Source organism: Crotalus tigris, unplaced genomic scaffold (genome assembly GCF_016545835.1).
Source record: "Crotalus tigris isolate CLP2741 ecotype Arizona unplaced genomic scaffold, ASM1654583v1 scf7180000017536.10889498, whole genome shotgun sequence".
NCBI classification, from domain to species: domain Eukaryota; kingdom Metazoa; phylum Chordata; class Lepidosauria; order Squamata; family Viperidae; genus Crotalus; species Crotalus tigris.
Window position 1 is genome coordinate 7,089,323 of NW_024096460.1, and position 208,990 is coordinate 7,298,312.

General features: G+C 36.4%; 1 protein-coding gene and 2 long non-coding RNA genes across 3 annotated transcripts; 1 reads left to right on the forward strand and 2 right to left on the reverse strand.

Moving 5' to 3' along the window:
* Window positions 1-333: 333 nt before the first annotated feature.
* CUNH10orf90 (chromosome unknown C10orf90 homolog) lies at window positions 334-181,159 on the reverse strand. Its single transcript, XM_039351850.1, has 10 exons — window positions 180,941-181,159; window positions 167,790-167,862; window positions 80,602-80,693; window positions 72,393-73,476; window positions 41,589-41,876; window positions 34,891-35,084; window positions 33,326-33,527; window positions 2,849-2,912; window positions 1,751-1,850; window positions 334-1,131 (listed from the first exon to the last, which is right to left on the reverse strand). The coding sequence occupies exons 1-10, from the start codon at window positions 181,157-181,159 to the stop codon at window positions 1,093-1,095; spliced, it is 2,355 nt and encodes a 784-aa protein (XP_039207784.1). The 3' UTR covers window positions 334-1,092.
* Window positions 99,556-132,027, forward strand: LOC120308538. Its single transcript, XR_005556869.1, has 3 exons — window positions 99,556-99,612; window positions 104,392-104,507; window positions 131,897-132,027. It is a non-coding gene; the product is annotated as an uncharacterized LOC120308538 (long non-coding RNA).
* A 3,740-nt stretch (window positions 181,160-184,899) lies between the features above and the next one.
* On the reverse strand, window positions 184,900-188,718 carry LOC120308575. Its single transcript, XR_005556876.1, has 3 exons — window positions 188,591-188,718; window positions 185,981-186,100; window positions 184,900-185,198 (listed from the first exon to the last, which is right to left on the reverse strand). It is a non-coding gene; the product is annotated as an uncharacterized LOC120308575 (long non-coding RNA).
* Window positions 188,719-208,990: the final 20,272 nt, after the last annotated feature.

Genomic DNA, 208,990 nt, shown 5'->3' on the forward strand with positions numbered 1-208,990 from the left:
TTCTGTTTCCCAAAGTGCCTACCAAGTCAGATCTTTTACTGAAATAAAATTGCAAGGCTCATTAATGTTGTAATTACTGAACAACAAAGGCAAACCTGTACTTGTGATTTGTTAACAACTAGTATCGCTGCTATGAAGGGAAGTAGAATATATCATCATATAAAGAAGCAGTGTATGTGTTACATAGAAACAAAGAAAAAACTCCTATATGTGCATTTCCTTACTGAGATCTAGGTAAAGCCTATTACTCTGATAGAAATATATCAGTGTTAGTTTGCTTTTTAATAATAGCTTTGAGAGTAATAAAACTAGTAGAATTTGGTCTGCTTTATTTATTTGAATAAAGTTTAGCTTGCTTTATTACTGAATATACAAAAAATTCTTTGAAACATTTGTGGAGTTTACATTAGTTGTTTTGAATTGTATAATCTTTCATGCTGACTGATCGAAATTACCAAGTTTAAATATATCACTTCTAATAAATATAACAAAAGATGGGCAAAATTACATGGCTTAATAAATAACATGTTTGAAAATAATAATTAGCTGGATATTAAATATTATTTTAAACTGGTATCTCATTCATCATATAAAACAGAAATATAGTTCTTCATAAATTAGAATATTTGCCTGTTATATTAGCCATTAATTTAAATTTGAGGTTCAAATGAATAGCCAGCCTTGCTATTATAGGTTTGTTTCTAACCATAACAACTATATTAATTTTCCCCTTTTTAAAAAAGTTATAAACTTGATGCAGTGTATAAATGGAATGCATATATTAATATTTATTGTAGGTAAGCTTAAATATTCTGCAGTCATAATTTAAAAGTTGACTTTGTGGTTTAAAAGACAAAAAATAAATAATGTGTTTACCTTAACAATTGCATAAAACCATCCAATCTCACTGGAATCTAATCCAGTAACTTTCCAGAATTACTTAATTTTTTTTTAAAAAAAACTATTTTCTTTATCTATAAACAAATAGTGTTGCTTTGTAATTAAAGGTCATTTTACATTTATATGGCTTTTTAATTTTCAAAGGCATTGGAGTTCCAAGCAGAATGATGTGTTGTATCCAGGATTCTTTATTCATTCTGTATTTCTTTGAAGAAGTTGGTCCAATAATTGCTGAAGGAAAACAAACATAAAGACAAACATAAAAGCTGTAATGCTAAACATTTTAAGGGCCAAAGATGAACATCTTGGAATCATAATATAAACAATTACATGTACAAAGTAAAAATAATGATGCATGATATAATTATAGCATAATAGATAATACCTACAACAATATAAACCACGTATTCTTATTACGAACATTTTTTCTTCACTATATGTGACTGCTTTCTTTAGAGATGCACAGATTTATTTTGTTCAGTGCATCCTCAGAAATGAATTTTATAAAGCTGGCTAACTGTCCATCTCTACAAATCTCACAAGTGGATCTAACTTAACTCTGTTACATATAATTTCTGAGCCCATTATTAAATTTGAGCGTGCCCCTTAGGGGCAATAATATTCATAGGCAAAATATCACTATAATTTCATAATCTTATTTATGTTCCCCAGTGATGATCAAAGTTCAAGTGGAAGAATGTAGGATATGAAATTTCTGCTTTACTATGCTAAAGCTGTAGGTCAGCTGTGGGAAAAAATAGAATGAGAATGTTCAGGATTCAGCTTGCTGTTTTGCTGTATAATAATGGGTGGAGGCTTGTATTGTAACAATTGATTGGAAACTTTTTACCTTTTTAAATATTTCAACCCGCTTTCTATTGCTCTGTATGATTATCCGTTTCTGTTTCTCTTCTTGTTTCTTCTTCACTTCAGGAAGATTGTTATAAATCCTGCAACAAATATACTGTAGTTCTTTAATCATTCTAGAATGCAGTCTTAATTGGCTTCTGAAAATGCATTTCAAATATGCTTTAATTGGTTTTTTTAATATATCTAATATGCCGCATGTTAAGACAGCATAGCAGGTAAAACTGTTCAAAACAATAAGGCAAATAAGTAGATCTACATGTTTTAAAAATATAAGATTCTATCATTTCAATGACTTATGTTATTCTACTAAAAATGTAAAACCATAATGTCCTCTATTATGGTTTATGTTGTAATATTTATTCTATTCTAAGTATGTCAACATTTTCAGAATGTAATACTGTCTTTGAATTGTGCCTTTTTAATGACTTTTGGGGAGAACATACATACATACATACATACATACATACATACATACATACATACATAGTGGTATATAAAGGATCCAGTTCTTTTCATCTTATTTTTTGTGAAAGAGAATTCTCATGCATGCCTTATCTGAGAAGCATTTCTCGTGCACATTTCTCCTTTCTGCCCACCTTGAGATACAAAATGTAGACCTGCCAGAAACACTCAACTGCCCATGAAAGTATTTAGAAATTGGCTATTATCAAATCATATTTTTGCTCTGGATATGCTAGCTACTGTTTGCACTTTGATTGAAAATACCTAAAGGAATCTTCTCAGCCATTGGCTTAGATGATCTCCCAGTCAGTCTAAGAACATAGCCAAGAGTATTCTGATCCCCATCAGCTGCCCAACAAAAGGCAAAGTAATATGGATGTGATAAACATACAAGCTGAACCCCAAGAAGTTAATATCGTTTATTGGGCTGTCCCATGATTACATTCAATATGCCATGCAATAAAAGATTGCAGGATGGATTTAATTTGCATCAAGCTATAAAACAAATCAAACCAAACCTGAGGATTCATGATTGCTTATGAGGGAAGAAGAAAACGAAGGGAAAAGAATCAAGTTCATGATGGAAAAACTTCAATGACCTTTAGAATGCTCCTACCTTTTTGATCGCATATGCATCTCCTTTTCTGAAATGTACCGTTCTTTTGGTTTGAACAGGTTATCTAATAATTAGAAACAAAAGTTACATTGTACTAGTAATTTTAGCAACTTTCAATGAGACAAGTTGCTGTTTTGCTTTTCTTTTAGCATACATCAAGACTCCAAGAGCTACAATGGCAATTTTTCTGATTCAACATCACACAAATTCTAGTTACTTCTTTGATGAGGGGAATGGGGGACTATAGACAATACTCCCTCCTACTTACTCCTGCTTTGCTTCCCATTTCTCCTAATTCAAGTTTAGTTTTTCTAGGTAGACTGCTACATTCAACCACTATTTTATGCCAACATAAATTTTACAATAGCATTATGCCTTGTAAAAATGATTAGGAATCGCAAGGTATTTTATTTTATTTTTATCTATTTATATCCTGCCTTTATTATTTGTAAAAATAAATCAGGGTGATGAACATATCTAACACACCTTTCCCCTCCTATTCTCCACACAACCTATGAAGTAAGTTGGGCTGAGAGTGAGTAACTGGCTCAAGATCACCCAGTTGTCTTTCATGGCTAAAGTGGGACTTGAATTCACAATATCTTGCTATCTAGCCTGGTGCCTTAACCACTACACCATATTGGCTTTCTTTCTATCTCCATGTATCTCAGTCATATAACAATATAGTTGTTGTCTGAGAATTCTTAAAATCTTTGAATGTAGGCACATTTGGGATTCTGACCACATTATGGTGCTCTTGCAAAATGGCTATCATGCTGGTCATGAGAAGTTGTAAAGCACTGATTTGCCAAAAGGCCAACTGGTAAGGATGCTGTTCAACATGGTTTCAAGCTCCTCCTTGCCAGATGTTTCCTATTGTCAAGCCTGCAGCACACAATCAAGGAAGCAAAATTCATACAGATTTTTTTTAATGAGTTCTAATTCCAAGAGTTAGGTTTTAGAATACTGATTCTGGAGAACTTAAATAGTTTAATCCAGTCCTCCTTGATTAACATGTTCTGAATCACCTTTCTCTGAATGTTGCATGACAAATATGCATTTATTTGATAATCTGATCTCAGAACTCTGATCATTTAGAGCAGGGTTCCCCAACCCCAGATCCATGGACCAGTACCGGGCCACAGCATGCCAGCAATCAGTCCACACAAACAAGGAAAACCCCATTCACAGGATGCAGGCAGCACACAAAACCACACCCCCTCCAGTCCACAGAAAAACCTCTCTCCACATAACTAGTCCCTGGTGCCCAAAAGGTTGGGGACCTCTGATTTAGACATAGACCTCTTTCAGTCTTGCATATCACCCTCAGCTTACTTCCAAACAAAGTACTGAGATGCATCTATCTGGAGGTTCAAACACTGTATATATGCATAGACATAGACATATCTAATTCACTCAACTATCCACTCAAAAGTAAATATTTTTAATTTTGCAAGAGCAACTGTGGTCCATCCCACCTTCTTCATTTTCCAAGTTGCACATAATATTTGTGTGTATATCCCTAATTCTGCCTAATAATCTAGATAGGATCCCGTGTTTACCTATTTAAGTCCAATTGAAGAAATTTAGGACTATACCACTTTGTTACAATGCACAAATGTTTCAGATTTGTTTGGAGTGGGTCTTCCTCTCATAAACAATCACATTTGTAAAGGTAGATAGGCAGGAGGAAGTAGTAAGCCCCCCATTTTAAGAGAACCTCACTGTATCCAGAGATATTGGATAACTGTTGCCCAGACTCCAATCTTCTCTTTTTTAGTGAATATTGATGAGAAGATGATGACGAACCTACTATCTACTACCCAAAATAGACAGAATTGTATGTAACTTTGTCAGTCAGGATTCATCCCTTCTGTTGTGGAGACCACTTTGGTTATACTAGTGGATGATCTTTCTTAGATAGTCCTTTTTGGGCAGCTTTTAATCCCATTGAGTATGATATCCTTCTGAACCAACTTTGGGAAATGGGGGGCAGGCCACTATTTTACAATGATTCGACAGCTGGTTCCAGTGGTAAGAGAGGAGAGATTAATTTTGTTGGTACTCTTTTATAGGGTGCCAAAGGGTTGATTTTGCCAGGAAAACCAGCTGGTGATTCCCCTGCCTTGGGGAAATATGATGGACTAAGGCACAGAGATCCTGCTTCTCTGTAGTATGTCATCTCTCTGGAAATGCTTTCCACTAGAAATTGGATTGGATTGGATTAATCCAATTGGATTGGATTAATTTCAGCCACTTTCCAAAAGAAGTAAAAGATGAAGCTCTTCCAAAGGGCATCCTGGTCTTTTCTGGATAGTTTTTCCTGGATTTTTTTTAAAAAATGTCCTGGCCTCATCTGATTCATTTAGATTGTATTGAACTGTGGATTCTTAAATGTTTGTATTTTTCTGAAACCCCTTGAAAATCCTAAGGGAATGGGATAGGTTTTTTTACACCAGAGGTGCCCAAAAGGGACTGGTTCTGTGGAGAGAGGTTTTTCCGCGGACCAGAGAGTGCGTGATTTTGTGTCCTGCCTGCATCTCACGGATGGGGCTTTGCTTGTTTGTGCAGACCGGTTGCTGGCACGCCGCGGCCCGGTACCCTAACCCTAATCCCTGATCTAAATGGAAGAGAACAGATTAAAGCTGGACCCTAATAGTAACAGAATTATTGTTTAGATACTGGGATTATCTGCCAATGATAGTGTTATCTATATTGACAGGTACCACCCTTGAAACAGGCAGGTTCATGATCCGTGGGTCCTTCGGAACTCATATCCTTCTGTTAAAAAGATAGAAGCCATAACCAGACTTTGGCTGGTTTTGGTTAGTGTACCAATTCTGACCCAATCTGGTGCAAAGGACCCAACTACAGTGATTCACGACCTCATGAGCACCTTATTGTGTATTATCACAATGTGCTTCATAAGGAACTGCCTTTGAAGAATATTCAGAAACTACAACTAGTCCAGCATGCTACTGCTTGCATATATTGTATATTCTGACTCCTGAAATTGGGAACAAACAATAGCAAAACTGTGGGCCCTGCATTCACTTACTGGTAAGTTTCTGAGTGCAATTTAAAATGCTGGGATTAATTTATAAAGGTCTGCACGGCTTTGTTCCTGAGAATTTACAAGACCACCTTCTCCCAACTATACAGGCCCAATCTGTGAGATCTTGCAGGGAACAGCTGCTAGTGATTTCTGGGAAGTGAGGAGAGCCAAGAAGTTCTGGATTTTAAGTGGAAGCTTTTGAAAACCCAGTCAAAGGATTCAAAACTGATGTCTAAATGAGGAAATGTTAGCAAAGTGAGAAATAGAATTGAATGAGCACCCAAATGGATGAATCTGATCTGCAGCACAAGGAAAACTTTCCCTTAGAAAAAAATGTCACAAAAGCATTGCCCTTCAGCAATGAAGATGTATTATGATGTATTCAGATGCCTGAATAACAGCATGAATAGGACAGTTTTCAGGGCGGAGAAAAGCTTTTTGCAACACAAATATTGAGCTTTATACTGAACAATATTGCATCATCAGGATAATTATTATATTTTGTGTAAATGGAACATTCACAATACAAATAGTAAAATATAAACATTCTAAGAAAAAAGAATTCATAAGCCATAAAAACAAAACATGAAACAGTACTGCAGATGAAATAAATGTCTAAAGGCTTTGTTCAAAGCTCCTAATCCCAGATCCTGATGTTAGCATTTACAACCTTCCTAAAGCATTAAAAAAATTGGAAAGAGACAGAAAATTGGCTCCTTTTGCTAAAAAGAATGTATTTGTAAGCTCTAAACAATTATTAGTCCACTGAAGGGTGTCTCTGAATGTCTTCCAAACCAGCACAGAAGTAATTACTTGAAAACGCTAAGGGAGACTGTCAATTTTCTTATTTCTAAGTATTTGTAAAAATATGGATTTCAGAAGCCCTCTGTAACACAAATCTATAAAATGCCAACAGAAACAAACAAGTATTAGATGCAGAGATGGACATCAGCTTTACAATTCTCTAATATTTTTGGGAAAAAGGAACTTGGGAAGAGAGAAGGGTCTTATGTTAGTGTATAAAATAACAAAGACATATACTTTTGCACATTACACAATCACTCACAAATTATGTTTTTACATTAAGAGCATAGGACTCTTCATTATGTAGATTTAAAGTATTATAAATAGCTGGTATCCTTGTCACTACAATAATTACATCATAGTTTTTGAGATTTAAAACTCATCACAGTGGGATCTCTAATTTGTCCAGGATTGTCCACAGCAAATAGGTTGTCTTACATTAATTAGTTTTCTTGAAATGAAACATTAATATTATACAACACAAAGGTTAATGAGTTTCATATTGTTTGGCATAAATGTGGATTGATGATAACATCAGGTATAATAGCCCTTTCTAAAAAATATTGGCGTCTCTTGCATATAATACAATTACAACTAATAAGCAACTTAGGGACAGAATAGGTAAATAGGAACTCCATCAATAATTCACATGGGATCTAATGCTTTTCTATTCTCAGTCAAGATCTTATTTCACATTGAAACGGATAGGGAATAATCTTCACCGTTCTTTGTTTTGGTATCACAGCAACTCTGGAATTGCAGCTGAGAAAAGCATTATCATGAAAAATGCCCAACTGAATCCAGTTTATTCATGCTCAGAAAAAGCAGTCATCACCTTTACTGCAGTATCAAGAAAACTTCTGTGCAGGTTCACTTGCCAAAAAGTCTCTGAAGGGTGACTACGTGCATCAATTTAGCATAATTATAAGGAGACAGTGCTTGAGGATTAAAACCAGGAAACATGCAATAATGTAACAGAGTTAATCAAAGTGCTGGAAGTCTAAGCCTATCTCACTTTTCTAATTCCTCTTGGTTTCCAGAGAGCAATTAATATGGTTGACCAGCTCTTTGCATGGAGTCAGACTACCAGCTGTGTAGGGGAAGGATTCTGTGGAGAGGGCTGTATGCTATATAGTTTGACCTACATTCTCAGTTGACCTGCAGCTTCAGACTTGATGAAGTATTCTTCACCACTGCTGAAGAATAAAAGGAGACATTTTCTCCTTTCTCCTCAGGCAGTGCAATATCTTAAGCTGTTGGTCCTGACAATTAAAGAACTCAACCAACCTGGAAGCAAGGGGATGTGTGAAAACTGCTTTTTCAAGGGGAAGAGGTTGCAGTTGAATTGAGATGCACAATTTATCAATTTAACAGTTTCCAAGTTGCCACTGAACTGTCATTTTTAATATGACAGAAGAGAAAATTATTAAATACATGAGGTGTGATCAAAGTAATTGTTTCATTAATTTAACCATAATTAGATTTAAACCACATTAGAGTTAATTTTTGCCCTGTCCCCTGTGTTTTATAGAATACAGATAGTCCTCGATTTACAATCACAAATGGGACCAGAATTTCTATCATTACATGATGTGACTATAAAGGGATCATATTGCTTGGCAACAGGAGCCCTGGGATTGTATCGCTTGGCAACAGGAGTCCTGGCACTCCCCATTGCTGTTGTAATTCCAGATGCATGGATTGTTAAACTGGAAGTGGAGAGAATCCCAGGCAAGAAGTGTTTGTGGTGGGGGGGAGGGAGGGAGACATTGCAGTGCAAGCTATGGCATAAGCTCAAAGAGACCAGGAAAAAATGGTATGAGAACAGGCAAACTGGAGACTGGCAGCTATCTCATTTTCATGATGCTTCAGAAAACCTCAGAAGCTTTCTAAAAGTCTTCAAAAGCATCCTATTTGCAGAATAGTGCACACCATTGGACAGTAGCATGAGTGAAAGAAGCCCTGGAGCAGTCAGCAACTGCCTCACATAGTCAGGCCAGGTGCACTTCAGCAGCAGCAGGAAGAAGACAGTGAAGGTCACCTGGGTTTGGCAGGGCCTATGGCAGGGATACGCAACCTTGGCTCTTTTATGACTCGTGGACTTCAACTCCCAGAATTCCTGAGTCAGCATGGCTGGCTCAGGAATTGTGGGAGTTGAAGTCCACGAGTCATAAAAAAGCTAAGGTTGCCTACCCCTGGCCTATGGTTTGCAGGGCAGCTGGGCCAATTGGGGCTTTGTGCTGGTGTGGCTGGCTGTGATGCAGGGCTTGTGGCAGCATTTGTCAATGGCAGCAGCAGCACTGGGGCTGAAGTAGAGGCCTGGGGGCAGTGGCAGCTGTCTGAGAGTGCTGAAGGCTCCAAGCCTCTACTTCAGTTCCAACCCTGCCACCAAAGAATGCTGCTGGGCTGGGCAACCAAAAGAGCATAAATGGGCAGGGAGAGAGTAGGTGGGGGCAGTTGACATGCTCCTGAGGTCATAAGTGTGGGCAAGTGCCAAGCACCCAAATTTTGATTACATGACCATCAGGGCACTGCAACGCCTGTAGCTTCAGGGACCAATCATATCTCATTTTTTTCAATGCCGTCATAACTTTGAACAATCTCTGAACAAATTGTTGTAAGTCAAGGACTAGCTATATAACATTACCTCACCAAAGGAGATAAACTTTTGCCTAAGAAAGATTAGATCCCTGCAATGGAAGTTAAGGAGAAATTGAACCTTGTATCATGGGGGATTGGAATGCTAAAGTAGGAAGCCAAAAGATACGGTAACTGGAATAACAGGCAAGTTTGGCCTTGGCGTACAAAATGAAGCAGGGCACAGGCTGATAGAATTTTGTCAAGAGAATTCGATAGCAAACATTCTTTTACAACAACCCAAGGGACGGCTCTACACATGGACATCACCAGACGGTCAACACAGAAATCAGATTGACTATGTGCTCTGCAGCCAAAGATGGAGAAGCTCTATACAGTCAGTAAAAACAAGACCAGGAGCTGACTGTGGCTCAGATCATGAGCTTCTCATTCCAAAATTTAGGTTTAAATTGAACAAAGTAGGGAAGAACACTAGGCCCCTTAGCTATGAATTAAATCATATCCCTGATGAATAGACAGTAGATGTGACAAATAGATTTAAGGAATTAGCTCTGATAGACAGAATGCCTGAAGAACTATGGATGGAGGTTCGCAACATTGTACAAGAGGTAGCAACAACAACCATCCCAAAGAAAAAGAAATGCAAGAAAGCAAAATGGCTGTCTGAGGAAGCTTTGCAAATAGCTGAGGAAAGAAGGGAAGTGAAAGGCAAGGGAGAAAGAGAAAGATACACCCAATTGAATGCAGAATTCCAGAGAATAGCTAGAAGAGATAAGAATGCCCTCTTAAATGAACATTGCAAATAAATAGAAGAAAACAATAGAATAGGGAGAACCAGAGATCTCTTCAAGAAAATTGGAAATATGAAGGGAACATTTCATGCAAAGATGGACATGATAAAGGATCAAAGTGGCAGGGATCTAACAGAGGCAGAAGAGATTAAGAAGAGGTGGCAAAATTACACAGAAGAACTATACAAGAACAAGCTTAACGTCTCTGATAAGCATGATGGGGTGGTCACTGACCTCGAGCCAGACATCCTAGAATGTGAAGTGAAATGGGCCTTAGGAAATCTGAGCAACAACAAAGCTAGTGGAGGTGACAGTATTCCAGCTGAGGTATTAAAACTCTTAAAAGACGATGCAGCAAAAGTGCTACACTCAATTTGTCAGCAAATTTGGAAAACTCAACAGTGGCCACAGGATTGGAAAAGGTCAGTTTACATTCCAATTCCAAAGAAAGGCAATGCCAAAGAATGTTCAAACTATCGCACCATTGCACTCATTTCACATGCAAGTAAAGTTATGCTTAAAATCCTACAAGCTAGACTCCAGCAGTATTCCAGATGTACATGCAGGATTTCGAAGAGGCAGAGGAACTAGAGATCAAATTGCCAATATACGCTGGATCATGGAGAAAGCTAGGGAGTTCCAGAAAAACATCTAATTCTGCTTCATTGACTATGCTAAAGCCTTTGACTGTGTGGATCACAACAAATTGTGGCAAGTTCTTAAAGAGATGGGAGTACCAGACCATCTTATTTGTCTCTTGAGAAGCCTATATGCGGGTCAAGAAGCAACAGTGAGAACTGGACACGGAACCACTGATTGGTTCAAAATTGGGAAAGGAGTCTGGCAAGGCTGTATTCTTTCGCCCTGCTTATTTAACTTATATATAGAACACATCATGAGAAAGGCAGGGCTAGATGAATCTAAATTGGAATTAAGATTGCTGGGAGAAATATCAACAACCTAAGATATGCAGATGATACCACTCTAACGGCAGAAAGTGAAGAGGAACTAAAGAGCCTCTTGATGCGGGTGAAGAAGGAGAGTGCAAAAGTTGGCTTGAAACTCAACATTAAGAAAACCAAGATCATGGCCTCCGGCCCTCTCAATTCCTGGCAAATAGATGGAGAAGAAATGGAGATAGTGACAGATTTTATCTTCCTGGGCTCCAAGGTCACCACAGATGGGAACTGCAGGCAAGAAATAAAAGACGCTTGCTCCTGGGGAAGAAAGCTATGGCAAATCTAGACAGCATACTAAAAAGCAGAGACATTACCCTGCCAACAAAAGTACGTATAGTCAAGGCCATGGTTTTCCCAGTTGCAATGTATGGCTGTGAAATTTGGACCATAAGAAAGGCTGAGCGCAAAAGAATTGAGGCCTTTGAACTATGATGCTGGAGAAGACTCCTGCGAGTCCCTTGGACTGCAAGGCAATCAAACCGGTCAGTCCTAGAAGAGATTAACCCTGACTGCTCTTTAGAAGGCCAGATCCTGAAGTTGAAACTCAAGTACTTTGGCCACCTAATGAGAAGGAATGAGTCACTAGAGAAGAGCCTAATGCTGGGAAAGATTGAGGGCAATAGAAGAAGGGGACGACAGAATGAGGTGGCTGGATGGAGTCACTGAAGCAGTAGGTATGAGCTTAAATGGACTCCAGAAGATGGTAGAGGACAGGAACGCCTGGAGGAACGTTGTCCATGGGATCGCGATGGGTCGGACACGACTTTGCAACTAACAACAACATCATACTGTATATACTTCAGGAGCATAGTGAAAAAATGGAACTAAAAATAAATATAAAGGTCAAACTAATGACAATAGATACGAGAACCAGTTTAGAATTGATAATGTGTAGATGCTGGTGTTGTAGATAACGTCTGCCTTTTAGAATCAACATCAACAATAAAGGAAAAAGTATGCTGCAGACTAGCATTTGGTAGAGCAGCCATGAAAGCTCCAGAAAAGATGTTCAAATTTATTTATTTGATTTCTACAGCTGCTTATATCAGCAACAACTCTGGGTGGCTCACAGTTCAGGTGTTGTGTGCATACACTTTCAAAGAATCATAACAGGGTGAGTAACAATATTCTCATGGACACATTATGGCAGGAGTCTCCAACCTTGGCAACTTTAAGATTTGTGGACTTCAACTCCCAGAATTCCTCAGCTGAGGAATTCTGGGAGTTGAAGTCCACAAGTCTTAAAGTTGCCAAGGTTGAGGATCCCTGCATTATGAAAATGAAAGTTAGACTTTGAAAAAGCAAGATAGTATTGTGGTGTGGCTTTTGAACTTTGGTATTAAAGAAGACTCTTGAGAATACCATTGTCAGCCAAGAAATCAATGAATCACTGACCAAAACCCCCCAGAGTTCTCATTTGAGGCATAGATTACAAGGCTCAAATAATCCTATGCATAGATTACCTAGCAGATATCTAGCTTTCCAGAGAAAGCTCTAATGCTGGGATTGGTAGAAAGAGGAGAAAAAGAGGACAACTAGCATCCAAGTGTATGGACTCAGTTACAGTAATGATGGGTGTTCTGTTGAAAAAGGTTAGGGATGGATCGTCATAGAGAAAATTTAGACATGCTGAAATGGTATCAGATTAAAGACTATGGCCTGTTCTGTCTTTCCAGATATAATGGTCTGATCCCACTTTAACTCTGCTTTTAATGTTAATTTTTTTTTATTAATGACATTACAGGGAAGCACATTCCAAAGGAATGTAACAAAAATTACATTTCTAATTGTAAGAGCTTTTTGACCAGGAAACAATTATGTAAGGAACTCTTGGGCTCTTCCCTTGTTGGATATTTTCAAGCAAAAGCTGTGATAACAACCTGGAATCAGAAATAAAGATTCCTATACTAAGTAAGGGGACTAGACTCAATTTGTCGGAAATGGCCTCTTCAAACTCTGTTGTTCTATTCATTTTATCAGATATAAATTGATTTACATAGTAACAAAAGTTCAATGCTGAAACTCTATAGGTTTGTTTTTTAGTTAAAAAAATGTTCAGTATATGGAGTGAGCCAATTTCTATCAGATCATTATATCCTCTAAGATTTTCTGTTTTTCACATATTTAAATAAACATACAACTCCCTATGGATCAAGAAATTTGCAGACAACTCATTTTTTTTGGCTCTCTCCTTATAGTTTTTCTAAGTTGTAATCAAAATTGATACAAGGAAAGGGATAGCTAGAGAATTTATATTATCTCTATTTACTAAATGGTTAATCTTACCCATGTGTTTAAGTGCCTTCACTTTCATAATCCACATTTTTACAACTCAAACCTTGCTACTAAGGTTTAAAATTTCTGCAGCAGGATATTTGTTTCCAAGATAACTCTGAGAGGAGAGATGCTTTCAAGATCATTTTTTTTCTGCTCAGCAGGCACAGTAGAAGTCAAATCATGAAGCCATTGGTTCTCATATCCCAGCTGAGCAGCCAAACTGAATATAAAAAAGGACAATCTAAAGGAGGCTTTGGGAAAAGAAAATGACAAGAACAAATATGTGCATGTTTTTAAAATCACTCAAAATCTCAACTGTATTTAGGTCATGATTTGGCCTTTAAAAGTCAGGTGGGAAATGGAAAAATGGAAAAGACAATAATGAAATAAGTTAAATTAATTAAGCTACATCTGAAAGAGTTCAGATCATATGAACATAAGTCTCTTTACCTACATGAGAAAATTTGATGTATAATGTTAAACTATAGTTTCATGTTTGCACTAGCAGAATTGTTTCTGAGTGAATTTCAAGCTTCTATGCTGTTTTCTTTATCTCTCCATAAATCAGTTTTATTTTGGCTACTTTTGACAACAAGGAATCATATAATAAAATGAAGTGTAACTGCTAAAAAGCCACCTACAAAGCATGAGTTTTGAAGATTAGAAAAGTATTATACGATCTGATAGATTCTATACTCTCTAGAATATTTTAAATTCACACAAATAAGATGACAACCATTAAAGTATGGGCAAAAATTAATGTAAAGGTATTTATCATTCAGGAGAGATGGTAGGCTATTGTTCTTTGGGTGATTAATAAAGATATTCAGTGACAGAAATATTATCTTCAGTCATAGTCAGGAGAATTAGTTGTTCTTTTAAAAGAATGTGAGATATGGACTGCCGTGAGAGGGGGATGGTGGGAGAGAGACCTGTGGGGTGGGTGGGGAGTTTTTGGGGGTGGAGGTGGGCTGGAACATCCCGGTTATCGTAGGGAGAGGTATATATGGCGGGAGCCAAGGGGTGGGCCATCTTCGGGGAACAAGGACTCGCTGCATTAAAGCGATTACTTGTTCTGACCCCTTGGACTCTTCTCCAATACCTGGAGAGGGGGGTGTTCAGGACCCTGGCCTCAGGTTGCTGCTTCTTAATGCCAGGTTGGTTATTAATAAAGCTCCCCTCATCCGGGACTTGATACTAGATGAGGAGGCCGACCTGGCATGTATTACTGAGACCTGGCTGGGCCAAGAGGGAGATGTTCCTCTCTCAGAGATGTGCCCAGATGGGTTTCAGATAAAGCACCAACAGCGATTCCAGAGAAGGGGTGGGGGAGTGGCGATTCTTGTCCGAGAATCCTTGAGACCTCGCAAGATCCCTGCCCCAGAAGTTGTTGGGTGTGAGTCCCTTCTCTTGAGGTTGGATTCAAGGGTTCAGTCGGGCTTGTTGTTGACATACCTGCCTCCCAGATATGTGACAACAGCCCTGCCCGAGCTGCTGGAGGGGGTAGCCGGGTTGGCGGTGGAATTCCCCAGGCTTATGGTGCTGGGGGATTTCAATCTGCCGTCACTCGGCGAATCCTCCGGTGTGGCTCAGGAGTTCATGGCTTCCATGACAACCATGGACCTGACCCAGATAATTCAGGGTCCGACCCATAGGGGAGGACACACGCTCGACTTGGTATTCCTCTCGGGGCAGTGGAGACGTGATTTCGATTTAAGGGGTATAGTTACTTCTCCCTTGTCATTGTCGGATCACTTCCTGTTGAGGTTAGATTTCTCGGTCCTACCCCTCCACCGCAGGGAGGCGGAACCGATTAGGTGGTTCCGCCCGAGGCATTTAATGGACCCGGAGGGGTTCCAAATAGCGCTTGGGGGTTTTCCTGATTCCCTCCTCCACGAACCGGCTGAGTCCTTGGTCGCTCTTGGAATAAGGTGGCATCAGGGGCGTTAGATCGGATCGCACCTTTGCTACCTCTCCGTGATTGTGGATCCCGGAGGGCACCTTGGTTTACTGAGGAGCTACGGGAGATGAAGCATCAGAAGAGACATCTAGAGCAACGCTGGAGGGCTGTAACTCCGAATCCGACTGGACACTTTTAAGAGCCTATATTAGGACTTATTTAGTGGCGATACGAGCGGCAAAATGTTCGCATTTTTCCGCACTTATTGCGTCTGCAGAATCTCGCCCCGCCGCCCTGTTTAGGGTGACCCGTTCCCTACTTAACATTCGGGAAGCCGGGGAGCCCTTACAGGGTAGGGCGGAAGAATTTGTGCAGTTCCTATCAGACAAAATCGCTCGGATTCGGACAGACCTAGACTCCGATTGGGCAGGGCCTTCTGAGATGACTGGGGCAGGTCTTAGCCCAGTTTTATGGGATGAATTTGAGTCTGTGACTGCTGAGGATGTTGACAGAGCGGTGGGAGCGATGAGCGCCTCCACTTGTTTATTGGACCTGTGTCCTTCCTGGTTGGTCTCGACTGCCAAGGAGGTGACATGAGGCTGGCTCCAGGTGTTGATCAATGCTTCGTTGAGGGAGGGGTCTTTCCCACAATCCTTGAAGGAAGCAGTTGTGAGGCCCCTTCTCAAGAAGCCTACCCTGGACCCGGCTGACTTAAATAACTTCCGTCCAGTCTCCAATCTCCCCTTTTTGGGGAAGGTTGTAGAGAGAGTGGTGGCGCTCCAGCTCCGACGGTCTCTGGATGAAGCGGATTATCTAGACCCTTTTCAATCTGGCTTCAGGCCCGGCTTCAGCACAGAAACTGCTTTGGTCGCGCTGATGGATGATCTCTGGCGGGCCTGAGACAGGGGTTATTCCTCTGTCTTGGTGCTACTTGACCTCTCAGCGGCTTTTGATACCATCAATCATGGTATCCTTTTGCGAAGACTTGAAGGGGTGGGAGTGGGAGGCACCATTTTACGGTGGTTCTCCTCCTACCTCTCTGGCCGGTCGCAATCGGTATTGGTGGGAGGGCAGAGGTCAACCCCGAGGCCCCTTGAATGCGGCATGCCACAGGGGTCGGTCCTCTCCCCCCTCCTATTTAACATTTACATGAAGCCACTGGGTGAGATCATCAGACAGCACGGGGTGAGGTTTCATCAGTATGCTGATGATACCCAGCTATATATCTCCTCCCCAAGCTCTCTCAGTGAAGCGGCTGATGTGATGGGCCGTTGCCTTGAAGCCGTGAGGGTCTGGATGGGGGTTAACAGACTCAGGCTCAATCCTGACAAGACCGAGTGGCTTTGGATGTTGCCTCCCAAGGATCATGTCGACTGTCCAGTGTTGACTCTAGTGGGGGAAAATATACCCCCTTCGGAGCGGGTTCGCAACTTGGGTGTCCTCCTTGATCCACAGCTGAATTTGGAACATCATTTGACGGCTGTGGCTGGGAGGACCTTTGCACAAGTTCGTCTGCTGTGCACCAGTTGCGACCCTACCTGGACCGGGAGGCTCTCCTTACAGTCACTCATGCCCTTGTCACCTCACGTTTGGACTACTGCAACACACTCTACATGGGGCTACCCTTGAAAAGTATTCGGAGACTACAGTTGGTCCAGAATGCAGCCGCGCGAGTGATAGTGGGTGCTCCTCGATACACCCACGTTACATCTATCCTCCGTGAGCTGCACTGGTTGCCTATTGGTCTCCGGGTCCAATTCAAGGTGTTGGTTATTACCTTTAAAGCCCTATATGACTCAGGGCCAGACTATTTGCGAGACCGCCTACTACCTCATAGTTCCCTTCATCCGGTTAGATCCCACAGGCTGGGCCTCCTTCAGGTCCCATCGGCCAAGCAGTGCCATTTGGCGGGGCCGTGGAGGAGGGCTTTCTCTGTGATGGTGCCCACGTCTTGGAACCAGCTCCTCCCTGAGATTAGGACCGCTCCCACCCTGTTGGTTTTCCGTAAGCTGCTTAAGACCTGGCTTTTCCGGCAGGCCTGGGGTTTATAAAATCTGACCCCTGGATGACTGTTATTGTACTGTTCGTTTTGTCATGTTTTATGTTGTTTTTATTGTTAGCTGCCCAGAGTCCTGCAGAGTGGGGCGGTTTATAAATTTTAAAAATAAATAAATAAATAAATAAATAAATAAATAAGACTTTCAAAATGTGGATCCTCTAGCTTTGCAATTAATCTAAGAACAATTCATTTTGTGACAACAATCAAACAATCCACTTGATGGGACCTGTATCACCGTGGGGTCCTCAGGTCTACTGGCAAAACCACCCCTTCAGGTTCTTTCAAATGAATATCAAGGCTGGCATCAATCTTATCTCTGTGGGGATGATGTTCCACAGGGAGGGAACCACCAAAGAAGGCCCTTCTTCCTGGTCCCACTAGATAAACTTTCTTAGGAGAGGGAACCCATAACATATCTGCCTTCTCATTCTGGTGGGATCAATAGATGTAACTGAGAAAAGATAGCCCTTCAAATAACCTGGCCCCAAGCCATATAAAGCTTTAAAGGGTTAGATTTTCATGGATAAAATCTATCTATGTAGTTACTAAAAGTTGAACACAATCTGACGGCACATAATTAATCAATGATCAACCAATCAATAGAGACTGAATTCTAAAATATACTTACACTTTATCTAGAGAACCATTAAGGAGACAGGCAAGGACAACACTAAAAATTCCTATGATATTTTTTCCCTTAAAATCCAAGCCATTATTCCTTGCATCGTTTTCTTTATGCTCTGCTTACAATGGTAGCAGGATAAATAATAACATTTTTCCCAATTAAGCTCTCAATATTTTGAGGATTAGTTGACTGTGGGAATAAAGGGGACAAAGAAGTGACTTTCCCAGTACTGTATCTGCCTTTGCTTAATCTATTCTAAGAGTTAGCAATAGCCTATTTGAAACAGAAGGTGAATCATCTCTAAAATTCTGTCAATTTGTAACTATAGCAGGGGCACCTTGAAACTCTTTCCTGTAGGGATTTCTCCTGCCACATTCCATCAGTGGAAAAATAAAGATTCAGTGACTACTCCTCTCTTTTCTGCTGAATTACAAATGAACAAGGATTTACTGAAGTTACAAAGTCAAGCACAGCAAAATAGATGTTCTTTCCTTTTAACATAAGAAGCTATGAGTTTTTGCATTAAAAAATATTCCAAATTGTGTCATTTATTCTTCTTTCCTCAAAAGTAAAGTTTTTTTCAATGACAGATTATTTATCCTTTCTGGAGAATGAGAAAAACGATAGCAGATATCAAATATTTTAAGGACTGTCACACAGAAGATTAAATACACTTATCCTCTCTTCTCCAGAAGGCACAATCAGAACCAAGAGGTTAAAACTATCAGGAAGCAGGTAAACGCTACAAGCCAGATTGTATGCACTGTCAGCCAGTGGAACAAGCTGCCACATGATGTAGTGAGTTTTTCATTAAAGGTCTTCAAACAGAAGTTGATCAACTGGCAAAGGAATGTTAATCATGCACTGAAAAGAGGTTTGAACTGGATGATCTTTATAGTCCCTTTCAACTCTATGATTCTGTGAAATTAGTCTGCACCTGTATTTAGACCTGCAGGCAGTACTCTGTCCAAGCCATCAAGAATCACAATGGAGCAATTGTGGAATTTGATTGGACTAGGGCACGGTTCAGCAACCCGCGGCTCTGGAGCCGCATGTGGCTCTTTCAGCGTTCTACTGCTGCCCCCAGTCCTCCTCTGCCATTTGGAGAGAGACAGAGACAGAGACAGAGAGAGGCACTTGCACTTTTCTTCTCTCTCTCCCCCCTCTCTCTCCCCCCCTCTCCGGTCTTCTGCTCACCTAGCCAGCTGGTCTCACGCTGTTCTCCAACAAGCTGACAAGCTTATTGGGCAGGCTCCCTGCCCTTGCTGTGTCTCCGGAGGAAGCAGGAAGCAGCAGAAAGCAGCAGTTCTCTCTCTCTCTCTCTCTCTCTCTCTCTCTCTCTCTCTCTCTCTCTCTCTCTCACACACACACACACACACACACACACACACTTTTACTTACTTAGTGGGAGAAGAGGACTGGCAGACCAAGGGCAAGAGAGAGCCAGCGCAATAAGAATGTGTGTCAGCTTGTCGGAGAACAGTGTGAGGTCAGCTGGCCAGGTGAGCAGAAGATCGGAGAGAGGGAGAGAGAGGAGGGAGAGGAAAGAGAGAGAGAAAGAGAGAGGGAGAGAAAGAAAGGGAGAGGAAAGAGAGAAAGAGAGAGGGAGAGAGAGGAAAGAGAGAGAAGGAAACAGCATGAGGCCAGCTGGCCAGGTGAGCAGAAGATCAGAGAGAGGGAGAGAGAAGGGGGGAAGAGAGGAAAGAGAGAGAGGGAGAGGAAAGAGATAGAGAAAGAGAGGGAGAGGAAAGAGAAAGAGGGAGGGAGAGGAGAGGGAGGGAGAGAGGAAAAGGAGACAGGGAGAGGAAAGAGAGAGAGAAAGAGAGGGAGAGGAAAGAGAAAGAGAGAGGGAGTGGAAAGAGAGAGAGAGAGGGAGAGGAAAGAGAGAGGGGGAGAGGAGAGAGAGGGAGAGAGAAAGAGAGGGAAAAAGAGAGAGAGAAAAAGAGAGAAACAGTATGAGGCCAGCTGGCCAGGTGAGCAGAACATCAAAGAGAGGGAGAGAGAGGGGGGAAGGAAAGAGAGAGAGAGGAGAGAGGGGGGAGAGGAAAAAAGAGAGAGGGGGGGAGAGAGAGGGAGAGGAAAGAGAGAAAGAGGGAGAGGAAAGAGAGAAAGAGGGAGGGAGAGGAAAGAGAGAGAAAGAGGGAGAGAGAAAAAAAAGAGGGAGAGGAAAGAGCGAGAAAGAGGGAGAGAAAGGGAGAGGAAAGAGAAAGAGGGAGAGGAAAGAGAGGGAGAGAAAGAGAGAGAGAGAAAGAGGGAGAGAAAGAGAGAGGGAGAGGAAAGAGAGAGAGAAGAAAGAGAAAGAGAGAGAGAGAGAGAGAGAGGGAGGGAGAGAGAATGACTATGAATATATGTTGTCCTTACTGGACTTTTAGTAAAGAACGTTTAATTAAATATTTTGATTTTTTTTAAATTAAGTGATGAGGTATGGGGATAATTATGCTGTATTTAAAGATGGTAGGTAAGCTACTAAATTTGTTTTCACCTGTTGGGATGAAGGAGAAAGGGTTTTTTTCCCCTCTTTCTCCAGCATAAAAATTTGGTTTTTTTGTAGCAGTTCATTGATTTCATAAATGAAACACACTATAGTTTTTTTATACATAGCATAAAGGTAAAAAAGGATATATGCAGTATTATCTTCATTTTAGATGTCAAAAGGGTTTTGTGGCTCCCAATGTTTTCTTTTCTGTGAGAAACGGGTCCAAGTGGCTCTTTGAGTGTTTAAGGTTGCCGACCCCTGGACTAGGGAGACTTCAGAATTTCCCCTTTGGCATGAAACTGCATGAATGTTTTGGTCCAGTCAAGATTCTTCAATCCAACAGGCCCCACATAGTTGTTGAAGCAGGAGTGCTGGGTGCTCTGTTTTGCATTTCAGTCAAGGCAGAATTGCAATAAACAAACTAAGGTTTAAATATGAATATAGAAAAGGACTTAGATTTGCTCATTGGTTCTTATAATTAATCAGTTAAGATTTATATGTATAAATATTATGTTTATAAAAGAAATTTTATAAATTAAAACATATTTATAACAAGTGAAATTATTAAAAATATGTATTTGATTAAGGGAATTGTATGTAGCAGTTAGAACAGCTTATAAACTCTGAATGTAAATAAATAACTTTATTGTGTATTTAGCAGCTTTGAGTTGAGCTTGGACGATCTTGAAAAATTAAGCAATATCAAACCTTGTCAGTATTTGTATATGGGAAATACAGCAAATATCAGAGGCCTAGACCAAGGGTTCTCAACTTTGGCAACTTTAAGACTTGTGGACTTCAATTCCCAGAATTCCTCAGCCAGCAAAGCTGGCTGGGAGTTGAAGTCCACAAGTCTTAAAGGTGCCAAGGTTGAGGACCCCTGGCCTAGACTACAATGAAAAGATATCCATTGGCAAGCCAATGCCATATTACTGCCAAGAAAACTACATGGACATGTGCTTGTAGTCATCAGAGTTATGTGTAAATAAATGGAGATTTTACCTCTTGACGCCTTATTTCTTATTAAAAAATGCCAGCTTGCTATCATTTCAAGACCGTAGTTGGCAAGAAGCTTTTAAATGTAACAGAACAGCATCTTTACAGCCCTTCCCAGCAACTGCTCAGAATTTATTTCCAAATAATTAGACAAGCACACTCAACAAAAGCTGAAAATGTGAGAGAAAGGCTGCATGTGGGAGATGCTTCTGATGTATTTATATCCATTTTCTATGAAATGTCATAGGGATGTTTGTGACTCCACAACCTGAAATACCTTGTGGATTGTGGCACTGACTGAATTAGATTTTGGAGTATTCTGTTACTGGCTAGCTGGGTATGAGCAGTTGGTTTATGTTGGTCCCTGAACATTCTGTGTTTTGGAATCAGAAGAAGTGAAAATTAGATTTAAATTGCTTTATGAAGAATTGTTGGTGAAAACTGTGTAGTGTGGAAGTACATAGAATTGAACTGATCTCATTATGCTGAAAGCAAATTCAACTCCTATTTTCCTAAACTTTTTTTTTTTTTTCATTTCAGCAGTCTAATTTAGTGGGAAAAGTTAAAACATTGCTGCTACTGTTAGAATGATGGGGAATTCAACAGATCCTGAATCATCTTCTGTTCATTTCTTCCTTTAGACATCCTGTCTCCATGCATTCAAACAAATCTGTGTTTTAACCTCAGCATCACACTGTGCAAACCCAGAAATTGCCATAAAGGTTTCTTTTGTTAGGTTTAGATGTAGGGTTATACTCCTTAATGAGTTTTATTTCTTAGTTTGTATAAACGCTAGTTTCAGAAATCAAGAGGACTGTAAACAGACTAAAAGGCACAAAGACAATTCAATGAAATATATAACTACAAAGATAATCTAACCAAACATACACCAACCCTTCATAAAGCAATTTGAATCTAACCAAATATATAAGCCAGAAAATGTATTTTGCAAAAGACATTTCCTATAATGTAAATACCCATAACATATGCACGCACGCACACGCACGCATGTGCGCACGCACTCTCTCTCTCACACACACACATACACAGAGACATGGGGGGAATGAATTCTCAGAAAATTACTGAAATTATATTATGAAATAATATCATAATAGAGGAACAAATATTCTAATGATTTTTCCTTCAATTCTAAGGATTCCATTCCATATTGGTTTGAATCTTAACAAAGAACTCCCAATTTTTCTAGGAATGTAGCATGATTTGTTAAATTACTATTGAGTTATAGAAAGTCATCTTTTATGCCTACAACCATAGTCGAAAGACAACATGAACCAAAAAATGTGCTCTGATCTTACGCTTAAACCTGAATTACATGGCATTGCTTCCATGCAGCTGAATCCTACACTGCATTTATGAATGGATTGGGAGGGTCAGTCAACTGATATGGTTGGTTTTTAAACTAATTAATCTGACAAGATTAATTTTACACAAATAAATCTGAGAGATTAATTCATATATTAATGTTGCTCTTTCCTGCCCGAACAGATTTCTTCTGACATATATTATTAGTGAAGCAAAGGAATAATTTACTGATGCTTTTTAAACTATATGGAAGATAGTACCATGATTTAATTATTGCCTTTATGATATAGTCTTGTGCTATGCAAAATCATTTTAATTTAAAAGTGTTTGTTTTTCATCATAAATTATTTAAAACATGTTGCTATTTCCCAGAATTTTCAGGAACTTAATTCTTAAGGGACAAACATTTGGATTATCTAGTTTAGATATTTCCACTATAACGTTAGCTCCATCAAAAACTTTTGTGCAAACCTGCACATATAGTGAAGTTATAGAGGAAATCTTAATGGAAGCATTCACCTAGTTTAGTATTCAGCAATCTTCATATTTTTTGGTTATGTTTTAGGCTTCTTACAAAGCTGCTCATTTTCTTCTTTGAATTCTCTTTAATTTGTCTGCAGGACATCATCACATAGCTAAATCTAATTTGCATCACTCTATTGTGAAATCATAGTTCATGATAACTGAGGGAGATCACCCATATTATTCATCCAGGAAGTAGGAAGAAGCATCCTACAATGTTGGGAAAGCCACAACAGATCCAGCAAACCAGAAAAATAGCAAGACTTTCTCTTTTTAAAGAACGATTTAAGTATTTGCTTATTTAATATTTTAGCCAAAGCCATTTTTATTTCTCTAAGAACAATAGTCCTGGCCACAGAATAAATGACAAAGAATAATCAATCTACTCCTTAAACGTAAAGGGCATTTCAGTATTACAGATTTTCTGGAGATGGTTTGTTTATCTCTAGGGGACACCCAGTAATGATTTTCTGATATAGGAATAATGCCTGAATGGTCCTCCAGATAGATTATCTGGATGTTCTGTTTAGACAAGAGAGGTGTTTTTAGATATGCAAATCTACTTGAAACTAGAAAAATGCTGAGGCTAGATTCTTAGGGAATTTCCACCCTACCGCCAATTCCACTCCCTTCTTCTTAAAAACAGTTTGAGAATAATTTTCTGAAAACAAGGAACAAAAATAACTGCCCTGCTCTTAGTTGTTTCAGATTCTCCAACAATTCAATCCCTCCACGCAAAAGGCAAAGACAGAGAAGAAGAAAGTCTTAAATAGTCCAAACATGCCTGTCTGAATTAATATGCTCATTATTTTTTAATGAAATAATAGATTTAAAGTAACTGTATTTGATCTAACTGGGACCTGCTCATTTGCTTAATCTCTTTATTGTCTAGTTTCTTTACTGTTACAAAACAAAATGTTCTACAGAACTCAAAGGTTTCCTGAGCTAATGAAATAGTATATTTTATTTAAATCTATAATGGGCCTTATGCAGCCAATCACATATAGAATGCAAACAGATCAGCACCTGCCTCATAGCACCCCAGATTCAACAATTGTTGATAAGAAAGACAAAAAATTCGGACATTGGATGTTCTGTTGGAAACAGCAAAAGAAAAGAGAAATAACTGGAGAAAATCACAAAATATAAAGACCTGCAAATAGAATGGCTGTGGCAAAAGAAAGCAAACACAGTAGCAATAGTAATAGGCCCCTTGCGTGCAATCTCAAAACATCTGGAGCACCATTTGAACACCACTGGCATTGACAAAAATCACCATCTGTCAATTGCAAGAGGCAGCTTTAGTTGGAACAGCTTACATCCTGCAGCAATACCTAACACCATCAAACAACAACATCTGCCTCTTTCAGGTCCTTGGGAAAGACTTGATAGGTGGATAAAGGTCAGTGGTAGGATTCAGCCAGTTCGCACCACTTCGGCAGAACCGGTAACTAATTTTTTGTTGCACAGGCCCAGAATGGACTTCTGGAAGTAGCATCCACACAGAGAACCGGTAGTTAACATATTTGAATCCCACCACTGATAAAGGTGCCAAATCCAGTCTCAATATCTGGCTGACAGCATGACCAACCATAATAATAGAAAAAGTCTTGATTTACATAAAGCTGTTCCCCTGCAATAGAGAAAGAGGATACTGGCAATTTCTCGTGGGTTGATTCTGCTGAGGAGAAAATGGAATATTGACATGTCAGTATGTACCTTACAGGACTTAAGGGAAGCAGAATCTCAGAAACAGGAAGGAGCAATGAGATAAGAGTTTCTTCCTATGGGAAAGCAGCTTGCCCACAAATACTACAAAGCTCCAGCATTCCCAGCTGAAAATCAGCCTTCAGAATATTTCAACTTGAACAGTATCGAAGGCAGAAACATTGGTTCAGCTACTGAACAGAGACAAGATGCCCTTATAAGGTGATTTCTAGCTAATCCATCAGCAGCTTGACCTAATATGGCTTCAACATTCATTACCTCCAGCCAACATGTGGTTATTCTTCACTGAACAATCTATCCATTTAAATAACTTTCAAAACAAAAGCTTTCAAAAACAACAGTTACAACTTAAAGCAACAACATCAATTAATCTAAAATTACTCAGGACTCATCACATGAAACCATAAATATCAGAGCTTCTAAATGTAAGAAACGAATACTCAATATTCAAGCATTTTTGCCATCCTTTATCCATGTCTTTTGTCTTATTTTACCCAGCAACAACAGAATTTCAGGAGTTAAAACTAGAAGTCACATAAGTGAATATTTACACAGATTCTAGGGAAAGTACAATGATCTTTTCAGATTGTAACAAAATCTGAATAATAACTGTCTTAAGATTCTATCCTATTTATGTCTGTTGTTGAGCTGTCAAGAAATGAAAGCTAGATCTAGGTTTTTGTCTTGTTTTGTTAATTAGGTAGAGTTTCAATAGCAAAAAGGTTGTTCTTCCACTTTGCTTTAAAATATGTATTTTTAAAATATCTTTCTAACACTTTAGTGAATGTACAAATTATAAGAAAGCTTCCAGATAACAATAATTAACTATCATGTCAACACATGAGAGCTAGGTATGTTAAAGGTAGTTAATTTGTCCAAATATGCTAGTGACAAACAATTTTACTGGCCCTGCAGATATCTGGAATTTTAGAAGAATGTTATAGACACTCACAAAATGGTTACCCTGGAGAATGAAGCCAAACACAATGTAACAATTGATCTGAGGGAGATTTACCTCATGTAATAATATGTGGGAATGACCTTAGGAGGCAGGAGGAAGATCTCCAGCCTAGGCAATGGTTGGCTAAGAGGTAGATCAGTCCCCACAGGAAGTGTTTTAGAAGGGACCTTCTCTAGTAAATCAGCCTTCGGAGTATTTCTATTTGAAAAGCATTTAAGACAGACTAAAACAAGAGGAGGGGAGAAATACTTTAAAGGTTAATGTTAGCCTTCAAGGTAGTCCAGACAACAAGCAAAACTGGGAACATTTTATTTTAAGGTTACATTAAACAGAATCTTGCAAGATTGAAAGTATTTCTCTCTTCTGTTCTTTCCGGTTTCTAGATAATCCAGAAGGGTGTATTCTAAAATGTTTCCTATGCTTTCCCTCCACCTGTGGACTGAGCTGCCTCTTATCAAACCTTTGATAGGCTTCCTCCTATCTCCCAGGATCATTCCCACTTATAATCACATCTGGGAATCCTTGTCAATCTCTTGAGCTCTTTCTCACTCCCACTATAGACTTGATTGCCCTGCTTACCTTTGTCTGTTTTTCCCCAAGAAGATGGACCTATTTCTACACAAATGTCTGGACTGCAACAATTAATACATTGGGGGGTGGGGCCAGCTGTCTAGAGGGAAGGCTGTGCAGAACGGCTCTCCGTCTATGAGAGTTAAATACATAGCCTTTTCCATCTGATCGGCAGATTCTTTGGAGTCCTAGATTCCTTGGAGGGGAATCGGAAGAAAGAGGCGCCCTGCAGCGCAGCTCACAGCAGCAGTTGAGAGTGCGGATGGCAGGAAAGCCTTGGAGAAGTCGAGCAGGGGAAGAAAGGCGGCCCATAATGGTGGCCGGGAAGAGAGAACAACAGGCAGCTGGAGAACATTAGCGGCAGACTAGATGGACAACAGAGAGATGGACCTGGGAAAAATGATCCTGGCAATCCTCTGTGAGTGACCCGGGTGAAGATCTTCTCGGGAGATTGCAAAGAAGGAAGAGTCAGAAGGAGGCCTAAGGAAGGATGAAATTTCCTCCGTAGCCAAGTGGCGAATTACAATTGGGGGCAAAGAAGAGACCATTTCAGCGCGTTGAATTTTCACTGGCGGCATGAGGGAAAAGAGGAAGAAGAAATCTACTATTATTGCTGATAATTTAATTCAGGAGTGAAAGTGCTGACTAATTGGAGAGTGCAGACATGTTGAAGCAAGATTGACTCTTAACTAGGATAATACAGAGCAAGAGACACTTACTGGCCGAGGGAAAAACTGGTGACAATTTAAGTAAGAAGAGGAAAGTTAAAGAGAAACAAGACCTATTTTGGGTGGCCTGCTAATAACTGACTTATAAATCGAGGAAACTCAAGGAGTTAATTTTGGATGCAGGAAATTTAATGAAATAGTTGCAGTAGAACATTTTTCAAAAGGAAATCATCTTTTTAATTATTACTGTTCTTGTTATGCAAGCCTTAGATTACTAGTTTATTAATTTCATCACCTACTGCACCAATTATTGATATCATTAAGGGATTTAATTATAGATTTTGTTATTAAGTAATTGTTGACTAGGGGGAAGGTTTGCAACCTGTAGTTGGGGTAGGAAAGATTAAGAAAGGAAGGTAAAGAATATATAAGAGCTAGTTGAGAGAGTGATAGTTGAAGGGTGCTGGAAGATATTAAGAGAAATATAAGAAAGTGGAGAAGTCAATTTAAAGCGGTATTAAAAATGACAAGTATCCCAAATTTGACAAAAATTGGTGCAGGAAAGAGGCAAGGAATCCAAACTACAACAATGGAACTAAGCCCAGCAGGGCAAAGATCTATGGAAGGACTTTTACAGAAAGAGAGATCAAACTCATTTAAGGATCTACAATGGATGTTACAAACAATGCAGGAGGTTATGTTAAAGAACCATGAGGATTTGAAACGAGAGATAGGAGAAGTAAGGAACGACACGGGAGAAATGAAAGAAAAGATGAGATCGATGGATGATAAATTTGAATGCTTCTAACAACAAATTTTAAAAAGTGAATAAAAACTACAGGAGATGGAAGATAGAATGGGAAGAAAGAAGAAAGAAAAGTGGAGGAGATGGAAGAAAGACTAATTCAAGCTAATAGAGACCTCGAACAGACAATAATCCAATTGGAAATTGACAAGGCTACCCATTTTCTATGATTTCAGAATGTGTGGGAAGGAAAGAATGAGGATCTTCTGGAGATGATGGCGGAGCTATTGGCAGGAGCTTTAGGAACTAAGAAGGAAGAAATGATTAAGGAAATGGATGAAATCTATAGAATCCACACGAATTATGCACGTAGACATAATCTACCTAGAGAAGTGCATATTAGATTTGTTAAAAAATCGACTTGTGATGAGATTCTCCATAGGACTAGAGAAGATCCATTAGAGATACGAGGAAGACAGCTTGTGGTGCTCAAACAAGCCCCGAAAAGGGTAAGAGACCTAAGGCGACCCTACCAAATGTTTACAGCAAAACTAACAAGGAAAAAAGTAAATTTTCGGTGGTTGACTCCAGAAGGGACTATGGTATCTTGGGGAGAAAGAAGGTTGAGATTGGACATGATAGACAAAGTAGAAGAGTTTTACAGAAAAAATTTTTGATAGTGAGTTGAATCGGAGGAAAGAGAAAGAAGGGAACTAGGAGAACAGTCATCAAATAGGGGGGAATCCCGAATCAAGGAAAAAGAAAATGGGAAAAGAGAGAATGTGGACATTGGAAAAGACAATGATGGTGGACGCAAGGATTACAAAGAAATTAGACAAACGAGGGCAACAAACCCTTAGTATATGTAGAGGTTTTCAAGAAGCATTAGCAATTCTATTATTAAATTAAATTTAAATTCTCCAGGGTTAAATTCTCCAGGGAAAAGGAAAAATTTCTTTAGCAAATTGTATAAGACAAATGTGGATATAATAGTGTTGCAAGAGATGCACATAAAACAGCAGCATCAATACTTGCTAAAATGTTCTAAGTTAGGAAAGATGTTTATATCTTCATCGCAACAGAAGAAAAGGGGAATTGTAATGTAAGTAAAAGAGGGTATTTTGGCCAAACAGGTGTATAAAGATGAGGAAGGTAGAATATTGATAATAGAACTAACTGTGGATGGAAAAAAATTGATGTTAGTTGGAATATACACACCAAATGAGGACCAAAAACTATTTTATAAGAAACTGTATAACATGATTAGAGACTTAGAATGTGATAATTTGTGTATAATTGGGGATTTTAATGTGATTGTAGACAGAGAACTAGATTATAGAAATAACAGACGAAAGAAAGGTGTTAGAAGGATATTACCTAATTCATTTTTTGAGATGGTGGAAGAACTAAATATAAAGGATTGTTGGAGGGAAAGAAATGGAGATAAGAAACAATATATTTATTATTCAGGTAGACATCAATCTTGGTCTCGAATTGATGTGGTTTGGGCATCGACAGATGTGAATTTGGGAATTGAGGAAGTTAATATTGACATAAATTGATGGACAGACCATAATCCCATTAAAATTAAATGGAAAGTGCAAAAAAAGATAAAGAGATGGACCCTAAAAAGAGCAATTTTGAACCAAAATGAATTTAAATTAAAGATGGATGATCAAATGAGTTTGTTCTTTCAAAGTAATAAGAAAGAAGATACGAACAACCAGAATCTGTAGGACATGACAAAAGCTTTTATGAGGGGTATTGCAATATTATATATGGCCAAAGAAAACAAACAAAAAGACAACGGCAAAAAAAACTTAGGGGAAGATTTTAGCAAACTGGAAACGGAGTTGCAGGAAGAACCCATAAAACGGGAATTGAAACATCAAATAAATATAATTAAACCTAAATTAAATATCATCGAAAAGAAAAATATGGCACAACAAATTAAAAGCACTAAACAAAAAATTTTTGAAAATGCAAATAAGCCAGGAAGATGGCTGGTTTATAGACTAAGGAAACGGAAAGAAATGAACCAGATTAGCAAATTATATAATGAAGAAAGAGGGTTAATCTACCAAAATGAGGAAAAGAGGAAGGTAGCGTATGAGTTCTTTAAAAACCTTTATGAGGATAAGGAGAAGGTAGAAGAAGGCAAGGTGGTGCAATACCTTCAAAAAAACAGATTTGCCCAGAATCTCGGAGGAAGGTAAAAATTCACTAAATAATAACAGCAGGGGAGATATCTGAGGCAATTAAAAAACAAAAAAGTAACAAAACACCAGGCCCAGATGGTCTACCAGGAATTATTAAGCCCACAAGTATTAGAGGTATATAATGATGTACTGAATAAAGCTAAGATACCTGAATCATGGAAAGAAGCAACAATCACATTGATTCCCAAAGAAAATTCTGATCTGATTTATATTAAAAACTATAGGCCGATATCTCTACTAAACTCGGATTATAAAATCTTTTTGACAATTATGGCAGATAGATTAAAGAAAATTTTAGAGAATTTTATTCATACTGACCAAAATGGCTTTCTTCCCGGACGGCATATAAGGAATAATATTAGGATTATTTTGGACACGATAGAATATTATGAAGCTCATAATGAAAAACAGATGGCGTTGATATTCATTGATGTGCAAAAAGCATTTGACAACATCAAATGGGACTTCATACTAGAACAATTAAAATATATGGATTTGGGGGAAAAAATTTATAAAGATGTTCCAAACAAGAAGCTAGAGTGGTGATAAATGGGGAAACGACAAAGAACTTTTTAATCCAAAAAGGCACAAGGCAAGGCTGTCCGCTATCTCCACTGCTTTTTATCTTATCATTAGAGGCTTTAATTAGAACAATTTGAGAAGACAAACAAATCAAAGGTTTAAAAGTAAGAAAAGAAAGTTTTAAGGTACAGGCATTTGCGGACGACCTTGTATTTATTATTGAAGAGCATGTACAATCTGGTCTTAGGCTGATGGAAGTGCTGGAGGACTATGGGGAAGTAGCAGGCCTGAAAATAAATGAGGATAAAACAAAAATGATAGTTAAAAATATGACTGAAGAGCAAAAAAAAAAAAGAATTGGAGGGAAAGATAAATATGCAGACCACGAAAAAATAAGATATTTGGGAATCCAACTGACAGCGAGATGCATCACACTGAAATAAGATAATTATGATAAATTAATGTGCAAATTAGGTCTGATTTTGGAAAATGGGGAAAACTACAGTTATCTTTAATGGATAGGATAGCCACCATTAAAATGAATGTTCTTCCAAAAATGTTGTTTCTATTTCAATGCAAACCAATTTGGCTTAAAAATGATTTTTTTCACAAATTTGGATAGACTCATTTCAAAATTCATATGGCAAGGGAAACGACCGAGAATCAGATTAAAACTACTACAAGATGCTAAAGAAAGAGGAGGATTTGGCCTGCCAGACTGGACAAAGTATTATCAGGCAGCGGCGTTAGTTTGGCTGAGTAAGTGGATGCATCTCAAAAATACAAGCTTATTAGCACTAGATCATGACCTACAGACAGGGTGGCACGCTATTTTATGGGAAGAAAGACATTTAGCCCAGCAGTACTTCTGGAAGCATTATATTAGGAGAGCATTATTGGATATCTGGAAAAAAATAAAAAGAAATAATTATATGAAAATTCCCAACTGGGTGTCTACATTAGAAATGTACATACATCCAAATTTGATAAAACATGGAGGTGCTGCTACCTCTAAAGATATTTTGAATGAGAAAGGAGAATTAAAAGCACGAAATACTCTAAAGGAAGAAGGAATTGAATTGGAATGGTGGGTGTATCTTCAAATCCAATCCAAATTTAATAAAGACAAAAAGGAATGGGGCATAAAGCAAGACACTTCAGAATTAGCTAAAATCTTATTTAGTAGAGAAGGCAAGACCATAAGTAAACTATATTGATATTTATTAGAGCAAGATATGATCGAGGAACAGGTGAAAGAAACGATGATAATTTGATGTAAATATTTTGGGCACAATATTGATTTGGATAATTGGCAAAGTTTATGGGAAAAAAACCTAAAAATTACTTTAGCAACCTCCTATAAGGAAAACCTCTATAAGATGTTTTATAGGTGGCACCTCCCTCCCACAAGATTAGTACAAGTCAATAAAGGGAAATCCTCGATATGCTGGAAGTATGGAGAGACCACTGGGAATTACTACCACATGTGGTGGGAATGCCCAAAGGGACAAAAATTTTGGAATTTATTAAAGAAATGGCTGGAAGAAATTTTGCTAATAGATATAGAGGCCAAACCGGAATTTTTTTATTGGGAATTATAGAAAGAAAATATAAGAAAGATACAAATTATTTATTACTGCATATAGTAACAGCGACATGAATAGCCTTCGCTCAAAAATGGAAAGAGAAAGATATTCCAACCGAAGAGGAAATATTACTGAAAATTTTCAATTGCGCAGAAATGGATAGACTTACACTGGAACTCAAGGATAAAAGTGAAACTAAGTACTACAAAATCTGGGAACAATTTTATGATTGGATAGATAACAAGAGGGTAGCCAAGACAAATGTATAGTGTTAGAATAAAATATAGATTATAGACAAATGTATATTTAAAAGATAAATAAATATACAGAAATAAGAGAAAAAGTGTTAATATTATATTATAAATAGCGAGCAAGCTCAAGAACTATATGTCTATATGAGTACTAATATTACTGTAAAGTGACGGAAGATGTATGGAACCAGTGACGTCATATCTATGTCCAATGTGTTTTTAATTTTGTATTATTAATAAAATTTATGGGGAAAAAATTAATACATTGTTCATTTCTGTTCAACCAATGTTTATGGGGCCTACAGCGTATGGGTTTGGGTGTGTCCCAGCAACATTTTTGTTAATACAGATGATGCCTGAATTTCCTCCTCCATTTAATCAGAAAAATCTAATTAAAGTGAGTCTGGAGAGGGAAATATCCTTGAGTACACTGGAATCTAAGGGTACCAATACTGCCTATCCTATCCTAAAATATACTGTGAGGCAAAATAATTTTCTCTTTTGGGAACAATGGGTGGGAAAAGGAAAGCAAAATTAACTTGTTGCAAAGAATTTAAGGGATTATTGATTAATACATCAATAAAAGCCAACTCCCTTATTGATTTTGATTTTGTTTAAACTGGGATTTTATTTTTGTTTTTAATTGGGATTTTACAGTCCATCTATTACACTGAATACTGCTATCATTTAGATTTGCCAATATATAAGAAAAGCAAATAAGTAAATATGAACATGATATTTGTGAAAGCAGTGATGCACAGTTTCAAAAATATGGCGAAGAGTAGCATGCATGCTATCAAATTCTGCAGTAGGTTTAATGGGGCTTACACAACTCAACTTACCACTTAATGGATGAGGAACAGTATATTGTTTCTTCTTACTTGTAATGGAAGCTGAGGAAAGCTTGCAAGATAGAGCAGTTCCTTGTTTTTTACCCAAATCCTCACTTTGTTGAGCTTTCCTCAGTTGCACTATGTGTTCGAGTTTTTTTAATCGTTCTTGTGAGCAGGAAATAAAATGAGGCTTGTGAACTTCCAGTGCCTCCTTAAAAAAGCAGAAATCAAAAGGATAACATTAGTGCAGACATGTCAAACTCGCGACGTCACGTGATGTTGCATAACGTATCGGGACGGTTTTGCCATTGCCAGCAATGGGATGGGTGCGGCTTCCGGATGACACATCCAGCTGGCGGAACAGCAGTTTTACACCCCTGCTCTAGATGTAGTGGCTGTAATGAGGCATCTTTTGGCAATGTAGATTATGCAACATCATTAAACAAATGGGTACTAGCTTTTACCACGTGTCAAGAGGAGATGACCAGTGCTATGTACATATTACTTAATCACATTTATTCATTTTGTCCTATTAGGGTATTTTATTTATTTATTTATTTATTAAATTTATATGTTGCCCATCTCACCATCCAAAACCATTTCAGCTGGCTTACAATAAAATAAGAATGCAGTAATAAAGGATGGAAGAGGATGTGAAATATCTTCAGTTTCCTATGTTCCAATATTACTTACATTGGGAATTTGAACAGAAGCCGGTGTATAACCAGCACATTTTTCCTGCAGTAAATGCAAGTAAAAAATTCATTGCAGAACTGCAAGAAAGATAGATTGGGTGAGAGCCCAGTATATGTAAAGACATGAGGTGGGCAAACAAAGACCCATCCTTTATTCAATCGTGCATGTGTTATGCAAGTGTAATACTTGAATGGACTATAGTTTGCATGTGATTTTTAAAACCATAATGAACCACTCATATTTCCAAGACCACACATAAAATAATCCCCTGAGTCTGCTTCAGCCCCCATTACTGAAAATAAGTTGATTTTCTGCTATTTTGAGGATTAAAATACACAGGAATTATTATGTAAACACTAAAATATGCTTAATATGATTAAAAAACCAAAGACCCCCACCCCCCCGAAACTCAGAGGGGGCAGATCCTGGCTGCAACCACATGTGTTTCTGTTCTCTTTACATAATTTCACTGTCCTCTGAAAAATATTCAATATTATGAATTTGAGGAAGAGATCTATTTTTCCAAAGCTAGTTGTGTAGAAATCCTAGGATATGAATTCATATAATCTTCTGCAGTCAAGGGGAATATCAGATTAATAAGAATTATAAATAATGAGGGAGATGGTTAAAAAAAGTATACTATATACGCAAATAATACCATGGCTTAAACCAGGATACTAGACAAGTCACTTCCAAATTCAGTTCTCAATGTATCATGTAAGCAAAATGCTTCTCAGCAATAAGAGCACATTCATAAAACTACTGATTTTCTGCTTATAAAAAATATAGGAGCAGTAAATGTATTTTTGCTCCTAGTGGATTTCCAAGGAAACAACCATATCAATGTGAAGAGTTAGCAGGGAATGTGGATATTTTACCCTGAGAGTCAGTGGGCTTGCAGGAATTTTCTCAGGCTCAAAGCAGACCTCTGAATGTTGGAAAGCTTCATGTTTCTCATAAGGAACATCTGGTTCATGGGCTGCAGAGGTGGTTAACCTGTTGACCATCTCTTTCTTCACATTTATCTTATATTCTTTGGACTGGCTGGCTGACCCATATAATTTGTAATCACCTTAGAAAGACAGAAAAGATTGTTTATTAAGGGATGATAGCCAATTTGTTTTTTTGTTCTTCTAGATATTTTCAAACCCAGGAGGCATCTCTAAAAGAAATATATACAGTAGAGAATGTAGACTTTTGTGCTTGTTTAACCCTAGAAGTCAAATCATACAAAGTTTCATAAATAAGCACAAGTATTACTAAAGTTTTCCTTCAGCTGGAGATCTACTAAATCTGGGTGTATACCAGGTTATTGTAGTTAACTAATTATACACCAGGAGAAAATGAAAAGACAGAATCTATATAATGTATATTTCAAAATCCTTTTAGGTTATTTCTGAGCCCAGAAAGGAGAGAGAATAGAAGAAGTCATTTTCCATCTGCTTGCTGAGGCCAGACTCTACTAGTCACCCCACAAAGCATTCATTCAGGCCTACTGACATTAAGCCATTATAAGAAGTGTAATTTTCATTTGTCTCTTTTATTGTTTTCTTCCTCCCCAATACCCTTTTTGTATGCTGCATATTACATCTTTTAAATAGCAAGTCTAAAGACAGATGCTATCATGTTACTTTATTGATCTCTAAGCCTCTCCAGAACAGCTGCAGAAAGACCTCTTTAAACGGGATGAACAGTCATCCTGATGGCAGATGCAGTTCTGTTCAAGTAGGTCTAAAGTGAAATTGATTAGGGCAAAAAAGCCTCTAACTTCTGAGACGTCTGAAACTAACCAGGAAAAAAAAAAAGTGTGTTTTGGTGACGAGCATCCAGGAGATGCCAATTCTATATGCAGCAGCTGTGAAAAAGGCAAACTGCATGCTATGGATCATTAGGAAAGTGACTGAAAATAAAAATGCCAACACTGTAATGTCCTTATGGTATGTTCATATATGGATTGCTGCATACAATTCCGGTCTGCAGATTAAAAAACAAGACAGATTAAATGCTCTATCTATGGTACTATCTAGTCTGGAAGAAAGATGTCCGGTGGGAGTGTGGTACATGATCAGGATATATAAAACCATGCATGAATGGAGACAGTGAAGAGTTCTCCTCTGCTCTTCAGAACATTCAGACTGCTCATTATCCAGTGAACCTCTTTGGAAGGAGATACAAGGCAGGCAAAGAAAGTAGAAGGATTCTTATGTGCTTTTGTGACTTTGAAGTTCTGGGATTTGTGCAATGTGGGTTTTGTGTTCTTAAGGAATGTTTGGCAATTTCCATTTGGCTGATGGCTGATGTCTCATGTTAGCTTCTATTGCTCTGCTATTGTTAGCTGTAGGTTTTGCTGCAAGGGATTTTGAAGTATTTTTCTCCTGAATGGATTTTGCCTGTAGCATTCCTTTACTTATGAGTGGATCATTTGGGGAGGCTGCCCTAGCCAGCAGCCAGTACTTACTACATTTTTTTTTCTTCCTCAAATGCCGGCTGCTGGCTCCTTAACTTTCTTTTCTAGCCAGTAGCTAATTCTTAAAGGGGAATTTGCCTTTTTAAGCTAGTTTTCTCAGCGGCTTGTCTCTTCTGTCTCTGGAGGCTTTTCCTTGTTTGATGAATATATGGAAGAAGGAAAATATGGGGGTAGGTCAAATTCTTCCTTCAGAAGGAGATGGGAATGAGAAAGGGAGGCAGGGAAGGAGGGAGGGAGGGAAGTCCTGCCTTAGCACTTGGCCACCAGCAGCCCTGCCATTGACTTTGCTTGTCAAAAGGTTGCAAAAGGGGATCACATGACCCTGGGACACTGTGACCATTATAAATATGAATCAGTTGCCAAGCATCCAAACATAAAGCACATGACCCTGGGCATGCTGCAATGGTCATAAGTGTGAAAAATGGTCATAAGTCGTTTCAGTGCAATTGCAACTTTGAACAGGTTTTTTTTTTTTTTTGGTCATCAAGTTTTTGACACCTTGCTAGGCGGTACTCAAATATTGCCATATCCTAAAAAGGGTACAATTGGTGAAAAAGTTGAAAAACCCTGCTCTAACCAACCAAAGAACCAAGAAGTAATAATGCTGGGTCTCCTCATAAAATTCTTGGAGGAAGAGATCTGAATCAGAAAGTTCAGCTTGCAGTTCATATCCTTGGCAGCTACTTTTAATAATTTCTAATGAAAAAATGTGAGAATTGCAAAAAATCCTATTTATTTTACTAACCATTTCACATTAGTTAGGCAATATCCTAGACTGGAACTTCTCGTTTGTTTTGAACTGTAAATTGTTATAATTTATGTTTGCAGTCTTATAAATTAAAGGCTTTATACACAACCTCTAATATAGGTAACAATTAATGAAAATTGCAACAACTTATTTTGATGCAAATAATTTTACTTTAATCCTTTGACATACAGCATTTTATCCAGCTTTTAAATTCCTCTGATGGAAGCTCCTTTTAAAAGCAAGCGCCATGTTATATGCAACTTTCATCAGCAAACTATCAGATGCAAAGTTTTGATTGACTTTTGAAGCGGAAAAGACCTGCTAACAACCTGATATTCATCTATTATAAAGTCGGTGGGCTAGTTGGTGGGGTGGAATGTTCCCAAAGTCCTCAAAGAATTCAACAGAGTTCATGGCATATTTCTATACCAACTACACATTTCTACTCTTAACATCATATATGGAATGTTTCAGTGGTGGGATTCAAATATGTGAATAATTGGTTCTCTGTGTGGATGCTGCTTCTGGAAGTCCATTCTGGGCCTGAGCAACAAAAAATTAACTTCCAGTTCTGCTGAACTGATGCGAACTGGCTGAATCCCACCATTGGAATGTTTCAATCTAACTTGAATTGCTTCACTTATGTTGGATATAACGATGGTTTATATTCTGGATTATTCTTTCTCTGGCAATTATACCCCCTAAAGTGCTATTACTAATAGATGAGAAACTAATAAAATAAATATTAAAACATGATACCAATTCATTATAAATTAATCTAGTCAGATTTTTAAATTGTTTTCATTATTTATTATCGTGATCATTTGTTCTTTTATTATCACCACTTTCTTGTTTAATTTATTAATTCAGAGATAGTGTTGTATCTGAAATTCAAATAGCCATTTACAAAATACTGTATGAGCCTCTCACTAAAAATGCAGGTTTAATTAGAATAACAAATAAAGCATCCTTGATGCCTCTTTCTTGCCACACTGACAATAAACCTAGCACATTGTTTCAAAGATTCAGCTTCAGCAAAGAAATTATTTTGTGCATGTTGGAAACTTTTTCAGACCAGCAAATAAGCAAAGTATGTTTTCTGCACCTTTTTTTTTGGAACAGTACCAAATACTTTATTGATTATTGCTTGGATTATTTTGTGGTCCCACTAATTATTGCTTGCAGGCAAATGGTATTTCTTCCAGTTCTTCCAATGCACCATTGTTGCTATTTTGTCATGCCGCTGTTTGTTGACAGTCTGTTTAGTCTTCTTGCAGCAGCCAACTAGATGGTCAACCATTTTCTTCAGCTTCTTTGCAGAGGCTGCATTTACTGTCTGTTGCTGACTTCTCAATTCTGGGATGCATTCTCTGTATGCTTTTGTTCTTGAGGCTTGGTTTTGCACAGGCAGAAATAGCCCTCATTCTCTTTCTTAAATTTTCATGCTCTTACCCATTGCCAGCCCTTATTATTTGCTTTGCCTGCTACTATTTTTAATGTATTGGCTATGTAATGTTTTGCTTGCCATATCTATTTTCTGTTCTTCGCTTGGTCTTTCTTCTAGGCCAGTTTGGTCTCTCCAGTACTCAGTCAATCCTCATGATATACTAGCTTCAATGCAGCTTCTTCACTTCAGATATTCTTTCAATATCTTTATTTCTCCTTCAACCATCTGGTGTACTTGTAACATTCCATGCCCATCTATTTTCCTTGGTAAGTAGAGTCTGTCAACACTGCTATGGGGATGAAAAATATGATTCTTTGTGATTATTTTTTCTGGTCTTCTTATCCAGGGCATTTAGTTCTGCTTGAGTCCAATACACAACTCCAGCTCTGTATCTAATGACTGGAATTGCCCAGGTGTTAATTGCTTGATAGTATTTCCTCCACTGAGTTTGGACTTCAATATATTCTTCACTCTCATGATATATTCACTACTAATTTTCAGTGTCTTTGATGGCCAGATATTTGTAATGATTTTCTTCATCTAGGCTCTTGATATTATTTCCATAAGGTATCTTGATTCCAGATTTCTTTGTTTCCTTGGCTGACGGTAAGATTGGCATATTTGTTCAATCCAAACTCGATTGCAATATCTTGGCTATTTTGATTTTTGCAAAAAGCTTTTGTTATTTCTACTGACTCCTGTTACTTTAGGTACTTGACTATCCAGTCATATAGCAGGGAGTCCAATGCTTTATTGTAATCAGTCCAAGCTACATTTATGTTGGTTATGTTCCTCTTGCAATTTTCTAAAATCATCTTATCAATTAAGAACTGATATTCTGTTCCTCTGCTCTTTGGGCAATTTCCATTCTGTTCAGGTGGAAAGAGGTTATTTTCAACTAGATGCCTGATTTTCCATGTTTGTGGCTCTTCTTGATTTTTGATTTTGTATCCAAGATATTCTATTATAACAGCAGCTGTTATATGCTATACATTACCTGGATTGTTTCTTGCAGTGAGCTGGTGCTTATATTTGATATTATGGTATTGGTATCTTTTAATGCTTATGCTAGCTGTTTCTGTGCTTTTGTAGATCGGGGTCCCCAATCCCCAGGCCACAGCCCACTACTGGTCTATGAATTGTTTAGAACCAGGCCACCTGAAGTGGTAGGTGAGTATGCAGGTGCATCCTCACTTCTACAAGTGTGAGTGTGCTCCATTTGGGCAAGTAGCAGGTGTGTGCCTGCCACTCACATAAATGGAGCTTACGCTTGCCCACCACATGGAACCTTCCCCCTCCCCCCACTGGTCCACAAAGCTGAAAAGGTTGGGGAACTCTGTTCTAGATGTGCAATTATTCTTTGTTTTTTAGAGGGCTTTATTCTTTCTGAAGAGAAAGCAGAGGACAGGGTGCCTAGAGGTGCTGACCTCTACTGCCAACTCGCCCTTTGGCTCTACAATCTGAGTTACTGCTGGCAAGGCTTTATTTTCTTCATCCTGGATAGACCTTTGCAGTTCTTCCAATTCTGTTTCAGTTAATACTTTATTTTGTATTTTGTATAAATCGATGTTAATCTGCTAGCCTTGTTCTGTTATTTCTGATTCTGAATATTGTTCTTTCCAGAATTGGTATATTCTTTCAGATATCCTTTTCTTGTTATATTTGGTTTATGATAACAGTGTGATAACAGATGATTATTTCTTTGTTTTCAATCTTTGTATATTTATGTATTTGCAACAGATAGACAACTTTTATTTCAATAGTGTTACCGCTGCTGGCCCTGGTTGCTCAGCCAATACTCCTGAGTACTGTAGACCATGGGTGTCAAACTCACAATGTCACATGACATGTCACGACGTATTGTGACTTTTTTTGCATTGTCGGAACTGGGGTGGGCGTGGCCTCCGTATGATGCAACTGGCCCATGGGCCAGCAGTTTTACACCCCTGCTGTAGACCATTTATTACCAGATGTCCATGGAATCCAACATCTAGCATAGTTCTTGTTGTCTTATACAATGGCTGATCTAGTATGGGTTACTGTAAATTTCCTTTCACCATATTGTTTATAAGACAGACATTCTTTGTATGGTTCCTCTGATGAGACCTGTTCAGTATGGCTGAACCTCTCACAACTATGTCAAGGTAGTGGCTCAGTAGGGGGTTAACAGAATAACAGAATTGGAAGGGACCTTGGAGGTCTTCTAGTCCAATCCCCTGCTCAAGCATTTCAGACAAATGGCTGTCCAATCTCATCTTAAAAACCTCCAGTACTGAAACACCCACAATTTCTGGAAGCAAGTCGTTCCACTGAATGTCAAGACATTTCTTCTTAGTTCTAGATTGCTTCTCTCTTTGATTAGTTTCTATCCATTGCTTCTTGTCCTGCCTTCAGATGCTCTGGAGAATAGCTTGACTCCCTCTTCTTTGTGTTAGCCCCTTAGATATTGGAACACTATTATCATGTCACCCCTAGACCTTATTTTCATTAAACTAGATATACCCAATTCCTGCAACCATTCTTCATATGTTTAGCCTCCAGTCCCCTAATCATCTTTGCTGTTCTTCTCTGCACTCTTTCTATAGTCTCGACATATTATTACTAGTAGTAGTATTAGTATTACTACTACTATTACTTAAAGTAGCATTTATTAAATTATTTTCATATAATAAATGTTTGTGGGTTGAAGAACAACTGAAACTTTATGAAGTGGTCAATGAACTAAAGACTTTGGGGACCTCTGCTAAAGTCTATGGACAACCTCCTGGCTTTATATAAATGCATGGGAATTCATTGCACTCCAGTGCAAACGATTCAAAGCAGACAGTTGCAAATAAACCTCCTAGTTCAACGGTGTGCCATTTAACTATAATGTAAAATTATACTTATAGCTTATAACGAAAGCTATGCTTACCTTTGGAGCACAGAACTTTCCCGTTACAATAATTTTCATCCAATATTGATTTTGATAATATCTTGGTGTGGTGTGCATGATCAGAAAACCTTTGGTTCTGGAAAACTTGAGCTTTTCTGTCTTTGGACTCTGATGTACCTTTGGGTAGATGTTTGTCTTTCAAAGAAGTCCTACCATCTATTGTTAATTCTTTTTTAGATGATTGTCCCAGAAAGGAAGCAGAAGCAAGTTCGTTGTATTTGTCTCTCTTGCTTTGCTTTCTGTGGCTTCCTGAGAATCCATGTGCATCTATTAAAAATTAAAAAAGGGAAACCAATTGCAAACCATATACTATTTCACACTCCTTGTGTCCCTTACAAAACAGCAATTTTTTAATTGAAGGATCTAATTCATTAATATACTTTTACATTTCAAAGAAGTAGTGCTGTCTCACCATAACTAAAAAACTGTGTACAATCATTAGCCTCTTCACTTGCTTACTCCCTAAACTGCTTTTAATCATGTTATTTTTCTTTTCTAACAAGACTACCTGTGATTACAAATTAATGCCTTCCTAAGTAGCACCGACATTTCATTTCCATTTCCACAGTACAAGATTGTACATGCTACAACTTTAAGAAAGCCACTGGGGAAATAATTATCAAGAATTAAGGTACGCTTCATAAAAGATACATTATTGGTGTAATTTATTTCATAAACATATTGCAGTGCCTCACTGTTTGACTCAGGCATTCGACTACAGATAGGCTTTCTCTATTTTGGGGGCAGAAATTTATCGCAATTTATGTAGCTTTTTGTTAAGCTTCTTGGAGTAGAAATGTGAGAAGATTAGTGAACGATGTAATCTGATTCAGAACAAAAGACAAATTAATAAATGGCTATTAGCTCAAATGACTGATTATTGAGACGCCAATATAAAACAGATGAATACACCTAGATCCTTGGAACTGAGACTCTTTTGTAGGATTTACCCAGAACAAAGCAGCTGGCCTTCTTGTAAAAAAAATGTATTTTTCCAGAGTCATATTTCCCAACCAAGCCCAGAACTGGCTTCTTAGAAATACAAAGAGCTAAAGGCGACATCGGTGGCATATAATTTAATTAAAACTTGCTTAAGTTTGAGGATTTTTTTTAAAAAAAAACCCTATTCAACCAACATTTATTCTATTCCTTATGAAGAAATATCAGTCACCCAAAATTGTATGGCTTGTGACTTCCCTTCTCTATAATAAACTTCAAAGTTCACTTGTACTTTTCTAGATAAATTAGAATAATCAGATTTAACTGCCCTGCTCTAAACTTACATTAGCACTTATGCATGTTTATTCTTGTGTATCTTTGAATGGGTATAGGAATTAAGGAATTATTTGATTATACTATTTGGGTGTGCTGAATTGATAACCTAAAAGATCTGAAAATCCATCAACATGGTGTCTTTCCTATCAACCAAGGCAACCCAAAGGCATTTTGCCTGCCAAGTTATTTTGATATATTGTATGAGAGAAAATCATCACTCCTCCCTAATTTGATAGTAAAAATATGACAAATTAAAGAATAACTTTCCAAAACTATAACTTTGGTGCTAATGGTGCTAACTTGGTTTCATAAAGATTGGAGCTCAAATAACATTTGCTATTATTAACTATGATGAATGGGCAGAAAATAAATTTGGATCCACTAATATAACAAATTAGCTTTCTCTCATACCAATAACATAATAATCAAACTGCTAAAATGAAGGTAGTCAAGAAAAAAAAGCATATGTTTTTATGTGAAAAGACATAAACAGATCTCTGTTCTGGAATTGAAAATACATTCTTAGGCTGAGCTTATGTTCAGATATGCTCTGCTCTATAATTTTAATTATCTATTCCCAGAATGATTAATTTGCACTTGTTTCTAATAGTGAATCTCAGGAGTCTGCTGGAAAACAGAAGCAGATCACACATCTCGATCTGCTCATTATGATATAAAATACCAAGCTGATTATAGGATCAGCTGACACTAGGAAGACATTTCTTAAATTGTTATGTTAATGTTCCTGTAACAGAGACTGGGTTTTTCCCCTTCCATACATTTTCTCTTTTTCCTATCCCATCTCTCCTAATTTCTTAAAAATACTTAATATATTGTCTCTTTCATATGCTCCCAGTGGGAGCTACAAGGAGACTCTAGCTGGTTCAATGACCATTTTGGTAATGGAATTAGAGTAAGCTGCCCCTTAATTACAGCAGTGAAGCTAAAATAAAACAATTTTTTTCAAGGAAAAAAAATGAAGAAGCGCATCCTATTTGGCAAGAAGATTTCTCTCCAGCTGTGATTTCTATTAAACTTTGATAGTTTCACTACAGACTCTTTCTACAATCAGAATGGGTTCATGTTTTCTGGACCCACTCAGCTGGAACCCTCATTCTAAATAATCATTCACTTTCCTGTCCCCTATGTAAGAGAAGTCTAAAATTAAGACTGCACAATCCATATAGTTTGCAGAACTATAAAAGATAATGCATTTTGGGAACCAATGCACAGAAGCATTATAGAGTGGCTTTTTCTGAGAAATAAACAGGCAATAAACAAAAGTGGTATGTCGTAGGGAGGGACAGAAAACAATGAACAGACATAAAATGTCATGGGAACAACAATATAACCTAATCAATAATGTACTGCCAAATTGGAAAAAAATCCTTTGAAATGAGAGATGAACAGATGGTGTTGTGCCAGAATGTCATGATCTGGTATTGTGTACCTCCCTACATTCTACTGAGAACATATCCACCCAAAGTGTTTGTGCCACTCCCATATCTGCTTCATTCCTTACACTCCCCAAATGTTGCTTTTCTTTGGTTGGTTACTTCCAACTTAGTTGTAGTACAGGAATAATTGCTCTGAGGTCAGGCTTAGCTGGTAAATCTTGGAACTCTGTGGAAGTTAGTCAAGCATTTCCTCAATGGAAAAAATGATTTCCTCATCTTTTCTCGTGATTCCTGAATTTTAGCTGCACTAGCACATCCTTTAAAGGCATTAAGACCCAAATAAATAAGTAGAATTAAAAGTGACAAGATTCCTGCAAAATTTCTTCTAATATTCAGCAGGGGACATAGTCCAGATTGCTTGGGTTTTTCATTTTTCCCTTTTGAATAAAACATTGGAAAAAGGATTTTTGTTACTAGAGCACCTGTGTTACCTCAAGTATTTTTATGTCTTGTGCTTAGTGCTGTGAAAGCCAACAAGAATAAAGGTACTGTAATTCTGGGCCATTTGCAAACTCTTGTTGAGGAACTTTGGAATAGAAACTGTGATGGAACAGATATACCAAGAGATAAGAGGTAAATACTCTTATATGAGCATTTATTAGCTTAAGAAAATTCACAGGTAGTTTACCACACTTACATAAATATAGCAATTTACGTTACAGTGTATAAACCTCCTTTGTGACAACGATAGGGTTCCACAATCTGTACTGCCATTCTGGCAAATATAAAGATTAAAAAAATGAAAAATAAAATTAAAAGCATTCTATAGAAACTATTTGGATCTGTATCATAGAGGTGTGTTCTAGAGATTTTAGCTATTTTTATCCATTCCTTTTTTGAAAACAAAACAAGCTCATAAGAAATGAACAAAATGAAGCTTAATTTTAAAAACTCTAAAAGAGATATTAAACTTGGTTTGAAATATGTTCAGTGTACTCATCAAACCCCAAGCAGTAGAATTCTAGGAGTGCATTCAAACTCAGGCTCTGTTTAGTCTCTGAACTGGCAGGAAAGCTACAGTACTACAATTTTTTAAATTTAGTAACAACAGAAATAAGAATCCAAAATGACAAAGAAGAATTAAGGATGTTGAGTTCTACTTAATTCAAATTTCAGGTTTTTGATCTTCCTAAATTATAACTGCTTCTAAAAAAGCAGCCTCTATCTTTTGATGATCTTTGTCTGTTTCAATTTGAGGCTTTATCCTCACCTTTGCTTGGCTATCCATTTCCCATGCCTTCTGCCTGTTCCTTATTACAAATGCTACAAAAGTTAAAATACAGACAGCCAAGAAACAAAAATCCAAATCTCTAACACAACCATGTGGCTCACTGCATATACTCTGGGTCCCAGACCAGTTATATAATGATCACTCACCACTGTGGACACGTTTAAGTTTGGGGATTTTTAATATCAATTGATACAGACTACCCCAAATCCTTTCAGTTTTGCTAGTTCTGATAGCAGTAAATTAGAGAATTATAAAAATCCAATACTTCTGTACTGTACAGTAATACATTTTTCTGTTTCTTGTGTTGTTACTTTTATGCCACTGTACTATATTAAGTTTTGTTTCTAAGTTTATATTCCTGATAAAAGGATGAAGGACAGTTTAGATATACAGTACAAGTTACCAATAAAGGAGAATATTTGTAGCTCAAGGTTGAAATGGGGGGATCATTGGTGCCCTCTGAACTTGGTTCTTTTCTTGCAGATGTTTCATTACCCAAACTAGCACTGAGACCAGCACTGATGGTGTTACCTAGATTGGGTAATGAAACATCTGCAAGAAAACAACCAAGCTCAGAGAGCAACAAGGATCCTTCAGAGTAATAAGTACTTAATATGATTGTATATAGGTCAGATTATGATATATTCTGGTTTAAAAAGCATCTTATCCAGAATCCTGCACTATACCAAAAACACTGCATGTTTCACAGTGAATATTATAAAAAATGATGTACTTCTTACAAAGTTTTAATTAGTAATCCTGGGGGAACCCATTAGAGATAGAAGTGTTGTAGACAAAGAACGTGTATCACGGTGGATTTGAGTGTAGATGTGTTTTTAATCTTTCTGCGTTCTACAATGTTTTAAGAGAGAGGATAGGAGAGGTGATATCCTTTCCTTTTTCCTTGAGTTCCTCACCATAAAGCTATAAAAGCTCAGATTGCAAGTTGGAACCAATTTAGCTCTATGCAGCACAGCAGGAGAAAGCTAATTTACAGATAAGAGGGGAGAAGAACAAAACTATGCTTTCTTTTTCCCCATGAGATCTGAACAATATAGTCAACCCCCTGTTCTGGCTGGCTGATGCTGTCCTGAATAAAGTAATTGTTTTAAAGGAGTGAGGATCAGGGCCTGCCGTGCTTCTAAGCAGAATGAGATGTTTGCCTCAGCTGTCAGGTTGTGTGGGAGGAACAGCAGTAACTGAACCAGAGCTGTTCCTTTGCTGCAGGACAAAACTGTAGCTTCTACACAGCATGCTCTGCACGACCTATGCTAACCTGCTGCCCTCCTCTGAAATGAAGCACATTTGCCACTCTGCATTACTGAAGAAAATTTCATTTATCAATCTGGTCAGTTACTGACTCTGGAAACAAGGAGAGTCTCTTTTGTCTTACACTGCAAAATTTCTGGCTCTGATGATGATGGATAGCAATATTCTAAGGATACATTTATATTCTGCGGAAGATCTCCCAAAGATGTCCCCTGCATGCTGTCCAAGGATAGGATTCTCTGGCACATCATGGAAGGTTACACCCAGATTCAAATAGACGGATAATCCAGATTTCCTCAGCATTAGAAGCATAAGAGAAATCTAGCTGTCCAGTTAATTGGGACTGACTTTAATATGTTTAAATCCAAATCAAAAATAAATTGAAGCAGTATTTTTAAAAAGTGGCCTAATGGTAAACACATCTATACATTTTTCTTTGAACAAAAAGAGAACACTACTATATTAAAAGTATACAGGTAGTTCTCAACATATGACTACAACTGAGATCAGAATTTACATTGTTAAGCAAGGTGCTTAAGGGCGTCACACCCAATTTTACAACCTTTTTGCCACATTTGTTAAGCAAATGACTGCAGTTGTTATGTGAATCATACAGTTATTAAACAAATCTGGCTTCTCCCTTCAACTTGCTTGTCAGAAGTCAGCTGGGAAGGTTACAAATGGCGGCCACGTAATCTCGGAATGCTGCAACCATCGCAAATACATACTGGTTGCCAATGACATGAATTTTGATCACGTGAACATGGGGCTGCTGCAATGGTTGTATATGTGAGGACTGGTTGCAAGTCACTTTTTTCAGTGGTGTTATAACTTTGAATAGTCACTAAATGAATGGTTGCATGTCAAGGATCACCTGTATATAGACAGGATTGCTAGCAGATACTTGATTTATGTCTTACCCTCCCTGGCAAATTATTAAACCAAGGAATGAAACCTCTCAGATTTCTAAGGCATAATCTCTGGTAGAAAAAATATAGAACTTGCAATCATGACTAGCAACAAAACAGTGTTTATATATACCTTGATTGCTTAGACACTGAGCAATAATGGAAGACTGGTGAATTACCTTTTAAAAAAGTCAATTGTAATGTGGATGTAGACACAGCTGTAGCAATTTTAAGCATGTGTTGGAAACAAAATCTAAAATCAGATCCTTGGCATTTGGTACCACTTAGCTGGCAAATATATGAAAGTATTAAATAATCTCTGGAACTGCATTTGGTAAACATTTTCTTTTAGCATTAAAAGAAAAAGTAAATCTTTCCAAAGGCTGCCTCATGTTTTTGTACAAGGAATCATAGATGGGCCAAAATAAAATACAAACAGCTGTCAATTATTTCTTTTGGAGTGTGTAGATGCAAGTACTGGACAAGAAACAAAACAAGAAAAAAGCACTTAAAAAGATGAGATAATGCAAGCCACTTTTTATATTCTGGGAACATTTTCAGAGTATTGTTTGGAGATTCAGGCATGTATCTCTCATTAAAGATATCTAGAATAGTATTTCTAGCTTTCCAAACAACAAACTGAAAATATATGCAACCCACAGAGAACAGCTAGAATGGCAGTTGGATGGAAATAGAGTTTAGCTATTATTCTAGTTGAAAAAAGACTTAAAAGCTAATGGAAAAAGTCATGAAAATCTAATGCAGTGGGGAAAACAAGAAAACAAACAGCTAAGAAAGCAAGCAAGATGCTTCCATTAGTAATATATACTGTATAAAGCACAATCTTTATGATGTATTGATAGAGTGAGTTGCAGTTTTCCAACTTGAACTTAACATTCCTTCTGTTTAACTCTTCATTCAAGTGTTATTTCCCCTTTTGACCAAGATAAACTAGCCATACCTTGAACCATCTTTGTTGCCTTTCCCTAGATGGCTTTTTGTTCATGCTGTGGAAAAGCAATCTCTTTTATAAAGCAAACAGTATCATGCAGCTGGTGAGTAGTCTGAGTAGGTTTCTGTTAAATTTTTTTGAAGGAAAATATTGGTTAAGGACAAAGCATACGCTTAGCCAATCACTACTGAGTCTAAATACCCAAAGTTCCCCATCCTCAATTTTACATATTAACACGTATAAAAGTGTGCATAAAGAGGAGATGTTATACTGTGGTAGTAACTGCACACACTTCCTTTATATACTGTCTTATCTTGCAACTCAACTCCCAATGTTCATAAGCTCTTTTCAGACCTTTCAGTATAGAGCTATAGGTCACATAGTACCTTTCCTTGTATTTCTGCATCATCATGTTCCTGCAGAGATTCAGAGAAAAATCTGGGATAAGATACATCAATAGACCTTTTTCTCTATATCTTAGGTCTAGCTCTTCCTTGCCCCTTTTCTCCTTCCCCAATGTATGTAGATGTCCAAAAGAAAAGCCACAGAGTAAGTGAAGAATATTACTGTATTGCTTCATTTTGTCCTAAATCACCTCCACACTCAATGAAGCCAGGACAGCAATGAAGTTGAACATCATAGCCAGCATGACAGTATTGGTGCTGATCCTAAAGTAATATTTTGTTTAAAAATGCAGGTTGATTATACATGCTGAAAATAAAACCCTCTACTTTTATAATCTTATCTAAATTAATTGATTCTGGAACTGAATATCCTAAGCTATTGTGAATTAAGTCAGAAATTATTAAAATATACATTAGATTTTAGAGCTGAAACAATAATTCTGTATCAGAAATGTTTTAATTACTAAGATTACAACAGTCATTATGCCATCTGCTCAGGTGAAAAAAATTATACAACTTAAAATACTTGTGTACATCTTGAGCCAAATAAAGATATTATATGTGCAGGAAAATATGCAGATATTATATATTGATTTTCCCTGGATGTTTTATCTTGGGGTAAAACTTTTTTTTTTCAGATTTAATATGGCTGATTCAGTGGCTAAGATGTTTACAGAGAACAAGAAAATGTACTGCTTTTGTTTTATCAGACAGGAAAAAATAAATCAAAATATGTTTACAATAATTAATATCCATGTATAAGAAACATTAGTATGAAATAGAACAATTTAACCTTATATTATGCATTGCATTGATGGCAGACCACAGTAAAATGATCTTCCTGCCATGTTAAGAATCCTATATATTGATTGTGAGTGTAGCCAAATTAATAACAAAAGGCTGAAACATTAGAAAACAACATTTGGAGAAGTAAAACTAAACAAAAACTAATGAAAAAAATGTCATGGGTGTCCCAAAGGTGCTTTTTCAAAAGGCAACTAGGCTTTGTTTTTCCTTGGAGACATTTTACTTCTCAATCAAGAAGCTTCGGTTAGAACTGAAGAAGCTTCTTGGATGAGAAGTGAAATATCTCCAAGTCAGAACTGAAGAAGCTTCTTGGACGAGAAGTGAAATATCGCCAAGGAAAAACAAAATCCAGTTGTCTTTTGAAAAAAACATCCTTGAGATAATATAAAAACTTAAATGAAAATACCCTCCCACAGACCAAATATACTCAACGTCACATGGCTAGGTGTCTTCGTTTAGTGCAAAGAGGACAAGCAGAGTAAAGTATCTTAATGACTTGTTCAAATCTTGAACCTCAGTATTCCAAGCTGTATATTTTGTTTATGGATATTCTTGTTTTTAAATTGTAATCTCCAAGATACTTTTTTTTGCAACTTCCATCCTTTTAAGTTTCAAGGTGTCTCTATAATATCTTGTTTCAAATTACCTATTTACAAATTCTGTCCCTTGATAAACACCAAATGCTTTGTATTTCTGTCACTCTTTCCATTCAATGGGCTGCATTATACGCCTGATATCTTTGCGTAGCAACCAACTAGAGACAATGAAACAGTTAACCAGATGCTATTCAGCAACAATACGGATGGTGCTAAGATTAATAAGCTTTTGATTTATGGCAGATCTTAATTAAAAACAAGTTAGCTGCAACTATGTAATTCTATTTGCACCCTAGATTTGAAAGGGGAGATTAGATGGGGAGTAATAATAACATGTATTATTTCATTTACTGAAGTCCTACTACATTGAAGGCCAATCTGTTCATCCTGCCTCTGTACGCTGGTGTATTTTACAAATAATTTGTAGAACTAGTTGAGTCTCTTTGAAGGTATTATACTCTCTGTGTACCCTTTATCTGACATTTGTTAAGTATCTGTGCAGAAAAGCCTGCTCAATCAGTTGTATCTCATGGTGCAACTCATTCCCAAATAGAGGAAGGTGCACATGTATAGCTGAACAAATAAATTATGCCGCAAATATATGGCCAAGGCATTGATTTGAAAAATGTTGAACACTGCACTTATATTTGCCTTTTGCTACTGCTCCTTCTAATCTATTATTATTATTATTATTATTATTATTATTATTGATCATCACACAGTCAGACAGATGTTCAGACTGGATTTGGCATTTTTTGTCTAGCTATCGAGTCCTTACCAAGGACCTGGGATAGGCAGATGTGGATGTTTGATGGTATTACAGATATCATCGCAGGATGGAAGCAGTTCCTAGTAAGGCCGCCTTTTGCAATTGCAATTTGTCAGTACCAATGGTGTTCAAGTGGTGCTCCAATTAATAATAATAATAGTAAAAACAATCACAACAACAACAATAATAATAAAGTTGGAAGGGACCTTGGAGGTCATCTAGTCCAATCCCCTGCTCAGACAGGAAACCCTATACCATTTCAGACAAATGGCTGTCCAGTCTCTTCTTAAAAACTTCCAGTGTTGAGGCATTCACCACTCCTGGAGGCAGGTTGTTCTACTGGTTAATTGTTCTAACTGTCAGGAAGTTTCTCCTTAGTTCTAGGTTGCTTCTCTCCTTGATTAGTTTTAAGATTGCACCCAAGGTGCCTATTATTATTATTGATCATCACACAGTCAGCCAGATGTTCAGACTGGATTTGGCATTTTTATCTATCTATTGAGTCCTTACTTGGGATAGGCAGATGTGGATGTTGATATTATTACAGATATTGTTGCAGGATGGAAGCATATTTATTTCAGTTTGAATACCCACACACAGAACTTTTATTTTGCCCAATGTCATGCCAAATACACATTTCATATGCCCCTCAAATGGGCTAAGTTTGCTGTCAATCTTGTTTTCCTCTTGACACCAAATCAAAAAATTATTGTTCATCCAGGCATGAAAAATTATGCTTTTTAAATTTACTAATTGAATATTTTTTTACATCTCTTACCTTGTAGTGTTATTTTTACTACTATATTATTTTTGATTTGATGTATATCAGTGTTCTAAATATCCAAACTTCGTTGTTAGGTAAAAGGAAGTTACAAACATTGATTCAAAGCTAAAGCATATTAGAGTAATATCCTGCTAATGTGAAATATCTAAACATATAATAAATGAGCTATTAGGCAGGCAACCCTACTTTTGAAGTAACCCAGCTGTGGTTATAAGAACCATATTGCCAGGTTATGAGTCATGCAGTCCAGATTCACATCACATCTCCTGAATTAGAATACTTCCCACTGGAGAATCCAGTCCCACAAAGTACCGGTAACTGGGATATTTTGTCAAGAATTTCCACTTAGCTCAACTTTGTGGTATATTAGCATACATAGTTTGGGGACTCTCCAGAGCAAACTCATGTTAGACCATTGCATGGTATTTTTTATTTGGGTTTGTATTTGGGTATATGTATTCAGGTATATGTATATTCAGTGCTTTTTTTGAAGAAAAAAAAGGTGCCGGAACTCACACACATCATACAACCCGCCTTGCCTATCCTACAAGGTTCCATCCAAAAAAGGTGCCAGAACTCCGTTCTGGGCATTCTATGACAAAAAAAAAAGCCCTGTGTATATTCAAATAAGTAGGAGTATATTACTACATTTATGCCCTGCTTCCATTTGACTGGCTACTGCAAGAACAGAATGTTGTACTACAGAGATTGTTCACATAATCCAACAATTTTGTAAGTTGAAGGTAAACTGAAGTTTGATTTATACAGATATCTATTCTTTGCACAACAGTTATTTCTAGTACTGTACAGTTTTTGTCTTAAACTATTAAGAACTTTCCCATAGCAGCTCAAAAGTTGTCCTCTCTTTGGGGGGATAGCCTCCGTTATTAATTTCTGACATCTATTTGTCCCTGTGCTGCTATCCTTTTAAGATTTCAAATATGTATGTTTATACACAGAGAGAGTGCTTTTTAGATATTGACAAATAGCAGTAGAAACATAAAGGCAAAGGTTGAAGCAGAAAGGAAAGTGCAAAAAAAAGATTGAAGCCAAGAATGGGTGATTTAAGATAAACTCTGATATCTGCATCACTGAATATTCTACCAACATGCCAAAATCATGGATCAAATATCATTACTCTCTTCAACTTCCATCTTTTGAATTAATTCAAGCTTCACTAATAATATTATGGTAGCCGTAGACTGGGGAATCCCAGAACTGATTTGGTTTTGCCAAAGTGCTCATTGCAAAATGTTTATATTTCTTAGAATGTGTGAATCAGGCAGTATAGAAATAGCTGTGGTAAGTAAATAAATACATTTCACAGTTAATGATATTTTCTTTTATATGAATGTTACTTGCAGTCTTTTATACTTTTTATGCCTGCCAACATTTGCATCATTGCAGGTATCTGCCAACCTTAATGAAAAGCAGATTGGTTCACATTCTTTACAGGATGATATTTCTGTCTTTCTTGCCTGCTGAATTAGTTAATTCTGAGATATCTACGTTGCACTCATGGACATTAGCCTGTCTAGGGGCAATTTCAATTGATCCCTGAGCCTCACTATAGTTTCAACATTTTTAATGATTATTTTAATATTAAGCAAAAGAGAATTTGCATACTGCATACTGCAAAGGAAAGTGCTGACTACAGAGTTATATTATTTTATGGAGTGTCATACACTAACACATACACTTTAAAATCATTGTAGTATATATGTTTCTGGAAAAAACAGATTTACCTGGAATCTAGGGAGGGTAATATGGACAGATTACCAAGTCTGATTTCTGATAATTTATGTTTTATCACTTCTCTTTTGTTACTGGCCATACTTAATGTCACACTTAATGTTGCAATAATTTTGTAAATGAGCAAATCCCATGGTTGCCATTTTTTTCTAAGCACCCATGTCTAGAGAACAATTTTGATAACTCTGTTCTTCCACTGTTATAAATTTGAAATAGAAAAAAATAGTAGCACCAACAGCAGAGGAAATATAACATATATTTATATCACACAATAAGAGCTTTCCATGAATTCTACAATTATCTTGAATTTAAAAACAATCCTAATGTTATGATAGAGTCAGACAATTAATTTGGTGATAGTGTAAGCTGAGATCCCACATATAATTTAAATAATAATTATACTTCTATTCTATTTATAACATTCAAAATAATTTCTGAAAGGAACACTTTCATGGGATTGTTTTTATTATAGTAATGAAACATGTCTGTAATAAAACAGGGCTTTAATCTCCAATTATAACAAGATCTAGCCCATCCTTATAAGACAAGAGTTAACGTTAAAAGTGATAAAGCTGCAAATGTAATATTCACATCCTTTTTGCAAAAAGTGCCAAATTAAATTCCCTATTATTAAGTCTTCAATACTGTGTTTCAGCAGAACTAAATAAACATTATTTTAAGGGCTCCAAGTTTTCAAAACTTTAGCTATACCTAGCAATTACATTTTTAGGAAAAACATTTTTCCAGATGATTAAAAGATACATAAACAAAATATTATGACTTAAGATTCTATTGCTGAGATAGTATTTAATATAAACAAAGTGTAATGACTCAGGTTATCTAACATGATTTAAACAAAATAATTCAAAGATATGATTAATACAATTTGGGGAGAAAAGTTTTAGAGAAGATACAGCTTACCCAATATTTACAAGACATTTGATAAATATAATCACACAACTGGTAAACATCACACTGCTCACTGAAGGTAGGTTATGAAAGACACTGATACATTAAAAAAAACTAAGTATTACCCATTTGGAGCAAGATTATGGCATAAAGGATGATGTCAATATAGTATCCATGAGAATGGGGCTGAAATAGTTAGTGATGTCATTCACAAAATGTATCTTAATAATAAAAAGCCAAAATCCTATAAACACTTGGCAGAAATATTATTATTCAAGTCAAGACTCTTTTTTTAAAAAAAAAACAAGTTTTATTAAATTTTTCAATTTTTTACAACAAGGTGCTTGGGAAGCCAACATGGAGATCGGGTAATCAATTATCCAAAAAACCAAAACATTTATATATAACTCAGGTTAACTCATTAAAGAATCCCTCTCTAATTTCCTACAAATCATATACCATATTCAGATTAATACATTTCTAGTAAAATTCAATCAATCAATAAAATTATCAATAACCATTTAACTCTATAAATCTCAATCCTGTATTTAAGCTTTACAAGATTCCAGTTACCATATTTAAGTTTAACCATACATAGGACTAATATTTATGCTTCGAGTATCCCCAATTTCCCTCTTTTCATAACATAATAATTATAATATCTAAAAAGAAAAAAAACCATTTCTTAAATATATTCTATTCTTATTCTACTAACTCCTCATTTATTAATACCATGTCTCCTATTAGCACAATCTTTTCTTATTCTCATGCCATTACAGAATAATTATCATACATAAAATAAACATATTAATTCAAAAAACACAATCTTACTCTATTTCACATATATATTCTACTAAGCCCTATAAGTCTAAGTCTTAAACCTTAGATCAATCTGTGTCTAAAAAGCCTTTTTAATCCATTACATACAATTTTAAAACTCATTTTTAAGTCTTATTCTGGCTTTCTTTTTTTTTGTTAAGTCTAAGTGCTATTGCTATTGGTTTTTTTTTTCAAAATTTTATTTATAATACAATTAAAAAAAAAACATTGGATATAATGTGACATTCCAGTATATACATTCTTATCAAATTATTCCACATTTTACAATTGATTCTTCATCTCTGAATATACATCTAAATTTTATATACAATACTTATTCTAAAATTACATATATTTCTATCTTAACGCTAGCCTATAATCCCAACCATCCTCCTCAAATCCCTCCAGCAGTAAAATTTATCCCAGGTTTCAAAATAAAATGATCTACATTTGTCTTTCAATACCACTGTGAGCCTGTCCATTTCCGCACATGATAATATTTTATATAGTGTCTCTTCCTCTGTGGGAATTTCTTTGCTCTTCCATTTTTGCGCGAACGCAAGCCTAGCTGCAGTCAAGATATGTAACAGCAAATAGATTGTTCCCTTATTGTATTTCTCTGTAGTTATTCCCAACAGGAAAAATTCAGGTTTTAACTCTAAGTCCAACATTAATATATCTTTCAGCCATCTTCGTATCCTATTCCAGTACTCACAGGCCTTTGGGCATTCCCACCACATATGATAATATGATCCTATTGCTGTTTTACATTTCCAGAATAAAGGCGAGATATTTGGACCCATTTTGGCTAGCCTTATGCGTGGGAAGTGCCATTATAAAACATCTTGTAGAGATTTTCCTTGTACGAGGTAGCTAGAGTGAGTTTCCTTTTTCTTTCCCACAGTTCTTGCCAAATATGCAGATGGATACTGAAACCAAAACCCCTTCTCCAAATTAGCATAGTCTCCTTGACCTGTTCTTCATATATTGCCTGATCTAAAAGAAAGTGATATATTTTTTTAATCATTTTATCCTCGGGCCCTAGTAATATTTTATCTAGTTCTGTCGGTTCTATTTTTATACGCCATTCTTTTTTGTCTTTCCTATATCTTGCTTGTAGCTGGAGGTATGCCCATGATTCTAATTCTATCCCTGCATCTTGAAGATTTTTCCTCAATTTTAATTCTCCTCTCTCGTCTAATATGTTTTTATAAGTTATTACTTTCCCTAACTGGATAAATCTTGGGTGTATATACATTTCTAATGTTGAAATCCAATTGGGAACTTGCCTGTAATTCTGTTGCCAGATTTTGGTCCATACATCTATTAACGCCGTCTAATGTAGTGCCTCCGGAAGTACTGGTGAACTTTATGTTTCTCGTCCTATAACATAGCATGCCATCCAGTCTGCATGTCATGACCTTCCAATTTTAATAATCTCCGGTTTTCCAGTCGAATCCAATCCCGCACCCATAGTAAAATTGTAGATTGATAGTATTTTTCCAGGTCAGGGAGGCCGAGAGCCCCCCCCCTTTCCTTAACATCCTGTAATAATTTTAATTTAATCCTTGCTTTTTTTCCTTGCCAAATGAATTTAAGTATGGATTGGTTGAAATTTCGAAAGAATTCCTTTTCTAATTTAATTGGTATACACTGAAATAGAAATAATATTTTAGGTAGTACGTTCATTTTGATTACGGCAATTCTACCCATAAAAGAGAGCTGAAGGTTTGTCCAGCTATCCAAGTCAGTTTTAATCTGTTCCATTAATTTATCATAATTGTCTCTTTTAATTGTCACACACCTAGCTGTTAATTGTATCCTTAAGTATCTTATTTTCTTTGTGATCTGAATGCCTAATCTATCAGCTAGTTCATTTTTCTGTGTTCTAATCATATTCTTCACGAGCATTTTAGTTTTTTTCCTTATTTATCTTTAGGCCTGCCATTTCACCATATTCACGCAGTACTTCCATTAGCCTTATCCCTGATTGTAATGGCTCTTCGATTATAAAAACAGGATCATCAGCAAAGGCTTGCAATTTGAAAATTTCTCTCTGCTCATCTTTCTGAATCATTCTGTTTAGTACCTCCAGGGATAATATAAACAATAGTGGAGATAATGGACAACTTTTTATTCTACTAGCTCCTCATTTATTAATACCATGTCTCCTATTAGCACAATCTTTTCTTATTCTCATTCCATTACAGAATAATTATCATACATAAAATAAACATATTAATTCAAAAAATACAATCTTACTCTATTTCACATATATATTCTACTAAGCAAAAAAAATTTCCTCTCGGTTATAAGTCTAAGTCTTAAACCTTAGATCAATCCGTGTCTAAAAAGCCTTTTTAATCCATTACATACAATTTTAAAACTCATTTTTAAGACTTATTCTGGCTTTCTTTTTGTGCCAAGCAGGTTTCTATAACAGAGCTTCTATATCAAGAAATGAGTCTCTCTTTATTCCTTGTAATATCATTTGGATCAAACAAACACATCCCATCTTCTGTTTAGGGAAGCTGACTCCTTTGTAATTAATCCCTTGTTGCTTTAAAGATTCAAGTCTCAATGTTTGATTCTGCTGAGTAAGACACTCAGTTATGTCCAATTTTGTAATTAGTAGTGTATTATGAAAGTTATCATAGTTCTCAATAAATTGCATTTGTGCATCAATTCCTGTCGCTTTTGAAGTTGTATATAGTTTAGTTAAAGTTACGTTTTGGTCATCAAAAATCTCAATAGGTTGTGTGTAAAATGACCTAAAATACTCTTTGGTGTTGATTGATGCCTCTTCTGTTGTTTTTTGATCTGTAAGATGGTCAGGTGAAATCTGGAGGTCAGTTTGTAAATTTAAAATAGGGTTTCTGCTTTTTATTTCTGTAGTAATCTCTTTTATTTTAGCGCAAACTTGCTCAGTGGCTTCATGATTTTTTTCCAGTATAGGTTTACAGTTAAGTTGTAAATAGGGTTTCTCCATTTCCATAGTGGCTAGAAGCAATCCTTTTATCTTTTAGTGGAGGCTATATTTGATAACAGTTAGCCAATGTCCACCCCCACAGTTTCTAGCAGCTGTTTCAACTTCTTTATCTTTTCTCTTTTGTGATGATTTGAAGGTCAAAACCAATCTCAGCATCAAACAAGAAAAGGCAGTTGCAGTTTTAAATTTCACAGCAAGGTGTCCTCAATAGATTGTACAATCTTTTCTCAGACACCAAAAATAACATTAAAAAAAGTTAGGAAAAAATAATATTCTCCACATACGAACTAGATCAAATAATGAAGTTCAATAATAAGAATTTTTTCGGGACCCAGAGAAAATAGAAGTAAAAATAGTCAATAAAATTAATTATTCTTTCGTTTTGTTCAAAGCTTCTCTTCCCACATTGACAAATGCCGCTCTCTCAAAGCACAGAAATAATTCCAAAAAGGCTTTTTACAGGAAAAAAAGGAAAAAATAGGTAAAGAGAGGAAGGGAAAAGTCTCACCCGGATCAACCACGGTGGTTCTTTACGCTTAGATGTTCTTGTGACTTTCGGCTGGTGAGGCTGTGTGATTGGCCATCTTACTGGGCGATCTTTGCTTTGTCAGCCCTAAGGAGTAACTCAAGCTGCAGGAGGAGCTGCCGCCCTCCCGCAGTCGACGAGAAGCCTCCTCATTGCCCCTCCAGGGCAACTTTCAACCCTTTTCAGGGTCTACCGGCGAAGAAGAATTGTCCGGCGAAGAGACAACTCTCTTCGTATGACCGCTAACGTCGTGAACCGGAACCGGAAGTCAAGTCAAGACTCTTAATTACTGTTATAATCTTGAGATATTTATAAAGATAGCCAAATTTTTATATATTTATATTGTATACTCAATGTTAAATTGGATTAAGTCATTTAAATATAAAAATATTTTAATAAATGAAAAGTGTTATTTTGTATTACGCTGACGCTGAATACAGAGCAAAAGTGATAGACCTATCAGTGGTAGAAAATGTATTTCTTTCTAATACTTATAGACGTATCACCACTAAAATCACATCTATAAAATAAGACAAGAATTAATATGGAAATCATTTAAACATCATTCATTATTTGGACATTATTCAGTTCAGTCACAGTCTTCTTCTATATACAGCACAAACCCTGTGAAGACTATGTCTATAACAGAACTTCACCCAGGATAAACTGTGAGTAAACTGATAACAGATAAGGATTACATTAAAAAAATCACCAGGATATTTAGCATTAGTTAATAAATACACACTTTATCCAATGAAACTGAAAAAATTAAAATAATGAGGCATAGAATGTATACTAGCCCTAAATACAATCTCAAACTATTCTAAATTATGTTATTTCATAGTTATTTTCTAAATTATGTAAATTCATAAAAACATAGCCACATTCACACTTCAAAATTTGTTTTCTCAGATAAGAGCATAACATTTAAAAGAATTTTAAAAATTGAGAAATTTCTAAAAGGCCATCACAAATACATTTTAGATAGCTATGTTGTCAAATATTTGAAGAAAAAAAATCCATATTAAAACTTAGTGGCGAGTTTGACACCCATGCATCATATTATGATTGAGAACTAACAAGAAAAATAAACAATCAAGAAATAGACAAGGAGTCTACTGGTATCTTATTTTACAAAGGCAATTCCAAGCAACCTGGGAAAAAACCCTTCAGATCATTTGAAGAAACTCCGCCTTAACAAACTCATTATAAATAGAAGTTGATAATTCTTCTTGCAGTACTAGTATAAATATACCTTACAAAAGTCTACATAAATCTTGCTTCCCGATCTTGTCCAGTTGCTGCTTATTGGATAGCAGCTGACCCTAGCTATTAAGTTGATGACAAGCATTCCAACATAATATTGTAGTAGTCAATCAAGAATCTGAGCAAACAGATACAAGAGTATCATCTAGTGGAAGCCATATGGGTTTAAAACCATTCTTTATATCAGTTCTAATTATGGACAAATACTAATTTGATAGAAAAAAATCAGCAAATCTATTTCCCCAAAACTTGAGACAAATTGATGAGCTCCTACGGGAACCATTACCTCCAAATAATCTTGAATATACCAGAGTCATGCAAATTTTAGCAGATGAAGGAATCACCTAGACTAGGGGTGTCAAACTGCCGGCCCGCAGGCTAGACATGTCACAAGGAAACTGTGCTCACCCCATTGCCAGCAAGAGGGAAAAAGTTCTGTTATGTTGTGCGATGTCATGTGACATCACGAGTTTGACATGTCTGACCTAGGCTGTACAATTCATTAAACCAGGTTACCAAAAAGTCCTTGATGCTTTTTATGATAACTCAGCTGAAGAGAAGTAGACTTTGGAGCAAAACATCTTGCCTGGTGCTAGCCTTCTGTAATATGGTAGTCAAAGCATAACATTCTACATATGAACTCTAATTATTCTTAACATCCAAATATTTCACCCAAGGAGGCTGTTGGAAATATGTCTCCCACTAAATGATATTCATCACAAAGAGGCCTTTATGAAAAACTACAGAATTGCATCTCAGAAAGTCCAAAAAAGCACTTCCCAATGTTGCTCTAGACAGTGTTGAAATTGTATCACTTATTCATCAACCCAATAGTTAATAAAGGCTCTGGTATGACACAAGAAAAAGCAACAGACTATCAAATGTGAGATCTTTCCTTATAGCAAACAAGACTGATTGTTGAAATATGGATAATCATTTAAACACAGTTGATGCTTCAAATTTCAAGTAATCTTTCAACCCCTCTAAATTGAAATATGCTTTCTTTCTAGCCCGAATTTTAATAATCTGCTGGCAATGTAAATATACTCCTGCTGCAATTTAGCTATTTTCTGCAAAAACAGTTGGTCAGCTCTGGTGGGCTGCAATCAGGGCCCTTTCCCACCCTCCTACTTATGCAAGAACACAGACTTTCTTTTTAAGATCCAGTTGTGACAAGGTTAAGAAGGTGATTAAGCAGATTGGAAACATTGAGTTACAACATGAATTCAGTCAGGCTGTATCAGTTGAACTATTACAGCAAGTCTAAAACAGTTCGGGGATTATCTGAAATCACTATCCCTGGGCCTTCTCCAGAACTTGTTTTAATGCTTTTCTTTCAGCTATTTTAGAAGGCAGATATTACAGTCTTTCAGGCACCAAGAGACTTTGTGCAAATCTAGGAAATGCATATTCTTACAATGTAGGTTTTTATACTGATATCTATCTAAGATTACTATACGGGATAAAATCTCTGCTCGTCCAGATGAATTGTGTTTGTGTGTGTTTGTATTTGTGTGTGTGTGTGTGTGTGTGTGTGTGTGTGTGTGTGTGTGTGTGTGTGTTTGCTGACAGATTCCTAAAGGTGACATGGGGGCAAATTTCTGCTCTCCAGGATCGAGGACCTGTTGTTTTATGATATCTCCAGCAGGGCCCATTTGTTTATTACAGCACTAGTGTATCACATGCAATTTAGTTTAAGGTTGTATTTTATGTATGCCTGAATTCTTATTTTAAAACCCTAATAAAGCATTGAACAAATCTTTGATGGGAGACTTAAAGGTTGGAATCCAGGAACATACAACTAAGTCACAGGATTTAAAATAATTAGCATTCTTAATGTATAACCATATTTGTTACATATCTTTACTTACTTGAAACTAGGGCCCCAGTTGGTTTAAAAAATGAGAGAAAGGAAATAACATTCTTTCCAAATATTTGTAATATTTTCATCAATGGGAAAGAAAATCTATCTACATACTCTTAAAAATCTGATTCTGTAATCTTTAATTGGATGAAATAGTGCACCATAGAGCAAAATAGTTTGAAACAAGGTACCTCAAATGAGCTAATTTACAGAAACAGGGGCCTATGAATGTGGCATAGAAATTCCACAACTTTTATAGAGCATTTTATGATATAATACAAAATATCATAAAACATACTCCTAAGCAAGATCTTAATAGCTGTTAAACACTATTGTTGAATTATATATTAAATTCTGTTTATAAAATATCCTACCTAGTGTCAAAAAACAATAGCCCTGCATAAAATCAAATCCATCATTTTTATGAAAAAAATGCACAATGAGCTTCAGAGTGCTACAACTTATACACGAAAGTAAAAAAGTGAAAGATATATAGTTCAGAAAAAACTATAACTATTTCAGAATGTTATATAGTTTCATAAAACGTATTGGAAGTTATTCCAAGATTGTTTAGAGGCCAATAAATACAAGGGTGTATTTATTGAGGGAAGAAGTTGAAACAGTTATGTCCAGGATGTGAGAGCTCTGTAGATATCATCTCAGCCCTCTTTCTGGTTCATGCAGTATACAGGTCCTCAATGGAAAGCGGGCTAGTTGCAATTGTTTTTTTCTGCAGTCCTAACTATCCATTGAAGTCTGTACCTGTCCTGTCTGGTTGCTGTGCCAAATAAGAGAGTTACAGAGGTACAAATGACAGACTCCATAATTCTTCTGTAGAATTGCATCAGCGGATCCTCGGGCAATCTGAGCTTTCTGAATTGACGCAGGAACAACATTCCTTGTTGTGCCTTTTTAAAGATGGTTCTAATGTTAGATATCTATTTCAAGTCCTGGGAGATTACAGACCCAGAAATGTGAGGGTCTCTACTGTTGATATTGTGTTATCTAATATTGTAAGAGGTGGGTACTGATGAGAAACATGGCAGAAGTTGTTTTTAATTTCTGTGAGGATCAAATCCTTCTACCTTATGCCTAGAAAAATAATGAAACAATGCCCAACTGGATATTTTTCTTAAGAAGTAAGTATCTCAGAAGGATATTTTTAATGTGTCTGCTGGGTTTCAAGCAAACAACTTTCACTTTACATGGCAAATATAACCATTGAGCTACCATAGCATTCCTGGTAAATGTAGCTCGGGAAGACATTAGAGACTTTGGTCACCATGACTCAAGTTGAAGGGCCATTTCTGCCTCTGCAAAGCAGTCAATGAAGTGCTAAGGATAGCCTGGAGCAAAGTAAAGTGCACTAGTCAAAACTGACAAGACTGCTCGAGGCAACATAAGAGGGGAAAGTGTACTTCAAAATTGCAGCAAGAAAATGTGCTCAAATGTCAGAGGGGCATTTACAAAGGGGAAAGGAACTGAGTATAAAGTCATATCATTTACCCCTACTCTTTAAAAATGGTCTGGGAGGGGTGATAGAGCAGTGCAGAAAAGCCCTTAGAGATGTACAATATATGATACACTATACTATATCTGCTGTATCTGGGCCGTAAAATGTTTTCTACACCTCTTTGCTGCCATTATTGGTCATCTGGAATTTTGCAGTCGATCTATGATCTCCCTAAATAAAGTGAAAATGTTGTTGAGAGCCCAAATTGTTTGGCCTATTTAATAGTTTCAGGGTAACTCACTATTGTAGGCATCCAAATTGTTTTGACTATTTTTCCTAATCAGACAGATATTGGGAATAGTGGCCTTCTGGATGTTGTAGAACTGTAACCCCTAATATTCCTTTTCCCACCACAGCCATTAATGAGGAATGCTGGGGATATTCATTCTTCCCCACAGTTGCGTGCACTCCAATATCTATTGCAGGTTTTCTTGAAAGATTTTCTAAGACTAAAACAATTTTATTTGTAAGGAAATGTTTTGATCCAGTATTACTCAACCGAAGTATTAAAAATGTTCCTAAACTTCTATTATTAAAGATGAACTTTTTAATTTGAGGAAATAAAATCAAGAATTACTCATTTCTGGGCATTTATTTTTGAAACATCCTTTCAGTGTCATGATCAACAATTGACTCAGTTTCTACAAATCTAATTGCTTTTGAGTTACCAGTTGGTGCAATATCTAGGGAATCTTGATTACTGTTATTATTACAGAAACAGCCAAGCCCTGAGGGATACTGAAGTTTTAGATATTTATGTTGCTAACAAACTCAGATCTCCTGAATCAGCAACAAAAGTGCTGCAACAATATTTAGTGAAATCCAGTTCTTGCTGTGGCAATAGAAAGAGCTGCCAGCATAATGATATCTTATAATGACTCTGTTTGCTCTCTTAAATATTTTGCAGCTATCAAGTATGTTGCAGTTTGGAAAATGGCAGAATAAAGCCACCTAAATTATAGTTGGGGGCAGGACAATGCCAGTGTTAAAGCCACAGAGGAAAAAAAATGAGATATCATGCTATGAAAAACACATTTAAAGAAGCAAAGTTGTCATTCTAGATTAAGTAAGTAGCTACTTATCCATATGAACAAAACATAGGCAAGTAAAAAGAAATTTGACTTATTGGTTCTCAAAGATAATTTCAGACTGGGAGAACAATGTCAAATATCATGGACAGTGATACTGTGATATTTGTAGGGAAGACTGACATTCAATTTAATTCATTGTGTCTTAAAACATTGCAAGTTTTGATTTAAATACTATATTTATACCTTTATAACAAAATAACAATAAACATACACAGAAATTAATAGCTGCATACTTTTGGCATTGGTATCTCAAAAGGCAGATGTTGATCCTTACACATATAAAAAAAACTTCAGTTAAATAATTTCAAAAACAGTGTCAGATAGATCCATTCAAACAAAAGGGTGAACAATCCTATCAGTTACTCAGCTTAGCCTACCGAAAGAAAAAGATAGCAATTCAGAAAATACAAATGAAATATCATGATGGCTATAATACATTGAACTGATTTTAAAGGGATTAACAGCTGTTTGGTCACAGATCAGAGGAATTCCACAGCTTGGGTTAGAATATGAAAATTGGAAGAGATGCTGACAAATGGATTTATCAAAATTTGCACAAAATAGGTTTGTTTATGTAACAGTGATTATAAACAAGTTAGATTGCAACAGGTTTATAAGAGTATACAGGATGCAATGGTTAGTTAACACACTAGCAAAATGAATAAGTTAACTTTTTATTTATTTTAATTTTGTTTATAATACCAAATCACTAAAGACAGTCTCTGCACAGAATGCAATGTAACTGTAGAAATTAAAGAAATATATGCCTTACAGTAGGCAGTGAGATGGGTGGCATATACATTTAACCAACAAACTAACTAATAAATAAAGTATTACTCCAGAAACGAACCAGAGAACAATAATGCCTCATTAAATATGTTTCTTTATGCAAAACATGGCAGGTAGCATAGACAGGAATAGAGCCTGATAGATGCCCCATGGTATTCATCTATTCCCTTGAGGATACTGAATTATCCAGGAAGACATGTGGGGATAGGTATAATCTATACTACATAGATTGGCTCCAAACTTCCACTGGGGGGGGGGCTTGTAGAAAAGATGAGAAATCTTATAACACATGCTAGTTCATGGAGAATTGCCCTTACTTAAAGTCCATTTATATTCCTTACTGATAAATACTTTTTTAAAAGATAACAAAAGATATTTGGGACCAATGCATCTGAAAATACCCAGGGATCAGTAGTATATCTGAGCCTCAGTAGATGATGCTATCCCATGTGCAGAGCCCTTAAGAAGACATGCAAGAATCAGCTTAACCCTGGGAAAGAAGGGTGAGAAGGAAAATCAGCATAACCATGCCTTTGTTCTGTTTGGCATTAGAAGGGATAGAAGGAAACTCTGACAGGAGTTCAAGACTCTGTAATTATACTTCTACAGCAATAAAATAGATTTCCAGTAGTCCTTGTGTTGCCTCAAATGGCTGATACAACAAATGAATGTGATGACTCTAAACCACATTGATGCCAAGTGTGTGAGTCAAGCTTTAACAGACATGCTGGGATAGAGTGCCTGAATATGCCATAAATTACTGTAAAGGTCAGAAGTGATGGTACAATTATGCATAATATCCAGAATAGAGGAATTGATGTCTGTCCTTTACCATTTTTAGGCAAACTGCCTAGCTGAAAAGTTTAATGGAACCATGGGGACTAGGAGCCACAAATGTGTTACTCAACATTCTAAAACATTCTTGTCCTATTTGCTGTTTTCTTACTTGGACAGTGCCATATCCAAGTCTTGAGTTCTACCCTTTGAGCTTGTTTATAGGTGGAAAATCCAAGGCTCTTTGCACTTGATTCAGCATTAATGGGAAGAAGAATAAATATCCTGAACTTTATGAACCAACTTTTCTTCCAAGAAAATGTTATAGCTGATCCATGAAACTTTATGCAAAACACAAAACAAGTAAACTGGCTTGTATGACAAAACTGCCAATAAGTGGCTGTTGAGGCTAGGAGATGGAAGTGTTGGCCCTTTAGAAAACCAAATGGCAAGCATAGTATCAAAGGGAAATTCAAGTTTATAAACCAGTAAGTGGAGCTCCTAAGGACAATACTCCAAACTAGGCTGTCGTCATGTGATTATCCTAAAGCAATATAGGGCCAAGGAAACTGGTCTCCACAGTATCTCAGTTGAATTGTAAAGAAAAGTGAATGTTTCAGACAATATCTATTTGGAAAACTGTTAAGGGGGAGAGGTAGAGAAAATCCTGAAAGCTACCTGATGCCTGGATGAACTTCTGGAATATTTGGAAAAGACTTGATTCATCACCATGCTAGACTTAACCAAGGGGTTATTTAGGTGCCCTCAAATGACTATGATCAGGAGTGTCCCATCTTTATCACTCACCAAGGCTCGTATCAATTTAATGTTTTACCCCACTGACTAAGAAATGTTTATTTCAGGTTTCCAAACTTGGTTAATCAAAATCTAGGGAAGAAAGGGACTTTGCTGTAGCAGAGATTTATGATATAGTCATTTTCTATAGTATCTGGAAATAGCCTGTAGGACATCTCTAGAAATGCTGTAAAGCATCGAAGAGGCCATATTTACTAATAAGAGCACAAAGGAATAAATTGATCTTAACCAGATTGAATGTTTAATTTACAAGGTAGGATGATGTTTGCTCTAGTGTTTAATATATTAAGATATTAGATGATGTAACATATCTCCCTTAGCATTCAAAGTGAAACTTTTTATAGAATGGTCATTTCCCTACATCAGTGTTTCAACAGCTCACTGAACAATTATTCTTTTTCCAGTCTTGAATAATGCTATTACCCTGACAGAAACCTAGAGTCTATTGTTTTATATAAGCACCTCAGCAATGGCAGCCCAAACTGGATCCTTGACTTACAACAAGCAATTATAAATTGCCTTATTACTCCCAGGATATGCCTTTTGGGGTGATTGCCCTGAGTGTAAGAGCCACTACCTTAGAAAAAGTGACTGATATGATCTTTTCTGGAGCTACCATAATATTGTAATAGATTTGTATCCCATATATTAAAGCAATAGCTACTCCACCAGCTGAAACCACTAAAACTAAGATGACAAACTAGGTGAAGTGAGAAGTAGTACGTCAAGCAGCTTTTGACAGTTAAAGGCAGCCATGGGAGTGGGTCTTCTCTGTGGTTGCCCCTACCTTTTGGAACATTCTCCCCCTAGAGACAAGATGGGCCCTCACTCGCTTGGCCTTCTAGAAATATCTGAAAATCTGGCTTTGCTGACTTCGTTAGGGGCCATAGAGGTACATAGAGCCATGGGGCTGGTTAGCACCTTGAAGGCCTTTAATTCTGAATTTTAAATGTTTTATTCTTGTTTTAATCTGCTTTCTATTATAATATTTCTAAATGTGATAAATAAATAGAAAAAAATGTGCCTCTAGCATAATTGTGCCAATTAGAGTAATTATGTAATCCGCATCAGTTGCAACCTGAAGGAATGTAAATCTGGGTTTAGGAAAGGGGAAGAATTCAGCAAATTGTTAAGGGAAAACAGAAAATATTATTCAGCACTGAGAATGAGAAAAGCATTCCTTCAGTGCTGTTCCCCATGCTCTCTACATCTGAGTTTCCTGAACTGCTGCCAATATTGACATACAATAAACATCAGGATGCAAAAGATTCTTTGCTTCCTGAACATCGGACTGTCCAGTGGTAGTTGCCAAACAAAAAACAGGACAAGGGTCACTTTTTGATGAATTTGGGGGTCTATCTTCACATGCAGCACGGGGAAGTGACTATGGCACTGGAATTGATATGAAAGAATGGCTTTGGGAATGTGAACCTTCAAAAAAGGACTGGTAGAAAAGATTACTCAATCCTGAGAAAGAAAAAAAAGCATGAGAAAGAAACTCAAGATAACCCTACCTTGATTTTGTTTGGTATTGGATGATGCAGATAAAAATTGGGGCCGGCTTTATTCTACCCTGTAACAATAACGAACAGTCCTAGACCTGCCATGCCTATTTCTTGACACATGGCATGACTCAAGTGTACTGCATAATTCACATCATTTGCATGATGGCAGTATGAGGTCTGTGAATATCTCCTTATTTTGTCTGAAAAATAAAAATGGTAATGGCATTGCAGAAATGTTTTTTTTAAAATTTGGTTGCTTTGAATTTGCAGAACTTACAAATTTGGAGACAAATACAGCCCAGATTAACTATATAATTCAATTGTCTAAAAGACCATAATAGCTTCTTTTAATAATTTTTATTGTGAATAATGCTTAGTAGAACTATCATCTAGTCCTTTCCATGATGGAATTAGTTTTTTTAAGCAGCAAACATTTCTTGAAGAATTAAAACTCCTGTCTTTAATTATTGTTTCATTACTGCTTGTTTTTTAATGGCAACCTCCCAAATGAAGTAATATTTAAAAAAGAAAAAGAAAAGAAAAAGCAAAATCTTTTAAAAACTTCCAAACTATGCTTACGGGTAAGAAATAGTTCTGCAGTCACAAGATTTCTTTTAACAATGTTTAACATTTGGGGCCAAAAGGAACAACAACCACTGAGATACAAGTTCAGATGGGCTGCAGCAAGGATTTATAGTTGCAACATTGTGTCAACATTGTTAAAACAAATAATAAACATATGGTCTTTCAAATGCAACTACAAACAAAGGAATTACAGGGTAGACAAACTGATATTGATCACTGTAGGGAACCTTTAAATAATTTTGTTGTTGTTGTTAATTGCGAAGTCATGTCCGACCCATCGCGACCCCATGGACAATGTTCCTCCAGGTCTTCCTGTCCTCTACCATCTTCTGGAGTCCATTTAAGTTCACACCTACTGATTCAGTGACTCCATCCAGCCACCTCATTCTCTGTCGTCCCGTTCTTCTATTGCCCTCAATCTTTCCCAGCATTAGGCCCTTCTCCAGTGAGTTCTTCCTTCTCATTAGGTGGCCAAAATATTTGAGTTTCAACTTCAGGATCTTTAAATAATATAGCTGACCAATCATCCTATTCAGACTTTCTAGCTCAGGAAAGAAAGAACATGACTTGCCTTTTGATTTCCCTTGCACATTTTTTTACTTCCTGTGAAAGTCAATGCTGTATTGCCCACCTAAATTCCCTCTGCATGTTTTCTATTTTTTTCCATCAAACTATTCTTTATAGTTTTACTTCATACCTCATTTTTCAAAAGCTAGTTGAACTGTTGTAAATAACACAAAAATAACTGAAAGTAATGAGATGTCTACTAGATGTGATCCTTTTGGTTTGTTTCATAGGCATGTTGTGGGTTAGTCCCTACGGACACATTTCCAAATGCCTGATAAAGATTGTGCTAAGAGCAATATTTTGACTTTCATTTTTAAATATAATAGACAAACTGTTGGGTCACCGTGTCAGAGATACTTCCTTACCAGATTCCTCAATGTCTTGAACAGCTGCAGCGCTCCTAGCGTACTTGGAAAGCTCTTAAAATTCAGGAAGTTAATCAGCCCATGTTGAATTATATAGCACAGTCCAATATCGGGGATCGATCACAGGAAATGTTTTATCACATTTTGTATTATGCTATAAAATGGTCCTTTTTTGTCATAAAATGTTTTACAACAATTTCAGTCCATGGGAGACACGACACACAGATGTAAATTAGCCATTTAGGTACCTTGATTTTGCCCTACAGTGCATCATTTTGTCCAGTTAAGGACAGGTGTTTTAGTAGTATATAGATAGAGGTACATAGCCACAGAAAATCAAAGCAAATTTGGCTAATTTTGGCTTTCAGATAGACATGAGAGGCCCATGTTCAGGGACACATTTGGTAGAACAGTATTAAATATTCATTTATTTTTGTATACAATTATGCATTTCTGATGAATTCCCCAACACTTTGGAGCCAATTTTGGATGGACAAGGGGAATACAAGAGATCATTGTTCTGCCAAAGTGTAGTGGTATGTGGGAATGACCTTGGAGGGGAAAAAAAATCACAGACTAGAAAACCATCAATCAAATGGTATCTCAGTCTGCAGAAGCAGAGGGGGGCATGGGAAGTGTTTCAGAAGGGACCCTCTCTAGTTTTCTGAAGGGTGAAGGTAAATAAGGAGAGGAATTGAAAGATTATGTTAATGTATACTTACAATAAAAGTAGAGCTAATATTCACTGTTGTGTTTCTTGTCTGGACTACCTCAAAGAGCTAACATCAATCTTGCAAGCCTCTTTCCTTTACTCTTACTCTCCAGAAAACTAAGGAAAGTCCCTTTTGAAATGTTTCCCTCTGCTTCTGTAGATTGGGATAGCTTTTGCATGATTGTCTAGTCTGCAACCCTTCCTCCTGTCTCCTAAGATCATTCCCACATAAAATTATACAAAGCTTTTCCTGGGCATAGGAGCATTTGCTATCTTTAAATTTTAGGATGATTATTCCTCACTAGTTGCTGCTTTAAGAGCTGTGGCTACATAACTTGTATTTGCATCAATAGACCTTGTATTATAACATTAGGTCCACTTTATATTTTAGTGCTTTGATTCTGGGAACCTATCCCTTGTACAAGTAGTGCTTGACTTACAACTGTTTATTTAGTGTCTGTTCGAAGTTACAACAGCACTGAAAAAAGTGACTTATGACTGTTTTTCACACTTACCATTGTTGCAGCATCCCCATGGTCACTTGATCAACATTCGGATGCTTGGATGATTCATATTTAGGATGGTTGCAGTATCCTGGGAACATGTGATCACCTTTTGTGACCTTCTGACAAGCAAAATCAATGGGGAAGCCAGATTCACTTAACAACCATATTATTAACTTAACAACTGTAGTGATTTACTTAACATCTATGGCAAGAAAATGAGGCAAAACTCACTTAACAAATGTTTCACTTAGCAACAGAAATTTGGGCTCAATTGTGATTGTAAGTCGAGGACTACCTGTACAGTTGGACACCCCAGTATTTGTAGATAGAAAAAAAAAATCTCAAATAAAGGCTGTGTTGGAATACCAATGAATCAATAATTAAATCACAAACATAAGATTTCCTGAATGGTTCTCAGATTCATAATATCCAAGCAAATAAAACCAGTGGGGTGCATTAACAAAAGCAATTAGTTCTTTGTACTCTGCATTTATTACATCCCATGTAGAGTAGCATTTCCAATTCTGGGCATTGCATTTTAAAGAGAACATTGAGAAGCTAGAGAGAGTTCAAAAGAAAGCTTCTGGGATGATAAGGAATCTAGATTCCAAGGGGGAATCAATCAAGTTGAAATTAAAAGAAAGGAGATTCAAAATGAACCTTAGAAAGAATTTCTAGAGGGAAAGACCTTTTAAGCTGTAAATAAACTGTCTTGACCAATAGTGAATTCCCTTTTCCTGGAGATTATCAGATAAGGGAGAACACCTGCCAAGAGATGTTTATTTCTGCATGGAACAATAGGATGGACAAGATACAAAAAAAAAAAAAAAATACCTATACCTTTTATGACAATGTAATGTTTACTTTCTTGTGAGAATCTGTAAAAAAAATTAGCCTCTGCCATAATAAACCCATAATAAATAAATGTTTAGACAGCCTTTGATATCTCATACATTATGTTAGGATCCCTTTAATCTACTTACCTTCATAGTAAGCCCAATGAGAAATGTAACCAGATAATATCTTGGGATTATCACTTGAAGGTACATCATTCTTCTTTATTTGTCTTAAATTATCAGCTTCCTGAGGGCTGGTCAGAACTGACAGAGTTTCAGATGGAGAGGCATTTTTCCAGAAATCTTTGGTTCCTAAAGATTCAATTTCCAATTTCTGTTTTTTATCCAAGAAGTTATCTTTGAGATCTGCATTCCAAATTGCTTTGAATGATGTCTTATGATCCACTGGGAACTTAAGTACTTTTGTGATTAGCTCTCCATTAGTTAAACTATCCACTCCATCTGGTGTTGTATTTTGAGAACTGCAATTTATATTAAAAGACACTACTGACCGATGCATTTTTTGAGTATTAGTCTGAGGTTGATAAACAGGTACCAAAAGAGACTTGTCTACATAATATATTGTTTTTGGACACTGTTGGGAAATAGTGAGGTAGACACTGGAAGTGAAAGAAAGAGGTGCCTGCTTCTTATGGGTGTTATCTGAGGGGATCATTCTCTTTGGGGTGCTGGACATCCAGCCAGATTGCCCCTTGCATCTCTGCAGACAAGACTCAGAAACCTTTATTCCACTAACACTTCGATTTTGGTCATATGCTTGAGAATGCAAAGATTTAGAGTGTTTACTTAAGCCAGTTACATCTGAAGTGAGAACCGTTGTTATTAGCAGCTTATTTTTTTCCTGGCATTCCAAGCAAGAAGGGGCAAAAGTATTTCTCTGCATTTTATTGTTTGAAGGTGGAATGACTCTTTTAGCAGTGATTGTAATGGAAGCAAAACCTTTCTTCCATTGTTTCTCTTCTTTGCTATTAAATACATTTTCTTCAGAAGTTGTCTGAAATCCTAATGTTCTTGGAAGAAATATGAATGCTGTATTAATGTTGACTGAGTTATGATTAGCCAAAGATTGGTTCATGTGATAAACATCAGATTGTGTGATTACAGATTGCACAGGGAAAACAGTCTTATTTTCCCTTGATTTATTTTCATCAATCGTCTGTGAAATGAAAAGAGATGAAATCATTTTTGCATTTTGTGATGGAAGGGAGACCTGCAGAGGAAAAGATCCAAATAAGTAACATGCGGTAAACTGGAAACACAAAGAAAAATGTATATAAGAAAAAAATTATATAGAAAAAAATTATAGTAAAATCTATGCTAATTTTACATTGCGCCTCGTTATACCGTTTCTTCCCCAATTCTATTTATGTAATTTCTAAAACAGAAATGTGCAAAACCCATTTACAGAGGCCTTTGAAAGGAAGAATAAAAATACCATTTTATGTGCAAATTACACATTTCATAGAACTGTTATTTTGAATGATTAATTGATCTGCTCAGCTGGATATGCAGCTCTGTGTTTGTTTAACAATGTAAATGCCAATAGTAACTGTCAATTGCAGATTATAATCTAAACTACCCTGTGTTTTCATGCCGATGTACTGAAATATTAAAGCAGTTTAAGCACTTACAGCTCCAAGTGCCTGGCAAAATGAATTACATAGGTGAATTGCTATTTTCTATGCAGCATTTCTGTGGAAGCTGGTTCAATGCAGTTGCATAAAAGCATCAAGAATGACTGGCAGAGGAAGAGATACAATGCTTCTATTGCGCTTGTAAAAATATATAGCTCTCTTACTGTTTATAACATCTGTTTATCATATTGGTGACACAAATGATGAGCAGGGGGATATACAGTATGTCCCAAACCTTTTCGACATGATCTAAAATCAGTTTTCTAACTATGACAACCACTGTGCTTGATTTCCTTTAAACAAAACAATTACTTTTAAATCATTTTTTTTATTTTTCAATATTTTCACATTTCTCCTATGATAGAAAATAAAGTTAATTGGGAATAACATAAAATTTCACCCAACTAGGATTAGTACAAATGCAAACTGAATAATTGTTTTCATGGAGTATAAGTTAAAAATTCTACAATAGCAAGAGTCTATTATTAGAATACTAGTCTTTATTTACATGTATATTGTACAGATTGGTATGCTTATTTTGTGCCATGCCAATTTTCAATTTATGTGGGTCATCTAGCATTAAATACTTATATACCCCCCCCCAAACCCAGAATTATACTATTAGACTCTGGACTAATCTAAGAATAAAGCAATATAAATCAAAACGTTGGGAAAATTACGAGTCATCCACTGTTTTCTGTGAAGACTTAAAATTCAGCAAAGATTTGTTTAAATTGTGTGCCCTAAAATAAAATCTCAGTGAAAATATTTTTGACTCTTTTAAGGGGGGGGGCAAGATAGTGCATATTTTGAAAATTATTTCAAAGAAATGCTTCAGATCCCATATAAGAACAGAACTTATTTACTATTTTTTAAAGTAACTTAATGTTTTTCAAGCTTTCTCATGAATCATAAAAATATGCTGTTTCTTTAAAGAATTCACTAATTAAAGATGATACGACACTCCTAATTAGAACAAACTTTTGAAACAAACTTCTGGATTGGTGGTAAGCAGAATATGGAGATGTAATTGCCCATTTAATAGACTATCTAGTTCAATAGTTACAGGTAGTCCTTGACTTACAACCGTTCATTTAGTGACGGTTTGAAGTTACAATGGCACTGAAAACAAATGAATTATGCTTGTTTTTCACACTTACTACAGTTGCAGCATCCCCATGGTCACATAATCAAAATTCAGGTGCTTGGCAACTGACTCATATTTATGATGCTTGTAGTGTCCCGGCATCATGTGATCACCTTTTGCAGCCTTCTGATAAGCAAAGTCAATGGGGAAGCCAGTTTCATTTAACAGTTATCTTATGAACAACTGTAGTGATTGATACAACTGTGGCAATAAATGTTGCAAAATGGGGCAAAATTCACTTAACTGTCTCACTTAGCAACAGAAATTTGGGTTCAATTGTGGTCGGAAGCTGAGGACTACTTGTATGAAAGATTCACAAAAAATTACTTAGTTAACAAGGCAACAGAGCACCACCATTAAACACGAAAGTATGAAAACCATAGAATTACATAATATTATAAGAAAAAGGCCAAATAAAATGAAATAACACTGTGTCCTAAGTACAGATCATAAAATATTGAATATTGAATTAGTCAGAAATTTACTGGAGAATAACCAAGATCAAAATTAATTGCAAAGAATTTTTTGGAAAAAAAAACTTGCAATGAGAATATACTCTTGTGCTATATAGCAGCAGGGCAAACTGGGGGGGAAATGGAATATCCTCATATTAAATTATACAGCTCCAATTTTCTTCCCTGTAGTACAATCCAGTGAAAAAATAAGGTCACCCCAATTTACTCTGTTAGGACTTGTTCTTGAGAATTCCTCAGTGGGTCATGCCCCGGGGCTATGATCCCAAGAGAACTAAAGTGAGAAAAACATGCTCAACAGGGAATTGATTTCTCCTTCATGAATATTACCTTAGCAAATTGTGGAGATTCTTCTAAACTTACCTGTTTAAAGAAATCAGCATGCAATGCAGCATTTAAAATGTTGCAGTGCAATCAAGGAGAAAAACACGTGGAAAAAGGCAACAGCAAATCCTGTTTATGTGTAGTGGTATGCACCTGAATAAAAAGGCTCATTGGCAATGAGTTTGTTGTGATTTTTTTCTGTTACCAGTGTATATACAACTGAAGCAATGACAAGAAATGTCATTGTGGCATAGCAAACTTTTAAAAGTGAGAGTAAGTGAGAGCTTTGTAAAGCAAGCAGGATTCCCTATGGGAAAAAAAAAGAACTCTTTTTCTGCAGAGTTAAACAACATGGAGGGCAGATTGCTTAATCTGACTATCCTGTAATAAAAGTATAATAATTCAGGTTGACAAATTATTTCTTATTTGTTCATTGTTAACCATTGTTAACGATGTATCTGAAATAGGCTAATTTGAGCTTGGGCATCTGTGCGTCAGGTGAGAACTCTGGATTGAATTGTTCAATGATCCATCAATTTTCTTCCCTGTTGTTGAAGGAAAAGACTTCCTCAGGGTCCAGTCCAAGCTGGGAATAAACAACATGGTGACTGCTTTAGAAAGAAGGCTGTAGTTTATTGAAGAGGAGAGCCAGACAGAAAGATGGCTCTGGAAAAAAAGTGTGACCACATGTAGCAGGGAGTGGGATTTTACACCTTCTGGGGCTCTTGAGGTTGTTTCCTGTTCCTGCTTGAGGCTTTGTATTTCCTGTGTCATGTACTTTGACCTGAGTCTGAGTGTGCCTTTCTGATATTCTGATGGTGGTGGGTTAATCCTATTATGTTTCCTGTCCTTAGAATTTGGGTGAGGTATGTAGACTTTAAGAGTCTTTTGTCTTCCTGATCTCTTCAGTTTCCAGCTGGATGGCTCCAACCTTCCTGAATGGATTATTACATCTGCATTTCTAAAATCTGGTTTCTGCTGAGTTGACTGGCTGGGTGTGTGCGTGTGCAGAAGTTTCTGCCTTTTTAAAGATCTTCTCCATTATTCCTTTGGGGAAATATATTCTGCCTATTTAGTATTCCCCAAAATATTTCTTTCTCTGGATTCTTCCCACGCTGACAATTGTATTCTAAGGAATCTCCTCCAACATCAAAGTTCAAAGACACCAATACTCCTCCTAGTCTTTTTACCTTAACTTGGCACTTGAGCATGAGTGGCTACTGATCTGTTTCACAATCATCACTTATCCCATGTCTTTGAATTCAGTTTCTCCATCTCCTTTTAGCAATAATAAAGTCAATTTGATTTGTATATACTCCAACTTGTGATTTTCATGTTCAGAGGAATCATTTTATATTCTATGCCCAGGAAATGTATGTGCCATTGTACAAGTAGCTTCTAACATTTTCCCCATTTAAGGAAACATGAAGCCTCTTAAAAATGGAGCCCCTACAGGTTTGTGAGAATAGCATCTGCTTTCAGAATAGCACAAAGTGGCTACAAGGCTGCCTCTGTTAAAAAAAAAAAAAAGCTGAATTTCACATTACATTGGCCAGGTACCTGTCTCTCAAGCTTAAAAATCAGAAAGGTTTAGTTGGGTGGTGCTGGGCCCTGAAAGAACAGGCTGAGTAAAAGGCTGAATCCTACTAGTCTCTGTGTGCTTGAGTGGCTGAGTATGAAGTAGGCCCAAAGCCTGGGAGCTGCAACAGCCTTTTTGTGGCAATAGCTTTTGTAGCTAACTTGAGGCTCTGTTGGGTGGCTGAGTGAGAAGCAAGTCCAAAGTCTATGGTACACAGAGGGAGGGGGGCTGAAGCAGGCCCAAGGCCTGTGAGAACCCTGAGGGGCAGGAAACAGAGCATAGGGTGCCTCAGGGGATGGGGGAAGACTTGGGAGGCCAGGGGCAGGGAAGCCTGGATATACTATAGGTCTCCCAGTGTCTCCCCGACCCGAGGTAGCCCATGCTTTGCTTAATGATCAGTACAGTCACTTAACATCTGCATCAGGGAAAGTGGAGATTGGAGTCATTAGGTGAGGCAGGTGGATGCCTCACTTAATAACCATCATGCTGGCAGGCTCTATTATGATCTACCTGTACTACCTGTATACTGCCCAACCCTGCTAGATTTTAGGAAAGCAATTAAACTATGAAGGTAGGCATGTTATAATTTTCCCGCTTTTTCTAGTTTAGAGTTTTATTTAAGTAGAGATTTTTATTTGTTACTTAGTAGGAGAGATAGGGTGATGTGGTTAGGTATTTTTAAACTTTAGTTACCAAATAGGATGTGTAAATGGTCAGGAGCAGGAATAATTGAAATGGCATATAAGCCCAGAAGGCACATATACAAATAATGCATTACCCACAAGAAGTTTTAGTGATTAACCCATATCACAAAATTAAGGTGACCAACTTTTTTACAATGAAAAGGAGGACACAAATAAACTGAAGAAAAAAATATCGTAAATAAAAGAAACATTTTATTCATTGCAACAATAATACAGACAACTAGCATGTGCAAAGTTTGCCAGCCAGGTGTTTTGGCATGCTCAGCAGCAATTCCTATTGGCTTTTGAAAACCAATAGTGGGAGGAGCACAGCTGATGCAAAAGTTGAAAAAAAAAAACGATCAAAAAAAGGTGCCAGAACTATGAGGGGAAAAAAAGCCATGCAGATTAGTCTTCAAATATTGAAAAGGAGGACATGAAGGAGGACACTTTTTGAGGGAGGACAGAACTTACAAAAGGAGGACTGTCCTCCCTAAAGGAGGACAGTTGGTCACCTTAACAAAATGTGTTTATGCACCCATATGTGGACAATTCATTCTGAGATCTAATGTTGGAAGTAAAGAATTCCCAGCATAATAAAATAATCCACAGCAGCATTTGAATTGCCCTGGGTTGCTCTTTGGGGAGGGGGTGCCATTTACATGGCCCATAATAAGACCCAGTACTACCAATACTGCAGGATGACAATAGACTTATAAACAGAAGTTATAAGGTAGCACTTAAAGTCAGAAAATAGTTTCAGTCTCTGTACTATGCAGTTGTTGAATCAATATCATGCAGTATGGCCCATTGCTATCATCTTTTATATCTTACTCAGAATGCAATCTTATTAGTAATGGCCTCAGCAAGTAACAACATAGAACTAATTTCATCCTGGCTCAAAAGCAAATGAGGCCTAGTTAAAACATAAGTGGGAATTCCAGGACTTTAGGCTAGATTGGAAAGTAATTTTTCTCTCTCTTTCTTTCCAATTTCTGGAAGAAGGCAATGGCAACCTATTTTGTACTGTTGCCAAGAAAATTGTGTGGGTGTTTTACTGTCTCATCAATATCTCCTCTGAGATTGTCCGCAAATCACTGCTTCAAAACCCACACACTCATCACAAGGTAAGAAAATGAGTAAAGAAAACAAATTTTGCCACTCGGCTATGATTCTTAGAAATTATTACTTGAAGAACACAAGAGTGAAAAGCTGATATCCTATCCACCCACTTTTGTCACTGCATGTTTAGTTACTTTATTTTGTCAGACTATTTATACTGCCTGCTGTCTGTCAGTGGTTTTTACAATAAACAGTAGTTGTTTAGGTCATTAGGTTAAGAGTTGCCCCATAAAGATTCCCATCCTGAAAGACTTTGAGACAAAAAGAGAGAACAAAAAAATCATGAAAGGATAATCCCTCACTGCTTGGTGGCTTTATAAAAAGTGTTGCAGTTGTTCTACTACTAATTATTTCATCAGAGTAATATTTTAAAGCCTCCATTACCAGTTTTTAGTGAATACGATTGTCCTTATATACAGGGGTAGGCAATCTGGCTTTTTTATGACTCATGGACTTCAACTCCCAGAATTCCTGAACCAGCCATGCTGGCTCAGGAATTTTGGGAGTTGAAGTCCACGGTCATAAAAGAGCCAAGGTTGCCTACCTGTCCTAGCAGCTTGCATGTGAGCAGTAATAGCATAGGAGAGTAAGATGGTGGGGGAGAAAGAAAATTCAGTAAACTGTGGTAATAGCATCCTTAGTCTTCTTCCTCTTCTTGTAATAGTCTCTATGAAAAGTGCTGGTTTGTTTCTCCTCTCTTGTTTCATTGGTTCTGTTGGTTCCTATTATCTCCGTGGGGAGAGGAGAGCCCTAATTTCACCAGGTGGATTTTATGCACTTTTTGTTGTACTGTACTATTATACTATACTACTATTATACTATAGGATTTTATTACACTATGTAATACCATGTAGGCCATTATAGTGCATAATAACAAGTGATTGATCCTACATTGTACAGCTTTAAAATTACGTCACATGAAATTACATCACATGAAGCCTTGAGGAAAGAGTAACATTCTACGGTCAAATAAAATATTTGGCATTTATCAGGTGAAATACAGCAGTTTCTGTGAAATATGGTAAGCCCATGGACTTATGTTTTCTGAAATGTAATCCATATTCTGAAAAAACAACCTGCCAATTCTCCTGACAACTAACCTTGGACCAAGAATGCTTTTCAAGAAAGCATTTTCTTTACTGATACTGACTTTTTCTTTTCTAAGTAGGTGGAAAGTATATGAATTAACAAATAAGTTGCAAACAGAATAGTAATATCTTAGCCATCAAGATATGATTTTTCTCCTAATAAGTGAATTCTGAATAAACATACAGCAAAGAGCAGCATGCGATAGACATATAAATATCCATTTTCAAAATATTCTTGCATACCGTTCTCTAATTAGAAGATTCAATTGAAACAGCATTTTGTACCTGTGTCAAAGTTGATTTATTTGTTGCTTTATTAAGCTGAATAGCTTTGCATTTTCCCCAGTTTTTAACTCCATAGCAATTTTCTCTTATCTCTAGAGAAAAAGGTAAAAATTAAAAGGTTACTTGCAATCTGATGAACATACAGTAAAATAAAGTTCATTTCTATACATCAAAGAACCACTATTAAAGATGTCAGGGCCTAAAACATTAAGGATTATCTTTCTTTACTTATAAAATAATTAGAAATGAAAGCAATATCTGTGCTTCCTATCCAATTAATCTTTAATTTTGTATGAGTTTTCTGGGATAAATGGGACCAATTTAACTTTGGGAAACCTTCAACTCACATTCCTATCCTTAAAACCAGTTAAAACCTAAGTGAAAAAAATTCAGCAACACCCAATCTATTATAGCATTACCAATGGCCTCCTGCAGCCTTTTGTAAGGTCAGGATGATCAGTTGCAACTTTCAAATTTTAAATCTTACCCATCCCAGATATTAAAGTCAAAAGTGGCAATCATCACACCATGTCAAAAGGCATGATAAAGGGAAGGAAAGTGAAGAAGCTGTGCTTAAGCATTACAGAAAAAGTCAAAATTCACAAGAAGGCTATCCCTAGAAGAATAGTCTTCAGGCAGAGGAATCCATGTTTTTCAGCTGAGGTGGGTTGTCCTCAGTTGTATGCACTTTGTCTTATTCAATTGTCCTCAATAGTAACTTTTATACTTATCAGGTCTCTATTCAGTTTGCAAGACTTTTGTGTGGTGTTTGTGTAAATAAAATTATTTGTCCTTATTGGATAAGTACAGTACTTTTAAAAATCTGAGATATAGATTAAATTTAAAAATAAGTTAAATGAAAAGTATAAGAAAATTACTATGAGAAGTGATACTGCAAATAATGTTTAAGGACACTTTATATTTTCTGCAAAGTACAAAAAACTAAACAATTTACTTTATCAATGTACCTCTTTTTGTCCCCCCCCCCAAGGAAACCAGCATTTAATGTCTTGAAACTGCAAATATTTAAGGATAGTGACCAATACTCCAAGAGATAACATTTATTTTCCAGGTTGTAATGTACTTTCAAATAGTTTGTGTCAGCAGCAAGATTGCATGCATGTATATATGGGTAAGTTTCTAACTGTCCTGCTCTGACCATTTTTTTACCCTGCCCTCCATGGACATTACTGGTTTATATGTTTTCTATATAAGATAACCAAGAAAATAAAATAAAACAAAAAATCTTACCAGAAATAAATGTAATGGATCAGATTTCATTAAAGATTTAGGTGCCATACAAGATAAATAATTTGTGCTTTCAAAGGAAGCTGGGTTGACTATTAAAAACCTTAATGTTTCCAAGCAGCAGAACTGATTTTTATTCTTTTGTTACAAAGCCAAAAATTGTCATCAAAGTCTAACAGAAGATGGAATGTTTATATGTTACCATGACACTTGTGTTACTATTCTATCCTGAATAACAAGGGGCAGTCATTTTGTGTTGATTTATGTCTGAAAACGTTTAAAATAGATGGTCCTCCAAGTATGGAAATAAAACTAAAAAGAACAAATATCTGACTTATCTTTTCCTTCAGGACCAAAACATTTAGTGGATTAACATATTAATTGAATTAATTAGAGTAAATTTATCTCATAAATTAATGTAATGCCCTGTAATTTTATTGATATTTAGGATTAAAAAATGGATTAAGTTCCATTATTTCCAAATAATTATATAAAGAATTGCACAGCAAGGTAAGTCTAGTGATAGTGATCAGTGCTTTACTTTCTATTTAAGCCCCCTTAAGGTGTTCCACATAGACTTGCCTTTGAAAAGTGTTCTAAAATTTCAAATAGTGACTAATACTCTAGACTTGTAAAGTTCTAGATAGCACAAAGTACCACACTGATTATGTAAATAACACCCTGAACAGGTTTCAATATGCATTAATGAAAATCATTTGCTAGTTGGCTAAAAAAAAATGGAACTTATTTCAGCTATCCTTTGCTTTACAGATCTGCAAAGGTCATAAATTTGAGAATTAAAGTTACTTTTTCATCACTGTCTTAACTGTGAAGTCACTAAATAAGTGGTTAAACATTGTACTGCTTGCGACAGAAAAACAAAAACCTGATAAGGGGGTTTCTTGCCAAGGTTTTGCCTCTAGAATTAGGGATGCAACTCCTTCTCAAATTTTAGACTGGTATTCCTCTTAAATGCATTTTTTTCTCTTACTATTTTTGTAGTAAGAAAGAAGCAATGAAATATGAGCTTTAAATATGAAAATGTTTGGCTCAAATTTTGTTTCTTTTTGGAACTCACAAAAACATGACACAACCTTTAGCTCAGTCTTGCACATAAAACAGTTATGGGAAGACACCCCCCCCCAAAGAAGGAAATATTAAAAGGGCAGAATATTATATTTCCTCAACGCATCTTGAAGAGGCAGAAAAGCATGCCCAGTTTTTCTTAATAGCCCCAAGTCTCCCTCCCCCCAAGCAGAAACCAGCTCTGTAGAAATGCAGATGTAATAATCCATTCAGGAAGGTTGGAGCCCTCCAGCTAGAAGCTTAGGAAGACAAAGACACCTAAAATCTACATACCCCACCCAAACTCTAAGACAGGACATAATAGGATTAACCCACAGATGCCAAAGGGACACACTCAGACTCAGGTCAAAGTACATGACACAGGAAATACAAAGTCTGAAACAAGAACAGGAAACAACTCCAAACAAAAGCCCAACAGGGTATAAAAACCCACTCCCTACTACATGTGCTCTCTCTTTTTTTCCAGAGCCATCTTTCTGTCTGGTTCTCCTCTTCAATAAACTACAACTTTCTTTCTAAAGCAGTTGCCATGTTGTTTATTCCCGGCTTGGACTGGACCCTGATAAAGATTTTTCCTTCAACACAGTCCTCACATAAAAAAGAGGGGAAAAAAGCAGAGACTCTTTCCTTCCCCAAACAAAAACTGGACATCTCTGAATCTGTTCTGAAAAGTTTAGGAGATCCCCTAATAGGTTTGATACTTAAAACAAGACCTGATTTTCTACAGGAATAATTATAGGCTCCATCATAATGGAGACAAATCATTTGGAGACAAATATGTTTTGCTTAACCTTCGAAAAGGTAACAATTATAAATACTTACAGAAAATAACAATGTAAGCTAAATCTAATAGAATAGAATAGGGGAAAAAACCTTCATTGTCATTTTAAATGTACACTAATTGGCATATATTAAAATGAAACTTCGTTGCATTTCATTCTCAAAAAAATACTATTATGCATAAACCCATATATACATACATATATGACACAGAGAAACATCACATTTTAGTTCAAATGTATATAATAGCAAAAAAAAATACAAGAAGCTACCAGAAATGTTACTGGTAATAAGTCCTCAGCAAAAAAAAAAAGTAAAGTTCAATCTATATATTTTTCTTAATCTTTATTTAACAAGATCAATGCTTCTTTACAAACACTATAATACATATTTTAATAATGAGCAATTTATTATAAATTCTACAGTACCTAGTCAAAATAAACATTTGTTTTTCATGGTTTGTAATTCTCAATATGGTTATTGCTCTTTTTTACTCATTCCTTAAATTATTCAGAAAACACTGTAATCTTGATTAACCTAAAAATTAAATATAACATGGAGCATATTGGATTTCAAGGAAGAAATGGGTTACTTGTTCAGTAGTAAAATTTAGTAATTCTCTAGCTCAGCGGCTCCCAACCTTTTCTATACCTCGCATCCCTAAAACACTTCTAAAAGTTCTAAATAACGGCAACGAATTATGCATATACACTACAATTTTGAAAAACCAAGTTTTTGCACGCCCTGGAATATTGTCTCGCAGGTAGTGCGAATACCTCTGGCTGGGAATCTTTGCTCTAGTTCATAGGAAATGGGGATAGACCAGAAGTGAAATTACAAATTATACAAAAAAAAGCTTTGTTGCCTTTTGTTCATTTAGAAAAAAAGATAACTAAAAGAATACAATGAACAAGGAAAACAAGGAGTAATGCTTATTTCTTTTGTCATCAGTTGTTTCCTATTTCTGTCATTCTGCAAGCGCCTTTTTAAAGAGGAAAATGTACATGAGGAAAAAGATTTTAAGGCTGGATAAATCTGTTTAGTTTCCTATAAAATACATTCTCTTCAGACAAAGGCTTCTTCTTCCCATTTGCACATGAGTTTCTAAACATCTTTTTAAAAAGCTTGCCTAGCCTACTCTGTCCATAGAGAGAATACATAAACATTTTCACTACTTTTATTTATTTTGATTATATTTGCAGATAATGAACCAAGTATGATTTTGTATTTGCTGCTTCCATTATTATTTTATGAATCTTGTCTCTGTATTGTGCTATGTGTATACATTTGAATACATATACAAAATGATTACTTTTTTCACCAAGGGAATAAAAATACACATTTACTATTTAATCTTTAAGGCTAAGCTTTTCTGCCCTCTTTAAATCTAAATGTAAAATTCAATTTATAAAAAATAGTTACAAATCATCTTCTGCTGAAATTAAGGATAGGCACAATATCTGGTTATCATTTATTTTCCTGCCACACAACTGTGGTTGGTTTATACTTATAAAATCAACCTACAATTGTATGTTGCATGTCGAAAGCAAAGTTCACAGGGTTATTGTGAGAAACATCATAGGAGCAAGGAGTATTAGGTACATTCATCACTTTGAATTATTTATAAAAACTATTAAAGCAGGATAAAAATTGCATAAAGAAATAAAAATAAGTATCTTGCAAAGAAAAATAATGTACACTTCTGTTGTATGAATAATTATATATTCAGTAATTCACTCCATCATTCATTCATTCGCCTGGATTTGAAACTTAAGCACTGTATGAAAGCATGCAAATGCAAGTAGATTAATAAGTACCACTTTGGTGGGAAGGTAACAGTGTTCCGTGTGCTGGCCACTAACCATGGAAAATGTCTTCAGTCAACGCTGGCTCCCTTGGCCAAGAAACAGAGATGAGCACTATGGCCTAGAGTCAGATATGATTGGACAGGGAAACCTTTATCTTTACCTTTACTTGGCAGTACTCAGTACTGTCTTAATAAGTTTGTGTGGGATAGCAATCTGTAATAGATCACCATAATGTATTCTATTCTGCATGTCTTTGGGCCCAAACTACAAGGGCAATTTGGGAATAAACCTCCATTTGATTATCAATGACAGACACTCACAGATACAGAATTTTTATTATACACATTAGAAAATTACAACATTACATTACTTTTTGACATAATCCCCATTCAAACTGAGGCACTTCATAACATCTTACAAGGTTTGAAATTCCTTAGTAGTAGTCGCTCGGCACCAAATCTGGGCTATGGGGGGGGGGGTTTGATCAAAAACATCCCAATGGAACTGCTTCCAAAGTTCTTGGTACGTCTAATGATGTGTGGATGAGCATTATCATGAACTAACATCACACCGTCAGCATGCCACGACACTTATTATGATGGCTTGTCTGAGTTTTTGTAATGTTTCACAGTAGACTTCTGAATTGATGGTCAAACCATGTTCCATGAACTTTACTAGCAGTACTCCTCTGGTATCTTCACATTTGGCGGGATTTTCTAGGGAACCACTTCCAGTGTGGTGTTGATTCATGATACTGCTTGGCCGCACACTGCTAGATGCACCATGAACTTTTGAAGTAGTTCCGTTGGGGTGTTTTTGATCACCCAGGGGCAGGAATGAAAGCTCACCCCATTGTACAGTGCTTATGTCTCAAATCCAGGTGAATAAATGAATGATGGAGTGAGTTATTGAATATATAATTATTCATATGACAGAAGTGTACATTATTTTTCTTTGCAAGATACTTATTTTTATTTCTTATGCAATTTATATCCTGCTTTATTAATTTTTACAAATAACTCAAGATGATGAACATACCTAACACTCCTTGCTCCTATGATGTTTCTCACAATAACCCTGTGAACTTTGCTTTCGACATGCAACACACAATTGTAGGTTGATTTATAAGTATAAACCAACCACAGTTGTGTGGCAGGAAAATAAATGATAACCAGATGTTGTGCCTATCCTTAATTTCAGTAGAAGATGACTTGTAACTATTTTTTATAAATCGAGTTTTATATTTAGATTTAAAGAGGGCAGAAAAGCTTAGTCTTAAAGATTAAATAATAAATGTGTACTTTTATTCCCTTGGTGAAAAAGGTAATCATTTTGTATATGTATTCAAATGTATACACATAGCACAATACAGAGACAAGATTCATAAAATAATAATGGAAGCAGCAAATACAAAATCATTATCTGCAAATATAATCAAAATAAATAAAAGTAGTGAAAATGTTTATGTATTCTGTCTAAGGGCAGAGTAGGCCAGGCAGCCACTCTAGCTTATTCAGGAAGCCAGAAAGCTGTTGCTTAGCAACAAAAAACCCTCACAATTGTGTATTCTCTCTCATATGCAAGGGCAAACACACACACTGAGACAAAGCTGATGAAGTCAGAAGCTACCATCATATAAAGACACAAAGACTGTTTTCAATGTGATTAGCTTCTCTTCTACATAGAACCCCGGGGGGGGGGTTAAATTTCTGGGGGCTAGTAATCCAGAAAGAACCAATCCAAGCTGTAACCCCATTAACATATAGAATACAATTGAGTCTAAATTAGATTGCATAGAGCAATTTATTTTCAATTTCACAGAAATTAATTCATAAATCTTTTTCATTGAGTTTCATGCCAATCTTTTTTTTAAGAATGTCAAGTTGTATTTTTTAAATATTTTTTCATAATTTCTACTATAATACACTTGTATTGAGAATGATTATCACATAATTTGAAGCTGGGTGACCTTATACAAACACACTTTCAGTGTGAACCCAGTTAATTCACTGTTGAATGCAGACCAACTCTTCAATTATCTCTAAATTATTGCCGATCTTTGTTGAGCATATTTTTGAAAATTTATTCTACTTATCATCTGAATAAAGAGCACCGCACCAGTTATAAATGTAAGTTGGTTACCAAGTATCCAAAATGTAGAGGTGGTGTGGCAGTCGTAACTTTGAGGATGGCTCACAAGTTATTTTTTTCAAGTCTATTTAACTTCAGATGGTCATGAAGTGATCAGTCATAGGTCAAGGACTACTTGTAGTAGTTAAGGCACCAGACGAGAAACAGGAATATGATGCATTATAAACTTGTGTTATGCATCAGTTGGGTGACCTTTGCTCTGTTAACCTCAGAAAGAAGGTAATATTTAACCATTTCTGAAAATGTTGCTAAAAAAATCTGCAGACTAGTCCAGACAGTCACCAGGAGTCAAGTCTGATTTGAAGGTACATGCGCACGCACACACACAAAAAGTGAATTACCAGATTCTTAAAGTTTTATTAGTTACTTTTTCTAAATATTTATTCACTACTCCACAATTAAAAGACTAAGAAACGCTAGTTTAAAATGGGGGTGAACCACTTCGTAACCATTTTCAAAATGGTGACCAACCACAATGTCTGTCTCCATTAAGAGTATTGTTGTTGTTGTTGTTAATTGCGAAGTCGTGTCCGACCCATCGCGACCCCATGGTCAATGTTCCTCCAGGTCTTCCTGTCCTCTACCATCTTCTGGAGTCCATTTAAGTTCACACCTACTGCTTCAGTGACTCCATCCAGCCATCTCATTCTCTGTCGTCCCCTTCTTCTATTGCCCTCAATCTTTCCCAGCATTAGGCCCTTCTCCAGTGAGTCCTTTCTTATCATTAGGTGGCCGAAGTATTTGAGTTTCAACTTCAGGATCTGGCCTTCTAAAGAGCAGTCAGGGTTGATCTCTTCTAGGACTCACCCGTTTGAACGCCTTGCAGTCCAAGGGACTCGCAGGAGTCTTCTCCAGCACCATAGTTCAAAGGCCTCAATTCTTTGGCGCTCATCCTTTCTTATGGTCCAACTTTCACAGCCATACATTGCAACTGGGAAAACCATGGCCTGGACTATACGCACTTTTGTTGGCAGGGTGATGTCTCTGCTTTTTAGTATGCTGTCTAGATTTGCCATAGCTTTCTTCCCCAGGAGCAAGCGTCTTTTATTCTTGCCTGCAGTCCCCGTCTGTGGTGACCTTGGAGCCCAGGAAGATAAAATCTGTCACTACCTCCATTTCTTCCCCATCTATTTGCCAGGTATTGAGGGGGCCGGATGCCATGATTTTGGTTTTCTTAATGTTGAGTTTCAAGCCAACTTTTGCACTCTCCTTCTTCACCCGCATCAAGAGGCTCTTTAGTTCCTCTTCACTTTCTGCCATTAGCGTGGTATCATCTGCATATCTTAGGTTGTTGATATTTCTCCCGGCAATCTTAATTCCAACTTTTGTTTCATCTAGCCCTGCCTTTCTCATGATGTGCTCTGCATATAAGTTAAATAGGCAGGGTGACAGTATACAGCCTTGCCGGACTCCTTTTCCAATTTTGAACCAATCAGTGGTTCTATGTTTGGTTCTCACTGTTGTTTCTTGACCCGCATATATGTTTCTCAAGAGACAAATGAGATGGTCTGGTACTCCCATCTCTTTAAGAACTTGCCACAATTTGTTGTGATCCACACAATCAAAGGCTTTTGCATAGTCAATGAAGCAGAAGAGTATTGTAATCACTCAAATAATAGAATCTTGTGGCGCATTAGCGATTAACAAATTAATTGTGCTATAATTGTTGGTGGATTATAAACTACTTCATTTATTGCCTGTATTTGATTGTTGAGGTATCACTCAAGACTCTTCAAGTTTTATGGACAGAAAATAACAAAACTAGCCCTTGTGAAATAATAGTGGGTTTGCAATGGGCAATTAATGTCTCCCTGCAATGATTTTACGATAACACATTTGATAATTGCAAGTAAAGACAACCAGTTTGGTGTAATGGTTAAAAAATTCCAGGCTTGAAACCAGGAGACTCAAAAGCTCTAAATCTGCTTTAGGTATGAAGACCACTGGGTGATTCTAATGTCATTTTCCCTTAGCCTTAGGAAGACAAGGTCAAACCACTTCTGAATACATTGCCAAGAAAAATAAATGCATGGACTAGTCTGAGAATAAAAAATGATTCAAAAGTATAAACATAAAATAAAATTGAAGATAAAGTTATGTTTTTAATTTAATAACACAGCATTCTTATTGTATAGTCTTTGAGCACCTATAAATCTAGTAGAACGAATGATTTATCATGACTTATAGATCTATTATAGCTTCCTATACAAGCTAACATTTTCGAAATGATTTGCTAAAGACTACCAGTATCCAACTATGATTGTTTTGATGATGTCATTTGAGTCTTTAGTCATTTTATGCTTCTTTTTTTTATTTTTTGCTAATGTAAATGGAACCAACTTTACATAAATTTATTACTAAAAGTCAATTTTAAATATACCAAAAATACTAATAGCTCATTAATGTTTGCTAACACTTCAAAATTCTAATCTCACAACATATTTTTAATGAAATGGAAATGGCAAAATACTATCATTTCATATTTTCCAGGAAAGCTAAAGTCATAATTAATTTATTCAGTTTTATATTGCCAGAAGACCATTGGTTGCTTAATCATTACTCTAGAAAACTGGGTTAGATAAAAGAAGGCAAAGGAGCAAAGAGAGAAAAGCAGAACTCCTCTGTTTCATTTGAAAAACAAAAGTGACTAAGAGAAGTTCTTGGATTACACAATATACATAGAAAGTATGCGGCCATCATTGAAAAATCCCCGATCCTGATACTTGATAACTAAAGAGAGCATTTGAGGATGATCTTAGAAATCACATAGGTAATTAAGGATATAGACAATTCATTTCAAATTCGATTCCAAATTTCTCAGAAATTTAATGAATTATATTCAACATGAGCATAAGATAATTTATTTTTCTGCCAAAATGCCTCCCTGGCCATGCTGTTTTTTCTGAAAGTCTAAAAACTTTCCCCAAATGCCTTAAGGACAGGATGTTAATGGAGTCTGGTTTGTGTTTTTGCCTTAGTTGATTGAGGAGATTTTTATTAAGCATGTTTTATTGTTTTTCTATTGTTTTTATGTGGATATTACTGTTTTCCTACTTGTTTGCTACCTAGAATTATTTGATGTGACCATACACAATTTTATCATAAATAAAGACTTCCTATAGTTCTATGCCACACAGTCCCAGAAGATCTAGGCAGCTAACAATAAATAATTTTTAAAATCTAAATTCCATATAAATGATCAAATCAGGTAAACAAAATTCTCATCTTTCCTTTCCTCTTGTAACACCTTATATTTAACTTGTAGTTTTTTTCCCCTGCCACGCCAACTTAGAATATTCTTTTGCCATTGTTTAAATGGTACATCACTTGACAAAACAGGTATTATCTGAAACAAAAACATAGTTTGAGGCAAGACATTTTGTCACAGAAATTCTTCCCAGCAATGACAACTGTAGTTTCTCCCATCTTAACATGTCTTTTTTACTTCATTCCATGTCTTAACATAGTCATTTTGAAACAACATACAATTCATATTTATCATACTGATACTCAGTTTATTTATTTATAAAATTTATTTATTTATAACATTTATTGGCCACCCATCTTACAACTTTCTTTTCAATCTTAAAACCCATTTTATTCAGCAGTTCTATTTGATCCTCTATTTTTATATTTTGTTAACAACTTTGTCTTCTGTTTATTGATCTAATAATATACAAAACTCCAAAACCAACATGAAGTCATCTGCAAAAGCCCTTAACCCAGTGGTTCTCAACCTTTTTAATGCTGCGACCCCCAACCGGTCGTAAGTCGAGGACTACTCAACCGGTCGTAAGTCGAGGACTACTCAACTGGTGCAGCACCGTTTGCAGAATGGGACTTTTGGCGGGCTCAGCAGGGCAGAGACAGCCTGAACAATTCCTATTGGCTTTTGAAAGTCAATAGAATTAGACTCCATTCAAGAGAGTCTATACTATTGGCTTTCAAAAGCCAATAGAATAAAAGGGAGTAGCACAGCTAAGGAAAAGGGGGGGAAATTGTGGACTGCATTGTTTGGCGACCCCCGTGAAATGGTCGTTCGACCCCAAATGGGGTCCCGACCCACAGGTTGAGAACCACTGCCTTAACCTATGAGTTATTTTTACATTTATTCCTACGAACCTGTTATCTTCTCTTATAGGTATATTCAGTATTTCAAGAACCAAAATAAGCAATGGAGTAGACAATGAACATTCCTGATTTGTTCCTGTTTGTACTTCACAGGGCTTTGTTAGATCGCCATTAACAATTATTTGTGCTTTCTGTTAAGTATAAATCAATTTCATTTTATAAAAGTCTCTTCAAAATTCATGTCTTCCAAAACACTGAACAAAAAAGTCCAGCTGAAATTGTCAAAGGCCTTCTCTGCCTCTGAGAAAATCAACGCTGCTTGTTTTTCATTATGTTGCTTGAAATATTTCAAAATATCCAACACATTTCTAATATTGTTCTTAGCTGTCTTTTAGATAAAAACCCACATTGATCATTACGAATAAATTCTTGCAACATTATTTTTAGTCTATCTTCTAGAATTGTTGTAAATAATTTGCACTTTATTCAATAATGATATTGATCTATAGTCTTGTTAAAGTCAAATCTTGTCCCTCTTTAGGTATTAGTGCTATATTGGCCTTTTTCCAATCTCTGGCATCTTCCCTGTAAATAAAGTTCATTATATTTTGTAAATGTTATAAAAATCCATCCTTATAACGTTTATAATAGAAACCTGATAATCCATCTGTTCCAGGCACTTTTCCTGGTTTAATTTTTTATAGCTTCCCTTATTGGCATAGGTCTATTTATAATCTGTTTCTATTTCTCTGTAATCCTTGGTAAATTTTGTTTCTTTAGGTATTCTTCTATTTTATCTGGAAAGATGTCACTTCCTTTATACAAATTGGAATAATATTAATAAAATGCTTTTTGCATAGCCACACTGTTAACAGACTACATACCTTTTGTAACTTCAAAATCATATTTTTTCTTTTCATTTTCATAATATTATATGCCAACCACTTCCCTGGTTTGTTTGCAAATTCAAAAGTTTTTTGCTTCACATAGTTCCTTTTTATTTCCATTTCTTTTACTCTTAACATAGATAACTGCTATTGTAGAAGTGTAATTTGTTGAGAAATACTTCTCTGGAAATTTATTTCTTTTCTCTTTATCTCATCCACAATAGCTTGTGTTTTCTCTTGACTCTCCTTTTTTAAGTTTATTCTGTTGTATGAAGTAACCTCTAATTAAAAATTTACTTGTGTTGCACACTATTTTTAAAATGGTACTTTTAGCTACATTATTTTCAAACAATTTCAAACTGCTGGCCTGTGGGCCGGACACGTCATCCGGAAGCTACGCCCACCCCATTGCCGGCAATAGCAAAACCGTCCCGATATGTTGCGCGACGTCATCTGACGTCGCAAGTTTGACATGTCTGCACTACTGCTTCTTTTGACAGCAAATATTTCATTTAGTCACAGGATTTCCTTTTATAAGAGATGGTGATCCAAAAAAGTCTTTGGTAATAAAGTCTACTTTAGAAAACATAGTAGCTAAATTCTTTGAAATCGATCTATTTTTGCAAAGGATATATGTCTTTGAGAAAAGTATGTGTAATCTCTTGAATTGCCATTTTTTCTGTCTCTTTATATCAACACACCTTAAATTGTCGATCACATCGAACTTTTAATATTATAATATTTTTATCAGAAAATATTGTGGAAAGATTACTGTTTAAGTGATAAATATATAAACTGTAGGAAGTTCAATATTTAAAAATATTTTAAGATCACTCCATTCCAATTCCCAATCAAATACCAAAGTTCATATGAAAAAGCCATTATTCTCTCGATAAGTCCTTTATACACTAGTACTTTATCTTCATTTGAGGCATACATTCCCAATATCAGAGCTTTAGTCCCATGCAAATTAACTTGCAGTCCAACAAATCTACCAGTGTTCTCCATTCAAATTCTTCAGAGGCAGTCCAGAAGGACATTATATTTAATAGTATCAAAAGCCACAAAGAGATCAAGGAGAACTAGGATGGATGCACTCCCCCATTTTTCACAAACCATCAACGAGCACAACAAATGCAATTTTTTGGCCTGAACCCCGATTTCCAACAGTCCAAATAATCTGCTTCCTCTGGAGCTTTTGCATCACTTTCTCCACAGCCTTCTCTAAAACAGATGGTGAGAGAGAGTTCCAAAATTGTATAAGATTGTTGGATTCAGTGAAAGCTTCACTAAGCCAAATTCCATAGCAATCAGAGAGTAATCTGACAAGACCTGACAAAGAGTGAAATTCAATGCCCACTGCTATTGGACAATGTCCCATCCATTCCAAAACTGAGAACAAATTTACTGCAACACTTTTCAATTTAGTTGGACCCTCCAAAAATTGGAATAGGTCCATGGCTGTCTTAAATGTCTTCTGCTCCAGTGAAGGCAGGATGAAGTCCCCCAATACATCATTCAGGGAAGATCTACCACCAACCCAGCAATCAGGTCCAAATGCATAAATAATATGTTATATCTGGCTACTTAGAGGGTAGCTCTTCTGAATGCCAGATGATGACATCCCCTCTCTCCTATCCAGGAAGCATAGCTGGAACTAAACTCAAAACCTAGTTGGGCAAATTTCCAAGAGGGGAATGCTACTCTCTCCTTTCATTTTTGCCTCAGTAATACATGTCAGGTTTGGTCCCTCATACAAAATTAAATCATGGACGAGGAAGAGGCATTTTGCAAAGGGGAGTTTTGGTGCACTCTGGCTCAGGGCTTTCTTTGAAAAAATCCAGATATTATTGCAATGTGTTGGAGTATATTCAGAGTGGGTGGGTGACCCTTGTTTTGGGGGGCTGAGATGTTGCTGGAGTTTAAGAAGCAGCTGATACACCCCTATTGAGAGAAAACAACACTGTTGGGTCTCAGTGCTGGAGAGCAGCTGTGGAAGAAAATGGTACAATTTAAAATACAGTATGTTTTGACTTAAAATTTATAGATCATTCTTCATCATCTGTGATACCATCTGGTTCATAGTAAGCATAGTTCCAGAAACCAATTTTGCTACTTTGTAAATAATGTTTGGATTTAATCGTGGTTTTTTTTTTTTTTTGAAACGACATAAAATGAATTAGATATGCCTGGGAAGTTACTTAAAAGAGATGTTATTACTAGATGTTGGGAATCTTTACAGAAGGAACAAACTAATAAAATATGCATCACTGACTCAACAGATCTTGAGAGAGAAGAGTATGGCCATTCTGAATTTGTGATATCTACAGATCTATCTTGCATAATTGCAGAAAATACAACATTTAGCTTGGCTAGTAAAACTATATGTTGGGACATTGGAGGGAAGTCTTTGAAAAGATAAGAAACCAGAGCAGAAATTTTGATGACTTTCCAACTACAAAGAACTAAGTTATTTTGCTAAAATTAATTTATTTATCAGTGACCCAAACACAATTAGCTTATTTGATCTTTAGATGCCACAGAAGACAGTGAGAATCCATATCCCCTTAGTTTTGTTTCCAGAGAGCTTATCAACAAGGTTAAGGGCTCGAAAAAGATATAAAAGATTTAACCAGTGTACAAGTCTTACCAAAACTGAGCTTCTATGGAAATCAGACCAGATTCTATGGAAATCAGACCAGATTCAGTACATAGAACATTTGGAAAAGAAACCTCTCTTTAAAAAAAAAACCCTCTCAAAATGATAGGAATCTTCATAGGTACAGCCCTGCATACCATTTGGAAGCTGTGCAATTGTTTTTCCCTGAAAAGAACAAGAGATGAAGGGTATGGTTTGATTTCCATTCAATGGAAAAGGTTAGAATGACAGATGATGACTTCTGACCATTTTCTATAGCCTGATCTGTGAGCTTATGTCCTGAAATTAAATGTCCAGGTATGTGTATTGCCTCATTTTTCCTCATTTAGACATTAATGTGTCAAATAATCTGCCATTTATAATCAATATTTTTTTAGAAGACTTAACTTTGATATTGTATAATTTGCAGTAAGTTTTTCTTCCTCAAAAGCTGCCAAAGATTTCTTGATCCCACAGAAAAAAAGAAAAGAATAGCAGTACCACTGCTAATAAATTGTCTATCGCTCCTAATATGGAGAATAAATCAAAGATTTAAAATAAGAGCTTTAAAGGGTCTGAATTACAGAATGTAAGTAAACGTTTAAAATTGACATTGAAGGTGAAGTATATTTTCCAGATCACATGGAACTGAAAAAGACAAGTTAGGCTACTTTAGAGAATGTACCTTAGTTCTGGAAGCAATTACTTGAGTTGTTCATCTTATTTGACAAAGAGAAAAGAACAGATAGAAGAGAATATTTGTGGCTCAGGAATGAACTCTGGGGTCACTGATGCTCTCTGAGCTTGGGTGTTTTCTTGCAAATGTTTAATTACCGAATCTAGCACTTGTGATGTTACCTAGCCTGATAATGCAACGTCTGCAAAAAAGCAACCAAGCTCAGAGAGCACCAAGGACCCCAAAGAGGAAAGTATACAATGCTGTGCTGAATATACACTAAGATATACATTCAGCAACATGTAAAATTGCATTATGATTGGTTTGCAATGCAGGTTGAATGTCAGAAGTACATATCAGTGTTAATGAAAAGTAGTTGTGGGGCAATGCTCCTCCTTTGATATATGAATGTGAACCAGGGATGATAACTAAATATTCCTTCCTATTATATTATGAATGATTCTAATGAATATTTAACAAAAGCTTAAAGCAAATGAAGGATATGGACAAATTGTAGCAAATACTAATAAATTACATTTATTACAGTTGATTACTTCACAAGCCTCAGAATTTAGCCTTGACATTCAAAAGACTTATTACTCCTAAATAATGAAATAAATATATATAGGATTAGCCACCATTGCTTTTTACCTCATGGTGCACATTTTATAAAGTACATATCCTAGTTTCATACATTGTATTCTTATAGATTCTAGAAGGGCAGCATCCTCCAAACTCACAAAGGTTTTGAATAAAATGGATAATATAAGTATATGTATGCTATGTGATTTGGTAGCCATTTCTGCCTGTTAAACCTGCTCATATTAACAAATAAAGTGTTGATGGAACTTCAACCATAGAAAAATGCTATTATGGCTGAGGTTCAGTGTTAGGTTTCCTATCATGTCTATTATTGTATCTTTTGCCAAAGAATATGTCATTCTGGTATGAAGTTATGCATTCTCAGAACTGATAACAGTTGAATGTGATAAAGCTTGAAAAATAACCAGTTAAGTGCTAAGACTTCCCTGTTCTTACTCCAGTAGGACAGTCACATTTTTTGAACTTGCCCTTATGTTTAATTAAGATTCAAATAATGCCTGAACTTTAGGTTAATCCCCTTAAGATGGCATTAATTAGTAGGAATTTAATTTGCAATCTAGTTTGCAATAAATATTGTCACTGCAGAACCCAAAGCTTGATGTCCAGTTTTTTTAAAGCAAGTCCATATTTATAATGATCAGTGTTGCGAATTTCTTGTTATTGTTGTTGTTGCCAAAACAGTTATGGAAGTAATATGTTTTACCACAGCTAAGACAGCATGCAATCCAATGGGAAGCAAACAATCTATCTTCCATTATCCAACATTTCTGTTGCTAAGTGAGTCAGTTCTTAAGTGAATTTTGCCCCATTTTACAATCTTTCTTGCCACAGTTGTTAAGTGAATCACTGCAGTTGTTAAATTAGTAACATGGTTGTTAATTGAATCTGACTTCCCCACTGACTTTGCTTGTCAGAAGGTTGCAAAAGGGGATCACATGATCCTAGCTCATGGCAACCAATCACAATATGAACCAGTTACCAAGCATCTGAATTTTAATCACATGACCATGGGGATGCTGCAGTGGTGGTAAGTGAACAAGACAGTCATAAGTCACTTTTTTCAGTGCCACTGTAATTTTGAACAGTCACTAAAGGAACTATTGTAAGTTGAGGACTACCTGTAGTTGAAATACAAAATCTATATTTCCAATGGAATCTTGCTTCAATCATATGTCTATAATTACTCTCCACATGATCAGTTCTCAGAACAGGACTCCTTATCTGATACTGCACAATAACTGGTGAGCATGACATACTGTTATAGGCATTTATGCAGAAAAAATAGTTGTACCTTGATGGAGGTTTGCCTACATTCAAATTTCCTCCATTTGTACTGTATGCTCTCTGAAGCATTTGATACACATATGTGGTTCCATAGAAGAGAATATACTATATATAGCTCAGGGTTGAAGGGTGGAGTCCTTGATGCTCTCTGAGCTTGATTGGTAGAGCCCTGAGCTGTATATATTCTCTTCTTTTGGAACCGCACAATACAGTTCCCCCATAATAAGCAATTTCTTTTTTTAATTTTAACAAGCTTTATAAATGTGTCATTAGTATTTCCTGAGATCACTGGACACAGAATTTGAGCAGTACATCCTTTCTTGTTTGGCTGTAGTCATGATTGAATCATGTATTGTGCAATATTGTTTGTTTATAAGGACCCACATGAATTAATATTGGTTTCAAACAGAATTCAACTTAATTATAACAATCTATAGTATTTACATTAGATGAAATTGCCTACTCACATAATACCAAAATATGAGTATTATTTGAAACTGTATCTAGCAAGTAATTTCCCTTCATAGATATTTAATCCTATCTTCTCCCAACTACATAACATTCTTTAGTTCTTTGTCTAATGGCTAATAACAGTGCCAAAAATTAAGGTAAATAAGGTATTGCTTTCTTTTCGGATGGAAACTAACCAAAGAGAGAAGCAACCTAGAACTAAGGAGAAACTTCCTGACAGAACAATTAACAGTGGAACAACCTGCCTCCAGAAGTGGTGAATACTCCAACACTGGAAGTTTTTAAGAAGAAACTGGACAGCTATTTGTCCGAAATGGTATAGGGTTACCTGCCTGAGCAGGGGGGTGGACTTGATGACCTTCAAGGTCCCTTCCAACTTTATTATTATTATTATTATTATTATTATTATTATTATTATTATCTGTTCTGCAAAATATCCTGTAGTAATTGGGAAGAGAACCAAATATAACTTATACTCTAGTATTTGTAATAAACATATAAATTCCTGCAGATTTATCCAAATTTGTGTCCTGTACACTTAATAGCTGACATTGTACTATGAACACCGAATATTTTCCATTTTTTAAATCTTGAGATTCCTTATGTGGCAAAGTAATCTAATAAGTCTGCTTGCTATCTTGAAGAAGCTATGCTGATTTTGAAGCCTCCAGAGATACTAAAAATGGAATCTGAGAAATCCCTTCCCATCATTTCTAACTCTATAGCCAAATTTTCTACAGTATGCCATTCGATGAGCGTACCAGGAATTGGGGAAAGGGGAATACAGACATTAATACAGATCAATAGTCGAGCTTCCTGTGACGGCGGTGCCGATGGCGGCTGTTTTCAGCCATCCGCCCTGGAATGTGTCAAAGCCAGCTGAGACAGCGAGCAACAGCCATCTCGTGGCTTGGAATCTCTCTCCCTGGGCAAAGGGGAGGAGATTAGTTTCCCTCGGATAGTGGCAGGGCTCCCTGAGAGACCCCAAAGTTTTTTTTTCTTTGGTGGTCGGAGGGTGAGAGCTCCCACGGAGTCTGAGGCATTCTCCACATTCCAGGATGCCTTTGCTCTAATTTTTTTGGGGGGGGCAAAGCTAGACGCTGCTTACACATCTGCTTTCAAAATGAACTTGTGAGTAAAATTTAAAGCAGACAGAGCTGACCAGGGAGATTATATCTGTGATTATTTTGAGACTTTAACTCTGGAAAAGATTTCATCTTCTCTCTTTTCTTATTTGAGAGGGGTGAAAAATGGCACTGAGATGTTGTTTTCAAGAGTGAAAGGACCGGAACTTCAATTTGAAACAATGTAACAGCTTTCTTTTTTCTTCTTTTTTTTTATTTACATAGGGGGCTTTTGTCTTTTTTCTCCTCCTTTTGTCTTCTTTTTTTTCTCTCTCTCTTTGTTAAAGGTTTTATAAGATTTTAAGAGTTTTTTTTTTTTTTAAGATGGCTTCAAATATTTGGGAGCTTTTGTTTCTAAAGCCTCAATCTCCTCTTCGGTAATGCAGACAGCTCAGCAAGTTGAGTCTAAATTTCCACCTCTTTTCTCAGCTTTACCAGCAGTTTTACCTAAAGACTTACAGGACGCTTTGGAAGATAGTGTACGACGAATTGAAAAAGAGATAAGTGAAATTATTGAAAATAAATTTAGGAAATTGAGAGAAGATATAGCGTCTGTGCTTCAGAGGTTTGCTGATCACATAGATCGTTTGGATCAGCGTATTGATGTTGCTGTAGAAAATTCTGAAAAATTGGAAGATAAAATAGAAAATAAGGTGGAAATAATTCAGGATGAAATTACTATGATACAATACAGAAGTATGGAATTTGCTTTAAGAATAAGGGCAATGCAGGAAAATAATCAAGAAAATTTGAGACAAGTGGTTGCAAAGGATATAGCTCTTATTTTGGAATCCGAGCCTGAAGAAATATTGAGAGAGACAGAAAAAGTTTTTAGGGTTAATTCAAGGGTTGCAAGACAGAGGAATCTGCCACGAGATGTGGTTATTTATTTTTTTAGTAGATTACTTCGTAATAAAATTTTACAAGCCTTTTACAAGCAGAGATTCCAAATTGCAGCCCAGGATGTTATACTTTTGAAAGAACTATCTTCAAGAATTCTCAAAGTAAGAAAGCATTTTGCTTTTTTGGCTGATGAGCTTAAGAGGCGACAGATTTGTTTCAGATGGGAGATACCGGCTGGAATAGTGGTGAATTATGCAGGGACACGCTACAGACTTTAAAAGCGAAAGATTTTTATACTTCTGTTTTGAAGGCGGGCTCTTTATTACCTACAGCTGAGATATTAGAAGAAAAGTTGGAAGAGCAATTGATAGAAGATATGCAGGTTAAACCTTTGCAACAATCTCTCTTGACAGAAGATTCATTAATGAAATTGAGTACTTGTGGAGCTTTTAGAAGTAAGACAAAGGTGGAAGAAAAGCCGGAAGAGTAGCTGATTGAAGAAAATATGCAGGTTGTACCTTTGCAGCTGTCCTCTTCAACAGAAGATTTATCAAAGAAATTGGGCATGACTCATGCAGTTTTTAGAAGTAAAATAATGGAACAGCAGAAGGTTCTTCGTCATTTTCTAAGCAATAGATAATAGAAGGAGAAGTTGGAATATCAGCCGGCTAGTTATAAGGAGTTTTGTTAAATCTTTGTTATTTAGGGGAAAGTTTAAATTTATGATCCTTGCCTGGGAGAAGATTTAATAGGCTTTAATCTAGGGATTTAATATCTGAGAGTATTTACTATAACTTTTAATAAATGTATAAAGTTAAATTTTTGTTTTTTAGGGGAAAGTTTAAAAGCTTAAAATTATGATTTTTGCTCGAGAGAATAGTTGATAGGTTTTAATTTGGTGATTTAATATTTGAGAGTACTTATGATATATTATGATATATTAAAAGTGGATAAGAATGTTGTAAGGTTTTGATTTGGGAGAAAAGGTTATCACAAAATTTATTTGGGTTTGGGGGGAAAGAGTTAAGAGCTAAGTTTATATTGTTCAAAAGAAATACACATCTCGGTGTGGAGAAGGTGGATAAATTATATGAAGAATAAATGTGGGATTTAATGGGTAAATTACGATTAGAGTAGATATGATTAAAAGTATTGTTTGGATTATGAATAATTTTCGTTTTACTTATTGTGATTTAGTTTGTATTAGTTAAAGTTAAAATAAATATGGGATTTAATGGGTAAACTTTGATTAGAGTAGAGATGATTAAAAGTATTGTTTTGATTATGAACAATTTTTGTTTTAAATTTGGCATTATTTGATTTCGATAATTGATTTTCTTTAACTTGTTTAAATTTGTTTTGTATTTGAGTTAATAACTTATTGATTTTGTTATTTGTATAGTTGGATAGGTTTAGTTAGATTTAGTTTGCATTAGTTAAAGTTAAGTAGATTTTGTTTAATATGCTTGAAAAAAAATGGGTAAACTCTGATATGATTAAAAGTATTGTCTTGATTATGAACAATTTTTGTTTTAAATTTGGCATTATTTGATTTTGATAGTTGATTTTTTTTAATTTGTTTAAATTTGTTTTGTATTTGAGTTAAAGTAACCTATTGATTTTGTTATTTGTATAGTTGGATAGGTTTAGTTAGATTTAGTTTGCATTAGTTAAAGTTAAGTAGATTTTGTTTAATATGTTTGAAAACCCTGTGCCAAGCTCTGGGAAGTGGGGGGGAGGGGAGGTTGGGGTGCGGGGGGGTTTGGGACTGGGAGGGAGGGGGGTCGGGGTGGGGGGGGGTAGGTAGGTTAGATGATAGGATTAAAGTAAGATAATAAGGGATAACTTATGAGAGAGATGTTGCTTGGGCATTTCCCCGGTACTGTATCTGAAGAGGGATGAGAGAGGAGGAGAAAGGTTAGGGAGGAAGTAGGATGGTGAGAGGAGAGGGGGAAGGGAGAGAGAGGCGAGGGGAGGGAGAAGGAGGAGGGAAGTAAGGGAGAGTATAAGAGAGGGCGGATGCAGTTTCGGGGGGGGTGGGCAAGCGACATCTAGGTGTATTCATTCTATCTTGTCAAATGTGAAATTTCTTCTTTTTTGTTCATGTAATTGATAATTGAAAAATAAAAACTTTTTGGGAAAAAAAATACAGATCAATAGTCTAAAAATAAACTTTAATTTGAACAATCTATATAGTGCTTCTGTATGATTGAAATAGGAGATCTGGAGTTTTCTTGATATCCAAATGGCCAGACCATAGCTAGGCCTTCTTAATTAGTGTGAATACAGAATCATTCAGACACAGAGATGCTTTCATATTTGCAATCAAAAGTCTTTGGAATATCTGAATGGACTGATAAAGCCTGAATTACAGATAAAGGCTATCTCACTTTACTTAAACAAAACTAAGTTACTAATCGTACTCAAGATGTGAATAAACAATAGCTAGGATAGCTAAACATAATCCCCTCCAAACCCTGAATTATTCATTTTTTTAATATCTCACTTCTAATCAGTATAATGACGGATAGAGAAAATGTGCTTGATATTCCAAATCACTGACCATTTTGACAGCTGGATTTTACTTTATTTATACAATAACTCTGAAAAATAATTGTCTTGAGTCAGGCTGAGGAATGTTCAAGTTAAAGCAAGAGCAAAGAGATCTGTGGAAAACTGTCTACAGTGTAAAATCACAGATGTTGGTAATTCTTGTTATAAAATCCCCAGAGTGATTTTGATAGAGTATTGATTATATTCTAGCATGACAGTGGATTAGATTCTCTGGATTTGAAACTCATTGAGCTTCATGTTGGAAAGGAGAACAAATGAATTTCATATTGACTGAATCATCAATGTCAGATAATAATGATAATGATTATACAAATTTATATAGCCATCTATCTAACAGGTAAACAAAACAAAAACACATTAATAAAAATAATAAGCAATCATATAAAACAAATTGTGTTCAGGCCTCAATAAAAATTGACATTTATGCATCAACCATCCTGTGCCTACTCTATCAATATCTTGGCCCCAGTGCCTGGGGGAAAACTGTAATCCGGAAGGGTCTGGGTCTTTTGTATTTCTGGTGGGAGGCTATTCCATAAAGCAGTCATAATACTTTCAAGGCTCCACCAGGTGACACTGGTTTCACCAACAGCTTCACTCTGTCTAATCTAGTAGAATGGGCAGAAATCATGTGGATAGGTGGTCCCTCAAGTAACCTGCCCCAGGTCATATAGCGATCTAAAGGTGACAACAAGCAATTTGAATTGTACCCAGAAGCCTACGGGCAGCCAATGCTACCCACGTAATAGTGGTGTTACATAGGTATAGCATAGTGCACCTATTACTGCCGGTGCCACTGTTACAATTTCCAAATGCTCTTCAAGGGCAGCCTATGTAGAGTGTATTCCAGTTATCCAATTGGGAGATGGCTAAGGCATGAGTGGTGTGAACAGAGACCCCGATCTAGAAAAAGATACAATTGGCACACAAGATATATTCATGCAAATTTTTGAGCAAGAGCGCAGAATCAAGGACAACCTCCAGACCATTCACCAGCTCTGGCTGGGGGTGGGGTGTCATCCTAGCCAGAGTTAAAGATGTCAAATCACGGGGCACAGTGCTCGGGTCTTGAATCCAGGCTGTCAGCTTTCAAGCTGACAAGCTCAGCATCTTTAACTGCTGAGCCATCATGCCCCCTTGGATAAGTGTGTGTGTGTGTGTGTGTGTGTGTGTGTGTGTGTGTAGGAATATACAAATTGCCTCATATGGCTCACTCTGACTGGCAGCACTTCCAGAGTCTGCAAATATCACATATCCAGTCTGTTAACTCTCTCACCTACTTTTTGCAGTAACAATTTCCTCTGCCAAGACATTTTAAAGACAATATTTGTGTCATATAATTAACAAGACATCCTCTGTTCCAAGTGAAATGTTTCAAATTACTCCACAAACATAGCTGGAAACTAAGTTAAATGAGGCACAGAACAGTGCTTTTCACATTATTTCAAGAACATTTTAGCAGCAAGGCAAAGCATAAAACTGTTTCACCAATAAGGCGTAGCAAGAGACATGTAAAGTAATCTGTCTTTGTATCTGTTTTCTTTAGACCTTCAGGAGGATCAAAGACACAACTGTACGTGCAAGTTTATCTTTTTCCATGATACTGATGTAAAAAGGACTACTAACTCCTGCTGTTCCTCAGGAGTATAATCATGTACTCAGGTTTGTGCAAGCAACTTCTTAACTCACTGAAAGTCTTTCCTAGCAGTACAGGGGAAATATTGCTTTCATTCAGTAATTTCTGCTATGGCGTCTAAATATAGCAATATAGGGGATCAAAGAAATAAACACAATGGGAAAAGAAACAGAGTCAGAAATGAAAAAAAACTGAAAACACAATTCAAAAAGGCAAAAGTGAGGTTGTATTGGTAAATGGTTAGAACCAACTATGGTAAAGTGTAGACATGGGACACAGGAAGACATTTGGAGACTTCCAACATATATGTGAATGTCTTCAAAAATTATGCTGAGTTCAAACCCTCCCAGAAGTCAGAAAATAGAAGCCTGTATACAAGAATTAACTCAAGGTAAGCTTGCATAATACCCTTCCTTATAGCTGTGTTATGGATGGATCAATATCAACTGGATGATGGGAATTATATTCCAACACATTTGAAATGGCATTAGGTTGGACAAAACCATTCTGTAAAAAATCTTGGACCAATTGAATATAAACTGAAGATATCTTGATTATTCGGGTGTTTTATATCTGCATGTCTAATTCTGCGTATATTTATACATCTATATATATACAATATGTATTTAGAAACTCAAGTATATATCTTTACATTCAGTTGCATTAAAAGCTTGATTGCTACTCTGAGAGAGAAGAATTCTATAATAAAACAGTAAAATGTCCAGAATATGAGGAATTTTGAAGTCGGTTAAAGATCTTGTGGGGGTAAAATTGTAGGCAATTACATTTGATCACTGTGTCAGACACTGGTGCTGAATTTATTCTAATTTGCTACAGAAAATATTCTCAAGTATTTTAAAACACCAAGGCTCCTGATTAAAGCAAATTGTGTCTACAATATGCATAGATCAGAAAAGAAATCTAGTCCAATGAGACTTGTGCAATGTCAAACGCCAGAGCAGCAAAAAAAAATTAAAGAAATTCTTTGAAATTATTGCTTCTTCTGAGTTCAAAGTTTTCCAGCAGCCAATAGAAATAACGACAAGGACATAAAAATAAGAGAACAAAAATGAAAAACCAGAGATGTATCTGAAATTAATTACAAATAATAATTAAACTATTTTTAAGAAATCCACAAAAATATTTACATATAGTGCTGATGAATTTAAACTATTTTGCAGGAAGTGATACAAACCAAGGTTACGTATTTCTTTTTTTAATAAAATCTCAAAGAAATATAAGTATCTATGGAGATTCTCAGTCATTCAGGTCATGGTTATCCCAAAGGTGCTTTTTCAGGAGGGGACTGAACTTTCTTGTTTTTCTTTGAAGACATTACGCTTCTCATCCAAGAAGTTTCTTTAGTTCTGACTGGATGGTGGGGAATGGAAGGATTTATATTCCTTGAAGACAGCTAGTAATTTGCATTCTTTTAAAGAGTTGTTGAGGCCACCAGGAGGTTTATCTGTGTCCTCAGGGTCATTGAATAAGTAGTGTTAGACAGAAAAACATTACTTACCAGAGAATGAGAGATGAACAAGAGATAACCAGTAAGTTTATTTATTTATTTATTTTCAAATATTTATATGCCGCCCAATCCCAAATGACTCAGGGTGGCGTACAAAGTTAAAACAATGATAAAACAATAAAATAAAACAGTCATACCGCGAGTCCGATCATATCCCGGCCCCCCGGGGACATCAGCCCCAGGCCTGCCGGAACAGGCCTTCTTAAAGGCCGGCAGGGTGGGAGTAGTTTGAACCTCAGGGGGAAGTTGATTCCACCAGGTCGGAGCCACCACAGAAAAGGCCCTTCCCCGAGGGCCCACCAGCCGACATTGTCTGGCCGACAGGACCTGAAGGAGGCCCAATCTATGGGACCTCACCGGTCTCTGGGAGCTGTGCGGCAGAATGCGATCCTGTAAGTAACCTGGCCCTATGCCATGAAGGGCTTTAAAGGTGATAACCAACACCTTGAATTGCGTCCGGAGACCCACAGGAAGCCAGTGCAGCTTGCGTAGGATAGGTGACACGTGGGTGTACCTTGGCGTGCCCACAATCACTCTCGCGGCTGCGTTCTGAACCAACTGCAGCCTCCGAACGCTCTTCAAGGGTAGCCCCATGTAGAGCGCGTTACAGTGATCCAGTCTTGAGGTGACAAGGGCATGAGTGACTGTGAGTAAAGCCTCCCGGTCCAAATAAGGCCGCAACTGGTGCACTAGGCGAACCTGTGCACCAGTTGCGGCCTTATTTGGACATCATAATTGTATTTACGACTTTATATGCAGCAATATGTTGTAATGTTTCAAGAATACATATTTCATTTTTATGACTCCTATCTACTCTCATTGGTTCTGCCAATCTTACTATCTCCTCAGCAAAAACTGACTGCCAAAAGACTAAATAATGTTCTAGATAGAATCAACTGCAACAGGAAACAAATAATTTGTCTGTCTATATTGTCTCATCACAAGATTCTTCTGATAGCTTCTTTTTGCATGGTCTCTACTACTAACTCTACATAATGGGCAAGCATTTCAAATCAGGAAGGTGGTCAGGTTTTATTAATCCTGCACCAAGCAGCACCAATTCCAACCTCTTAAAAGTTAAATCTTGTTCCTGCCTGAAAAAGCATGTCTTATTTTTCTGTAGGGGATTTTGATATACTGTATTTTCACTAGTTGTACTTAATTCAGAGGCAGCATGAATAGATCTTTCCATACAATAAAGCCTTAAGGACTCTGGTCATATTTCCACTTGAAATAGCAACAATTTACCAAATTCTAAGAGTACTAGCTATTAATTCCATCATACACCAAGAGACAGCAATGTACAACATTCAAATGTGCAACTTCTGTCATCTATCACATAGTTACATTTGTTAAGGTTAGTGAGAATTCAAGAAGTTCCAGAGGGGGCCATGCTTGCCCATTAAAACTACTTTGGATGAAACATACACCCCCAAAAAACAAACCCCAAGTCCCAAGTATTAACAAATTGTTGAGGGATTTGCAATGGTTAAGTCAGGGGTTCTCAACCTTGGCAACTTTAAGACTTGTGGACTTCAACTTCCAGAATTCCTCAGCCAGCTTTGCTGGCTGAGGAATTCTGGGAGTTGAAGTCCACAAGTCTTAAAGTTGCCAAGGTTGAGAACCCCTGGGTTAAGTGATTCTATAAACTACCCATATATTATTTATGTAGCACTTCCCCTGAAAGGGCCACTGACAGTCAGGCCTTTCTATCCCTTTCCCAGGTGACCAGCCTGACCTGGCCCAGATACACCAACACACCTTGGCGGGAGTTAAGGAACTTTAATTAAAAGTAATGGCCATCAAGCTAGAATCATGTTAAACAACACAATAAAACATTAAAACTTATGGTGAGCAATGTTGCTCAAGCTAAAAATGTCCCAGACTGTTCTTTTAGGCCAAATGGCCCTCATCAAACCTGTTGCCTCATAAACACCTACCCTGCAGGCCCAATAAGAGGCTTATGGAGTCTTCCTCTGGTGGCAGCCAGGATTCAATCTCTAGACCAAGATATGGCCATTCTCTCTCTCTTTCTGAAGAAGTGTAGCCTCTTTTCCTCGTTCTTTTCACTCCCTCGCAGTCTTCTTTTCCTCAGCTACTCAAATCTGTTCTCCCAACACTCTGATTTTACTCCCCCTGCTGGAAACTACATTTCCCAGAAATCTCCTCCAGGGCTCTTTTTTGTCCTAATTTCAGGGCCGAGGCCCCAACCAGCCAGCCAAGCAGGAAATGCTGCTAATGGAGCAGGTTACATTTAAAATTTTTTCATTATTTTGCTATCACAATTAGAAAGCATCAGGATATTTTTCTCAATATAACAAATTTCAGCATTAATTTAAAGGAGGCCTTGGAAAACAAATAGTTTATATTCCAAAATGGACATAAAATCAACCCTGTCATATGAGAGTTAAAATCTCTTTTAAAAAGTAAGTAGAGGAGACATATCATCCATATATGTTTATATACAAACTTTTCAGAAGTATGATCACACTTGAAAGACATAATTAACTGTGCTTCATGGTGTTTGCTTTTATGAAAATGAAGAAATTCCTATTCACCTACCAGAAAGGAAATAAACAATTTTTGCAAGGACCTACAGGCAATTCAGTAAAATGTCATAATCAACCATACATAAAGGTACTAAATTATCAAATAAAATCAGCATAAAGAGTTGACCTCTGCCCATTGTCATAAAAATAGCATTAAACAAAGTAAGAAATAATTCAATATTCATAATATGATTACAGTTAAATGAATCTATGTCACTACAACACAGCCATATAATCCAAACAAGAATATAAAGTGCCATATCCAGGAAACACATTTTTCAAATGTGATTGTACAAATGCACTGCATTACAAGCCTACCTGTTTATGATGTCATGAAGCAAATAGATTAACATTACAGATACTCATCTGTTTGAATCCAAAGCATAAAATTATGTTTTGTAGTGTAATTATATTTTGGAAAATAGTGCACCTGTTAGCACCTATTTTAAAAAGTGCATGGTAGCCCCAGAAACTATATATTTAGGATAAGAAGGTGATGGTGACGATTGAGTACAATGCTTTAGAACATCCTGTTGAATCTTCTTTAACTCAAATGTTTTCCTAGGAGACAGAGCTTTCATGCAAGACCAGGAAAATAAATGACTTCCTTAAGCAGGCACAAATAGTGGGCTACTGTACACTCCTCCAAAGTATCTTTTCTTCTTTGGAACCAAGTAAACAGAGTATAAACTTGTGTTTTCACAAAGGAATATATATATATATTCCTGATTATCTTAAAAACTCAAATCCCAGGTATATTCATATTAAAACTACAATAAAATCACTGAACTCCGGGATAAATAAAAACAAACTGTTTAATAGCTTTCGTCAGTCCTCTGCTGACATCGTCAGAGTAAAAGCCGATGGTCGGTGCAGGATCAGGGGAGAGACGATGGGCCGGTGTGATCACGACAAGACGCAGGATGGAGGAAACTCTTCTAGACGGAACTACGCGACAACTTACCAAGGCTACCGGACGAGACAGAGGGGGAGATCCTGTGGTGATGCTGGGTGGCTGCACGGGGCGGAATGGGCAAGTGCAAGGAGTGCCTGCACGCGAGGGGGTGGAGACAGGAGAGGTCCGAGACGCCCACCCATAGAGCAGCATGACATCCCAGCGGGTGGAGGGATGGAGAAGCGGGTACAGCACGTTGCGAGATCAGGAGAGAGATAGGGGCCAGGGTGATCAGGATGAGGCACAGGATGGAAAACACATCCCAAGACAGGACTATGCTGCAACTTACCAAGGCTATCAGATGAGATGGCAAAAGGGGTGATCCAGCAATGACTCTGGGCAACTGCATGTGACAGAATGGGCAAGCGGAACAGGCGGGGGAGGGAAAATGCCAAGAGTCAAATGGATGCAGACGAGCACGGCACGATTAGGAGCAACACAGCTGATTGAGGGAGAACAAAGGGCAGGTAGACCAGTCACACAGTCTATGACCGGATTGCTAAAACAGCTGGCCATATAAGCAGGTCTTCCAACCACTGGATATATATATATATGAAATGATTGAGCATGGCTGAATCTAAGAATTTATATAATAGGACTAAGCAATGCTTCAGATGTGAAGGCAAAAGGATGCTTTGGAGTTTCTAAAGGCACTCACATACCTTGCATTTATAATTCCTTATGTAGTCGTGTCTTCACTCAGGGCTTCACAATTTCCCCTAGCAGCTGCAATATGATCCAGGGAAGAAATATATTTCCCTTAAAGAGCTGCAGACCAGTAGTGAGAATGGGACATGATTGAGCAGAAGGGGGAAAAAAATGAAGATAAGATAATCTTTATTGTCATTTTTTTTTTACTATGGGCACAACAGCACACATCAAAAAAAAATTAAATTTAGTTGCCCGCTCTCAAAGTGAAACACATACATGACACATACCTAGACATACTATATACAACATATGTATAGACCCACACCCCTACATATACGTAACAAATAAATATTAAATACTGTCCATCTTGAATATATAAACGGAAAGAGGAAGCTTGAGAGTTCACAAGCTTAATACTGTATGGAATGAAACTATGGCTGAATCTGGATGTTCTGCTATGGATATCATGAAGCCTCCTCCCAGAAGGTAACAGGAAAACAGATCGTGAAGAGGATGTACAGTGTCCCAGATAATCTTACGGACCCTGCTCAAGCAACACTTCTGTGCTATGTGCTGGATGGAAGGGAGGGAACTGCCAATGATCTTTTTGGCCATCCTCACCACTCTCTGCATCACCTTCCTGTCTGAAACATTGATGCTTCCAAACCAGACTGTGATGCCGTATGACAGGATGCTCTCGATCGTCCCCCTGTAGAAAGTGGTAAGGATAGAAGATGTGCCTTTCTCATGGAGAAAATGCAGGCGCTGCTATGCCCGCTTCACCAGTGTCTCGCTGTTGAGCGACCAAGCCAGCCTACTCATTAGCTGCACACCCAGAAATCTGATGCTGGTAACCATCTCCACAGGTGAATCATTAATGCACAGAGAAGTGTGGCTGTGCCTGCCTTTTCTGAAATCGACAATGATCTCTTTGGTTTTTCTGGTATTTAAAACTAGGCTGTTTTCCTTACACCAGTTCACCAACCCCTCAATCTCCTTGCAGTAAGCATCCACATTGTCATCATGAATAAGGCCCACTATCATCTGCAAACTTCACAATATGGTTGGTGGCAAACCTAGCACAACAGCCATGGGTCAACAGGGTGAACAGCAGGGGACTTAGGATGCAGCCCTAAGATAGTTTCTTCCAGGAAAGCCATGTGCTTCCATAATCAACTTCGGAAATATTGTACTATATTTGCTACACATCCTATGCATTCTTCCTACCTGACTTTTGTAATATATAGTACAATATTTCCAAAGTTGATTATGGAAGCACATGGCCTTCCTGGAAGAAACTATTTTCATTTTTTTCCCTTCTGTTCAATCATGTCCAATTCTCAGAGATTGTCTGGAAAAAAATCCCTGCAATTTTCTTGGCAAGGTTTTTCAAAAGTATTTTGTCATTGCCTCCTTCCTAGGACTGAGAGAAAATTACTGGCCCAAGGTCACCCAGCTGGCTTCATGTCCAGGTTGATAGCAGAAATCATGATCTCCTGTTTTCTAGTCTGATGTCTTAATCACTATGCAAAAATGATTCTCCAATTCTCAAATACATGCATCCAAATAGATTCCCATACATGGGCCTTAGGTCTTCTATGGATATTTACTAGGAAATGTTTATTTAATAGAAATAATTTATATCATCTCATAGCAGTGACTTTGGGTAGCATATAAAGATGAAAACTTGACAATTCAAACAATTGATTTACTGTGGGTATTGATTTTATTTTGAGTTACTTCCTCCTGGTAATCATCCATTACATTGCAGCCTTGGTAAATTAAGGCCATATGAGATTTTCAAGAAACCTGATAAACCATAAGTGAGGAAACTGTGATCCTCTGAAACTTTGTTCCTAATAGATCTAGGCAGCTTGTTCAATGGTGAAGGATCCCAGGAAATTGATGTCACCTTATTAATAATTAATTAATTATTAATTAATTAGCTACAATAAAGTTAGCATAATTTTATAGGCTGAGTAATGAATTACAAGCGGATGGACCTAACAGTACACATTTACTCAAAAGTTGAGCCAACAGGATTGGGGGTCTCAAGAAAATGCTGAACTAGTGAGGTGGCTAGATTGCCTATAATAGGGTCTCTTCTGGTTTTTCAGTAATATTGAAATTGTATGGATTGTTTTTATTGTACAATATGGCACTCAGACTCATGTTTTTCTATATACATGAAGAACTGAGTAAATAAAGAAAGAACTTTTTTTAGTTCAGCTACTTGCTCTCTGGAGAGGAGTACAGAACTGGCCTTCAAAAAAAAAAATTCCCAACCTTTATGTAAACATCAGCTAAGCTGTGATAGACAGGATAAGGTAAGGAAATTACTCAAGCTTGTCCAGAGAAAAAGGGAATCTCTGTTAGGCTTTCAAGATTCTATGATTTTAAAAGTACTGTTATAGTTGTTCTAGCGGTGTCTGTTTCCTGACCAGGTCTATTTTGAAGGGCTGTCATCTCTAATAAAACGAGGTTAGAGCTGTATTATACAGCAATCATTTTCCATCTGATTTGTGAAAAGTAACTTTCTCACATTTTCAATAACCATCCTATTCACTAACGATGTATAAAATAGTTCGAATTGTAAATGTTTTGAGCTCAAAATATGTTGAACTGCTGTTTCCAGAAGTGTTTCAAGATTAAATAACCATCGAAGGTAATCAAAATAATCTAATGAAACACAAAATAATTGTTTTAAAAAGTGTTGCTAGCTTTAACATTTGAAACCTTTTGCACATCCTTCTTCGTCTATTTGTAACTGCTAATAACAAAACTTGTTTCTTATGTGCCAAATGTTATCTGGTTTATGTTTTACTGTATATTTTTATTCCTTATCCTGAAGGAATTAAACTAGGCTTTTGACCAAAAATACCAACTAACTCCACTCAAATATTTCAATCATAGGACTCCTGAGTACCACCTTTCCACATTATCTATGATGAATCACAAGCTAATTCAAAATTTGTTCAACACATATAAACATAAGACACGAATAACATGCAAGACATACATACAGTACTGTATATGATTACTTTGTGTTCCTGTTCCTTCATCCCCCAGACCCTAGTCAGCCATCCATATAAAAACAAATTTGTGTTTTTTTGAAATGAAGATTACCATAGATCATAAAGACTGAGAGAAAATATGCAAATTTTAAGCATGCTGCATCCTAAGGGTGTTTCACAAAAGATAATTAGGCCTGTTTCCATTTATCTTCTTATCTGGGAAATTATTTCACTCTTCCTTTTAATGGAGTGAAATCTATTTTGCAAGTTGGCACGTGAGTTATATTCAATTAATGCAAAGCCATTATTTACATTTTAAGATCACTGTCTTTGCTGTACCAAGGCATATGGAAAATGTTATTCATTAATCCAATGTTGACTAGCAAATCAAAACTTACAGGATTTTTTTCCCACCCTGACTAATGGAGATAGATGCTTAACATTGCTTTTTCCTACTGTTTTGTGTCTCACAGCCCAAGCATCTGTCTTTTTTGCTACTGGAAAAACAAAATTCATGAATAACATTGAATTTGTTTGTTTGTTTGTTTTAAAAAAAACATAGAGCCTGTGTCCTGCAGACAATTCTTCTAGAAAGCAATAACTAAACTGCAGAAAACTCATTATCACAAATATTTAAAAAATATTGAAAAACATTGAATATCAAGTTCTGGCATTTAAATATAAATACATGTTAAGCTGCATATAGCATGAATATACATGTGACAATACATACACATATCAACATACATCTATCAGAGAAAACAAACAAACCCCTTTAAAAGAATATATCTGAATTAATTTGGTTTCTATAATGTACAAGAATTTGCTGTATATTGGTATGAGTTATATTTTCTCTTATTTGTATTTTAATAGTATACCACTTTACACCATTTTAGTTCAAAGAAGATGAGATTAAACTGAATGATTAAAAAAACAGAAAACAATAAAACTAATAAGATCCAAAATCCCAGCTCCCCAATGTAAGCAATAGCATCAAGATTTGTGAGCTTTTAATACCAAGAGGAAAAAACAATTTAGAAATAAGTTTTAATTCAAGCTATTTTTTAAAACAAATGGTCATTACTATGAAAAGAACGATTAGAGGCTGCATGTACATGTCCTCAAACTGGCTTATACTAAACCTCATTGAATTCAATAAAACCTACCTCTGAATAGCAATTTACCCTGTTAAATGCTCTGGGCACAGAAAGTAGCCATTACCATCCACTGTCTTTTCAAGTTTGCCAACTATATGAACAGCACAAAAGATCCATAAAACTTACCAAGGCAACATGGCTTCACCCATGAGGAATGGTTAATTTGAGATACAAAGGCTTTTCCTTCTGGCTTCCATGCTATAGTAGGGGTCTCTTTTCTTAACTCCATCTGGTTGTCTGCCATGCATCTAAAGAACATAGCTTTCTTTTCCTGGGAAGGCATCTTTCTTGTATTTTTTCTTTTCAGTTACAAAATATCTCCTTGCTTTGCCCTTACTAGGCTGCCAGTCACTTGTTATAGTAGTAACAGGAGAAGTCAGGAACTGCCTTCCCTTCAGCTGGCTGGCACAAATCATTTTTTTTTCTCTATCTCCTTTCATTAGCATTCCATTCAGGCAACACAAATGAATCCATTCATTTCTACTTTTTTTTTTTTTTTTGTATTCAGAAACTCACAGGATGAATGAGGGTTATCTAGGAAGATAAGGCCTGTGCCTGATTGCTTACAATCTGTGCCTCTAAATGCAGGGCCCCTCAATGCTGCATATCAATTTTGGCTATTTCCTCTCTCCTAATCCATCCCTTCTTCTCTTCTGCCAGCATGAGATTGTACATTCAGCCATCAAGAATACCCAGGGCTTTTTTTCTCATAGAATGCCCAGAACGGAGTTCCGGCACCTTTTTTGGATGGAATCTTGTAGGGTAGGCATGACATGTGTGAGTTCCGGCACCTTTTTTTTTCTTTTTTTAGAAAAAAAGCACTAAGAATACCTATCAGGGTGAAAACCATAAGACTCTTTCATGCCTGCATTTGAAATATTTAACTAGAGGATCTTCTCTGCTGTTAGGAGCTTTGTTAAGGCTCTGTTAGAGAAAAATCTAGCCCCAAAATGTCTGTCATTCTTTGTAGCAGCCTCTTGGCCAAAAAGATTGATCTACACAGATGACATGGTCTCTCAGAAACTTCTGCATTATCTCAGGTTAATGAATAGGGGAGCTGCCCAAGGCAATATTGATGTCTCTGTAAAGGCACAGCACATCTGCTGATGACTTCATGAGGCTGGCAAGATCAAAAGCAAAGAGCCTGAAACTAGACAGGACCATTATCAAAGCATAAGGCAAGCAGCAAGAAGTCTATTACCACATACAGTTGAGAGAAAGAAATATACACTTTAAACCATGATATGAATAGAGAACTTGATTCCAAAGCAGCTGACTTTTGTAAAGGAGACAGCATAAGTAATAAAAGCAGTCTATTTATCAGAGCTTTGTCCTTGATCTTGTTGGCTCTTGACTACTGCCTGAGATTTTAGAAAATTTATTTCTTTGCCCTGGGTGAAGTTCTAACAAACATTTGATTTCATTCCCATATGGGAAAAGTAGAAGAACATTTGTTGAGAACTAGAAGAGCAGGCAACCATCAATAGCCACCCTTGGAGAAAGGGCACAAATTTGGAAATATTCAGATATTATGATGGAATAACTCCCAGGGAAACACTGAGTAGATCAACAGTGAAAGCTGCACAGAATCCAAGAGATTAGGGTCAGATCCTAGCACAATCTTGTTTTCACAGAGAATGACACAATCTTTTAGGCTGACTTTTTAAAAATAGCTACGTCACAATGCTTGCATTTCAGGAAGATATATAAAGAAAAGAAAGGTTTTAACAAGGTTTTTTTTTTTTTACTAAAAGTCAAATATACAAGAAGAAGGAAAAATAATTCCAAGACTCAGAAAATCAGGCTTTAGTACTTTAGCAAATTGCAGAATTTGACACAAAATTCTCATCAAGCATGTGTATATGGGTATTTTCTTAATTTAAATACTGAATTCTAATGTGGATCATTATGAATCTGTAAAAGATACAATAATCCTGCAGTACAGACAGTGTTTCTATTCAATAGTAGAAAAAATAACAGAGTAGAAACAGACTTCCTAAGTTTAGGTAGTCTGTTTCAGGCACCTGTAACCAGGCACAGGAGTTTAATTCAAAGCACATCAAGTTTATTACATGCTATCTATTGTATACACAAAGATTTGATCTCCTAATGATCAAGAAAAAATTGGCACTAGATAAGAGTCAACAGAATTCATGGGAAGCTGGACTTAGGTTTCTTGTGGGACCATAGCGACTTGAAACTGATATGTTTGACCTGGGTTCTACCTGGTCATGTCCTACAATCTAGTTTAAAAATTAATTAAATGTTAATGGCTAAGCAAATTGGGGGAAAGTGATTTGGAAGCTCTAAACTGGAACGCCAAAGCACAGTACTACTTCACAAAAATACTACAAAGCATCAAAGCGTTGTTTAGCTCTAATACATATTTATCTACATATCATGAGATATGCTAAAATAGCTTAGCCAACCCTTCTTAATTTTTCTTTGTTTTGTTTTCCAGGCCTATGTTTTAATCTGGATACTTAATTCTGCAGTGTAGGATTAGTATCAATGATGAGTGAGAAAACAAAATCAATGTTAATATTTTGGGTTATACTTCTGAACACAAGGGCTCTTGCTAAGCAGTATTCTTGCCTGGGAAGACTTTAAGATACAAACATTCACAACCTGTTAAAAATCTTCGCCTAAGTATAAATAATTAAGCAATCTGCAATCTACCAGAAGTCTAACAAGCTACTTGGACACATAGAATGTTTTTACAAAGAGATGAGCCTAATTAAAAATTAATGATTATGCTCTTGAACTGTTTGTACAAAAGAAGATAACAATTCCTTTTATCTTATAGTGCTCCATAATAAATGGGAGAAAAATAAATAAATCAAGTCAGCATTCATTATTAGAAAAGATAATGTACCTGAAATAGTTATCATTTATTAATTTCTTTTCCCCCCAAAGCTCTTGAATTTAATACCAGACATTTAAGTGTCTAAAAAACGTTCTCTTTCTAATTTGCTCACTGCAGCTTATAAAAAAAATACCTCAAATAAAAACTAAACTAAATGCTAGAAATCATGGGTATATTTAAGTCTAAAAAGGATCACTTTTTCTTATATAACGAGACAAATCTTTTTATAGATAAAATATGCTTAGACATCACAGCACTTAGAAAATCATTTTCATATATTATTGTTGCTAGTTGCGAAGTCATGTCCGACCCATTGCGACCCCATGGACAATGTTCCTCCAGGCCTTCTTGTCCTCTACCATCTTCTGGAGTCCATTTAAGCTCATGCCTCCTGCTTCAGTGACTCCATCCAGCCACCTCATTCTCTGTTGTCCCCTTCTCATTAGGTGGCCAAAATATTTGAGTTTCAACTTCAGGATCTGACCTTCTAAAGAGTAGTTAGGGTTTATCTCCTCTAGGATTGACCAATTTGATCCCCTTGCAGTCCAGGGGATTCGCAGGAGTCTTCTCCAGCACTAGTTCAAAGGCCTCAGTTCTTTGGCGCTCAGCCTTTCTTATGGTCCAAATTTCACAGCCATTCATTGCAACTGGGAAAACCATGCCCTTGACTACTTCTGTTGGCAGGGTGATTCGCCATAGCTTTCCTCCCCAGGACAAACATCTTTTAATTTCTTGGCTGCAGTCCCCATCTGCGGTGATCTTGGAGCCCAGGAAGATAAAATCTGCCACTGTCTCCATTTCTTCCCCATTTATTTGCCAGGAATTGAGAGAGCCAGATGCCATGATTTTGGTTTTCTTAATGTTGAGTTTCAAGCCAACTTTTGCACTCTCCTTCTTCACCCACATCAAGAGGCTCTTTAGTTCCCCTTCACTTTCTGCCATTAGAGTGGTATCATCTGCATATCTTAGTTGTTGATATTTCTCCTGACAATCTTAATTCCAACTTTTGTTTCATCTAGCCCTGCCTTTCTCATGATGTGCTCTGCATATAAGTTAAATAGACAGGGTGACAGAATACAGCCTTGCTGGACTGCTTTCCCAATTCTGAACCAATCAGTGGTTCCGTGTCCAGTTCTCATTGTTGCTTCTTGACCCGCATATAGGTTTCTCAAGAGACAAATAAGATGGTCTGGTACTCCCATCTCTTTAAGAACTTGCCACAGTTTGTTGTGATCCACACAATCAAAGGCTTTAGCATAGTCAATGAAGCAGAAGTAGATATTTTTCTGGAACTCCCTACCTTTCTCCATGATCCAGCGTATGTTGGCAATTTGATCTCTAGTTCCTCTGCCTCTTCGAAATCCTGCCTGTAGTTCCGGAAGTTCTCGATCCACATACTGCTGGAGTCTAGCTTGTAGGATTTTAAGCATAACTTTACTTGCATGTGAAATGAGTGCTATGGTGCAATAGTTTGAACATTCTTTGGCATTGCCTTTCTTTGGAATTGGAATGTAAACTGACTTTTTCCAATCCTGTGGCCACTGTTGAGTTTTCCAAATTTGCTGGCAAATTGAGTGTAGCACTTTTACTGCATCGTCTTTTAATATTTTGAAAAGCTCAGCTGGAATACTGTCACCTCCACTAGCTTTGCTGTTGCTCAGATTTCCTAAGGCCCATTTCACTTCACATTCTAGGACGTCTGGCTCGAGGTCAGTGATCACCCGATCATGGTTATCAGGGACACTAAGCTCATTCTTGTATAGTTCTTCTGTGTAATTTTGCCACTTCTTAATCTCTTCTCCCTCTGTTAGATCCCTGCCATTTTGGTCCTTTATCATGTCCATCTTTGCATGAAACGTTCCCTTCATATCTCCAATTTTCTTGAAAAGATCTCTAGTTCTCCCTATTCTATTGTTTTCTTCTATTTCTTTGCACTGTTCATTTAAGAGGGCATTCTTATCCCTTATAGCTATTCTCTGGAATTCTGTATGCAATTGGGTGTATCTTTCTGTTTCTCCCTTGCCTTTGGCTTCCCTTCTTTCCTCAGCTATTTGCAAAGCTTCCTCGGATAGTCATTTTGCTTTCTTGCATTTCTTTTTCTTTGGGATGGTTTTAGTTGCTACCTCTTGTACAATGTTGTGAACTTCCGTCCATAGTTCTTCAGGCACTCTGTCTATCAATTCCTTAAATCTATTTGTCACCTCCACTGTATATTCATCAGGGATATGATTTAGTTCATACCTGAGTGGCCTAGTCTTTTTCCCTACTTTCTTCAATTTAAGCCTAAATTTTGCAATGAGAAACTCATGATCTGAGCCATAGTCAGCTCCTGGTCTTGTTTTTACTGACTGTATAGAGCTTCTCCATCTTTGGCTGCAGAGCACATAGTCAATCTGATTTCTCTGTTGACCTTCTGGTGATGTCCATGTGTAGAGCTATCTCTTAAGTTGTTGGAAAAGAGTGTTTTCTGTGACCATCGTATTCTCTCGGCAAAATTCTATTAGCCTGTGGCCTGCTTCATTTTGTGCTCCAAGGCCAAACTTGCCTATTATTCCATTTATCTTTTGGCTTCCTACTTTAGCATTCCAATCACCCATGATGATAAGGACATCATTTTTTGGTGTTGATTCTATAAGTGCTATAGGGCTTCATAGAACCGGTCAATTTCATCCTCTTCAGCACCAGTGGTTGGGGCATAGATTTGGACTACTGTGATATTGAATGGTTTGCCTTGGATTTGCACTGAGATCATTCTGTCATTTTGGGGATTGTATCCCAGTATTGTTTTTCCTACTCTTTTATTAACTATAAAGGCTAGTCCATTTCTTCTGGGGGATTCTTGCCCACAGTAGTATACTTGATGGTCCTCTGAATTAAATTCACCCATTCCTGTCCATTTTAAGATGTCTATATTCAGTCTTGTCATCTCTTGTTTGACCACATCCAGCTTGCCTTGATTCATGGATCTTACATTCCAGGTTCCTATAGAGTATAGATCTTTATAGCATCGGATTTTCCTTTTACCACCAGATGCATCCACAGCTGAGCTCCTTTCGGCTTTGACTCAGTCGCTTCACTCTTTCTGGTGCTACTAGTACTTGCTCTCTGCTCTTCTCTGGTAGCATATTGGACACCTTCCGACCTGAGGGGCTCATCTTCCAGCATCGTATCTTTTTGTCTTTTGGTACTGTCCATGGGGTTTTCACAGCAAAGATACTGTAGTGGGTTGCCATTTCTTTCTCCAGTGGATCACATTTTGTCAGAACTCTCTGCTATGACCTGTCTGTCTTGGGTGATCCTGCACGGCATAGCTCATAGCCTCATTGAGTTACGCAAGTCTCTTCGCCACGCCAAGGCAGTAATCCATGAAGGGGTCATATATTATAATAGAGGAATTCATGTATATAGCTGCCAGTCATGATTAACTAGAGGTTATATGTATAAACGGTTGGGCTACTGTTCCAGATTTTATCCCTTGCTTCATACATAGAACGCAAGCCAATATAGAATGTTTTTTTCATGATGTTATGTCTGATACAGTTATTAAAATTGGATTCGTATGGTGACCAGGAACAAAATAAAAGCATCCCAAGGAATATAAATATATATGTGGGAAGAAGCCGATATACCAAAATCTGGAAGATGAAAACTCTTCCATCACTACTTCTACCACCCCAAGTATTTTTTGTTAGAAGTAAAACGTATGGAAGGTTCAAGTGGTCCCCCTCAGGTTGATTCTCAATTCTAAAAGTGACAGAAACTCCAGTACTTTCTCAATCCTGGCAGCCAGCCAACTGATAAAGAGTTCACAGTGAGGCAAGCAATCTCTATCCTTCTCTCCCACCCTCTTTCTCCCTCTCTCAGTCTATTTGCCTATCTGTCTATGGGGGGGGGGAATATACCCTTTATGGGGGGAAGATGGCAGGAAATGTGACAGTGAAGAAGAGGAGTAGCTGAAATGTCAGGACAATGAGAAGAAGACAGGCAACAAAACAAAGCTGGAAGTAAAGAAATAACGGTCAGCCCAAGAATGGAAATTTGTGTCATCCAGCAGATACAACAGAAATGTCTAAGACACAGCAAAAAAGAGCTGTGGAAAAGAGCTGTTAGGGTAAAAGGTTGTGTGAGAATAAAGATCTGAAAGTCAATAGGATATCTGAAGTGAATACAGCAGGCCTAACAACAGAACCTGTCACCGGTTTGGTCAAAGTAATAGCTTAACTGAATGGCAGTTGCATCTTCTTTCTATTTCAAAGAGAAATCTGAATAAGCAAGGATTGTTTGTAATTCAAAGCAGAAAACTGATCAATAGGAATAAGCCTAAAGATTGGGCAATAAAATAATTTATGACATAGGGAATATAATAGCTTTAGGATTTTATCATAATAAAACTAAAGCTTTGCTTCCATAACTATTAAGGGGAAAATAAACACATTCCTCATCAGTCTGCTATTGTCCGTATTATCCAAAAATGAGCCTCTGACTTATTTATTGTTAGCCTCTGTCTCTTACAGATTTAAAACAGATTACATTAGGATATAATCCAACAAGTTATTTTGCAAAAATTTTGTTATATGTTATTACCATGCAAAATGTCAATGAAATTCTGAGCTGTGCTGTCAAAATAAGGAGATGTCTTATTAAAAAGGATGTTCCCATCCTTTTTGATATAGAATGAAGGCATTCTATTGTCTAAAACAAATTCAGTGTGGATCTGGCCATCTGTTATCACTTCCAATTCAAAAATTTGCTGTAACTCTCAATAAATGCTTTGTATGCAGCAGGTTTTAAATTAAATCCTCAACGTATCTATTTTGGACTAGAGAAAACTTCGTCTGAAAACTTGAACTGAAACTGGCTTAGCTGACCCTATTTGGTTAGATGAACATAGTGTGACTCTAGATTTTGTAGTTTGCTATGTAAACATGCAGTTTTGCAATTTGGGGTGGTTGGTTAAAGCATCAGGCAAGAAACCGGAGACTGTGGGTTCTAATCCTGCTTTAGGCACAAAGCCAGCTGAGTGATCTTGGCCAAACACTGTTTTTCCTAGGAAGAAGCCAATGGCAAACCACTTTTGAAAATCATTGCCAAGAAAACTGCAAGAACTTTATCTAGGCAGTATCTGAGAATCAGGCACAACTGAATGGAAGAAATTTTTTTAAGAAGAGACTGGACAGCCATTTGTCTGAAATGGTGTAGGGTTTCCTGCCTGAGCAGGGGGTTGGACTTCATGACATACAAGGTTCCTTCCATCATCATCATATAAGTTTTACAATACTATTTAAATACAAAATATTCATTTATTCTTCTCCCTAGTCATTATGCCAGCAAAAGCAGGTTCCTTTATCTTGTTGCTGAAATGTATTATAAATAAAGTAGCTAGGAGTGAAGGCAAAAAGGATAATATAATTTAGTGCAAATTACACTTTTATTTCAGCGATACCACCAATACATGAGTGTTAAATTAGAGTATTTATTTCCATTTTGTGCAAATTACACTTTTATTTCAGTCATGTCACCACTACCTAAGTGTTAAATTAGGATATTTATTTCCACTTATGATGTATGTGGTTCAACAAATGAGACAAAAATATGGCCCAAGGTGCCTGTTTCCTTCCATTTGACAGTTTCTGTCTTTAGTATTATTAATGAGGTGTTCACTGTGATTTAATTCAATGACCTCCATAAACTATTTTGTTATTTACATATCATGTTTCAGAGTCACAAACTTTATATACATACACGCATGCATGCATACATACATATATACATATATACATTTATCCCATTAAGTTTTTGGAATTGTTCTAAGGCCGTTAAAAGATAACTAGTTTCTCGGTCTGGTGTTACATTTTCCAATACTGTTATTTCAGTATTCAGTAGAAGTTGAATTGCTGCTGTAGGACAGGATCCGCTACACTAGCTAAGGTTCATCAGTGACCAAAACAAAATATTTTGATTTTGACACTCTACTAGCTTTTCTCAATCCATAATTCCCAGCATGTACAAACAAACCTCTTTGGAAAATCCCAGTCTGAAGAAGGCTGTAATATATTTTGTAAACTAAAAAAAATTTTTTTTTCAAATGTGCACATTAACAAAACTAACTGTCCCAAAGTCTTGAAAGCTATGAGTTTCACTATGATGATGATATTTTGATAGTTTTCTCATATTGTTAAAAAAAACAATTTGCTTTTGATGGCCAGGGCATCCCCTACTTACTGAAATAACAGGTAAGACAAATAATTCAGTTCCTGAAACATGTGTCATTGATCTAGATTGGCACAATTTAATGCTAAGAAATATCTATTTGTTTCTGGATTCCTCCTGGATATTTACTTTAAACAGAGATGCATATCTAGCCAGTTACAAAGAGACTGGTCAAATTATCTGCCTTTTATATCTCCAATATAATTGATACATTATGCAGGACAGAAAACACAATTGCATAAGAGACTCTGCAGTGCAGTTTACTAGGAAAACTTTGTGTGATTAGCAGATGTCACATAATTATAGAATTTAACAAATTTTGTGCCAGTCCTAAAACATAAGGAATATTTGTGTCAATCTGCAATCTTGCCAAATCTCATAAAAAGGATATAACTGAAAAAGAGAAATAGAGTAGAAAACAAGAGAAGATAACAGTCTCCATACAGAATTCCAAATAAAATTTACAGTTTAGTATAGTTGAACCAATTATTTAGCAGTAACTAAGTTCTTATGACCGCCTCATAACAACTGTACCCAATGCAGTTTTCCTGAGAGGACTGCTAAACTGGTTTGCCAGTGGCTTCTTCCAGTCTACTTTTTCAGTTTCTTAATATAATCCACAGTTGTAGAGTACATAGGAAGTCCTCCATCCAAATATTAACTACAGCAGTGTTTCTCAGCCTTGGCAACTTTAAAATATGTGGGCTTCAACTCCCAGAATTCCCTAATCAGCCTGAACTAGAGGCAACCCAGCTTAGCTTCTGGGATAAGCCAAAGTTAGAGCAGTGCTACCACCTAATGAAAGAATGTTTTAGTACCTTTTTGGATAAGATTCTAAAGTTCAGTTCACGTTCAATGTTGTTTACAGAGAACAATCTCTGGGAAACAATATTTGGACTTTCTCTTCTGATGGTATTAGACAGTCTGTCAATGCTGCTAACATTGGATGTTCTTGCTTTGACAAAATATGCAGAACTGTCTGGTATTTTTAGAGACTTAGGATTAACTTAGATGATGCTGGGAGGGGAGGAGAAAGAATGTGTGTAGGGAGTAATTAAGATAAGGAATACAGGGCTACAGAACGGGGCAGATTGGAAAATGTGATTTATGACTGCAAAATAGAGGAGGGGAATAGGCTGGAATGTTATGTGCAGGGGAGGGGAATTCAGATCTTGACATCCATCCATGCTGTGCCGATACTTTGTTGCACAAATAAAGACTTTTTAGGATAAACAATGCCAGAAAGTTCTTTGAAGAGTTTCATTAGTCGGAATCATGACACAGTCAATGTTCCTTTTTCTTATCACTGTGCAAGGAAACCAAAGCCAGCCTTTATGAAGAGAATGGTTATTGCTTTTCACAGTCTAAACAATTATTTATTTCCGATGTTCTAGGTGCAAATCAGAAAATTATCAAGCAATTATATCCACCTTTCCCATGACCCATGGTTGAATAATATATAGGTATTGACTACTTTTTAACCTGTTAAAAGTATTACATAAAAAGGTTTGCATGGAAAAGTCTTTTTTACAAAACAAAGATGAGTCCTATCTATTCAGACCATTCATCATGGGTTCAATTTACTAGACAGTTTAGGTAAAATGCCAAAATGTAGAGATTATTCATAAGTAGGGAAAAGCAAAAACAAAAAACACGCTAATGGATGTTGTTTAAGATCAGAGTAAACAGTGAGTGGGTCACCCTATTTTCTGTTTTTTCCTTTTTCAATCTTGAAGTCCACTGATTATTTTTATTAAAAAAATATAGTTTGACTATAGAAAAGTCTTAGAAATTAGGCCAAAAAGTAGTCCTTTGTGACTACAGGACTGCTTTAAAGACTAACATTGGATTTTAGCTTTTAGATGTGTAAGGACAAACAGGAAAGGGAAAAATGAAGGAAATGGATAGGCCTATGCCAAATGATGAAGTAAGTTTGGGTTTCAAATGCTGTTGGTTATGGATTCCTTGCTAGTAACAACTTATAAAACACAGCAAGAGCTCTATAACCTTTGCCACTGGATAAGTGATCAAAGTAGCACGTTGGCTTTATAAATAAATTTTCACATTTTGAAAATCATTCTCTCAACTCTTCAGCTTATAAGTTTTATCTTTAATTTTTCATATGCATTGGTGGGGGAAAATCAGTTTTATCTATCAGTTTTACCTGGATCTGAAACCACTGAAAACCAAACGATCAAGCATCCATTGAGCATAATCAATAAGTTTCAATCAACACTTTCTGATAGCCCAAATTAATTTCAAGTTGTCTTTTTCTGTGCCTAATGCAAAAATAGTAGCCAGCATGCGTCAATCACACACTGTGCAAAAATATTTTATATGGAGGTTTCCTCATTTTTTTAAAAAAAATGGATTAATCTTCTCAGATTCAGACAAGTATTTGGCAGCTGGAAAGTTTCATGTTATAATCTATGTAACCTATCACCTTCTGACATCATGTCTGTGTGGAGTGCAACTTACAGGTTAGATAATATTTTTGATAGAGAAAAGAAGCTGCATTATTAAGTATGCTTACTTACTTTTATTTTCATTTTGACTGCAGACCTATGTCTTGACATTCTTACATTATATTCCTAGAATTCTGAAAGAACTGTGGGCAAATCTCTTGTTGGCATTAGGTGCCTTGGCTATTTGACCTCTGAAACCACCAACTGGTAGTTGGAGGGAAAAAAAGGGAAGTAAGAGAGATTACAAAGGCCCAGCGGTTGCCACGAATGTTGCTAGGTACAGAACAGATTTCTTTGGAGTTTAGATAGCTGGAAGGCCTGTTGTAAATTAAAACGAAAAACAAAAAAACTAAGAAATAGGCCAATTAGCCTGAGTGATAGGATTTTGTGCTGAGATGTAGAAAAGCAAAACAGCAGTTTAGAGGATAATACATGCTTGTGATTACCACTGCTACAGTAGTTAATTTGAATTTCAAGTCATTTTCCTTTCATAACAGTATGTTACTCTGAAACACATGTACACATATGCCTGCTTCATATAGTAGTGCACAAATAGTGTACAGAATAGCAGAAAGACAAACTCCTACTTACTGATGTGCACATGATCAAAACATTTCTCTCCATGTTTTCAGTGGGATCCCATACTTAATCAAACAGACTTTTATTCTATCTTTAAGGCTACATATCTTTTTGGATGGTTTGTAATACTGAGTATATATTTTTCACATATTTATAACTCATCCTGTTGTCTGAAAGGTGCTTTTTCAAGAGACAACTGGACTTCCTTTGTTTTTCCTTAAAGATGTTTAGCTTCTCATCCCAAAAGCTTCTTTGGTTCTGCCTGAGATGGATAGAACCGAAGAAGCTTCTTGGATGAGAAGCAAAACTTCTTCAAGAAAAAACAAGAAAGCACAGTTGCCTCTTGAAAAAGCACCTTTGGAACAACCTTGACCTGGGTGACTGAGAATCTCCATAGACAACTAATCACGTTATTATCAGAGAGTCTAACTGAAAATTGCAACAATGATGAAAAAGTAATTTTGTGATCAATGCCTGCATTCATGACTCTCAGAATTTTACAGAATAACAGAGTTGGAAGGGACATTGGAGGTCTTCTAGTCCAACCCTATACCATTTTATTGAAAAATTTTTTTAAAGTTTTTACAAAAAACAGAAAACAACGATACAACAAAAAAAACAGGATTAAACAAAACAAAACAAACCTCCCCCAACCCTCCCCAAACCACCCACACCCTCCCCCCCCCCCGGAGCTTCCCAGAGCAGAATATAGGCTTAATTTAAAAAGTTAAAAAAATTATATAAAAAGAAAAAAAAGAAAAAAGAAAGATTAACAATAGAATATATATATATATAAAAATAAAAATTATAAAAAAGCTAAATAATATTTTTTATATCCAATTTAAATTGTATAAACTTTATCCATTTGTCCCAAATAGCAAAAAATTTCTCTTGCGATTGTTCTTTTAAGAAAGCCGAAATCTTTGCCATTTCCGCCAAATAAGATACTTTAAAAAACCACTCCTGCAAGGTAGGCAAAGATTCCTTCTTCCAGTATTGTCCTACTAACAACCTTGCGGCTGTGATCAGATTCAACATCAATATAACCTCCTTTGCATCGCAATCAGTAACTATACCTAACAAAAATAATTGTGGAGTAAATTTTACCCTCTTTCTAAAGATTCTCTGAATATTCCACCATATCTTAATCCAAAAAGCTTTTATATTTTTACACGACCACCAAATATGATAATAGGTGGCATCCAAACAACCACATCTCCAACATTTGGGCTGTAGGTCAGGATACATGAGAGACATTTTTTGTGGATCAAGGTGCCATCTATAAAACATTTTATAAAAATTCTCCCTTAAATTCTGGGCTTGTGTAAATTTAACATTCCTCACCCAGATAATTTCCCAGATATCCAGTGGAACTGGTTCTCCAAAATTCTGCACCCATTTAATCATACAATCTTTAATTAATTCTGATTCTGAATCCAGTTCCACTAGAACCCCATAAATTCTCTTAATATGGGTTTGTCTTTGATCCTTTACTTGCTTGAAAAGATTTTCATCTTCTCTAAGAAAACCCACCTTACGATCCAACTTCCATCTATCTGTTAATTGTCTATATTGAAACCAAGAATAAGTAATATTTTCATATACTAACTCTTCCAATAAATTTAACTGCCAGTTATGTCCATCCCATCTAAGTAATTGTGTATAAGACACCGTATCCATTTTAACACCTCTCCTTATGCCCTCTATCGCGTGCCAAGGTATAGCCCATAGTGGTATTTTAAAATCACTTTTATAATATTTTCTCCAAACCCTAAGTAAAGAAGTTCTTATAATATGAGATTTAAAAACCCAATCCACTTTCTTATTAAATATTAAATAGGCATGCCAACCGAAAAGTAAATCCCATCCCTCCAGATGGAGTATCTCCAAATTTGTTAAATTTACCCAATCACTAATTAATGTTAAAGCCACCGCATCATGGTATAATTTCAAATTCGGTACCTTGAGTCCACCTCTCTCACGGGAATCTTGCATGATTTTAAACTTTACCCTTGGTTTTTTCCCTGCCCAAATAAATTTATTAATACCTTTCTGCCATTCGTTTAAATTAATCTCATTCTTCAAAATCGGTAACATTTGAAACAAAAAGAGAAACTTGGGTAGGACATTCATTTTAATCACTGCAATTCTTCCCATGAGAGATAGCTGCAACTTCTCCCAATTCCTCAAGTCTTTCTGTATCCTAACCCACAACTTTTCATAATTATTCTTAAACAGTTTTGCATTAGAAACAGATAAAATAACCCCCAGGTATTTTACCTTATTAACAATTTCAAAACCAGTCAGATTAGCCAAAATTTGTTTATCCCGAGTAGTCATATTTTTAGGTAATATCTTAGTCTTATTAACATTGATCTTGAAACCCGAAACCAGTCCATATTGATGAATCAGCTGCAATAACATTACTACAGAATAAATAGGTTGAGACAAAGTAACCACCAAATCATCTGCAAAAGCTCTCAACTTATATTCTTTTTTGTTAACTTCTATTCCTTTTATTTCCTGCGACCCTCGAATCTTGATCAACAAAATTTCCAATGTTAAAACAAACAATAACGGCGACAATGGACATCCCTGTCTAGTACCTTTCTCTATTGTAAAAACCTCTGACAATCCCCCATTAACAATAAATTGTGCCGTTTGTTTTTGATATGTTGCAGTAAAAGCTTGTAATATTTTTTCACCAAAATTCATCTCTTCAATTACTCATAACATAAAATACCAATTCAGTTGATCAAAAGCTTTTTCAGCATCTAAAAATATCAACCCTGCAGGAATTTGGTTATTCTTGTCCAAATATTCTAGTAAGTTAATAATTTGTCTGGTATTATTTTTCATATATCTACCAGTTATAAAACCAGTTTGGTCCCTTTGTATGAGGTGGTGCACAACCCTCATGAGCCTATTAGCTAAAATTTTTGCAAAAATCTTATAATCAACATTTAAGAGAGATATAGGTCTGTAATTCTTTGGTAAAGTAAGGTCTTGATCCTCTTTTGGAATCAAGGATATAAAAGCACTGCGCCATGACGGAGGGATCTCTAAACCCTGTAAAATACTATTAAAAAGGTCAGCTAATGGTTGTATCATCTCTTCCATTAAAGTTTTATAATAAACAGATGTCAAGCCATCCGTACCCGGTGCTTTCCCTAATTTCAATTGTTTAATTACTATCGCAATTTCCTCATTAGTAATTAAACCATTAATTTCATGTTTCTGATCTTCTGTCAATTTAGGGAAATTAGCCTCACTTAAATATTTGTTTATATCTAAAGTTTGTACATTAGTAGATTTATATAGTTTTTGATAGTAATCTAAAAAAGATTTCTTAATCAATTCCTTCTGGTACACTAATTTACCCTTATAATTTATTTTATCTATTATTCTCTGTCTCTGTTTCTTTCTTAATTGGTAAGCCAACCATCTCCCTGGTTTATTGGCATTGCAAAATGTATTTTGTTTCATAAACAATAAGTTAGTTGCAGATTGATCCGCCATCAACATATTAAATTGTGTTCTTAGCAACTTTATAGATTCTTTAATCTTTTCATCTAAAGGAGTTAAAATCAAAGCCTTTTCTTTTAATTTAATCTCATCTTCCAATTCTTTACGTTTCTGAATCTGCTTTTGTCTATGAAAATTATTCATTTTTATCAAGATCCCACGCATAAATGCTTTACCTGCATCCCATACCATTGACATTGGTGTCCCCTTATACATATTCAAAGCAAAATAGTCCTTTAAACACTCCTTTAACTTTTGAACATTCTTTTCTTGTCTAAATAAATTTTCATTCACCCTCCAGGATCTTCTCTCCTCTTTTTCTTGAATCAGCTCCATCCAGACTGGACTATGATCCGTCAACGACCTAGGAAAAATCTTTACATTCTTTACCTTATTATATAAATCCGTTGTAATAAAAAAAAAATCAATCCTTGAAAAGGATTGATGTCTGTCTGAAAAAAAGGTGAAGTCTCTCTCCTCTTGATTACGTTCCCGCCAATAGTCTCTCAATTCCCAGTCTTCTTTCATATCAAAAAAGGCTTTAGGTAATTTAGCCTGTTTAAAAAAAGGAGAAGAACCTTTCTTGTCCCTTTGTGTGTCTAAGACACCATTCCAATCTCCCATTAATATCACGGATCTATAATCCAGCGAGATTATTTTCTGATGTAACAGTCTATAAAATTGTTCCTGTTGTTGATTTGGTGCGTAAAGTCCCACTATGAGTATTTTCTTACTATATAAGCCAAGTTCAATCATTACATATCTTCCTTGGGGGTCTGATTCTACCAGACAAACTGGTAAGTTTTGCTTAACATAAATAACCACTCCCCCTTTCTTCCCAGGAGCAGGAGATACAAAATGAGATCCCAGACGGGCATTAGCTAAATATTTTTGATCTTTAAGTAGGATATGAGTTTCCTCCAAGCAAATAACATCGTTGTTATGTTGTTTTAAGTAGTGAAAGATTTTCTTTCTTTTCTGAGGAGAATTAAGACGGTTAACATTCCAGGTCAGAAACTTTGCCATCTCCCTTAACCAGGAGCCTGGAGAAGACTGCCTGAAGATCTGCCATTGCTGTATGTGTTGCAGAACTCTTGGGTCTTGCTCCTCCCACTGGCAATGAGGCACTTTCCAAAGAAGATTCTTTAGTTTCTTTCTTTTGTTGCTCCTTTTCCTTACGTCTATGTGCTGCACGGGTCATCCTCTGCTCTTTAACCTCTGTTTGACGTTGCCATTCCAGTTGTAACTTCCCGGCAGAGATCAGACCTAATGCTTCAGATTGCTGTTCCAGCTCTTTACCACTCAAAGGTTTCTGAGCAGATGACCCTGAGCCTGCACCCAGGACCGTATTATAAAACTCTTTAGCTTTGCTAAAACCTATACCATTTTAGACAAATGGCTGTCCAATCTGTTTTCCATTACAATCATTACAAACCTGTTCTTTTCTTTTCTTTTTTGTTCCGTACTCTCTGTGGGGCAGATAGATTGTCTGAACAATCTCTCTCTTCCTGAGATGCTCACTCCTAAATCTGGTAACTGCAAGTTAACAAGGTTCACTCTGTGACCTTAATTAGTTGTTGACAACCCATGGGCTCTTGCTGCTGCTGCCTGACATTGACAAGAATATAATCAGTTTTATATTAAAGGCTTTTACAGAATAACAGAATAACAGAGTTGGAAGAGACCATGGAGGTCTTCTAGTCCAACCCCCCGCTCAAGCAGAAGACCCTATACCATTTCAGACAAATGGTTGTTGAATCTCTTCTTAAACCCCTCCAGTGATAGAGCACCCACAGATTCTGGAGGCAAGTCATTCCACTGATTAATTGTTCTTACTATTAGGAAATTTCTCCTTAGTTCTATGTTGGTTCTCTCCTTGATTAGTTTTAATTCATCACTTCTTTTTCTACCTTCAGGTGCTTTGGAGCAGGTGTCCACAACCCCGGTCTGGCACCAGTCCACAGCTCTCCAGGAACCGGTCCACACAAGCAAGCAAAGCCCCAGCCACACATGCATAGGATACAAGCAGCACATGAACCCATGCCCCCCCAAGTCCATGGAAAAACCATTCTGGTACACAAAAGAAACAAACAATAAACAAATAAAATTATTATTCAATATTAAAAATAGAACTACTCTGTATATACAATGTTAAAGGGCAACCAAATAAGATAATTAAACAAGCAAAAGTGGGCTCCAGTCAGTTGGACCCAAAAACTTGGGGGGAAAAGCAGGTCTTAAAAGCCAGAGTTGCACCTGTCACATATTGGAGTGGGCAGATCATTCCAGAGCACAGGGTTAGTCACTTAAAAAACACACATTCTAGGGCCAATAAGGAAGGGACAGGAGCATGCCTTCCATATGGGAATGTATAGGGCAAGCAGATATTCTTGGAAAGATGTAGTACTCTAACCAACCCAATTCTATACCATGTAGAGGTTTAAAGGTGCTAACCAATACCTTTATTTGTATCCAGAAGCTTAATGAGAGTCAGGGAAGCTCACAGAGTAGCAGTATCACATGGATATAATAAGTTGTGTTCATAACTGCTCACACTACTCCATTCTAGACCAACTGAAGTTCATGGATAACCTTCAAGAGTAGTCCCATGTAGATCACATTGCAAGGTGATCTATGGTGAAAAGATGACTACGTCACGAGTGACAATAGTACAACTTTCCAGCCCAGGAATGGGGGCAACTGGAGCAGTTATGGCCATAAATGTGACCTGCTTTTTTGAGCAGGAGCTGTAACTCTGGATAGGACCCCAGACTGCATACTGAATAGGCCAGCACCACTCCTTCACAATGAAAGATGGACACATTAGAGTTTTCAGGCCCAGGGGACCCAGAATCCGTAGGCATTCAAACTTATTCCTCCCCATCTAGACCTTTATGGCCTCCAAAACCCTGAGAGCTTCATCTGGACAACTGAGGGCAACTCATATCATCAGCATATTAATGATACTTTACGCTATGCTACAGATTATTTCATCTAGCAACTTCATATAGACCAGGGGTAGGTTTGGAAGTATAGATCTCCTGCCCTATCTTTTTACACCTTGATCAATTTAGGGCAGATCCTTCCTAAAAAAAATTCTTGAACCATTAAGCAGCTGCGGGTTCCTCTCCCTTTTTATCTTAGAGTTATCTTTTTCTTGTCCTTCAAGGACATTCCTAGATATCATTATAGTTATAGACAAATGCAGTGAAGCTCTCTTAATACTCTACCTGAATCCCAGTTTCCTCTGGTTGTTAAGGCACCAGACTAGAAACCAGGGGATTATGAGTTCTAGTCTCACTTTAGGCATGAAAGCCAGCTTGCTGACTTTGGGCCAGTCATTCTCTCTAAGCCAGCCCACCTCACAGGGCTATTGTAGAGAAAATAGGAACATACAGGTTTGTACTTACAGCTCTGAGAACCCTGTCCACTGTTTCAGGACGGATAGGCTTGAACTCATTGTAGATAGTACCATAAGACTATGTTTCAATCACATTAATAGATTGCAACTGGAGTCCAAATCTGAACAAATCCAAGCAATTTGATTCACCAGGTACCAAGAATTGTCCTCACAGTGTCCCTTTAGATGATCCAGTGATTCCTCCTGACTTAGAAAAGATGGGATCATTTTGAATAGATCTACTTCCCTTTAGGTCTTGAACCTTAATATACATAATAAAGACTTGGATTTTCACTGAAGCAGGAGTCTCATTCTGAAAGGATTGTAAATTTTTGTTAAGTTACAGAAAGGAAGTAAAACAAAGCAGAAGGTTACCATTTCATGCATTCCAATGTTATTTGGATGCCAGTGAGAATTTCTATGAGGAAAACTGGATGGTAGAAAATTTACAAAATAGTATCTCTCTAGGAGTGGGTGACCTGCAATAGGAATTGTGAGGGAAGGGCTTATAGATACCCACTCGTAGGAGTGAGAAGGCCAACATGTATTAGCATTGCCACATTAAGCCTTTTATTGTTCAACTATTTATCTCTTTATTTCACCTAATTTTTAGTTAGATTTTAGGATGTTAATGAGCAGTTGATATGTGGAAAAAGCTGTAACAATTTAAGTAGTTTCTAATGTTTTTCCATACATAATTCCCATACTGGAAATTGTTTCTTAAACTGTAAATGAATTAGGCTTATTTTATGTGCATCAGGGTGAGATAAGCTTTTCTCCATGCTCCAGCTATGGCTACTGTGAGTTGTTTTTCAAATCATTTTATAATACCCTTCAATACCTTGCTGCTTTCAAAAGGTGAGACTCCTACTGTCATGCTGCTGTTACCATCTGATTGGGATGGGCATCTGGAAACCAAGATACTGTGCTAGTTTGGGAAGTTATCACATTCCTTCACCAAGGATGCTTCTCCCCAAACTGGCAGTATAGAAGACATCTGGTAAACCAAATGTGAGCAAAAACAGGACCAGGTTGTGGAAGATCTAGAAGAGCCAGAATGTCAGCTTAATTTGGAAATCCCATTCTCTTCTGACATGGATGCCTTGGGGATTTCAAAATCCCAGTTAATCTGGATTTTTGGGAATGCCTTGTAGGTCTATGGAAGATTAGAATGAGTTTGGCTTGAACATTAGCTAGAAAGTTGTCAATTTCACCCTTGACTGTGTACTTGTCATCCCCTTACATACGGTTTTTAAGCACTACTTTTATATGATCACTCATTTAAATATCCTTTTGATTTCTGAACAAGTGATTACTGTTTAAACATAGATTCACGTCACCTTTCAACCAGTTATTTAATTAAGTGCTTCCTTTTGGTGTACTGTTTCAGTTAGAATTGGCACATCAGACAGTTTGAAGAGAGCAATCATAAATGCAAAGATGTGTTTATTCAGATGTGTCATTTCTAAGTTGAAGTTGTTATAAGTTATATGTCAAAAATGAGTGAAAATTAATTATTTTGCTACATTCTCTAACGCTCAGAAAAAAGGTACGAAGCAGTGAAATCTTATCTCTGTAATCAGTTCTCTTTCCAATCCCCAAACCAATAACAGTTTAATTATAATTTATATTGAGAATTAATTCATTATGATGCTTATATTCACACTTAGATTTGGTTAACATGGTGTACAAAGCCATCACATGCCTTGCTTTTTTCTGATTTAGTGTGATGCCCAAATCCCAAAAAATATTTCTGTATCATTCCAGTTTTAGCATACATATGTGCTGCCAAAGCGAGCACAACACAAACCAAGGTTGATATAATTGTGGTTTAGAATAATATATGAGCCTAGCAATGCTCTTCTCTTTCTCTCTCTCTCTCTCTCTCATACATAATTTAACAGACAATCCTCAACTCTTGGGGAAAAAACGCTTAAAATCAGCACTCTGCTTAAGGAAAATCAACATGCAGTCATTCTTTCTTTTATACTATGCTTTTTAATATAAGACCATGTAAATATTAGTTTTTAATATACTTTTTAAATAATGTATTTGCATATGTACATAGAAAAAACACAGAGACTTGTAATTTTAGCTTTAACAAAGAGAACAAGTAGATATTCTTTCCAGCATTCATATGTAGATGGCATAAATCACTGCCTGTTACTTTTGTACTGTTCATGCCAGTGCATGACGTATAAAGGTATTGTGACATTTTGTATAGGTTATCAACAGTCTTTTTCTTTTGAACTGGTTAACTGTTATGTTGCTTTGCTTTATACATCTAAAGTTCATATAAATGCTTTTTATATTTTAAACAGTTGTTGAATCAAATAAGTATACAGTCTATCTTCTAAATTTTGAAGCAGGAAGGTATGCAATAGTATAGCTCCTTTTCAAATTACTGGGTCTTTCTCTACTTCTCTTTAAGTACTATCCAATTGTTCTTAGGTTAGCAGAAATTTATCTATCTATCTATATATTATTTTAAAAAATTAAAAAGTTTGCATCTATTGTTTCTATTTTTACTTGCTGTTGACTGGTGATATTCTGACTTCACATGGGCAAGGTGTGTTGGAGCAACTGATAAGTGAAATCTTGCTTTCCTGTATTTTATATCTTTTCTGGCATTGATGCAAAGTAGGGTTGGGAGATTGTGACAGGTAGCTGATCCTCTTTCTTCCTTACCACACAGACCAAACAAGAGAATTTAGTTATCGAAAGTGAGAGAGATGGCAGTCAAGCAGAACTGGTATTCTGAAAACAGCAGGAATTACAATGTTTTGTGAGGGTCACCTCTCCTGCTTTATCAACCAGTTGCTGATCAACCATCCAGATGATTATTGTGACACCACAAAACCCAGGCTCAAAATAAGCCTGCCAAACAACTAACTCCCCTCAACTGTAGATCACTATTCAGAGACTGTGTTGTAAGTACAGGATTAGCTTTTCTTCTGAGGAAGCATTAAAATCAGTAGCCAACAGTTGTTTGACAATTGTGTAATAGAGCAGAAATGTCCACTCTCCATTTTATTGCATAGCTTCTCCATATTGCAGATTGCAAAAAAAAATGCCAGTTAAAGATATAGGCAACAATTGGAAGGAAGAGGAGAAAGAGGAGGATGGGAGGAGGAGGAGGAGGAGGAGGAGGAGGAGGAGGAGGAGGAGGAGGAAGAGAGTAAAAGAAATGACAGAAGAGTATCTAGAGCAGACATGTCAAACGACATCATGTGAAGTCGCACAACGTATCGGGACGGTTTTGCCATTGCCGGCAATGGCCGTGGATTCTGGATGACGCGTCCAGCCCGCGGGCCAGCAGTTTGACACCCCTATCTAGAGATACAGCCATGAGGCATACCCAGCACCAAAGAGTACATGATCCTGAAGTGATCAATAATTACAAGATTATCTATGAATATGCCATAAGTTGTTGGAGCTATTTTAAAACAGAACTAAGGAATACTTGTTTCACTTAAGGATGAATACTACAGCAGAGGGACATGAAACAATAAACCAGTTGCCAGAGAAAAGAAGGACTAGGGGTGATATGATAGCAGTATTCCAGTATTTGAGGGGCTGCCACAAAGAAGAGGGGGTCAGCCAGAAGGCAAAAAAAGAAACAATGGATGGTAACTAATCAAGGAGAGAAGCAACCTGAAACTAAGGAGAAATTTTCTAACAGGACAATTAACCAGTAGAACAGCTTGCCTTCAGAAGTTGTAGGTGCTTCCTCACTGGAGATTTTTAAGAAAAGGTTGAACAGCCACCTATCTCAAATGGTATCTCAAAGGGCAAAGAAGAGCAACTAAGATGATTAAAGGCCTGGAGACTAAAACATATGAAGAACAGTTGCAGGATTTGGTTTTGGATAGTCTAGAGAAAAGAAAGACTAGGGGTGACATGATAGCAGTATTCCAGTATTTGAGAGGTTGCCACAAAGAGGAGGGGGTCAACTTATTTACCAAAGCACCTGTAGGCAGGACAAGAAACAATAAACGGAAAATAATCAAGGAGAGAAGCAACGTGGAACTAAGGAGAAACTTCCTAACAGTGAGGATAATTAACCAGTGGAACAGCTTGCTGTCAGAAGTTGTAGGTGCTTCATCACTGGAGGTTTTTAAGAAGAGACTGGACAGTCACTTGTCTGAAATGGTATAGGTCTCCTGCTTCAGCAGGAGGTTGGCCTAGTAGACCTCCAAGTCCTTTCCTATTCTATTCTATTCTGATTCTGATTGATTAGATCAGGGGTGTCAAACTCGCAACATCACGTGACCTGTCGCGATGTATCGTGACTTTTTTCCCATTGCCGGCAATGGGGTGGGCGCGGTTTCGGCATGACGCATCCGGCCCATGGGCCAGTAGTTTTTGTTTTTTTAAATTGAAAAGTTTTATATAAGTTTTTAACAATATCCCCCCCTAGAATAACCCCCTCCCTCCTTCCCCCCCTCACTTCCCAGAGCTGGTTACAGGGTTACAAATAAACAAGCAAATTCTAAATAAACTTATCCAACTATACAAATAACAAAATCAATAATGTGCTTTAACTCGAATACAAAACAAATTTAAGCAAATTTAAAATAAAAAAACAAAAAATAACAATATAAGCAATTCCAAATTAAAAACTAAAAATTATTCATAATCTAAATAATACTTTTTAATCCCATATCAACTCTAATCATAATTTATCCATTAAATCCCATATTTACTCTACTTGTAATTTATCCATCTTCTCCACGTCGAGGTGTATATTTCTTTTAAACAACCATTCATCCATAATAAACACAAGATTTTCCCTCCAATATAACCCAACCAACAAACTTACATTCAATAAACTTGGCTCTTTGCTTTCCCCCCACCACCCTTAAGTAAATTTATTAATACTCTCCTACTTAAAAAGTTTTAGCAAACCATTCATCTTAATCACTAAAATTCTTACCAACAAAGATCATTAGAATTTAAATTCTTTTATACCTTTACCCATAATATCTCATAATTATTTTTATACACTTTAAATTAAAAAAAATTATAATATATACTCCCAAATATTTAACCTTTTCCACTAAATCAACACCTTCTATTATTCTTACACAAGTCATTCACTATTCCTTTAAAACATACTAAATCAAAGTACCAACTAAACTAACATTTATTGTTCTTTCTCCTTATGTCTACATATTACATGAATCATTCACTATTCCTTTAAAACATCTTCTATCTCAAAAAACTACTACAAAAGTTCATCATTTCCTTTTCTTTATTCCAACATCCGCCTTCTGCTGTTCTTTTTCTTTACGTCTATAGGCTGCACGAGTCATTCTTGGTTTCTTTAAAAAATCTTCTGTCACAAGAGACTGCTGCAGAGGTTCAGCCTTTATGTCTCCTATATCAATCAGCTGCTCTTCCAACTTTTCTTCTATTATCTCAGGTCGTGAAGATGATGGAGAGCCCATATTCAAAACAGAAGTGTAAAAATCTTTCGCCTTTGAAATTGTATTAAGTCTATAATATATCCCTGCAAAATTCACCACTATTCCAGCCGGTATCTCCCATCTGAACCGGACCTGTCATTTTTTGAGCTCGTCAGCCAAAAAAGCAAAATCTTTTCTTTTTCTAAGAATTTTTGAAAGTATTTCTTTTAAAATTATAACATCTTGAGCTGCAATTTGAAATCTCTGCTTATAAAAAGCTTGTAAAATTTCATTATGAAATTATCTCCTAGAAAAATAAATAACCACGTCTCGTGGCAAATTCCTCTGCCTCGCAACCCTTGAATTAATCCTAAAAACTTTTTTTGTCTCTCTCAGTATTTCTTCAGGCTCAGCCCCCAAAGTTATATCTTTTACCACCACTTGTCTCAAATCCTCTTGCATGTTTTCCTTCATTCCCCTTATTCTTAAAGCAAATTCCATGTCTCTATATTGTAACATAGTAATTTCATCTTGTATTATTTCTGCCTTATTTTCTACTTTGTCAATTCGATCTTCCAGTTTTTCAAAATTTTCCACAGCATCAATACGATCATCCAGATGCTCTATATGACCAATGAACTTTTGAAACGCAAACAGCCTCGAGGCACGAAGCTGAAAGCACCAGCCTGAAGATGACGAATGGGACTTCGTCGAAACGTCGCCAAGACACTTCCAATTTTACATGGGAGAAAACCCGAACAACCAAAGACCTACATACAAATACCCGCGAAAACCTCAGAAAACAAATATATATATATATATATATATATCTATATATATATATATATATATATATATATATATATATATATATATATACAAATTTCTTTTTCTGACAAAGAGTTAAAGAATTAAATTGGGAGACTAAGATGAGCTCGAAATGGCTATCTTAATCTCCCAATTTAATTCTTTAATTCTTTGTCAGAAAAAGAAATTTGGATTTAAATGTTTCTCAGTTGCGACTTGAGCCTGCTTAACGCCCCTAGTTGGGGGGGCTGCAAGGCAAAAGAGATTGTAAAAAGTAGAACTGCAGTATAGCAGTTAAAATGCCAAGGTGTAATCAATCAGACCTGTCTGAAAACACTTCCTGTATACACACACACACACACACACACACACACACACACACACACAAACCTCTTATGATGATTTAGTCCAAATCAACATGGAAGAGTGGGAAGTTTTAGAGAACAGGTCAGGATTCAACAGAACAACAACAACAATAACAAAATAAATTATACTGTTATATAGAATTATTGTATTTCTCTAAACTTTTTATATTTGCATGAAGGGCTTGAAATAAAGTTCATTTTCGTGAGATTACCATTTCTGAATTCAATTTCAGCTTTGGCTTATCTGTGAACAAAAAGTTAAATTAAGGTAACCAGCAACTCCTAACTATAGGGATAACCCTTCAAGAGAAGAGCTCCAGAATTCTACTTAATACAAATTATCTCAAAACAAGCAATATCTATATGCCTCCATGCTATCTACCTCATAGAAACTAGAGTCTTTCCCTGGATGAACAGTTCAGGAAGGATGATATTGCCTGGCAAAAGCATCCTAGAGATACTTTCATGCTAAGCCAAATAGGAATTTCTAGATAATAAGCAGCCCACTAATGTAGAAATATATTTATTCTTTTTTATAACCCAACTGTAGATTTAAACCTGAGCTTGTACCCATGCTCCATCAAATTTGTGGTTTAGTCTTTCCTAACTCTTCTTTGGCCACAATTCATAACATGTTGCTTGACTTCATTAAAAACTCTTGAGATATGTTACACTCCTGTCAAAGATGTTGGTAATATTTTGTAAAATAAAGAGGAATATTCCAGGAGTGTAGCATCAAATAGCAGTGCTTGGGATGATTATAAATAAGGAACTGAAAAACTGGTCTTGAGTTCAATGAAAATTGACTGAATATCATTTGCTATTCTACCTCAGACAACAAAATATCAAGGGCTATAGCGAACAGTTGTACAAGAAACACAGATATTTCTTCCTTCTTTCTAAACAATATATTGCTTCTGTTCTGACTCATTATTGCTTTTCAATTATATCCCCTAAGGGGGTATGTAACATTCATAAATTCTTTTAAACATGTATCTGTAGCTTTTTCAATAAAAACCAAATTTTGAACTAAACTGTATTCCATGTTCATATCTGATTAAAAATATAACTGTATTCCATGCTCATATCTGATTAAAAATATAGAATTTACCTTCTGGCAGATAAAAATTATATCTATGCACACACACACACGCGCGCGCGCACACACACACACACACACACAGAGGTGGGGGGAGGGAGAGAGATTCTGAAACAAATAAAATCCATAAGCATATGATATTTTCCTGTCTGGTAATCCCATGTACAATCATGTGAAATCAAAATTAAATTTCTTGATATGTTTTATATAAAGTATTATGCTTTAAGTCTGGCAGTGGAACATTAATTCATAACACGGGATACAAATGTTGTCAAAGCATATCTCTAACACTGTAATTCCACTCAAATTCTGAGAGAAATTCCAAAAAGGGGTCCAGGTAGAAGTTGTATGCAGTTCTCAAATCACAAGTTGTTAGCTCCTACATTAAAAGCATAAGATTCTTTGCCATCTAGTTATGTAATCCTGCATTCCAAATGATATAAGCCATGAATAGCATTTTAATGTGCTGTTGAAAAAGGTTGTGCATTACTTCAAATTCAAATAAAAAAAAGTGCTTCTGAACACAGGTGGGAGTTGGGTCACAGACATAATGCCTCTTTAACGGGGCCACAACTTTTCCTTTTTATATTCTAAACTGTGCAGTGACCTATTTCATATACTGTATATTATCTCAATAATATTATAACAACTCTGTAAAATAAAGCCATTGTGGTGAAGTGGTTAGAATGCAGTATTGCAGGCTAATTCTGCTGACTGCCAGCAGTTCGATTCTGACCAGCTCAAGGTTGACTCAGCCTCCCATCCTTCCGAGTTCAGTAAAATGGGAACCCAAATGTCAGGGGCAATATGCTGACTCTGTAAACCACTTAGAGGGCTGTAAAGTACGTGATGCAGTATATAAGACTAAGTGCTATTGCTATTGCTAAAAATAAATCAGTATCATTGTCTTATAGTAACAAATTGGGACACAAACCTATCTTTATCCACAGAATGGGTCTGTGGCCCAGAAACCCGACAAAGTTGAAGTAGAATTGCTGTGCTTTTCAGATCAACGTAATATGGAATACTAGTGTTTCCTGAGCTCTGTTCTTCCTTAGACAAATGTGCAAGTATTACCATTTTTTTTAAAAAAAGCATTCTCCTATTGTGCATATGCACATCAATGAATTATAAAACACATTTATTTAAGTCTAAAATATTATTCTTATACTGCTACTCACATATAGGCATTAGAAATCCCCTTTTTAGAGAAATATGCTGTTTCTTTGTATCGAGGTCAACTTTATTCTGCTCTAAGGAGCCTCTCTTTATTATGAGAATAATTAAAGTTGGGTTTATGGAGAATTGCTAGGTAGATGACAGAAAGCTTAAAATACAAAGTACAGCATTGCACAGAATAGGTAAGATAGCTTTCCAAATGTTGATTGTCATAAATAAAATATACTGATTCATGTGCTAAATTAATCTAGAAGAATTTGGTGTTATGAGTTTATTTATTGAGATTATTATGAGAAAGACCATCTTCAAAAGGGAAGATTTTTGGGAAATCTCTAGGGAAAAGAAAAACACACTGAGTGATAGCTTGAATTTAGGCAATGGAAGAAAATTAACATAATTAGGAATAGAATAGAATAGAATAGAATAGAATAGAATAGAATAGAATAGAATAGAATGGAATGGAATGGAATGGAATGGAATGGAATGGAATGGAATGGAATGGAACGGAACGGAACGGAACAGAACAGAACAGAATAGAATAGAATTACTTTATTGGTCAAGTGTGATTAAACACACTTAGCCAAAATTAGCCAAAACTGAAGAATACTTGGGATATTTATTCAAGTTTAATGATGGCATTACATGTTTTGAAGAATCTCCTTGCTTTCTATACATTTTGCTAATTATTGATAAGCTTTTTTACATACAGAAAGAGCCCAATGACTATAATAATAGACTAAGCAATGGGCCATTTACACCCTCACTTTAAGGCTCTGTGCACAAAGTCCTTGAACTTCTAGGCCTACTGATTTGTATCTTAAGATGTCATGGCAACATCCTATCTCTGGATAAAAGATCATTCTCTTCTACCTCTATGAAAAGAAATTCCATATGCAGTCATTTAAAAGAGAGTCAGGGAAAGCTCAATGATGCCAGTTTGAAATAAGAAAAGGGAATGAGATTGAAAAAATGGGGAGGAAATTAGAAGCTATTCGCCCTAACATTTATTTCAAACAAGGATATTTAGATACATATTAAATCATATCTGAGAACAAGTCTTGCTAGAGAGAAATCAACATGGATTTTGCAAAAATCAGTCATGATTTTGTTGAGAAAATTTTAGCAGTACTAATAGAAAGGGCAATGAAACTTTATTTCAAATTCCCGAATTGGGAGAAATATAATGCAGGCATCTCTCTCTTTAGCTTGCTGCACCTTACTCCCTTTGTACATTTCTTAAGATTATGCAAACAAGGAAAAGAAATCACAGAAATACCGTATATTCCGGCGTATAAGACGACTTTTGAGAGTGTTGAAACAACTGCTGAACTCGGGGGTCGTCTTATACGCCGAGTCGTTTTTTATGCCGGAAATAAGGTAGTTTCCGGCGTATAAGACGACTTTCTAGGCATGCGACTCGGCGTCGATCGTCTTGCGACTCGGCGTCGATCGTCTTGCGACCCGGCGTCGAACATGGGGGTCGTCTTATATGCTGGGTCGCCCTATACGCCGGAATATACGGTAATGGTGTAGAGACCATCTTGATGAGCTTAAGTGCTCACTGAGCTGAGCTTTAAATACACAAATGTCTTGAGGAGGGTAAGTAGAAATAGTTAAGCAATGTTTGTTTGTGCTCAGTCTTAGCTAAGCATCATCAGAGGGACTTCATTTCTTCAGTGATGGAGAAAAGATCTAGTAATAGATGCATTGGAAGAACAGTGGAAAAGCTGGAAAAGGGAGTTTCAAGGGCAGAGGAAGGAGAAGCCATAGTAGCACAAATAAAATCCAATAAAATGCAACAAAGTGTAACAGAATATAGGATATAAAATGTTGACAATTTATTAATCTTTGGGGTACTTTGAAAGTGCATTCTCCTATTATCAGTTGGAAGGAGCACTGACTAGGTCATGGTGTTTTCTGCTGCTCACAGTATGTTGGGATTAACAGAAATTATTGTTGTAGGCTTCCCAGACTCACTTTCCATGAGATGGCTGGCCACATAAATTTGATTAATAAGTAAACAGATTAATCAATAAATGTCAAATGCAGGAAAATCAGGAAGTCCAGACAGTTTAAAATGAATATAAAATTTATTGCAAGCTCATGCTCTCTACAAGAATCTGAACTACTAATGCTCAAAGGAAATTGGAGGTGGATACATGTTTCCTCGAAAATAAGACCAGGCCTTGTTTTTTTTTTTCCTCCAAAAGAGACACCAGGTCTTATTTTGGGGGGCTGTCTTTTCCACTCACCTTGCGGTGGTTGCATCGACAGCTCTACTTAGCTGGCCCACTTCTTCTGCAGCCAAAAGAAATGCCTCTGCAGCTGAGAAGGAGCTCCAACCTGCATTTTGCCATTAGATTGAATCCATAGTTCGGTTCTCGGCTGAAGAGGCCTTCCGGAAAGGCCTTTGATGGCGAAATGCACGCCGAGGGACGCCACAGAAGTGGGCTGGCAAGTAGAGGCAGGAATCGATTAATGGGAGGCCTGGCTGCAATGATAAATGGGTGTGGAGCATGTGGAACAGCTCCACCCCCACCCCTGCCCTAGCTTGATTTTTAGGCATGTGCCTTGCCCCAAAACTAAGGCTTATTTTGGGGGTAGGGCTTATATTAGGCCTACCTACAAAAATCAAGCTAAGGCTTATTTTCAGGGTAGGTCTTACTTTCGGGAAAATACAATAATAGTCAATGGAATTCAAGGTGGGCTGGACTTAGATTTCTTGTGGGCATGAATGAAATCGAGACTGATGACGCGTTTAATCTCTCCCTCAGGCTTAGCCTGGTCATCTCCTACAATAAATAAGGGATCTGAATTGGGATTTGGTTCCAAACTGCTATTAAAGATTTCGGAAGAGAAAAGGGTGATATGAAAGTGCCTCAAATCTTTCACTTACAATTCTTGAGCAGACGTACCACTCATGAGGTTAGAGAAGAGACCTGCTCTTTAATTAATGTATGTTTAAATACTAAAAAGCAAAGAGTATAAATGAGTGGCCAGTTTTGGCAACTAAAAGTCTGCAAACAGAAAATCTCTGAACATCATTCTTGGAACAAGGTTTTTATTTTGGACAGAAATGAACTGAAGTTAGAAGATAAACCCGGTCTGTTGACATAAGTAAATTAAATAAAAAGGTACAGCCAAGACCGGAAAAATCATTCTAGAGGGACTATGCATTACCCCAGGAAGAAATGAATTTGATATTAAAAGGCCCTGGCAGGTGGTATGTACATACATATGTATAGTTCAAATCATCTTCCCCTCTTCAAATGTGGGTTACTACACAGTTCTACTTAAATCAAGAAGAATTGGCATTAAAATGCCAATATGATTCAACATATGTACATTAGGGCAAAAATTCCTAATTCAAAATATACTGATGTATTTATTGAATAGGAAAGCGATATTTATATTAACTCCACCATACTGCTGCTGTGACAGTAGGGGGAAAAAACCATATTGGGGATTACCGTATTAGAAAAAAATTCAGATACAGACACTAGCATTATAAAGCCCAGATTAACATAGAGAGTTGCTGTTGTAGAAAAGAACAAGGAGAAGGGAACACTATGTGCACTGTGCTGAGCTCCTGAATTAAAGAAGGTATATACACTTATACATAAACAAGCGTACAAACTAAATACATCTTTTACAAAAAATAAGTATGTTTACAGATCTATTACAATAATGTTGAATTACCACTCTGATCACAGCTTTTCAAAAAAGATTATTATATATTAGTTTATTATTTCTAAAAATAATAAAGGCAGGATATAAATAAATAAAACTAAAAAATGTGCAGGAAAAAAGAGTGATCAAAATATTGCAACAAGTCTGTTATTATGGAGTTTCAGTTTTTTAGTTGGAAAAAAGGGGATAAAAAGATGTATAAATTTTTTCCCAGGAGTGGCTAAAGTAAATAAAGCCATTTTTTTCTTCCTTATAATGCAGATTGTAAAGATGATCCACTAAATCTCAATGATGGGAAATTTAGTTTATATGAAAGGAATACTTAACTGGAATCACACATCATGTTAATCCATGATTTCTTAAATCAAAGTTTGTTAAATAATTTTTATGATAAGCTAATATTTGTTTAATTACAGTTTGTTAAAGACCTAACAACTGACTGGAAATTCAAAATATACTATGACATAAATCAAGGTTGTGAATTAGCTTCATTCTGGGTCTAATTCCAGCTTTCCAGGTCACCAAGCAAGCCAAGCAATATTATGCAATACAATTAACAATCTCTTCCTTTTCCAGAGACAAGCAAAATCACACTCTAGATGAAATCTGCATTTCCCAAGGCTGGTAAGCTGAAGCTTCAAGGATGGGCATTTGTTCAAAGCACAAGGGACCAGGCACAGCAAGATTTCTCCATTCCCTGACATAAGTCATTGGGTTAAATCACAATATCTGAATTCACCCAATTTGTTAAATTAAAACCAAACCAACCACATTATCATTTAGCATAATGCGTAAAGTCAACCCTTCATGCAGCACCAAATTTAAACAATGAAATCTGCTTAAAGCAGTTATAAGAGCGTGGAAAGATAAGATTGTGAGCACCTACTATCATGGCTACTATACCTACAGAAAAAGTTCTTACCGTGCTGAGAACAGCTTCCAGAAGAATAGCCTAGGATCTCACTGTCATAATTTTTTTTTATTGAAAAGTTTTATAAAAGTTACAATATACACCCTAAAACCCACCCACCCTAAAACCCACCCCTCTCCCTCCCCCACTTCCCAAAGCTGAGTACAGGGTAACAAATATAATAATCATACTCTAACTAACATTAACCAACTATACAAATAACCAAGTCCATAATGCGCTTTAACTCCCCTTTAACATAAAAATAAACAAATTGAAAATAAACATAATAATATAAACAAGTTAATATCCTAATTCTTGAACAATACAATATCCAAATTGTTAAACAATACTAATACTACTACTAATAATAAAACTAATAAAAATTCCACTATAATAAACTATTAATAATAATAATACTCTAAAGTAAATGGAACTTTTTAGTCCCATATTTATTCTGAATATAATCTATCCATCGTCTCCAAACCGAAATGTATCTTTCTTGTGAATGATCCTTCAAATAAGCAGAAAGCCATTTCTGCTAAATTTGACCCTTTAAGCATCCATTCTTCTATGGTAGGCAAACAATCCTTCCAATATTGCCCTACCAATAACCTTGCAGCTATTATCAAATTCAACATCAAATTAATTTCTTTAACATCACAATCTACAATAACACCCAATAAAAATAATTGTGGAGTAAACTTTATCTTTTTCCTAAAGATCTTTTGAATGTTCCACCAAATCTTAATTCAAAAAGCTTTTATATTTCTGCAAGTCCACCAGATATGAAAATAAGTAGCATCCAAACCACCACATCTCCAACATTTGGACTGTAAATTAGGATACATACAAGACAACTTTTTAGGATCCAGATGCCATCTATAAAACATTTTATAAAAATTTTCTCTTAAATTTTGGGTCTGGGTAAATTTTACATTTCTAACCCAAATTACCTCCCATATATCCAATGGAATCGGTTCCTGAATATTTGGGGCCCATTTTACCATACAATCTTTAACTAAATCCATTTCCGAATCCAATTCTATTAAAGCATTATAAATTCTCTTTATATGCGCTCGGTTTTGATCTTTAATCTGTTTTACCAAATTCTCATCCATTGAAGTAATATCAACCTTTTGATCTAACTTCCACCTAGCCAACAATTGATTATATTGAAACCAAGATTGTACAATATTTTCTTGCTTTAACTCAACTAACGGTTTTAATTGCCAATCATTCCCTACCAATTTAAGTAGTTCCTTATAAGAAATCCTATCCAAATTCACATCCATAGATACCCCCTCTATCGCGTGTCCAGGAATCCCCCAGATTGGTATTTTATAATTTAACTTATAATAATACTTCTTCCAGATATGCAATAAAGCACTTCTTAAAATATGAGATTTAAAAGCTTGGTCAACTTTTTTGTTATAAATTAAGTACGCATGCCACCTATATAATAAATCCCATCCCTCAAGATAAAGTATACTTTTATTTGTTAAATTAAGCCAATCACTAACCAGTGTTAAAACTACCGCATCATAGTATAATTTCAAATTAGGCGCCTTAAGTCTTCCTCTTTCCTGTACGTCTTGTAAGATCTTAAGTTTAATTCTTGGTTTTTTCCCCGCCCAAATAAATTTATTAATACCCTTCTGCCATTCATCCAAATTGGCATCTTTTTTCAAAATTGGTATCATTTGAAACAAAAAAGAAACTTTGGTAGAACATTCATTTTAACAGCTGCAATTCTCCCCAACAAAGATAATTGCAATTTTTTCCAATTGTTTAAGTCCTTTTGAATTTTTAACCATAATATCTCATAATTATTTTTATACAATTTTACATTAGCTGTAATATATACTCCCAGATATTTAACTTTTCACTATTTCAAAAGCTGCCAGTTTAACTAACATTTCCTTTTCCTTCATAGTCATATTTTTAGATAATATTTTAGTCTTATTATTATTTACCTTAAAACCAGAAACTTTCCTATACTGAGTTATAATTTCCATCAAGTCTACAACCGATTGAATCGGTTTCACTGTCATAATTATATGGATTGTTTTTCCTCTCTCTTTCTGTCTCTCTCAATCTTCTATTTCAGTGTTTCCCAAACTTGACAATTTTAAGGCATGTGGACTTCAACTCCCAGAATTCCACAGCCAGCAACACTGGCTGTGGAATTCTGGGAGTTGAAGTCCACATGCCTTAAAATTGTCAAGTTTGGGAAACACTGTTCTATTTGATCCATTAAAATGCAACTAAATGAGAGAAAAGAAGAAGCAGCCACTTCAGATAGATTTGGTTTTTTAAATTGTTTTTAATTGTTTGTTTAATTGTTTTAATTATTTTTACAAATAACTCAAAGCGGCAAATATATCCAACATGCTTTCCTTCTCCTATTTTCTTCCAAAACAACCTTATAAAGTGAGTTGGGTCCAAGATCACCCAGCTGCTTTCATGGCTAAGATGGGACTAGAACTAGAACTCATGGTCTCCCACTTTCTAGCTTGGTGTCATTAGCAAAAATATGCTGAACAGCCGATTTTTCAGTTTAATATGAAAAGTACTGCTAACGTGTATATGTAGGTGTATGGAGTATGTGTATGTACAGTATAGGTGTGTGTATATGCATGTGTGTGTAAATACAGTTGATGCTTTTAATACTCATCTTAATTAAATGTGTTCTTGTAGAATTTGGTCTACCTGACATATCATATCACTGGCAGCCTGTAATACTGTAGATCTGAATCTGACCTTTCCAATAGCCTGAAAGAAAATAATTTTGTCGTTACTTTTTGAAAGCAATTTTTTGCAATGAGACTGTCTGGGCCTCTCCAACTAACCTAAGTGTTTAGATTTTCACAGATCTAATGAGAACGGCATTCTGAGGCAGACATAAGACATATTCACCCTGCATTCAAAAGCATTTCAAAACATTTAGACTTTGGAATAATTTTTTCCTTTATTTTTTTATACACAAAATGACCCTCTCTTACAAAGGAGAAACAGCTTCTGTTCCTCCCTTCTAGCTAAAAATACCTCCTCTTCGGGGAAAAAGTAAACTGATTATATTTCCTCCCCCACCTTCACCCCCCCCTTTTTTCCTGTTCATTCCTTTCATCAATCATTGCAATTGTGCCAGTCAACCCCTTCTTATTGTGCCGCTGCCTTTGTTTCTTAGTACACCTTTATCTTTCAAGTCTTCTGACCCTCTGTCAGACAGCATCCCTGTGCAGCATGATCTCATTTCGCTGCTGGCCTGACATATAAGATCACCTAATATTGCCTGGTGTTGTTGAAACAACCACTGCGAGGAATGAGCATTTTGTCTTTTTCACTTGGCTGTCAAGTCCATTTTAATCTATGGCATTTCTTTTATACATCCTAAATACACCCCACATAGCTCCATCTGAAATTTAGGATTAAAAAGCAAGTTTGGAGTTTTGCAAAAGGGCATAGTATGTGGTTAGAAATTATCATACTGCTGCTCCTATAAAGGTAAAAACTTCCCTGCCCAGTCGTGTCCGAATCTAAGGCATGGTGTTCATCTCCATTTCTTGGCTGTGGGAGCCAGCGTTGTCCGAAGACAATTTCTGTGGTCATGTGGCCAGCATGGCTATACACGAAGAGTGCATGGAAGGCTGTTACCTTCCCACCGAAGTGGTACCTATTGATCTATTTGCATGTGCATGCTTTTGAACTGCTAGGTTGGCAGGAGCTGGGGCAAGTAATGGGATCCTACAGAACTGCTATTGAACTGAGTGAAGGAGAGAGCCAGATATATGCCCTCATTTATGCTATGGGCCATAGGAAAGCACGTTAAGGTGCTTGACCGATGCTGCTGTAGCAGGGAAAATGATAGCCTTATCTTGGGGAAAACTAATGAATATTTTGTGCTCAAAACAAATCTGATCCCCAAGAGGACAGGAGCATGGAGAATCTGCCAACAGTATTGCATGAGAAGAACTGTACTTTTGAAGCCAGAGGAAAGGAATGTATCAAAGCTAGGTTGGTTAGGGAATTATGGGCAAGGCTTATCCTAAAAGCTAGAAGTGGAGACTGCTTTAATGTTAGAAGGCTCTATGCAATTGATAAAAAGTACTGAACTGATCCAAGCAGATCCAAGAAACTTTAACAGGATAGCAGGAGATTGCTAAAAGCTAAAGGCCCTAGTTATCCATAAATGCTTATATAAAGGAACAGGCTAGATATGATTTGCTTCATGTTCACTGGGAGCTTAATAAATATAGTAGAAGTGATGAATATGTCATCACTATTAGAATAGTGAAAGACAGAAAAGAGAAAGTTGCTAAGGTTAATTAAATTAAAATTAACTGTAACTATTGCAGATTTGATTGGTTTTTAAAAGAAAGCCTTTTAGGATTTCCAGCCCTCCTGTAATGCTCCAAAGTGAAGTCTGCACTTCTACGATATCTGAAAGTCAGCCTGCATAAATGAACATGGAGTGAGCCCAGATCTAAAGGAAATAGGGTTGTTTAAGCATTAATATCCCAGAATTGATGTAAGGAGATTTTGTGACATGGTCCAATACATTAGAGAATTTCTACTACAATTGGTAGGCATCCCTCTAACATTTTAAATGATCTGCTTCCAATAAAAATCATTTGATAATGAGGAGATGAGCAATGCAGCTTTCACAAATGTAAAACAATCCTTAGCCAAAGCCTAATGCTGGCATTCTATAGTATCCCCTGACAGAATAACATAGTTGGAAGGAACCTTAGAGGTCTTCTAGTCCAACCCCTTGCTCAAGCAGGAGACTCTATACCATTTCAGACAGGTGGCTATCCAGTCTCTTCTTAAAAGCCTCCAGCAATTAGGCACCCACAACTTCTGAAGGCAAGCTGTTCCACTGGTTAATTGTTCTTACTATTAGGAAGTTTCTCCTTAGTTTTAGGTTGCTTCTCTCCTTGATTAATTTCCATCCATTGTTTCTTGTCTTACTTTGGATGCTTTGGAAAATAAGTAGACCCCTTCTTCTTTGTGGCAGCCACTCAAATATTGGAACACTGAACATCATATCACTCCTAGTCCTTTTTTTCACTAGACTAGACAAACCCAATTCCTGAAACCATTCTTCATATGTTTTAGCTTCCAGCTCTGTAATTAACTTTGTTGCTCTTTTCTGCACACTTTCCAGAGTGTCTACATCTTTTTTATAATATGGTGACCAAAACTGGTCACTAGATGCAATATTTTATATGTGGTCCTTATAAAGCGGTACTAATAGTTCACATGATCTTAATTCTATCCCTCTGTTAATGTAACCTATAATTGCATTGGTTTTTTGGCTGCTGCTGCACACTGCTGGCTCATATTTTAAATGATTGTCCACTAGGACTCTAAGATCCCTCTCACAGTTACTACTAATGAGCTAGGTTTCACCTAATCTGTACCTGTACATTTGATTTTTTTTTCCTAAGTGTAAAACCTTATTCTACACTAAATTTCATTTTGTTAGACAGGGTCCAGTGTTCAAGTCTGTCAGGATCCATCTGGATCTTGAGCCTATCTTCTGGAGTTTTGGTTATTCCTGCTAGTTTAGTGTTGTCTGCAAATTTGATGAGATCCCCTTCTATTCTCTCAGCTAATCGTTTATGAAGATGTTGAAGAGTATTGGGTCTACAAACGAACCTTGGGATAACCCACTGCTTACTTCCCTCCATGTAGATGTAGTTACATTGAGGACTACATGTTAAGTGTAATTTGTCAGCCAGTTACAAATCCATATGGCGGTGATGCTGTTTATCCCACATTTTTTAGCTGACATGAGGGAAAAGTCAAAAGAAGCAAGGGGATCCACTAAATGGATCCAGGGACATTTCCAGGAAGGGTAAAATAGTCAAAATAATCACCACAGCTGCACAATCAAAACCCTGCCCATTTTTACGTGTTTAAATTTTGGCAGAGCTCCAAGTATGAGACTCTCATTGTCACGTGGACTTTTCTGAACTTATTCCACTGATGCCTCTGAATAGGCCTTATGGGCAGCCACTGAGACAGAACACTTGACTATCACTTTAGACAAAATAAACAAAGGGGATAGAATCCAGAAAAGGATTTCTTAGGCCAGCTTAATTTCCAATTAGTGCGTGCATGAATGACAATAAGCTGAAATGCCCAAGGCTAGAAAACCTTTTAATATAACCATTGTGATGTTGAATTTCAGGATATGACATTGATTACAGTAAATTCATATTGAGACATATTACTTGAGCCTTTCAAGCATTTGGAAGGTTTATCTGCAATCTCCAGCTACATTTTCTGCTCCACTTTGAAACCAGTGAATACCTAATGTTAGTTCTGTTATAGTAGGTTTTTCTTACTAGCACAGCAGTTGTTGCCTTATATACAGAATGCTCCCAATGCTATTCAAGCAGGGAAAATGCAAGAAAGAAATTTCTATTTTAACGCAGGTTGTACCGATTGTGTGTATGTGTATGTTGTTGCTCTAACTTTGCTTCTGTGTGTAATTTTTGTATGCATATATGCATGTATACATAAAAGTATAACGTTCAGACAGACAGACAGACAGACAGACACACACACACACACACACACACACAGAGAGAGAGAGAAACACATACATAGACAGACACATCCCAGAAGGAAAGCAAACTGCTGGAATTGAAGTCAGGACAACATAACAGCAGGGGAATTGGTCAGTGAGAGAACATGGCATCCTGCAGTCTAGCCTGAATTTCTTGCAAGATGTTGCCAAATCGTCTCAGTCCAGATCAGATGTTCTTAAACTGGCTTAGAGTAAAGCTGGAATGAGCAAAGGATGGGAGCAGCTTACAAACAGTGTTTGGACATGCCCTAGGCCTGTCCTTTGACTGAAACACAACACAACAGAATAGATATGATCTTCTATAACAACCACCATTTTAAACTCACATTCAGGTATCTGAGGCATGTTAACTGTCAATTGCTCAGCAGAATATCATGGTATATCTTTATGCCAAATTTGGAAAACACTTGGAGATTTTATATTCTTAAAAAATATGGAACACTGCTGCTAAGAAACTGCCTTTCTCAAGTTGATAACAGTTCAGCAATAAAATAGTATGAAGAGTTAAACTGAAGCTTACTTAAGTTCATAATCACATGTGCGACACTGGATCATTCTAAGCCAAAAGGTCAAGTTCATACAAACCTGGACTAACTTGTTAGATTAATACCAGCAGAACAAAATGGAAATTGTGAAATGAAATCACTTATTTTGAGTTTTGCTTCACTCTGGAGACAGTTTGCCACCTTATTCTGAGATGTTGCCAAAAGTTGAGTGGCGGGGGTTGAAATTTAGAGAGCAAACTTCCTTTTATTTATTAAATTCCTTCTAATACAAGAGCTTAAACTGATCCTAGTATTACAGTAGCAGCTTATTTTTAGGAACCTTTATGGGATTAGTAGAGTTTGCTCATCTTTGATATCTGCATGTCAAAGCACCTCTGCATTTTATCATACTATGTCAACCTAGCTTTATATCTTCTTTACTTACGGGAAGATTATTCTAGCTTTGATATACCAATTCAAATGGATTAGGAGGAAGAAAGGTTGATTGATTCTTGAACCACTGTGCTGAACCATTAAATGAGCAGACTGATGACTGGAAGCAAAAAACGATTCACCAGAATCAATAAACATATCTGAAGCTATGCAACTGCTGCAGGCTGCAGCTAGCTATCATCTCATACAAGCAATTAAAGAAACTGGTTGACTCCACATCCCTTTGAGCAGAAGCCCTGTTGTGTTAACGGCTTATTGCAAGTGAAATATACAAGTGCCTTTAGAGACTTCTAAAACTAGCCTTTTGCTAGTACGTACATTGGAAGGTGAAGATTGTGCCAATGTTTATTCAGTATTCATAACTTCTTTCAAAGCAAAAGAAGCATTTTTCAAATTGTGATATCAGATTCTTTTTTTTTTCTTCCTATAGTTTTCCCACAAGTGCAGTGTTTGCTTTTTTGGGGGGGGGGGGGGATCAGCCAAGTTTTGATCCATTGAGTGTGATAGGAACTGACTGACCAGCTTGTTGCACTAGCAAATCAAGAACACAAATTAAATATATATGTCAGTGAAGTTGTACTTGCAGTTTTTCACTTAAATATTTCTTTAGAACTGATAATGGAATACCTAGAGCAATAGGTATTAAGATATTGGATTAAAACAGAAGATATAAATGATCACATGGGTTTACCTAAAGATGAAAAGCAGTATCTGTGGAAATAAGGGGGTTTAAGATTACTGTTAAAAAGATCACATACATGAAGATTTAACAAAAAATATTTACTTGAAATAATAATTCATAACCTTCAAAAATATAATATAAAACCACAGAAAAAGCAAAACAAATACCACTGCTGTAATTCAGGCATCCCGTTTTGTAGAATTCAAATAAGATGAATATATAAGTATATAAGTTTGCATCAATAAATTATAGTGAACACATTGCTGAATTTTTCTCACTACAGTTCTTTACATCTTGATCAAGATTTGGGAATTTCTTTTTTATTCCATAGGGTCTGCAACCTGAACAAATTTTAAAATCTTTGTATTATAGAATGACACAAATTTTAAAGGTTGCATTCTCTTTCCAACCAACGGTTATTATGTTAGACATCTCCAAACTTTATATTCTTACAAAGTACTAGTTGGCTTTATATATAGTAACAGCTGCCAGGACATTTTATGCTTTATTGAAATCACTTATAATTCCTTTCATAGAAGAATGGCAAATTAATTTGTGGGGGAATTTAGTTCAATTTAGAAGCCATTCCTGAATTACAAATCTAAATATGGACTTGTATCTCATCCAAAGCTTGGCTTTCTTTTAACTTAAGACTTTAATATCCAAGTGCCTGTGTGATTTGATAAATAAGTGCAACAATATGTGGAAAAGATAAGAGCTGAGGTGGCGCAGCAGTTACAGTGTAGTACTGCAGGCCACTTTAGCTGACTGTGTTCAGCAGGTCAGCGGTTCAAATCTCACCGGCTCAAGGTTGACTCAGCCTTCCATCCTTCCGGGGTAGGTAAAATGAGGACCCAGATCGTTGGGGGCAATGTAAATATATATATACATTGCTTACTGGTGTACACCGCTTAGAGAGTGCTTGTACTTAAAGCGGTATATAAGTCTCATAAATAAATAAATAAATAAAAAGACCTTGGCAGATGAGGTGAAGAGATGCTGCTAGAGGAATGGTCAGATAAGACAGTGGTCCCCATCCTTTCAGGCTCCGCGGCAGCTGTGGTGGTGGCGGGGGGGGGGAGAGAGAAAGTGGTTTCGTCTGTGCTTCCACAAATGCAGCTTTGTGAGCTCGCCTGCTGCTTGCATGGCACATTTCCCAACAGGCTGCGAACTAGAATTGGGCCATGGACTGGGGGTTGGGGGCCCCTGAGATAAGAGAGAACATAGCCTGCAATTGATAGTAGGCAGAACAAGAGCTAAGAAGGGATCCTCCCTAGGTTCTCAGGCTGTGTATAGTGAGGGCGGGAAAATTTTACTGTCAGACATGTAAAAGTCTGTTAATTTAACTTTATAATAAGGTACCGTGTTTTCCCCAAAATAAAACCGGATCTTTTTTTTTTTTTTTGGCCTCCAAAGAGGCACCATGTCTTATTTTTAGGAGGTGCCTTTTATATTCACCTCTGGCACCGACAACCCCATCCAGCCAGTCCACTTCTTCTGACTGAAGGAGCAGCCTCATTCTCCAGCTGCATTCCGGCCTGCATTTTGCAGTCAGGCCTTTCTAGAAGGCCTATGCAGTCGAGTACCGGGCTATGGATTCAATCCATAGCTTGGTTCTCAGTTACACAGGTCTTGCAGAACTGAGCTATGGATTCAATCCATAACTCGATTCTCAGCTGCAGTGGCCTTCTGGAAAGGCCTGTGACTGAGAAATGCAGGCCTGGCCGCAGAAGACACTGCAGAAGGAGTAGGCCGGTGAGTAGAGGCCCGGCTGCAAGATAAGTGGGAACGGGGCATGTAGGGCAGCTCCACCCCCCCACGGCCACCCTAGCTTGATTTTTAGGTGTGTGCCTCACCACAAAAGTAGGGCTTATTTTGGGGGTAGGCCTTACTTTCAGGGAAACACGGTAGTATTAGTTTATCTTTAGGTCTACCTGACAAGGCTGACAGATAGATAGATAGATAGATAGATAGATAGATAGATAGATAGATAGATAGATAGATAGATAGATAGATAGATAGATAGATAGATAGACAGACAGACAGACAGACAGACAGACATAGGTTAAGTAGGTTAAATTTAAAATAAATAGATTAACATTTTTGTAATTTCTCATTTTGATTTATAATTCATACTTTATTGGCTATTTTTGTTAAAGAAAAAAATCAAAACCAAGTTCTCATTCTTTATATTGAATAGGAATTGGTAGAAAAAAATGCAGAAAAATGTTCTGCAGGGAATAATTATTTTTACTTTATGGTATATGAATATATATATTTTATGCCACAGAGCATGCTTTTCTATGCAACAGTATCCATGTTTATAATACATAAACATTTTGTCATGGTTCTGACAGACAGAGACAAATTAAGCAGAACTCCAAGGTTTGCAAATTCCTCAAAGAACATGTTTATTAGTTACAAAGTATCGGCACGTCCAAAGTGAAACCAAGTCTGGAAACACACGTAAACAATTCCCCAATACAAAGTTAGAAATCCCACCCCTAAAACTATGCAAGCAACTACATCCCCCAATACATCTTCTGGGCGGGCTTTTTATGCAATACCCAACCTGCAGTCTCGGGAGCAGCTGATGACCTTGGTTCCTACGGGACAAAAGATTATTTTGACTAGCGAAGCACCTGGCAACTCCCCTCCCTCCATTCTATGTGGCAACCGAAAATGAATAGGAAAAATGGCTGCAGCCATGCTCATTTGTAGAGTTGACACATATACTAAAGAAGGGAAAAGTTGGAAGTTGAAATTAATGTAGTATCACTGTTCAGTGGAAGCTTTCATCAACAGAACTTTAGGAATGCAATTCCTTTTTCCCAGCTCTCATCTTTTCCCTTGGGAAAAAAAAATCTAAAGAGTTCAGGAACTTCTGAAGCCAAATTGTTGGCTTGAAGGAAAGCAGAGAAGGGAAAAAAAGGCTGTTGTTTGACCAACCCCCCTTCATTTAACAACAACACAACAATAACAATAATAATAATAAAGTTGGAAGGGATCTTGGAGGTCATCTAGTCCAACCCCCTACTCAGGCAGGTAACCCTATACCATTTTGGACAAATGGCTGTCCAATCTCTTCTTAAAAACTTCCAGTGTTGCAGCATTCACTGCTTCTGGAGGCAGGTTGTTCCACTGGTTAATTGTTCTAACTGTCAGGAAGTTTCTCCTTTATTCTAAGTTGCTTCTCTCCTTGATTAGTTTCCATCCGTTGCTTCTTATCTTGCCCTCAGGCGGTTTGGAAAATAGCTTGACTCCCTCTTCTTTGTGGCAGCCCCTGAGATATTGGAACACTGCTATCATGTCCCCCCTCGTCCTTCTCTTCATTAAACTAGACATACCCAATTCCAGCAACCGTTCCTTATATGTTTTAGCCTCCAGTCCCCTAATCATCTTTGTTGCTTTTCTCTGTACTCTTTCTAGAGTCTCAACATCTTTTTTACATCGTGATGACCAAAACTGGATGCAGTATTCCAAGTGTGGCCTTACAAGGCATTGTAAAGTGGTATTAATACTTCACATGATCTTGATTCTATCCCTCTGTTAATGTAGCCTAGCACAGTTTTGGCTTTTTTGGCAGCTGCAGCACACTGCTGGCTCATATTTAAGAGATTGTCCACTAGGACACCGAGATCCCTCTCACAGTTGCTACTATTGAGCAAGGTACCACCTATACTATATCTGTACATTTGGTTTTTCTTGCCTAAATGTAGAACCTTACTTTTTTCACCATTGAATTTCATTTTGTTAGATAGCGCCCAGTGTTCAAGTCTGTCCAGATCCTCCTGTATCTTAAGCCTATCTTCTGGAGTGAAACATTTGTGAAACATTTCATGTAGGCAGAGCTATTTTTCAGCAGAAGCAACTTTTTTCTAATTCAGTGGCTTGTGTTGTATGAAAATGATAGGATGATGCTTGTTTTGGAATAATCACTCATGAAATGAGCATTTTGCCATGCTCGTCCCAAAAAAACCACAAAATCAGCTCATCAGCATCTCTTTTCAAGCAGCTCAATATTATTAACATGTCATTAAAACAAGCAATCAAGCTGTAAATAATAGGAGACTTTAATGACTTGTGTAAAATAATTCCCTTCCCAAAAATATTTCTAGGAATAAATCAGTCATTTCCGATAATTGCCTTAAATTAAATCTTCAAACCTCTAAGACAGACTTCCACATGTACCTTTAAGCACATCTTACTATAAACTATTCATATTTTACATAAAGTTAAAAAGATCAATTATATATGTCTTCCACTGCGCTCAAAATATCCACACCCTTTAAATTAGATATTATATTCTGAAGAAATTAGGATGTTAAAATCTACAATAGAGTAAAATTAGACTCTAAAAATTAAGGCTTTAATTTTAAAGTGTATTAGACAACCCATGATCCATTAGGTCATTATTTCAGAGATATTTCCTTAACAGATTTCTTGGTGCCTTCAACAATGGCAGAACTTCTAATGTAGTGGGGAAAAAAAATCTTTAAAACTCAGAGAGATATTCAGAGATGTATCTGCATTGAAAGTAGTCCGTGTTGTGCCGTATAGTAGTTAAATATCAGGAGGAATCACAGGAAATGTTTTATGACATTTTGTATTACATCATAAAATGTTTTATGATAGTTTTTACGTCATAAATTGTTTTATAAAATTTGCCAAACTTCAATTCCACTGGAGTCATGTATCCTGGATTTTGGACTCATTCTGTAAGTTAGTCCACCTGAGGTACCTTAGTTAAAAAAATGTTGTCATACGATGCACTGTTTCACCCAATTAAAGGTTATGGGAATAAGAGTTTTAGTAATATACAGATTCTTCATTGGCATTAACAGAGGGATAGAATCAAGATCATGTGAAGTGTTAATACCACCTCATAATGGCTTGGCCACACTAAGAATACTGCATCCAGTTTTGGTCGCCATGATGTGAAAAAGATGTTGAGACTCTAGAAAGAGTACAGAGAAGAGCAACAAAGATGATTAGGGGACTGGAATTGGGTATGTCTAGTTTAATTAGAAGAAGGACTAGGGATGACATTATAGCAGTGTTCCAATATCTCAGAGGTTGCCGCTTGAAGGCAGGACAAGAAGCAACGGGTAGAAACTAATCAAGAAGAGAAGCAACCTAGAACCAAGGAGAAAACTCCTGACAGAATGATTAATCAGTGAAACAACTTGTCTCCAGAAGTTGTGAATGCTCCAACACTGGAAGTTTTTAAGAAGAGATTGGACAACCATTTTTCTGAAATGATACAGGGTTTTCTGCGTGAGCAGGGGGGCTGGACTAGAAGAGCTCCAAGGTCCCTTCCAGCTCTGTTATTCTGTTCTGCAACTATTAAGTTTTATTAATGATCATCATTCTGGCTTTCAAGTGTGTTGTCAGCCTTTTGAAGCAAACAAAGCCAGGGAACAGACAATGCAAAGGCTACTGGAACATTATTACTATAAGTCAGGGCTTTTCATCCATTGTACCACTTTTAGGATATGGCAACATCCGAGTACCACCAGTCGCCTAGCAAGGTGTCAAAAACTTGATGAACCCCCCAAAAGGAAAAAAGTGATGAAGAACAGGTAGTCCTTGACTTACAACAGTTCGCTTAGTGACTGTTGGAAATTACAAAGGCACTGAAAAAAGTGCCCCCCAAGCCACAGCCGAGCAAGACACCTGCCTGTCTACCCAGTGGCGCTCTTCCTCCTATGCGAGGTTTTCATTGTTGTGAGCATTTCTATTGAGGATTGGCAGTGGGGATGGGGTGGGAGTGTTTGGTTTTTATTCCCCCCATCTGCTGGGTGGTTGCAGCAGGTTTTGGTCACTTCACAAGTCCCTGGAACACTGTGACCATCATAAATATGAATCAGTTGCCAAGCATCTGAATGTAAATTACAAGACCCTGGAGAGGCTGTAACATTCCAGCTGATCCGCACTTCTTCTGGGCTCAGCAGAAGCACCAGGATCAGCGCCCAGCTCCAACTGGAGCCTGGCGCTGATCCTGGTGCTTCCACTGAGCCCTGACAGCCTTGCAGCTCCAGCCATCTCTCGCTCAGGCTTGTGCGGTGCTGCCACCGGTTCAGCTCATTCCCCTCCCCCGCTACCACTTTTCTAGGATGGTCGCGTACCACCTGTCAGGTGCCAATGTACCACATTGAAAAGCCCTGCTATTTTTTTTAAATTTTATTGAATAAGAAAAATTAAAAACATTGAACATGGTAAATCAGATTTGACATACATCACAGTTCATATTTACAATTAACTACTAATATAAGAAAAAAAAAACCTTTACAATAACATCACTCTAATCTCAATCTTAACTTATCTCATTACAATGACTACCATATTTTCCCCCCACCATCTATAAAATTTATTCCAAATTTGGTAAAAATCCGTTTCATCCTGATTTTTGAGTCTCTTAATTAACCTATCTAATTCTGTGCAGTGCATAGGTATAGCCACAGCTTTCCAATTTTGAGCGAATACAATTCTTGCCGCTGTAACCACATGAGTGAATAAATATATATCTTCTTTACTAACATTATTTTCGAGAATTCCTAACAACGTCTCAGGAAAAGCCCTGCTATAAGTCACTCATGCCCTGGTCATCTCTTGGTTGGACTACTGCAACCTACTCTACATGGGGCTACCCTTGAAGAGTGTTTGGAAGTAACAACTAGTATGGAACACAGTGGTATGGAAAATTCTGGAACCCCCTAGGGCACGGGTAGGCAACCTTGGCTCTTTTATGACTCATGGACTTCAACTTCCAGAATTTCTGAGCCAGCCATGCTGAGGAGAAAGGGAGCGGTTTCCAAGCTGAGCCATGCTGGCTCAGGAATTCTGGGAGTTGAAGTCCACGAGTCATAAAAGAGCAAAGGTTGCCTACCCCTTCCCTAGGGCATATATCACTGTTGTGTGAGTTGCACTGTTTGCCAGTTTCCTTCTAGGTCCAGCTCAAGATGTTTGGTTGAAGAAGCTTACTTCAGATCCCATCTGCCAAAAAATTTCAACTGGTGGCATCCAGGAGAAGAGCCTTTTTTGCTATGGCCCCCAATTTTAGAATATTCTCTTTCTGGAAGTGAGATCAGCCCCTATATTCATGGTCTTCCGGAAGAGCCTTAAAATCTGGCTCTGCTGGCTGACCTGGGGCCCCGATAAAAGCACTATAAGTTGAGGGTGGCTTTCTACATGAAGTAGAAAAAAGATCCTCACCTCCATTTTGCCTGTTCTTGGTTTTTAGTTTCTTATTTAATCTTCTTAATTTTAATTATTTTTATTACTTTTTAACCTGTTTATCATTTTGTAAGCAGCCCAGAGTCACTGCAATAGTGAGATGGGGATCACATACTGTAAATGTTTGTGGAGCATGATTCAATTTTTGAAGGCAAGGTTGTAGGCATGGGTTGTGGAAGGATGGATTATTCTAAGAAGCCTGTACCTTGTTCTTCATCTCATGAAGCTTCTTCTGCTTTTGTGGTGAAATTTTGGCACAGGATTTTTTATTTCCTGTTGATTGACAGGGGAAGAAACACATATGTCTGAAACTTTTGTTTTAGTGCTTTTATTTGCATGGCTGATATCTCTTCTCGTCAGCAAAAAAAATCCATAACAGATAATAGTATTTCTTGCATCCATCTTCAATGTTTTCATTTGCTTTCGCTTAAGGGGTGTATAAAGACACCACTTAGATATCCATATGCACTTTGTCAGTTGATCAATGTATTTGTAGAGTCTTGATACAGAGAGCAACCTTATCCCAGGATCCACTCACATAATAAATTGTTTAAGCAGCATAGTGATAACATGTGTCAAAGCATTTATAGTATTAGTAATCCCTATGCCACAACAGTTTATTAAAAATGATAATGCAGTTTGGCCAGAAGTTCAGGTTAAAAGAAGTCTAGTGCCAGGAATAGCAAGGATAATCCTAATATCTAGTCATTTTCTTTAAATATATAACTAACAATGTTTACTTTCTGGTAAAAGATATTAATATACTGCAACTTTTCCTCAAATAGGAAAAAGTTATCTGATCTTGTTAATTTATCTAACTCTGCAAAAGTTCTCTAATGCAATGATTATCTTAGTATTTAAAAGTTTGAGTTCCCCATTATGATTATAAGAGTCACATCAATTTCTATGGAGATTAATATAGTAGGAGAAGTAATTGGATTGAACTCCCCCCACTTCAGCAATTATAATGAAAAAATATCCAGATATTATTCTGATTTGTACTAGAATGACATATCCTTTTATTGGCAAACTATCTACAAGGTTTCACTTTCATGCTGGATCAACGACAAAAATATGTTCTGATTTACTATTTAAAGAAACACTTGGGGACTCAAACAAGCTTTGCTGCACCCTGGAAAGGAAGGAACCAATTATGCTCACCAAATGTCTTAATGTGGGACAAAATTAATTCCTGGTGTCAAATGAGAAAAGTCATTGCTGTTGACTGGTTAAATAGGAATTATGCAAATAATTCCCACTACTGTTTTCAGAAATAAATGGTAAGCCTGATAATCTGGGAAGTTGCCAGCTATTAAATCTGATTAAATATTAAATATTATGTTATTAAATATTAAAACAGCTATTAAAGAGAGCTATTATAGTAGATTATTAAATATTGGATTAGGAACAGGGAGACTAGGTTCTTGTCCATCGTCAGACATAGGATAAACTGATTAGATGACATTGGGCTAGTCACACCTCACAAGGTTGTTATGTGGAATAACAAGAGAGGGGAGCATTATGTGTGCCATTTTCAGCTCCTGAATTAAAGGGAAAGTATAAACACAGAATACAAATAAGTACATAAATACAATTGCTGTTGGGCTCCAGTATGTTTTAAGGTACTTTAAGGAATATACACTATAGAATATGTAATGGTATCTGGGAGAAGAGATGCTCCATAGGGAATAGTCAGATAAGAGACAGTTGCATAGTGAGTGGGTCAAGAGAAGAGATTCTGCCTCAGTTCTCAGACTGTAAAGGTAACAGTAGGAAAACAGTACTTATAGACTTGCCAAGTTTCTGTTAATGTACCTTTACAACAAAGTAGAATATCTGAACATATTTCCTGTCTGGTCTACTGGCAAGACTGACAAATGAGCCATACATTCAGCATAAAGGCTGTTGAGGCCAATTACCTATTTAATGATTTACTTTGTTTTCTGAATATGTAAATAATACATAATAACTGCTCTGCTTATCAACTGTTTGAAGGTACATTTATAACCATTGCAGTGATCCTGTGGTCACGTGATCGATATTTTGGAACGGGTGGGCATTTACAACCATCACACTGTCCTTCAGTTGCATAATCACAATTTGTATACTTCACAACTGGCTTCTGACAATCATAGTCAAGTAGGCAGTAAAATCACAAGTTGCGGCCAGATGATGCCTCAACTTAAGAACTTACGATGATACACTTAATGACCTCAGAGGAAGTGGAATCATAAATCCATTGCAGTTACATGATGTTTTACTTAGCATTAGAGTTTCTGGTCTCAACTGTGGCAGCTAAACAAGGACTACCTATAATACCAATGGTGATAACAATAATAAACCTGCCTAATGAAACCTGAATTACGTATTTCCTGAAAGGGAAGTAGCATTTCTCAAAATGTTAATCTGTGGAATACATTAGATGCAATGGAAAATAGGTCAGAATTTACTCATTATGTAATGTGTAGGTCTTTGTCTTTTGTGATTTAGAGATGAAAAGGGACATAAAGTAGTGTACTCCTAAAAATCTGAATATTCCAAACTTGGGTTTTACTAAGACTACAATATTTCAGAAGTTCAGTAATGTTAAAGCCATGTCCAGATTTAATAAAAGATATTCCAGGCAACAGAAGCTTTCCATAACTATTCCATAAAACATAACTCATGGACTGATAGTTTATAAATTTTATGGGGAAACTGGGCTATTTTTGTATGGCTATAAGGTTGCTACATCAAGTGTACACGCTCATGAATGGATAGTACAGTATATCAGGCTGGTACTGTACAGTATATGAGGATCTATCATTACATCTCTGTGGCAGGATAAAATTGTGTGCTATAAGATACGCAGTGGTCAGTTTCCTAAGACCACCATAATTAGACCACTATAATAAGAAATAATAGAAAACAAGCCAGATTCAGGAGACCAGTTCCTCAAATGGAAGTGCAATTTTTAGATGTATAGAGTCAGCTGTAGTTCCCATGAGATCCTTGGGCCACCTCACTAAGTGCTAAATCAGCTGGCAGAATATGTAATGTCTTTGTATCCAATGATAACATAATTCAGCCTTAAAATTCATCAGCAGACATCTTGTGGAGTAGGAGATAAGGAAATCTTGGCATCGGTACCATAATTAAAAACCAACAAGGCAGATATTGTAAGTCAGAGGGGAAAACTGAGGTGATTATACAACTGGTAAAGCAGATGAGAAGAAAAGAATGGTACTGGTGGATTCAAGAAAAGCTAGGAACGTCTGTAGGCAAAGCCATGGGGTGGGGAATACGCCATGCTGTGCTGTGCAGGAATGGTTTCGTTATCGGAACCCAAAGCTGTCTAGGGAATGGCAAGAAAGAGCAAAGAAAGAGCAAAGAACTATAACATACTCAGGCCCAAAGAGATCTACAGGTAGTCCTGGACTTACATAATTCATTTCGTGACTGTTCAAAGTTACAACGGCAATGAAAAAAGTGACTTATAACCATTTTTCACACTTATGACCATTGCAGCATCCCCATGGTAACGTGATCAAAATTAAAATGCTTGGCATCTGTTTCATATTTATGAAGGTGGCAGCATCGCAGGGTCATGTGATCCCCTTTTGCAACTTTCTGACAAGCAAAGTCAATGGGGAAATCAGATTCACTTAACAACCATACTACTAACTTAACAACACAATGATTCACTTAACAACTATGGCAAGAAAGGTCATAAAATGGGGCAAAACTCACTTAACAAATGTCTCGCTTAGCAACATAAATTTTAAGTTGAGGATTACCTATATAATATTTCAGAGATTTGCAATGGCTCAAAAAGTTATTGTATTCCTCTATTATTGATTACACTTAGATTTGGTATAGTTGTTTGTAGAACCTAATTCTAATCAATCAGAAGCAAGTAGTATTTTTATAAACATATTCAGACAGTTTTCTTTTCCACCCATATGGCAAAAGAAAAAAGAAAAGAAGCAATGCCTCCTAGTTTAAAAGAATACATTGGTTGAATTCTAATATATTACAGCCACAGGATAAATCTGAGACCAAATACACTATGCAAAGCAGCCATCAATCTGAAGTAGGACTTGCTTACTTACATCTAATCACAATACAAGCATGCCCCTATTTTCTGCCAGTGAGATTTTCCATCTCATCCCCAGTCTACAAATTAGACAGCTTTAAGTCAACCTTAGTTGTACTGCGGCTAAAATAGTGTTTTCCCCTACTGGTGCTTATATAAACTTTTTTCCCAACAGTATCCAAGCAGAGTCACAGCATGCATGGACTATTGCGGGAATTAGATTTCTGCTTCATTGCATGTCAGGGAAAGTATGTATGTGTTTGTTCAGTTGCATAGCTTTTGCATTTATATATCTCTGAATGTTAACGCTCTGGCTGGGTGGGCACTGAAACAATGAAGCATAGAAAACTTCCCAACAGGAAGTTGGATCCACCAATTAGCATGCAGGACATGCATCTCCACATAACATGTAATTCAGATTTAGAGGAGTGCGCATTAGCCCATCTGTAACCATCTGCAACCTACACTTACCCATCTATTCCTTCACAACTTGGTATGCATTGACACCTACGTGCAGTTGTGGACAAGTCTAAGTTATGCTTCCCCTCTCATTGCATAAGCAAAGATTGGAATCACAGCAGTGCATACTGGCTGCTTCAGACTAATGAAGGCATCTGCCAACCTGTCCAGTTTCAGATAAGCCTCCTATGCCACAATTTTTTCTCTCTATAAACACCTGGATACAGCACTGCTGTGCTGTGTTGTGCTCTGCTGTGCTGGTGGTCTTTCAGAATTATGTAATAGCATTACATAAGCCCGCAGGACTCTACATTTTAACTCTATAGCTCCTAACAGTTTAGCAAAAAGCTGAAATAGCAGGGGAATATCAGGGGCAATCTATACTTGCCCATTAATGCTTCTTTAACAGAATATAGAGAAATCTGAAAACTGCCTAGGATTTCATGGGATGGGATGGGATGGGATGGGATGGGGAGGGAAGTGCTGGTATGATGTGACAAATGGCAACATGAATAACATCACATGATTCATTTAATGATAGCAACTGGAAGTGCTGGAACTGCCATCATTAAGCAGTGCCTTCATATGGCTTTGCATCATATAACCACATCACTTAGCAACAGAAATCCCCATCCCAATTGCCATCCTTAAACAGGGACTATCTGAACTTTGATTGTAATGTAACCGCCAGGGGGATCATAGTCTGGAGAATAGTGTGAGAAATCTTACATTACGATATCCTCATCTCAATGAGGTCAATGTTCCTATATATTTTCCTTTTTTTCTTGTTTGAAAGCTTCCTGCCTTGGCTCAGAAACTCTAATCTGCTTTGTCCCTTGCTAGCACAACATTATGAGCTAGACTGTGCTTCAGAGAAGATGTCTCATTATTAATAGTTTATAAGAAGAGAGATAAATATTACGTTTTCTTCCCCACCCCAAAGATTAAAAATGATTACTTTACCTGAATTAGAAAGACTTTCTTTTGCTCTCCAGAGAAATTGATCTTTTGATAATGAAAAAAAGCTATTACAAATCTGTAAACAAAACAAAATAACATATTTTTATTTACCAGTAGCTTAGTATCAAGTCTATTCACGTTTGAAAAAAAAAAGTATGCAATACCAGTCCCAAAGCACATTACCATTTGGAAGCTTTTGTGCATTAACCACAACAGGATCAGATCCAGAGAAAGCATGCTGCTGAGAAATAAAATGAGTGAAGTATTCCTTCTTTTCCCCCAGAGCCAATTTTGTCAGAAAAGGAAATTCGGATACTGATGACTTCAAAGGAAGTATAAAGACTAAATAACATATTGCTATCAAGCAATAAGTTTAAATACCCTGAAATGGAAATGTTTCCATGGTAATGAAGGCAAAATATTTGAAATACTTGGCATTTTTCGACAAAGTTTAAGGAAGTCTGTAACTGCATGCAGATGAAGCTCATACTGTAAAAAATGGCACATTCATTTATTCCCATTTCTCACTAGATATTACGAAGGTAAAATTTGCTACGTTAACCAAATCTGTCTCAGTAATATCTACTGAGTTAGCATGGATCATGGTTTAGGTAAATTTTAAATTGAAGATTATCAAAGCCCTTGGACTATACAGATAGAAAACATTGCTTTTGCCAGAACAATCTGTAAACTAATTGCTATTCAGAAATAACAGACAGAATTGGGCTAAATGGACCTGCTATCTGAGTTGATCAGGGGACATCTTTATTGTGGAATGCTAAATTTAGTATACATTATTGAATTGGAATGCACGAGCAATCCAAAACTTTTTGGTTATATTTATGGGCAAAGCAAGAAATATTATTTTATCTGCTTATGTATTGTAATGCTTATATTCTGTGAGCAAGTATTGTGTAAGAATAAAATCAAAGTATAAGCATACTTTTGTTAAAATTTATTAGCCCACGGCTAACATGGCAGTCATACTGTTACTATGACAATGAACCTACAAGCTGACTTTTAAAAAAACTGAATAGGTTTATTGTTGATTGTAGAATGACTAATATTGGTAGCTGAGGCAGCAAAACACAGAATGGAATAAGGGTTTCAGTGCAAGAAAACACTGATAGGAGAAGATCTAAAGATCAGGGTCAGTGGTGAAGAAAGGAGAACTGTTAGTAGTGGGGAAGCTTCAAGCAGGCATCAGAAAGCCTCAATCAATGTCTGACCATATCAAGTATCCTTGAAACTATAAAATAATCCATCTCAAGGAAAAAGCTATTGAGAGTTATTTAGCTGGGAAATTGTTGAAAGAGATCTAAATTAGTTTATGGTGGTAAAAAAAACCAGAAGTCAGTAGTGCCTTTTCAAATCAAGACATTTTATTAAAAGACATAAGCTTTTGTGAGCTGCACCTCACTTCATAAAATAGATAAAATAGCTAGACTGATATGCAGTAGGATTTAAATTGGGGGGAGAGGGGATTGGAGAGCGAAGGGAAGATAGGTTGGTTATTTAGATTCAGGTTACATATGAGGCAAATATAATCTACTAGAGCCTTTTTGATTAGTTGGAAAGACTTTCTCACATGTTGAAATAGAACAACTTTATTGCAATCATTAACCAGTATAAGAAAATCGGTAGGCAAATATCCAAAACTGAATTGGCAATATCAGAATAATTAAGAAAAATACATGGAAAGAAATGTGGCTAAAAATAATATTTAAAGCAAAAACTGCTAAAATAATTGCTTAAGCTACATGCATTCAACAAAAGAGTACGATTAAAATTAGGATCCTGGGCAGCATAAGCTTTAAAATAGTAACCTAAAATAGGAAAAAAAAAGTAGGCTTCTAGTTACAATTCAAGATGCTGGTTATCACCTATAAAGCCACATAGCATAGAGCCAGGCTTTTTGCAGGATCATCGCAGCAGATCTTGCAGAGAGGGTGTCAGACTCCAATAACTGAGAAAGACAAGTAGAAACTCTAAATGGTTTCTTTTATTGCTCCTCACCTATAGACAGATTTCTTACCAAATTAAAACAGTCTACTTGCACCATTGAATATATATATTGTGAGCCATGGTGGTACAGTGGTTAGAATGCAGTACTGCAGGTTACTTCTGCTGACTGCTGGCTGCCTGTAGGTTGGTAGTTCGATTCTCACCAGCTCAGGTTGACTCAGCCTTCCATCCTTCCGAGGTTGGTAAAATGCGGACCCAGATTATTGGGGGCAATATGCTGACTCTGTAAACCGCTTACAGAGGGCTATAAAGCACTTTGAAGTGGTATATAAGTCTAAGTGCTATTGCTATACTGAGAATTCCTAAGGATGAACTTCCTCCCACATGAACTACCTAAATTTTGCTGTATTTTGCTCCTCTGGAATATATGTTCTCCCTTCTGGGAATCCATATGTCGTTCTACCACATTGGCATAGTCCAGGTACTTTCTTATTAAACATTGCCATCTTATTGGAACCAGGAGTTGTGCCTTCTCTGTGATAGTGGATGCCCTTGGAATAGCATCCCTTCAGAGATCTAATGGCCCCAACTTTGTTGGCCCAGTTTTGTCAAGCTTGGCAACTTTTAAGATGTGAAGACTTCAGCTCCCAGAATTCCCCAGCCACCATTCCATTCCACATATCTTAAAGATTGAAAAACATTCTATTTACTTTTCTCAAGGGATTGAAGACCTGGCTGTGTCCCCAGTTATTTGGGCCAGGAGATTCAGCACGTTTTGCTAGCTAGGGTGATTTTGCTTGTTGACATCAGATATTATTTGGATTGTTTTAGTTGTTGTTTGCTTACAAAAACAAAATATTAAAACAATCCAGATAATAAATATGTCAGAGTCATTTTATACAATGGATTATTATAAATAATCACAGTGAAATAATCAGTTAGATAATACACTGCAAATAGCCATAATTAATTTAAGAACTGTATGTTTGCAGAAACTAATCCACCACTATCAACATGAATATAGGTGGCATAGTTATTTTGTCATATACTTACAGTGCCATTTCCATCAACAAGACAAAGAAAGTTTAATTTGCATAATCAAGATCCTAACCAAAGAAAATCATATCACAAATGCTTTTTGCAAGCTCTGGGTGAGTTAACTGTAATCTCAAAGACTGGCCAAAGATATTGATTAAAAAAAAACAGAGCATAAGAATTCCAAATTTGTCACTCTGAATGGAGCTGACCTTCAGAAAGCTGGAGATATAAGTGGCATATCTGTGTCATAGATAAAATGAATTTTTCAAAAGAGTTGACTGTTTTTCAGCTTATATAATGTTATCCTCACGAAGCTCTTTTAAGAACTTGACTTGAATATACGAAATACTTTTTTTGCAAATAATTTTTGACCAATTACAAAAAGCCTTTTTTTGGAAAGTCTAAATTTTATGGATATCATCTTCCAATTACATTTCAAGGATATTTTTTACTACTTTTATTTTGTAAAGGTTCTTTTCCATGAACAAATGAGATTATTTTGGTATTAATATCATGACTAATATTTTCTTTCTTCCACAATAATGCAATTTTGTAATAATGGTAAATGTGACTGTATTGTTAATTTCTGGTATGATGACAGACCATGAATGTCTTTGTGCATGTTATCTACAGTAAATAGCCATAAACAGTACATTATATGATCAACAGTGACCCATCAACGTTACTATGGAATCTGATGCAATCATTCCCCTAGAAATAAAATTTAACAGTAATTCTGTTTCTGAACTCTATCTAGTCATGCTTATATCTTGTTTAATGTTATTGATCTAAAATAAGACAACAAGGAAAAAGCATTAGATATTTCATTTAGATTTTCAACTGTTTTTTATCTCAGAGATAATGTCTTTTGCTTAGAATAAAATGATACATTGTCTAATTTTGATATGAATGAAGATGTTTGGGTTCTTTCATTTTTTGGGCCTTTTGTATTTTTAGTGCTTTATGACAGGGGTCCCGAACCCCGAGTCCGTGGACCGGTACTGGGCTGCAGCATGCCAGCAACCGATCTGCACAAACAAGCAAAGCTCCATCCGTGGGATGCAGGCAGCACACAAAACCACGCACTCTCCAGTCATGGAAAAACCTCTCTCCACGGAAGTGGTCCCTGGTGCCCAAAAGTTTGGGGACCTCTGGTTTATGACATTTGTGATTCTATATTTTTAAGCTGGCAAAACACATTATAAATTATTATTGTAATTCAAGAATTATTTTATGTTTAAACAGATGTGTTGGTGTCAAAAAATGTTGCTGCTAGGCTGTGAAAAAATTGTGTTTTCTAGGGCTCAGCAAAACTGGACACAAAATATGCTGTCTTTGAGGAGGAGAAAATTAATCATTTTTAATTAATTGGGATGTTTAAAAACATTTTAATTTACTTAAATGGTCTTTATTCATACAAGGATCTGCCACTAAGCTAGGGTTACCAAATCTGGCTTGCAAAATGGCAGCAAAGTAATACAGAAAACAATGGCTGCTTTTTCACGAGGCAACTGGACTTCATTGTTTTTCCTCCAAGACGTTTCGCTTCTCATCCAAGAAGCTTCTTCAGCTCTAACTGGATGGTGAGGAATCAACCATCCAATGGTTGATTCCTCACCATCCAGTCAGAGCTGAAGAAGCTTCTTGGATGAGAAACAAAACGTCTTCAAAAAAAAAAAAAAGAAAAGAAAGAAAGTCCAGTTATCTCGTGAAAAAGCATCTTTAGAAATCTAAACAATACTAACATAAAGATGATGCAGTTTATAATTCAGATAGATCTCTTATTTTACATGCTGCAAGAAAAAGTTATTTCTCTTAAATTAAAATAATAAGTGTCTTATCATCAACTGATGCATATTACAAGAAACTGAAAAGAATTGTGTTCATCAACATTGCCTCTATAAGGTACCTCTTCCTTGCTCTAGCATTTTGGAAAAAAAGTGATCTAGTAATGTTTTCCTTCTTTCTTAGTAATAATTAAGCAACATGCAAAGTCACCCTTTAGGCATCCAAATTAAAGCCAGTATGCATAAAATTAATTATTCTCATGAGTGCTTAGAGCTCTAGCATATGCTCCATTTTAGGGGAAACAGCAGATCTACAAGCACAATGTAACGTATATGTGGCAAGTATGCAACTTCTGTTAGGTAATTGCTTAGTTAAGGGTAAACCTTTTTTTATAATTTCTGAAGCGAGATAAATATAGCTAGAATGCAACTGCATTTCTGAAATTGTTACAAAGATGAGAAGAGCACCTTTTCTATATAAGCATGTATTTAATAAGTTGTTTAAATCACAGAATCAAAGGGAGGTTGGAGGTTTGCAAATAAAGACAGCTGAATAAGATTTTTAATTATTGGAGTAATTATTTCCATTCTTGTTAAAAATAGTAATCTTAAAAAACTGACAATCTTCTCTCAGACATTTTTATGTACAATGTTTGTTGACAGCTGCAGAGAAAAAAGTAATATATTTCTAAAGATTCCGATTGGATTTATAGCTCAGAGAATTTTCACAATTTGTTATGTTTCCTCCTTCATGACTTTTGAAAGCCTCTTTCTCCCCCATCAAATATATTTAGTGAAAGAAGAATGTAGTTTCTAAACAAAACACAGCTTTTTCATTTGCTTCATTTTTCCTATGCAAAGATTGCTCCAAGATTAAAGGATGCAGCTAGAAACTCTCAGAGTAAGAAAGTAGTCCATGTAGTTTGGGAATCAGCCTTAATAGCCTGAGATGTTGAACTTTATAATGGCTAATATTCCTGAGTTACAATAGGGGCTTAGTTTCAGTTGTGTTCTGCCAAAATTCTGGAAAGCTTAAAGCAATTCATGCTTGTCTTGGGAAAAGTTTGCAAAACAATTTACATTATGTTTATTCAAAGATTTCTTATACTGAAATCAACAGAACACAGGAGCAAGTTGTGCTGCTTGTAGTTACAGATACTGGAATGTCAGGATTGGAAATATTTAGGAGGAAAATGTAATTTGACTGTATGGCTTAGGAAATGAAGAAGAATAATTTAATTTCTGGCAATCCAATTTTTCCTTCATTGATAACAGTCTTCCAACAACCAGAATGATGCTTACATATATGGACAAAACCACATAGAATGCACAGAAATTAGACTTGTTGCTGCAAAGAGATAAAGTGCTCAATTATAATAGCAAAGATGTAGGCATTTGCTCATGCACAAATTCTATGTTAAACTAAAGTTACGTAAAGCTAACCAGTTTCCATGATATGGAGCACATGCTTGCCATTTCAAGGAGAACATGAAACTGCTGTTTCAAAGTCTATTGATTGAGAATCAGTGCAAAGAGGTTGTTAAGCAAACAAACTGAAAGTTAAAACAAATGTTGGAGATTTTAGGGGAAAGAGAGAGGAGACAAGAGCTGATAAAGTAAGTTAGGAAATAATTTCAGACAGCTAGTTAGAAGCTATAAGAAGGATACATATGTAAAGACAATTTAGATGGAAGCAAACAGAATAAGGGAAGTGTTCTAAAAGATATCTGACCACAAAGAGAAGTGTTAATCTCAAACTGATTTGCTAAAGATGCTAATTGACAAATAGTAAGTGATTCCAATAAGACCAAATAAAGATGAATATTTTACAGCAGGCATGTCAAACTCGCGATGTCATGTGACGTCGCACGACATATTGCAACTTTTTCCCCATTGCCAGCAATGGGGTAGGCGCAGTTTCAGTATGATGCATCTAGCCTGCAGGCCGGCAGTTTGACATGCCTGCTTTACAGTAAAGAATACAATAAAGATACTGAAGAAGTAGATAGCTTTTGCCTTTTACTATTAATATTAAAGGAATCAGCAGCCAAGAAATATGCTGCTGACTAACACTTGGTAGAGTGCTAATGAAGGGTTAGAAAAGATATTCCAATGCTAGGATGTGTCAAGACCTGTAAAAATCAGAATCATGCAGACACTGAACTTTCCCCGAGACACTCTATGGAAGTAAAAGCAGGATTATGAAGAAGTAGAGTAGAAATATTGTTAATGCTTTCAATTTTGGTGTTGGAGAAGATTATTGAGAATATCGTGGATAATCAAGGGGAAAAAAGCCCATCAATCTAACAACCCATACAATAGTTCTTATTGGAGGCACAAATTGGCAGGCTCAATTGATCATACTTCAAACAATTATGCAAACACCTAACTCTCTGGATAAATCTATAATGCTGGAGAAGAAGATGATGATGAGCAATAAGATGGAAGAACTCAATTACGGAGGGGATTGTGCATTGTTGGAAGACCTGAAGGATCAGACTGGGGCATCTATGTGATTGCTAAAAGTTGACACTGACTTGATGGCATACTGTATAATCAATCAGTCAATCAATCACTACACTCCAGGTAAAGCATGCTCCCTACTGTTTCCTGTTGTCACTATTACAAAGAGACGAAAAAGACAGTCTTAGTACTTTTACCTCCTACATGACTGCTCTAGCTAAGTTATTTATGAGGAGTGATGTAAGGATGGCACAATCTAAGTAAGTTGCATAGATATGACTGGGAGGGCAGTCAGACTATGTGCAGACTATCAAGTTACCTCAAAGAAATTCTATTATGCTTCTGGCAATGTGCAGGAAACTGGTGACCTCTTTACATAGAGATATGTTTCATGGCCTTCAGCTGGATTTCCATCTAAAAGTGCTAACTGGCCTTCAGCTGGATTTCCATCTAAAAGTGCTAACTGGCCTTCAGCTGGATTTCCATCTAAAAGTGCTAACGTGCTGCCTGCTACAAGAAGCCACAAAACATCTGGACTTTGATCAGATTTGTCTCCCATGCCCCTGCCTGCCAAGGTGAATATTGAAATCCTATTACGGTCAAGGGGAGTAGAGATTGTACTTTAATACATTAAAGACTGAAAGAAAAGGAAATAATAACATATGCTTAGAATGCTTAAACAAATAAGAGCAGAGAAAAGGGGTGATGTAAATAAAGATCACCCTCAACACAAAGAACCAATCTATTTGACCGCTGTTTTAAAACATTCTGGCTTATTTTTAAGACATTCTCTGCATTTTTAAGATGACAAGCAAGCTTGGCCCTGGCTAATCAGCTGTACTCCTTATTTAAAGGCAATAACCCTTAACAAAAAAAAAAAAATCTTACACTATAGACAGAAGGGAACATCTCAGTCCTGTCCTTTGATCAATATTACAAGCACGGAAGTTGGCCCCAGGGACCAACTAAAATCAACTGGGTGGCAAAATTGCCAGCTGGGGTTCCTCTACTTGCTCAGTGTGCTGTGTTTTCCAGGAATCAGAATTTAAGCTGTCAGTAGCAGTGATTTTGTCTCAGGACAAACTTACATGTAAGTTGTAGTATTTAAGTTGCAAATCTACCTACATTCAGTTGAATATTTACACATAAACTGAAATATTGCAAACTATTAACTTCCTAATTTTTTTTTAAAAAAATACATCCACGTAAGAAAGAAACTGTTCTAGAGTACTATAAAACTATAACTTTTAATTAAGATAAGATAACCTTTATTGACATTTTTTACTGTGGGCACAATGGCACACATCAAAAATGAAGTTTAGTTGCCTGCTCTCCAAGTGAAACACATACATGACACACACCTAAACATACTATGTATAACATGCATAGACTCACACCTCTACATATACATAACAAATAAATATTAAATACTGTCCATCTTGAATATATGGAAGGAGGAAGCTTGAGAGTTCACAAGGTTAATGCTGTATGGAATGAAACTATGGCTGAATCTGGATGTTCTGCTACGGATACCACGAAGCCTCCTCCCAGAAGGTAACAAACAGGTCGTGAAGAGGATTATTATTATTATTATTTCGTAAATTGGATTAATTTAACAGTAAAGGAATCCTTGCGGATTTTTACTCCACTAGTTGTTGCCGACTATAGGGGGTGGTGCTCATCTCCATTTCAAGGCCATTGAGCCAGTACTGCCCAAAGACATTTCTGCAGCCTTGTGGCCAGCATGATGCCACAGAGAACTGTTATCTTCCCACTGAAGTGATACCTACTTATCTACTTGCATTTGCATGCTTTTGAACTGCTAGGTTGGCAGGAGCTGGGGCAAGGATTGGAGCTCACCCAATTGCATGACACTTGAGTCTCTAACCTGGGCTGCTGGCTTTCCAGCTGAAAATCCCAGCATCTTAACCACTGAGCTACTATATTGCCCAATTGAATATAACAGTACATTTTTCATAATTCTTGGCACTAAGAATTATTTAGAACAAATATTTGAAAATACAAATTATGTTACCAAATAAACATTATTTAATGAATCAGGTGACTTATAATAGAGTCTTGCTTTTATATTTGGTTTCTCCAATTCTTATTCTAAAAGATGCTTTTATAAGACCAGCCCTGTAGCTGTGGGATAGAAAACTAATTTAATAGAGCAGAAATGTTCCCCTCCCTTTAACTATATACAGTAAACAAGCTGATAAATACATTCTTAGTTCTATTTTCTCATGAGAGGATGCAATCTGAGAAACACTTTGTTCCTTTTTCACAGTGAACACATCTGTCATCCCTGAATGTGTCTCGCATGTCCTACATACTCAACATCCTACCAACAAAAGTAGAGGACATTAAGTTAACTGTATGATATCCTGAAGTAATGTCAGTAGCATGAGATGCATTCATAATGCCATGGCATGGTGCTAATGTTTTGCGTGGTGCCCTGTGGTTGTCTCGATGGATATACAGTATGTGAAAAATGAAGTATATGAGGCCCATTCAAAGCAGGCTATAGATGCAAAAAGTTTTCTTCAGAATGTTTTCAGCTTATACAGTGTATTAAAAGCTATCAGGATGATTTATGGAGACACAACAAGATAAGGTTAAAATAACCAAAAAAAATGGATGAGGAAATGGCAATCTGATAGAATAGTTCCTTGAATGTTAGAAAAGTTCCAAGAAAAGATTGGCCAAGCTGAATTGCGTGCTCAAGTCTTTTTAGTAGATATACATGGGAATTGTAGTCCTTTGGAGATATCATATAGAATAAGATATCATGCATAGTGGCTATCCTACCTCAATTCTTCTGGAAGCCAAGCGTAAAGTGACCAACTGGACGTTGAGTTGGGTTGTTATGCATGCTGATGTGAATGCATCACTCTATTTTAGTTCAAGAAAGGGGACAGTCCAAGTTGCAAATATGCATTTGTTTCTGAATTTCTAAATTTGAAATAAGAACAATAGCAATGGAGATATCATAAAGATATTGTTTATGACAGTGGTAGCTGTTTCAACTCTGCAGTGAAGAATATATGTTCTTACCAGTGAGAAGATCAGGCCATTCTCCCATTCCTTATAGAAAAAGGATAGTCATGCAGCTATGACACGTTCTAAAATTATTTGTCAAGCTATGAAAATCCTTGCTTTAGAACTGCCATGCTGCTTCTAACTTACCTACCGTCTGGGGGGGGGGGAGGCAGGAGAAAGTTTGGAGTTCACAGGTGGTTGCTTATCAGTGTGAGAGCCGAGGTCATGGAAGAGATGTTTTGGCGAATAGAAATTTTCTTCTCATAACAAACGTTTGAAGACTAACTGAACAATGTGACCTGAACTGTCAGAGAGGGGAGGGAAGGTTTTACTCTTTTAGTTAACTTTTTTCTGCCATATTGCCAGAGCTGGTGTTCTTTCTACCGTACCGGTATGCTTTGCTTAATAAAGCTTTACGTTAGAGATTACTAATGGGCTTTGACATTATTCCTAAAACATGACATTATTCCTAAAACATTTCTTTATATGTTGCACATTTCCCTATTTCTACAAAGCATTTTTCAATTAGCCTTGAAATGAAAAATATTTTTATACCATTATTTCTATCCAAACCATGTTTAAGCACTCGAGCCCTTATTATTACATTATTTCAGTACATTATTGTTACAATTAAATGAATGTTAAATATTATAAAATTAGTCAGTGCTAACTAATTTCTGTCCTGTTTCTAAATCAGACTTTTCCCCCAAAACCGGAAAGAAGTGTTCTTGATTGCCTCTTAAATTTCATAGCCAGAGAGTCAACAGGCTGTTATGTGTTCCACAAAATGCTAACATTCTGCAAATAGCATTGATCAGGAAAAAAATGGAGAACAGCTAGATAAGAACCTTATCCAATGTCTTGAATAATTTACTGCATGTACCATGGCAAACTGTTCAAATTTCACTGAGAGTTTACTTTATAAAAGACAACAGGCTGCCTATTGGAGTGACCTGCAGATTACAAATACTGTACAGTTCAGAATAATGTGTTTATCTACTTGACATTTTAATCTTTAAATCTCCTTTTCTTTCAACCTTTACAAAGAAGATTGGATTGGGAAGATAATAACCTCATTTGAACATGAGGTGAAATGTAGTTCTTAAGAGTATTCTGTATATTAAACACACTTTACATAAGATTAAAAACTTCCACATAAATTCTAGTACCATTAGGACAACAGTGACATTCATAGCAAAAAAGAAAAAAGAAACAAAAAAACACGGCAACTGCAGATTCTTAATGTAGGCATTGGGCTCTATGTATTTATTACATTTCTGAAACCTCAGCATGTTTCTTTCTAGTCTTATACATCTAGTCTTATAACTTTGGTCAGTTAAATTAGATCAGTAAACCATAATATATATTTTCCCCTACTTCTAAATAGCTTAAAGCTTAGGGATGTCAAGAGAAATTGAACAATAATATTCACTTTTATTTTCTCACAGGTAATGTGAATCATAAAGAGCTCTACTAAATGGCAGAACTGGGGAAAAAAGGTTAGGAAGGTACAGAATTGAAAAAGAAAAGATGGTTAGGAAGGGCATCACCTCCCTAAAACAAGAGAACATTTTTCACAGAAGATATTGCCACTGAAAATCTGTTAAGGAATGCTATGTGTTTCTCCCATAACCTCACATACTGGAAAAAGAGCTAGTATAGCGTAGTGATTTAGGTAGTCAACTAACAGCGAGGAGACCAGGTTGAAGTTCAACAGAAGCTCACTGGATGACCCTGGGCCAGTCATTTTTTCTTAGTCTAACTTATCTTTAAAGTTGCTTTAAAGCTGGGAAAAATGCCAAGTAGGGCTATGAACGTAGGCTGAATGTAAACAGAGAGCTAAATCTAACAAACTGATAAAGAGGGAAAACCTGAAACAGTTCTGCTTTACAGAGACTAAAAAAGGTTCAGAAAGAATAGCTCTTTCCCCTCCTTAAGTATATTGGATCCATATTATTTACAGCATTATGATCAGTGCCAGTAAGCTGAGTTGAGTCTGGAAGCTGACTGATAAAAGATTCATTGGGTGAGTGGTGACATTTGTTCCCTCTGTATAATCACTTGAATGTTGTTCCCATTCTTATTACTATATAGCTTTTGGAAGTTTTAAAGCAGTCTATTATGATCTAATAGATCACCTAGTATTTAAAATAAAGAGATAAGCTCCTTCTTTTCCAAGATAGCATATGAAGCCAGAAAGATAGAAATAATGGAGGAGGAGGAGGAGGAGGAGGAAAAATAGTAGTATTCCTGGATTAAACAAGAATTTGTCCATCAAGAAATAAAGTTGCACTCAATATTCTTCAAGGAGTGCATGAATCCATCTAATCAAGGCAAGAACACTTATGCAGAATCAGTTGATTCTTAGTCTGAATCATAGATTTGTTAGCAGTCCATAGCCTTGAAACCCTGTAGGACTGCACAACTTTAGCCATTATAAGCAGCAACATTTTTAATCTATTTGTCACAGAGAAGACTAAATTAATATTTAAATGAATTAGGTGGCACCCAAGTTATTACTATTACAAAGATTCTTAACTCAAAACATAACAAGAAAATTAGTCATTTCAGATTTATTCTGAGAAACAAAGTCATCTTGACCATTCCTAATCTGGAAGATAATCCAACAGAAGTTATTGGGCAGTCCTAGGACCAAGCTCACTCATTCTGCTGCCTGAAATTTTTACTTTCTGGTTTTGAAACCATTTCATCTGTTAATTTCAGACCCGGTTTGGGCAAAGCTATAAAATTACCATGTTCATCTCTCCCCCCCCCCCCCGCTGCCCTAGAAATTTCCCGCCAACTCAATGTTATTTCTAAAAGCAGGCCTATAGTCACATCTGCAAATGTGGTACTTACCTGATGTTGCCTATTTGTGTGTTTTCCCTTCTCCCCTTTGCAAATCAAGATGAAGCATGGCTGGGCTATGTTTTGCGTGGCAAGCCATTTCCTTCCCACGACATCCTTTATTATCACATGCTCTCTAGCTCCAGCACAAAAGTTTTTTATCTGACACTTTTTGACCGCATGTTGTGCAAGGTATTTCTTGCCATTGGCGTTGTTTCCTGGAGAGCGCATAGCACTATGGATCTTGTTGTTAAAAGGATAGCTGCTTGAACAGAGACTTCTTTGTTTTCACTTTGGGTGCTGAAAGCTATTTAAAAAGCTGCTGCTATTCAAACTTTCATCTCTCCCAAAAAATTTCAGACTGTGATGTCCTTTGCTCTGTTAAATCCCAAAAATATATGAAAGTGAATATTCAATATGAAAAGCCTCAGCTGCAACATTATTAAGGTATTCTACGGAGTCCTTCGGAACTGGTTATGTTCTCATTTCATCTGATCCTTTTGAGTCAAGTCTCATTGTTGCCAGGCTATCAAGTAACTGGAAATTAATCTCTGATTTCAAAGTACTTCAGAACTGAATAAAAATGCAGTGCTGGTTTCAAAGTACTTTGAAATCAGCACTCTGAATGATTGGATTCAAATCATTTAAATGATATTCATAACTGAATTCTAAATTTTTCATGAGGAAGTACAAAAAAGGGAGTGGGTGAAAATCATTTATACATATATTAGTTTATAAGATGACCCTCATAAAACATTCCAGGATGAGTAATCCCAAATAGCAACCTGCAGAATTGTACACATGGTACACATGTCTGGTATGTTCAATGATCTGGGAATTACATCTACCAAGTGTCAACCTCTGGCTGAAAAGCTCAACCAAAGCAAAACATCAGAGCCATTGTGTTCTCTAATGTATACTTTATTGAGCAAATACAAACCAGCAGGGTTAAAGGAAAGCTAGCTCTGAGGAAATGAAGGGAAGCAGTTAATTTAAAAAATGGAACTTTGCCTTCCCTCTCTGACAGGTTCAGGTTACATTGTCCAATACATCCTTCAGTAATTATTATGAGAAGAAGCTTTAGTTTGCCAAAACAACTCTTCAACAGCTCTGGACACCTGTGGATTCCAAATTCTCCCCTCTCTCCCTCCTGCACTGTTGGCAAGTTAGAAGCATGTAGCCGTCTTAAAGACCGTAGGGTTCACAGCTTGACACCAAAGGCATGAGTGACAGGATTCTTCCTCTATGTGCTTCTTGGATGAAACTTAGAAGTGGAGTCAATAAAGTTGATCTGGCTTCGAAAAAGGAGGAGAATTTCATTCATTTCCAAGTCAAGATCAGTAATGTATTGTCATCTAGAACCTCCTATCAGGTTTTCTAAAATGTGAAAGAGAACTATCCTTCAAAGAACTGAGAACTTTATCAGCCCAATCGACTTCACAAGATTGCTGTTGTCAGGAAAATTGGAAGGAGTATTAGGTATGTTAAAACTATTCCACACTCTTTACTTGTGAATTTGATTATTTTTCCATATGACTTACAGAAAGTATTGGACTTAGCAATAGTTCTTTTCTATCTTGCCAATTTGATACCCAGTTTGTGAACTCAAATTTGCATCTTCCTAACCAAACATAATCACTTTTTCTGCCATGTACTCATGATATCATTTTTATCTCATCCCCAGGCCATAGCTGAGGAAGCTTAAAGTCATCTTTAACAATTCCACTTTTAAAGCAGTTTCCCCTCTTCTCTTATCATATTTTTTGTCATGGATACAATTTAGCCTACTTCACTGATTATATTGTTATTGTTTCAATCAGAAATTGAGATTTGCCTGAATATTACTGGCACGTTTAGGCTGCTATTGGTATTCCCCCTTCTGTCCTATTACTGGGAAATGCTCTCTATGGTCATTTTGGCTGAGGTTGAGCTACCTGGTTTTTGAAGAAGCATCTACCCAGTGCAATGCTTCCAAAAGTGCTTGTTAGAGTCTTAAATAAACTTCTTGTAAACAAAGTATGGTGCTTTTTTGAGAACTAGATTAACACTTTTTTTTCTGATGGCACTAACTCTTAAATGGACAAAAAGTCAACTTAAACTAGGAAAAATATCCAAGTTCTGCCATCTGTGTTGCTGGTTCTGTCAACATTGAATGCTTTAATTTACCTAGTCTCTACTAACATGAGGTTTTGTGCGGCCAAACTTTTTACTGTCCAGACAGACCTTGGAATCAATAGGCTTGCTTATCATATTGGCTGTGAACTCCAAAGGCAAATTTCATCCACTGCATCCAAGGCCATTAAGTGGGATAGAGAGACAGGAAGGTATTAAAGATTGCATTTTAAATTACTCCTATTACTTTGTTATCTTTTTTGTGACTCTTTGAAGCATTGAACAACAACTGTTGAGTGGGATACTAGATTGCTTTAGTTGCTAATATGATGCCACAAATCACTTATTATGCTTCACAATTTTATTATGAAATCAGAGTTTCTGACATCAACCATTTTTCAACAACAATAATTGAGGAATATATGGAAATGATATGATGGTATCAATTGATGAATATGATAATAATATGAACTTGATCCCAAAACATTTATACAAGAGTAAGTTCCATTGATCCCAGAGTTTTAAAACATGCATACTGAAATTTGTAGCCTGAAATCTTTCTTTTTCTGGCATTAGGTTCATTAGGATAGTTAGCAAATTGCCTGCATTTCTTATCCATGGCCAATCAACTTCTGAAATGAATCATTTTCCCAAAAAATATTGTGAGAAAAATCTGGAAGGGCAGTTCTAGGACAAATAACTTGGGAGAAACGCAGAGAAAACATTGGTATATTACTACTTCTGCCTGGCTGAGTTCTAAATTTCCCAGGAACTGGAGGTTGAATGCTATCATAAAACAAGTGTATTGTTAGTAATTGTAGCTGTTAGGTAGATAATTAACATAAATGAGCTCCAATCACTCTCTTTTAATGTCTAAGGAATTGATTTTTCGGGTGCACAATGCATTTAGATATGCCGTTGATGATATGCAGTTATGTGTTTATGAACTCTCAAAAGAAAAGGAACCATGGGTACAAGATGCCAGTATTTCATATGTGTTAATTCTTAATATGCTTTATAATGAGATTAATATTTACAGCTATGAAAGATGTTCCATTGTAAGTTACACAGTGCTTTTGAATTTATCTTCAGAGGGTTGCACAGATCCAATAAAGCATTCAGTAGCAATAAAATAGATTACAATGAATTCATGAACCTAGTTTCCTTTGAGAGACGATATATTGTTTTCTTTTTCTTATGGGTTCTGCTTTTTAAGTTTACATCATATGTGAATTTTTAGCTCCCTGTACCCAAGGATCCAAAATGGACTTTTTTTAAAAAAAAAAACACCTGTAGAAGAATTGATTTGCTGAGTTTCTTTGTACCCTTATAGTTTTGTTAAGCCCAAAAAGAACTTGGGGATTGAGAGCTCCTTGTAGATTTAAAACAATCACAATACCGATTTCCAAGATTAAAACTTCCTCCCTCTCTCTTTCTCTCTATGCCTCTCTCTATTGGAATAATGATTCAGGGAGTGGATCATTGATGTCCATTTCAATTAATGTTTTTGTTTTTAGAAGCTTGATTAGAACTCAGTTTAAATCAGAGTAGGGTTGACTTTAAGCCTGTAAGGATCTACTTTCTTTTATTGGGATCCTGAGATTAATTAATTACAGCCAGATGTAAAATTACGGCTGAGGTAGACAGGTATACAATAAGAAACAATGTCCTCAATTCAGCAATTTGCAAGCATTACAAAAAACAAATTCTGATTTTCTAGACAATTGGCAGCAAGATAAAAAGAGAAAAGCAAATTAAAAACAATCATCAATATAAGAACAGTAGAAATCTTTTAAGAAAACTAATTCATGGGCTCTATCAGACACTCTAGCCTTCAGTTCTAGGAACACAATCATGTCTTCAGGGCACTGCAAAAGGCCAACAAGATCAGGGACAGTCTGATCTCTGGAGGAGGATGTCCACAAGGAAGGCACTGCAACAAAAAAGATTGTCTTCCTAACTCCCACTAGGTGGCACTCTTTAATGGATAAGACTGATACCATACCTTCCCTTCCAGATAATGGGATGGAATGGATAGACATTATCATGAAGAAGCAATCCTGCCAATAACCATAACTGCTTGTGCTGTTGCTTTTTATCCCAGCTGCAGCTTCCAGATGCTCTTCAAGGGTAGCCTGTAATGGTATCAGAGAATGACCTTGGGAGATAAGGAAAAGAGACAGAGTCAAGGGAATAGACAGCTAAAAGGCAACTGGGCAGTGCAAACAGCCCAGAAGGGACCCTCCCAAGTTTCTTGGACTGTAAAGGGGATGGGGAGAAATGTATTTTCAGATAAATATAAACCTCACCACAAGAAGTATTTTATAGAAAAGTAACAGTAGATAAAGACAAATGGTTAAATTTATCAAGAGCTATTAGAACACGAAGAGTATAAAATGAAAGCAAGAATGCAACTGGCTTCAAGGGGGGTTAGTTTTCAATGGTTTTCATATGCACAGTTAAGAGAAAGATTCAAAGTAGCTTGAGCAGCAGGCAGAATTTGAACTATATATAAACTGTGAACATGTAATTGTGAAGATGTATAAACTTTTATTGAATGTGAAACAGAAGAAGAAAAAGTGAAAGATTGTATGACAAAATGAGCTAAGAATTGTGATAGTATATATTGATGGAACAGTGGGAAAATATGTGGTTAAAAGGACTGAAATTTACATTGCTATAACTTAAAAGAAAAATTATATAAAATGATACACCATTGACACTTGACACCAGAAAATGTGTCTAGAATGTATAAAGATATTTCCAATTTATGCTGGAAATGTGGACAACATATAAACATCATTTTATCATGCCTGCTGGTTATGAAAAAAGCCAGAAATTGGAGGGTTTCAATATTTATAATAATATAAAGAATTTTAAAAATCAACATTCAACTGAAATTAGAACTTTTCTTGGAAACGGAAAGACTGAAATACTCACATCACAGGATTAGTTGGTGTAGATGACAGAAATAGCAGATGGCAAAATTAATGTGTTTGATTACAGGAAGATCAATAAATACATTTATTAGTACTCTGGAAAACCCTTATGGACTTTTTACTGAAAAAAATAGAAAAATGAATTTGTGATTTATGGGTCTGAAGATTAGAAAAAGTAGCTTATGAAAATGAAAATATGATGTAACCTTAGAGAGAGAGTAAGATGTAAATCTGTCTATAATTGCTGTTATGAAGATCAGAAGCTGCTTTTCTTTTCTATATTTTTCACTTTATTATGACTTTTCCTCATTCTTCTTTAATTCAACATTTGTACTGTTTTTAATTCTGTTGAAAAACTTCAATAATTTTTTTTTAAAAAAATGACTCTACAGCAAATAAGTGTCTACAAGGCCAGCTCAAATAGCTGACCAATATTGGGGTTTTCTCAATATTTTTAACAGCTCTGTCACGATTTTGTGACTAGTATCCTATTGTCGTGATAACATGTAACATGTTTAACAGAATAAATCCAGCTTTTTAATGATTAGGTCTGTCACTAGCAAAAACATCTATTATCCAAAATATAATCTTGGAAGAAAATATTGATCAGGCATATAATACAGCTGGACGGCAAATGAAAGAACGCTTTGGATGAATTGGATTGAACAGAGAGTGGGTCTTTTTTAAAGCCAATCTAAAAACTTAGTTGGTGGCTCTATAAGCAGTACAGAGGGTTTAATTTCCTGTTCCACTGTGAGTGGACAGAACAGGCCAGCAATGCTTTTCAGTAGTGTACAATATCTCCCCCCATAAAGATATTTGAGAAATGGGACAGTCAAAGGCCGGATGCAGTGTTCATTACTCTGACAGATAACAAATTCAGTTAGATTCACTTCAATTTGGACTTCAAGATTGGGGCAGGTCAGAGGAAGTAACATTGTCAATTGTTTGTGGGTTCATATGGATTCTTTCTGAATGATTATATATATTTATGTAACTATGGCTAGTGTGCCAACTGCAGCTTTTCTCTCAGTTAGATGTTGTTCCTTTTAAACATGAGTTTAATGGGAACTGAAGACAAGAGGTTAAGCCTATCTCCAAACAGTGCTTGATTAGCTTGTTAGTCTAGCCCAGTGGTGGCGAACCTATGGCATGGGTGCCAGAGGCAGCACTCAGAGCCTTCTCTGTGGGCACGCGCACCATTGCCCCAGTCCTAGGCCTTCAGCTGGGTTTTATAAAACCTTTTCACTTTAGGCCTCTGCCGTTGTGTATACAAAAAAAAGAGGTTTAATTAATCAATTTCAACTTCTCACAGGAAAAAAAAAGATCTTGCAAAGTTGGAATTGATTGATTGAAGTTTTTAGTCCCAGCCAGTCTGCTGTCACCACTGCAGCCATGCCCACCTAATGGGCCACACCCACCCGGCACCCGATGATGCATAAGTGTGTTTTGAGTTGCAGTTTGGGCACTCGGTCTCTGAAAGGTTCGCCATCACTGGTCTAACCATATGTTAGTAATGGGCTGTCTGTCTCATTTGTTTTTATCTGTTTTTGTTTTTCTAGTTTTGTACACCTCCCAGAATCCATCTACAATACTTCATTGAGTGGCTAGTATATTCAAATAAATAAAATAAATAAATCTGTCAAAATTCACCCCAACCTCCTTCCCATTCCACATTAAGGAGAGGATAGATAGATATTTTCCTAGCAACTGATGATATTTGGTGAGAACAGAGGGGGAAAAAACTGGAACAATGCTTCCCTTAATATGTTGTGAACATACATTTAGATCAGTGGTTCTCAACCTGTGGGTCGGGACCCCATTTGGGGTCGAATGACCATTTCACAGGGGTCGCCAAACAACGCAGTCCACCATTTTTTCCCCCCTTTTCCTTAGCTGTGCTACTCCCTTTTATTCTATTGGCATTTGAAAGCCAATAGAATAGACTCTCTTGAATAGAGTCTAATTCTATTGGCTTTCAAAAGCCAATAGGAATTGTCCAGGCTGTCTCTGCCCTGCTGAGCCCGCCAAAAGTCCCATTCTGCAAACGGTGCTGCACCAGTTGAGTAGTCCTTGACTTACGACCGGTTGAGTAGTCCTCAACTTACGACCGGTTGGGGGTCGCGGCATTAAAAAGGTTGAGAACCACTGATTTAGATCCATAACATGAAGGGTAGTAAGCAGTGGAACACAATAACATTAATTTATTTCACACAAGACAAGTAATGATTAAGGATACCTTTTTCAAATATACAAGTGATTTATAAGATGTGGCTTCAGTTATCTACGCTATTATTTCAAAAACAGTCCTACTGATTTTAAGAGGATTACTTCAGAATATAATGTCTGAGAAGTATGTTGTAAGGGCTTGTTTGTATGCTTCCACTTGTGGTAATAAGAAAATATCTCTGGAGCTCTGGGATCACTCCCTGATCTTCTTTGTAAAGCTGGAATCAGTGAAATCTCTCATCCGTGAAAAGTTTGTTGCAACAGAAATGATATATTACTGTTTGTGAAACAGAACCACACTAAGTAATTTAACAAGTGTTAAATATATGCAGATAGTGTGAAACTTTTCATATATACCTGTATGAATATTTAACAAATATACCTGTATAATTATTTCAGATTTATAGAAGTTCCTCATAGGCTTTATACCAGGAGTGTCAAACTCGCTGCGTCACGTGACGTGTTGCGACGTATCGTGATTTTTTTCCCCTTGCCGGACCTGGGGTGGGCTGGCAGTTTGACACCGTTGCCTTATACTATAAGAGAAAATACATGAAAGAGTAGGCCACCTAGCATAATTTCTTGAATAAGTACTACGCTCTACAAAAATGAATCATGATTCCCATAGTGTCGTCTGCAAATATTATCCTATCCTATCCTATCCTATCCTATTCCAGCCCATTCCATTCCATGCCATTCCATTCCATTCCTACTCTACTCTACTCTATCATTTTCTTTCAATGTAAGTAAAATTAAATAAGAAGCTAGTATGTTGTCGAAGAAAACATAAATCTCAAGTATAAACTTTATTTCAAAGGGTATTTCTCGGTCTCACATATACTCCAGGAGCACTCTTAAAAAATAACTGTGACATTAGTCAGCAGCTCAGTGCTCTCTGTAGAGTGTGCCCATACTGTATGCCCAGAAAGAAACTGGACAAAGGTAAACTGAAATGATAAAGAACATCCTGAGAGATTAGAAAGGATAGTGAGAAACAGCATCAATTTATCTTGTAACAAATGGCTGTTATATGAAGTGTAATGCCTAGAATAGAAGCCATGTTACAAAAATGGCCATGATATGCTTTCAAAATTCTAAAAGTGTTCACCAGCTTTAAAATATTGATTTGAAATTTTAAACTAAAGTAAATTTTCTTAAATCATGACTTTCAGGTGTTTTGGAACAGTTGCTCCAGAAATACCAAATACCATAGCCCATAAGCAACATAGCCAATTAGCCTAGTAATGGAAGGCTAATATCCTAACACAACTAGAGAGGTCTGGTTGACTAAACAAAATACTGACTACTGAAGATATGTGTAATCTTCCAGTTAATCAGAGGACCGAGCAGTGAGCGCAACATTCACGTCTTCATCTCAAATGGATGTAAACATGCATATTCCTGAAGACAGGTGTAAATCAGAAAAAAAATGTGTGCAAGGTAGCTACTGCTGAATTTAAAAAACAACTACTGTTGAATTTATTTGTTACTGTAAGTTATCCACGATCCAAGATTGTGGACCCACTTGAGCAGTAGCTTGAGGCACTTCCTCATAGTACATGGACCAAAGCAAATAAAATATTTAATATTTCTCAAAAAATATAATATCCCATAAGATATATTATGAAATCTCCCAAAGTGGCCATAACTTATACACATAGAATCCAGAATGCTTTATACAGTCTTTGTTGCAAACTCTTTCTGCTTACCATTTCTTGTGTTGTACTTTAGGAGCATCTTAGAAAATTGACCACCCAAGAAATCTACACATACCACTATCTTGGAAAAGCAACTCAAAATGAGATCATACAGTAATTAATAATGAAAGTCAAACAAAAGATTACAGTGCATCTGAAGCCAGCAAGATATTAGTGTTATTATGGACTCCCTACCTGGTATTATCATAAGAAACACATTGCTTTAATGATGCATTTATAACTTAGTCCATTTATAACCTGTAAGAGAATCTAGTGAAAATGACACTGCAATGGTGACTGGTTTTAGAGATTGTTTTCTATTTTTTTTTAATGGTTAAGAGCAAAAGAGCGCTTATCTCACGTCCTACTTTTCACTCTACTGTATTCTGCTGCTATTTTGTATATGAAGGGATTAAAGCTGGGAAGTGTGATGGTTGCAAACTAAACTGGAAATTATCTACAGTAATTTTCCAACAGTAATGGAGCTGCTGAATTGTTTAATATAATTAAAGCATCCATGTTTGCTCCTCACTGACCTATCAGTGGTATATTTATTGCAAAGAAAGTCTTCCATCGTAGATGGAAAATAATGGAGCAATAGTCTGCATGTTTATTCTAAGGAGTATTTTTATTTTCCAGATATCTCTGTTACCAGAGAAATTGGTTTCCCTCACGAGTGGCCAGACTTGATAATAAGCTGGAAATAAGAGACTTAGAAAAGCAGCGTATATGCACTGAGCTGTAGTAAGACTACAAAATTTAAAATGATGCTTAAAACTAAAATGTGGCATGTCTCTGATCTTCAAAAATATTTTTCTTCCAAATAGAAATGTGGGGAAAACTTTTATGATTCTCAATTAAAATTAAATAGGCTGCTAAGGACCATATAAAATTGCTTCTCATCTCAGAATACACCTGTTAAATCATTTGTATGAAACACCATGTTAAACATCAGATTTACAGATGCAGGATAACCCCACTGTCACATGGGTAAATTAATCAGAAAGAAAGGATTTTTTTAACAATAACAACAACAACACACTTTTCTATAACATTCATGGGCTATCCCACAATTACACAGCAGTTAAATATACCAGTCAGTTTACTGGATAAATAAAAGATACTTTACTACTCTCATTGATGCAATCTTTGTAAAATTAAGACTTGCCAAGTTCTGGCTTTGGCAGTCAGAATAGTTTGTCTCTAAACAGTGTTGCCTTCTAATGTGAATTGGGTTGGCACAATGAATAAGAATTGGGAGGATTCTCCAGTCACAGCCTTTCTGCTGCAACCTCTCACACTTCTTGGGAGAGGAATGGACCATAGACAACCCGCCGCAAGACAATTCAGCAAACACAAAAGTTACATTAATTTCAAGGAACTGCCCAATAAGAATAAAATAAAGTCAGTCCAGAAATACAAGAGTTACAATAATTCAATGAAAACGTGGTGACCTATAATAAAAGTAATTGAATGAAATGATTAATATAGCACTGAATTGTCCTATAGTGAGTTGCCCCATGACAAGTAGGCCTTGATGAGCTATCCATGATGAGCTGTCCCATGACGAGTTGGCCATGGCGAGTTGTCCTAGACCTCCTTGGGAGAGCCCCTTTGGTATTCTATCACAGTTCAGTCTTCTATTCTATTCTATTCTATTCTATTCTATTCTATTCTATTCTATTCTATTCTATTCTATTCTATTCTGTCTATTCTAGTCCTCTTTTCACAGGTTTAATTTGTGAGGAATAAAATGATAAATGTCCTCTGAGTATTCTCAGTAGCTTAGCCTACACTGAAGTGTATTAAAGTCCTTTCAGAATACATGGGCTTCATATAATATATATGCAGTTAATATAATAAACACACAGACACTCACACCCCAGTACACACATACAATCCCCTACCAAGAAGCAAGATCCTTGGTTTTCATTTATCACATATATCATAGCAGAGATATTTACAGTATGTAAATTCCATAAAGCTCAAGATTTTTTTTAAAAAAAGAAAGCTGCATAAAAAGAATTGAAAACTTAAGAGCTGTTTTTAGATGCCAACTTACCCAGAGGCAAATCAAGTGCAAGTTTACAGAGGTAATATAGGTGATTGATGGTGACAAGGAAGTGAGGAAAGCAAAAACACCTCACTCACTGCTTGCACAGCAGGAGAACAACTGCCAGAAGCAAGTTGTCAATCTCTTCAGGCCTGAAGCTCCTCAACTGACAAGATATGGGCTCTGCACCCTGGCAGGACAGCCTGAGAAGCAGCTGCATTTCTAGCCCTCCATTGAGGCATTATAATAGGCTGGATTTGAGACCTCTGATCTGGATTGACAGGTCTAGCTTTGATAGATAGTTCAGAGTTATATTTTCCTTTAATTCTTCCATATCTGAATTATGTGAGATGAGAAATCTTTTTGTTCCATACAAGGCCCTTTGAACCTGGGTTCCTTCTAGATGAGTGACGTCCAGCTCCTAAAATTTCCCAACTAGCCATGCACAATGGACAGAAAATGGCATCAGGTGTGCAATGATATCATCATGCAAATGATGAGACACATACTGTACATTACATAATTTGTATCATTTGACCAATGTTGCCATGATACACCTGACATCATCATGGCTTCTATCAGACATCTATGCAACCCAGTGTAGCTATTGCTGAGAAGACTGGGTGATGTTGGGGAGTGTTGTCCTAGCAGAATAAGTATGTTAGCCAGCTAGTGAGGAAAAAAAATGATGCCTGCACTTTTAAGAATTGGCAGAAGAGCCCATTTAAGAAAGTGCAGTTTGTTGCATTTCAGGCCCTATCTGCTGAGATGATCTTTCTGCTCAATAATTGGAGGTGCAGAAACCCTATCCATTTTTATAAAAAGCACTATGAAATGCACCAATATATTATAGTGGTGTGGATTTCATTTTAATACAGCTTTTCTTGGCTAAACCAACTTTATACATTTTTTAATAGAGTGGTATGGTAGCCTAGTTGTGAAGATGCTTGCCTCCCACTCAGAAGGTTGAGAGTTCAGTTCTAGGTAGAAGCAGATGTTTATGTCCTAGGATGCAGAGAAAAAAAATATCTGCTGCAAATTCCATGTGGTAGCAGGAACACTCAATTCCATCCAAATTAAGAGTTTACTGGGTCATAAAAAGGGAAGTTTAATAATTTTGGATGCATCTAAAATTTTGAAGATAATAATGATTCCTCACTGATTCAGTTTATGACTAGAGAATGAATACAGCCTGTTCCTTTGATTGGCCAAGGAATAAGGCTGAGTATGTACTGTTTATGGGTGACATTTTGAAGGAGGTACTTTAAGGAGTCTGAAAATCTTCCAAGCATCTAAAAGTAGTAATAGAACTGATATGGATATAATAATAATAATGATGATGATGATGATGATAATAATAATAATAATAATAATAATAAAGTTGGATGGGACCTTGGAGGTCGAAGTAGTGTGGGAAGACCAGCTTACAAAGCAGAAGTCCTAAGTTCAGAGAAGGGTTAGATTGAAGTTTTAACCCAGAGTTAGCTCAGCATCATGAACAAAAATCTTGCTGTTCTCCAGTTTTAGAATCTTTTACCTAATACCATTCCTAAGACTTTCATATATTTATTCTATCTTTCCTGATTGGGGTTCCACTATACAGATAAAGGTGCTTAACATTTTATATATAAAACCAAATTTGCAATATTTTCATTTCACTGTTGGAAAAAAGAAAAGTGTTATTATGAATGAGAGAAACTATATAAATCTATAAGTTAATATCTGAGAGATTTCTCTTTGAAGGCTCCAATAATACATTATTTCTGTAGACATACAAAAAGCTCAGGTTTTTCTATATAGGAAAACCAAATCATACCCAATACTATAACGCATAATATGCAAAGGTGGAAAAAAATGCTACTTGCTGTATCAGGTATTATTAAGTATTTTTAAAACTTTATTGTTGTATATGCTATAACTTAATTATTGTTATTGAACAAGATTTTATTACCTTGCAATGCCTCTTAATTTGAGTAAAATAATCTATTGGCAATTGAGCAACTTCCACTTTTTTTTTCACAGTAAGATTACATGAAGTATATTTAAACTGCAAGGTGAATATAAGCCTTCAAGTGGAAATAACTACTGTCCTGTGAGTTCTGGTTCTGCCTTAACATCAAAAACTGTATGAGTGGACTCACTCTCAGTTAAACTCACTGCATAGGGTTGCTGTTGTTGTGGATAAAATAGGAGGAAGAAGGAACATTCATATGTTCATTGCCTTGAGTTGTATAGATAGTCCTTGTCTTACAACCACAACCAAGCCCACAATTTGGATCATAAGTCATTACATGTGTGAAGTAAGGTACCCACAGAACATTTTGTTCAATGACCACAATTCCAACTCTGCCCTTATTAAGCGACCATGTGGGGGTGCCTCACGGGTTCTGGGAGGTCCTAGCAGATTTGGCATCCATTGATGCCAGAGTCTGCTATGGACTGGGAGGCTAAATATCCCTTAAATTGGCAAGACAAAAAAAGAATTAAAATAATGTCTGATAGAGGAGAGGATGTATTACTTGACTTAACTAACAAAAGTATGCATTAAAAAAAATTGTAACAAGTTTGTTTCATTTTGATTCATTGTTTTTAATTGCTATTTAAAAGAAACATGAAACAATATGTGAACAGTATTGTCAAAAAAAAAAAAAGAATCAAAACCTAAACTCTCAGGAACCATAGCTTATATGGATGTAAGCCTTGACCAAGGGTGTGTGCTGCCAATTTATGGTGGGGAGAGGAGACAAAACAAGTATTTATTTGTATTCTAGAAACACAAAGACATGCTAAAGAAAGCCAGTTGGTCTAGTGGTTAAGGCACCAGGATGGAAACCAGGAAATGGTGAGGTTTAGTCCCGCCTTAGGTATAAAAGCCAGCTGGATGATTCTGGGCCAGTCACTCTCTCTCTCAACCCAACCCAATTCACAGAGTTATTTTGGAGAAAATAGGAGGAAAGAGTGTTAAGTATGTTCACTGCCTTGAGTTATTTATAAAAGTAATAAAGAAAGGAAATAAATAAATAATGATCTTCTCCTCTGTGATGTTTGTCTGTAACAAAAAAAGAGTGATAAATGTCCCCCTCTTTTCAGTCTTTCTCCAGTATTCTGAGATCTCCGATCTAGGCACTTGCCTTAACTTCCTTATCCTTGCAGATATATCCAGGCTACTATTAGTGGATCTCTCCTCATTGCTCCTCTTCACCATTCTTCCTGACTCTAATATTAAATTCTTATCAAATTATTTTTAATAAGAAGTTCTGAGAATTCTCCCAAATTTAACAAGGAGTTACCATGAGCCTGAGTCAACACACTCTGAAATCTAATAGCTCTATACTTCCAAGTTTTCTTTCAGTTACAATACCTCCAATATTGAATTGCTCCTCTTATCTAAAATGAGAAAAATGCAGTTTTATTACTGTGCCGGGCCTTACATTTCAGATGGTTGAAGGAATATCAGAACAAAACAAACAAGCAAAACCCAACTCCAACTTTGAAAATTACTGAATTCTTTATAATCAGTTGCCACTGTACTACTGTAACTGAGCCAATAAACATCTTAAAACATAGATTTTTGTATCAAAAATCATTTTCTACCCTGCTTTTAATTATTTTCATTATTCCTTTAAAAATATTCTTCTTATTTTTATAGGTCACACTGACCTATATATTATCTTCCTCATTTTCTGTTTTTTAAAGGAATGAATTAGTAAAAGAATCTAAATCTTCTGATATTAATTTGGCCTCTCATTACTGTCTGAAATTCCTCCATATGTACACATTTCCCCCCAAAAAAATTCTTCTTTATCCTCCACATTTTTGTATACATGTTTTGAGAAGAAAGCAGCTATTTTAAACTTTTGTACCTTACATGCAATGATCTGATTTTCATTCTCTCATTTTGGAATGAACAAAACAGCCTTAGGCTGTTGTAGCAATAGGGTTTTCACTGGAAGATTGGCATAGTATTGTATACCTCTTTCCCTCAGGTGCATGATACATTAAACCTTCTTGTGCAATGGTTAAATAGGTAGTACAGAATTAAGCAAGCATTTATTTGTATTACTAAAGAGTTATACTTTGTTTTATTTATTCTTGAGTTGAGGTACCTGTGTAATCTTTCTCATCTTCAGTCTAAAATCTTGAGATGGCTTCATCGTCACTTCATATAAAGAAACACTGTTTGATTTTGGGAGAAATAGGCAAAACAAAGAATAGACTAAGATAAGCTTACTGTATTCTCCTTCTCCTTGGCAAAACCAAGTGGAATGAGGCCATGGAAAATAAGTGTGACTAATTATAATTTGGAACCTATGTAAGGTCTGCCTTTCTTACAACGTTATTCAATATTTTCTTTGATTGTGGTCTTTTGTTATTATGTTATTTACTTCTCCTGCCTTAGAATAAAACCTTAAATACTCATATTGCTGTGGTCATTACTTCTGAATACCTTGACCCAAACTTGCTGTTCACTAAAAGCCAATGCTGAATAAATCAATAAAGCATTATTAATCCTTAAAATCATTATTATGAATTAAGCCAGGCTTTCCTTAAATAATAATCCTTATTATTCCCATCTTGGCTAAAGTTTATTGGAATTGTAACCCAATGACTTTGGAAGGGAACCAATTTACCCAAGAATTTTGTCCCACAATGTAACACCTGTCTTGGAAGGAACATGATACATGATCCCCAACCACTCCCCTGATTCTGTTTCCCTTCATTATTTGGGTTTCCCCCAATAATCTATATTACATTCATTTTTAGTAACTATGGCTTCTACGCTCTACTACTAATGGCACTTCAGTACTGAGGCACTACAATATAATTCTCCAACTGTTGGAAGTTAGACCTTCAAAGTCTGGCTGCATAGAAGCTCAATGGAGCTGCCTATCTGTCCTCTCTCTGTGTAGAGGTAGTTGTGAAATTTGTCGCAGTTTCATCTTCTTTGAGTGCCAGGAAGGAGCAGGACATCATAGGGAGAGAAAGAAAATATGAAACAATGATTTACTGGGATTGGAATGTTCATAACTTCAGAATCAGTCAATTCTTTTGATAATATATTGTCTAGTTCAGCACATTAAAATTCATTAAAAGCTATAAACAGTGGGAAAATGTTATTAAATTCTTAAGAATCTGTTTAAGATAATATACCATTTTCAGTCATTAAAAGGCATGACATGTATATAGGTTTAGATATTTATGTCATTGAACTCAGCAGAACCAAACTACTCTAGATCTTAAAGCTGTATTATCCTCTACATGTTTTAGAGCAAATATATTACCTGTGTAATGTTCAACATCATTTTTCTGTCTTCACAAATTATGAGTGCTCTTCCATATCCCATGCGGGGTTTTAAGTGCTTTAATCCACATGGAAACTGGTATGATTCCACCGGAGCCAAGAACATGTTTATTGAGTCTTTTTCTGCTTAAACCTCTGTTTTGTAAAAAGTCATTGGACCCATTAATTATCCTTAAGGACATAAAAGTGGTTCCAATGAATCTAGATGACTTGTGTTTCTCTACCTTTTCTATCTCATTTTTCTTGCCCTTAAGTTTAAAGGCAGCTAAGCCTGAGATCTATCAGAAGTTGCGATATCACACAGCAGACAAATTTGGGTGCCATAGTCCATTTTCATGATGGGTATCAACTGAAAATATTTTGTACCCACAAATTAATTGTTTATTTGCCCATCACACTGTAGAGGCTTTTCTTTAGCTTCTTCCAATGTCTCGCCCCCCGCACTATTAAATGGCAGGTTCAGTAAGAGTGCATTCACAAAGAGATGGCCAGATTTAACCTGAGATCGGTTCACTAATATTTTCCACTGCCCTTTCTGTGCCAATTTACATGCAGACATACTCTTACCACTTAACCAACACCTAACCTGTAATGAAGCCCATTTCTTACTTTCAGAACATAACCCTACCATTTCCAAGTTCTCTGGTTTTTAAGTCTTAATTTGTTATATTTTCTTTTTTGCCATTGTTATTGAGTTTTTTTTAAATTGCTGGAATTAGATCATAATTAAACAAACTTAAAAGCAAACTATATTTAACTGCTTGTGTCAACACTGGTGGTGGTGTACAATACAAAAATATGTATTACATACATGAATTCATTAAGCTCTATCAAGAATAGAAATATTTAACAGGTCTCTAACAGGTATATTTGTATTACTTTGTATGTAATTAAGACAAAGCCTTTATTATATCTTTCCACCCTGGGATGAATCACAACCCACCCATGCACTTATCAGCCAACCTCATAGAAGAAGGTAAAAGAGACAAGAACCTAATTCATGAATTTATTCAACCTGAATATATCTATGTGTGTTAAGTACCTTTTTACTTGTGTTAAAACAGTGGTTCTCAACCTTTCTAATGCCGTGACCCCATAATACAGTTCCCCATGTTGTGGTGAACCCCAAGTGGGTGTGGCCACCAATAAGAGGGAGTAGGATAGCTAGGGGAAAGGGAAAAAATGGCGGACAGCGTGGTTTGGCGACCCCTGTGAAATGGTCGTTCGACCCCAAATGGGGTCCCGACCCACAGGTTGAGAACCAATGTGTTAAAACATAGGATAAAAGATATTAGAGATGAGCAGGTTAAACAACGAAGTTATGACAAAACTGTATGGTTTTGGCTAAGCATGGTATGATAAATCTGTTTTATAAGCATAGGATTGGTTAAGTCAAGTGTAGTAACTTGGAAAATCCAGTCCTCTAGTCTTTTCTCAGCCATGGGTTAATTTGTCTGGGTCAATTCAATTCAATACTTTGTTTCTGCCCGAATTGGAGTGTTGGGACGCATAATGAAAGGATACAGTGGCATATAAAACTGCTATGAGCTCTTGAAGGAATGGCAGGATAGAAATATAAATAAATTCATGTTTAGAGGAGGACCAAGCTTCTGCATTACTCGGGAGATGTGTCAGGGTTAAAACTGTCAAGCTGGGAAGCTATGATTCTCTACCAGGCAGAATTGTTATGTAAATATCTTTAATGTGCATCTCCCTCTTACGGCCATGAAGAAAGCAACAAAACATCCAGGGTCTCAGAAAGATGGAAGGAAAAGTTCCATGGTGACTGCCAGTATAACTCAACAGGGTTGGCATACTCTGAGTCCCTTCAATTAAGTAGTGTCATCTTTCCAGGTATTAGAGAGAAATCTGAGAAGATTGATGTGGTGTACAAAGAGTTAATAGCACTTTAAATTTCTCCTCTAGGATTTAATATTAATTAATTGGTGTTTCTTTTTATAAGAAGCTCATGCAGCAATTCAGCTTTGAACAATGGGTTGAGCTGTTCCAAACCAAAGTACACTGAAGTCCTTACAAGAAAATCCCTAACATTTCTTCTTACACTTGCTTAATAAAACCTTTATCTTTCAGCAATAGTACACTCAAGGACTACCTACCTATATTTAATTTATTGTCAAATAAAAGAATCACCATGTGAGAGTTGGGTGGCCATAGAAGAAAAGAAGGAAGGAAAGGAGGGAGGGAGGGAGGAAATGAAGAAAGAAAGAAAGAAAGAAAGAAGAAAGAAAGAAAGAAAGAAAGAAAGAAGAAAGAAAGAAAGAAAGAAAGAAAGAAAGAAAGAAAGAAAGAAAGAAAGTAAGTAAGTAAGTTAGTTCACAAGACCATGGTATAATATTGTAAACGCATGTTTTAAAGTTAGATACCAAGAAATAAGACATCAGAAAAGAATCCAAATTAAAATTGTTTCTATGAACAGAAGAAAGGAAAGCACATTTACATTGGGAAAGATTAATATAACACTACAGCAAATTAAATTCATAAATTAAACATTAATTCAGAAATGTAATCTTGCAAAAAAATTAAACATCAGAATATATACTTTGAGTGGTAAGTTGTTCTAGCTATAAATGGATCCAAGGTTGGATTTAGAGCCTCTACCATTATATGATTCACTGATTAACAATAATGTACAAATGCTGCAAGCAATTATGTATGTGTTCTGGAGCAATATAAAGATCATGCAATCCTGACAAACAATATTTAAAATCAGCTGTTCCCATCTGTTTTCTTCTCCAATAATTATCAAAGAAAATATATTAATCAAAGTTGTAACGTTCTTGCACATTGATAATGTTAAATTAAATATTGAATCTGTACTTCCCAGTCCGTGGTAGCCAGACATTGACAAAAGACCTCTGGTAATCCCAACTCATATTAATAAAATAACAATGGTGAGTGGTATTGTTAATACAGGTAGTCTTCATTTACTGACCATTGTTCAGCGACCATTTGAAACTGTGATGACACTGAGCAAGTATTACTTATGGACTGGTCCTCAAAGTTCAAGCTGTTGTAGCACTCTTGTGATCTTGACACTTGACAAACAGCTCACACTTACAATTGTCACACTATCCAGAATCATATGACCGCCACTTGCAACCTTCTCTGCCAGCTTTCCTCAAGCAAAATCAATAGAGAAGCTGGCAGGGAAGGTTGCAACTGGTAACTCCTGTCTCCCACCCTTCCTGTGCTCATGCCTGTCCCCATCATTCATCCCTGCTCTTCCTGAGTTTGCTTCCCACCATCTACCTGCTGGCTTTCGGTACTCACCTGAACCATACAGGTTCTGGCCTTCCTATTCCAATTTCCTGCCACAGTACCCTCCTCCCCCAACTTTCTTCAATTCATATGTGATCTACACCAAGCCTTACCCAGTTTCCCTCTCTGTGGCATCCCAACACCACCTTGGATTTCTATTGCTTCCTTCCTAACAACCCATACATTTTAGGATTATAATGGCAATCAGGACTGCAAGGACTGTTCTTCCTAATTAATGCAGTCACATGGTTTTGTGCTTTATGATCACATTACTTACCAATGGCTTTTGTTTATAAGGAACTACCAACTCAGACATACAAGTTAACAATAAACAACAGCCTAATCAGGGAACGATCAAGAACACTACCACCAACACTAAAAAGGCAAGCCACTGATATATAAACCAGGGGTGTCAAATTGCCGGCCCGTGGGCCGGTTGCATCATGCGGAGGCCACGCCCACCCCAGCTCCGGCAATATGAAAAAAGTCACGATACATCGCAACACGTCACGGGATGTGAGTTTGACACCTATGATATAAACAGAGAGGAAACCCCATCTCTTTCCAGCACTAATGATATAACCTAGTTGGGTAATGAAAGATCTGCTAAGAAAACAACCAAGCTCAGAGACTACCAGGGAGCACACAGTTCAAACCTGAGCTACAAATATTCTTTTTTATAGATGTATCCACAAACTTTTCAAAGTCTTCCAACCAACATATTCTATTCTCAGTCATCTCCAATCTGGTACTTATAACCTTAGCATCATCTTTAGTAACTTCTATACCCTTTTCCATTTTGAAAGTAATAGCCATTTTGTTTTTAAGAATTTATGAGGAAAATTTGGCAGCTAAGTTGTGGAGTATGAACTCATTCCCTGAGTGAACACAGAAAGCTAACAGTAATTTGTTGGTGGAAGAGTTTAAGGGGTTGTCCTAATAATTTTTCTCTCAGACTATACAGTGTCTACTTGTCTCAGATAAGTTTACAAAGGGTACAAGAAGATTTTTTTTTCTACTGTGATGCCTTAAGAAACAAAAATGAAGCTTAAGTAGATACAGCCTATGTAATGCCACCTACCAGAGGTCTGATATTTCTTGTGGTTTTTGAAGTCCTAAGCATGCAGCAAAAAAACTTTCTGGCTCCTTTTGGCCCATTAGACATAGCTGGTGGGCTGCACTTTGGTAGGTGAATTATATGCATCCTGGATAATTTAGCTTATATGATATATTACACTGAACAGATTTTAGCACTTTAAAAAAGAACATTTTATGTAATGGCTTCATCTTCACACTATGAAAAACTATAATTTCATTTTCTTTTTGCAAGATATTAAATCTGATGCACTAATGGGAATATAGCTGCATAAAAAATTATGCACTATCTTTATCTTCATTTCTATCTGCTCATTGATATTATGACATGGGGATTCTTAATGGTTTCAAAACAATGATCTTTCTTTTAATTGCCCATTGAGTCTTCTTCCTTGCCTTGGTGAAGGCAATATTAGTAAATCCATATACTATGTATATGTTTTATTATCTCTGTTAGCTGGAAGATGATATTATTTTATTTTAAATTGTTTAATCTGATTAATTAGTGGTTTATACAATTACATTTATCTTTTACAAATAAAAAGGGGAGACTTACATTTTATTTTTTCATTGATGTCTTTTATAAAATATCTACTAACACACTTTTAATTTTATATATAAAAATCAATGGACTCCAATTTAAAAGGAAATATAAAGATGGTTTGCTTTTCAAACACCTAATTCAAATTGTTCTGCTTTGCAGGGAAAGAAATACTATCTATAAATTTTAAAAATGATGTTATTGAAGTGGTATTGTGACAAACATTTTCCCCTAGAATCTTCTGTAGTTGAATTACCACCTTCTCCTCAACAAACTTCCCCTCAAAGAGAAAATATGGACACTAGGTGGAAGTTTTGATATGGCTGACTTGAGAGATAGCTGCTTCAAGAAGGGGTAGGGTATACTCTACCTTAAAGAGTCACTGGACTTCCGGTGGATCTGCACGGCGATGGCGGCTACTTTGTAGCCATCCTCCTGGGTAAGTGTAATGAACCGCTATGAACAGCAGACATCAGCTGTTCAGCGGTTCAAAATCCCCCTCCCGGGCAAAGGGGGGGGGTAGAGGGTAGTCTGAATAGTGGTAGAGCCTCTTATGTACCCCCATTTCTTTTTTTGGGGGGGTGACAGAGTGCTCCCACGGAGTTCAGACTGTCTCCGCTTCCCAGCTGCTTTTGTCCCTAGGGACAAAACAAGCTGTTGCAAACACCTCCGCGTTTAAAGTGATCTGTGAGTTTTTTTAGAAGCGGACAGAGTTGATTAGAGGATTTATTTTTTTTTGCTTTCTTTGACTTTATATGTATTTTAAGTTTAAAGATTTATTTCCATGTCTATATTTTCTCCTTTTACTTTTTACTTTGTTCTTGCTTTGTCTTTTGTACTTTTAAAAGGCAGGCTTTTTGATGTTTCTTCTCCCCCTTTTTCTTTCCTTTTCCTTTTGATGATTGGAATGGATATTTTAATTTTTTTTTCTTCTTTCTTTTTTTTTAACTCCCTTTTTTCTTTTTACCTTCTTTTGAGGGAGTTATGATTTTTTCTTGAAGGAATTTTTGTAATTTTTAAGAAGGAGTAAAGATGGCTCCAAAGCGCCCAGGGACCTCTACAGTTCCTAAATCAATAGCTCCACCTTCTTCTGTGGTTCAGCCAACAATTGTGAAGGATTTGCAAGATATGATGGCAAATGTTATAATTCAAATTAAGGCAGAAATGAAAAAGATTTTAGAGGAAAATAATAAGACTTTGAGGCAAGATATAGTTTTGGCTTTAAAAGGAGTTGCTTCTGTTTTTGAAAAGTTGAATTCCCGTGTGGAAGAAGTAGCTGATAAAGTGGAATTAATGGAGGGAAAAATTGAAAGTATGGAAAAAGAAATGGAAAATGAGATTCTTATGCTTCAATATGGTCAAATGGAATATGCCTTAAGAATAAGAGGCTTGGGAGAGTCTTTGCAAGGAAATCTGAAAGAGATGGTTGCAAAGGATTTTGCTGTGATTTTGAATAAAAGAGAAGAGGAAATATTTAGTGAAATTGAAAAATTATTTAGAGTCAATTCCGTGGTGGCAGTGCAAAAGAATTTGCCAAGAGATGTGGTAATTTATTTTGGAAAAAAATCTTTACGCAATGAAATCATACAAGCTTTTTATAAGAAGAGATTCCAAATTGCTTCACAAGACGTTATAATCTTAAAGGAGATCCCACCCAAAATTTTAAGAAGAAGAAAGGACTTTGTCTTCCTAGCAGATGAACTTAAAAAGAGACGAATCTCGTTTAGATGGGATGTTCTGATTGGAATGGTGGTGAACTACCTGGGGATATGTTATAGACTTAATACTGTTGCTCAAGCAAAAGATTTTTATACTTTGGTCCTGGGGGTATGTTCATCGCCATCTATTAAATTTAAAGCCTTGGAAGAAAAGAATGTAGAATTACAGTTTGAAGAGCCTATATTTATGAAAATTGGGGAACCTTTGCTTGGGCTTCAACAAGCTCAGGTTGAGGAGCAGAAGATAACTTGTGTAGCACACAACTGTAAAGAAAAGCAGCAACAGAAGAAGGTTAAGGAAGCCCCACATTTAGTGGTATCTGAACCTGCGGGAGAAGCAAGAATTATAAAGCCTTTGGAGCAATCTTCAAGGGTGGAATTGTTGTCTGAAGAAATGGAAAATGGGAAATCTCAGCTTGAGGGGTTTCAACAAGCTGAGAGGGGGCAGAGGACAACTCGTACAACATATAATTGTAAAGACCAACAGAATAAAGAGCTTAAGGAATCCTCACAGGTATTGGTTTCGGAGTCATTGGGAGATCCAGGAATTTTGGAGCAATCTTTTAAGGAAGATCTCAAAGCATTTCTTTTGAGCTTGATAAGGATAAGGACGGAGAATGAAAATTAGAGATTGATAAGGATCGAGAATGAAAATGGACAACTGAGACTGATAATAATAATATTAGTATGATAAGGATGGAGAATGAAAATGGACAATTGAGACTGACAAAGACTGTGATTTTTGTGGATGGGATTTGTTATTGGTGAAGATTTAAATGTTTAATGTGTTTATTCTCGATGGAGTTTGTTATTGATAAAGATTTAAATGTGCATAAGGGAATTTTAATGTTTTAAGTTTCAAGTAATGTTTAAACTTGCGTTTTAGAGGGAGTTCATAAAGAATGATAATAATATCAGTAATTATTATTATTACTATTTTTAAGATGGAATTTGATTGAATGTGTAGAAGGGGATTTTAATGTTTTAAGTTTTAAGTTTTACGTAATGTTTAAATTCGTGTTTTGGAGGGAGCATAACTTGTTCATGTTAATGTTTTAAGTTTTAACTTGTTTATTCTAATATTTTAAGTTTTAAGTAATGTTTAAATTTGTGTTTTGGAGGGAGTATAATTTGTTTAACTAAATGTATTTAGATTTGTTTATGATTTATATTAGATTTTATATTATAGGTATAGATGTTCAAAGAAAGTTTAGAGTACATTGTAATGTGTTTAATGATTTTAATTATTATTATTTTTTTAGAAAAGATAATCTATTTAATTTAAGGTATTTAGATTTGTTTAAGATTTATATGTGTTTTAAGTTTTTTTTTTTTAATGATTTTAATTATTATTATTTTTTTAGAAAAGATAATCTTTTTGGTAAATATTTAGGACAAGCCTGTAATCAACTCTGGGAGGTCTAGGGGAGGGTTAGGGAAGTTTGGGGAGATGGGGGAGGGTATGGGAGAGTGGGTTTGGGGAGGGGCACGCATACTAAGGAGTACCAAATCCACATCATCCTTATCCACAAGCTCAAAACAATCCCAGACAACATGTGAATTGCATATGTGCAATATGTGAATTTAGCCATTGATTTGGCTGACATTTTCAGATGCAGTGTAAGCTGCTTTGTAGTGTACATCTTGGCAGTTCCCAAGCAGCTGAAAGGGGTTTTGAATTGGTTGGGTTCTTGTACCTGACAAGCAGATCTGTGATTGGTCAATATCATGGGAGTCCAAAAAAACTGTTCTTGACTGACATAGCCATGAAAGCCTACAGCTGTACTGTATAAAAATGATTTGTTTACATTGTCCAATCCTTCCCAACACAATCTTCTTTTTGAAAATAATTTTCAGTTCTCATTTTTCCTGAAGTAGCCTTGAGGTAATGTTGTTCACTGTTGTTTCTATCTTTCTGTTCATGTGCCAAAAAGAATCTGCATCTCCTCATTCTTTGTTTAAAATATGAACTGAGTTGAACTGGATTTTATAACTTTAACACACAGAGCATTAACTTGGATGCATCTAACATTTGATTCTTCTGAGTTCCTAGCCTTCTATGAAAGTATCAGTCTTTGAGTTGCAGCAAGAATTAGTAGAATCAGTAAGAATATTGAACAGAAAAGCCAGAAGAGAGTTGGTTTAGTGGTTAAAACACCAGGCTGGAAATCAGGAAACTGTGAATTCTTCTCCCACCTTAGTCATGAAATCCAGCTCTCTCAACCCATAATGCTCAGATGACAAGCTTATCAATCAATCAACCTGCCATAAACAGACCATGTACATGTAGGAAAAATGCTAGAAAGGAAAAAAAATGAACAGATCCCTATCTTCTATGTCAGGGATGTCAAACTTGCAACATCATATGACGTGTCACAACATATCGTGACTTTTTCCCCATTGCTGGAGCTGAGGTAGGCGTGGTTTCGGCATGATGCATCCGGCCTGTGGGCCGGCAGTTTTACACTTCTGTTCTATGTTATTTCTCTGTAATTACTTCGAATTTGGAGATCAGCATCTTCAATTTTCAACTTTAAATTTCAATCAAGCACTATTAGCATTTGCTGTTAATACTTCCTAAAAACCTAGATATAGCTTATACAAAATCCTTTAAACAAATGCTTTATGCAAGCATAAATGCTAAGAAGAGCAAGACATATGGCAAATTCTCTCTCCAAATGTCTTCCCTTTAATGCTCAACATACAAGCATAAGAAAACAACATTAATCAGTTACAAAAATGGGAGAAGAATTAGAGCCAGGGTATTTTCCTATTCTCCCTATATCCAATTGTCCAACAGGCAAGTTTATTGTGTCCTGTCCAGAGCTGCCTTACAGTCAGTTGCCTTGGAGTAAGGCAGACTGAACTCAATCAATCAGCCAACCAACCTTTTCCTTATGCTATCCTGAAAAAAATCTTCTTCTATATCTGCTATTTGCTTTGAAGAGTGCATTTCCTCTCAATTCAAATGGCATCACTGGAAATAAAGTTTTCTTCAGAGCTATAGGAATAAAGAAAATGTTAAATTTAGTCCCCTATTGTTGCTGAGATCCTAATTATTTCCACATACAAACATATATCAACCAGATGCTGTTTATATTTTAAAAAATCTCCATGTTAATTGCAAAGTGGCTCTAAAGTATATAAAACCTGAGCGACTCGTTTTGAGAAAGAGAAATAGAATCCAAAACATTCAAAGTTATTATTCATCACCTTTAATAGAAAGTAGAATAAGTAAAAATTAATTAACCTTATGATGTTCCCTGCTGGGTCTAATGGTGTGTTATGCCCATTAGCAACCTGGAAGGTTAAGCAATCCTGCTGCAATTGAAAGCCTCAAAGATGGCCTGATTAAAAATTTCTCCCCATTGACTCTTTCCCATGGACAGAATCTTCCAATTACAGTATGCCTACTGCATATGAATCAAGTATACATTTGCTTTTTCTGCCAAATGCTGGAAGGTGATATGTATGTTTCACCTATTTCTCACAAAATTTACAATGTGAAATATTCTGTTGCACGTTGTTATAGGGTAGAGTTTTCAGGCCCAGCTTTGTATATGGGAAAATAGCAATTCCAAAAGTCTATTTGGCTTAATAGAATTCGTAGTTTTATTCTTGGATTCCTAAACAATCTGATATTTGTACATAGTTGTACTTACAGCCCTCCTAGATCAAGCCAAGGCCCTCTTTCAGTCCAACATTTTATTTCTTACAATGGCCAAGAAGATGCTCTTGGTAAAATGGATTCATTGATTATGTGTGAAGAAGTTAGTATCAGCTCATAGTGACCACATTGATACATTTTCTCAACTTGGTCTTTTAGGCCTTCCAATGTTGTCCAGGATTTGTTTTGTTTTGTTTTTTGAAAGATGGCAAAGACAGATTCCATTTGAAATCTAACTTCAACATTCATTATGTATTGTTATTATTTGTATTTATTGTTTACTGCTCCATTTTGAACTGAGTTATTTTAACACATTGTGTATTACTACTAGGTGAATTATTTTAATTTTTAGAAATATTGTTGACTGTGATTACATTAAGAAAAAGTGTACAAAAACAAATTTGACAATTTTTCTTTCAATAATTTGAGGGAAATTTGATATGAAGTAAATGTAGAATGATTTACATATCTCTAATGAGTTCATTTGTAGATAAGAAGGGAAACTGCTGACTTTCAATATTAGTGCTATTTTTATAAAGTATATTATACATGATGAGTAAGAAGGCAGCAGAATCACAACAATGAATTACAAACCCAAAAGCTAACATGAAGCTACCTATATCAACTGCTTGGCCATTGTTTTTCATATTGTTGAACTGTTTTTTTTTAAATTTTGGTGGGTTTTCTTTTTCTCATGAGCTACCTAGAATCATTGAAAGTTGGACAGTGTGTAAGTTGAATTAAATAAATAAATAACGGGTAATTAGTGCCCCCTTCCCATACCACACATTTAATGAATGCAAGATCAGATTTTGTGAAGAAAACTAAATATGAACCAATTTGAGCATAATATTTAAAACTACATAGCAATAATGGAAAATTCTAGGAGTTCAGAAATAATGGCAGTAGTTGTATGCATCCTGGTTAATACTAATCTATCGGGCATTCCATTCATAAGTGTTCCTTCTGTGCTATACACTTAGAAATAAACACTTCTAAAAGATCATGAAAGGCAGTTATACCTAGGTGTTCACTGAAGCACACAGTCATGTACTGCCAACACACATTTGCAGAAGAATACGATTTTCAACCTTGAATATGGGAAAGCCATAATATTTAATATATACCCAGCTTGCAAATATATAAATATTAGATCTTCATATACAAATATATCACATTACACAAGACTTTTCTTAGGCCGGCTGTAAAATCGAGCACAGGTGGCCAATTTTAATTTTCTCTCCACCACATCTAGTTTATATCTGATTTCCATTTTACATTACCTCATATATGCAATATGTGAAAAACTTCATTATACACAAGTGATAGCAATAACTAAATTGGGCAGAAAATACTTTTGGTAAATGAGGCTCCCTGAGGACAATAAGTTTGCCTCATGAAGACCACTTGAAACTGCATCTGCCTTTATA

Bases quoted from the DNA above. Each gene is read 5' to 3' on its own strand.
- CUNH10orf90 (XM_039351850.1), bottom strand. From the start codon at position 181,159: ATGCGCTCTCCAGGAAACAACGCCAATGGCAAGAAATACCTTGCACAA. The intron at 1,851-2,848 runs GTAGGAGCATTC...TATTTGTTGCAG, and splicing joins ATGCATATGCGATCAAAAAG to GATTTATAACAATCTTCCTG. The intron at 1,132-1,750 runs GTAAAAAGTTTC...GTTTTCCTTCAG, and splicing joins GGGTTGAAATATTTAAAAAG to CAATTATTGGACCAACTTCT.